General features: G+C 37.0%; 3 protein-coding genes across 12 annotated transcripts; 1 reads left to right on the forward strand and 2 right to left on the reverse strand.

Moving 5' to 3' along the window:
- Positions 1-43,670: 43,670 nt before the first annotated feature.
- On the reverse strand, positions 43,671-76,915 carry CIP2A (cellular inhibitor of PP2A). The gene is made up of 21 exons (XM_032852135.1): positions 76,771-76,915; positions 72,727-72,874; positions 70,579-70,691; positions 69,656-69,750; positions 69,050-69,146; positions 68,176-68,298; positions 67,880-68,025; positions 63,978-64,053; positions 60,761-60,979; positions 59,534-59,693; positions 57,874-58,015; positions 56,694-56,793; positions 54,854-54,972; positions 51,914-52,109; positions 51,358-51,432; positions 51,152-51,262; positions 48,589-48,785; positions 46,468-46,581; positions 46,138-46,220; positions 45,282-45,421; positions 43,671-44,269 (listed from the first exon to the last, which is right to left on the reverse strand). The coding sequence occupies exons 1-21, from the start codon at positions 76,876-76,878 to the stop codon at positions 44,099-44,101; spliced, it is 2,733 nt and encodes a 910-aa protein (XP_032708026.1). The 5' UTR covers positions 76,879-76,915; the 3' UTR covers positions 43,671-44,098.
- Positions 76,916-77,209: 294 nt separating this feature from the next.
- On the forward strand, positions 77,210-195,048 carry DZIP3 (DAZ interacting zinc finger protein 3). Of its 10 annotated transcripts, none has more exons than XM_032852124.1 (33): positions 77,210-77,372; positions 80,339-80,385; positions 92,611-92,710; positions 103,497-103,569; positions 106,777-106,932; positions 112,805-112,921; positions 115,882-115,962; positions 116,279-116,403; positions 119,182-119,296; positions 125,038-125,157; positions 126,785-126,886; positions 128,959-129,051; positions 129,837-129,889; positions 140,083-140,159; positions 141,833-142,450; positions 144,221-144,253; positions 145,162-145,331; positions 146,115-146,159; positions 150,359-150,384; positions 152,997-153,162; positions 154,588-154,683; positions 154,843-154,970; positions 165,643-165,711; positions 168,151-168,247; positions 169,715-169,818; positions 171,587-171,674; positions 173,591-173,692; positions 176,225-176,350; positions 189,225-189,364; positions 190,658-190,778; positions 191,241-191,384; positions 191,471-191,572; positions 193,287-195,048. In XM_032852124.1, exons 3-33 carry the CDS (start codon positions 92,679-92,681, stop codon positions 193,395-193,397), a joined length of 3,630 nt encoding a protein of 1,209 aa, XP_032708015.1. In that variant the 5' UTR covers positions 77,210-77,372; positions 80,339-80,385; positions 92,611-92,678; the 3' UTR covers positions 193,398-195,048. The 10 variants fall into 10 exon arrangements, with proteins under 10 accessions (XP_032708015.1, XP_032708021.1, XP_032708019.1 ...); XM_032852130.1 differs by having other exon boundaries at positions 103,500-103,569; XM_032852131.1 differs by having other exon boundaries at positions 77,214-77,372; positions 142,289-142,450.
- Positions 195,049-244,667: 49,619 nt separating this feature from the next.
- Positions 244,668-246,231, reverse strand: RETNLB (resistin like beta). Its single transcript, XM_032852649.1, has 3 exons — positions 246,069-246,231; positions 245,522-245,599; positions 244,668-244,933 (listed from the first exon to the last, which is right to left on the reverse strand). Exons 1-3 carry the CDS (start codon positions 246,190-246,192, stop codon positions 244,806-244,808), a joined length of 330 nt encoding a protein of 109 aa, XP_032708540.1. The 5' UTR covers positions 246,193-246,231; the 3' UTR covers positions 244,668-244,805.
- Between the last annotated feature and the right edge of the window lie 42,127 nt (positions 246,232-288,358).

Here is a 288,358-nt window from a genome sequence, read left to right on the forward strand (position 1 = left end):
ACCGCTTAGCATAGTTAAAGGTCTGCAAGGAATGGAGCGTGTCAGAAGCCGCTCTAGAGAGGAGGACACTTCATGAGTATAGAGTACAGAGTACAGAGGACGTGGCAACTGTTGGGAGGCAGGAAAGTGAGTCCAGGAGATGACCCCCCCTCCCCCCAGCAAAGGAAGGTAGAAGCGTCCTTCCCCCTTGGCCTCCTGCATCCGTTAACTCAATGGCCCAGCTATCCCCCGGGTCCCTTCAGTTTCAAGTTGCTCATATGGCTTCAGAACTTTGTAGAATAACATACTTATCACAGTCCAGTCATATCAACACCTTAAAATAGAAAATGAAAGAGCCCAAACTCCCACAAGAAGTAAACAAATTAACCTTACTAGCAAAATAAACGGTGTGTTTTAATCATGATAGAGAAACATAGAATTAAAGGTAGCTCTTTCAGAAGGAGAAGTTAATCTACATATGGAGAGGAAATTAAATCTGAGACTCGCATTTAGGTGCATTTTTGTCAAAAGATGCTGAGACTTATTGTGATTTTTATCTGCTAGTAAATATCTATAGGAAGCAGGAGAGAGAAGATGGGATGTTGGAGAGAAGGGGAAGAGGTCAGGCACAAGGGTTGTCTGCACATCGCTGTGAATTCTTCACACTTGGGCTCCCAGAGTTTGGTTTGTCAATTTGTACTTGTAAGACTGGGCTCTGGGAGTCACATAGCTATGCTCGTAAGTATGGTGACCATATTATCTATCACCCAAGCCTATAAGTATATTTTTTATACCAGGACATAGTAATAATTAGTAATAATAAATTACTAGATAGTAATAATAAAATATTAATTTTAATAATTAAACTTGGGCAACAGATATAATCTAAAATTGCCCCAAGCAAATAGGGACATATGGACACCCCCCCCTTGTAAGAAAACAGAGGACTTAGAATGACATTTATTAACCGGCAATAACGGTATACCTTTTCAATAACTACCAACCCTGATGATTTGTATCCATTATTCCCAAGGTTCTCAGAGAATATTACTATCAGAAAGTTAGATCCAGAGAGAGGCCTTAGATAGTCATGTGTGTTGTCATTCAGTTTGCCATACACAACCAAATAATTCCTCCTATTCTGCTCTGGCATTTATTTTTTTGGAATCTGAATGTCATGTAAACCACCTTTGTCATATTTGCATTCTATGGTACAATTTCCAGTGTTCAATATATCTCAGTTACCCAGTTAACAAAGACAAGGAGTGGGGATGTCGTAAATGGAAGGGAAAGTTGAGATAAGAGCTTTTCACCTTAGTCTGGAAAGAATCATGTTAGTCAAAATTTAACTTCTATTTGATGCAAAGTAAGTTAATGCCTGCCTTTCATGTGAGACACCTGCCTGGGGGACCAACTGGTTGGCTAGGGACTGAAGCATTTCCCAGGACCTGGGACTTTCCAGTGCTCAAACCAGCTTTGAACTGGGATTCTAGAAGAATCCCAGACAAGCTGGGATAAGCTGGTCACCCTACTTTATTAATTTTTTTTAAAGATTTTATTTATTTATTTGACAGACAGAGATCACAAGTAGGCAGAGAGGCAGGCAGAGAGAGAGGTGGAAGCAGGCTCCCCGCTGAGCAGAGAGCCCGATGTGGATGCAGATGCGGGGCTCGATCCCAGGACCCTGAGATCATGACCTGAGCCGAAGGCAGAGGCTTAACCCACTGAACCACCCAGGTGTCTGGTCACCCTACTTTAGAACATTTAATTATTTTAAGAATAAAATCTCTTGTTTGGAAATTAGCTATTTTATACTGGTTATATTCTCTGTATTCCTCTCTCTCCCCAGGTATTTTATAAATAGCTTGTTGAAATGTTTAGTTATTCTCACCCAATATGTGTTCATCTGTAATCCATCTGTAATTGTCCATGTTAGGCTTGGGGGGTACAGTGATGCGTAGAATAAACACCCTCTTTGCCCTCTTAGAATAATTGAGTGGGACTGGGTCAGGTATGGGAGGAGGAGGTTTTCTTCTCTTTTTTTTTTTTTAAGATTTTTTTTAGTTATTTGACAGACAGAGACCACAAACAGGCAGAGAGGCAGGCAGAGAGAGAGGAGGAAGCAGGCTCCCTGCCGAGTGGAGAGCCCAATGCGGGGCTCGATCCCAGGACCCTGGGATCACGACCTGAGCCAAAGGCAGAGGATTTAACCCACTGAGCTACCCAGGCACTCCGGTTTTCTTCTATCTTACTTATGGCTACACTTAAGCAATTTGTAGAGAAAAGTCTTTGCACCCAAGGGTGGGTGATGCTAGTCCTGCACAGAGGTCAGAATGTAGGAGCCCAGGGGGACTGTGGCAGCCAGGAGAAGAAGGGAGCTTATAGAGCCATGAGTCCCAGCTCACCACTCAGCTAAAACCCCTGACGGGTTATGTTATTCTGAACATGAGAGACCTTTTCCTCACACCGTTCTTCTAGAGACTCCTTCACTCCCTCGTTGTCCTCTGCTTTGGGGGTTCCTGATGGAAGGGTTACCATCTTGGACCCTTGTTGTCCACCAATGTAGAACCCTAGGAGTCATCTCCCATTTCTCCTTTTCTCTCATGCACACATTCTATTGATCACCAAGTTCTGTTGATTCTGTAATTATCAAATCTTATCCCCTTTTAGCAGACAGTTTGGAGTGCCTGCTGAGCCCACACTCTGCTCTGAGAAGTGCCTGCCTTCATCTAACAGGCACGAACCACAAGCTTCCATGTTTCTAAGGTGACACCGGCATCCTGGCCCACTGATTAGACCAAGCGTGAGCACCTGATCCAATCAGGGACAATTAGGGTGTCTTTCCTATCTGGAATACAGATATGGGACCAAGGTGACACTCTCAGTCTGTTTTTGGCTTGAATGGAGTGATACGAACCCGGGGATTGAGGTTGGCACTGTGGTGTGGTCACGTGGTGCCATAAACATGCTAATCAGCAGAAACATCAATAGAGAGGGAATCACAAGAATACAGAGAAGCAGCGATAAGGGAACGAAGGAAGAAAGATCGCTTGCTTGTGTTCCAAATCGCTTTCCAGTTAGCAGTACCTCTGGAGATCTAGATTCAATTCCTGCCTTTGGTTTTCACAGACTCTTTCAATAACCCGCTAATAAATTCCCACTTCTCCCCTCCCCAACTTTAAATTATCTTGAATTTCTGTTTATCCGATCAAAGTATCTTTAAGACATTACGTCTGATTCTTTGTCTTCATACAGGTTTTTGCCTCCTCTCCTAAGGCAATGTGAACATTGTATATAAATGAAAGGCAGCACAGTGCTGTGCATACTAAGATTTCAATACATATTAACTACTTTTATTACTATTCAACAACATTTGTGTGGTCTTTACACGCTGTGCTCAAAATGCAGGAGGACAGCTTTGTTTTCTGAATTGCTTAGTGGATTTGAGATGTGCAAAACCATGATAGAGGACAGTTTGACAGGGAAGTAGAGAGGCCAAATCAAAACATGGCAGCTTTGGCTGGGTAGATGGAGGTGAGACAACAGTATCATTCATTTAAGCAGTATTCTGTCCTGGAAGATCACACTGACCCCAGTCCTCTCCCTGCTGGCCATGGTGAGTCTATTATTGGCAATCTTCTCTCTTTCAGTCAGGGCTAGACAATACATTTCTGTGGGGAGGGAACGCAGAGCCTCTCCTTTGAAATCCATACCACCTTGGCATTTTAGTGCCTGAAGTATAACCAGAAACTCAATTAATGCTTATTAATTGCATTATGAAAAGAGTCAAATCATTCTCACGTTAGCAACCCCAACAGTTTCTCAAGTTGGTGTCATTGTAATTGATTAGATTAACTTGAATTCTTCATCAAGTGAGGTTATTATGCATGTTTACTTTTGAAGGCTTCCACTGCTGGGAAACCATAATGCAAGTAATAAGAAGAAATATGAATATGGCTGTAAGTAAACAAACATGAAGGCTCTCTTGACAAAGCCTCTTCCATTATTAAAATTGGAGACGAAGTGCCTGAAAATGAGAATGGATTTATCCAGATGTCAACAGAGGAAGGAAGAATTATCAAGCCCTTAAATGATTCCCAACAAGCTGGAACATGTGTCTCAAAGCTGTAAGTGAAATACATTTAGCTACAAGGCCCAGTGAACACCACAAATCTGGGGAAATGCTGTAAGATGCTCTTAATTAGGGGCACTACTGGGTAGACAAATGATACCGATGACTCCCTAACATTCATGCTGCTGGGATAGTGTGTTATGTACCTCAACTCAGCAAGGGTAACTCAGTAGAAAATTGCTAATTGCTTAGTTTTTATGCATAAATCTACCGTCCCTTAACCAGCTATAGTACTTGCATTTTATTTATTTATATGCGATGTAGCTTTCTATAAAACAGGGGCTTTAGGCAGGTTTATCTCCTTGAAAGAAAGATGTTAAAATGTTGAATTGAATTACAAATCAAGAGTGTCGCACAAATTATTGATTATTTGAGGCACTCATTTCAAAGGGTGTTGATGATCGTGACTACAGACATCTGGGCAATCCAGCTCACACTCCTGGATTCTGTTCCCCTCCTCCTGGTCTACCCACAGCCCACTGCCATTCAGCTCTCCTTCCCATCACTCCACAGAAACTGTTGTCTTTAATGATCTCTTATAGACAAAACTTAATGGTACTTTTCAGTCCCTAATGCTAATCCCTGGTTCTAGGATACTCTCCTCTTTTTTCTCTTTTCCTGTGTTCATTAATTAATCAAAGGTCTATCCCTAATCACATAGCAGGTATCAGTGACATGTCTCTTCAGCTCCCTCCTTCCGTGGGTTCTCCTCTCCCAGCTTTCCTTCCATCCTGTCCATGCCTATCTCATCCCACTCCTTCTCTTCTCCCAATCTTGGATCCAAACTCCAATTCTCTGTACTCAACGATTTGCTATTCATCCAGAGGAAAAAAATTTTGATTAAAATCTGTCACGCATTCCTTTTCAGGTATGCCCTTCTAAGCTCCACGGGTTAAAGGAGCAATAAGACCTCAAGAAGTTCCCACTCCAGGGAGGGCTGAGTCACCTAGATATGTGTAAGCTCTTACAGTTCAAAATGAGAAATGCTGGGATAGAGCTATGCACAGGACAGGTCATGGAGATGTGACCCTCTCATTTATAACTTTATTTTAAAAATAACAGTTTGTAACTCAAAGGAGAGAATCTTAAATGTCCCTGAAATTCTACCTGTAGACTCAGTACCAACACTATCTTATAAGAGCAAATAATAGATACCATTTTTGAGAGTAACTTTTTTTTTAAAAGATTTTATTTATTTATTTGACAGAGAGAGAGAGATCACAAGCAGACAGAGAGGCAGGCAGAGAGAGAGGGGGAAGCAAGCTCCCCGCTTAGCAGAGAGCCCAATGCGGGGCTTGATTCCAGGACCCTGAGATCATGACCTGAGCTGAAGGCAGAGGGTTAACCCACTGAGCCACCCAGGCGCCCCTGAGGGTAACTCTCTTATCCTCACAACAGCTCTCTGAAGGACATATATAATAACCCACATTATATAAAGACATCAAGACTTGGAGAGGTAGCTAGTGATGTCTGTGGTATGGAATCCTGATACATGAAAGTCATCCTTCGCATTCACATTCAATCATGGGCCAAGTTCTGCTGACTTCTTGTCTAAATGTCATTCAGAACTATCTACATCTTTCTATTCCCCTACCAGCACCCTGACCAAGGGCACCACCATTTCTCTCCTGGTTTATTGATTTACTCTCTTAATTTACTCCTTTAATTTAATTTTAATACAGGTGCACAATCTTATCACTAGCTTATTCAAAACCCATGTTTTGGGGCACCTGGGTGGCTCAGTCCATTAAGCGTCTGCCTTTGGCTCAGGTAATGATCCTGGAGTCTTGGGATTGAGCCCCACTTTGGGCTCCCTGCTCAGTGAGGAGTCTGCTTCTCCCTCTTCCTCTGCCCCTCCCCCCAGGCCCCACCCTCCCTCTTGGGCTCTCTCTCTCTCTCAAATAAATAAATAAATGAAATCATTAAAAAAATAAAATAAAACCTATGTTTTTATGTAAGATAAAGTCCAACACGGTAACAGAGCCTTCAGATCTATTCATCCTTTGGCCTGCCCTATGTCCCCACCCCATCTCCATCACTCTCTCGACCCCGGCATGGTCTGGCTGGTGCATTACCAGTAAATGCCAAGAACACTCTCGGACCTCTGGATGTTCTCACATGATGTGACCTCCTCTGCCTGGAACATTCAGCCCTGCCCCCTTCCCTTTGGTAGGCTCCTAAATCATCCTTTGGGTCCCCATTAAGCAACATTTTATGGGACGTTTTCTAGTCTAGGCTGCGTCTTAGATGCACTCACTTGTATCATGGAACACTTAAGGAAAGAACTAACAAACAAATTAAACCCATCAGTCTGATTCCTGAATTCATGCTTCTAAGTTTGATGCTGTACCAACTCCTAGCTAAGCTCCCGCTTAGAAGGGACCTTGTCCTTGGTTAGAAAAAGGCATCTGACCAAGAGGTAACATGTCTTTACACCTGACATGTCCTTGGTTAAGAAAGTATCACCACCTCATTCTCTACATTGAATGTGAAATGAAAGTACTGTTGACTCTTGAACAACATGGATTTGAACTCTGTGGGTCCACTTATGCTTGCAATTTTTCCCTAATAGATACAGAACAGTACTGTAAATGTATTTTTTCTTCCTTACTATTTTCTTAATGTTTCCTTTTCTCTAGATTACCTTATTGTAAGAATACAGTATATAATGCACATAACATGCAAAATATGTGTTAATTGACTGATTTATGTTATCTGTAATGCTTCCAGTCAAAGTAAGTTATTAATAATTAAGTTTTGGGGGAGTCGAAAGTTATATGCGGATTTTTTGTTGGGGAGATGTCGGTCCCCCTAACCCCCATGTTGTTCAAGTGTTAACTGTATTGGTTAAGAAATTTGAATTGTATTATCCCAAGGTTTTTTAATCCTTGAAATTTTAGAACTGAAAGTTCTCTAATACCAGCTATCTCAATGCTCCATAACTGATAGGTGAGCATAAAAAGGACCAGCGAAATAAGTGACTGGCCCAAGTTTACCAGTAGATCCAGGCTGAAAGTACGAACAGTTTTGAGCAGAGTTTAGGAAAAAAATACTCATGATAGATCTATGAAAAGAAACCAAAGAAAGTTCAGATTTGGGGTTGTATCTTTGTGTTTCGGGGTTGAAGGCAAAGATACTCTCCCATAAAATACTGATAAACACCATAGGCAGAGAGTAAACAATAGATAAAATCGAACATTGTATCATCTAGTAAAATATTCCTTAGGATCAGTGACCCATGATCTGCATAATAGATTAACATCTAGTTTAGAATTGCTAATGCTATTATTCAGCACAAATGATATGCATTAAATATATTTAGTGATTCTGAAAGGTGATGTAAAATATAAATCCAAGGTATTATTTGTATTATACTAATTGTTTTTGTATTTCTTCTGGTTGATATGACCTTAACGCAGGATAATTATGTGTTTTAAGTTAGTACTATTATAATCAAAATCTTCACATGATAGATATTCAAAGTCATACTTACTTAAAATAAAATTGGAATATTATATATTCTAGTTCAATTAATTTCAACAAATAATTTTGAACACCCAATAAGACCCAAAAATTGCCAAAATACTTGAGATCCCAGCTTATGCTCTCAAGATTTAACTCTAGTAGGAGACACGACTCATCAACAAATCATTTTAATATGGTAAGTACAGTAATGGATATACATTCCCCAAGAGACTATAATGAAAATAAAATAAATAGTGATTAAAATTCTTACCTCAAAACGATTCCATTCTATGAAGGCATTCTTTTTTTCTTAAACTATTTCATTTCATCTAATGGATAACCCCGGAGGGAAAAATAACAGTACAAATAGCCAATTGTCTTTTGTACCTGTCATTCAGGGTATTGGTGGAAAAGGGACAGAGAAAAACCTACGTTGGAAAGAGACAAAGAAATGAGCCAACCAGTGCTGAACAAAACTTTATACACTTTTGTCAAAGTCAACGGTGACAACCTCAGTTAATTTTGCCATTGTTTCTAAATTTGTCTGCTGGTTTTTGAGAAGTGGAACTCATGGATCTGGGTTTGACACCCAAATTGTCTCTGAGGCAGGGGTGTAAGATGCCAGAAAACGATTCCATTTCTATAACCAAACTCCACAGACTAATTTGACTCATTCTCTAAAAGGTTGCTGCATAATAAGATTAGACACGATTAATTAAGAGAAGCAGCAACACCCTCTGGCAGCCTCAATTTTGGAATCTTGGGCTCTAAGTCTTGAGGTTTTTGAAGAATTAAGTTAAGGGTCTCAACATTTCACACAGTGCAAAGGAAACAGTTAATAATAGCTGTCTACTGTTTATTTAGGCCATTCTAATACTACTAAAATGATTTACTATGTTCTAAGCACTGTTCTAAGCACTTTACATACGTGAATTCATTTAAGCCTCATAATAACCCTATATGGTGGGAGTTTTATTATTCCCATTTTACAAATGAGGAAATAAATAGAGGCAGAGATGATAAGCTAGTAATTTTTGGAGACAAGAGTTGAGCCTAAAATTTTGGGCTTCAGAGCCTATTCTTGTAACCATTACAATATATGATTATTAGCTCATAATTTGGGTAATGTTCTTTAACACCTTCCCTCAAAAAGTGTAATTTAAAAAAATTTCCTTTCTATGCAAGGAAATACATTACTATTTGCTTCTTCCAAAAGCCAGGAAATGATCTTTTGTGGCAGTCTCCAGGTGAAGCAAACAGCTAACCCACTGCTATAAAAGGGGAAACAGCCAGACAATGCCTTTGGCTTTGAATCACTTTTCCAGAACTTGAAAGCCTTTTGCAAAACCTGAAAATGTCTCCCTGGAGCAAGGGACTTTCTGAACTATGTTTAAAATAACTTGGGAAGTGTTATAAAAAAGTAGAACTCCTTTCGGGTTATAGGAAACAGCTCATGCCATCAGTTCTCAGTACTGATGGGCCAGCTCTGCATAACTCTTCCCCCAAACCAATTAGTTCATCATTTCCCACTGGGGAAAAAGAGAAGAGAGTCGAAAGACACCCATACTGAAGGTTAGTATAGCAGCGTTGTGGGCAGAAGTGGGCTAGTAATAAATACTGAAGTAAGTACTGCATAATTATAACTAATCAGTTATGCTAAAATGAGCCAATATGGCAGCCTAATTGAGATGATCCTTGTTGCTTCTTACCAGAATGTGATTTAATTAGAGTGGGTAAATGGACAGTCAGCAGTAACCTCACAGAATCCCAGGCAATATGAAACGAAGCAAGAGAAATATCACCCTGGCTGGCTTTCAGTTTATAGGAAATGGACATTAAAGCCATCCATTTGGCCTTTGGGAGACTGAAAGCCATTTTTCATGTGAGCTTAGGTCTTAAGAAAAAGGGTGTGTTGTTGTGTTTGGACTTTTAAAAAAGAATCAATCTAGATAAAGCAGACAAAACAATTTAACTTGCATTTCAAGGTGCTCTGAGGATTCAGAATGTCCAAACACAGAGGAAACTAACCAGATTGGGTTTTCAGAGGGGTCTAATTTGGAATAAATAAGAGACAGCTGTTAAAAGTAATAAACCTGTTTCCATTTTGAATGCTCAGGAGAGAGGCATGTTCCAGGAGATTCTTAGGGCATGTGGTTTAGAGCAAGATGTATATGGGGGAGTAGGGGCATGTTTTGGTCTGTTTAAAAAAAAAAAATCCCAAGAAAGGACAGAATCAGGGAGTTGCTTACGTGGCTTGGTTGGCATTTGACAGTTCTCAAATCTATCAGGTAGATAGGCATGGAAGCCCTGGAGATTCAAATTTGACCTATGAGATCATTATTATAATCTCAGGAGTGTGAGGCAGTGTTGTTTATTCTCTGGGTTAAATAGAGAATGGGATCAAAACGAGGGCTTTAATGTAGGGTAAGTCATGTCTTAAAAAAATAAAACAGGGGAGAGCTAAATTCTGTCAACAACTTTTTTTTTTTTTCAAGATTTTATTTATTTATTTGACAGACAGAGATCACAAGGAGGCAGAGAGGCAGGCAGAGAGAGAGGAGGAAGCAGGCTCCCTGCCAAGCAGAGAGCCCGATGCGGGGCTCGATCCCGGGATCCTGGGATCATGACCTGAGCTGAAGGCAGAGGCTTTAACCCACTGAGCCACCCAGGCGCCCCTGTCAACAACTTTTATGTGCAAATGATCAAATCGCTTAGACAATTACCTGGACAATAAAATTAAAGTAACTATTCCCAACAAGGAAACCCCTTTGAAGATCTGTTATATATTGATGATCATAAGTTCTATTGAAATTATAGTGGACTGAGTACTCTAATACGCAGAACCAAAAGTCAAATCTCAAGTCTTTTTGTTGTTGTTTTTAAGATTTCTTTATTTGTCAGAGAGAGAGAGAACACAAGCAGGGGGAACAGCAGGCAGAGCAGATAGGGAGAGAAGCATCCTCCCCACAGAGCTAGGAACCTGGTGTGGGGCTCCATCCCAGAATCCTGGGATCATGACCTGAGCTGAAGGCAGTTAACCAAATGAGCCACCGAGGCGTCCCCCACATCTCAAATCTTACTATAATAATTGCTAAAGACAAAATGTTTTGCAGCATTGATCACACAAATGCTACTGAGGGCTAGAAAAGTCACACGATGTTGCTCTGAACCACAGTTTACAAGTTATTCTCTTCTGTTCTTAACCTAGATAGAAGGTTCAGTATTATGAAAGATGTTAGAATATGTTGGCTTGTGGAGGGAGGGAGAGAGGAAGTTTTCCATGTGGGTTTACTGCAGATGTAAAAGAAGGGAAAAACGAAACACTCAAATCCTCTCTTCCACGCTGTGTGGCTTCTTCCCTTCTCAAGTCCTTGTGCAGTTTGAGGATCAGCACATATGTGAAAGGACTTGATGTGTGCATGTAAAGGGATGGTTTCATGTTTGTTAGAAAATGAGATCATAAGCTTATGAGGAGGAGAATTAATTATTAAAGAAGTTTGTGGTATTTAAATGAGAATGAATTATAAAACAGTTATCACAGTACCTTTAAAAATTACATGCGTTTAAAAATAGTCCTAAAGTTGTTTTCTCTGGGTAGAGGGATTATGGGTTCTTCAAAAAGTTATTTTGCATCTCTATATTTTCTAATCTTCCTATAATATCGTGCATTTTTTGTAATAAAAATTATCTTTAAATAAGATTCTGATCAGTATTTCTGGGTGTAATTAGAGTCATAATTCAGTGTATGTCTCTCTCTTTCTATATATTTATATAATACACACACACACGTACATATATACACACATATATAATTAATCTAACATATAAATAAGTCAAACATACTAGACATATGTTTTTTGGCTTGCCTTTGTCTTCTTGCCATATCAGATCCTACATTTTTTTACCTTACCACTAACAACATCTCTTGCTTTCACTCACCCCACACATGGGCCAGGTTAACAATTTAGAATTCATCCTTTGATATTTTCCTCCATGCTTATTTGCTCATGTAGATATGCAAAGACATCACATACTGCTGTTGGTTGTTTAACAAAATGAGGTGAATTTTATATAAGTCTCTATCTCTTGCTTTTGTCATTCAATAATATTCATTGAAAACCTGCCAAACCGGCTCCCAGAACCCTAATTCATCACTTGAATGGCTGTATGATATTCCACAATGTAGATATACCACAATTTATTCAGCAATTCCCCTATCAAATTTTCTAGTTTTTTTCACCATTATGAAAAATGTTGTAATCAGCATTGTCATGCATGTGTCATTATTTATCATTTTATTTCTTTGGGAAAGTGTCCCAAGGGTGGGAATGTCAAGTCAGAAAAAATGCATTCAAAATTTTAATAGATATTGCCAGATTGCTTTCCAAAAAGGCAGTAACACTTAATTATGCTAGCCATGTATGAAAGTATTCTTTTTTGATTACTGACAGTAATTGGCAGTCATTCTTTTTAATTTTTGACAATCCAAAAGCATAAAGTAATATCACATTTTAACTTTCATTTTATTTCTCTATTATAGAATTTGAGCATCTTTTTAAGTGCTTATCCATCATTTGGAATGATTCTTGTCTGAGTTGTTTATTCTGCTTATTTATTTTGCTTATTTTCCTGTGGGGGTATTTGCTCTTCCTTTTTTAATTTTTTTTAAGATTTTATTTATTTATTTGACAGATAGAGATCACAAGTAGGCAGAGAGGCAGGCAGAGAGAGAGGGGGAAGCAGGCTCCCTGCTGAGCAGAGAGTCTGATGCGGGGCTTGATCCCAGGACCTTGGGAACATGACCTGAGCTGAAGGCAGAGGCTTTAACCCACTGAGCCACCTAGGCACCCCACTCTTCTTTTTCAACTTGTAAGCATTCTCTGCACATTTCGTATCCTAATCCTTTGTCTGTCATCGGTCTTAATTAATTCAATTTACCATACCATTTATTTCCTGAATTTGTTTATGGTAACACTTATCTTATATTTTGATATAGTTAGATATAACTATCTTTTCTTTTTATAACTAACTTTTTTTTTTGGTCTAGCTTTGGAGGATTACAAATGGCTATATTTAGTCAGTATTTCTTGGCAGTCCTGGTATTAGTTGCCAAGGGGAACAACAATAACAAAAGTGCCCTCTGCAAATAGACAAGTTAGGAACAGAAAACTCCTAAATAACAATGACTTAAATAAGTTAGAAGTTTATTTCTGTCATGGAGTCTGGAAGGAGTTAATCCAGGATAGATATATATATAGATATATATAAAATCAGTTTTCTTCTTTCTTGACAATGTATTTGCTGTGCAAGGTTTCCATTCCCCAGATCAACTCATGATTCAAAATTCTGTTAGAGATCTGGCCATTTTATACATTTCCAAGCCAGAAGAAAGAAGGAAAATAGTTGGGCCATGCTCTTTAAAGAATTTCCCAGAAATTGTTCACCATTTCCATTGCTATCCCATCTACAAGAGCTTAATAACACCTACTTGCAAAAGGATGCTTACATTTCCGTGGCTGAAGACTATGAAACAGTCTTAACTCCTGGTGGCTTTGTGCTCAGCTAAAAATTCAGGGGTTCCAAAAGTTTGGAAGTTCCAATAGTTTGGAAGCTTACCACAGAGAACTTAAAAAAAATAATCACCTGAGATACTGTGAAAGTAATGATTTGGGAGAAAATATACTTTTTATGGAGACTTTATACTACTCTAAATATATGATGAATGAATAAATGTATTAATAAACTTACTTCTAATGTTTAAAAAAATCATCATTTTCAGGGTCCCTAGGTGGCTCAGTTGCTTGAATGTCTGCCTTCTGCTCTGGTCATGATCCCAGGTTCTGGGATCAAGACCCACATCAGGCTCCCTGCTCAGCGGAGAGTCTGTTTCTCCCTCTGCCTCTCCCCACCTCCAGCTTGTGCTCGCTCTCTCTTCACTCACTCTCTCTCTCAAATAAATAAATAAAATCTTTAAAAAATCATCATAAGTATGCCTACTTATTTGGAAAATTGCTATCAATTGGAAGTGACCCAGCTCCACTGCATAAAGAAGAGAACTTTTTCCCCCTATCCATTGCTCAGGTTCATCAATGGCCCAATGCTCTCACCAATTTTGAAACATCCTTTGTGAAACTGGTAAAAAGATCGAAGAAAGAATCCGCTGGGGGAAAAACCCCAAAAAACACATTTTTCAGTTAGAAGGGTTAATGCTGCTGGGTGTTTTTTAATGAGTGGCTTAGATTCAAAGGAGTAACTTCTGTTTAGATGCTGTCATGTCTAGCCTATTTTTAATAAGATTGCACATTGCAAAAGAATGTAATAAATTTTATCTTTAAGATGTAAAGATGGAAGCAAAGCAGATGCCATGGTTTATAATGTGGGTCTCTTATCGGGTTGCCTTTTGAATCTAAGAGATAAATTTCAAAACATTTCACCATTGCTTGCGGTATATTGGAAATAATGCAGATTTTCTGGGCGAACCAGGAACCTAATTTTGAAATAAAATACTTGTATTATTTAAAAAAATAGTCAGGAATTAGAATTAGGGGCACATGATGGACACCCATGTGTCTTTTGATTTTATTCTTTGATCATGTCTAATGTTAATTTTTTTTAAAAAAAGAAGAGGTGCAGGGCTGTCATTTACAATTCGAATCTCTCTTAAAACACCTGGGTCTGCCATTCAGCAGCATGACTTTTTGCCTCATAATTGAAACTGAATGCAAATGCATGCAATGGGCCAATAAAGTTAGACTTTTCAGCAGTTTCAGTGCTTCGATAAACAAACTCTCCGTGCACCAGTTCATTAATCAATTCATGCCAACAACAAGCATCTTAAAATTATGAACAGCACAAATCAGAGCTACCTGATTCTGTAGCTGTGAGGCATATACATCTATGTAGAGCTTCTATCAGTCCTCACTATACAAAGATGGCGGAGTTGTCAAGTCTGAAATGTATTTCCCCTGTTCTGCTTCCTTTTCCTATCTCTGTTCTCCTACTTGTGAGGTGAATGCTCTCTGATCTTTTTACTCATTTCCAGTTAGTGTAGCTCATGATCTGTTTGTGGGGCAGCTGCGCCCTGGGCTCTGTGCCAGTTCTGAGGTGAACACTGAAGAAGAAGGCAGGTCCCGGCCCTCTGGGAGCTCATGATCTCGAGCAGAACTTCTCAGCCCTGGGTTGAGACTCATTATGAATTATTTGAAACAGAACAGTAAGAGTTGTAATGTTTATTTTTTTCCCAGTGATTTTTATTTCAAAAAATATACATTAGAATGGATTTTAAAATATCCATCCACGAATACATATTACTTGCACTCACATGTTTTCCCACGTGAAGGCATTTGGCTGACACCCAACATGAATGGCAGCCCATTTGATCTATGCCACAGGCTAAGCCTTGGTTTTATGAACCTTAGTCATGTAGCGGGGGAAGTGAGGACTGCACTTACCCGCTATACTTATCTCCGTCAAAAAGACTTTGAAAATAGATGAAATGCAGGGTGTCAAAATTCATTGACGTGTGTCTGTATCTACTTTATATTGAAGAACTCTCGATAATCTCTCATTTTAATACTCTTATTTCTAACTGTGGAGTTCAACAAGGATCCTGCCATCAGAGATTCTTAAAATGTAGTATCTACTGGGAATATCCTAGAGGATTTGGTAAGACATAGATTGCATGCTTCACCCCCAGAATTTCTTATTCAGTATGTTTGAGATGGGGCCTGAGAATTTGCATTTCTAACAAACGGCCAGTTGATATTACCGCTGCTGGTCTGAGGATCTCACTTTGAGAGCCAGTGTACCAAACAAAAGGAAGCAAGTGGGGAGATCCTATTAAGCCATCAGAGTCTCTTCTATTCTCCTTAGACCTTTTAGCCAGCCTTAGAGACTAGCCTCAACTGCCCTTTCTCTGGTGCCCCCTTTCTCTGGTGCCTTATACACTGGTACAGTCTAGTACTACTCCATTCTCCATACTCTAGGAGAGGCCAAATTTTCTCCCCAAGTGCACCTTGCCCCAGGTGTCCTGGGAACACGCATCACCATCTCTCACTGCAAAGGACTCTCAGCTGTAGAGTTTATATTTTAGGAGAAACTGTATGTTATTCTAGATAGCTTTTAATGTTAAAAAAATTCATTACCCATCCCACTGCCCCGGAATGCATGGAATGCATTTCCATGACTCCTATTTTGTGTTGACCATGTCTTAGAACTTCTAAAACTCTACACTAGTTAGGCCAACTTGGAGTTTGACAAATATGCCCCATATAGATAAAATGTTATCTTGGCTTATCAGAAGAATAGAAAGGGTAAGTGGTAGGCTTTGAGGTCAGGCTACCTGAATGTAAATTCTGATTCTGCTCTTATCTAACCAAGTAACACTGAGCACAATCTTTATTTTCTCTGTGCCTTAGCCTTCTCATCCGTATTATGCCCACATCATAAGGTTTTCATTTTAAATAATATCTATAAAGTCATCAGAACCATACCTGGAAAAGGTGTATTTAATGAACAGCAACAATTGGGGCACCGGGGTGGCTCAGTGGGTTAAAGCCTCTGCCTTCAGCTCAGGTCATGTTCCCAGGGTCCTGGGATTGAGCCCCACATCAGGCTCTCTGCTCTGCAGGGAGCCTGCTTCCTTCTCTCTCTCTGCCTGACTCTCTGCCTGCTTGTGATCTCTGTCAAATAAATGAATTTTTAAAAAATCTTTAAAAAATAAAAAAAAACAAATGGCAACAATTATTATCACAATAAAAGAACTGTAATTATATTGGGAGCATTTATCTGGTTTCTCACTAATTGAGAACAGCCATATCCTGGCAAGACTAATAGGCAGGCATAAAGTGTAATTAATTTCCTCGGATCTTAAACTTCTTGCAATAGTCTTCTTAGTGAAATAGGTTGAGTTCATAGACACATTAAAATCAGAGATAATGGCTGTGTATTTCTGTGCTTGGTAATTGCCATGGGTTTCAAACAATTTGGTAAGGAATTCTGTCCTTAAAAAGCAATGACCCAATTTAGGAGTATGAACATATATCTCAATTCAATTCAAAAGCACTGAACTCCTACAGAGTGTGGTAGGGAGATCTAAGTTCCTACAGGATCCTACATGGTGGGTACTGTTATCATCTCCTGTTGATAGGCGAGGAATTGAAGCCTTGGAGAAGAAATGGCAGCACAAGGTCACAGTACTAATAGCCAGTAAAACTAGTGCTCAACGTCAGGCAGTCTGACACCAGAGGTCAAGCTCTTAACCATTCTGGCTTCTTGCCTCTGGGTTGGTAGCAGAGACAACTACGCTCAATAAATAATTAGGATTCATGTAGCTTTGGTGTCAGTGAAAATAGAGAAGGTGACATTACATACTCTGTCCTACCAGGTATAAAGAAAAGAGCTGGTACAGTGGAAAATTTCAGTGCAGGACCCTTGGTGTCTGAGAAAATAGAAGTGAGAAGTTGTGAGCCATTGACTTGGACACAGAGCACAGAGAATAAAATCACATGGAATGTTTTACCATCTGTTTGGATTTTTTAAAAGTAGGCTGACTACATTTATAATGTCATATCATGATTACTCAGAAATTACCTCATAGCCTATTTTTATCCTGTCATATAGTAATTTGTGTGCTGCTGATTAAGACTAGCAAGAATAAAATTCCAGGCTCCTACTGTCAGGCTATTGGGCATTCTGATAGACAAATTACAAACACATGTTGAGTGTTCACTTGCTGCCCAATCTTTGTGCTAAGCTTTTGGGAAAAATACAAAAATATCAGATATGGTTCCCATCTTAAAAGATCATATGATATTGTTGGTAAGATGAGATAAACATAATTAAAGTAATCTTATGAAGTAGAAAGGACCAGAATAGAGGACCAGATAAGAGAACACCAGCCAGGAAGACAATGTCACGTTGACAGCATGGGAAACTTATGAATAAAGAGGTAGAAACATATAAGCTGTATTTAGTCATGCTGCCTGCAATAAGATAATAAATTATAAGTTTAAACTGAGGACAGATTGAGGAAGGCTTTGGTTATCTGGATAGACCTTATTCTAGATTTTTAAAATATTCATTTATGGGTCAAATAGATTTTTGTTTATTTTATTTTTATTTTTTAGATTTTATTTATTTATTTGACAGACAGAGATCACAAGTAGGCAGAGAGGCAGGTAGAGAGAGAGGAGGAAGCAGGCTCCCCGCTGAGCAGGGAGCCCGACTCGGGGCTCCATCCCAGGACCCTGAGATCATGACTTGAGCTGAAGGCAGAGGCTTTAACCCACTGAGCCACACAGATGCCCCACATTTTTAAAACAAAATGTGATGTAAGTCTCTTGACTGAAACTTCTGCTTCCACCAACATTGAAAAACAGGGAGTAGCTTTACCCTCTCACATACAACAACTAAATAAATCCACAGAAAACATGATACACTGGCTTTCTAGTCATCAGTCAATAAACACCAAAGGGCAGTGATCCTTTAGTGACTGCATCCTAGAACAAAGCTCAAAAATATTTATAGGAATACAAATATGTCCAGTACCCAACAAGTTAAAATTCTCAATGTCTGACATCCAATTAAAACCTACCAGGCATTCAAGAAGAAAAAGAAGAAGAAAAAAGAAGAAGAAAGAAAGAAGAAGAAGAAGAAGAAGAAGAAGGAGGAGGAAGAGGAGGAGGAGGAGGAGGAGGAGGAGGAGGAGGAGGAGGAGGAGGAGGGAAAGAAAGAAAGAGAAAGAAAGATAGGAAAATACACCTTAAAATGAAAAGAATCAATCAAAACTAACCTAGAAATGACATGAATGATAGAATTAGTAGATAAAAACATTAAAACAGTTGGCACAACTTTATTCCATATGTTCAGGAAACCAGAAGACTGAACATGATAAATAGGACAAGGGAGAGCTGTTCTGGTTCAAGAAATGTTAACCCCAAGATGAGCAGAATCATGTGGTTCAATGAAGCACGGTTTGAGAATTATTGCTCTAGGCTATTGGAAGTCACTGAAGATTTTTCAGCAAAATCTGATATGAAAATTGTGGTATTTTAGAAAGATTGAATGGCTAGTGGGATTCAGGATGTAATTGGTAGGGACACCAGGAGTAAAGATTTCAGTGGGAGGCAACTATAATAATACAACAGGGAAGTAAGAGTTGGAAAGAATGGCAGTGGAAATAGAGGTAAGAATTTTTTCTTTTTAATTTACATTTGGTTACGAAGAACACCTAGTATAACTGACAGTGTCTGTATATGAAGGGAAGTCTTAGTTGGACTGTCACTTAGGATAACTTTATAAGTCTGCAAGGTGTCAGTCAAACCCATTTCAATTGACTCTTAGAGCTACACTAGGTATCCTGGAACAATGTAAAAAAAAAAAGGCATTGTATTTGAAATTTCATGAAGACTGGATCTTCTTTTAGAAACAGAATAATTCATAATAATTGTGGGTGAAGGTACTGTAATGGTGCTTGGCTTTAAGCATAGACTGATTAATTGATTGGGGGTTAAACTTTGTGACAAACCAAGTTATGAAGGAAGAGCCATATTTTTAAGAAGAAATTATATGAAAATATACCAAGGAGGAAACAAACAACTTAGGAATTGCAAAGTGGTGAATCAATGCCTGAGAGCAGTGCTGTCCAACAGAAACAGAATGTAAACCACATGTGTAATTTTAAATTTTCAGTAGTCACCTTAAAAAAGGTAAAGAGGAACAGATAAGATGAATTTATTAATAAACTAAACTGGTAATATAGCTTATTATCAAAAAGATCCAAAATATATACAAAATATGAATCGATCTAAAAATTATCAATGAAAAATCTTTGTTTTAATACTAAGATACACATATATTAATCTGGTGTGTATTTTATCCTTATAGCACACCTGAATTTGGACTAGCTACATTTCAAATGCTCAGTAGCCTCAGGGGCTAGTAACTGTCATATTTAGTTGTGGAGCCAATGGGCATCAGGCAGCCAGCCAGTCTTTCTTCTTCAATTTTTTTCTCTACCTCTAATTCTTTCAAGCATCTATCAAGTGCAAGATACTTGCCCTACCCAGGTAGATTTTGGTATCTTAAGTACTGTGCACAATTAGACACACTGAGTAGGAGAATACAGACCCCTAACAAGTATTTTTGATGTGGTCTCTAGCTATTGCTTGTAAAAACAAGGGAGGGAATGAAGGAGCAATCCAAGGTAAAGGCACTAGTGAATATGTGTGTAGTGGAAAGAGTGAAAGATAAGAATACAGGGGGGTTGGTTCTCGTCTCTAATTTTGCACCTTTGGGATAATTGCTAAACCTCTCTGAACATCAAGTTTTTCAGTGTAAAGAAGATGCACAAATGCTTGGAAAATATAAAATATATAAAAACAAACCAATAATATTAGTAATGTATTAATCCCCTCAACTATAGGGCATTTTATTTATAAAAGCAGTTAAGTGAGTGTCAGTTGGAAGGAATATAAGGAGAGCATTATCTCCATGGTATTGAAAAGAAGGTGGGATGGTACTTGTCCCAGAGTCTGAACTGCTTCAGGGTAAGAACCAGTCGGCTTTCCAGATGCCAGTACCCCTGGCCAATGCCAACCCCCACTACCACTGCCACATTAGGCAACGTATCTAAGTGAATAAGCTGGTGCCAGTTTTTGTATTTAGATATTGAAGAGAGTAGCCAACAAGAAGGGAAACTTGCTTATGAAATAAGTTGATGCTCTGGGTGACTTATTCTTCCTACTAACAAATTGTGTATCTTTTGTGACTATACTTTAATTCAATTCAGATAAAGCAACCCTCTTGGAGAAATTTATTTATTTATTCATTTATCCTTCTTATGAATTTTAAGGATAGATAAAATGGGCAAGACTAAGTCTGGAGATCAGACCACCCTAGAACAGGTCCCAATAGCAGTCAGTAGAAAGAAGTAGGCAGAAGTGCCAGAATTTCAGGGAAATCTGGCACATAGGGAAGGTTAGGAAAAATACTACCAGATTTATGTTCAGAGGATCTGTTCTCACATCATTGTTGAGTATTTACTAGCTCAGGGACCCTGGAGAGTTTTTTATAACCCTAAGGATTATAGATAACCCTTAGATTATCTATAATTAAATTAAAATTAAAATGAGGTACTATTACCATGCTTACCTGATCAATTTGATGCTCAAAGAAGAGAATATATGAAAAGAGGGTGGTTTGTCAAAGGTAAAGTCCTACACAGGTATTATGACCATCATCCAGCTGATAGATGCATGTGAATCCTCACAGCCCAGGACAGGGAGGCATTAGGAGAGAGGTTATGTTTCTTGAAAAACAGGGGGCTAGACAAAGTCCTAGTCATGGACGAATTAGGGTTCTGTCCAGAAAACTAGAACACACACATGGCTGGCCAGGAGTCCATTTATTAGAACTTGTAGTTTTAAGGTAGGACTTAATTAAAAGACAAAGCCTAACTAGGTAATCTGGACACCTAAATCATCTAGTTCCACCAGGTGAAACCACCACCCTTTCCCCCACACACAGGGATTTTTAAATGACTTCTGATCAAAGGCAGAACTGACCTTATATTGTTGGGTTGGGGGGAGCCAACAGATGGAGAAAGGCCTTACTGGATTTGGCAGTAAAGACAGATAACCTAGGTAGAGAGCTAAGTAGACCTTTACTACCAAGATTAAAAAAAAAAAAAAAACCCACACACACACACACACAGAAAAAACAATAAAACTTACTTTACAAAGATAGACTTGCAAATTGGAAGGTTTTTTGTTTTGTTTTGTTTTGTTTTTTTGCAAGATTCCTGCTTTCTATTCATGGGGTCACTACCAGAATATTTCTTGTTATTAATCCAGAGTTCTGTGAAATATATGGTCCCTCTCCAGCTGCTCCACACATGATCACACTGCTCAGTAACAGAATACTAATGAGATGCCCAGGTTCTTTAAGAAGACTGAAGGATAGCAATCATCACAGCACATACAGAAATCTACAATTGCATATGATGATAAAACACCATGTCGACCATATTAATTCATTTAAATTGCAAATAGAAAATTATACCATTCTATTTGATAATATATTATCTTCTAACAGGTTCATCCTTAGAGATGCATGATAAAAACTCTACCAAACTAATGACGTCCAAGACTAAATTAAAATCATTTGGTTCTTCCATCAGCTATACAAAGGTGAGGTATTCAATTATTATTAAACTGGATACTGGTTTAATTTTCCCTTATTTTTTATTAAAAAGTCATGTAGTAAGAAATACTGATTATTAATTATCCTCTTACGAATCATTCCTAAAATTTATAGACATTGGCACAAGAAATCATTAACCAAGGTCAGAAGAAAATTTTTACTATTTTTATTTATTTTTATTTTTATTTTTTTAAAGATTTATTTATTTATTTGACAGACAGAAATCACAAGTAGGCAGAGAGGCAGATAGAGAGAGACGGTGAAGCAGGCTCTCCACTGAGAGGAGAGCCCGATGTGGGCCTCGATCCCAGGACCCTGAGATCATGACCTGAGCCGAAGGCAGAGGCTTTAACCCACTGAGCCACCCAGGCGCCCAATTTTACTATTTTTAAAAAATATTTAATTTTTTTAAGAGAGGTAGGGAGGAGCAGAGGGAGAGGAAGGAGAGGAATCTTAAGCAGGCTCCACACCCAGTGCAGAGCCTAATGTGGGGCTTGATCTCACAACCCTGAGATCATGAGTTGAGCCAAAACTAAGAGTTAGATGCTTAACCAACTGAGCCACCAGGCACTCCTTAAAAGATTTTATTCTTAAGTAATCTCTATACTCAACATAGGATTCAAACTCACAACCCCAAGATCAACAGTCCCATGCTCCAAATGAGCGAGCCAGTCATGTCACCCTTTTTTTTTCTTTTTTTGATTAGTCAAATTTGGTGATGTGCTCCTGACAGTTGAGTCACTCCATCATTCCTGGTTTATTAAAACTTAAAAAGTTTGGCTCCTCACAGCATCTAACATCAGCTGGGGTCTATTACCTCAAAATAGGTTGGAAGAGGACAACACAGCATTGATATCATAAAACAGTAAATTTTAAGGTGTGGTTCCCAGATCTGTACCACTAGCATCACCCAAGAACATGTCAGAAATGCAAATTATTAGACACATCTCAGACCTACTGAATCAAAAACTTATGTCTTTGGGTCCTAGCAATTGTATTTTAACATCTTTCCAGGTGATTTTGATGGACACTCAAATTTGAGAACCACTGTCTAAGGTTCTAGCATGTGAAAACCTAGTAAAAAATACCAGATTTTTTTTTTTGTAAGTAAGGTCTGTTAAGAAAAAAAATTAAGATGACTTAGACAGCATTATGATTAATAAGACAGGCAAAATGCATCCAAATCCAACATAAGTATCTATTAACCAAGACCCTTCTCCTCCCAATTTAAAATAGTTGGTAAGGATTATTTATATCCATAATTACACTTCCTTGGATATTTTCATTGCTTCAACAAATAGTACTAAAAAACACATGTGCAAGACAGGAAGAAGGAAGAAAAGGATTGGTGACACCTGTGTCTATCTCCTTTTATAAACAGACATTTTCAAGTAAAACACTCGACTTAGCAGATTTCTATGGCTCACTGGGCAGAACAACTACTCAGGACAATCCCCTACCATCAATAAATGATGGGAAGGCAAGTATAGCATTTTGTCTTCCCACTCTGTAGAGTTTATCATTCTTTAAGAAAGAACTCATATAGGCAAGGAGGTGTTGACATGGGTCATGGGTTGGTCTATATAATTATAAATAGGAGTTGTGAATCTAGAGAGCCATAATAAAGTATTTACAAATGATCTTTAAATGTAGTGACGCAAGGACAAGGAAAGTATATCAAGGTAGAACCCAAGTCCCATGTCCCCAAGTTTCCAATGTGGGACCTTCCCCTATATCCAAAGAAGAGACCATATTAGAATGTACACTTTTGGGGTCCCTTGGTGAAGGAAGAGTGATTTTCAACTGCCTGTTGACATTTGTAAGAGCCTGACATTCATGACACTATTTTGGAAGCAGGTTACTATTTAGAAACATAGATAGTACAGGTCTACCCCTCTTTCTCTTGGAACTGTGGGTCCTTAAATGAAGTATGATGCTCCTCCTCAATTACTTCTCCCTTGTGGCAAACACACAGCAGCCCTCTTCAGAGTGGAGAGAGATTTAATGCTTTCTCTCTGATACTGAATGGGAAAATTTTAATTGGGATAGGAGGGAAGCTGGCTTGCCAATTTCTGAAATCCAGGTTTCCATTATTAAACCAATCTTTATTTTGACTTCTGCTTTGTGTTTTTGTTTGTTTTTAATTAAATATAACCCAGAGAGAAGAAAGGTGCATGACAACTCCTCCAAGCCTCTAAAAAAGAAAATACAATTATAAGGAAACCTTTCTCTGCAACCCACAACCAATGAGGAATACATGACTAATATCTAATAAAATTAAAATGCTAAAGGGATCAGAAAAATAATTTCTGGAGGTAGAAAGGAATAGGAGTGTAATAGTCAGGATTCCATCTGGAAGGCAGACTGGTATCATGCAATAAAGGGTGCTGTAGGACTAAATGGAACAATTGTGGAAAAGGGGGAAACGGGAGGATTAGAGACAAGCTACTAGCTAACCTCCTGAAACACTGCAGCAAGTTGGGAGCTTGAAAGAGAATATGGGCAGCTGCCAGGGGGAGACTGTGAAGAAAAGGTACTGATGTGTAGGGAAACCTGCTGTCTCCATGTCTGCTGGTGAGCCTGGGGTGCTGTGGATCAGTAGGACTAACAGGTGGAAAGAAGAGCTGCACCCAGAGCAGGAGAGAGTGAAGAGAATCTGGAATCACCTCGTTTCTCTGCATATTTCATGACACCTAACCAATGAAGCCTTCAAAAAGTAATGACAGAGAGAGGCAAGATGGCAGAGGAGTAGCAGACTGAAACGATATCAGAACCTAGGAGTTCAGCTAGATAGGTGTCAAACCATTCCGAACACCTACAAACTCAACAGGAGAGAGAAGAGAAGAAGAGCAGCAATTCTAGGAACAGAAAATCAACCACTTTCTGAAAGATAGGACGTGCAGAGAAGTGAATTCGAAGCAACGGGAAGACAAACTGTTGGGGGAGGGCCCAGCTCCCGGCAAGTGGCAGAACAGTGGAGCACAAAATCAGAACTTTTAGAAGTCTGTTCCGCTGAGGGACATCACTCCAGAGGCTAAGTGGGGGTGAAGCCCTTGTGGGGACAGTGTGGTCTCAGGTCCCATGAGGTCACAGAAAGATGGGGGGTGTCTGAGTGTGGCAGAGCTGCCAGGTATCAGAGCAGGGAAGCCAGCTGCAGAGACAAAACCAAAGAGTGAATGTTTAGATTGGGTTTACCTTAAACCATGATCCAAGGCACTGCTGGGTCACTGTTCTTCGAGCAGGGACCCCACAAGTGGTAGATCCAGGGAGACTCACCTTTCTGCTCTGGGAGAAGCAGTGCAGCAGGAATCCACTGGGTTTGGAGACACCAAATGGGGCTGTGCTCCAGAGATGGAAATGCTCAGTCACAGGTCAGGTGAGCTCAGAGCGCTGCTGGAGACCAGGGAGACAGGAGTAATTGAGCACTTTTCTCTGAGGGCACACTGAGGAGTGGGGCCCTGAGCTCTCAGCTCCTCTGGGCTAGAGATTGGGAGGTCACCACTTTCATTCCAGTCCTCCAAAGCAGTACGGAAAGTGTTCAGGGAACAAAAGCTCTGGAGAGTGAACCCAAGCAGATTACTTAGCCCGGTCCCTGGCAAGGACGGTGCAATTCCACCTCGGGCAAAGATATTTGAGAATCACTGCAACAGACCCCTCCCATGGAAGATCAGCAAGAACATCCAGCCAAGACCAAGCTCACTGATCAAGGAGAACAGCCGAACCCCAGAGCTAGGGGAAAGCAACGCATAAAATTCATGGCTTTTTCCCGATGATGCTTTAGTCTTGCAAAGTTAAATTAAAAAAAAAAAATTTTTTTTCTTATTTTTTTTTAAAATTTTTCCTCTTTCCTCTTTTAGCATTTTAAAACTAGTTTATTTTAACAATACCTTTCTAAAAAAAACTTTTTAAACCTTCATTATTATAGCCATATTTTATTACTGCATTGTATTTATCCTTTTTTTTTTTTTTTTTTTTTAAATAAAGGGTTTTTTTTTTTTTTTTCTAAAAGATTTTGGGATACAATTTATTCTAATAGATCAAAATATACCCTAATCTAGCACATGGCTTTGTTCTACTCTCCAGCCAGAGCACATTCCCTCCTTTTTTTTCTTTTTTTTTCCTTTTTCCAACCAACTTATCAATTCCTTTTTAGAATTTTTTAAAATTTCCATCTTAACAGTCATATTCCATCCCTTCATCGTGTTTACCCTTGTAAATACCCACGATGTGTATATATATACATATGTGTGTTTGTGTGTGTGTGTGTGTGTGTGTGTGTGTGTGTATGTATATACATATATGTTTTTCTTTCTTTAAAATTTTGGGAGGTAATTTCTTCTAAGATACCAAAATACACCCCAAATCAAGTGTGTGGCTCTGTTCTATTCACCAGTCTAATATGTATGTGTGTGTGTGTGTGTATAATTTTTTAAATTTTTAAAATTGTCCCCCCTTTTCTTCTCCCCCCAGTTTTGGATCTCTTCTGATTTGGTTAGTGTACACTTCTCTGAGGTCTTTGCCACCCTTTTAGTATTTTATTCTCTCATTCATATATTCTTATCTGGATAAAATGACAAGGTGGAAAAACTCACCACGAAAAAGGAAGAAGAGGCACTACCAACAGCTAGGGACCTAATCAGTATGGACATTGGCAATATGTCAGAACTAGAGTTCAGAACGATGATTCTCAAGGTGCTAGTTGGGCTTGAAAAAGGCATGGAAGATATTATAAAACCCTTTCTGGAAAAATAAAAGAACGAAAATCTAACCAAGCTGAAATCAAAAAAGCTATTAATGAAGTGCAATAAAAAAAAAAATGGAGGCTCTGACTGCTAGGATAAATGAGGCAGAAGAGAGAATTAGTGATATAGAAGACCAAATGATGGAGAATAAATACAATGGTAGAAATATTAGATTGACAACAGACTTATCCACAGAGACCTGGCAGGCCAGAAAGAACTGGCATGATTTTCAGAGCACTAAATGAGAAAAATATGTAGCCAAAAATACTATATCCAGTTAGGTTATCATTGAAAATAGAAGGAGAGATAAAAAGCTTCCTGGAAAAACAAAAATTAAAATAATTTGCAAACAGCAAACCAGCCCTACAGGATATATTGAAAGGGGTCCTCTAAGCAAAGAGAGAGCCTAAAAATAGTAGATCAGAAAGGAACAGAGACAATATACAGTAATAGTCACCTTACAGGCAATACAATGACACTAAATTCATATGTTTCAATAGTCACCCTGGATGTAAGTGGGCTAAATGCCCCAATCAAAAGACACAGGGTATCAGAATGGATAAAAAGAACAAGACCCAATGATATGCTATATACAAGAGAGACATTTTAGACAGAAGGACACCTCCAGATTTAAAGTGAGATGGTGGAAAATAATTTACCATGTTAATGGACATCAAAAGAAAGCTGGGGTGGTAATCCTTATATTAGACAAATTATATGTTAAACCAAAGACTGTAATAAGAGATGAGGAAGGACACTACATCACACTTAATGGATCTGTACAACGAGAAGAACTAACAATTTCAAATATCTATGCCCCTAACATGGGAGCTGCCAATTATATAAACCAATTAATAACAAAATCGAAGAAGTACATTGACAATAATACAATAATAGTAAGGGACTTTAACACCCCCCTCACTGAAATGGAGAGATCACCCAAGCAAAAGATCAGCAAGGAAATAAAGGCTTTAAATGACACATGGGACCAGATGGACATCACAGATATATTCAGAACATTCCATCCCAAAGCAACAGAATATACCTTCTTCTCTAGTGCACATGAAACATTCTCCAGAATAGATCACGTCCTGGGTCAAAGTACCAAAAGATTGGGATCATTCCCTGCATGTTTTCAGACCACAACGCTCTGAAGTTGGAACTCAATCACAAGAAGAAAGCTGGAAAGAACTCAAATACATGGAGGATAAAGAGCATCCTCCTAAAGAATGAATGGGTCAACCAGGAAATTAAAGAAGAATTGAAAAAAATCATGGAAACAAATGAAATGAAAACACAACTGTTCAAACTCTTTGGGACACATCAAAGGCAGTCCTGAGAGGAAAGTATATAGCGATACAAGCCTTTCTCAAGAAACAGGAAAGGTCTCAAGTACACAACCTAATCCTACACCTAAAGGAGCTGGAGAAAGAACAGCAAAGAAAGCCTAAACCCAGCAGGAGAAGAGAGATAATAAAGATAAGAGCAGAAATCAATGAAATAGAAACCAAAAGAACAGTAGAACAGATCAACGAAACTAGGAGCTGGTTCTTTAAAGAATTAATAAAATTGATAAACCCCTGGCCAGACTTACCAGAAAGAAAAAAAGACCCAAAAAAACAAATTAATAAAATCATGAATGAAAGAGGAGAGAACACAACCAACACCAAAGAAATACAAACAATTATAAGAGCATATTATGAGCAACTATACACCAACAAATTTGACAATCTGGAAGAAATGGATGCATTCCTAGAGACGTATAAACTACCAAAACTGAACCAGGAAAAAAATAGAAAACCTGAACAGTCCCATAACCAGTAAGGAGATTAAGCATTCATCAAAAAATCTCCCAAAAAACAAGAGCCCAGGGCCAGATGGCTTCCCAGGGGAATTCTACCAAACATTTCAAGGGGAATTAATACCTATTCTACTGAAACTATTCCAAAAAATAGAAATGAAAGGAAAACTTCCAAACTCATTTTATGAGGCCAGCATTACCTTGATCCCAAAACCAGACACAGACCCCACCAAAAAGGATAATTACAGACCAATATCCTTGATGACCACAGATGCAAAAATTCTCCTGAAAATACTAGCCAATAGGATCCAACAGTACATTAAAAGGATTATTCACCATGAACAAGTGAGATTTATTCATAGGCTGCAAGGTTGGTTCAACATCCACAAATCAATCAATTGATACAATACATTAATAAAAGAAAGAACAAGAACCATATGATACTCTCAATAGATGCTGAGAAAACATTTGACAAAGTACAGCATCCTTTCATGATCAAAACTCGTCAGTGTAGGGATAGAAGGTACATACCTCAATATCATCAAAGCCATCTATGAAAAACCCACAGTGAATATCATTCTTATGGGGAAAAACTCAGAGCTTTTCCCCGAAGGTCAGGAACAAAGAAGGGATGTACACTATCACCACTGCTATTCAACATAGTATTAGATGTCCTAGCCTCATCAATCAGACAACAAAAACAAATAAAAGGCATCCAAATCGATAAAGAAGAAATCAAATTCTCACTCTTTGCAGATGATATGATATTTTATGTGGATATTACAGGAATTCAGTAAAGTGACAGGATATAAAAGCAATCCATAGAAATCAGTTGCATTTCTATACATCAACAGCAAGACAGAAGAAAGAGAAACCGAGGAGTCGATCCCATTTACAATTGCACCCAAAACCATAAGATACCTAGGAACAAACCTAACCAAAGAGGCAAAGAATCTGTACACAGAAAACTATAAAGTACTCATGGAGGAAATTGAGAAAGACACAAAGAAATGGAAAAATGTTCCATGCACATGGATTGGAAGAACAAATATTGTGAAAATGTCTATGCTACCTAAAGAAGTCTACACATTTAACTCAATCCTTACCAAAATGCCATCATTTTTTTTTTCAAAGAAATGGAACAAATAACCTTAAAATTTATACAGAACCAGAAAAGACCCCAGATAGCCAGAGGAATGTTGAAAAAGAAAGCCAAAGTTGGTGGCATCACAATTCAGACTTCAACCGCTATTACAAAGCTGTCATCATAAAGACAGTTTGGTACTGGCACAAAAACAGACACATAGATCAATGGAACAGAATAGAGAGCCCAGAAATAGACCCTCAACTTTATGGTCAACTAATCTTCGACAAAGCGAACGTCCAATGGAAAAAAGACAGCCTCTTCAACAAATGGTGTTGGGAAAATTGGACAGCCACATACAGAAAAATGAAACTGGACCATTTCCTTACACCACATACAAAAATAGACTCAAAATGGATGAAAGACCTCAATGTGAGACAGGAGTCCATCAAAATCCTTGAGAACACAGGCAGCAACCCCTTCAACCTTAGCCACAGCAACTTCTTCCTAGAAATCACCAAAGGCAAGGAAAGCAAGGGCAAAAATGGACTATTGGAACTTCATCAAGATCAAAAGCAAACAGTCAACAAAACCAAAAGACAACTGACAGAATGGGAAAAGATTTGCAAATGACATATCAGATAAAGGACTAGTATCCAAACTCTATAAAGAACTTATTACATTCAACACCCAAAGAACAAATAATCCAATGAAGAAATGGGCAGAAGACATGAACAGACATTTCTGCAAAGGAGACATCCAGATGGCCAACAGACACATGAAAACGTGTTCCACATCACTCAACATCAGGGAAATACAAATCAAAACCACAATGAGATACCACCTCACACCAGTCAGAATGGCAAAAATTAACAAGTCAGGAAATGACAGATGTTGGCAAAGATGTGGAGAAAGGGGAACCCTGCTACACTCTAGGTGGGAATGCAAGCTGGTGCAGTCACTCTGGAAAACAGCATGGAGATTCCTCAAAAAGTTGAAAATAGAGCTGCCCTATGACCCAGCAATTGCACTACTGGGTATTTGCCCTAAAGATACAAATGTAGTGATCCAAAGAGGCACGTGCACCAGAATATTTATAGCAGCAATGTCCACAATACCCAAACTATGGAAAGAACTTAGATGTCCATCAACAGATGAATGGATAAGGATGTGGTGTATACATATACAATGGAATACTATGCAGCCATCAAAAGAAATGAAATCTTGCCATTTGCAACAATGTGGATGGAACTAGAGGGTATTATGCTGAGTGAAATAAATCAATCAGAGAAAGACAATTATCATATGATCTCCCTGATATGAGGAATTTGAGAGGCAGCATGGGGGGTTTGAAGGGTAAGGAAGGAAAAAATGAAACAAGATGGGATCAGGAGGGAGACAAACCATAAGAGACTCTTAATCTCACAAAACAGACTGAGGGTTGCTTGGGGGAGGGAGGGTGTGGAGGGGTGGTGGGGTTATGTACATTGGGGATGGTATGTGATATGGTGAGAGTTGTGAATTGTGTGAGCCTGAAGATTCACAGACCTGTACCCCTGGGGCAAATCATATATGTTAATAAAAATAATTAAAAAAAAAAAAGAAATGACAGCTGCCTTGTCTCTGCTTTCCAAATCTTAACGCAGTTTCTCTAACTCACTTAAGCCTTAAGAAACAGTTCTGGGAAATATGGTTCCAGCCATAAATAAAGCCATAAATCCAGCCATAAATAAAGACAATAGCAAAACCATGCCTCTACTCTGTCATTGTATAACCAAAACATACTCACCTCTCCCCAGAGGACTCAGAGTTCCACATTTCACCTGAGTCACAAGTGATGTCCATTCTTCTTTGGGCTGAATGACACTTGCCCTTTGATGTCTCATAACCTAAATACTGAGTTGCAAGGTTAACCACTACTATCACATCTTATGTTAAAAAACAGATGGACAGAAGATGGGAGAAAAGCAAAGAAAAAGAACTGAGATTGAAAAAAAATACAGATATTTCACAGTTGGGATTTAATACTCATAACTACAGCAGTTCCTGTTTTTGAAACTGGACATGTAGTCATTGTTGGTATTTCTAGCTTCCTTCTAATACTAAGGTTTTCGTATCCCTTTGGCCTTAGTGAATAAACACTCAGCCGGTCAGTTTGTTGCTTGCTGAGGTCATTCTTGAGTCGTGAGCAGTTATTGTAGTTTTTCATGAATTTTCATAACAGAAATAGGAGTACTAAGAGAAACCCCAGAAGTCCTCCTGTGTTCTAGACAATCTTTTCCCTGTACAATGATGAATTGTACACAATCATCATCTCAGCCAGTACCGTTAGCTCCTTCTTTTCCTCTTGGTTCACCAGCATTAGAAGCTCAGAGTGGCCAGGTGCCAGTCTCAACTTCCAGTTGAACAGAACATTTGCTGTATCCCTTGGTGAAAGAATTGTACTCTGGGAACCAGAAACTTAAATCCAAGAGCCTAAGATTGCAGAGATAGGAAGCTCAAATTCTCTTGCATCAATGAGAATAGAGAAGCCCATCCTACTTATATCCCTTGCAAAGAAAACATTTAATAAAAATTTTAAATTCTTTTGAACTAAAAATAGAAACTTCTTAAACCTCACAAAGCATTTCTAGGGACACCTAGGTGGCTTAGTGGTTAAGCCTGTCTTTGGCTCAGGTCATGATCTCAGGCCCCTGGGATAGATCCCCACATCAGGCTCTCTGCTCAGCAGGGAGCCTGCTTCCCCCTCTCTCTCTGCCTACTTGTGATCTCTCTCTGTCAAATAAATAAATAAAAATTAACAAAAAAACCTCATAAAGCATTTATAAAACAAACAAAAACCCCCCAGTTACATCAGTTACACTTACTGGTAAATGTTAACATCATATCCTCCAAGACTGGAAAAGAGATAAAAATGTCCATTCAAAGCAACATTTTATTAGAGGTCTTAAAAGTAAATAAATTGATAAGGTACAATAAAATGATAAAGAGAAATGAAAAGTATAAGGATTGGAAAGAAAGAAAGCTGTCATTTTTTCCCCAGGCAATTGGAAGTGTATATAAAAATTCAAAAGAGTGGATGAATAAACTATAAATAATTTTAGTGAGTTGGCTGGATACACGTTTAATATACAAAAATCAACTGGTTTTAATATAATAGGAAGAAATTTAGACATGAAAAAAAATTTTAAATCTCACGATGTTGAGTAAAAGAAAAAAGATAGAAATGGATACTAATGGTTGACTCTTTTTATATAAAGTTTTAAAACCAGGTAAACAACTGTGGTGTTAGCAGCTATAGTAGTTACATTTGAGGAGGAGGGAAGGACAGAGTTCAAGAAAGGGCATGAGGTAGACTTTTAAATTGAGTAGTTCACTGGTGTTATGTTTTGTGCATTCTTCTACATGTGTATATTTTTCAGAATTAAAACATTTTTTAATAAAATGAGAAATTATATATTTATAAAAAGAAAAATGATAGAAGTAATAAACATATCCAAGGCCTGGGTTCTTTGAAATAGATTAATAAACTTCTGGTTGATCAAAAGCAGAATAAAAAGTAAAAGATTAAATACATAAAACAGGAAAATATAATTGGGTGATAATTATAGATGCAGAAGAAATCAAAAGTATATCAAAATATTTCCTTGTTCAAACATGCAAAACAACTGAAGACCTGGAATTGAAATAAATGATATTTTTAACAGAAATAAATTATTAGAATAACTCAGAATAGAGAGAAAAACAATTCCGAATAAACCAATTAACATGGAAGAAATATAGAAAGCCATCGTGGCATTAACTCTTTCCCCTCAAAAAAGAAAAAAAGCACCATGACTAGATGGTTTCACAGGTCAATTTTACTACCTTTAAGGAACAAAAAACTCCTATTCTGCCTAAATTATAGAGAAACACAAGAAAACAAATAATTAAAATACTCTTTTTTTAAAAGTAACTCTACATTCAATGTGGGGTTCAAATTCATGACCCCAAGATCGAGATCATATCCTCTACTGAACCAGCCAGGTACCCCCACATTCTTAATTTTTAAAGCTAGAATAATGATACCAAACCCTGACAAAGTTAGCACACATAAGCACACAAACTGAAAACCACCTCACTTGTGACTGTCATTGCAAAAATTCTAAATAAAATGTTACCTAACAGAAAACATTAACCCATTTAAATTTTTCTATGACAAAGTTCTATTTATTTCAGGAATTTAAGAATCATCAAAATTAAGGAATATATTAATATATTTCATTATATATTGATCCTATTTCTTTTCCAAGGCACATGGTAGGATATCTCTTCCCTCTCTTCTTGCAGTTCCCTGTGATCATGTAACTTAAACTCATCAGTAAAATAAGAACTAAAATAATGTGTGGAAGGTTTAAAAGTCAGTGGCTCCAGGGCACCTGGGTGGCTCAGTGGGTTAAAGCCTCTGCCTTTGGCTCAGGTCATGATCTCAGGGGCCTAGGATCGAGCCCCACGTCAGGCTCTCTGCTCAGCGGGGAGCCTGCTTCCTCCTCTCTCTCTCTCTGCCTGTCTCTCTGCCTAGTTGTGATCTCTGTCTGTCAAATAAATAAATAAAATCTTAAAAAAAAAAAGTTTTAAAAGTCAGTGGCTCTATTTTCCTCTACTATAGAGACTCTCAATGTTCCAGATGATGGCTGCTCTATAAGCCTGGGTCTGGGGGTAAGAAGGACATGCAGCTCCTCTGATGTGTAGCATCAGCAGGAAATAAACCATGTTGTTCTAAACTACTGAGAATTTGAGGTTATTGATTACTGCAGTATAAACTAACTTGTACTGACTGATATATATTAATACATAAAAAGAGGGAATAAGTCACATTATCTTTCATAGATAGCAAAAAATATAAATTTTGTATCCATTTTATTAAAATCCACTTCCAGTTTTGATAAATTCTGAATAAAATAGAAAAGCCTAACACATTAAATCCTATATATCTTAAATCAAAAGTTAGCATCATGCTTAACAGGAATATACTAGAAGCATTTCCATAAAAGCCAGGAATAAACAAAGTTCTTTATCACCATATATATATATGTATTTTTTTAAAATTGACCTGGATAAGAAAAAAAATACATGATTTAAAACTTGGAAGTGAGGATATAAAATATTTTTCTTTATAGATGATATAAATGGCTTGTTATTATTTATAGTAGCTTTTAGGTGATTCTCTTAAGTAAATTCAGTGATGATTTGAGTACAAAATGAAACCATAGAGAGGCATATTATGTTTTTAAAAAGATGATTTAATAATGTAAAGATGTCAATTCTCTCTAAAGTAACCTATAAACCTAACATTAATCAAATGAAAGTGTCAATCATTTTTTTAACTAGATAAAATGATTCTAAAATAATATGGGAAAAATTAATGAACAAGTACATTCAGGCAAATTCTCAAATTAAAAAACAAGGAAACACCAGTTCTATGAAATATTAAAATATCATCAAGGTTACAATAACACAAATTATGAAAGATAAGAAATTTAAAATGAAAAAAATTCTTCATACAAAAAAATACAGATGGTCCCCAATTAACAAAGGCTCAACTTAACTATATTTTGGCTTTATGATGGTGCAAAAGTAAAGAAAAAAAAAGTACTCAGTAAAAATCATTCTTCAAATTTTGAATTTTTGATCTTCACCCAGGTGAGTGACATGACGTATGATACTCTCCTGATGGTGGGCAGCATCTGTCAGCCACAGCCCCCAGGCAGCCATGGGATCACAAGGGTAAATGATTGATACATGTATAACCATTCTGTTTTTCACTTTCAGTACAGTATACAATGAATTGGATGAGGTGTTCAACACTTTATTATAGAATAGGCTTTGTGTTAGACGATTCTGCCCAACTGTAGGCTAACATAAGTGTTCTGAGCACGTTTAATGTAGGCTCAGCTATCAAGTTTTGTAGGTTAGGTGTATTAAATGCATTTTAAATATACATATTTCAATAAAAATATCTATTTTCAAATATCAATTTCAATAAAAATATCTATTTTCAGTTTACAGTAGATTTATTAGGACATAATTTATGGATTTATATATTTAAATATATATATTCATATATTTAAATATAAATATACTTATTTTATAATATTTAAATATATTTATTATATATAATATATAATATAATTATAATATATTATAATATATATTTATTAATATTTAAATATATATTTATATATTATAAAATAAGTATATTTTATATTTAAATATGTAATAATTTATATAAATTTATATCTTTAAGTAATGGATTTATTAGGACATAACCTTATCATATGAGGAAGATCTGTGCACCATAAATAAAATAAAAAGTCACTCAGATAACTGGGAAAGGTACATGCAACTTTTATCAAAATTGGAAATTTTACTTAATAAAGACTACCTGCAATCCAATAAGGAAAAGATGGATAATCCCAGGGAAAAAAATGGAAAGGGATTAAATAGTTAACAAAAAGGAAACAGAAATAAGTACTTTCTACATGTTTGGCAAGTCATGAAAAATTTAACACCATAATGAGAACCCTAGAACATTTTCCTAGGAATCATGCGGTGAGAAAGGAAAGGTACAGAACAGTATGCATGAAATGCTTTCCTTTCTGTAACCCACCAAAAAAATACATATGCATATACATGTTTGTATGTATTGCACGTCTCCTTAAGGCTACATAAGAAACTGATAACAAGTCAGTGATTCTGTGGAAGAGAACTAGGTGGCTAAGTGAGAGGAATAAAAGAGAACACCATCATGCACTTTTTTTAACATTAAAAAGACTTTTTTTTTTAAAGCGTAGTTTCAGATTTAGAGAATAATTAAGCAGATAGAGTTCCATATACTCACCCCATTCCCTGGCAATTAATGCACCAATGTATGACATATTAACCATAGTGCCTGGTTTACATTAAGGTTCCATTCTTTATATTGCAGAGTTCCATGGATTTTGACAAACGAATGCCATGTACGCACCATTATAGTATCATACAAAATAGTTCCGCTGCCCTAAAAATGTCCTGTGCTTCACCTGTTTAGGCATCCTCCCTGCTATCCATGCTCCCCACTTCCCCCTGGCAACCACTATTTTTACTGTTGAAATAGTTTTTACTTTCCCAGAATGTCATATAATTGGAATCATACAGAGTGTAGACTTTTCAGACCGACTTTTTTCACTTAGGAATGTGCATTTAAGTGTCCTCCATGTCTTTTCATGGTTTGACAGCTCATTTCTTTTTATTGCTGAGTATTCCATTGCATGGCTGTAACAGTTTATTAAATCACACGTGGTTAAAGTTTGTCATTCTTTTTAGACATTTTCGGATTCAACTTGCAAGTTTTTGCTGACAATTTTTTTGTATATATGTCCATGAGCTATTGCTTGGCAGCTTTCATGTAATGTCTGGTTTTGGTATTAGAGTCATGATGGCCTCACAGAATGAGGATTGGTAGAATTCATCAGCTAAACAATCTTGGCCTGATGCTTTGTTTTGGAAGGTTAGTAATTATTGATTTAATTTCTTTAATATAGTTCTATTCAGATTATCCCTTTCTCCCGGTATGAATATTAGTAGCTTGTGTCTTTCAAGAAATTGGTCCATTTCACCTGAGTTTTCAAATTTGTGGACATAGAGATTTTCATAATATTCCCTTATGATCCTTTTCATATTCATTAGGCTCAGTACTGATGACCACTTTGATCTAGTGTTTACAAACACTTGTCAAAATTTTTTCTCCCTTAGTTGAGGCTTGAGGGCTCAAATGGACTGGAGTTGGGTAGTTTTCTTTCCTCTGAATCTATCGGGGTTCCAAAGCTTTTCCTTGTTGGATAAGCCTTTGTTAGGTTATGGAGAATGATCCAGGCTTGTTTCAAAAGGATTTTTTCTTTCTCCCTGCCTCCAAACACAAGTAGAGTTTTCTCTGGTCTTCACTAGAACCTGGTGAGGCTCCCAGAGGTAAAACTCAAGACACTGTGAAAGTATGGGTGCTCCTAGTGATTAACTCTCAGACTACTTCACATAGGGCTCTAAATTCATCAAAGTTAGCATATAAGTGTTCCTACCATGCTTGTGCTTCAGATAAGTTCATCTATATTCTCTGTATTCACATATCTCCAGTTTTTGAGGCAGTGGTTAGTTGTGCGACCTCAATTCTCTGATGAATCTAAATAATTTTCAGTTTGTTCAATTTTTTATTGTGAAGGTGGGAGAACCAATTTCCAAGCACTTTGCTTGTCAGAGTAGAAACTGGAAGTCCATGAATCTTTTCTTAAATTTTGAATTTCATAACCATGTGCTTACATATTCTATTCCTTACCTCCATCCCATGTAGAGAATTCCACTGAAAAAGTGACATAAATATATTTGGTTAATATTGTAATCATCACTGCATGAGATTTTTTACTGCTTGGATCAATCCACATTAACAACTCAAGTCTCTTATTTAGATTAGTATTTCAAAGATAGCAGCAATTCAAGATATAGCTCCAATTAGTCTAATCTCAAGGGTATTTGCATGAAATGCAACTCTGACTAAATGGTTCAGGGTGACCTTGCTTATTTTCTGAAAGTGCTTTAACACAGTCAGGCTCAAGCATATGTAACTATGTTCTCTCTCTTAATTCTATACAAATTTCCAATATTCTTATTCCTTGACCTTATAGCTAACGGCTTCAATTTTATTTCTGTAAACACATGCATAATCTTTACTTTGGGATGTACATGCTCTAATATTTTTGGACTTTTTAAGGGGCTAATATAAAAATAAGGTCTCTAAATAGAAATATTAACATGTAATAGGAACACTAATTTATATTAAGTCAAAATGACTGAAGCTATTATAAATATATGGTGGCTTAAGTAGCCAAGTATCTTTTTAAAGCCTGTTTGCTCTTAAAGTGTCCATAAATCTGTCGAAAGAGCTAGGAATATAACAGCATCCCAGTCTTACACATACTTTTTATTAAAATTTGACAAACTTTTCTCAACTGTGCCCTTTCCTCAATCTTTTCCAGGAAATTAAAAATAATAATGTACAATTTTGTAATGAATTTTGTAGACATATTCATCAGTTGGAAAAGCTATGACGCCCAAGAGAAGGCAGAGTTAAAGTATGAAAAACGTCTCTTACAAAGTGAAAAATGTTCACTTAACACTGCTTAGAATAGCTATTTCCTAGAAATAAATTAAGTAAGAGGGCAGCCTAGACTGGCTTTTGCCAATAAATCACCCTAGAATACTTCGAAGATTTATTTAATGCCTAGTACTAACCTTGTCACCCTGTACTACTCTTGAAAATGCAGATTCTTTGCTGTTAATTTTATTTTCCACAATTGGTCACAGGTTTGATGACGAGAAATCAGAAACCAAAGATAAAGGAAATAAAGATTTCTACACCATTTTTCTCCCAATAGGGAGATAAACACTATGAAATTACTAAAACGCATCAGCTTTATTTTGTATTTAAGATTTTATTTATTTAGAGCACACGAGTGGAGGGGAGGGGCACAGGGAGACGAAGAGAATCCCAAGCGGATTCCATGCTTAGCGTGGAGTCCCACACAGGGCTCAGATCCCATGATCCGGAGATCATGACCTGAGTTGAAACCAAGAGTTGGATGCTTAACCAACTGAGCCATCTAGGCACTTCCTTATTTTGTATTTGTAAGAAAAATAAAAAATAATAACAAATCTATAAAGTACGCATTATCTTCATTTTACAGATGAAACTTTCCTTAGGTAAAGCTAGAAGTTAAATTTCAATGTTGTTATAAAACTCATGATTTAAAACATGGCTTTAAAAAATTTTAAGTAACATTTAGTTAGATTTTAGATAGACAATAAAATCAATTTCATTACTCAAAGGCAGCCATTGTTCACCATTTATATTTATGTATTGCATATTTATACACACCTATATATCTTAAAGATACGTGAGTATGTGAATCGCTGCTTACAAAGAGTTTGGTTTCATGCTTTTTCCCCGTAACACACCAGGGATCTCTTTCCATGTGCCCATATATTTCAATCCATTTATTAAAAAGACTGTTATTTTAATGAATGTATTTTACACTGTATGCTTGGGTTATTTCCAATTTTGTATTACAATAACGTGCTGTAATGTACATCCTCTCAGTGTACATCCTAAGACAAAATACTAGAAGTGAAACTGCCCAAAATCCATGTTTATTTTTTCATCATGTAGTTTTATCAGTATGTTTAAATCACCAGACTTCTTTTCTGAAAATGTAATATAAAGTTTAAATCTTTTTGAAACACAGGGGGCCTGGCTTTACTGTTCTTTAAGAATCCTTTCAGCTCTAACATGCTCTGATTAACTGTGGGTGTTATATAAATTAGTGTGTAGTAGTTAATACCAGTTTTTATTTGTGGGTAAATGAAAACCCTGCCTAATTGAACATGAACAGTGTTGTCTTTTCCTAAGGCTAATCATAAGCCTTTTTATTTGAAGTTTGAGGAAAGCATAAGGTTATTCTAATACCTTTATCTTTTGGCTCTTTGAGATTAGTGAGATGAAATATAATTCTTGGAGTACTGTAGATAATATAATGGAGAGGGAGAATCATATTCACTACTAAATCCCTGCCAAATGCCCAGCTACTTAGTGGAAAATTAGTTTTTAATAACATAATGAAACTGTAACCCAACCTACGCTATTGACATTGAAAATGTCACTTTCTTATGCAGCACTGGCTAGACCTTACCTAAAAAGACCTTTGCTGTATATCCTATCTTTTTTTTTTTTTTTGAGATACCAAGAGCATATAAATATTAGGTCCTTGGGGAATTAAGATAACTAAAAATATGTATTTAGTTGGGAGGAAAGTTACTTCTCACATCTAATGATGTTTATGATGGGCTATTTGTAGTTCAATGTGAAGAAAAGCTGGTTTCTGATAATTATGGTACCTCTCATTCATGGTGATAATTAAGTTTTCTTAGGGTATTTTTGAAATGTTTAGATGAACACAAATATAAACAAAACCAGCCTCAGTCTTTGCATGACAGGAAGAAAGTCAATTAACTACAAAATGCTGAACAGCGTAAGACTTTAAGATTTCAAAGTGATTTGCAGATTCAAAGAAATCCATGATTTTTAAAAATTTTTGTTTCATCTCAAAGCATGGATTACAGAAGCATATAATTTCAAGTACTTAGCACATTATCCATATTATAATAAACCATCTACCTTTTAAAGGCATAAGTCATATTTTTATTTGTTCATTTTTAAAAAATTAATTATCTTGAGTGTAAACTCAGTGAACGCTGAAAATATATAATTTGTTTCTTAATCCAAAACACTTATTTATCATTATGGGTAATATGTTCCATTTTCTTCCACCAAAAGTTTCTGAAACAAAAGTGGCAGCCATCAGAATAATAACTGATTCAAGCAAGAATTATCAATGGAGGTTGAAACTCGTGGGTGAAAGTTAGAAGAAACAGGGTATTTGCAGTATCTCCCTACAAGTTAACTTATTATTTCAAAAGAAAAAAAAATAGTGTTATAATGAAGATACTACTTATGTGTATTGTTGTGTATAAATAGGTAAATATATTATGATGTTGAGAGCCAAGGTATTTCCAAATAATTATTTAGAGCAAAAATTATAACATTGTTTTCAGGTTCAATAATATATATAGATATATATGTCAGCTATAACGTGAAGGATGAGGAGAACATAAAAGGACCAACACAGTTACAGGGCGTCTACATTTTATACTAACTAGTATAATATTAACTCTAAGTGGATTGTGAATTGATTGTCAAGATAGATTTTAAAAAAAGCAAGACCGAACTATGTATTATCTACAATTGTAAATTTATATATAATGACACAGGTTAAAAGTAAATGGATAGAAAAATATATACGAGGACAACAGAAAACATAAAAAGGCTGGAGTGGCTATATTCATATACCAATTTAAAAAGACCTCAGACCTCAAGATAAAGTTTACTGAGATAGAGACATATTTCTTAATGATAAAAGGGCCAATTACTCAGTAAGATATAACACCCAATAGCAAAGGCTTGACTGATTCTGTAAATAAAGTTTTATTAGAACAGAGCTATGCCATTTATGTACTGTCTAGGGCTGCTTTCTTGCTACCACTGCAGAACTAAGTAGTTGTAAGAGAGACACGATGACTCACAAAGCCTGAAATATTTACTATCTGGCCCTTTATAGAAAATGTTTGCTGACTCCTATAAAGTAATTAAGTCACAAACAGGGCATGTGTTTGGTTCATCAGTAGGTAAATCAGGAGTAAGGCTGTAAGCACAAATCGTAACTATTTGAAAAGAGGAAACAGATCAAATTAAAGGTTATGAGTTTTAGGGAATATAACTTGATTAGAAGTACCTTAACATATGTGAATGAGCCTCATGTTATATCCTTAACATAAATAACTAGACTTTATAACAAATAAATACAAATAAAAGGATACTAATCTGACAATTTCCTCCCAAAACACAGCATTAAGTTTTAATGATTATTTGTTTTTGCCCTGACATTAAAAAGAGAGTTTAGTATAAACTTCAATCAGTCCAATTTTAAGAGAAGTCTGTATCTAGTCAAGTGGCAAGATTTTTAGAGAATTTGAAAAATTCTAATATAATGATACATTTACTTAGTTCTACTTTCTCCATTAGGAAATGGTCATACACACATAGATACACAGAAATCATTTGTAAAACTTTATGGTGTGGCTCAAACTTAAAGTTTAAAAAAAAAAAGAAAATAAACACACACACACACACACACACACACACACTCTCTCTCTCTCTGTTATTTTAATCTGAGGTACACAAGCCTAAAAGGGACAATATGAAAGATGCTATAAGAGACAGACTAGGATAAACAGAAAAAAATGAAGAGGATGTTGATTAGTACTCACCTTTAAAGCTAAAGTACATTTATTTCTCTTTAGAGAGATCAAGAATGACACATTAAAATTGTTGTATTAAAAAAAAGGTTGCTAACAAATATATGGAGTCTCTGCCTACATAGATCTTCAAGAATAGGCAAATTGAGTGTTTTATATAAATGCATACTTACAAGAATGGACTAGATCTGTACTGTCCAGCAGGATGGCAGTTAAAATCTAAATTCTTCAGTTGAACTAACCATATTTTAAGTGCTCAAAAATCACCTATGGCTAAAGGCTATGATACTGGACAGTGTATCATAGAACATTTCCAACATTACAAGAAGTTCTACTGGGCAGCAGAGGTCTAGGCTCAGTGTCTTCTTAAAAGTATCTACATTGTATAGATAGTTTGATTTTCCCTACAGGTTTTGGTTCATTTCTTTATTTTTCAGAACTTCTTGTTTTATTTTACAAAGCCTTTTGTTCTTCAGTCATATCTACTCATTTAAATATTTTTTCATATAAAATTAAAAATGACTGCAATTTCAAAAAACCCCTTATAGAACAAGTAGCAATCTAAAATGTGATACTCTGTACAACGCTTTTCAAAAAAATTTGCAGAAATATACAAAATGTATTCAAGTATATAATAAAATTATGACAGTTTGATACTTAACATAATTAGCAAATTCTGAAAATATGTCTAATTCCTAAAAATAAATTCAGATACACTATAGTTGAAAAATAGAAGTAAATCTAAGTTCACTTAAGTCACATGAAGATACAAACAGGGAAGAAAACACTAAGCAAAATTAATGGTTGGAAACTAGCAATAAAATCAACTAAAATATTAATATAAAAACTCTTCTTAAACACTACTTACACCATTTGATTCAAATGAAAAGTACTGAAAAATTCCCTTGTATTAAAAAAATACATGAATAAGGATATTCAACCTATGCTTTAAAATTAAATGGCCAAATTAAAAATTATTTAAACAAAAGACAATATATTAAATGCAATTCACATTTGAATTAACAAAAAATAAATGTCTGAATATGTAGCAGTTGTAGAATCCAAGTCATCCTGGTGCAAATCAAAAGAAATTCTTAATTGATTAGAAATGATATGGGCAGACCAACATGGTACATTTAAAAAAAAAAAACTAAGGCTATCTCAAACAATTCTACAAATTATCACTTTTTAAATGTGACAATGTATTCATTTAACATCTGATATTTTCTAATTTTTTCACATTATTTCTCTAACTACTCATTGCATTTTTTTCAAATTTAGAACTTATACCGTATATCTTACTGCATTTTAAAATAAAATTATTTTAAAGTTACCGAATTATCTTTTGTGCTATTTAGAGTAAAACTTTGCAGGCAATGCCACGCTTTCTCTTTTTATACAATTAACTATTTTCAATTTCTTAATCTTTAGGATTGTTACATCAAGAAAGTTTGATTTTGATATCTAATCACAAATAAGAATAAATTAAAAAGCAGAAAGGAGTGGAAAGCAAATAAGGAAAAGGGAAAAGCCTTAGAAAAACAATAATGGAGGTCAATATATTCTAATATAAGAACCAAAGAAAGCTTTAAGCAATGAAAGCCAGAAACCAAAAGTAAAACTTTTAAGACCAAATAAAAATATTTATCAGATCAGATTCTTTACTAAATTAATAATTAGATAATAATTTGCTATTGTTCCGGAGTCACAAATTACCTTCCCTACCACACCTCCCCCGGAAGATAAATACGTAACATCTATATACTGAGATTCACAGTTTCTGGACTTATTTTTCCACCACTTAAACTGTGGATCATTGCTATCATATGAGAGTGTTTGTTCAGCTCCTCTTGCTGAAGTTTCACCAGTGACTCTTTCTCTTCCAAACGACCTTCTAATTGGGCCTTTTGAACCTCTAGGGAGGAAGCCTAGGAATTGGGGGTAGGGGAAGGAAGGAATCAAGGAAAACAAACTTAGTATGTCTTCCTTTCACAGATATTTTAAGATGTCCTATTTTTCATTTGTAAAACAACTATGTCAAAAGACACATTACAAATATGTATTATATTTTAGTCAATTAAATTTTATGGTAAGCTTAAATAATTATTAAACAATATAATACAAATTGGAAAAGACACATTCAATTTGTCTTTTTAAGTCAATATTAGCAGCTGAAATTTTGCAGAAAACAGTACACATCACAATTTAGAATCACTATTAAGATGACCACATTAAAGGAGAACCAGGAAATCGGTAAACGTGGCATTAGATTTTATGCCTCTTCTGTCACTTGTGCTCTGTAGTTGTTCAAGTGGTCATTTAATCCTGGTGTGTTCTCATCTTTCCAGTAGCAGCTGGGCCAGAAAGTGCTATTCATAGCTAACACACACAAACAACCATGATAAAGTGGAATGAACAGTGGACTTAGATTCAGAATACTGAATAATTAGCTTTGTGACAGACCCTCAGTAACTCAAAACTCAGTTTCATTTGTAGGTTGAAAACATTTGATACTTATATATTAATATATTTGTTAAGAAGAGGATTAAGAAAAATGTTTCAGAGTTCTTGGCAAATTATAAAGTTCTTAACAAATATGAACTACTATTATTATTCCTTTCCCTAAAAGCTGGGAGAGGCAGCCAAACACAGCCACCTGTATGTGACATTCAGATCTGGGAACCCCTTCATGTATTCTTTGCCCACTAAAAAGCAGTAAGTGCTGGTACACGATATATATTTAATAGGTTTTTCATGATTTTAGGAAATCAGGTTTTCACATTGCGAGAGAGCCTTTACTTAAAAACTGTCAATTCTGAGACTATAATATCTTCTAAATAAAATTACTTAAGAACCAGAACTTTAATTTACCCAAATTCACCTTTTCTACAAAATCAGACTTATTCATCTACTACCAATGAGAACTCAACAGATTCTTACCTTAATGCTCAGTTCTTTTCTTATCTGTTCTGTTCTATTTAATTCCTTTCTAAGGATATCAATGGTTTCTTCCTTATCTTCCCTTTCTTTTTGCAAGATTTTAATTTTTTCTTCTTGTACTTTTGTTTTTTGTTGCAAATCTTAAAACAAACAAATAGTCAGCTATATGGTTAGAGGTTGCATACTGATGTTACCCTGAAAAGGTTAATCAGCCACTATGTAATTAGAGCAAAAGAATGACAACTGGGAAGATGAAGAAACGCCCTGTTGAAAATAAAAGTTCTACAGTTTTGATGAGTAGAAAAATACCATGAAACTCTTCCTGTAGGCCAGTATTCTACAGAAAATGCCAAATCTCCACGTCTTTCCCTCTTCCTCTGTCCCTGATATTGTATGTATAGTTATGAGGGGAAAAACAATCCTCATAGATCAAGGGTTAGATAGATATAAAAAAGTATACAAAATTATATAGGCAGATGTCTAAGGCAAGTGAGTTAGAACAAAAATGTTTTTTGTGAATCATTTCAGAGCTACTGCCATTAGAAGCTGGTAACTAAAAGTTACCTAGCACTGCCACCTGCTGTTATCTTCTTTTAAAACTCTTTTTTTTTTTTTTTGAAAAGACAGTCCTTTCCTCTAATTCCCAGATTAAAAAAAAAATATATTGCTTTTTCAATTTAATCAATCTAACTAAACTGTTCCGTAAAATGTTATGACAAGAAAAGGAAAGCTATTTAAAATGTGATTTAAGCTTAAAAAAGAGAGAGAAGTAGAAAATAAATCATGCTTTGATTTTTCTACCAACATAAGATACGTTAAAAAATATAGACAATGTATTAAATAAGAAGTTACTTACTTGCTAGCTTACATTCTCTGTCTACTAGTTGGTTCTGTACTTCTTTTCTCTGTTCTTCTTTCTCTATTAATTGGGCAATAGTTCTGAAGTTATAAAAAAATATAGAAGAACACATCAAGGAAGTATTTCATTTCTTTTTCTTTCCAACAAGTATTTTAAGAGCAAATTAATAAGAAGAGTAATACCTTACATTTTGTCAAATATGTATTTTATATCTAAAATAAGTGGTAATTCTATTAACTTTATCTGTAAAAAGCAATGCTCTGTATAAAGAGAATCACTGTTTTTAAAAAATCCAAAATAATTAGAATTAAGAACTAGAGATTTTACTTTTCATTTTGTTGCTTGAATGACTCATTCAACTTTTTCACTGTCTCAATTTGTTTATTCAGAGAATCACATGTCATCTGCAAATCTTTATTCTTCTTTTCATTGGTTTCATTCCTGAAAAGACAAAAATGAGTTGATATTTTTAGGGAGGCAAACATTTAATGGAAAAAAGAAACAGTGTCCTTTATTTTCTCATCAAACCAAACTGCATACACTGAAGAAGAGGAATGTCATGAACAAGCAGGACATAAAGAAAGATTAACTCTAAAAGACATTAAAGATGTATTTTGGCTGACTTAGGAGGTAATATTTACTATAAAAAGGAAAAGTGCAGGGCATTTACCTCATATTTATGGATATAGAGCTTTATGGATAATATTGCTCTACATAATTTGCTATATATATTATAGTTATTTTCATAGTTAGATCCAGCAAATTTTTAAAAACTTCTGTAAAAGGATGTAGTTTATTAAAAAATAAAACTTAAATCTGCTATTGTTAGCCTCTTGGGCATAATGTATGTTTAATTAAAAATGTCAAATTAATGATGTAGTTGGGGATACTAAACTTCACTGGCCTCTTCAGAGCTCTGCATCTAACAGTTCTGCTTAGTTTACTAGCAAAGTAAACACAGAAATACTTTCTAAAGTGATACTTTGACGCCCAAGTATTTTAGGCATAAAATGTCCTTTTTTACTTCACTAAATACAAACTGGTAGCACTGGCCAAATTTGCCTAGAAATGTTTTATCTGTCCCATGTGGTTTTTGTAATTCTGAATCTGAATGCCTTTAGATAGTCCCTACCATTAGCGATGACCTTTCTTTCCCCAGCCAACTTCATTATTTGTTACTATCTGGCCCCAGAAGGCAGGAGATTTACCTCTTGGCCTCTCTCTCACTATCTGGAACATCAATAGGAAGTTCCCGTGGTTCCTGGAAACCCCGTATTTCTGTGGGACCAATGCTTATTACTTTTTCTCACATCCTAACTTAACACCAATAGTCCACTCTACCAGGGCTGCCTACAACAGATTTTGGAGAAAGTTACTGCTGGGAGAAAATATCCTGTTTAGGAAATTTTAATGTCACAAATTTTCTAGATGCTATACGTTTTCCACCTTTCATTTTTATTGATTGGCAAATAAGCATATGGATCTTACAGAGTTAAAATTTTCTAGATTTTTATATTAATAGCATAGATTGAAGATTTTTTCAAATCTTAATCAATGTTAAATTATAAATTAAAAAAAGAACAAGTTAACCGGAATATTTTAATTTTTATTGTTTGGTAGAAAATCTGTAATTGTTCTGGGTCTTCTTTATATCTCAGTTTTAAAATTGACCTAAAAGATTAAAAGGAGGAAAGCATGACAAAGAAGGAAAGCATGATCAGTCTCGTATTTTGTTAGTAGGCATGTTAAGTTAGTGTAGCCTTTTTGAAAGGCAACTTGTCAATCCATCAAAAACCTGAGAGCACATATCCTTTCACCCAACAATTCACCTGTTAAGAGTTTATTCCACAGATAAAGTCACATATATAAGTAAACCATATTCAGTGACATTAAGGAGAAATAATGACTACAAACTGAGAGATGTTTTAAACACTAACACCTGAATTCCCATGTTATGAGACTGGAAATTGAATATGTTCAATTGAATATGAAATTGTTCCTATTCAACACATTTGATGTACAGAAATGGCCAATTCATATGGCTCAACTTAACACAAATTATGACAACTAAGGTCCTTTAACATTTATGGAATGCAAAATACTGAGTACTGCTGCAGCCCTAGGGGTTTGTCAGTGAACAAAGCAGATCAACTTGTTCTTGTGGTGATAAAACCCCAGATGACTGAGGACGGCATGAATACATGAAAGAAGCAGTGTCAACTGGAGAGAAACAAAGAAACCTGTATTCTATTTCTGACTTTGATCCTAAGTTTGAGTAAACAATACTTCATTTACCTGTGATGTAAGTTTCTTGTTAACTACTTAACTTATGGAATTATCAGAATATGTGAATGTTTACAAAAGGATTTTAGCACCACAGAAAAGAAATACCGTGTGTTCATTCTAGACTCCCAACTTTACACAGAAAATTTTACTTTATTAATTTACCTCTGAACAAGTTCCATGTAGGATTTTGTCAGTATTTCATGTTCTTCAGCCACAGACTCTAATTTCCTATTATGTTGGAAGAGATGCTCAATATCACTCTGGGCTCTTTCTGATTCAACCTGCTGTGCCTTTAGCAACACACCAAGCTCTTCATTTTTTCTCTCAACTTCTCTCAACATACCAGCAAGTGTCCGTGCCTAAAACAAAACCAAACAGAACACACACTTTTCTACTTCCACGTGTATTGTTTGCTCAATTTCTACAATTTAAAAGATTTATCAAATATCTAAGAGGCTAGCATCTATTTGGTTACATAAAGTTTTATTAGTCACATACACATTAATTAACTACTTCTAATAAATCTAACACTGTTTTTTTTTTTACTTAAGAGATTGTCCTTACTAGAATAATCTCGGTATGACCAGACTCACGGAAATTAGCACAATTATAACAACAAGAAAATAGGTCTACATTCTGTACTTAATTAAAAGGGTATGTGTGGTCCCTGGGGCTAGCCATCAACACTAAACCATAAAGTTTACACAAATCAGCTTTCCCATTTCAGGTAGATATTAAAAATAAGATCTTAACTGTATCACAGATGTTTAAGCAACACTTAAAATTAAGCTAGCACAATCAGGGAATACAGCCTAAATTAATATGAAAGTATTTGTGACATGAAACATTAAAGAAACAGAACACTAGAATGAGAAGTGAACTCCCCCCAACACCCTTTAGTCTGAAAAATACTCTTGTTTTGAAATGCCAGATAAAAACCTAAGCCCTTCTCTTTTTTTTGACAGTCTATAAAGCAGTAATACCCCATTATTTAGTGTTATTTTTATAAGAAACCTTTCCAGTAAAACAGATAAAACATTAAATTCTCCAATAAAATGCAAGACATGTCCAACAGACATAGAATATAAGAATATGCTATGGGAAGGGAGAGGACAAAATGATTTTAATATCACTAATTTTCTTTGTTGAAATTTATGATAAATCCAATACATTGTTAAGACAAATGAATCCACATCAAAAGAAGAAAAGGAAAATATATGGTTATATTTATTCATATTTTTTCAAATATGAGTACTCTGAGAAGACTCTAATGGTATTTTATGTGTCACTGACTTTAAATACCTCTCAAAAATCAAATGACTTTATTACAGTTCATCATAAATGATATCAAACTGTTGAGACTCCGTTTATATCTGCTAGGAATTTCATATTACTGCAGTAAGCTCTCACTCCTAATGTACACATTGTGTGTATATGTGCACACAGCACCATGTCAGACTTTCTGAGCACCTACCATGTGCCAAGTACTGTGTTTGCTGGGGCCTGGAGATATCGAAACTGTCTCGGACATCAAGGGTGGGAAGCAGGGTTGTATAATTTTCACATGTATGGGAAGGAGAAGACAAGAGACAGCTTCCTAAGAAATGGCAGTATTTAAACTAATAAAATATGAAGAATTATTAGGAGTTAGGCAGAGAAAGAGGAAAAGGTGTTCTAGACATGGAAGAGCAAATACAAGGACAGGGAAACCTGAGTATGTCAAGTAACTGCAAGCAATAGAACTGCGTAAGAAACTGCAAAGTAATCTGATGGAGGTGATTGCAGAGAATGCAGAGAAATGCAAGGAGATGCGGAATGAAAGTAGTTTTAGAATCCTGCGTGCCAAACTAAGGAATTTAAAATCATCTGCTGAGTGAAATGGTAAGCCACTGCAGGGTACATACCACAGAAGCAATAAAATCAGATTACAGCCTCAGAAATCACTGTAGGGGAAACAAGGGAGGGTGGAACCAAATACAAAAAGATGACTTGGGATCCACGTAGAGGGTGGGTGAAAGAGGCCTCCAGACTGAAGGTAAAAAGACTAACTGAAGGCTCTGCTATGATTCATATAAAAAATGGAAAGAATTTGACCTGTAGCAAATAGTAGTAAGAAGAAACAAGGCAGAAAAAGGTAATATTTAGAAAGTAGAATCAACTGGATTTGGTGAATGGCTAATTGTAGGAAGTAAATGTATGATTTCCAGGATTTTTGTCTGGAACTCTTCAGAACAAGATGGAATATATAAAAAAAGTAAATTTTTGAAATGGGTGATGCGTTCAGGACTGGTCATACTGAATGGGAAGTATTTGCTATATACTTAAAAAGAGCTATACAGGAAGCATTAATGCTTAGTGGAAAGTATCTGGGCTCAGCATATAAAACTGGTAGCATTAACATTCTGATAATGACTGAATCCCTGGACTATTTAAGGAAGGGCAAAGGACTTAGAACATAATGCCAGGAAAACCCAACATTTAAGGGTTAAATGGAGGAAGAGAAGTCCCTAAAGGATATAGGAAAAGAATATCCATTAGCGTAGAAAGAAAATCAGAAGATATTGGAGTGATCAAAATTAAAGGGGAAGGGTTTCAAGATGGAGGGAGTAGTCAAATACTGAGAACAGTTTACTTCAAACACTAACAAAAATAAAACTAAAATTTTGTACATGTTCTGCTTCATTTATTTTTCTACATATCAGATAAGTCTTTATATTGTACACACCTCTGTCTCAGCTTGAGTTCTTTGACAGCGATATTGAGCAATCAGTCTATCAGCCTGCGCAAGGGCTAGAGCTTTTGCTTCCAAAAGATCTTGTAGCCTGCTTTCTTTGGACTGTAAGAAGACAAACCATTTATCTTTATCACTTAGCAGAAAAACATCTATTAAAGCTCAACTGTTAGGTATAGTTAAAATAAGCTTGTACTCACGGCTAATGTGGACAGTTTCATCTCATATACATCCATTATGTCAGATATTCTCACATCATTAATCTGTTCCTTTACCTAAGTTTTAATACAACAGTCAAAAATCAGAAAATTTTAACACTCAACACAATAAAAAAATAAATGCCTAGTGTGAAACCAAATCATTAAAACTTAATGAGTAACAAAGTAAAAAAAATTAATCCTGTATTAGGCAGTTCACAAACATTTCACTAACCTGGCTATTGCAGAAGAGTATCTGGGTAGGACTTGATATGCTTGTGGGATATATTTCTTAAACAGAGGGATAGAGAGGATGAGGGTGGACTAACTGGGGAAGACTGGGGTAAAAATGACTGGTGTTAAAATGTGGGAATTTTATGGCTAATTTTTTTCTTTCTTTCCAAACTTTCTAGAATATTGTTATTTTCATATTAAAAGATAAGGTTTCATTGACCAAACTGGCATCTTAAGTTATTTAAATAAATGTTATAATCAGGAGTGATATTTAGTTGGTATGTACCAGGCAGAATCCCATTTATAATGGCTATTTACCACTCACCACCATTCCAGCCTGAAGTTTCTCTATTAGTTCCTCAATGTTCAATCCTGGAATTCTAGCTTTCAAAAGTGGAGGAGTTAAACATTTTACTGATGTTGGAAGACTGTGATTTAGTGATTGCAAGGGCATTCTCCTGGGCATATGTTCTGTTTCCTGTTGTCTATAGGCATTGTTTGCTGCTATACTTTCTCCAAGTCTGAATAGGAAGAAAGAAAGAAAGAAAGAAAGAATGAATGGATGAATTACAAAAAAATAGTGGAAGGAGAGCCTGGGTGGCTCAGTCAGTTGAGGGTTCAACTCTTGATTTCAGCCTAGATCATGATCTCAGGGTCGTGAGATAGAGCCCTGCCATGGGCTAAGGCACTAGCTTGAGAATGTCTTTCTCCCTCTCTGTCTGCTCCCCCCACCCCACTTGTACCACACTCTCTCTCTCAATAAATAAAATCTTAAAAAAAAAAAAGAGGAGGGTGCCTAGGTGGCTCAGTGGGTTAAGCTTCTGTCTTCAGCTCAGGTCAGAATCTCAGGGACCTGGGATTGAGCCCCGCATCAGGCTCTCTGCTTGGCGGGGAACCTGCTTCCCCCTCTCTGCCTGCCTCTCTGCCTACTTGTGTGCTCTGTCAAATAAATAAATAAAATCTTAAAAAAAAAAAATAGAGGAAAGGGTAGTTAGTATAGAATTAGAGAATATTTAGAATGGATATTTTTTGGGAATATAAGCCTTCAAATATTTTTGAAATAATCTTGGAGTCTATGATGAAGCCACATTTTGGAAAATACCCTAAATATTGTCAAGTAAATGCTTTTCTACTTACAATCCTTTATAATGACAATCTTACCTCTTTTCTGGAGACATTAGAACTCGTCTGTAAGTATGGATTATTTGTTAAACTTAAGTACAATGTTATTGCTGTTGGTAAGAACATCCTTCTTACCATGGGCAACATCACCTGTCCTTCACCTATGTCCTTCATTCTTACCCTTTCTCACTCAGAATCTTCTCACTAACCTGACTCCCATTCTGCCCCATTTATCATGTCTTGTTCCTGCCACAGGGTCTTTGAATGAGCTGTTCCTTTACTAGAATATTCTTCCCACCAGATCTGTATAGAGTTGGCTCCATTTATCATCAGGTCTCAGTACAAATTCACTTTCTCAGAGAGCCCCTTACACCCATACTGACATGCACATTATGAAACTTAATTTTTAACTTGTCTCCCAACTAGAATGCAAACCATATGACAAAGGTCCCCAGTCTAATTTACTGCAATATCTAAAATGACTAGAAGAGGGCCTGGCACATACTTGGCCCTCACCAGATGGAAATGTACACCAAAAAACCTACTTATGTACCCAACCACCCATCCAACATATAAATTTACCTTATTAAACTAAGATGATATAAACAAAGGCATAAAAAGACATAAGTAAAATAAATGAACACCTGACATATTTTCTAAAGAGAAAATTATGTAACACCAGTAAGATAGGGGCAGCCAAGATACAAAGAAATGGTAGGAAGATCTCATATACAGGGACAGAGGATGAGACTCCCACTTTCAGTGAAGCTGAAGCATTCCGTTCTGAAACACAGGGGCTTTCCTTTATGTCCGATTACCACAACTGGAGCAACCAAGCCACCACAAAATGAAGCAGCTTCACAGATCATTTCCAAATCTTAACTGGAGAAACTCCCTATCTGTCCATCTGTTTAAAAATATTTACAATGAAGAGAATTTTGATTATGTGGTCTCTAGGTCTTGTTCTCCACAGTTCTTAATCTCTTAATTTATGACTAAATTATTAATTCTGAAAAATAAGTTTCTAAGTCAGTTAAAAGAAATAGCATGTCTCCCCATGTCAGGGGCTCCTAGCTCAGTAGGGAGCCTGCTTCTTCCTGCCCCTCCCCCCACTTCTGCACACGCTCTCTCTCTCTCTCATTCTCTCAAATAAATAAAATCTTTAACAACAGAAAAATAGCAAATATTCTCCTAATGATTGAAATCAATGAGAATAGTGGGCAATTCTGCCTGGCCACTATCTATTCTACTTTCTGATAAAAGCACAAAATTTTTTTCTTTTTAAATCCTCCCACTGCCCCCAAATTAACTTTCACTTCATGTAGTGCTCACAGTTGAACCCTTGTTATCTGCCAAGGTCCTTCATTGGCAAATGACCCAGATTCGGTCAACGAAAGTGATGCTTAGGTTTATTTAAACAGGACACCTGGGTCAGGTCAGCTCAGGTCATGATCCTGGAGTCCCAGGATTGAGTCCCACATTCAGCTCCCTGCTCAGCAGGGCGTCTGCTTCTCCCCCGAACCTCTCTCCTCTCATGTTCTCTCTCATTCTCTCAAATAAATAAATAAAATCTTAAAAAAAAAAAAAACTTATTTAAATAACTGGGAAGAGAAGCTCTTTGTTTTCTTTCCTGTTTTGTTTTTGTTGGTTGTTTTTTAGTTGTAAAAGCCATGTTGTTTATTAAGTGTTTAATCTTTTAGAGCAGTTTCCCATCTTATCCTCTGGCAAACCCTTAAGCTGAAGAAGTTCTTCTTCACATCTAATCTAAATGTCTTTTTTTTTTTTTTTTTTTGAGTATAGCTGACACAGGGAAAGCTCATTCTATGTAAGAACTAAACTGGTAAGATATAAGCATAGTCCAGAAGCTATTATGCCAAATAGAGGAAGTGAGAGAGAGAGAGAGAGGCATAGTGCCTGGAAAACATTTAACCCACCTGAAGCTAGCTTTTCCCTGAGTATACACCTGGGCTTTTCAGTTACTGAAATCAAATTTTCTTTTAATCACTTGAAAAATTACCAACTGTTATATAATGAAGTCTCTGATTCACAAATTTTCTAATCTATCTATATTGAAGACTATTAAAGAAACACAGCAGAATATTCCAGGACCACAAGAGATATACTGCAAATGACTACAACTCACACTAAAGCAGGAAAATCTGGTAGTGGAGCAGCTTCCAATAATATTCCCAGTCCAGACTGTACTTGTTCTCTATTATCTGATGTTAAAGCAAAAGCCAAGGGAGTAATCAGGCGTGGATCCTAAACAAATCAAGAAACCAAAAAACAACAGGCACAAAGAATAAATAATGTCAGGATTTTTAAAGCAAGGTGAGTAAACAGAGCTAAACCATAAAATAATTCCAGGCAAATTCTGAAAGGTTTCTATCTGCTGTTTGAATGTATTCATCAGCCTTTACTTTGTTATAATTATCTATGCAGTCAATATGAACACTAGCTTTAAAAAAATCTGGCAAAAGTTTTGTTGTGCCCATGAAAATCACATCTTACATATTATGACGAATTTAAAATATGATCCATAACTGACTGATGTTTTGAATTATTGTTTTATTTTTCTAGCTACCTTTAAAAGAAAATCTGACTATAAGAAAAAATAATCATTTCCAATTAAAGTAAAAAAAAAGTAAAACTCAAATTACTTAGAAAAATTCTAATTTTGTCACTGAAACAATTATACTTAACACGTAAGTCCTTCATGTCAGTAAATATTTTATATTAGTACTGTAAGCTCCAAATCATTTATTCTGAAAAACATCTCCTAATTGACACAAAATCAGTTTGACCCAATTTTTTAAGTTGTTAACAGAGAAAAAATATTAAAATATGAATCCTTTATAGTTATCTACATTTTACAATGTTGAGGGTCTTGTAAGTACTCAAGTATAATCTTATGCCACAGAACCATGTTAAAATTAAAAGCTGGGCTTTAGGGGCACCTGGGTGGCTCAGCGGGTTAAAGACTCTGCTTTCGTCTCAGGTCATGATCCCAGCGTCCTGGGATCGAGCCCCGCATCAGGCTCTCTCCTCAGCGGGGAGCCTGCTTCCCTTCTTCTCTGCCTACTTGTGATCTCTGTCAAATAAATAAAATCTTAAAAAAAAAAAAAAAAAAAAAAAAAAAAGCTGGGCTTTATCTCCATAACCCTCATTGTAACCCTTCATAACTGCTCCCATGGAGGGGAATTCATTATTTTCATTCTGTAGTTAAGGAAGCTAGAGCTCAGACAAGTGAAATAGCTTGCTCAAGTCGGCACTGACTTGACTGACTGGTGGAGTCAAGATCTGAAGCCCATCTCTTCAGCATTATGCTCTCCAAAGTGTACAAGGGGCTCCTATATAAGGTTTCAGTTTTGGCTTCTACCCTGTCTATACAGACCAGAACCATCTTTGTTTTTTATAGTAACTCAATTCACACATGTTTGCTAAGTATCTATTTTAAGTCAGTTTTTGTGGCTATCAAGGTAAACATTAGAGCTCTTATTCAGCTACCATCATCAAAATTCGTGAGTCGACTATTCTCTGCATACCCTCTCTGGTCTTACTATCACTCACAATCATGTCCTTTTCTTCCAGATGTGTGCCTTATCCCCTTAACACTCTACATCATCAATCCCAACCAAAAACAAAAACTCCAAAACAAATACCACTTCCCCTTCACTGCAGTGCTATTAGAAATAAACGAAGAAACCTAAAGTATGGCACAAGAAAGGAAAAAGGCTGAAGAAGCTCTACTATCATGAACTTCCTGTACATTATAGTCACAAGCATTTTTGTTCAATTCCTGCAAAACTATGTAGAATTACCGTATACTGGGAATATAATAGCTACTTAAGGCAATTAACTCTCTTCTGATAGCCAATTCTAAGAGAAACACTTTCTAAACCTCAAAATATTAAAACAGAAACTCACACTTAGGAAGCATTTATGTATGAATAAACTTCAATATTTGAAGAGTTTACACTCACCTGAAGGATTTTATAGAAGCTTACTTCCATACCAGGAACCAACTGTTTAAGTCTGTTCATCAAGTCAAGAGTTTTCAAAACTACATCAGCAGCAAGTTTGCTTAAAAATAAATATTTAAATTAGATAACCAAAAAGTTGCTTAGAACTTTATTTCTGTCCATAATTTTACAGAAATTCTGAAAAAACCAACATTTTTGTTTTTAAACCTCAGGAAGATAAAGTATTGTTTCTTTTGAGAAGTAAAAATATAACAGAGACCAGCATCCTTATAACCCAACCCCCCAAAAGAACAAATTGTCATTAACAGTCTAAACTGTCTGTCTAAAACTGTGTTTTCTTTTTCTAATTTCAAATACCACTGAGCTTCCACTTTCTGAGACAAATTACCAGCAGCATCAGCAAAATGACGTACTTAATTTTAGCTTTTTCATTGGAATATCAATAAAGGGCAACCTTAAGCAATACAGAATACCTTAGATTTATCAAATAAATTATACTAAGCCATGTTCTTAGCCTCATACCACAAAAGGAGTATAAAAAAGTAAAAAAAAAGTAATCCTTGTTATTGAGGAGCACAATCATTGACAATTATGTCATTTATGGAAATTGGAACAAATCAATGTCTAGCATTCAGGTCCTCAATAAAGATTTGTTAATGGACTCAATTCATGCAGAAAAGGAGCGATAAAATAATTTATCTCTCTCATCACTATCAGTGAAAATTCACCTTTAAACCATAAATCTTTACATGCTTAGGAAAAGAACTGTCTTTGTTAGTAGGAAACCTTCAGTAGTATCTGATTTCCTGGTAATAAAAAAATGACCTGTTTTTTCATGCCTTTTTGTTTAAAACATAAAATTACTGAGGCAATGTCAGAAAGAACCTCCAGAAAAGAACTATGAGAGACACTTCAGGATAATCAAAAATTAAAACACAAAACAAACCTAAACAATGAAAAATAAATCACGGATGTTAAGATTATCCTTTCTTCAAGGCATGTAATCTATGAATTGAATGAATTTTTAAAAAATTATGAAAAACCTTATTAATTCCCTGCTATACCTTGAGTTAATAGTGCATACCCAAGGATTACCCTCCAAGAGGAGAGAATCACTAGATCTTTTGATTTTTATTATGTTTGGTATTACCATTTTGCCATTTGGATTTTATATACTCACCACAATTCAGAATCTGCTACCTTTGTTCCAAACCCCAGATCAATCTTGCCATATGTAAACTGTTGTTCTATCAAAGTGGTACATTTGATGGTAGTCAGAGTTTTTGCAACATGCATTTTTAGAGAATCATCTCCACACAGAGGTAAGTTTTGTTAAGGAAAACAAACAAAAATTTCTCAAAAAAATCCTTATATTTGTATAGCACTTTACAGTATTTAGAGTGATTCCATACAAATTATCTTGTTACTGCACTTCCATATAATCATTGTTACATTAGCTCAATGACAGATTAGGAAACTAAAGCTTAGAGCATTTAAGTGATTGGTAAGTGGCAAGAGATGGGACTGACACCATGTCTGTTACTCTGCTGGATGTTAGTATTTTCTTAGAAGCTTATTACAGTGGTTCAATATTTGCTGAACTAAGGGAAGTTATTTTTTCCTATTTTGTAGTATTATAAGTTAACTTGAGTATCATTTAAAAAGTGTCAAATTTGGCTCAAAACGGTACCAATTCTGAGGCCTGCATATATTACAGATAGATATCAACAATCAAGCAAAATAATGTGTCTCTATAGCAGTGGTTTTCAACTTTAGCTGTATGTTAGAATCATGTGGGTAGTTTGATCAATCAATCAATCACAATCGCCCCACTGTCCACACACCTGGGCTCTAGATTACTCCAATCAAGTTAGAATTGCTGGAAGTAAGGTTCAGGTGTCAGGATTTTTAAAATGTTCTTCAGGTAATTCTAATACATAATCAGGATTGAGAATCACTGCTGTAGGGAAGAGGAAAATTAAGGAGCAGTAACTCTGAGAAGAGAGTAAATAGATGTGGAATTTGCTCTAGGGCAGGACGAAGTTGAGCAAATTCTTACTGCTGAGATATAAGGAAACTTGTCTAGGTAAAGATAAAAGATCTGGTTGAGATATAAAGGCTTCTTGTTTATAATAATAAAAACGCATTAATGAAATATTTTAAAAAATGGGACTTGGGCTTCAAAAGACTTAGCATTAACTGATCTAAAAGACAAGAGCAAACACAAGAAAAGACCTAAGAAAACCTGAATACAAAAGTTAGGCGGTGACACTAATTGGACTCAAGGTTTTCTTTTTTTGTAATGAATGAAATTGTCTTGATAATATGTGTCTTTTTTTTATAACCTAGTATATCATCTTTATTAAAATATTTCTAGAGGCTTTAACTTTCAGTAAAAATTAGAATATAAACTAAAATACTAACAACTCTACCAATGTTTGTTTATTCTCTGATATATTGAACCAGTGATGACCCCACAAATCATCCAGAGAATGCAATTAGCATTAGAAAGTAATAAAGCAGTTATTTTAGAATGTATCTCTTAATCTCAAATTGCAGTAAAAATGTCCAAATCAAGTTTAAAAAGTTTAAAAAGTTAAAAATTATGAAATATTCTTTAGTTTAAAAGTTTTACTAGAAAAATAAGTGAAAAAATTCTGGACAACTTCTTCATAGACTCCTCACTGAGAATTAGTTCTATAGTTTAAACTCCAATTCAATAATCCTGAATTGATATACAAGTATGAGAAGTGACACATTTACAAACAAAGGCAAAACTGAAGTAAAATACTAGAAAAAAAATGAATGGCTAGTTTCCATGTTTTAACAGTAAAGGATATTTAACAAAACTTCAGTGGCCTTGACCATCCTTTCACATTTTTTTTTTAATAAGGCTTCATCTAGATTTTGTTCTGTGAACTGAAGTTGATCAAGGATTGTAGGCAACAGAAGGGTCACGAAACGGTCAGCGGAGGAACAGTTAGCAGTATCTACAACATCCTGAAGAATTAACCACCACCAGTGATGAAAAATAAAAATGGAATACAGAACGCAGAGTCATCACCGAGCAGCAACATTCTCATCAAATCTCTTATAACTACTTCAATATTTAATTGACCTGTGTCTCCTATTTAAAACCTACCCTTTTATCCAGTTTAGATGGCTATGATGACCTTTTTCTTAAATGGAACAATAAGGTTTTAAGCTACTTAACTGCAAACAAGACTTTCCCAGGGATTGTGTCCATGATTTGAAAACAAGAATCCTGAATTTGCTAAGTGCAATTACAATAATTAAATAACTATCACTGGTCTTAATACTTTATAATCATGAATAATTTCCATCAGAATCTTGAAGACTTTTTTTAAATGCTAAAACTGATTAACAGTTAAGACCAACATAAAACAGAATAATTTGTGCATCATCTTTGACGAATATATTTAATCATTCATATGCATTTTTGTTTGTGCATAGGATCCAGTCATGAGGGAAATACTCTAAGAAGATACTGTGGTAGGCAGAATGAGTACAAAAACAGGGACAATAGTACAGAATGCTAAGTGAGCTAGACAGTATAATAAACCAGAATGTAATGGCCTCTAGGGAAAGAATTTTTGTCTATATCCCAAGTGCCTAGCAGTGTCTGACATGTTCCACTGCATCTTAGTGACTGAATCCAATGTTCCTATATTAGTCCACTCAATAGGCTAGTAAAGACAGCAGACAGTATCTACCAAGATGGAGGAACAGAATGTGACTACTGCAAGAAGTATAGGCAGACAACAAGCTGTAAAATCTCAGCAAATACTTTTACTTATTACACTGAAAGGAGTATATATAAGCTATTCAGTGCAAAAAAAGAAAACACAATGTTCCTGACTTCGCCCAAAAACACAACGTTCCTGACTTTGCCCAAAAAAAGGAAATTCCGTGGCTGAAAGAAAGGGAGTTAGCTAAATGTTTTCCTAAAGTGTATAAACAATTAGTTTATTGTGGATGTTTTTGAAAGTAAACTGTTCACTGAGAATCATTAAATGGAAAAGTCAATTTGTCTATTATTATATTACCTCAAATATTTCCTTGAACAAATCCAAGGCTAAAATAGAACAGTTTTCTGACCCATCCAGAGGTTGGCTTGACCAACGAAGTAGAGCCACTGTAGGTTCTAAACATTTAGAATGGCTTCCCAGTATGGTGTTGCCAGATGGAGACTGTTCAAATATCATCTGAGTGAGGACGTGGCGCAGCTGAGTCACTGAACAGAAGGCAAGAAGTAATTCTAAAACCTGTGCAATATAAAGTCTTCGTTAAATGTCAATTTCATTGGCCTTTAATGTACAAAACAACGAAGTGATCAAGCTGAAAATGACACATTTTTAAAGAAGATACTTTAAAACAAAAATTAAAGACAGCTTCCAATTTTTCTTTAAGTAATATTTTTCAAAATGCGGGATTAGGTACCACAAAGTTACAAAGAAATTTGTTAATGGTAGTTACTCCTAGTAAGCAGAGCTGTGAGAGCCAAAGAAAGGAGGGCAACTTCAACTAATATCATGTCTTCTACAGTACTTAGTTGCTTTTGTTTTTGAAATCACAGATATATTTTGTTTTTACAGTGAAAAAAAATAAAATTAGAAACTACTTGCAATCATGCTTAGATTTGAGAATTCCTATAAAGCATACTTTAGGATAATACTGAAAAGTGGTATTCCTAAGCTTTAAAACCTTAATTATGGCTATTTCTACACTGTGTGCATGCTTTTGACATTGTAGCTATTAACTCCTCTATTCTACACCTCAGTTCTTTACATCATAAATTGGGCCTTTAAAACATCACATAACATCCCACACCAACCTATTTATTAGCTAAGTTAAATTCTACCTCATTTCCTATACTACCAACCTATCATTTAAAATAAATCACTGGCATCTCTGCCTATCCACTTATTTTCTACCTTTATCTGTATTTTTATAAATGACATATAATTGGGATTTGTGTTTTGACCAACTTGACAGCATCTGATTTTAATAGAATTCAGCCCATTAACATTTACTATGTAACAAATGATAATCCTTGATTTATTCATTTTCAAATATAAATTATAGTACTTGTTTTTGAATAGGTAATACATTTACTTGGTTCCATGGCTAAACAAAGCAGCCTGATCTCTAGCTACACTCCCTGAAGGCAAGCAATGTCATCAGTTTCTCTTTTCTCTTACCAGAGACATATTATACCCATGTAAGAAAATACCTTCTCATATACACTTCTTAAGTATAATGTACAGAAGTAATAAATCACTAGTACAAAGGTGGATGGTTTTTCCAAGGTGAACATACCTGTGTAAGTAGCAACCAGATCAAGAGAATTCTACTAAAACTCCTGAAGTCCCTTGTGTACCTCCCAGACAATGCCTCAGTCACTACTCTTCGTCAGATTTCTGACACTGTAGATTAATTTTATCTTAGCTATTCTTGCATCTTCGCATTTCTACACTTTTTAATCAGCTTGCCAGTTTATATAAAACAAATCACATGGAACTTTATATATAAATCGAATCTTACAGTGCATACCCTTCCTTCCATCTGACTTCTTGAGCTCAGCAGTAGGTTACTGACATTCACTCATATTATCGCACACAGTTGCACTTTACTCATCCTAATTGCTGTGTAGTTCTCTAATATACAGATGCACCACAATTTATCTGCCCATTCCACTATTTATCTGCCCATTCCACTATTAATAGCATTTGGATTATTTCTAATTCCTGCCTTATAGGAGTAGTACAGCTATACATGGCCTTTGGTGAATGTATATATTTTTTATTTGGGTGAGTGAAATTGCTGGCTCATGCTCTATGAATGTGTCCAAAATTTCTAGATAATACCTATTTTCATAAGTGGTTGGGCCAATTTTCAGCCCATGAGTACTACAACCTTATGGGATTTTTGTATTCTCATCTATATTCGATGCTATTCATATTTTTAATTTTAACCACCTGGTGGGCACATAGTAGCATCACATTATCATTTAAATTTGCATTTCCCTGTAGATTAATAAAGTTGAACAGCAATTTCATATTTATTGACCAATTCTTTTTGTTGTTCAGATTATCTGTTGAGTTCAGTTTCTTTGATTTATATATACACTTTTTAAATATATATAAAATAATAAATACATATATTTTAGATCAGAGTACTTTGTTGTATACATGTATCATAGATCCCTTTTCCCACGCTGTGGGTTGCCTTCCACTGTGTTACTGGCAGTCTTTATCAACTTTTTCCTGTATAGCTTGTGCTTTTGTTTCCTATTTAAAAAGATCTTTGTCTTTCTCAAGGCTGTAAAGATATTCTGCTAGGCATTTCTTCTCCAAGTTCACTGTTTACCTTTCAGATGTAAATCTACAGTCTTTCTGGAACTGATTTTCACATTTGATGTGAGGTAGGAAACAAAATCCAGTTTTTTCCCATATGGATATTCAGTTGACCCAGTATCATTTACTGAAATGACCATACTTTCAGAAATGCGCTGTTATCATTCAGGAGACCATATGTTATGGTTTGGTTTTAAACTGTACTCTGTTTCAGGGGACTAGCTGTCTATCCTTATGACAGTACTGCACTGTTTTAATTATTGCAGCTTTATAGTAAGTCTTGGTATTCTGGTAGTATTTAGAAGTCCTCTAACATTGTTCTTTTTTTTCAGATAGCACTAGTTATTTTTAGACTTTCCCAATGTCCACATAACACCAAAATCTAAACAAATACAAACACAAAAAACACTAAAACCTGGTATGAATTTGAAACTCTTCTAATCTATGAACTTGGTATATCTGTATTATTTAGGTCTTTTATATCTCTCAATGTTTTATAATTTCAGAGTAGAGAACTTGTATGTGTTTTGTTGGATTTATCCCTAAGCATCTGACATTTTTAAAAATCCGAAAATAGTATCATTTTTAAAACTGCATTTTCTATTTAACATTTTCTACATGTCTTTTGATGAACTTATTGGTATGTTTATCTTGGCTACGTGGTTTAGGAGTCGAATTGCTGTGTCATGGTACACATATATTCATTAGGCACCGTGAAACAATTTTTAGTACCGTGAACGAAGACTTGAGAAGGGCTCTAGAGTATTGGTAATGCTATATTTTCTGATCTAGATAATGGCTATATGACTGTGTTCAATTTGTAAAAATTCAGAGAGCTGCAAACTTAAGATTTTTCTGCACATTACAGTTTTCAAAAGTTTAAAACAAAAGTCATATTTTTACGTACCTTTGAAGAAGAATCAGGATCCTTTCCATTAAGAAGACCTAGTACTTGATTGAGACATGAAGAAAAATGCTCATACCTAAGTTTAAAAATATACATCAAATGATAATTATGAAACTGGCCCATCAAAAGGATTTATATACAAAATAAATATAAAACTTAAGTATATTTTCTTTCATTTATTTTGAGCTTCTAATATAGAACAGTCATTGAAAAATTTATACTTAAATCTTAAAACATTCCACCACTATGATATACATAAATCGGCTGTTATTTATTAAACAGTGAAAAAACAATGATTCATGTGGCAATAAATAAATCATTGAAACTTTCAGTACTCTGATTTTTTTAAAAGATTTTATTTATTTGAGAGAAAGAGAGAGAGAGAATGAGAGAAAGACAGCACGAGAAGGGGGAGGGTCAGAGGAAGAAGCAGACTCCCTGCCGTGCAGGGAGCCAGATGTGGGACTCAATCGCAGGACTCAGTCCCGGGACTCCAGGATCATGACCTGAGCCGAAGGCAGTTTCTTAACCAACTGAGCCACCCAGGCGCCCTGATTTTTTTTTTTTTTTTTTTAAAGCTACTTTCAGTTTGTAAAAATTCAAAGAACATGAAATATTCTAATAAATTAGGCAGCTATTTATTTATAAAGCACTTAGAACAGCTAGATATTATCCGGTTCTGCAGATACAGAGGTAAGGAGCAGGGCCCTGTGTTACAGAACTCTAAGAGCTATGAGAGGTACCACCCACATTATTGTCTATGTGACTAGTGCATCCTGTGTTTGGGAGAATGATGCTCTGTGAGAGAGCAAACAGTCTAAGAATGAAGGCTGAAACATAAAATATTGTATAATGTAAAATATAACACTATCATGGAGAAATATATAGAATGCTAAAAGGATGAATACTGAATCCAGACTCAGTGTGGCAGGCCTGATCAGATGAGGTTTCCCACACTTGAATCTTAAAAAATAAACAGGGGGGCACCTGGGTGGCTCAGTGGGTTAAGCCTCTGCCTTCGGCTCAGGTCATGATCCCAGGGGCCTGGGATCGAGCCCCACATCGGGCTCTCTCCTCAGCGGGGAGCCTGCTTCCTCCTCTCTCTCTGCCTGCCTCTCTGCCTACTGTGATCTCTCTCTGTCTGTCAAATAAATAAATAAAAAATCTTAAAAAAAAAAAACCAGGAATTAGACATATAAAGCAAAAATTATTCCAGCTTTCCAGCAGAAGTACTTCAGAGGAAATAGCACATGGATACACAAAAGGCATTTCTAGCAAGTTGAAGATTCTATTTACTGTCTGAAGTGATGAGGGAAAAGTAGATAAGAAAATGTAAAGAAACAAGGCTGAGCAGTTCCCAGAGATCAGATTTTAGAGGGCTATACTGAGAATTTTGTTTACCTTGAATGCAATGGGAAGATCACAGATTGTAGAAGGGACATATGGTTGGAGGAAATGTTGAAAGTCAAATTTAAGTGAAGGGAGTCAATGGGATAGGAGACATTGAAGAGACAAAAGATACTGTTAAAAAAAAATAGGACAGAATGAGATTTAATGTATGGAATAAAGGGATGTGTTTTTTAAAGATTTATTTATTTATTTGACAGAGAGACAGAGAATAAAAGTAGGCAGAGCAGCAGGCAGACAGAAAAGGAGAAGCAAGTTCAATACTGAGCAGGGAGCCCAATGCCGGGCTCGATCCCAGGACCCTGAGATCACAATTTGAGCTGAGGACAGCTGCTTCACCGACTGTACCACCTAGGCGCCCCAAGGTATGTGTTTATAAGCAAAACAAGATGACACTAACAAGAGCAAAAATTTGAAAGAATTCCAATCAGATGGGATTCAGTTTGTTTTTTTTTTCCCATGAAACAAAGATAAGGTCATCTTCTGAGTGAAAAGTGGCAAGAGCCAAGTAGTAAACATTTGAAAGGGCCACTGTAGGAAATGTGAAAAAAAGCTGGGAATAAATATGAGAAGTGCTGTCCAGATAAAGTTAGAGACAGTGAATATGTAGAATACAAATTCATGAAGTGTGATTTTCTCAGGTTTTGATTAGGGACCCAGACATTACATTAGACTTTGGAACAGATTTAGGAATATTTTGCTAAATGGTAGAGGAAATAAACAAGAAGATAACACTGTTTAACATTTCCTTTCTAGAGGTGATTCTGGAGTTCCAGGCTAGATAAAAAAAAACAGATAATGGAACTGAGATTTACAGAAGAAGGGATTAAGCATCCCTTACTAATGCTAAATCAGATTATATTTTGGTCCTCCTGCAGAGGTATACCCTGTTTACTTAGAAGTTGTTAAATAAGCACTATTTGGTGGCCAGACGGGTGTTACACAGAGTATATAGGGAGGACTCTGAGAACAGATAAAGGGAGGACAAGTAAAGGAAAGGCACTCTGGAAGAATGTTTTCTTATCCACCAATGTTGTAGGATTCCTTTTCCTTTAGTGCCCACAGTTCTTGGTTCCCGCTGCTTCAAAGAATGAAGAGGTAGACCAGATGAAGACTTATGGACAGCAAAGCAAAGTGTACTGAGTGATAGTACAAAGCTCTGGAAGAGGGAGGGGACCCAAGAGAGCTGCCACCAGATTTCTTAAGTCTAATGGTTTTTATGGGCTTGTTGGCAGGCTGTTTTAATCTGATTAATCCTCTATGAGCCTGTCACCCAATCAGGACTTTTGTTATCTACCTATCACAATGGAAACTGTGGAGAGGCTCTTTCCAGGATGGTGTAAAATCCTTTCCTCTTAGGGCAGGGCCTCTTGTCCCTGCCTGCCTCTTTCCTAACTATCCATTACTAACGTGAATGCTTCTTGGCTCTGTAAAACAATTAACCATATGGGTAGTGGTCAACCTTGTCCTAGTGGTTAGCTTTTGCTTTTTTAATGTTTAGATTCTATGTTCTTTAAAATCTAGGACTATGTCTTTGTACAGTTTCTGGATTCCATGTTCCTCAAAGATTAGGGGCTATGTGTTCAAATTCCTGTCTCTGCTAACACTCCCACCTCCCCCAATACTTGACCACAGCAGGGACTCCATAATTATCTTCTCATTTGTGAATGATTAATTGAACTCTTTGAAGCAATTTCTACAATTTCCTAACCCATGACCGCAAAGCAGCAGAAGCATTGGGAAAATTTAACTTAAGATATAAAAAGGCCACGGGTTTCTGGAGGGCTCAGTCAGTTAAGTGTCCAAGTCTTGACTTCGGCTCATATCCTGATCTCAGGGTTGTGAGATCTAGCCCTTTCTTGGGCTCTGCACTCGGTGTGCAGATTGCTTAGTATTCTCTCTCTCCACTCCCTCTGCCCCTTCCCTACCCCTAAAAAATAAAAGCTATTAAATGGCCATGAGCTCTTTGGAAAACAGTTGATAACTGATCTCAAAAAATAAATGATCACATGAAATGCCACTAAGATAGAATGGGCATATAAACATATGTTCTCATTTTACCTTATGATAGAAGAGAGGCACGTGATGAAGAAAATGCTATTCATTTTTATGCAAAAAAGACAAACATACTGACATGAATGTCCCTATAATAACAATGTCTTTCCAAAAACTGTAATATTCAAGATTTAAATCTGATGCTGGAAAAGATTAATCAAGATGTATACACTTTAGAGAGTGATACAACATTATTTATCTAAGACAAAGACTGAAACACACCCCTCTCCCATGTTCTTATACTTATACATTTTAGGCCAGAAAAGGAAAAAGAATGGGAATAAAGCACATCAAAACATTTCAATTGAGTCCTTTGTTCATTAGTAGAATCCCAGTTTAGTAAATCTGAAAAGGCAGTTTTATTCATCACAAACATATCTTGGTTCATTGAAAAGAAAAACAAAACAAAGCAAGTCTTAAAATTTGTCAGAGAGCCATACCTGGTAAGATAATCAGCAATTTTAGGATTCTTAAGGAGATCCATCAATAGATCAACTGAATACTTCCTAGTTAATGTGCCATCACCGTTTATGAGTATATTAAATATTAGCTGAAAAGTCTGATGAATGTTTCGAGCATGGAACAGCTTAAAAGCAAATTAGGGAAAGTATATCATACAAAAAAATTTAAGTTGACACCATTCTAAAGCTTAACAAAGTCTCAGTAACTTTAAAAATATCAGAGAATATAAATTTCAAAACTATTTTCAAAAATAATAAAAATAAATCATATTTACCTTTTCTCCAACCTCTTCATTTAATGTCAAACTGGATAATATTGAAAGTGCAAACACAACCACAGTTAAACTACTATGGGCCAGGAAACTTATAAGAGTTCGATAAAAAGATTTCACATTATTCTGAGAAAGAAAAAATTGTTTAAATAAATTAGAATAAAAAATAATTAGTTTTATATTTTGGTTTAGAAAGTGTATCTTGCACAGAGTAGGTAAACTTTTATTAAACATCCTTATCAATTTAAGATATTACTCAAACACTTGTATGGCTCAAGACAACTTCCACCTCCAAAGTACCTCCAATACATAAACAAATGAGATACTGTTTAATTTGAAATAAACAGGTAATATTGGATATTGCACAGCAGGGGAAGTGTTCACAAAGTACTTTAGAGAATCAATGAACTTTCTTGATTTGACATATTTCTAACAGTGGTTCAGCTAACCTAACTCGTGTGCTTCACTCATTACAAGTGCTAGTAGTTGTAGTCATTTATTCATGGATCTTTCTGGTGGAGTTGCCATTGATTTTGTGGATATATAAGATCTGAGGCAAATGAGATTGCCAGCGATGTGTGTCCTTTCTATTAGTACAAAATACTTTAGCATATCTTGAATTATTCAGCGTAAGAAATAATGGGATGCTGTAGAGAAGGAAAACTTCTAGTACTCAACATTTTTATTAATACTTACCATCTTAAATACAACATGTGCAAAGGTTGGAACACATCAAGTTAATTATGTGTCAATCTGTTCCTTAAGTTTGATGAGTCAGATGGATGAGACATGAGAATTCTTGTTAATTTTTTTTAAAGAAAAATATGGACATAATTTTCTTTAAGCATAGAACCCACCACGAATATGCAAAACTTACCAAAGTCTTTATGTATGTTTGAACAGAAAGATTGTGTCGACAAAGATTTGCCAGTAATCCTAGACAAGGCATTGTTAACTCATCTTCAGAAGACTGACTGTTGTTTTAAGGAAGATAATAAAAGATAAAAGCATTAAGTTCATTCTAAATTACTCTATTTTATAGTAATTTAAACTCCTTTCTTTATGCAAAAATGATTAACATGTGAAGACAGTCAAGATCTGAATACTGACCATTCATTTAATATTCTGAAACTAAGTGATCTTATTCGATAACAGCACAGAAATATGGAAATAATTGTCAGAATGACCATGTTTTATCTCATTCATATATTCTCCTATCAAGATTAAACATAAGCATAAAATTTTCAGTTGCAACAGTTTTTTTTCTGTTCAAATCAATTCATTTCAAAAATTATTGTCATGAAAATTAAAGCTGGTTAATACCATTTGATCCCTGAAATCATCTAAAAGGAGTAAAAAAGAATTGGAGTCCCACTCAATTTAAAAAGCTGGAAATTATTACCTAAGAAAAACCAAATTATTATAGTTTTACTTTAAAAATAAATCAACAGATTATTTGGTTACTGCTTGGTTGTATACTCACATATGATCTATCAGGAAGGTAACTAATTCATCTATATTGGCACCAGAATGGAAAATTTTGACGTTGTATGTTAATCTCTGCAGAAGCTGAACGCACTAAGAATAAGAAAATACTAGTGAATATAAGTATAAAAACATACTGTATGCTTTTAAGCACGGACTTCTAAGTACATTCTGAGCATGTCACCCTTTTAGGAAGCAGAGTTTAGAGCAAGAATTTTTCTATTTCTTAAAATGGTTCTGTTTTTTAAACATAAAATAATGAGACTACTAAGAATTTTAGGGCTCATCTCCTGATTCCATACATTTCTATACAATATATCTCAGAGCATCTTGTCATCAACCTGGTTCACTTAACCATATTAAACATATACACACGCTAAAACATATACATATATATATTTTTTTCATATTTTGCCATCTTTAAAACCGCATGTCAGATTAATTGGTGATGTTTTCCTTTCTTGCAACTGATGGCATTTTAGGTTCAACAAAATATCTGTATGAGACCTTTGAGTCTATGCAAAAGGAGACTAAATCTATAGCTTTAATTTTTTGTAGAATGTTTCCTCAGCAGACTGGGACTAGATGCCAACTCAATTTGCAATTTTAAAACGAATAGCTTATATCTCAAAATGTTTACATCTGTGTTTTTAAGTCTGTCAAAGTGATTAGATTTGCTTTTCTTCAAAACTAATTGTAGAGGTAGATAAGCTTCACTTCTATAGAAACTTTTAAATAGTAGTACATGTGTGATTAACCAGCTCTTAAATTTATTAATGGCAAGAACTGACCTATTCATGCAGGATTATGTCGGTATATACACCATAAGTTAGCAATTTACAATACATACTGTCAATTTTGATACGCAAATAAAGAAAGAAAAACAAGTATAAGTGAAGAGTACTGTGTAGGTGTGTGTACCTGCAAAAACACCGAATCACTATGGCAAGTGCTGCTCCGACAAACCACTCCTGCCAGTACGCTATTCAGGTTATATGTATTCTGAAGACAGTCTCTGGTTTCATTGTCTACAGCTGTAAATTAAGATAAAATGGCACCAAATATCATTTTTCTATATGATCTTCATGAATAAAAGATAAATAATTTTAAGTTTATTTCATATTAAGTTTACTGTGCATAAGAATACCAAGTATGATACGGCTATTTTACTTATAATTACCTTCCAATTCAGAAGTTTAATCACAGAAATAGTATGAGCTGGAAAAGGAAAGGGAATATGAGCTTTTCCATTTTTGTCAGTAAACAAATGATTTTTCTATGTGGACTAAATTAATTTAAAGGAAAAAACTTGCTTTACATATTTGAAAAAGTTTCGCAATTTAAAGATAATCATCTCAATTTTTTCGTAATTTAAAACTGCTCTAGAGAATAAGTCTATTGGGTGCCTGAGTGGCTCAGTCCTTAAGCGTCTGACTTCAGCTCAGGTCATGATCCCAGGGTCCTGGGATTGAACCCCACATCAGGCTCCCTGCTCAGCGGGAAGCTTCCTTCTCCATCTCTCACTCCCGTGGCTTGTGTTCCCTCTCCCCCCCTTTCTAATAAATAAAATCGTGTAAAAAAAAAAAAAAAAAAGAGTAAGTCTATTAACTAAAAAATAAAACTTTCTAGTATCGGCCATCGAACTGAAAAATGACCTGAAAAGTCTGAGAATTAATTCAACAGAAATACACCAATGTTTGAGCAAAAATACATAAAAATATATTGATTCTCATAGCAAAAACTTGAAAAAGAGCATACATGAGTACTCACCATTAAGAGAGTACATGAATAAATTATAGTACTCTACAATATGGTACAAGGCAGCTATTAAAAAGACATCAATATGGAAAGATAGCTAACATATGTTGAGTGCAAAAAAAAAATCTGATGCTTTGCAACACCATTTCTTTAAAAAACAACCAAAATTATTTGTTAATTGGTCACCTCGGTGGCTCAGTTGCTTAAGTGTCTGTCTTGGGCTTATGTCATAGTCTGGGGGTCCTGGGATCAAGCCTAGGAGTTGGGATCCTTGCTTGGTAGAGAGCCTGCTTTTCCCTCTCTTTCTGCACTCCCCCTCCCACCATGCGCGCGCTCTCTCTCTCTCAAATAAATAAAATCTTTAAAAAAGTATGCTAGTTTATTTGATCTAAAATAATTTGTTATAGCATTGAAAAAGATCTAGAAAGACACCTATCAAACCATTAAGAAATATTATCTACTAAAGTGGAAATGATAAGAAGAGTTGGTGGTGATGAGTAAAGACGTTCTATTTTACTCTGTATCTGTGCTAACTTGTTAGACACTAAGCCAGAGAGACTATTTAAATTTAGATCAATTAGATCAATTAAAAATTAAAGATTTAGTTCTTTAGTCTACTACTTATAGTACAAATGCCCAATAGTTCTATGTGGCTAATGACTACTATAATGGAAAATACACATATAGAACATTTCCATCATCACAGAACATTCCACTGGACATGATGATCTATGTTCATATTCCTTGATCATTGGGATTTTTTTTATAACAAGCATGCATTGATTTTATCATACACAGAATTATCTCCCCTCTATTCTCAAGCACACATCAAGGAAAAAGGTACCCATGAAATGAAAATTTAAAAACTAAAGATAGAAAAAAGTAGAAAAAGCAACACCTGCATTTTTACCCTTAGCTCTGAGTTTGGTGTAGTCTATCAAAAAAGGATTTTTTTTTTTTTAAATCACTAGCTATGACTTTTCTGAGTGATGTAATACAAGCATTATGTGCATGTATTTTTTTTTTTAATTCAAAAGTAGGCCAGCATTTCCCAAGACACATTCTTTTCTGTAGAACCCTGAACCTTTGTTATGCTTTAGATTCTTTGTTCCAATAATTTCAAGAAAGGATGTGAACAATATTCTTTTTATAAGGGATCCACAATGCAAAATGTTCTGAAAGATCCAGCAATGAAAAAATCTTTTGAATGTGAATCATTCTCCAAAAGATACTATAACTCAATACACCCTTTACAAATATATTAAACTCAACATCTTCTAAAAAATGTGAAAGAGAAAGGAAATACATTACCTAGTTGAGATAGCAAGCTGATGATACTTAGGACCAGTGGTGCACTTATGCTTGGGTCTTCAAGTAGCTCCACAAGGCAACTCAAGCATTCACTTGGTAATATCTGATTTGGTGTAAACAATCGTGTGAGTTTCTGCCCAGAAATTACCTACAAAACAGTAATTAAAATGTGTTAGTTAAGAATTGGCAATTTCCATCCCTTCTCCAAGCAAATAAGAACTGTTTTCCAAGGTGCCCCTGCCATGCTTTTTTCCAATTTAGAAAAGTCAAATGCCATTCCTTCTGCCTGGAAGATTACCTATCCCTTTTCTCCCTAGCTAATGTTATCATTCAGATCCAAGTTTTAATTTGTTTCCTCCTGACCCTCTTTCACCAACTAGGTTAGGTTTGTCTATTACACTATCTTATAGCACATTATACTTTATGAGCTGACAAACTTTGACAACATAGCAATATTTATCCTCTTTAGTACACTGAACACCTTATGAAGGAATAGGGTATAAATCAACACTCTATTGCAATATATTTATTGAGTAATTATTGAGTAAATAAGTTTCAGTATGTGCATTCCACCTATTTTGAGGGAGGCAATGCAAAGTAAAAAGTAGCTAAATCCAAAGGTTTAGCTTTGGGACCAACTATGTGGTTACTCTTTTTGCTCCCTCTAAAGACAGTAGCTGAGCCCAGAAGTTAGAGATTACAAAAACAGAATTAAAAAAAAAAAAAGTTTTTAAGTAGCCAGGTCATGCATACACAAATTTTATTTCAGGAACCTAAGATCATGACCTGAGCAGAAATCAAGAGTCAGATGCTTAACTGACTGAGCCACACAGGCACCTTGACAGCCAGGTATTTTCAAAAGGCTTTTTGAATTTTATTAAAAGCCTAACTTTTCTATAAAACAAAGTATCTTTTCTATAAGGATAGAAAAACAATTAGTTACCTGAGAACTGGATAAAATCTAATTCAAACACTTCTATTTTTAAAAAGATAAGGTTTAAACAGGATGTTTTAATATCCCTCTAAACTTTCCTTTCTGTATCTCTCTTTTATTCCCTCCCCCAGATATCAGTTTTTCTTCTAAAGCTTTGTTGATATCTGGGGTGCCTGGGTGGCGCAGTGAGTTAAGCGTCTGACTCTTGGTTTCAGCTCATGTCATGATCTCAGGGTTCTGGGATCCATCCCTGTTTCGGCCTCCGAGCTCAGTTTAGAGTCTGCGTGAGATTCTCTCTCTCCCCTCTTCGGCTGCCCACTCATTTCATGTTCACTCTCCCTCTCTTTCTCTAAAATAAATAAATCTTAAAAAAAAAAATAAAAAAGAAAAGAAAAGAAAAAGAGTTTCAAAGTATCTGTTCCCAAGGAGCATGTATTTTAGTATTAAAATCTAAAAAGAAAAAACAGGTCCAGTGGTGAAATTACACATTGACAGTAGATATTTGGGGAGTAAGGAATAATCTGATTGCTCTTTTGCCTACCTATGAAATTACACCTCCACAATTAAGACATTTTTCTGCTTTAAATACAATTTCCCTCAGGAAGAGACCTTTATTTCAACAATGTAAGTACTCTGCTATGTAATATTTATTTATTACAAGGTAAAATGTAAAAATCGCTTTAAAAATTTTCTTCTTTACTTGGATGTTTCCATGCAAATAGAATTTATTTTAGTAATAACTAAAATTTCAGCACTTAAGCGTTGTTCTATATATGTTAATTCTTTTCACCTTCATAATACCTATATGCTAGGTGCTGTTTTGCTGATGAGTAAACTGAGGCATACACCAAGACAGCAGCGTAACTGAAAGTAATCATTCCTGAATCTGTGCTCATAATCATTATGTAACATTAGTGCTATAAAAAACCATTAAGAATGAGACCAGCTCAGCTCTGCCAAGCATAAAAAAATTCAAAACTCAGGTTCTGCATGGGGCTATAAAGAAAAAATATTGCAGAAGTGCAGCATAATAGCAAAATCAATCTTCTCCTTTTACATGGTAACCATTTCTTTGCATGCTCAGATATTGTTCTCATGAAGTATGCACAAAGATATTTACCATTAACATCACCCACCAAAATGGTTAAAATTTAAAAATCTGAAAACACCAAGAATCTATGAGAATGAGTGACAGCAAATTTCATGTATTGGTGATAGGAAAGTAAAAATGGTGTAACCTGTGGAAAACTGCTTGGCAGTTTCGACTAAAACTGAACATCAACCTACCATAATCAATCCCACTCCTAAGGTACATAAATGAGAGCCTATATCCAAAAAAAGTAAGAAAATGTTTACAACAGATTTATTCAAAATTCCACCCAGACCTAGAAACCCAAATGCCCATCAACAGGAGAATGTCTATAAGCCTATAAGCTACGGTACATTTATACAGTGGAATCCTACACAGAAATAAAAAAGAATAAATACTACCACATGTGCGAAATGAATAAATTTCACAGATTTATAGAATTGAAGAAACCAGACACCAAAGTACATATCTTATGAATCCACTTATCTGAACGTTATGAAAAGGGACAACTGAAAAAACCTTATAGGGGACTGGAAATATTCTGTACTGTGGAACAGGTGGTAGCTACTTGTACTGTACATGTATGTTAAAAACTCAAACTGTTCGCTTAAGATTAATGCATATTATGCACTGTATGTACATTACCTCTCTAAATGGCAGAAAAGTTTTCAGTAAACCCCTTAAAAGTTCTGGAGTGCAGTATCAAGAAGTCAGTCTCTATGCCTCAAATTTCTCTGAGTCTCCTTCAATTCACTATAACATGGCTCTCAGATTCAAGGCATACCCATTTTTTCTCAAAGAGAAGTAATGTTTCAGATTGTTATTCAAAATGCTGTACTACTACTTAAATAAAACTGCTCCTTCTGTGGCTTCTGGAGCCCCCTAGGACATTGTACTATTCTAACTGAGAAGCAAAGCCTGAGCATTTAACAGCTAGCATCATAATTATTAGGTTTGCAGGGATTTGTGAAATAATGAATGAAAAAAGAAAATGTAGTCAGGAAGGGTGGGCACCAAAGTCATGAGGAGGAGCATCAGTGAAGCCAGAGAAAATGAAGGCATATTTAATGCTGCAATTGTCTTCTCTCTGTAGTACATATTTTGCTAATCTTTGGTAATTTAGCTTTATATCCTATATCCTATATCATTGTTAATACAACAAAATAGAATATATTGTAAAATTATCTTCAATTCTACGTTAACAGAAGCTGTGAGAGAATTAAAATAAGCTTCGATTGCGCTAAATTGTTTATTAAACTGAGGTCATTGTTTGTTGGAATTCCATGAATATGTAATAAATGACAAATTAAAAGCTTAAAAACAAAGAGGAACACAGAAAGCTGTGAATAAGTGACCTAGACACAAATCAATGGAACTAAGAAAAAGTAAAAGCTATTTAGCAATTTAGGCTAGAAAACCTGTGAGCAATATATTTTGGTTAAAAAAAAAAAAAAGGGGATTATGGTTACTGGTTAGATTGCTTCTTAACTCAAAAATGTTAAAAAAATTTTTTTTTCAAATTTTAGTTCAACATGAGTTATAAGAAAAGCAGTAAGCAACTGGTTCATATTGTAAACTGCCTAAGGGACAAAGAATAAAACAAGTTTAATCGTCACTTCCCATCACCTCCGCCACCGAGAATTCCTGTGTATTCTATTCTGTAAGGGCTCTGTTGCGATGGAACGAAGGAAAACATACAGCTCCGAACTTTCTCCTCTACCAATCCCAAACACAGCTTAAATTCCCCTTTTGTCACACCTTCCCCTCTTCCTAGGACTTTGAGTAGTCACTCTTCACTCTAGCTGCAGTCAGCTGAACGTGGAGGGACATGGGGCGGAGCAAGAAGATGGGTAGGAATTCAAGGCTGACCCTTGCTTTCCTTACTAATTCAAAATTACACCTGAAGGAGCGAGGAGCAGTCCTTCCTCTCCTATGCAGGGGCCGCTACACTCCAGCCACACCGTGAACTAAGAATTTCTACATGGAAGCCCGTCTAGTCCCTCACCCCAGAGCCTCTCACCTCCAAGTGCCGCAAAAGCTGGGTGGCATTCGCCTCCGACTTAACGGCTTTATACTGACTGATGGTCAGGAGCAAGGACTTCAAGCAGGCAGTGGAGTCCATTGGCATCCTCCTCAACCCCTCCTGGGGGCCGCCACCAGCCCGCTTCGGCCTCCAGCTTTCGCCGCGCTTTTTTTTGATTTTTCAGCTCCACCCCCTCACTCCCAATGCTTCCGGTTCCGGTAGAGCTCCGGAAGTCCCTTCCTCCCTGGGGAACGGCTTTCAATGAAGAAAGGGGAGAAGTGGGGAGGAGGGTCGAGGAAATCTTTGGGTTCACCAAGGGGGTTGGGAGCTGTCCTTCCAGAACCCCCTTCCCACAACCCACCGTGTCTTCGCTTAGCTATAAAGCCGCGAGGTTTCAGCTTCGAGATCGCGCGGAGACGATAAATCTCGCGAGAACTCTGATTGCTGCTCAACTTGCAAAGGGGCGGTTAGGCGCAAGGGGGTCCTTGTTCGTCAGAGCTCTCAGTTTGTGTTTGCTTCTTCGGCCTTCACGCTGGATGGCCGGTTTTTCTTTTGTGCGTGAACTTGAGAAATGGTCGCTTCCCCTTAGTCTAGACACGGTGAGGAGCTCTGAGGAGATTCTTGGGCTCTAGATTTTGAGGCGGCCTGGGAGGGTCCTCTTTTTAAAATCTCTCCTGTGTCCACCCTTTCTACCCAGGAATGTTTGCTTTTCAGAGTAAGCCTATGACTATCGGGATTCTGTGTCAAGGTAGTCATGCCCTTCAGATAGTCATCAAACTTACTCCAGAAAGCTAGGTCCTGGTGACTTCAGGGCCAGGTATTGCTGCGGAGGGTGTTCTCATTAGCGTCCGTTTTTGTAAGTGAAGGTATCTGTTTTTATCTGGCATGATCAAATGTTTTCTGAATCTCGGTGTCTACGAATATGGCACTGTCGTTTGCGGTTTTTGATAAGATAATTATTGTGCATGTGTGTATAATGAACTGAGTAGCTGGTTCTGGAGGTTTTTTGTTTTGTTTTGCTTAATGTATGCTAATGGTGAATTTAGCTTTAAAAACCAGTTTGGAGAAAATTGTAAGAGTAGAGTCCATGTCCTTTTAATTAAATCATTCGTCATTAATCATGTTTTGTCAATGAAAAAATACTTTTTTACATCACTACATTTCTAAAGGGAGGTTTTCTTTTTATATTAAAAAATTTAGTTAAATCTGAAAACTTAGAATAATCTAGCCAGCTGAAACATACGTGTAGAAATAACTGGGTAATTAATATATCTATGCTTTCGTTCATTCTGTAAACAGTTATTGATTGCAAAACGGGTTAGAAGTCATGAGAGAACAAAGATGATGAAGTATCCCCTGCTGGAAAGCAACTGTCTAATTAGAGAAACGTACTAAATAGGTAGTACATATGGAATTCATGTAAGTTAGAGGCACCATGCAGTTATTTAAAGAGTGAAGGCAGACTGTACTTACAAACTAGTTCCACCTTTTACTATGTGACCATAAGGCAGATTCTCACTGCTTCAGTTTCTTCATTAGATAAAATCGGGCTACCATTAGTACCTGTTTAATAAGGTCAATAAATAATCCAGTAGATCGTTGAGAGCCTACAGTGTACTAGGTACTTGTCTAGGCACTAGAGATTTAGTGAATAAAAAATCCTATGTTATGGAAATTACATTCTGGTAGGGGAAAAAAACAGTAAATTTTTAAGGAGAATGAGATGGAGAAAGAAAAACTAGCAGAATTCCTTTTGAGAGTAATGATGATTGGGAAGAAGAGAATTGGGAGGTTGGGATAGAGAAAACAGTATTTGAGGAAGTGCTTCAAGGAATTGAAGGAGAGAGCCATGTTGTCTAGGGGAAAAGGTCCTGAAGTGGGACCATGAAGTTTTTCAGGAAAAGCAAGGATTGCCACTATGACTGGAGTAGAGAGCAAAGGTGAGAGTAGCAGTAAAAATGAAGTCATGTCAGGTAGTGTAAACCATGGTGAAATGAGTTAATCAACTTAAAGAAATTTAGAGTAGTTACCTGGCATGATTACGTTTTCAGCAGGTTTTATTTACATCTTGGTTCATTGGCAAATGCAGTGACAGCAGTTTGGTTAGTGTTGGACTTTTCACTAATAATAGCAAATGCGACATCTTCATACTCATTCTGAGCCAAGGGAAAAGGTCAAAGCTGCTAGTTGTAAATGCCATCTTTCCTTAAAATCCTGCATTTTAACTTAAGCAGTTATATAAATTTTGTTTTTTCTTCTGTAAAATATTCATTTTAACATAAAATAATGTCTTTCTCAAAAAATCTTTAAAAATTGATGTTGAAAGTTTAGAAGGATGTACAATGATAGTAGCTGTGAGAAGCCCTCCATGTATTTAGGCAGAAATACATTTCCTAATGTGAGAAACACAGAGCCTTATTTTAGGCACCAAAAAAGGGGGAAGGAGGAAGAGGAGATGAAGCTTGGTCCGGATGGCTAAAGGCCTTATTGTTCTTGATCCTGAATTCAGTGGTGATTTTTAGTTGTTTGTTTGTTTGTTTGTTTGTTTTTATTTCAAGTTTTTAAATGGGGCCTGATCTAGTTAGGTTTGTGCTTTAGGTTGATTACTCTTGCATCTGGGTGGGCTATGATTTTGAGATGGATAAGGTTAGAAGTAAGGAGAATGTTTAATTTGCTGCAGTCTTTGCAAAGGATTACCAGGGTAATTGAAGTGGAAATAACAAAGAGGTAACAAATTTGAAAAATATATATGAGGTGAAATATATATTAGTGACTCTTATTTCAGATGTGAAGGGTGGGATTTCAAATTTCTAGTTTGGGTGATTGAGAAGATACAGATATTGCTGAGGTAGTTAATAGTATTCATGTTGTGGTGTATGTTCAGTGAAATTTTATATAATTTATCATATAGTCTTAAGTTTCTTCCAGGGCATTATATAATTTTTGTTAATGTGACTGGGCTCTCTTTTTCTCCTTTAAAATTTTAATTTACTACTACTGTAAAAAAAAAAGGTGATTTTTGATACATCTTTTATCCAGACCCTGACTAAAATCTCTCATTAATTTTAATAGAGTTTTGCTTATACTTTCTTAGACTTTCTAGCTGCATATCATCTGCAAATAATAATTTCATCTCTTCCAGTATTTGCTGTCTTTATTTCATTAATGTACACCAAAAAAATGGAATAATTATGGTGATATTGAACATCTTAGTCCTTATTCATTGAGCGGGAATGACCAGTATTTTAACACTTAGTATAATTTGTGCTATTGGCTTGTAGTAAATAGACTTTCAAATGTTTAGGAGATTGCCTTTTATACCTGTTTTATTTAAAGATTTTCCAAAATGTCTACTTAAAAAAATTGTCAAATATTTGTTATAGATCTCATTTTCCACTTTAACGTGATAATGCAATGTATTGTGTTGCTGTTTTGTTCTTATTAAATGCTCACTTATTGAGCATTTATTATATGCCAAGTGGTATTCTAAGAATTTTATACTTACTAATTACTTTTCATAACAACTTCATGCATTAGATACTATTACGATCTCCATTTTTTACAGGTGAAAAAGCTAAGGAGAGGTGAAATAATTTGCCCAAGGTCATACAGGTAATAGTAACAAGCCTTGTATTTGCTATGCTGCAAATATGTTATTTAGAATTTTATATTTGAAATTTTTTTATTAATTTTTTTAATTCTTTTGGAATTTGTTACTTTTGAAAAATGAATCAGAAGCTTTTCTGTTTTCTATGCTATAGAATGAGTATCACATTGGAATCATCTGATCCTTGTAGATTGTATACAACTGACCTATAAAAATCAAGCTTGATACCTTATTTAATGTTAGATCTTTAGAAAATACTTGGATTTGTAAAATGATTATAGGTCTGATAACCTTTTTCTACCTTTTCTTGTGTTAAGTTTGGAAATAGAACTTTATTTTAACATAGCAACTATTTCTCTAGATTTATAGATGTTTTGATAGAAAGTTCTTCAGGATTCTAGTAATTCTCTTAATCTCTTCATTGTAGTTTTAAATTTCCTTTTTCATTGTAATGTTATCTGTATTTTTTCCTATTTGGGCTTTCTAGGGGTTTGTCTCTTGCATTCAGCTTTTTAAGAACCATCTCTGATTTTTTTATTGTTTTTCTTTTTGTCAGAATCATTAATTTTACTTTTATATTTATTAATTCCATCCATATAGATTCTTCCTTTATTCTTTTTATAGTTTTTAAAAGTTTTAGACTTAGAGTATTTACATACTATATGTGTATTTTGTAAAGAACATTTACTTCATGCCCACAGATTTTAAGACGACAATAGCTAAGGTGAGCGTCTGTATTTCATTTAGAAAGAAAAGTTAGAAGTCCAATGCGCTATCCATTGCGCCATGGAGCCACCTTAGAAAGAAAAGTTAAATTAGTTTAACCAATTGGATACAATTTTTAAAAAATACTAATATTCCTTCATATTCAAAGAGCTAGATTCTGTTAGACAAACCAGAATAAGTGCTGTTGGGAGAAATAAGTTAGTTTTAGGAACACATGGTATTTTTTAGGGCAAAATATCAATATCTTAAAGCTTGGCCTAAAATTCCTTCTCTCCATACATTTTTATTGCTGTCCTTTATATTTGCATAGATATTTTCCTTAATTTGTAGTTCTAGAAACACTAATATTAAAGAGATTTAAAAAATAACTTGGTTAGGATATTACAACTCAATATTAGGGCTGTCTAGCTCCTTTATTTCTTTTGGAAAAACTTAACATGTCTTCAGTACTGAAGAGTAAAATAGAAATTTTTATTGTGTCATGACCAGGGCTTAGGTTCTGTTAGATAAATCAGATTGAATGAAGATACAAATTTTTGACAGAGGTGCAGAGTGTATAGAATACTAAATGTTGTAATATGAGAATTATACCAGAGGTGTGAACACAGGGCTGATTGTTGGTTCACCCACATACATTTAATGAGTGCTTGAGTGGTAAGTACATTTCTGTGTGCTGGGGTTATAACAGTGAATCAAATAGACAAAAGTTTCTACCCAACTAGACCTTTTATTTTAATGGGAGATATAGACAACAAATAAGACCTATTAAGTAAAATATATAAAAGTAGTAGTAAGTGCTTTGGAGGGAAAAAAAAAGAGGGATCGGAGGTATCAATCAGGATAGAGTGTTGGAATTTTAGATAGTATAGCATACTGTTGAGTATTTGCTGCATAGCAAATCACCTAAGACTCAGTGGTGAAAACCATAAGCATTTATTTCTGTAGGTTTGACTGCAGTTGTCTGATCTAGACCTGACTTGGCTGAGAGGCTGCTTCAGCCATTTTGTAGGTAGAGGGTACTATATAGAGCTCGGTTTCAGTTATGTTGCAGTGTCTGCTAGACATCCAGGAGATGCCGAATGGGCTGTTGAATATATTATTTAATGTTAACAGAGAGAAAAGACTGAAGATAAAAATTTAAAGCCTTGAACCTAAATTATCAAGGGTGAGTATGAATAAAATAAATGAACCATAGGGTACTTAAATATTTAGAGGAACCAACAAAGAACATGGAGAAGTAATTGCCAGAAGATAGAGGTCATGTCTTTATTCTGTCGTTACCTGCGGTGATCAGTCTTAAAGTAATATGTGGGCTACTTTTGACCTCTAAAGGAGAACTCTAGATTGGCAGAGTCCTTCAGAGGACTTGCAGTGTGCAGAAGGTTGGATAGTTTCATTCTCTAAATCTGTAATGAGTGCTTAAAGTTTTCCAGATGCTATTGTAGGCAGTGGGGATAAAACAGAAGGATTAAAAAAAATAATAAAAAGAAAATTCCTGACTTTGGGGCACTTCTATTCAGTGGGGACATGAGGCCAGATGTAAAGTAGGGGATTGTAGGAATAAACAGCAGGTAGAACAAACGTTCCATTGGCCCAGGTTCTCAAGATTCAAGGCAAAGAAATCTAGTGGTAGAAAACTGGCAGAGTTCTAGGCATGGGGTTATTTAGATACCTTGTCTTACTGCGGTTAAAACAATTCAAATATTGATATTAAATCAATTTTGCCCTTTATGCCGTGCCAGAAAACAAAGTCTATAGAATTTCAGTTCTCGTTTTTCAGAAATGTTTCATTCAACACAAAGGTGAAGACCTATTAAATAAGCCCAATTTATTCTCTTTTCATTTATTCTTCCTGTTTCTTTTCCCAATCAACTATTAAAATTCAGCTGAATCTCTAAATGATTTGCCGTAAAATTAACTTTTTCACTTTTCAAACAATCCATGATTTTTTTTTTTTTTCTGTACATTTTACAGAATTCAGTTTTAGTCTGAATACATGGTTTGGATAATTTGGATTAGTGTTTTTTTGCCCCATTTTTACATCTTTCATATCCTAGTAGCAGAAGGTTGCCTTTTTTTTTTTTAGCATAAGTATTATCAATTGTTTCTGAATCCAGTTTTGTAGATAAAGATAAGTGATATAATTTTATTTTAAAATAAGGTACAGTAATCATTTTTAATTATAACTAGTATTTATTGAAGACCTACTTTGAACAGAGGAAAGTCCTTTGCATATGCCATTTTTAAATTTCTAGTCTTTCAGAAAATAGATACTATTAAGTTCATGGAAGGGGTAGATAACTGTTTCTTGAAGTAAAATGTGAAGTCATTCTCCACTTTCTAAAGTGGAATATACATGCCTTGGGGTATGTGAAACTGTCAGAGTATGGGAGCAAATATTCAAATATTTTACTTTTTTTAATCTCATTCTTTGTTTTATATTATAGTAATACCTGCATATAATTCACAAATGAGCTGCTATTCATATATTTTCAGTGTATTCCTAGATTTATTGCTTTAAATACCTGTGATCAAAAAAATTTAGAGACTTTTCTAAAATCATTAACTTTAACAGAGCATTTAGACATTCAATAATTATTGTTCATTTCAGTGTCACATGTAGTACCTGGCATTTTTCTGAATTGTTTTGTTGAACAAATGGATTCTCTTAGCAAAAACTGACGAGAGTAGTGTATTATGAAATGTTAATATGTTTTATCTTTGCAGCATCATTTACTAACCAGTAAGACCATGTAAATAGTTTTGTGTATTAGTCTTTATGCACATTATTTAGTTCAGCTCATAATTGAACACCATGCTTATATAAAGTTACATACTACACTTAATGAGACATAGTGGAAAGAACATGGAATTGGTAGTTGGTGAACTTGGGCCCGAGTTTCTGCTTTTATTAGTTTATTAGCAATATGAACTCTCTAACCCTCAGTTTCTTACTTTTAAGAATGGATTATAGTAATATTTTTATTTCGGAGTTGGGTATTCACACAAATGTGAATTCACTGTACATAAGTACTCAGCCTAGGGCTACACACATAGAAGCTGATGAAAATAATTTATTTTTGATGAAATAAAAACTTATATACCCAATTAATTTTATGACATAAAACTCTTCTTAACCCCAAGTTTGACTTACCTTCTCAACTAAATCTTTCTTACAAACATATTTCTTTCTGAGACAATGGGAGCCCATCAGTGTTCTTACATTGGTAGAGCAGTTTGGATTTGGGTATTGTAGGCTTTGTCATTGGTGGTGAGAGTCAAGTGCATATTGTGTCCTCCACTTCCTTCTTGATTATCATCTCTACCTGTGTCATTTCTCAACATTCTGTCTTGTTCCTTTTCTTTTTTTTTTCATTATTGTCTAACAACAGTAATGACAACATTACTGAAAATACTCCACTTTGAAAATTTGCTTACTGGTAACACGTACTCCTTTGAATGGTTTCTAGCTACATTTCGGAACAGCGTGGTTTTGGCAGTGCTACCCATAAATAAACTGAAACTGATGGGTATTTTAATACCTGGATTTTTTTTTCGAGGTAAGTCCTAACCTGTGCATATTCATTGTAGGTACATTCCAAATATTGAAAACAAATTAAGATATATTCTATAGGTTTGTTGTGTAAGTCCAGAAGTAACTGACTGGAGAGATCTGAAGAGAATTAAAAACCCACTTCTGACAAGCTAATTTTGGCAAAGATATGTCCTATTTTGGCAGATTTGTAAGGGGTACTGTGTATACATTGCAGGGTTCTTGCTTTCTGACAAGCAGCCAGACAGGGTTAATAATGATTTTGGCAAAATGACAAGAGCTGAGATAGTGAATGCCCTGATCTTTTGGGGCAGGAAGGATCTTCATTTTCTCATAACTTTTACAAAGATTTTCCAAGCATCATCCATCATTCCTGAAGTTTGCCTAAGAAAACCATTTTTCTTTGGGGTAAAATAATGTTTGGCTACCTGTGTCTAGGTACATTGTTGAACAAATGTAAAAATGGAAGAAATTAATGGAAAATTAGAAAACCAAATAATCCATATATTTTGTTCACTCTAAACACAGCTAGTAACAAAATAATCGTATAATCTGAGTCTAACTTGAATGAATGGTCCTAGCCATTCTAGTCTACTTGGAGCTCACACTTGAGAAAAGACTTTCAGAGTGTTAAAGCCACAGAGCACCTACTTTCTGACTTTAAAAGCCACAGGAGGGGCGCCTGAGTGGCTCAGTGGGTTGGGCCTCTGCCTTCAGCTCAGGGGCTCAGGTCATGATCTCGGGGTCCTGGGATCCAGCCCTGCATTGGGCTCTCTGCTCAGCGGGGAGTCTGCTCCCCACCCCCACCGCCACCTGCTCCTCTACCTACTTGTGATCTCTCTCTCTCTGTGTCAAATGAATGAATAAAATCTTAAAAAAAAAAAACAAAAAAAGCCACAGGAATGGCTGTTGCTGCTTGCATAGCAGACATAATCAGATCAATAATAGATAAAATGTTGGTTTTAAGGCAGTCCCATCGCAAATGTCTTGGTTTACTCCTATAAAGTGTCCTTTTCATATTTTTTTTAAAGCCTTGAAAAATTACTGCCCATACAGATCAAAACATCTCACATCTCAACTTCAAGGAATTTGGAATTCTTTTGATAAAATCTAGCAGAAGTGGGACCACCTGGGTGGCTCAGTGGGTTAAGCCGCTGCCCTCGGCTCAGGTCATGATCCCAGGGTTCTGGGATCGAGTTCTGCATCGGGCTCCTTGCTCAGCAGGGAGCCTGCTTCTCTCTTCACCTCTGTCTGCCTCTGCTTGCTTGTGTGCTCTCTCTCTCTCTTTCTGACAAATAAATAAATAAATAAATAAAATCTTTAAAAAAAAAAATCTAGCAGAAGTGTTAAGAAGCATTACCAGAGTCTATTTTGCTAATAGACCCATGAACTTCTATTAAGTGTACTTAATTCAGTGCTGATATAGTAAATCTAGCTTTTGAAAATGGCTATAAAAATTTTACCAAGTTGCATGTTCAAGGTTGTTTATTACAGCATTGTTAGTAGTAACAAAAGGAAAAAAGAAATTAAGAGGAAGTGTTTATCAATAGTTGTCTGGTAAAATGGCATATCATGCCATGTTGGAGATACATATGTGTCCTGATGTGAAAAATGCAAGGTGCCAAATGTGCATATTAGCTGCCATTTGTGCCATGTGGGATATATTTGATAGATGTGGTTTTTTGTCCCAATTCTTAAGCTCATTATTATCATTCCTCTCCATAATAGCAATTCTCCATCGAAGTAGAGAATTGGAAGAGAAGTGAACTGATTGTGCTACAAATTTAAACAAGATTTGATGATGGTGATAATGATAGTAACATTTATATAGTGCTTACTGTGTCCGACGTACTGTTCTATTACATGTTTTAAACATTTAATCTTGATAACCTGTGAAGTTGGGACCACCTTTATCCCTGTTTTTCAGATGAGGAAACTGAAGCACAGATGTTGATAAGTTTCAAACAAAGTTGCACAGCCAAGGTGTGTCAGAGCAGTTCTGTATATCCTTGCAGACTGACTCCAGTGTTTCTCTGCTCTTAACTACCAGTGCTGTGCAGTCTCTCAACTTTTGACCTTGATGAAATCTAAATAAGTTATTTTATGTCATTTCTTTCTTGTAGACAAAGATTTGCTTGTATTTGTACATGCTGCTTAAATCCCAGATAGTCTTACTGTTCTTCCTCAGAGCAATCTGTTATGTATTTTCTTAATCTTTTCACTTTTAATCAGTTAGGTGGTTTTCAACTGGGGCGTTTTGTCCCCCAGGGCACATTTGGCAGAGTTTGGAGACGTTTTTGCTTTTCACAATGGAGCCGAGAAGTGGGATAGGTTTGCTACTGTCATCTATTAGGTAGAAGGTAGAGGTGCTCCTAAATATCCTAAAAATGCATAGTACATCTTCCCATAACAAAAAACCATCCAACCTAAAATGTAAATAGTGCCAAGATTGAGGAACCCTGATTTAGTGGGAAAAGAAAAGTTCTCATAACTGAATTTCTTTTCTGAAAAATACCAAGTATATTATTTTATTTTCAAGCTAATGGCATTGAGAAAAGTGAGTCTTATTTTTACTGTTTTTTTTCACACTTGATACTCCCTTTTTCTATCTGGCATTGTGTGATCTGTAAGGGCCAGAAGGGTAGCGAATTCATAGGATATCTACTCACACATTGAAACATGAACTTGTTTGGCCCCTAACTTGATCACTTTATTGGGTGACTTAAGATGAGCACTTGAGTGGATTTAAAAAACAATGTGTTCATATACTGTTTGGGGAGATGACAAGAGTGCTATAAGGTAAACATTTGAACGAATGATTAAACAATTGTAAGCAAAAGCTGTGTCCTCTCTGATTGAACAAGCACTTTAAAAATGGGGAAATCCTTTGCCATTAAAAAAAAAAGTTTGCTCTAATTTCAGGAGATAAGAGGGAAAGTGGGAGCTAGGAGCTCAGAGGGAGCAATAAGAAAGGCATCTTCCTGTTGTAAAGATACAGATACCTTATTTTTCAACCAGTAGAATAACCCATGGATAAAATCATTTTGCTTGGTGGACAAAGATGTGCTATAAACTGGGGTGCCTGGGTGACTCAGTCAGTTGAGTGTCTGCCTTGGGCTCAGGTCATGATCCCAGGTTCCTAGAATCAAGCCCTACAATGGGCTTCCTGCTCAGTGGGGAGTCTGCTTCTACCTCTGTTACTCTCTCTCTCTCTCTCTCTCTTTCTGTCAAGTAAATAAATAATATCTTTATAAAAATTGAATACCCCACAGGAAACCAGATCCATCCATTCTCCTATGTTAACTCTTATTTTAAAGGTTTCCTTTAGCCTCTTCTAGAATGATGATTACTCTGGATTATTTTAGAAGCACAGTGTTAACGTTTCAGGCTGGCTACTTCCTTTCCGTTGCTAGGTAGGCACTGACCCCTTCCTTCCCCACAGAAGCTGTAAAGTGTTGCTGCTGCCCCTGCTGCTGTCCCTGCTGCTGTTTGCAGTGGGCTGTGCCACACATGATCTGCTTAGCTCCTGGGAAATGATGGGGTTGATGATACTCTCCTGAAAAACCTTTCATCACAGAGATTCAGCTCAGGTTGTATTTCTAAGCAGATTGAAAAAGCCATTAGCTTTTCTTAACTCTTAATTTGGGATCCAAATATCTTCTGATTTTTTTAATATGCCCTTTTCTTTTTCAAGCTGGACACTGAATAGCTTACCAGAGGCCTTCTCTACCTTATTGCCTGAGAATTTTCTTCCCTTTTCTCAGGCTCCCTTTGACCTGTGTAAACAACTGGCTGAAGGAGAGCTTATCAGAGTGAGAGGTATCTGTGTCTGGGCTTTTAAATTCTGGAAATGAGGCGATTACTTTGTTTAGAAAAAGCATGTGTGTTTAGAAATTCTGTGGTGAGATACTGCCTGACTGACTTTTTATTAAAACAAGCTGGGAGGTTATAGAAAACATAAAAGAAAAACAGTATAATCACAATCCTAGAATTCTCAAAGCTATGTACTTTTCTATACAGCTTTATTGAAGAGATGAAGTAGAGCTGATCTAATGTGAAAGAATAACGTTGCTCTGCTTCATTATTAGGGTTAGATTGTATCTTTCACTGGTATTGAACAGGGAATGCAAATTTAAATAGTTACATGATTCTGCTTATTGAGTTTTTGAAAACAAGAGAAACTATAAAATAACTTACCTAGGAGAACTGGATTCTGCATAGGTGAGTTATCCTGACAGCAAGACATAACTTTGTTAGGGATGGAGGAGAAGCTAACAGGTGTTTAAATGAAGAAATTTATTTTTTTAAACTTTTTTAAAGTGTTGACATACAATGTTACATTAGTTTCCAGTGTACAACATAGTGATTCATCATTTCTCTAGGTTATGCTATGCTCACTACAAGTGTAGCTACCCTCTGTCATGATACATTATTATAGTATTATTGACTGTGTTCCTATATTATGCCTTTTATTCCCATGACTTACTCATTTCATAACTGGAAGCCTGTATCTCCTACTCCTCTTCACTCATTTTGCTTATGCCCCAATCTCTTTTCCTCTGGTAACCATCACTTCTCTGTATTTATAGGTCTGATACGGCTTTATGTTTGTTTATTCATTTGTTTTGTTTTTAGGTATTTGTCTTGCTCAGTCTGACTTATTTCATTTAGCAGAGTACTTCTAGATCCACATATGTTGTTAACAAATGTCAGGATCTCATCCTTTTTTATTATGAAGTAATATTTCATTGTATTATGTGTATGTATATATACTATATCTTCCTCATCCATTCATCTATTGACAGACACTTGGGTTGCTTCCATATCTTGGCTATTGTAAATAATGCTTCAATAAATAGGGGTGCTTATATCTTTTCAAATTAGTGTTTTCATTTTCTTTGGGTACTTAATAGAATTATTGGATCATGTGGTATTTCTGTTTTTAATATTTTGAGGAACCTCCATACTTTTTTCCACAGGGGCTGTACCAATTTCTGTTCCCACCAACAGGTTATGAGGGTTCCTTTTTTTCCACAACCTCATCAACACTTGTTAGTAGATGAGGAAATTTAGATAGAAATCTGTGTGTGAATGTGTGTGTGTGTGTGTGTGTGTGTGTGTAAATGTTTGTGGTTTGTTTATTAACATATAATGTATTATTTGCTTCAGGGGTATAGGTCTATGAATCATCAGTCTTATAAAATTCACAGCACTCACCATTGTACATACCCACCCCAATGTCCATAATCCAGCCACCCTATCCCTCCCCACCCCAGCAACCCTCAGTTTGTTTCCTGAGATTAAGAGTCTCTTATGGTTTGTGTCCCTCCCTGGTCCCATCTCGTTTAATTTTTTCCCTTCTTGCCCCCCAGAACCCCCCACCCTGCCTCTCAAATTCCTCATATCAGAGAGATCATATGATAATTGTCTTTCTCTGATTGACTTATTTTGCTTGTTTGTGTTTTGATTAAGAAGTATCCATTGAATTGTTGGAGAGTTACCCTTGTCTCTCAAGACTTATCTGTGTAATTTAGAGCTGGTGTAAGTCAAACATAGAGTATAGGTATAGGCAATATCATAATTAGGAATACCAGTTTGGGACTTCTTTTAGCCAGGCACTGAGTTGCCAGTTCACTAATGACAGGATATTCAGACCTCAAGGCTTATGAGGGGTCAGGTCCTGCCAATACTTCTTTTCTATGTCTTGTCTTTTTCTGGCATTTAGGGAGAGTCAGTATCAGGTAAAATAGTGTTTCTTTGAGTAAATGCAATCTGAATTCTTAATAAATGACTTGGGAATGATCTTGTGGAACATGTTTTCTTGATTTAGGAATTCCCTATGCTGAATTGCATTTTTAATAATGGGCCTCCGAAAGCTCTATGATCTAACTTATGGCTGTGCTATTAGAGAAACTGGCTATCCAGTTATTAGGATAAATAAGTGGTTTAGAGGCAAGAAATGAGAAATTTTTTCTAGTCTTGGGCTTGGCAGCAAGGCACTCTAGGTCTGGTTTCCTTGTGCTGTTGCTATCGCTTTCTTTTCTTTTTTTTCATCATTTCTTTATCTGTCCCAAAGTACCGAACAGTAGTTTCACATGTTTGCTCTAATACTTCCTGATGTTCAGACAAAGGGATTAGAAAGGGAAATCAGCCTAGCAGGAAACAATGGAGTCTGGAGGCTTGAACTTTCAAAAATACAGAACAAATGTGATTAATTTTTTTTTGAGATATATTTATAAGCTTATATGTAGAAACAAATGAGTTTTAACCTTAACTCTTTGAAATTACAGTGTAGTATATACCTTCTTTTAAGTAACATCTTCTTTCATTATATGTTTATAAACTTATGTGTTGAAGCATATGAGAATAGTGTGTTCAACTTACTGAAACTACACTGTTCTTAACCTTCTATAAAAAAAAAATCCTTCATTAAGATACAAGAATATACAAAGTTATATATAGAAGCATATGGAAGAAGCCAAAACTACACTGTGTATATACCTTCTTTCCAGTAACATCTTTCATTAAGATATGTTTCTTTTTTTGTTGTTTTTATTTTAATTCCAGTTAGTTAGCATACAGTGTTATATCCGTGTCAGTTGTACAGTACAGTGACTCAACAATTCTATATATCGCCTGGTGCTCATTACCACAAGTGCACTTCTTAATCTCCATTACTTATTTAACCCATCCTCCACCCCTTTCCCCCTTCTGGTAACCATCAGTTATCTATTTAAGAGTCTGTTCCTTGGTTTGTCTCTTTCTTTTTTCCTTCACACATTTGTTTCTTAAATTCCACATATGAGTGAAATCTTGTAGTATTTGCTTTTCTCTGGTCATTTTTCTTAGCTTTATACTCTGTAGCTCCATCCATTTCATTACAAATGGCAAGATTCATTCTCTTTTATGGCTGAATAATACTCCATTGCATACATATATACCAAATCTTTATCCATTCATCTATGGATGCACATCCGGGCTGCTTCCATAATTTGGCTATTGTATATTGTACAGCTATAAACATCAGGGAGTAAATGTGACTAATTTTAGAAGAATTGTTTTTGGGATAGTTAAGTAGAGAGCTATATAAATAGATATTCTAATGGACACTGTCTTCTTTTTGTTTTGTGTTGCTGCAGGCTTTTTTTCTTTTTGAGGAAACATCCACAGCATTCATTGACATTTGAACCAGAAAGTATACATTCTTCCTTTCCTATTTTATGAAGGTACAGAATCATATCTATTGGGGGAAAGTGACTAAATGTTAACCTTTAGACTAAAAGAAAACAAAACAATTAGTGTTATTGAAGATTGTGTTAAATAGGAACTCATACACTCTGGAAAATAAATTAGTATGAACCTTTTGGGAAGCCATTTAGCAATATGCACTGAGACTTAAAATATTTGTGTCTTTTGATTGAGAAATTCTACTTCCGAGAATTTCTTGTAGAAATTATAGAAATTTTGCTTCTGAGAATTTCTTGTAAGCAAATAATCATAAATACAGAAAAGGCTTATGGATGGTGAAGTTTACCACAAAATTAATTAATGAAAAAATAGGAAACAGACTAAATGTCCATCTATAAAGTAATGGTCTAGGAAACCCCAGTCACCCAGTTGTTGTGTTGATACATTATTGTGTTGATATGGTGAGAATACATAGTAGGGGTGTAAAATAACTAAATGCTTTTGATACAGTGTTCAGTGGTGAAAATTGTAGTATAGAACATTGTTTATTCAGTGTGATTACAAATTTGTAAAATATACTTATGCTTGGACAGAGCATATTGAAGTGTAGACAGTGACTTATCTTTGGATGGTGAAACCATGTAATTTTCATTTTCTTTTATACCTCTTTCAAAATTTTCTTCAATTATCATGTATATTTTTATAGTGGGGAAAAAGAATGTAATCCTTCTGCCTTCCCACTAAAAATATACTTTTCTTACAGCTTTAAGCATCAGTAGTAAAAGTCTGCAAGCATTGGAATAAGACTTTTGCAAAACAACATTGTGGAGCATGGATTCTCTATCAGAAGAGTTTTTTACAAGGTAAGTGATAGGGTGACAAAACCAACCACATTTATTGCATTTTGAAGATACAACATTTGTTCTTTCCACATAACTTTGGGAAGCTAGTGTGACTGACATACCCTTTGGGAAACTAGTGTGATTGAGATACCCTTATGCTTGGAGATAATTTAGCGACTTTGATTGGGGGGGATATAGACTGCGTGAAATCTAATTACTAGATTTAATAAATCTAATTACTAGATCTGATAAATGTCTCTTAAGGGCCACACTCTGGCTAAAGAGTTAAGAATTGAGAAATGTACTACAGCTTGCTACATGTGGACATTCTCACCAAATAGATTAATGTGATCTATTAATTTATTTTACGAGGATTTACTGTAATGCTTGTAATGTAAAGTACCTCCTTGGTACTTAGAGAATAAAGACAGACAAAAATTTGGGTACTTAGAATGAAAATGTAGTAGGAAAATATATAAAAAATTATATTTTTAGGCACAGTGCATGCATGATGCCATGGTTCTATGTAGAAAGGAACAATAATGATTGACTGGGGTTGAGTAGGTTTCCACCAGATGACACTTGAACTGAACATTAAAGGATAAGAAGCATTTTGATATATGTAGAAAATGGAAGGAAACAACAAGAAAAAGTACTTAAGATAAATGATTGGGAGGATTTCAACTGTCTTCTAAGAAGTTTAGCTTTATTTTGTGCAGAACCAATGACATTTTTTTTAAAAAAGGAAATCTTACACTGTATTTTGGAAAGAATATTTCTTGGTGATGGGAGGGAAGAGACAACAAAATACAACACTAGTAATAGCTCAGGAAGAAGCTGATGAAGTCTTGCAGTGGTAGAAGTAGAAAACAGAAGGAATTTGTAGAACTAGAATCAATAGAATTCCATGACTGCTTAAATATGAAAAAAGGGGCAAAGAGAAAGATGACTCAAAGGTTTCTAAGGACCGGAAGAAGATATGTACCATTAACTAATATGGGGCTCAAAAATGGAGACAGGTTTAATGTGTGCATGAGAAAGAGAGGACAGATGATGAATCAGTTTTGGACATGAGGAAATTGAGGTGTTGGTAAAATATCTTAAGTTGTAAGTTGTTGAGTCGATGGTTAGAAATTTGTAGTAGTCAAAAAGCAAGGCTGAAAGTATAGATTCAGGGGTCATTAGAATGGATGCTATTAGGAGGAGGGGCAAGATGGTGGAGAAGTAGGAGACCCTATTTCAACCTGTCCCCTAAAGTGAGCTAATTATCTATGAGAACACTCTGAACACCCATGAAATCAGACTGAGATGTAGGATTATACACTTCTGGATCTCTGGGGGAGGGGGTATGCAGAAGACACCAGTAGAGAGGTAAAAGCAGAGTGGGAACAATCGGACTGATAACAGAGGATAAACAGAAGGGGGAAGGAGCCACTAGAAGTGACCCTTTGGAAAGTAATACCCCAATATGAAAGTGCCCTATGATTGGGGACCATCATTAACTTGGAGTCTTGTTAAAAGCACTTAAAAAGAGCAAAAGATCTTGAGGGGCAACTGGAGAATCGGGCAGTCATGGGCACAGGCCTAAGCCCATGGTCCTAGGACAGACACTGCCAGCGACCACCCATGCCAGACAGAGTGCAGTGGCAGAGCCTCCAGTTCCTGGTCCCAAAGCCCCCAGTGTTGCGAGGCTTGCACCACTGCTTGGGCTTGGCTGGGGCGCACTCCCACCCCCGCATGAGGGAGTCTGGTGGGCGCTTTCTAGAACCACAGCCTTTTGCACTCTGCGCTCACTGTGTGACCATGGTTAGAACCGAGATCCCCACCCGCACCTGAGTGTTTTCTGCATGCGCTCACCGGATGATCTCTAGGCCCCGCTGAGAGTCTGGACACTCCTAGGAACTCAGCCAAATCTCTGGTCGGGAGCTCTCTACAGGCAGCAACCTGTGAAACCCTGAGGTCTGAACCCCAGACAGCAGTCCCGGCAAGGGCAGCCACTGGAAGCGGGCTCCCTGGACCAGTATTGCTTGCAGTTTTACCAGCACGGGGGTGCAGAGACAAATGGGTGCTTCTGGCAACCCCTGAGACGGTGGCTGGGGACGTGCACTGCCTGTGGGAAGTTGCATGGTTCAGTGGAGTTTACAGAGGGGGAGTCTGTGTGTTCTGAACCACCCAGAGGGGAGCAGACTGAGGCTTCTCCCTGAGATGGAGGTCTGGGTACAGTTTGCTTTCCATGAAACCTCCAAAAAGACCCCAAAAGCTGCCAAAGAACAAAAGTCTCCAGAGAGCAAAAGCCTGAAAAACCAGTTTCCACAGAGCCCAGCCCCTTGATAGGGGGCAGGAGGATTCAACTCAAGCAAACCTGACTGAAAAACAATGTGGCAGCCTCCCCCCGCCCCTCCTAGAAAGCCAGCCAAAATAATGAGAGGACAACCACTACAGGGTCCCCATAAAACTGTAAAACCCCAATATTAGGGGAAAACAATACATTAAGTTCCCAGTATTGCCCTAAAACCTGTTTCTATTTCATAGATACAATTTTTAATTTGTTCTCACTGTTCTTGTTCTTCTTAATTTTTTTTAAACAACTTATCATTACAACTAGAGGTTTAATACGATGTATTCCATAATAACCTTTTAACTTGAACATTTTTCATACATATACGTGTATTTTCCTTTTTCTTTTCTATTTTTTAAATATGCATATAGATATAAGCTTCAAGGTAATCCTCTTTCCCTAATCAATACTATCCTTATTTATAAACCAGTTTTTTTTTTTTTTAAAGATTTTATTTATTTATTTGACAGAGATCACAAGTAGATGGAGAGGCAGGCAGAGAGAGAGAGAGAGGGAAGCAGGCTCCCCGCTGAGCAGAGAGCCCGATGCGGGACTCGATCCCAGGACCCTGAGATCATGACCTGAGCCGAAGGCAGCAGCTTAACCCACCGAGCCACCCAGGCGCCCTATAAACCAGTTTTAATTTTCCTTTATCTCTGGAAAGTTGAGTCCTTTAACAAAGATACCAAGATACACCCATGAAGAATCAAAATAACCTTCCTCACCCACATTTTTCTTCTATCTTTTTCTTCTGTCAGTGTTTCTGTGTATTTATTTTTGTTCTGGTATTATATAAATCCTGTCCTTGGGGTTCATTTTGGCTGGGTTCTTTATTTTTTTTTTCTTGTAATTTACTTTAGTCGGTCTTTTTGCCCATACATTTTTGCTTCTGTACCTTATAAATCTTATCTTTGGGGCCCATTCTGGCTGGGGCTTTTCTTTCTTGCTTGCTTGCTTTTTTTTTTTTTTTTTTTTTTTTGTCGTCTCTCTCTCTCTCTTTCTTTTTTCTTTCTTTTTGGTGGTGACGGAATTGCTCAGAAGCCTTCCAGGTGCACCTCGCCTAGATCATGGTTGATATATTTAGCTACACATCCCTTCAACCTCCTCTCACCAAAAGGACAAGGAGGAGGAACACCCAACAAAAATTCAGAGACAGTGCCCTCTCCATCAGAGCTATTGGATATGGACATAAACAGTATTTCGGAAAGGGAATTCGGGGTAACAATTAACCAGGCAATGGCTAGGTTAGAGAAAACCATTAGTGACAACATGGAATCAATTAGGGCGGAAGTGAAAGCTGACCGGAAAGAAGTTAAAAATGGTATCCATGAGATCCAATCTAATCTAAATACTCCAACAGCTAGGGTAACCGATGCAGAAGATAGAATTAGTGATCTAGAGGACAAACTGATAGAGAAAAAGGGTCAGGAGGAGGCCTGGAACAAACAGCTTAGAAGCCATGAAAACAGAATTAGGGAAATAAATGATGCTATGAAACGTTCCAATGTCAAAATTACTGGGATCCCTGAGGGGAAGAGAAAGAAAGAAGACTAGAAAATATAGTTGAATTAATTCTCCAGGAAAATTTTCCCAATCTGGGAAATGGAACCAGCGTTCATGCCCTAGGGGTAGAAAGAACACCCCCAAGATCAATGAATCTAGAAAGACCTCGAGGCACTTGATTGTAAGACTAAAGAATCATAATTTTAGACAAGAGCTTTTCAGAGCAGCTAGGGGGGAAGAGATCCTTATGTACAGAGGAAGGTCCATCAGAACGAGGTTAGACCCTATCCACAGAAACCTGGCAAGCCAGAAAGGGCTGCAAGACATATTCAGGACACTAAATGACAAGAACATGCAGCCAAGAATACTTTATCCAGCAAGGTCGACATTCAGAATGGATGGAGAGATAAAGAGCTTCCAAGACTGGCAAGGTTTAAGAGAGTATGTGACCACCAAGCTGGCACTACAAGAAATATTAAGGGGTGGGGTTCTATAAAAAAGGAAAGAACCCAAGAGTGTCATAGAACAGTAATTTATAGAGACAATCTATAGAAACAAGAACTTCACAGGCAACATGTCACTAAAAATGTATCTTTCAATAATCATTCTCAATGTGAACAGCCTAAACGCTTCCATAAAACAACACAGGGTTGCAGATTGGATAAAACGACAGAACCCATCCATATGTTGTCTACAAGAGACCCATTTGGAACCTAATGATACATCCAGATGGAAAGTGAAGGGATGGAGAAGCATCCTTCATGCCAATGGGCCTCAAAAGAAAGCTGAGGTAGTGATTATCATATCAGATAAATGAGATTTTAAACTAAAGACTCTAGTCAGAGATAAAGAAGGATACTACATCATTCTTAAAGGGTCTATCCACCAAGAAGATCTAACAATTGTAAATATTTATACCCCCAGTACAAGATCAGCAAACTACATAGGACAACTATTAATCAAGATAAAGAGTCATATTGATATGAATACATTAATAGTAGGGGATCTTAACACATCACTCTCATTCACAGACAGATCATCCAAGCAGCAAATCAATAAATACACAAGAGCATTGAATGACACATTGGACCAGTTTGACCTCATAGATAGATACAGAACATTTCACCCTAAAACAACAGAATACCCATTCTTCTCAAGTGTACATGGAAGTTTCTCCAGAATAGACCACATACTGGGTCACAAATCAGGGCTTAACTGATACCAAAAGATTGATATTAGTCCCTACATATTTTCAGACCACAATGGTTTGAAACTGGAACTCTACCACAAGAAAAAGGTTGGAAGGAATTCAAACACTTGGAAGCTAAAGACTACCCTGCTTAAGAATGTTTGGATCAACCAGGAAATCAAAGACAAACTTAAACAATTCATGGAAACCAATGAGAATAAAGACACTTCAATCCCAAACCTATGGGATACAGCAAAGGCAGTCCTAAGAGGGAAATACATAGCCATCCAAGCCTCCCTCAAAAAAATTGAAAAATCCAGAATACACCAGCTCTCTTTACACCATAAAGAACTGGAGAATCATCAACAAATTAAGCCACCCCCACACACAAGAAGGGAAATAATCAAGATTAGGGGAGAGATCAATGAGATAGAAACTAGAGATACAGTAGAACACATCAACAAAACTAGAAGCTGGTTTTTTGAAAGAATAAGATCGATAAACCATTGACCTAACTAATCCAAAAGAAAAGAGAGAGGACCCAAATTAATAAAATTATTAATGGAAGGGGAGAGATCACGACTAATACCAAGAAAATAGAAACAATCATCAGAAATTATTATCAACAGTTAATATGCCAATAAATTAAGCAGCCTAGATGAAATGGATACATTCCTGGAAACCTATAAACTTCCAAAGCTGAATCAGGAAGAAATCAACAACCTGAATAGACCAATATCTAGTAATGAGATTGAAGCAGTGATCAAAAACCTCCCAAAAACAAGAGCCCAGGACCTGATGGATTCCCTGAGAATTCTACCAAACTTTCATAGAAGAAATAATACCTATTCTCCTGAACATGTTTCAAAAAATAGAAACAGAAAGAAAACTTCCAGATTCTTTTTATGAAGCCGGCATTACCCTGATCCCCAAACCAGGCAAAGACCCCACCAAAAAGGAGAATTTCAGACCGATATCCCTGATGAATTTCAATGCCAAGATTCTCAATAATATCCTAGCTAATAGGATCCAACAGTACATTGAATAGATCATCCACCATGACCAGGTAGGATTTATCCATGGGATGCAAGGGTGGTTCAACATTCGCAAATCAATCAATGTGATAGAACAAATTAATAACAGAAGAGAGAAGAACCACATGGTCCTCTCAATTGATGCAGAAAAGGCATTTGACAAAATCCAGCATCTGTTCTTGATTAAAACGCTTCAAAGTATAGGGATAGAGGGAACATTCCTCAACTTCATAAAATCTATCTATGAAAAGCCCACAGCAGATATCATCCTCAATGGGGAAAAGCTGACAGTCTTCTCTTTGAGATCAGGAATACAACAAGGATGTCCACTCTCATCATTGTTGTTCAACATAGTATTAGAAGTCCTAGCAACAGCAATCAGACAACAAAGAGAAATAAAAGGTATTCAAATTGGCAAAGAATTCAAACTCTCTCTCTTTGCAGATGACATGATACTTCATATGGAAAACCCAAAAGACTCCATCCCCAAACTACTAGAATCCACACAACAATTCAGTAATGTGGCAGGATACAAAATTAATGGACAGAAATCAGTTGCTTTCTTATACACTAACAATGAAAATATAGAAGAATTAGAGAATTGATTCCATTTACTATAGCACCAATAACCATAAGATACCTGGGAATGAACCTAACCAAAGAGGTAAAGGAACTGTACTCGAAGAACTACCAAACACTCATGAAAGAAATTGAAGAAGACACAAAAAGATGAAAGAACATTCCATGCTCATGAATCAGTAGAATAAACATTGTTAAAATGTCTATACTGCCTAGAGCCATCTATACTATCAATACCATCCCAATCAAAATTCCACCAGCATTTTTCAAAGTCCTAGAACAATCCTAAAATTTGTATGGAACCAGAAGAGACCCTGAATTGCTAAGGACATTTTGAAAAAAAAACAAAAAAAACAAAAAAAAAACCACAAAACCCAAAACTGGGTTCATCACTTTGCGTGATTTCAAGCTTTACTACAAAGCTGTGATCACCAAGACAGCGTGGTACTGGCACAAAAACAGACACATAGACCAGTAGAACAGAGTAGAGAGCCCAGATATGGACCCTCAACTCTATGGTCAAATAATCTTCGACAAAGCAGGAAAAAATACCCAGTGGAAAAAAGACAGTCTCTTCAATAAATGGTGCTGGGAAAATTGGACAGCTATGTGCAGAAAAATGAAGCTTGACCATTCTCTTACACCATACAGATAGATAAACTTGAAATGGATAAAAGACCTTAACATGAGGCAGGGATCTATCAAAATCCTAGAGAAGAACATAGGCAGTAATCTCTTCGACATCGGCCACAGCAACTTCTTTCAAGATATGTCTCCAAAGGCAAAGGAAACAAAAGTGAAAATGACAAAAGCTTCTGCCCAGCAAAGGAAACAGTCAACAAAACAAAGAGGCAACCCACAGAATGGGAGAAGATATTCTCAAATGACACCTCAGACAAAGGGGCTGATAGCCAAGACCTATAAAGAACTCCTCAAACTCAACACTCAAAAAACAGGTCAAAAAATGGGCAGAAGACATAAACAGACACTTCTCCAAATAAGACATATAAATGGCTCACAAACACATGAAAAAATCTTCATCATCATTAGCCATCAGGCCGATTCAAATCAAAACCACATGGAGATACCACTTTGCACCAGTTAGAATGGCCAAAATTAACAAGACAGTAAACAAGTGTTGGAGAGGATGTGGAGAAAGGGGAACCTTCTTACACTGTTGGTGGAAATGCAAGTTGGCGCAGCCATTTTGGAAAACAGTGTGGAGATTCCTTAAGAAATTAAAAATAGGGCTATTTTATGACCTTGCAATTGCACTATTGGGTATTTACCCCAAAGGTACAGATGTAGTGAAAAGAAGGGCCATCTGTACCCTAATGTTCATAGCAGCAATGGCCACAATCACCAAACTGTGGGAAGAGCCAGCAATGGCCACAATCACCAAACTGTGGGAAGAATCCTTCAACAGACGAATGGATAAAGAAGATATGGTCCATATATACAATGGGATATTACGCCTCCATCAGAAAGGATGAATGCCCAACTTTTGTATCAACATGGACGGGTGTGGAGAAGATTATGCTGAGTGAAAAAAGTCAAGCAGAGAGAGTCAATTATCATATGGTTTCACTTACTTGTGGAGCATAAGGAATAACATGGAAGACATTCGGAGATGGAGAGGAGAAGTTAGTTGGGGAAGATTGGAGGGGAGACAAACCGTGAGAAGCAAACTGAGAGTTTTAGGGGTGTGGGGGGTTGGGTGAGCTTGGTGGTGGGTATTATGGAGGGCACGTATTGCATGGAGCACTGGGTGTGGTGATAAACAGTGAATTTTGAAACACTGAAAAAAAAATTAAAAAAAATATGGGTGCTGTTAGAATTCATTAAAGTTTGCTTATTTTTTTATTCATTCATCCAATAAATATTTGAGTGCCTTCTTTATGTCTGATGTTGGGATAGAGACTTGGAGGTTAAGTAATGAATTAGAAGGGCCTAATTCCTATCTGAGAGGATTTATTTATATGTGGGCATAAATGTAATTGATTTAAGTAGAAAATGTAAGAAAATAGATAAAAACGGAACATTAGTGGAGCACCTGGGTGGCTCAGTTAGTTACGTGTCTGACTCTTGGTTTCAGCTAATGTGTCATGGGATTGAGCCCCATGTCAAGCTGCCCAGTTGCCAGGCAGTCTGCTTGAGATTCTTCCCCTCCTTTCCTTCCCCCACCTCTTTCTCTCTCAAATGGATAAATAAATCTTCTAAGAAATGGAACATGAGTATATATATTATGTATATTTCAGGATATATTGTTATAGCAAAACTTCACCTCCTAGTAAGCAGAACAAAGCATATAGGTGGTAAAAGCAACAAAATAGCAAGAGAAAAATAATAGTCTTGTGTCTAGTTCTATCTTTGCTGCTTTCTAGGTGTATAACTTAAAAACATGTTATAAAACCTCTCTGGACATCAATTTAATCATTTTAATATATAAAATGACTACCATAGATGACTGCTTGTATATCTTCCTATACTAATATACCAGGAGCATGGTTTGATACCATTAATGTACATAGTTTGTTTTAAATATTATTAAAATAATGAATGAATATGACAAATGAGAGGTGTAGCCAGTTGTAGAAGCAGAAGTGGGGGGCTAGGAGGAGAACCAGCAGCAGTGGAGATGACAGAGGTTTTCAAGGACGGTTGGAAGGTATGATGGGCAATGTTAAATGATGCAGAAAGACAGGTAGAATGAAGAACAAAGACAAAGCTATTGAAATAAATAGTAGGATTTCATTAGTAACCTACAAAAGAGCAATTTTAATGTTGGGGAGGGAATGAGGATTAGTTAAGTTTACATACCAAAAATTGTTAGAGAAACTATGGTGAATATAGCAGCCCACGTTCCACACTTAAGAAGTGCTAAAGTAGGGTCTGGACACCTGGATGGTTCAGAAGTTTCACAGGTGATTTTAATGTGCGTCTGGGACTGAGAACTGTTGGGTCAAGGAGTGAATGATCATGAACTGGAGTTAGCCAGAAAGGTATACATGTGACAATTCTTTATTCTCTTATACAACCTAGAGAGGCTTCAGCACACTGCTGTAGTATTTTTGATTCCTTGACAACACAAGACTGTTCCTTTTGTTACTTTTTGGAGTGGAGCTTTAAAGTGGATGAAAAGACAGTTAAGAGGCTTTTTTTGTGTTTTGTGTGTGTGGTTTTTTTCTGTTTGTTTGTTTTGCCATGACATTTTAAAGAGCGCTGAGAACCATCTTGTGAAATACTGTTTTTGTGTATAAATCCTCTTCTGTTGAAACTTTCACTATGTGAAATACTGTACTATTTACCGGTCCCAGTTTCCCCTGACAAAATCAGTGGGCACGTGATGCATGGTAAGTGATTGTCTAAGAAATAAATACATATATGTGAAGTAAGATAGGATGACTTTTATAAAGCACAGTACTGAGTAGATCCATTGCTGTTTCTCACTCAGTTTTTTCTCTGCTAGTGTATAGAATTAAGATCATATAAATCCTATATGGTCTTATGTTATAGGTTCTTATATTATGGGCCCTATATCATGGTTCTGTATGTAGACAAAAGCAATTTTATAAATAGTTTTTCAGTTCTGTATGTAACACTGCATATATTCACATTTTGAACCAATGTCAGAAGCAAAACTTAACAATTTACAAATTAACTATTTTACAAAAATAGTTAATTTTTAAATATGATATTCTCTCTCAATTTTAAAAAATCGTTTTGGAAAAAGGGATAACTATAAGGCCAGAAACCTGGAACAAAAAAAAATAAAAGCATCTGCATAAGAAAGATCCCTTCCAAGCCTTTATTAACTTCATAAACCTCAGCCTTTTTAAGACCCATTTTTCTTTACATTGAAACAGTGCTATAGAGTTAATTTTTTCCCATGATTTTGGTATATTCTGTGTCCAAGAAAATTTTTTATATCTGCTTTCATTTCTGTTTAGCGCTATCCAGTAAAGGCAGAGCATACTTCTTTTTTTCTTTAACTTGCATCCCTAAAGATATGACACCTACCACTATTATCAGTCTTGCTATATATTGTTTACACTTTCGAACTTTCAGACAGATTCACTTGTTAGATTCTTTACTACTACAATTTAATTGTGTTCTTTATAAGGAGATACTCTGAATACACATTTCTTTCTTTTTCATTTAAAGTAGGGCTCCAACTGTGGAGGGGCAGACTAAGGAGGAAATCAAGAATAAGGTAGAAAAATCTACTGACCAACTGGTAAGAGTTAATTTTCATTAATTATGAATGAATTAATAATAAGTAATTATGACAGTGTAATTTTAAATCTAGTCAGTTTACTTATCTCTTCAGAATTTAGGGGTGACTCTACTTTCTTTCCTTCATAAGTAAAATTATGGTCATAATTAAATCTCTGATAATTAATACTTCTGTCTCAATGTTATTTTAAGCACCAATTCTCACTGTAAGTTAAACTTGGAGGTGATCGAATTGACTTGTCCAGAAACATAAAACAATCAATTTTAAGAAATCCTTTACTTGTCCTTTGAAGCAAAATCCAAACAAAATGAAAACTACGCACATGCAAAGAAAATTATTTAGTAAGAAATTTTCAGAGTTGTTTTGAAATTCTCTTTCCTGTTTTTATCATCTTTACTGTTAGAAATTCCAGTTCAAAATGAAGGAGAATCAAGTATACATTACTATAAGGTTTATATTGCCAGTGACAATATATTTTATGGTAGCTTAAAAAATATGTATATGTATGTATACATACATATGTATCACATGTATTTATATTTAATGAAGGGTGGATGAAGAGCTATTTGGGTTTTTTTTAGTTCAGTTTTAATTTACACATAGCTTTATGTGATTATTGATGTCCACTGTTAATAAAGTTTGTAAAGGTTATCTAGTAACAGAAGAAAATATATGAACATAAAATAATCATATTATTTAACTGCATGAGGTTATCACTGTAAAAAATGTTGCAGAGAAAATACAATATATACAGATGTACATAGGGATATACACTTGAGCCAGCAGGGATTAGATCTAGAAAGTGAATTTCTAAATACAGAATTGGAAATACAAAAGTTAAAGGAGGTGAAAACTTTGACCTGAGTTTGGTTTAGAGGCTAAATTAATTTTGTGAAATGGATTGAGCATCAAATATTTTAATAACTGGTTTAAATAATTGTAATTATATAATTTGTGACCACTAACTTAAAAAATTATATTTACAATAAGAAAAATATTTAGTAAGCATGAAGCTTATAGTATGTCCTATTAACAATTTTTATTCATGCCATAATCTTGCTTGTGTATCAATTTGGTAATTAATATTAGATGATTTTGTGGTGACTTTTGACTGCAGAACTGACCTTTAGTTTGAAATGTATGCCCTACTGACAGTGGTCATTCTTTTGAAGGGTTTGTCTAGTTACATTGTGGAAGCTTTTTGTTTTTATAAACTTTTTGGAAAATTTCAAACCTACAGAAAAGTTGCAAGAATAATGCAATGAATACTTACATACCCTTCACTGAGATTTAGTGAACTATTAACACTTTCCTACATTTTTGGATATAATTTTCATATAATGAAATAAAGTGTAAGTTCATTTGTTGGATATTGATGGGGTTGGAGGAATCTTAATTTAAGACTCAAACCCATGGAACACTGGGTGTGGTTCATAAACAGTGAATTTTGAACACTGAAAAGAATAAAATTAAGTAAAATTAAAAAAAAAAAAAGACTCAAACCCAGAAGGGGAGAGTAGGCAGGTAGTCCTACCATATTGAGTCCTGGTTACTTTCCTGGGTAATTGCAGTCTGAAAGACCTGACTGATGGTCAGAGAGTCAACTCCTCCCCACCCCCAAGGCATTTTCAGTGACTTAAGCTTTACATGGCCTCCATAATAAGAAGCTGTCTTTTCTGATTTTCAGAGGTCAGCATCAACGTACTCATATTCCCAAAGTTTAAACATGGTATAGGAACTGTGGTATCTTGTTAAGGTTTGAAGGAAGTCCATCATCCATGTGTTCCAGGTGCTTCTCCATTTCTGTTGCCCACCTGTTCCTCACAACTAATGTTAATATACAGTCCAGCAGGATTGACTATATATACCTATTGTTTAGACATTAATGATGGCTTATTAAGTCTGTAAGAATGAATTCCTATAGACCCAAGATTAGTATGACTTAGCTCTAAGTCATTCTGTTTTACTACTTTGTTTATAATTTAAACTATTACAATTTTATTTTCAATATGCTGTATGTTTAGTCACTAAAACATCAGTCACATATGTAAAAAGTACTCTTACATGTAGCTTTCGTATTATTATGTAGAATAATCTATGTAATACTTTAAACTTAGCATTTTTTATGCCTTTAAGTGGGTCAATTCAATGCAATCTGTGTATTTCTGTAGGGCAGTCATTTTTTGAGGCCTAATTCACATTTAAGCCTTAAATTGTAAATATTTCCCATTCTACTACCCTGTTAAAAGTTGTATAATTATTCTTATATATATATATATATATATATACATATAAAATATATAATTATTCTTTTTTTTTAATTAAAAAAATTTTTTAGGAGCGCCTGGATGGCTCAGTGGTTTAAGCCTCTGCCTTCGGCCCAGGTCATGATCTCAGGGTCCTGGGATCGAGCCCCATATCGGGCTCTCTTCTCAGCGGGGAGCCTGCTTCTTCCTCTCTCTCTGCCTGCCTCTCTGCCTACTTGTGATCTCTCTCTCTCTCTGTCAAATAAATAAATAAAATCTTAAAAAAAATGAATAAATAAAAAAAATTTTTTTTTAAAAGATTTTATTTATTCATTTGAGAGAGAGAAACAGAGAGACACACAAGCAGGGGAAGAGCCGAAGGAGAGGTGAAGCAGACTCCCCGCTGAACGAGCTGGGAGCCTGATATGAGGCTTAATCCCAGGAGGTGAGCCGAAGGTGAGCTACACAGGTGCCCGAGAATGTCTTATTCTTATTTGGATTTTCTATCACTTTGTCATAGTTATCTACATATAGTATATACAAGCATTTTGTTCATGGAGCCCAGTGTGGGACTTTAAACTCATGACCTTGAGATCAAGACCCGAGCTGAGATCAAGAGTTGGACACTTAGGGGTGCCTGTGTGGCTCAGTGAGTTAAAGCCTCTGCCTTTGGCTCAGGTCATGTTCCCAGAGTCCTGGGATCAAGCCCCGCATCAGGCTCTCTGTCCAGCGGGTAGCCTGCTTCCTCCTCTCTCTCTGCCTGCCTCTCTGCCTACTTGTGATATCTCTCTCTGTCAAATAAATAAATAAAATCTTAAAAAAAAAATTGGATACTTAACCAACTGACCCACCTAGTTGCCCTAGTCTTTGTTCTTTCTTTTAATGTTTTTTCTGGTCTTAATATTTAGAGTAATAAGAATATGTATAATTATGTAAATTTTTAATAATCATTTTCTTCTAGGGTAAACAGGAAAAGGACACACCTACTGATCTTGTTCCTGTTAACTTACTATTAGAAGTGAAGAAATTATTGACTGCAATTAATACTCTACCAAAAGGTGTGATCCCTCACATTAAGAAGTTCTTACAAGAAAATTTTTCCTTCCAAATCATGCAGGTAAGATTATAATTTGTTCTTTGGGGCGGAAGTACAGCTCTTTGTTTATGGCTGTCCAGAGAAAACACATTATGTTCCTTTACTCTCATACTACTACTCTACTGACAGCACTTCTGACACTAGAGATGTGGACTTATTCCCATATCAACTAGTTCTACACTAACTGGGTATCCAACAAGTCAATTAAATTCTGATACTATTTTCCTAGAGTTAGTATCAGATCCTGCAAGTCAGGGGCTCAGTTCCACAAATCTGCTCTGACTTCAGACACCAGTCACAAATCTTAGGTTGTCACTGGTACTTCTGACCAACTGGCTATGGATTGGAGTTCCCATGACCCCTTCCTGGGTTCAATAATTTGCTAGTATAGCTCACAGAACTCCAGGAAACACTTACTTGATATTTACCAACTTATTACATAATAAAGGCTAGGATAAAGGATTTTAAAAAACAGCCAAATGAAGAGATACATAGGGCAAGGTCTGGAAGGGTCACAAGTATTGGAGCATCTGTCTCTGTAGAGTTGGGGTGTGCCACTCCCCTGGCATGTGGATGTGTTCACTAAATTGGAAGTTCTCTGAACCCCATACTTGAAGGATTTTTATGGAGGCTTCCTCATATAAGCATGATCAATTATTAATTCAAATGCCCAGCCCCTCCCCATCTGGGAATGAGGATAGTGCTAAAAGCTCCAAGCTTCTAATCATGGCTTGTTGCTTCTGTTGACCAGCCCCTATCCAGGGGCCAACTGAGAGTTACCGCATTAGAACAAAAGATGCTCCTATCACCCAAGAAATTCCAGGAGTTTTAGGAACTCTGTGTCAGGAACCAGGATCAAAGACCAAATATAACCAGGAACTAGGAATAGATATCAATGTATCTATTTCTTATTATTTCACAGTGACTTTTTCCCTCTTTTCTTCCCTCCCTTTCTTCCCACAATAGTGTAGCTAAAGTCTTGAAATCTCCCATCTTTTTGTGAAGGTCTCTGGTGTCAGCTTTGACTGTAGACTTTTATTAAATAGAGTTAGTTGGTGCTGGTCTTTCAAGAATAATGGTGGGAATGTGGGTTAGTAGCTAGTAAGCCATCATTGACTATAAGGTCTAGTGTTTATTCTTATTCTACTAATAACCGATAGCATGCCACACTGGGACAGGGGATTGCTTTTGGTTTTTCTAATTTGTAAAATGTTGACAAATTTTTTAAAAACGTAAGATAAAAACAATGCCCGAAATTTTTTTATTTATGAGTAAAATAAATACTCTAAAAAAATACGGTAGATTTCTATCTTGGAAGTAGTTTTTTTAAATAATAATTTATGAAACTTTCAGCACAAGATGGGTATCAGTTCTTAAATGAATGGAGTTTTTCAAAGTTAAAGAAAATGTTCTACTCATTTCTCTGTAGCCTTTAATTGGGGACAAAACACCATAGGATATGATTTAAAATTCAAACAAACTCTAAAAATATCCAAAGACTTCACATAAAATTAATAACCTTAACTGAGATAATTGAGCAGTATGAATTCTGGTTTGAAACTGTGGAATAATGCCACTGTTTCCCTCCTTTATCTTTTGGAAATTACCCAGAAACAACAAGAAATGGAAATCAGTAGCCTTTCCGTATGGGAACAATAGCCAATTAGAAGGTAAAAATGAAAGAAGAATATTAGCAACCAAAAAAGTAAAATATCTAGGAAAACACATAAGAAATATACAAGATATAGACTAGTAATTCTCATAGTTTTTCTAGGCCACCTACATGAGACTATCTGAACCCCATACTAGTCTTAAGGAATCAATATCTCTGGAGGTAGGTTTGGGAATCTGCATTTTAGCAAGTATCTACATGCTGATTTTCTTCACATTAAGTTTCAAAATCAATACTCTATATTGAAACTATAAATGAAGATTTCTAAAACTCTAATAAAGGTAAGAAAAGAAGACCAAATAGAAAGCAATACACGTGGGAAGACATGGTGTGATAAAGTTGTCAATTTTCCCTAAATTAAAATTGATAAATATCACATATCAAAAAGTGACAGGAGGGTATTTTTTGGTTGTAATTACTAAAAGCTAATCCTGAAGTTTAGATGGGAAATGAAAGGAAGAAAGAGAAGTATAGGGGAGAAGGGCTGGGAATTTGCCCACTCAGATTAATATTAAAACTTACTGTGAAGCTCTCATAACTACAAGATTGTATTACTTGCTCTTGACTCTATGGATGTCTAGAAAATGGAGAAATTTCAGAAGTTGACCAAATGCATACAGAACTGTTAGTATATGATGACAAAATTGATATACTAAAGGGAATTGGACAAATTAACAATCCCAGTAGGAGATTTTAACATGATCCCATAAGTGACACAACATTGCCATAAAATTAGCGGAACCATAGCAAAGTTGATATAATTCACATACACACACATAACAAATACAAAACACTACACCCAATGGTGGCAGAAGATAGATTCTTTTTAAGTGCACACAGAACATTTATAAAAATTTACTGTGCTAGTCACAAAGCAGGTATCAACAAATTTCAAATATTCATAACATATAGAGCATGTTCTCTAACCACTGTACAATGAATTTAGAAATCTATACAGAAAGATAAACTTAATAAATCATTGTTCGTAAGATAGACCTCTAGGTATACCTATGGGTAAGAAAAGAAATCACAACGGAAATTAGGTAAATTTTTCAACTGAATAAAAAATATATATCAAAGTCTGTGTTATTAGTAAAATATGTGCTTCAAAAAGTATTTATAGCTTGAAATGCAAATATTAGAAAAAGAAGCAAATTTGAATATCAATCATCTAAACATAAAGTTCAGGAAATTAATGGAAGAACAAATTAGAAACAAAGTCAAAAGAAGGAAGTAATAAAGATATCTAAGTCCATTGAAATAGAATAAGAAAATAGGGAAAGTCAATAAAGCCAAAACTTTTTTTTTTTTTTTAATTTTTTATAAACATATATTTATTTTTTCCCCAGGGGTACAGGTCTGTGAATCTCCAGGTTTACACACTTCACAGCACTCACCATAGCACATACCCTCCCCAATGTCCATAACCCCACCCCCACTTTCCCAACCCCCCTCTCCCCCAGCAACCCTCAGTTTGTTTTGTGAGATTAAGAGTCACTTATGGTTTGTCTCCCTCCCAATCCCAACTTGTTTCATTTACTCTTCTCCTACCCCATTAACCCCCCATGTTGCATCTCCTCTCCCTCATATCAGGGAGATCATATGATAGTTGTCTTTCTCTGATTGACTTATTTCGCTAAGCATGATACCCTCTAGTTCCATCCACGTAAGCCAAAACTTTTTAAGGATCAACAAAATTGAGAAATTCCTGGTAAGAATCTTTAAAAAGGCAAAAATAATCCAAATCATGAGCGAACATGAAACCATCAAAACTAATTCCATAGTCATCTAAAGGATGATAGAGAATTCTGCTACTTTCAGTGGCTACCTGAGTTGCTTTAGAGCAACCTTCCTTAACTGGACAAAGTCTTTGCTTAGTAATGTGCTTTTCTGGCAGATTACTTAATTCATCTGGGGATTGAGATGGTTCTAAGCTTCTGTTCTGTTACAAAGGGTCTATTTATGGCTTACCTTTTATGGTAGGTACTGTCAGTGCCCTGCACATAACCCTTAGCCCCTTGGCCTCTTATTTCAGTATGCTCTGGACAATTTCCAATATTCAGTGTCTTTATCTCTATGCTTTAAGGCTTCCTCTGGAACTACAGAAGGCTGTACTTCTCATGGCAGTTCAGAAGTCCCAAGGAATTAATACTCTTATATCACCACTCAAGCCTTGGGAATTGTTCTGCAAATATCCCAGTTCTCTCTCCCTTGAGTTGAATAATACTGTGTTTTTCACTGTTTTACTGAGTTTCTCTGTTGTATTAACCCCAGCTGTCCATTGTGTATAACTAAATAACACACCCTTTGGCACCTGGATTACTCAGTTAAGTGTCTGTCACTTGATTTCTGCTCAGGTCATGATCTCAGGGTTGTGAAATTGCGCCCTGTATCAGGCTCCACAATGGGCATGGAGCCTGCTTAACATTCTCTTTCTCCCTCTCCCCGCCACCTCCCTCTCTTTAAAAAGAAACAAACAAACAAAAACCATACCCATTAATTTACAATTAATTTAAAGCCTGCTTTCCCTTCCCTGTATCACATCTGTATTTCCCTACCATTGTTCTCTGCACCTCCCAAATAAACTACTTGCATTCAAGCTGGAACCAAAACTGACACTCTTACTCTAGGGGTATATTTCCTCAAGGTCCCAACCAAAGGATGTAGTGTTTTCCAGGGTCCCTCATCCTCGATAGGTAGTGCATTCTGTTTTTTCCCCAGCTTTGTAAGTTGACTAAAAACTCTGCCTAGCATCTCAGCCTCACAGCCACAACTGAAAATGGCAGTTGCCTTAACGAAAAATGTGACTCCAAAAGTCAGTCATGTGTCTGTAGGCATTCCTTCTCTCTGAATGTTGACCCCAGAGATTTACAGTGTCTTTGTAGTTTTCTGTTGCTTTCAAAAAATGGTTTTTATATTTTGCCCAGCTTTTCTAGTTCTAAAGTAGGTGGTCCTTTAGTGTTAGGTTTTATATGCTTACTCAAATCCAAGAGATATTATTGAGTAACTGGTTGGATAAATGAGTATGGAATTTAAGTGATAGTTCTGAGCTGGAAAACAAATTTGGAAACTCTCCATATGTAGACATTTAAAAACATGACAGTGGATGTATATGTTGATGGAGAAGAGGTTCAGTAAATGAGTGCTGGGGAGAAAAAGTACCTAGCTATTCAGGAGAAAAATAAAAAAAAATATTGTGTATTAGAAACCATATTAAGAAAGTATAGGTTAGGGGTGCCTGGGTGACTCAGTGGGTTAAAGCCTCTGCCTTTGGCTTGGGTCATGATCCCAGGGTTCTGGGATCGAGCCCTGCACTGGGCTCTCTGCCCAGTGGGGAACCTGCTTCCTCCTCTCTCTCTCTGCCTGCCTCTCTGCCTACTTGTGATCTCTGTCTGTAAAATAAATAAATAAAATCTTAAAAAAAAAAGTATAGGTTAAACTTTTCACACAGATAATACATTTTTAAACACATGATGGAATTTAAGTGAAGCACTTGTAGGTACAAGGTATTGAGAAATGGACAAAAAGATAAGACATAGTCTTCCTTTTCATTTCATCCATATAATGTAACAAACTATGGTATATAATAAATCCTGTATTAGTTTGGTTCCAATCAGATTATAGCTTAAGATTCCTTGACCTAGTGTTGGAATTAAGCCAGCATTCTTGCAGGGTCAGGGCCAGAAAGATTTTTAGCCATGCTTAGAGAATAGAAGGTATGATAATGAACTGGGATAACCACTTTCCTCTGAAGTAGGAGTGGATGTGGCCAATTCTTGGCAGACATAAGAATGCTTTTTAAGTGTTTCGAGGAAATAGTTAACAAATATTTGTCAGACTACTTAAAAACAAATAAATGAGAGAACATTTGTATCTGGGTGGTGTAGATTTCTTTCTTTCCTTTTTTTCTCTTTCTCTTTCTTTCTTTCTTTTAGAGAGAGAGAAAGTGGGGAGAGGGAAAGGAAGAGAAAGAAAAGCAGACTCCCCACTGAGTAGGGAGCACGATTTGGAGCTGGATCCCACAACCCTGAAAGATCATGACCTGAGCTGAACTCAAAAGTCGGATGCTCAACTGACAGAGCACCCAGGTGCCCCAGTGGTGTGGATTTTTAAAAAATCATTTCCAGATTTTCTACAACTAGCATGTATTACTTGTATAATAAAAATGTATGTAGATATTTGCTTTAACTTGAAGAGATTTTTGACCAATTATTTCCACAGAGAGAAGTTGCAACTAACAGCCAGAACGGGGAGGAAATTGTTCCTGTTTTGACTTTACGTTTCTTGATAACACAAATGGAAGCAGCTCTTAGGAACATTCAGGCTACTAATTATACTGTAAGTGTTTTCTTTTGAAAGTTTGAAATAATGGACTTGGACAACATTTTCCAATGAGAGGGTAGCCAGTACAATTTGTATTTTCCTTCTACCTCTTGAGAAAAGGTATGCATAAACTGATTACCTTCCTATTTCTTGTACTTTATTACTGCATCTCTGTAATGAGCCTAATCTAAGAGTCCCCTTCCCTACCATAAAATTGTTCATCTTAAATGAAGAAAAACTTGAACTAGTAAACATGGGCTTTCTTATTAGAAATGGAGAGATATGAACTTCAGAAATTACTCCTTCCTTTCCTCCTAGTTATTAGTCAACTCCTGATATTTCTATATTTGTAAAAATTGGAACTTCTGTCATCTGCTAATAAGTAGTTATGCAAGATAAAATTGACAAGATATATTTATATGTTCAGTTTCAAATGATACTTTAGAAATAAATAGAAAATCTGAGGAAAAATAAACCTGGCATCAAAAATCAGAACCAATAATAGTACAGGACAGTAAAAGGAAAAAAATCAGTTCTTTGAATACTTTGGGTTCGTAACGTAAACTAAATTTCACACACACGTGGAAGATGGATTAGAGTTATCTTCAAGAAAGGGCTACCTGGGTACCAACTAAAGTAGCCAAAGACACCAAATCTCTGAGATTTACAAGAAAGTGGAGAAATCATCTTAGTTTAGTACTCTCAGGATGAGGATTCTAAGTGGTGATGTATACCACCCTAAAGGAGTTCTACGTGGAGCCAAAATAGGTAACAAAAGGGAGTTTGCATTAACAAGTATTCCCCAGAATTTCTGGGATGCTAAAGATCTGCTCTTTCTCCCACTGACCAGGTCGCCAAGCAGTAAAATAAATGAGTATAAAATCAACATTAGCAGATGCTGATTGCTTAGCCTACTGTACTTAGACATTACTTCAATGAGTCTTACATAAAGAAAGGGAGGAGATCCTTCTCTCGGTAGCATTGTTGAACAGAATTGGAAATGTCATGATCAGAGCAGCCTGCTGTTTTATCCAGATGGCTCTCCCTGTTCCTCAAGGCTACTGAGGATAGGTGGAGCAACTTTGTTCTAGGAGTGGCATGAGGGCAGGGGGCAGTTGCCAATATTTCAGTATCCATTTAGTTCCAATACTTGGAATGATCCCTACTATTTGGGAAGCAGGTAGGGAGGAAAGGCCAGAGCATATTGGTTAGCAATGTAATGCTTATAAATTCCCGAGTTCTTTACCTTGTACTTGTAATTGTAGCATTACCACAATTCCACATTTTATCCTGTTCTCAAAGTGTTCTGTTTAGAGTTGTATGAGCCAAAGGCTCAGTCATATTATTTATGAAGCCAGTTTTTTTTTTTAAGTTACAAAATAATAGCTTATACTTACTTAATGTTTGCTATATGACAGATACTTTTTGTAAGGATTAGCTCATTTACTCTTCTCAAGTACCCCACTTCATTATTCCTATTTTATAGATTTAAAACTGAAGCACAGAGGTTAAATAACTTTCTTAATTCAGCAGGTGGTAAGTAGTGGAATCAGTATATAAGCCCGTGTAATCTTGGCTTTAGTGTCTATTCTGTGAACTGCATTTTACCACCTCTGCAAAGATGGGAATTTTAAGATAGAAACCAGTTAGATGTTACACAGGTTCATTGAAAGCAAGCACACACATCTGTTTCCACTGAGATCAGTTTGAAGCCAAACTTCTAACTCCAAGCAGTTACTTCATAAATGTGTACTGTTGGCCATGAGAAGTATTCTGGGTAAGAGAACACAGATCACTAAAAAATAAGACATATCCTGTAGATGCTTATCGTACCTCTGTACCTGAAAAAAATCTTGTTTATAGTATGGAACAGTCTCATTGTAAAAAGTTAATGCGACAAAAGATATGGTTATGATTTTCAGTTAGTAGAGAGCTTATGAACAGAATGTATAATATTTTTCTCCATGGACAATTTTTAAGCTTTTTATTTGAGGTCATTTTAGATGCACAGAAGTTGCAGAAACATAGCTGTATAATACAAAAGTGCAGAGAGATCTTGGCATACCCTTCACTCAGTTTCCCTCAATAGTTATTTGTTACGTAACAATTTATGTTATCAAAACCAGGAAGTTGGCATTCCTACAGTGAGTGTTGTATCTGAAGTCTCCAAGACCTACTCCCATGTTCAGAAGGACTCATGGGACTCAGAATATAGTTGTACTTATTACTACATCTGTCTGGAGATCTTAGCCATTTGTAGCATGTAGGGGTAGGAGGGGGAAAGAGGCAATAAATCCTGATGGCTTTCATTTTCTTTAATTAAACTGTAATGTTTTATTTTGAGATTATTGACTATCCTTTCTCTTTAGGGTCAAATTGTCAAATACATCTAAAATGTATTTGCTATTGTTCTTACTAGATGGTTAAAAATATAATGATGATAATTTTTACTATTTTTTAATAATTGCTGGGTAGGCCTAGGATATTTATTTTTTTAAGTTCAATTAATTAACATATAGTGTATTATTAGTTTCACAGGTAGAGGTCAGTGATTAATCAGTTGTATATAACACCCAGTGCTCATTACATCAAGTGCCTTCCTTAAAGACCATCACCCAGTTACACCATCTCCCCACCTACCTACCCCCCTCCAACAACCCTTAGTCTGTTTCCTATAGTTAAGAGTCTCTTATGGTTTGTCTCCCTCTCTGATTTTGTCTTTTCTTTTTCCCTCCCTTCCCCTATGATCCTCTGTCTTGTTTCTTAAATTCCACATATAGTGAAATCATATGATTATTATTATCTTTCTCTGATTGACTTATTTCACTTAGCATAAGACCTTCTAGTTACATCCATGTTGTTGCAAATGGTGAGTTCTTTTTTTTTTTTTTTTGAAAGGCCTAGGATATTTAATTAAACTTGGTATACTGAAAATTAACTTAGTCTAAATAACCAATTAATTTTTTTTCTTTTAGGCACATCAGATTAATGTTGGTTATTATTTGACATTACTGTTTTTGTATGGAGTGGCACTTACTGAAAGAGGAAAGAAAGAGGTATGTAGCATGTGTTATTTGCCCATTGTAAATCTTCTCACACTCACTACTTTTTGACGAAAGGTTGATTTTAGAAATTCTCTAAATGTTCATTTTGAAACATTGGCTAAAGATGTTCTTTTGTAAATAAGTATTTTAATCATTGAGTATATTATCTGTGTGATCACAAACAGATGCTAGGATTAGAGATGTGAATAAATGACTACATGACTGTATCAATATGAAAGCTGCTCTGACTTCTCCAGTTTGGAAAATAATTATTGTAAAAAGAACAAATGCTTTTATATCAGCCAAATCTAGTTTTATGTTCCTACAGGATTACACAGAAGCAGAGAATAAATTTCTAGTAATGAAGATGGTGATCCAAGAGAATGAAATTTGTGAGAACTTTATGTCTTTAGTTTATTTTGGACGTGGTTTGCTTCGATGTGCTCAGAAGAGGTAAGGATTTTAATAAATGGACAGATCTTGCCTTTCACCTTTTAGCATTGTGAAATGGGATAGTGTTTGTAGTATACCAGGTATCATGACATTTGTGCTCTACTGGTTCTTCTTCACCTGTTCCTGTAGATAATTTCTTTAATGTTTTTGAGGATATTAAATATCAAACTTAACAGGTCATGGCAATAAAAGACAGTGTAGCAAAGGCATGAGGAACATAGGCCTTGCAGTCTGAAGGACCTGGGTTTAAATACATTTTTTGCCATGTACCCAATCTATGACCCTGAGAAATGTTATGCTACTCAGCCTTATCTTTTCCTCTCTGTAAAATGGAACTAATAATAGTGCCTACCTGCAACAAGGATGTTGTAGATGATCAAATAAGCTCCCAGAACACAGAAATGCTAGGTTTAATAAATAAATGATGGTTATAGTTATTAATACTATAACCAGTGGGAATAGAAGTTTAAGGTATAAATGAGCTTCTAAAGCACTGAAAGGGTCCAGATTCTGGGTTTGGGAAATATTGGGGATCACACAGTTAGTGAAATTGTGTGGGGGAACCTTTATGGACTATTTACTTCCTATATGGAGATCCTTAGCCATTTATAGCATAATGTATTAATTTTATTTGCTCAGAATTTGGCATGTTCTAAAGACTGTGTGTGCTGAGTGTTGGGGATATGATAGTTTGCAAAATAGATCGTTCCTGTCTTCATGTAACTGACCGTATAGTGAAGGTTATAGACCTTAATCAAATAATCAGCTATACAAATAATCAATTATGAAATATGATAAAGAGCTATGAAGGAAAATGCAGTGAAAAACTAAATAGCCTTCACTAAACACCCAGTCCAGTTCTGGGAATCAGAAGTCTTCCTGAGGAAATAATGTTTGGCTGAGACTTGAAAGATTAAATTGGCAGCTGTGCCAGTCCTTACGCAGGATTACTACTGGACCCAACCATGGGATTCCTAAAAGAGTTACCTCTGTGGGAGTTACCTGATTCTTTTGTAAGATTTTATCTTCAATCCTCTGGCATGCTTGTTTTTTACTAGGGTACCCAGAAGACTTCCTACTTCCCATTTAGTAGCATGATGCCATCAATATAAATGGGCTTTTGTGATGTTTTACAGAATTTCAGGATGGTCAGAATCTCTTTAGTCTATCTGTAGAGAGAACTCACATAGCTGTGAGACAGGACAAAGATGTATACTGCTGTCCTTCCCTCAGATGTGTGAACTACTCTTTAGTCTCTTTACCAGTGGGCATTGGAGAGAATCTGTTTTCCATTATCATTGATAGGAGAAAGCCCAGTCACAGGACAGCATCATTTACTTTCATCCCTGGCCTACAGAGGACAGTCACCACTGAGCTGCTCAAAGACGCTGGTGCCTTTCTCATTGTGTCCTCTGGAGTGTCCTCTGGGCCTTTCCAGGGAACTTTGTCTAGTGGTGGCTTCTTTGGTCTTGTGTAGGAAGTCCATTCTAACATCCTTAGCTCCCTGGGCTTTCTTCAGTACCCTGCCAAAAAATTTCCAGCATCTCCACCTCAGTTACTCTAGGCCATTGTTGGATCCAAGCTTGAAGTAGCCTTCTCAGCAGCATGTTGGTGGCTCAGGTGTCCTTGTTAGGAAAGTAAATCTTGAACTGTGGAGGAGTCATCCCAAATCAGCATATACTTCCCTATCCAGCTGTGTCTCTGTGTTGGTTCAGCACTCTTAAGATCCACTCCCACATATGTTTCTGTACACACTAGTACACACTAGTCAAATTCCGCAGTTCTTATGGTGAATTAGCTTTTCCTAGAGGGGCGGGGACTCTAGTTTCCCACTTGGACTCTGCTTATACCCAATTCCAGAGTTACTGGTCCTGAGCAACAAGCAGAGATAGGAGAGGATCTTGAGAAGGGAGGGCATCATCTTTTGATATATGCACCTTACATGATATTTTGGCTTGGTCAGGAAATGGATTCTGCACTCCTCTAGCAAGAAAGAGGTCATTATCAGCCAGAGGAGTTCAGGACAATTTAGGGGTTTCATTTAAATGTCCCCATTTCAGATCTTAGGGTCTCCTTGTTCCCTGTCAAAGCCCTCATTTTAGCATAACAGTCCTGCTGAGGCAGTGCATTTAGTCTTTTCTGCTGTTCTACCCTTGTGATTAAATACAGGGCCCATTTCCAGCACAGTATGCCCTTATAAGGTTAGACTTGGTAAAGGTTTTTTTAAATGTTACCATAGAGACCTTTTACCTTTCACAGAGTGTCCTGAGTTGGTAATAGTCCTTTCAAGGAGGTACATTTGGTCTCTTTTGCAGTTTGTTTCACCTTGTGATTAAATCTGGCCTGATTTTCAGTACAGATTATTGTTATGGATGTAGGAGATGAGAGCCTTTTTAAATGCTGCCATAGAGTCCTCTGTCTTTCACAGTGTGCCCTGAGTCAACAGTTGGCTGACCTGTGCCTGTCATTCTCTTTCTTCAAGGCTTCCAAGACAGTAGACAAAAGCCAACCAACTCTACAATCCCTTTAATTACCATGGCCCCTATTCTGTTCAAGCTTGAGCTACTACATAATCTATTGCCTCCCCTTCCACCTGTATTTCATCCCAATCCACCACAGGTGAGAGTCCTAGCATTTGTATTTCTATAGCATGCCGGAGGTTTTCACCACCCTACTTACCACAAAAAAAAAAAAAAAAGGGTTGCTTATTGTCTCATTGGTAAACTATCTAGTTACAGAGTCTCATTCAAACTGACCTTATTTTAAAATGCCTTGCAGATATAATGGTGGACTGCTAGAATTTCATAAAAGTTTACAAGAAATAGGAGATACAAATGATCCTTGGTTTGACATAGATCCTACAGAAGATGAAGATTTACCTACAACTTTTAAAGTAAGAAATTGCTTAAGAACATTTAATCTGTGACTAATCAGAATCATTTTTGATGAAGTGTGGCCTATGCTAACTTTGTCATAATACATTTTTTTTAAAGATTTTATTTATTTATTTGAGAGAGGGGGAGAGCATTAGAGGGGAGAGGTCAGAGGAAGAAGCAGACTCCTTGCTGAGCCGGGAGCCTGATGTGGGATGCGATTCCAGGACTCCAGGATCATGACCTGAGCTGAAGGCAGTTGCTTAACCAACTGAGCCACCCAGGTGCCCCTAACTTTGTCATATTCTATAGCAAGCACATTCTTTTGTTGGAAATTAGCTTTTTGTATAAGAAACAACATTGATTCCATTACCTAGTGCAGAATGTAAGATTCAGCACATAGAGAGAAGTGAAGTGGCTGGGTTAGTAAATAACAAGATTTGTTAGTATTTAAAAACAAGATTAAATGCTATACTAGTCCAGTACTTCACATAGCTGGAGCTAAGTGTAATAGTTAATTCTTTTTTTTCTAATTATATTTACCATTATTTTGTTCTTGATTTAAATTTAAAAAATACTAAGAAAATTTGAAAAGCTTATTTCAGAAAACTTGAAAGATATAAAAGTGCTCAAAGATAAAATTCATCCATATTTCATCAAATGGAGAAACTATTTTTAGTATTTTCATTTATGTCTTTCTAGAAACACATGTATAAACACTTGAACCCTTTATTTTTAGTAAATTGGAATGATGTTATATACATTGATGTATAGTTTAGAAATATATACTGTGAATTTCCCAGTAGTTAAATTATTCTACAGTATGATTTTTTTTTCATGGTCCATCATATAACTGCTTTAATTTGTGTAACCAGTTTCTTGCTATTGAAAATTTAGTTTATCCTAAACATTCCAGTTTTTCACTATTATGTAAAGTGATCTTTGTGTATTTCTCACATAATTCCTATAGGACAAATTTCTAAAGGTGGAATTGTGAATCAAGTCCAAAGTTGTTGATATTTATCTTCATATTTCTTTTCAAAGTTTGTATTCTTTTTTTTTTAGAGGAAGTGAGAGGCAGACGCATGTGCACATGTGTGAGTTGGAGAGGGAGAGGGAGAGAATCTCAAGCAGACTTCTCACTGAGCAAGGAGCCCCTTGTGGGGCTCAATCTCATGACCTTGAGATCATGACCAAACCCCAAATCAAGAGTTGGATACTTAACTGACTGAGCCAACCAGGCATGAGAGTTTCCATTTCCCTTATCTTCTTGGTATTCTTAATTTTGGGTTAATTTTTACTCCTCTTTTAAGCCATATTATAGTAACTTTTTAATTTGTTTAGTGGGTTTCTCTTGATTAGTGTTTGAATGACATGTCTGCAGACTTTTACTTTAAGCTTTACTGGGTCCTTATATTTGGGCTAAGTTGAAAGCCAGATCCATTCCTCACAGTGGATATTTTGAAAAACTATGAAATTCAATTTTCTTAGAAGCTATAGCAGCTCAAACTGTATAAACCTAATAATACAGTTTCAAAACATATGGGACAAAAACTGGTAACACTAGAAGGAGAGGTAGAAAACTCTTCAATCACAGAGTACTATTTTACTATAGCTCTCTCAGTAATCAGTAGAATAAGCAGACAGTTTTTGACATTTGTTAGGAAAATCACACAACTTCAAACCTAATGCTTAAAAATGATTTTCTATATTTTAACGTTAAACTTTTGAGCTTGCGTGAAGCAGTCCCTACTTGGTCTTAGTTTTCTCTTTTTCCTCCTCCTCTTAAAATATTTTTCTTTGTTATCCAAACATTTTTAGTGAATTTTTTCAAGGCAAATAATACACATATACAGTGTGTAAAATAATATTAAAAGATTCAAAATTAACAGTCTGTAGTCCATCATCTCTAATTATAGTTCCTAACTAGAGACACCTTCTTCCAGCTCTCTAGGCATATTTCTTTGATATATCTATATCTTTTGAAAAGATCTATTGCTTTTTATCATATTTCTCCATTGTAGATAATATCTTTTGAACTTCCCTCTATGGTAGATGAGGAGGGTTTTATTAAACTCTCTTATACATCCCCTTTACACATACACTTTTCTTTCCCCATTCTACCAGTAGTTATACATCTTTATGTAATCTGCTTTAGGGTTTTCTTTTATTCCTTGGATTATCCTTTTATGTAGAATACTCTGTTTCTTGGATCTCAGGTTTTCCTCTTTTTAGGTTTACTCCCTTGTTTTGGTGTTACAAGTCATGCAGCAGCTTCTTAGAAAAGGGTAAGCCTGGGAGGTAAATTTTTTGAGACCTTTCAAGTCTTCAAAATAATTTATTTTTTCAATACTTTATATCTTGCCTGGGCATAGAATTGTAGGTTGCAAATTATTTTCCTTCATATTTTCAGAGTGTTTCTGTTATTTCCTTGCTTCCAATATTACTTTGAGAAATCTAATCATCTGATTCTCGATCTTTTGCTTATAACCTGTTTTAATTTTTTTCCTTCTGGGAGTTTTTAGGATATTCTGTATTCCCTAGTGTTCTGAGCTTATATTTTGAAAATGTTCTGGGACATTTAAAACATTCATTAGATGATTTTTTTCATTTTATTTATGGAGTGTTTGTTATTTAGATACTTGATATCTTGGACTAAATCTATGATTTTCTTATTTTTTTCCCAATTTGTTACATTTTATCTTTTTGTTTTACTTTCTAGGAGATTTTTCTCAACTTTAGCTTTCTGCATAGGGCAGATACTCAGCCAGTGTACACTAGTGCTATCATGTTAGTTGTTATAATGTTAAAATATTTATGTAGTGTTTCAAAAATAGTTGGTGCCAGGGGTTTCTTGGGCACCTAGCCACCATTCCAGCTGCTTTGGACTTTCTACCAGCCTTCCCTCCCTATGCTGCTTTAAAATCCAATAAAGGTTTAATGTCTAGTAGGGTAGAATGCTTCAGTGATCCTGGCTGTAGGCCAGCATGTTCTTAATCTGTAATGATTGGTGGCCGGCACCCCACCCAAAGTCTTGCTTCACAGACATTGTGATTTTATATATATATACATATATACATATGTATATATATATATAATTTTTTTTTAGGGTATTTAGATGACTGACCTATACCTATTTATCTTAAGTGAGTTCTACCAAAGACCTACCCTACCCCATTTGCTCCTACCTTCATATATCCCCTTAGATAAACTTATCCTGGTGGGGGAATATAGCATCCCTAGAGATGCTGGCATCCTATCAGGGTAGTGCATATGGTTATTTTTAACATTACCCTTGTTCTTATCCTTCTACTGAATTTTTAATTTTAATGATTATTTCAGCTATTATCTACTAGGAGTTTCTGTTTTTATGAATGTTTCCTTTTTTCTTTTCAAGTGACAGTCTGTTTTTGTATCATGAGTGCATAATGTGTCAGAGGTAAATGTCAGCCAGACCATGGAAGACTTTATATAAGCCAAGTATGGGGGTTCAGACCCTTTCTTGAAGTTAATATGAAACCCCTGAAGACTTTGAAACACTGGAATGATATAATCAAATTATAATAAAAGAGAACAGACAGATACACACTCATATACCTGTATACATCTCTCTATGTGTGTATATATGCACATATGCATGTGTGCCTCACTGGGAGGTGATAGTTCTTTTGGGAACCAGAAGGCTGAGAATAGAACTAGCTCTGTAAAGACTGAGGGAAGCATTCTAGGTAAATGGAAAAGAGTGTGGGAAAGCCCTTAGGCCTTGACACACAAATTTGAAGAACTGAAAAAGTAAAACCATATGAATTTTATAATGAGCAAGGCTAAAGATGAATTCAAAGAGATGGCTAGATATACTGAATTTCGGTTCTGCAGGTTCTGCAGGACCTTGCAGTCCATGCTTGGTAAGGGTTGAGACTTTATTTTAGGTAGGTACAGTGGGAAGCCACTGAAGGATTTTAAGCAAGGAACTGACTCTTTTGCTTTTATATAGAGAGTACCTTGAAGCTGAGTAGGTGGGGAAGAGGTGGACCAGTTAGGCACCTGGTTATTACAGCTAATAATCTAGATAAGATGGAGTGTTAGCAATGGAGATAGAAATGGAAGACTTTACAGTGTATTTTAGGAAACGACACAGTGACTTGTTGATGTATTGCAGACAAAGGGTGATGGAATCCATTATGCAGTGGATGACTTCAAGCTTTCTGGCTTGAAGCTGAAAGATGGTGGTAGATGAGATGGTGGTAGATGAGCAGGTCCCATGGCCCTGCTAAGTTTACTTCTGTCTCTTTAACATCCATAACATCCCTTAACTTCCCTAACAACCTGGTTTCTAACAGGTACTCAGTAAGTATATTGAATGAATGAATGCCAAAGACAAGAAGCAAGAGATAAGGAGTAAAGAAGAAGGAAAAAAAGGATTAAAAAGGAAAAAAAAAAAAAACCCTAATAAAGTAGTTACAAATTGTAGTTAGTGTTCTGAAGTAGACAGAGGCGGGGTAGAGAAAATGAAGAACACAGATGTATACTCATGTAGCTGCATAATAGGCATATATTTGGTGGGAGTGTCAGTAGGTCAGTATTGAACTAGTAAGTTTGAGATCTGTGAAACTGTAGTACTTAAATACATTCTGTGAGCCTTTTTCTTTTTTCTCCATTTCCACTTGGCTATTTGCTATGCTGACAGGATACATATACTACCTTTATACTGACAGGTCCTTAAATGCCTCTCATTTCTTTCTCTCTTATCTTGATATTTAAAACATTTTCATTGCTTTGGTCAAAACATCTTTATTCTTCAATATCAGCCATCAATTTAAAATTCTGAATGCTATCAAAGGAATGTTATGAATGGTAACTAGATTTATCAAACACTCTATAGCAACTTATTTGTCACGTTGTATATTCTCAGTATATTAAAAACACTACTATTTGAGACACCTGGGTGGCTCAGTGGGTTAAGCCTCTGCCTTAAGCTTCAGCTCAGGTCATGATCTCAGGGTCCTGGAATCGAGCCCCGCCTTGGGCTCTGCTGAGAGCCTTCTTACCCCTCTCTCTCTCTGCCTGCCTCTCTGCCTACTTGTGATCTCTGTCAAATAAATAAATAAAATCTTAAAAAAAAATACTGCTATTTGAAATCTTGTAATACTCTCTCTAAGGGATAAGTGTTAAGGACTTGGTCTAAAGACCTGTTTAACATAGACTTCATAATGTGTTTCACCTACATTTAATCAGCATTTGAAAATAGGAAATTGCATTCCAAGTTATAACTCTGAATATTGGAAACATATTTCTGTATGCTACTTCTGCCCATAATGGCAGTGAGTGACATATTGCTCCACTCTAGGAGTCCCACTGCCAACATGGTGTTCTGGGGACCAGTTGATTTATTGTCTCTCTCTCTCTCTCTGTGTGTGTGTATGTGTGTGTGTGTATCAGAGCAAGTAGTTTTTAGTAGGAACATATCAGGTATTATGCTATGAGTTGGGATGGTGAAGAGAGGTACAGCTTCAAACACAGACTTTTTTCTTTTCTCCTATATTTATGTTCAGTAAGAAACCAGTATTTCTAATACAGGGCCTTTCCATATGTTGTTTACTTTGAATGAGGAAAAAATGTTCTATTGCTGTTTTAGGAAAAAACATATAGTGCCTTCAAAAAGGGAGATAATAAAATGGACATATTATTTAAGGTAAAATATGGGAAGTATTTCAGTCTTGTTACTAATAATTCATAATTTTTTTTAATTTTTAAAATCTAGGATTTTCTTAATGATTTTATCAAGACAACAGAAAGTAATATAATGAAGCAAACCATTTGCAGTTATCTAGATTGTGAACGATCTTGCGAAGCTGACGTTTTAAAGAACACCAATTACAAGGTAATTGTAAACTTACATACAAATTATTGTTATGCATCAAAATATTGTTTAAAAAGAGTACTTAGTTTAATTATAGTAGTAATCCAGTTAAGAAGTTGAATATCTTGGGGTGCCTGTGTGGCTCAGTTGGTTAAGCATCCAATTCTTGCTTTCAGCTCAGGTCATGATCTCAGGGTTGTGAGATCAAGCCCTGGGTCAGGCTTTGCACTCAGCAGGGAGTGTGCCAGAGATTCTCTCTATCCCTCTCTGCCCCTCTCCCCCTCCCCCTGCTTGAGTGTGTACCTACACTCCTACCTGTCTCTCAAATACATAAATCTTAAAAAAAAATTTGTCTCTAAGAACTTATATTCATAGTGAACAGGAATTATGTATATCTGTGAGTCAATAAAAAGTAAATCAATTTTGCTAGGGATTTTGTAATACTCAAATGTCTCTGTAGTTATAGTTAATGTCTCTGCAATCATAGCAGTAAAAATTATGTGGAATATTCTTTACAGTTAGAAATGTTATAGGTTTAGAATATCAGCATTTTACTAAGGAGAAAAGTTGTTACTCTTCAAGAATTCTGTTACTAAGTAAGTGATGATTATCTGTTGAATGGTTCTTGGGCAAGCAAAATGAAACCAGCCTGGATCTGAAGAAATTCAACAAAGTACATCAAATCTAGTTCTCTTTGAATATATCAAAATAAGGCTGTGGGAAATCACAAGATAGGATGAGATGTAACCATCAGTGCCAGTCTGACACCATTTCTATCATATAATGGAAATCCAGTTGCAAAGCATGATGCGTATACAGTGAGTGTTAGGGGGAAGAAATCCAAAATGTATTCATTAGATTAATACAGGTACTGGAAAGTAGGCCTGGTGAAATGAGCTGTTCGGGGCTGGTGGCGAGTTGGGTCTGGTTTAGGTGATATGGTCCCAAGGTTTCCCAGGGAGGCTTCCAGGGTCACATGGACAGCATGTAGCCTTAGAAGGTCCTGGCCACAAAATTTAGATCTTTGTCATCCAAGCAGTTTACCTATTTAAAGGAAGCAGGACTATAGTTCCCAGGGAGTACATACCGGGAAGGCCTAGAAATTTATACCTTGAGATAATGCAGTAATTAATTAATTAATTAATTAATCTGTCATTAACATTGCAAATCAGGTCCAGTGATTGTTAACAGAGATTCCAGGGGAATATGGTATGGAATTGGGGCAGGAGGAAAAGAGAAATGTAAGAATAGAGGTGAAGAGGGGTAGAAAACATGTTCCTCTAAAAAGGTCACTCACCAAATTTCTGATATTTTGTTGTATCAGATCAGCAGTATATGTGTCAGTATATGGAAAATATTACATTGGCTTACTCCAATAATTACCTTTTCTTTTTGTCCTTATACTTCTGTCTTTAGTGGTGTGAAAAATGGACTTACAAAAATGACTTAGAAAGTTGATTACCAGTGATCTGTTGATAAATTTTGAATGCCATGTAAAAACTCGTTTAGTTATAGCATAATTTTGAAAGTCACTTAAGGTGTTCATGTCCAAATAACTGAATGGATGAATGAGACTTATAGTAGTATTTTTTATACCTATATGAATTATTATTTCCATATCAACAGCTTACTTTTTTGTGTTTTCCAGGGATTTTTTCAGTTAATGTGTAGTAAAAGCTGCTGTGTTTATTTCCATAAAATTTGTTGGAAAAAGTTCAAGAATTTAAAATATCCAGGTGAAAATGACCAGGTATTTGTTTTTTCCTTCAAAACTTTACAGCATTTCTTCTTTTATCCATCCCATTACTTCCTGTTCACATCCTTCTCTGCTTTTTTTCTAGCTCTATTTTTCTTTTGCTCTTATCTCTGATGCTTTTCTCATTATCCTTTGTTCATCATCACCATTTATTAATAAACACATCTTTTCAGGGGATACTCTACTAGTTGCTTTGGTTAGTGATTTCTGTCACTTCCCTTCCTTTTAAAAGTTTATGCTCTTAAAAATAGAAATATTGTGGGACACTCAAGTGGCTCAGCCAGTTAAGTGGTTGTTTCTGGCTCAGGTCATGACCCTAAGGTCCTGGAATCAAGTCCCACTTCGGACTCCTTGCTCCATGGGGGCTCTTCTTCTCTCTCTGCCTTCCATTCCCTCTGCTTGTGCTCACACTCTTTCTCTCTTTCTAATTAAAAAAAAAAAAGAATAGATTGCGTGTGTACTCACATAAAGGACATAGAATCAAAGAGTATAATTGCTACACACAAAAAAAGGGAAAGGACACAGAATTTTAAGGATAGTTTCTATTTTAAGGGATAGAGAAAAATAATAAATTTTATAGTCTTCAATCATATGTTTGCAATTATTTATATTTACCTAAATTAAATACCAAAGCCCAATTCTATATTGATTACTTTTTAGTGAGCTAATGGCCATATGTTGGGTTTATACTGTTTGGTTCTCGAGTGTTTATATTGTGCAGACAATAGAAAACCGTTATAAAGCAATTGTGGCATAGTAGAAAGAGCACTGTATATAGAGTTGGGTGATCTGGGTTCAAGTCCAGACTGAACCACTTACTGTTTTGTTTTTTTTTTACATTAGTCTGGTGATTTAACCATTCAGAAACTCAGTTTTCTAAACCATAAAGTGAGAATAGTAATACCTACTTCTTAAGATCATTGTGAAGATTAATAGATAAAACATGAACTTGCATTGTACACTAAAAATCACTGTGTGAAGTGTTACTTATTTTTTTTAAGCAACATGTGAATACTTTTCACTTTCTTTGATTGTTAGGGCGATCAGTATAGTAAAAATCACTGTGTGAAGTGTTACTTACTTTTTTTAAGCAACATGTGAATACTTTTCACTTTCTTTGATTGTTAGGGCGATCAGTATAGTTCAACCTCAGAAAAAGAAGTACAAGAAAACTAAGTAGCTTAACCAGGGGAAATAGCAAGTTTAGAGCCAGAGAAAAGAATCAACATTTTTGTTCTTTTCCCCAGAACCCTCATATATCTGATAGAATTCAGTATTCCTTTTTAGATTTGCTTAATCAGTACATTTCACTTGACATTGCTTTACCTAGGGATGGTGAATACATTTTAGGCTGTTTTTGGTACTTGAAGACTTTGAAATAGAAATGATGAGAGAGAAGAGTATGATCATGCATTTTAAATAGGAAATCCATTGATACATGAAATGGACTACTTTTTTACTTTTGTTTTCTATTTTGTATTAACATATAGTGTATTATTAGCCCCAGGGGTACAGGTCTGTGAATCGTCAGGCTTACACACTTCACAGCACCATAGCACATACCCTCCCCAATGTCCATAACCCCACCACCCTCTCCCTACTCCCCTCCCCCCAGCAACCCTCAGTTTGTTTTGTGAGATTAAGAGTCTCTTATGGTTTGTCTCCCTTCCAATGCCATCTTGTTTCATTTTTTTCTTCCCTACCCCCCAAACCTCCACATTGCCTCTCAAATTCCTCATATCAGGGAGAGCATATGATAATTATCTTTCTCTGATTGACTTATTTCGCTCAGCATAATACCCTCTAGTTCCAACCACATCATTGCAAATGGCAAGATTCCACTTCTTTTGATGGCTGCGTAGTATTCCATTGTATATGTATACCACATCTTCTTTAGAAATGGACTATCTTTGAACAGCTAACTCTCAATGTTTATTCATATCTTTTGTTTTACCATCTAGCAACATCTGCTTTTAACTCTAATCAGATTTGCCAATTAATGATTTTTTTCTATTGTTTATATATTTTTTCTATTAGCAATTTGTTTTTTCTATTGATAATTTTAGGCCTTTAGTGGGAAAAAATGTTTGAAGGAAGGATGTACAGGTGACATGGTAAGGATGCTACAATGTGATGTACCTGGAATTGTTAAAATTTTGGTGAGTATCTTTATCTTTTTCTTATTTTTTTGCTTTCTTTCACTGGAATGCCATTTTTTACTTCAAACAGATTTGAGAATCATAATAATGGCATTCTAGACATATTTTTTTCTCTTTGATGATGACTAAGCTCTCTGACCTTCCTATTACTTTGATTTCTCCAAAGCACTATTTATGTGGTCCTTAAGAATTAAAAAAAAAAAAATTAAAAATAAAGACACAGAGGGGGAGGGAGGGAGAGAGACAAAGCTGGCAATGGCTGTACCAATGAAGAAAGTCTGTCCTAAACCAAGAATGATAATCTACTTTTGTTCCATCAAAGGTTAAAAATAATTTTAGACTCTCTGAACTTCTTAGAGTCTGGGAGCATCTTCCCATGAATTTATCTGTAGAACATCACATACTATACGTGTTATATACTCAAATGGTGTCCACTTAATTTTTTCTATTCAATGAAATATCTTGTTTAATTCTCAGTATGTATGTAAATAGACTAAAATTAGAAATATGTATTATTTCTTTCCCTACATATGTATATTTTTGTGTTTCAGATTCAGCATTTAAGTCCTGTACTGATAGTAGAATTGCTTTTTAGATCAACTTTAGTTTTTTGTTTGATTAGGATTGCTTATGGCTCACCTTGTTACTTCTGTTTTACTTGTTTTAAAGTCTCTATAGCTTCATTCTCATTATCTTTTTTCAAATATTAAGGCTAAGAAGTAACACTAAAGAATTTTGAAAATTGAACTACTTTAGGGCTATTTTTTTTTTCCCATCACTTGCAGTTTGAAGTTGTGAGAAAGGATGAATATATAACCATCGAAAATTTAGGAGCAAGGTAAGCTTGAAATAAAATATTCTTTTTCCTGAGCATGTATATATTTTTCACTTGCTGCTTTTTTCTGTTTCTGTTCACTTGTTGGAGCTCCATTAAATTTAAAGTAGTATTAGTTGTATGAAAAAATTGTATTTGGTTGACATTTATTTCCCACTCTCTCACCACTTTGTAGACTTTTAAATTCTAAAGTAAAGAATAAATTATATGGATACTTTTCCCTTAAGTATGAAAATAATCCTTTCCTAAAAACAAAATGTTTTTCTTAAAGCTATTTAAATTAGGTTGTTTTGGTATGAAAACTTTGTCCTAGCTTTCAAAACTCATCCAAGCTTGTCTGACAATTAGAATTCTCCTGTTTCTTGGATGAGAAAATTATATTGCAGAGGAAGATACAGTATAAGCTGGGAACTCAAAAGAGGTAAAGAGCATTATTGCTATTGAAATTAGAGATTTCAATATAAAATGTTCTCCTAATTCATTGATTCTCTTTTCTTCTACTGTAAGTGTAAATTTCAACCATTCTTCAGTCTACCAGGAATATGGCATTGATATCTAAAACATCAGTTTTCCTTCATGTGCTAATGAAAACCCAAGTCTTTCCATTCCTAAAACCTAGATCTATCTACTGGCATACTAAATAGCTCCACTTTTGCTTTCCAAAAATATCCATTGTTCAACATTTCCACAAATGGACTTGCAGTCTTTCTTCCCAACACTGCTCTGTAACTTTAAGTCTAGTCAATTCAGCTTCTTAAAAATACTGTAAATGCCTCCCCTACTTCTGCCCCAACATTTGCATTAAACTAAATGAAGTTATTATTTCTCACTTGGAATTCTGAAACAGCTTCTAAACTGGCCTTTTTGTCCCTAGCCTTACCTTTCTTCACTTCTGTTCATAGACACATAGACATCAAGAACACTTCTCAGAAATGAAAATTGAACTATATCACTTCATTTAAAAATCTTTTCAGAAGCTTCTCATTGCTCTTAATTTAGTTCAGTTTCTTAGGTTGGCTCTTCAGATGCCTTTGTCACTGCTGTACTCACTAGAGTCATCTCTCATTATTCTTTTCTTACTATATGTGCATCAACTATACTGGGCTTCTTTTATTCCTTAGGTATGCCATCTATTTGACCTCCAGGCCTTGCTTGGGTACTCTATTCCTTCGGCTTTGCCAATTAAAATTTTTGGAAACCCTTACTTTCATTAGATTAGGTGTTTTTATCACGTGTTCCCTTTACTTCTCCTATCAAAACATTTACCACTGGGGCTCCTGGGTGGCTCAGTGGGTTAAGCCTCTGCCTTCGGCTCAGGTCATGACCCCAGGGTCCTGGGATCGAGCCCTGCATCGGGCTTTCTGCTTAGCAGGGAGCCTACTTCCCTTCCTCTCTCTGCCTGCCTCTCTGCCTATTCGTGATCTCTGTCAAATAAATAAATAAAGTCTTTGAAAAAAAAGAAGGAAAAATAAAGTTACCATTGACCCTGGAACACCATGGGAGTTAGGGGTGCTGACTCTGCCTGCCCCCCACAGTCAAAAATTTGTATGTAATTTTTGACTCTCCCAAAACTTAACAGGCTACTAACAGCCTGTTGTTGACTGGAAGCCTTACTGATGGCATAAATAGCCAATTACACGTATCTTGTATATAAATTATATACTGTATTATTAAAGTAAGCTAGAGAAAAAATGTTATTAAGAAAATCATAAGAAAGAGAAAATATATTTATAGTACTATACTGAGTTTACAAAAAAAAAATCCATGTATAAGTTCAAACCCATGTTCAGTTCAAAGGTCGGCTATACTGTTTTATTGTACTTTCTTGGCTGTCTTCCCCATTTGACTGTATCCTCCTTGAAGGCAAGCACTTTATCTTGCTTACTATTATATTCCTAGTACATAGCATAATGCCATATGGGTGCCTGACATATAGCCAGCACCCAATAAATACTTGACAGATGTAGAGGTTCTGCATTCCATTATTCTGCAATGGGTGTGTTACTTTTGTTTTGACAGTCAATTAACTTGGGTATGTGAACTCTGTGGGGGGTGGGCGGTGGTTCTGGTCTCAGTGGAGATCTTTACCTTTATCTCAGCTGCTTTGAGTCTGTTCCATACATAGGTGATTCGGCAGTCAGAGGTCTGGCTAGAAACTATTGGAGATCTCTTCTCTGACTCTTTCCCTTTTGGGATTTCCCCCACTCTCTTAAGTAGCCACAGTTCTCTGGCTTCCCTGGTTCCTGTAGTCTGGGAGACTTGTTTTCCACCAGACTATACCTAGCTCCAGGTTAAAAGCTCTAAGATAGGTGAACTACTAACATTTCATCTAGTTCTCTCCTCCTCTCCCCTGAGCATGGACCCTCTCAGCAAAGTTGGTCTTTTCTTTCTACTCTCAGTGCCTCAGGGAGCTGCTTTTTGTAATTTTCCCAGGTTTTAAGTTGTTTACTGTGGGAGAATCCTCTGGTAACTGGATCTCAGTTGCCAAATTGGAGGAGCTACTTCATGGGGTTTTATGCATGAATAATAGGATGGCTATTTTTTTTTTTAACTTTAAGATGCTTTATTGTTGTTAAAATATATTTAAGGAAAAGCTCACAAAATATAAATGCAGTGTTTAACAGTTATTATACAGCAAACACCCTTGTGTCCCTACCCAGTTAGTAGGATTTTGCCAGCACTCCAGAAGCACTCCCTGTGGCTGTTCCCCATTCCTCAACTCCTCATCTTCTCTCTAGGTAACTGTTATCCTGACCATCACGGTCATCCCTTTCTTGGTCCCTTTTATAAAAATGTCATCTATAGGGGCGCCTGGGTGGCTCAGTGGGTTAAAGCCTCTGCCTTCGGCTCAGTTCATGATCTCAGGGTCCTGGGATCGAGCCCGCATCGGGCTCTCTGCTCAACGGGGAGCCTGCTTATCCCTCTCTCTCTGCCTGCCTCTCTGCCTACTTGTGATCTCTGTCTGTCAAAATAAATAAATAAAATCTTTAAAAAAAAATGTCATCTATAAATAACATTTGTAAGTACTGAAGTTACATTTCTAAGTACTGAAGTTTTTTTTTTTTTTTCTTTTCAAGATTTTATTTATTTATTCGAGAGAGAGAGAGAACATGAGATGGGAGAAGGTCAGAGGGATGAAGCAGACTCCCCACAGAGCTGGGAGCCTGATGCGGGACTCTGTCCCGGGACTCCGGGATCATAACCTGAGCTGAAGGCAGTTAGTTGCTTAACCTATTACTAACCAACTGAGCCACCCAGGGGCCCTAAACACTGAAGTTCTTTTTATAGGTCAGATTTTTCAAGCTACAGTTTATATACAGTAAAATTAACTCTTTAGAAATAAACATGTAAATGAGTTTCTTTGTATACAGTTGGATAACCACTACCATGATCAAGATACAGACTATTTTTATCTCCCCAAAAAGTTTCCCCGAAATCTCTTTTTCAGTCATTCCCTTCTCCCAACCTCTATACCTGGGTAACCATTTATATGCTATCTGTTCTGATAATACTGCTTTTTACTGACTGTCCTTTAGTAGGAAAACCTTTTGCATCTGAACTTTTTCACTTAGCATAATGCTTTTGAGATTCATCCATGTTATTACATGTATCACTATAGTTTATTTTTGTCTGTTGCTGAGTAGTCTTCCATTGTATAGATGTACCACAACTTATTTATGCATTCAACAGCTGATAACATTTGAGTTGTCTCTGGTCTGGGCTATTGTGAATAGAGCCGCTATAAATATTCACATATATGCTCTTTGTATAGACATATGCTTTCATTTCTTTTGTGCAAATTCCGAGGAGCAGGAGCACTGAGTCATATGTATATGTTTAAGGTTAAAGAAACTAAGCCGAATGGTTTTCAAAGCAGCTGTACATTTTATTATTCTCACCAGCAATATAGGAGAATTCTAGTTTCTCTGCAGGTGTATAATTTAATTTGCATTTGCCTAATGACTAATGAAGTTGAATATCTTTTCATGTGTTTATTTGCCACCCATATATTTTCTTTGATGAATTATCTATTCTAATTTTTTGCCCATTCTTTTCACTGGATTGTTTTATTTTGAGTTGTAAGATTTCTTTATATATTCCAGATAAAAGTTCTTTATCTAAAATGTATTTTAAAAATATTTTATCCCAGTCCATGGCATGTCTTTTTTATTTTCTAAGAGGTATCTTTCAAAAAGCACAAATTAATAATTTCAGTGAAGTCTTATGTTTCTTTAATGCTTAATGCTTTCTGTGTTTTAAGAAAAATTTTTCCACCCCCAAATCAAAAGATTTTCTCCTATATTTTTTCTAAGTTTTAAGTTTTTAGGTTTTACAGATTTATAATCCATTTTCAAGTTAAGTCTTGCAGATGGTGTGACGTAAGGGTCAAGGTTCGTTCTGTCACATTTATATATATATATATGTAATCTATGGATATGTATATTATCCTTCTGAACTCATTTTTGTGTTCCATTCATTTGTTTATCTGTCCATTTACCAATAACATACTTTGTTACTATGGCTTTGTGTTATCTTATGAAATTAGGTGGTATGAGTTCAACTTTTTTCTCATTTCTCAAAACCATTTTTTTTCTGTTCTAGATATTTTGCTGTTTTATAATAAATCTAAGAAATACCTTATAAAATTTTCCAACCTTTTTGCTGGGATTTTGATTGGGATTATGTTGAATCTGTAGATCAATTTGGGAATGATTTGCATCTTAACAATATTGAGGCTTCCCATCCATGAACATGGATTATAATTTCATTTAATTGTATTTTCTTTGATGTCTCACAGGAATGTTGTATAGCTTTCTGTGTACAGTCTTGTAAATATTTTGTCAGATTGTTCCCATGTATTTGTTGTTTTATGCTGGTGCAAGTGATATTTTTTAAATTTTAATTTCTAGTTATTATATAGAATTGTATATACTGAACATGTGTCCTGTGATTTGGGATTTAGTGATTCTAATATCATTTTGTAGATTCTTTGAGGTTTTCTACAGATTATCATATCATCTGTAGCTAAGGACAACCTTATTTCTTTTTTCCAGTTTATATGCTTTGTGTTTATTTTTCTTTACTTACTGCACTGGTTAGGTCCTCTGGTACAATGTTAAATATAGATGGTGAGAGCAGACCTCATTGTCTTTTCTAGATCTTAGGGAGAAGACCACTTTTCTCCATTTAATATGTTGTTAGCTGTAGATTATAGTTGACCTTTTTTTAAGTTGAAGAAACTCCTTTGTTTTCCTAGTTTTCTGAAAATTTTGATCATGAATTGGTATTGAATTAATGCTTCTCTGCATGCATTGAGATGATCATATGGTTTTTTTCTTATTCTTTAATTTGTTAATATGCTGAATTACATATACTTATTTTTTTTTTCTATGTATCTCCTTGTGTGTATGTGTGCTCCAGAATTCATTGTTCATGCACCATACCCAGTGCTGCACACAATATGTACTCTCCTTAATACCCACCACCAGGCTCACCTATCCCGCCCACCCTCCCCTCCAAAACCCTAAGTTTGTTTCTCAGAGTCCATAGTCTCTTATGTTTCGTCTCCCCCTCCGATTCCCCCTAATTCACTTTTCCTTTCCTTCTCCTACTGTCCTCCATGTTATTCCTTATGCTCTACAAGTAAGTGAAACCATATGATAATTGACTTTCTCTGCTTGACTTTTTTCACTCAGCATAATCTCCTCCAGACCTGTCCATGTTGATACAAAAGTTGGGTATTCATCCTTTCTGATGAAGGCATAATACTCCATTGTATATATGGACCATATCTTCTTTATCCATTCGTCTGTTGAAGGGCACCTTGGCTCTTCCCACAGTTTGGTGATTGTGGCCATTGCTGCTATGAACATTGGGGTACAGATGGCCCTTCTTTTCACTACATCTTTGGGGTAAATAGCCAGTATTTTGGGGTAAATACCCAGTAATGCAATTGCAGGGTCATAGGGTAGCTCTATTTTTAATTTCTTAAGGAATCTCCACACTGTTTTCCAAAGCAGCTGCATCAACTTGCATTTCCACCAACAGCGTAAGGAGGTTCCCCTTTCTCCACATTCTCTCCAACATTTGTTGTTCCTTGCCTTGTTAATTTTGGCCATTCTAACTGGTGTAAAGTGGTATCTCCATGTGGTTTTGATTTGAATCTGCCTGATGGCTAATGATGATGAAGATTTTTTCATGTGTCTGTGAGCCATTTGTATGTCTTCTTTGGAGAAGTGTCTGTTCATGTCTTCTGCCCATTTTTTGACCTGTTTTTTGAGTGTTGAGTTTGAGGAGTTCTTTATAGGTCTTGGCTATCAGCCCTTTGTCTGAGGTGTCATTTGAGAATATCTTCTCCCATTCTGTGGGATGCCTCTTTGTTTTGTTGACTGTTTCCTTTGCTGGGCAGATGCTTTTGGTCTTGATGAAGTTCCAAAAGTTCATTTTCACTTTTGTTTCCTTTGCCTTTGGAGACATATCTTGAAAGAAGTTGCTGTGGCCAATGTCGAAGAGATTACTGCCTATGTTCTCCTCTAGGATTTTGATAGATTCCTGCCTCATGTTAAGGGCTTTTATCCATTTTGAGTTTATCTTTGTATATGGTGTAAGAGAATGGATGAGTTTCATTCTTCTGTACATAGCTGTCCAATTTTCCCAGCACCATTTATTGAAGAGACTGTCTTTTTTCCACTGGATATTTTTTCCTGCTTTGTCGAAGATTATTTGACCATAGAATACTTGTATGGAACCAGAAAAGACCCTGAATTGCTAAGAAAATGTTGAAAAAGAAAAACAAAACTGGGGGCATCACATTGCCTGATTTCAAGCTTTACTACAAAGCTGTGATCACCAAGACACATGGTACATGCACTTATTTTGAAATGCTTTATCAACCTTGCTTTCCTGGGATAAATAACAATTGCTCACGATCTATTTATCTTTTACATATTGCTGCTTTTTTTTCCTATAAGAAATCTTAAAGAAGTTTAAGATTTATTTATTAGAGCATACATGGGACGGTTGGTGGGCAGAGACGCAGTGGAAGAGGGACAGACTCTCAAACAGACACCCTGTTGAATGTGAAGCCCCACACAGGACTTGATCCCAGGACGCTGAGATAATGACCTGAGCCGAAATCAAGAATCAGACGTTTAACCAACTGAGCCACCCAGGTGCCCCTTTCCTAGCTTTTTAAAGATATAACATTATGTAAATTTAAGGTGCACAAAGTGTTGATATGATATACATATATATTGTGAAATGATTACCACAGTAAGGTTAGTTAACTGTGTGAGGTGATGGATGCATTAACATTTTACGTGTGTGTGTATGTGATGAGAACTTTTAAATCGACTTTCTGGGGCTCCTGGGTGGCTCCAGTTAGTTGAGCAACAGACTCTTGGTTTCAGCGAGGGTTGTGATCTGGGGGTCATGAAATCAAGGCCCATGTTGGGCTCTGTGGAATCTGCTGGAGATTCTCTCTCTCTCCCTCTGCTTCTCCCCTGTTCACATGCATGCTCTCTCTCTCTCTCCCTAGAATAAATCAATAAAATCTTAAAAAAAAAAAAAAAGACAACTACTTTCTTAACTTTTTAATATACAAACAGTATTGTTAACTATGGTAACTGTGCTGCACACTTGAATTGGATCCCCAGTTTGTCCTGTTTGACCCCCTTACTCATTTTCCCCACATCTTCATCCTTGGCAACCATTATTCCACTTTCTGTTTTTGTGAGTTCAGGGGATTTTTAGCTCCCACATATATGTGAGATTATATAGTATTTGGCTTTCTCTGTCTGGCTTATTTCACTGAGCATAATGCTCTCCAGATTCATCCATGTGGTCACAAATCGCTGGATTTCCTTTTTATTAAATAGCTGAATAGTACTCCTGTGTGTGTGTGTGTGTGTGTGTATGTATATGTGTGGTGTGTGTGTAAATCATATTTTGTTTATCCATTCATCCATGATAGACATTCAGTTTGTTTTCATGTCTTGGCTATTGTAAATAATACTGCAGTGAACACGGGAATATAAATATCTCTTCAAGCTAGAGATTTCATTTCCTTTGGGTGTATAATATATACCCAACAGTGAGATTGCTGGCTCAATTCTGTTTTTAATTTTTGAGGGCCCTCCATAATGTTTCCCCTCATGGCTGTATCAATTTACATTCCCACCAGCAGTGCACAAGGATTCCTATTTCTCCCTATCCTGGCCAACACTCATCATCTTTTGTGTTTTTAATAATAGCTACTCTTAATAGGTGTGAGGTGATGTCTCATTGTAGTTTTGATTTTCATTTTCTGGATAATTAATGATATTGAGCACCTTTTCATCTTCCTGTTAGTCATTTTGTATCTTCTTTGGATTAATGTATGCATAGTGTATCTGTTTGCATTTATTTACCTCAACCTACATATATCTGTATTTAAAGAGAGTTTTTATAGACAGCATAGGTCTTGCTTCTTTATATCCAACTTGACAATGACTGTCTGTTAAATTGGAATATGTATCCCATATAAATTTTCTATAGTTATTGATATGGTTGGATTCAAATCTATCATCTTCCTGGTTGTTTTCAGTTTTCCCCATCTGTTTTATTTCCTGGGTTTTTTCCTTTTCTTGCTTTCTTTCTTGTGATCTAAGATCTGTGATACACATTTTTAACTTTTCTTTAAATTGTGTTAGTCACCATAAAATACATCATTAGTTTTTGATGCAGTGTTCCAAGATTCATTGTTTATGTGCAACATCCAGTGCTCCATGCAATACGTGCCCTCCTTAATACCTACCACCAGGTTCACCCATCCTCCTACCCCTCTTCCCCTCTAAAACCCTCAGTTTGTTTCTTGGAGTCCACAGTCTCTTATGGCTCATCTCCCCCTCTGATTTCCCCCAATTAGCTTTCATTTTTAACTTTTCAAAGTCCATTTTCAAAAACTATATCACAGAGCATGTATGAATCTTATCATATGTTTCCATTTCTTCCCATCTGTTGTGCTATTGTTGTCATGTTTTATTTCTAGATGTAAATTGCATAATATATTGTTACTTATAATTTAATTTTTTTCTGTTTTAAACTTTATATACATTTAAGCACTTATGTTTTTTATGCTTACCTATACATTACTTGTGTGATACATTCTTATTATAGTTTTTCCATTTTATTGCTATAATTTTATTGTATGGCTGTACTACTTTAAGTACACTGGTAGATATATGGGTTATTTATGAATTCCAGCTGTAGCAAATAAGGCTATGATGAACATGCTTGGACATGTGTCCAAATGTATATGTACAGAAAGTTTTCCAGAATTTATACCTAGGAGTAGAACTGGTTAGGCCTTCCGTCCTTATCTTCAACTTTAGTAGGTTTTGCTGAACTGTTTGCTACAGTGGTTTTACCAATTGACTCTCCCACCACCAAAATTCCTTTTACTCAGTACCTTCACCAGTAATTCATACTGTTAGAGTTAAAAATGTTTCCAGCATAGTGGATGTTTGGCAGTGTTACGGTGCTGGAGATAAAGTAGTTAACAACAAGCACCACCAAAATCTCTGTCCTCATTAAACATTCTGTGGTGGTATTGTCCCATTTTTTTTTTGTTTGTTTTGTTTTCTGTGGGAAAGTTCATCTCAGTGCCAAGTCTCAAGTTTCTCATCTGTTTTATGGCAACATTTACTTAGTGTTTCATTTATTTAATAAATTTTGCTACTTTTAACCTCATTTTTTTTTCTAGTTATTTGTATTGCTGTTATGCTGGTTTCTTCGTTGCTGCCTTCTTTTTTTCTTTTTATATAACTAGTCATTGAATGAGTTGGATTTCCTTGGAATAATGATTGGTAGAAAGATCTTATGTTGGAGGGGGGGTCCCAACTGAGCTATAGATTTGCTGTTTTTTTTAACAATGTTTCTGCTGGCATACAGCCTTTTTACAAATAAGCTAGTCACATGATTTTTTTTTTCTTTTTTGGTGTGAAATCTAGCAAATCTATTTTTCTCATAATTCCAATGAAAATGACAACGTGGGGTTGTCATTGTTGGTGCATTTTGTTCATTCCCTTTTCTCCTTTGTTTTTAAGTTTTTCCAGGAGAAGGCGGAAAAGAAAGTGCTCACTTACTTAGCCATGCTGATGCCAGAAATCTTGACTGACTTTGTTATTAACTGTAACTTAATTTTTTTCTACTTGCAGTTATAAAAAGTTAATGTCTCTGAAAATTACTGATACTGATATAAGACCGAAGATCAGTTTAAAATTTAGTACAAAAGGTACTGTTTTATTCTTCTATGCCTCCTCTTGAAAACCGTATTAAAAGTTTTGACTTGTTCTGTACAATATCGTGTGTTAACAACCATGTGTTTATGTTTGTCACTCACTGGGCTTGGGTTTACACTAAGTAAGCATCACTTGGCATAGGCTGGAATTCATGGACAGAAATCAGCAAGTGTGTGGGTTTTATATTACCTTGGCATCCTGTAGAGAAGTTTGTTAGGTCTAGTGTATATAAAACTGCCCCTACCCAGTAAGATTGGACTCCAGCAGGTGTTACCTACCAACATCTCTTCTTGTTGCATTCCCTGTTAATAGAGCTAAAATTTTGGGCTCAAAGCCAAGTAGTCTAAACTTAGGTGCCCGCTGTTCAGCAGTATGCTAAGAAATGCCAGCCACTTAGCACTTGGATACTTTCGGGCTCCTACTCCCATGGAAGAATAGTTTGGTGCTAGTCCTTCTTGCTAGGGGGAAATGAATGTTCTTGATCCCAGTTAGCGTCTTATTTGGCCACTGAGAGAAAGCTCCTTGGGCCTTTTGCTTTGTAACCTTGCTTGCCTCCACAATGTGTCAAGTACATCAAACAAGAATATTAGTTTTAAAATTTCTCAAAACATAGACTCATGAAGGATAAAATAATAAAGCTGCATTTTATGACAAATACATATTTGGATACTTATATAAAAATATACCATCATATATCAAGTTCTTATTATTTTCTAATTCATCTCAGTCTACTCTCCTTCTTTGGAAGTGCTGTTAAACTAGGAAAATACAAAGTAGTTCATTCTTATGTTTTATTCCATTTCATTGATGAAATATCTTAATAATAAACTTAATAAACTTAGTCATTAATTTGTTTTTTGAGAGGGTAAGAACATCATCATCAGGTCAGCGTGTCTGAAACTTTAATATATATTTAAATCATCTGGTGATTTTGTTAAAACATAGGTGCCAATTCAGTAGCTCTGGGTTGGGGGGGGTGATGGGAGGGATGCTAAGATTCTGAATTTCTAAGAGGCTCCCTTACGGATGCCACTGCTGGCCTATGGACTACACTTCCAGTAGTAAGGCATTAAGTCACTTTATGTTTTTTAATAAAGCTCTGTACTGTCTAATATGGTAGCCACTAGCCATATGTGGCTATTTAAATTAATAAAAATTAGATATAATTCAGATTCAGTTCCTTTGTCAAAAAAGCAGCATTTCTGGTGTTCAGTGGCAGTAGACCAAATCTTAAGACATTTTTATCACAGAAAGTTTTACTGGACAGTGCTGATTAAGATAAAATGTAGTTGCTTAAATAAAGTATAATTAAACACTGGCAGTTACCATTCTTGAGCGTCTTCAGAATTTTCAAAGGCTTAATACTTTTTATGCCATTTGGTTGCCAAAGCTCACTTACTTGAACAAAACCCTGGATGGTTGAAAGGCTTCTGTGTGATTAGTCTTTGTGATTACTTTTGCTTGGGAATATATTGTTTTTGTTGGGATTTTTTGACAGCTAGACAGCAGCATGCTTATTGAGCACTGGCTATGGCAAAGCACTGTATTGTACTTCATTCTTTTGGAATAGTCCCTGTCCTACAGGAGCTTAGGATGTAATACAAGAGACCACATGGAAAAAGAGCATTAATGTGGAATGTTTTGACTTCTCAAAATTCATTTTCAGATGAAATGCCTATCTTCAAACTTGATTATAATTATTTCTATCACCTGCTTCATATAATTATCATTTCTGGTACTGACATTGTCCGGCAAATATTTGATGAGGCTATGCCACCCCCTCTTTTGAAAAAAGAGCTTCTTATACACAAGAATGTGCTGGAACCCTACTACAACCATCTTTGGACCAATCACCCTTTGGGTGGAGCATGGCATCTGCTTTATCCCCCAAACAAGGAGCTACCACAGTCCAAACAGTTTGACTTGTACCTCCTCTTAGCTCTCATAAAGCATTTGAATGTATTCCCTGCACCCAAAAAAGGCTGGAATATGGAACCAACATCTTCTGATCTCTCTAAGTCTGCAGACATCTTGAGGCTGTGCAAATACAGGGATATCCTCCTTAGTGAGATTTTGATGAATGGTCTCACTGAGTCACAATTCAATTCAATTTGGAAAAAAGTTTCAGATATTCTTCTGCGCCTCGGGATGAAGCAAGAGGATATTGAGAAAGTGAAGGAGAATCCCATTGAGAATATCTCCCTCGATTACCATCAACTGTCCATCTACCTAGGCATACCAGTACCAGAAATCATCCAGAGGATGTTATCCTGCTATCAACAAGGTACAAAATAATTACTTACTTCACCTGGTAAATCTTCACTGAGTATCTGCCATGTGCCAGACAACAAGGTTAAGGGCAGGAGATTCAGTGAATTCACATTCTTGGGAGGATAGACTCATCAAGAAACTCATAAAAATCGTAGTGCTAGAAATGTTCCAGAATACCATGGGAAATCCTGCCCTAAGAGAGTCCAAGAAAACCTTTCTGGAGAGTGTAATATTTAAGGAATTTTTAAATGACATGTAAAAATTAGCCCAGTGAAGAAGATGGAGAAGGACATTTCAGAAGAAAACAAGAATAAAGGTATAGAAACATAAAAACATATTATAATGCAGGAACTAAAAAGTTTTGCCTTATTGAGATCAAAGTAGGAGAAAGTTAACAATTCAAGAGGATTCCTCTTGACTTGTTGAGTTCTTGTTTTTAGAAAGGAATTGTTGAAGGTTATCACTACTATAAAATTAAGGAAAACCATGGAAAACAGGTTCCATGTGTTTCAAGGATACCCTTTTAGATACTGGGGGTATATGTTTTCTCCTCCTTTCCAGCAGAACCATGATATTTAGTTTAAAAGTTTGATAGTTGTCCATTGGCCATGCCCATGAGTAATTTAAAACAAACAAACAAACAAACAATGTTTATGCAAGTATTCAAGGTCAGCAGTAGCCCTTCCCGGACATTGTCTCTTGATATAGGAAAGACTTTGTATCTCCTCTTCAACATTCCTGGATAGCTTCTCATTTGCCATCACAGAGAGTTGAGTTCAAGGCATCTCAGCATCACCGAAACCTGTACTGTGCTATTTTGAGTGACTTTACCTAGTCCCAGGTTATTAGTTGTATTACCTAGTGAGCAGCTGATGACCACACTAATACTATGTAACCATACAGCTTACTAGGTTTCCAGTAATTGCTGAACTGGTCCAGATTTTCTTCAGAGATAATTGCTAGGCCCCAATAACAATCCTTTTACTAAGGTTCTGGGATCCCATTATGTTTTCCTGCTTAACCTTTAAGAGATTTCTTTGAGCATAAAAGAAGAAAATGCTGACTTTCATGATATGAGAAAGTCATGCAAGAACCCTTGACTTAAAATAAGAGACTTTTTTTTTACATTTACTTTATTGAGATTTTTAATAACAAATGAGAATAAAGGTAATATTTGGGAAATACTTGAGCACTAAATAAATTCAAAGCATTTCAGGCAGTCTTTTCTCACTTTGGTAGACTGAAAAACTTCCAAGTCTTTTTAATAGAGGCTATCCTAGTATCTTCTGTCTCTTTCCTAGTAGTTATTACAATTGCTATTTTCATTTGTTTGGTTAATATCCACTGTTCCCACTGAATCACTGTAAAGGTTGTTTTATTTCTTCATCATTCAATATCTAGAGCCGAATAGGGCCTGATGCATTGTAGGTGCTTAATAAATATTAATGGGCAAGAAAGAGAGAAGACCGATCAGGATAATTCATATTGCTAAAAAAAAATGCTCAAACTTTCAATGGAGGTCTACTTCATAATTGACTATTATTACTTCATTACCTTAGACTTCTTAAATTATGAGAATGTGCATTATCTATTATGAACTATAAAAATTTTGTTTTCTTTTTCTAAACATGAGTTTATAACCTCATGTTATAATTGGCTACCAGTTAGTTATAAAAGTAATTGGTGCAGTGTATAAATCTTCTGACTTTTCTTAGTCCCAGTCAGATATTTTTTGGTTGCATTTGCAGTTGTACATCTTAAATTTTTTCTTTATGTATCATAGGAATTGCTCTACAGTCAATAACAGGCAGTCAACGTAAGTATGTTTAAAAATAAAGTGCCTGGGTGACCTTTCAACTTGGGACAGCTAGGGGAGACTTACAGGCATTTTATTTGGTCAGATAAACTGTATGATAAACTATAATTGTTTGTTGTTCTAAGCTTGGAAAATCATGTGGTCATACTACTACTGGTCAGCTGAATGTAGTATGAGCCTTTTTACTCTGCTTTGGTCTTAGTGCATGTGCTGCAGGATTTACCCAATATAGTTTGTTAACTTTTTAACACATTGGACACTTAGGCAGAAATGTCTACCTGCTTGCTCTACCTGCTCAGATATGCTACTCTTTAGCTTATGTAGCTTTTATCTGGTTAATTATCCATTGTTAAACTATATACTCTTTTTGCCAAGTGGTGAATTGCTGATTTTTTTAATTTCCATTTTTGTGCTCTTTGTGCGTGTGTGTTTTTTTAATGCAATTCATATTGTGCAAGTAAAATTATACATGAGAAAACAACACCATGGGTTTTGTTTGGAGTAAAATTATACTTAAACAATAAAAATGTTTAAGTTACAAATAAAGAATATTCATTATCCTAAAATTATACTAGTTGCAGTATTAAGGTCAATGTCAGGATCCTCAAAAACTTATTATTTAGAGTCGACTTAAGTTCTAGATTATCTAATATTTAGAGTCTACTTAAGATAATAGTAAAGTATCTTAGCATTTGGGTTTGTATTGATTGGTTCTAGGCTAGTATCTGTACCTATCTGGTCATTGACAAATGGGCATTTCATTTTCATCTAGTAGTAGAACAGAGTAAGATGTCTTCTATTTCTGTTCCTGGGATGGTGTTTTATTGGGGGAGAGATATGTTTATAATAGTGATGAGGCAAAAACTGTATGCAGCCCGATTTTGAGTGTTTTTATTTTTAACATTTAGGTATTGAAATAGAAGAATTACAGAACGAGGAAGAAGAGCTAAGTCCACCCCTCATGGAGTATAATATAAACGTGAAATCAAACCCTGAAATACAGTTAGCAGAAATGAATAAAGATGGAGCATCGATACCCAGTGAATCTTCAACAGAATCTGTTAAAGATCTCCAGGAAGTATAAGCTCTCATTAATATTTAAATTAGAACTTAATCAGGGCCTTTAGTTTGTTGCATGTGCTATACTTACAGCATCCCAGATGATCTTAGTTCATGTTTATCATAGTGTTTACATAGAGCTTGAATTGGAATGCTTCTTTCCCTGGTACTTCTTCCAAAATCTTTCCTGCCTTAACCTTTTATTTTGCCCCCATTTACTGACCACTTGTTATGTGCCAGGCACTATGCTAGATTTATGAACATGTTTCTTCATCCTGAGTAATTGGGAGTTAATAGAAAGTAGAAGACAGCATAATGGGGAATAGAAGAGAGAAAGAAGCAAACAGGGATATTTCAGTGCCATTTGCACAAGGGTAGAATTAAAATCATGCAGGATGGAATCTCTGTATTTCTTCAACAGTTATTATATGGTCACTAAATTACTCCCAGACTTAGTTTTTCCTCTTATGGACTTGAATATGTTGATTTTTTTAAAGTCCTTTCCTCCTTTGTTGCTCATGCATGCACATATGCAAATGAGGACCTCTGAGCTTTTTTTCTATAGCCTATTCATTGATATGTTATCCCTTTATAGATAAATGAATTCTCAAGAGCAGGAGACTGAGATTAAAATCAAAGTGAAAATGAAAATAATTTTCTGTAGAATCTAGGAAGAGAATGTGATATTTAATATTAGAAGATAAAAGACTTCAGTGGTTAGAGGAAATATATTTTGCAAAATAACTTATTGTGTAGTTTGAATTGCGTATTAATTGATTTTTTTTTTTTTTTTTTTGGTCAGGTTAAGAGTAAACCAAAGAAAAAGAAAAAGACTAAGAATAAAAAGGTAAGTGACTGTATTAGCATTATAATAGAGGTATGTCTAATTATGAACACTTAGATTTAATACATGGATTCACTGTTAGAACTTAAAATTAATTCAAGTAGACATATAGCATAACTGACTTAGAAATATCAATGGTTTATTGAATATGTGGCTATAGAGAAGTCTATATATGATCCTGATTGATTTAAACTCACAGTGTATCCTGTTTCACTTGCCTAAATCACAATTACACATTTAAATATACAAATGAGAAACTGAAGTAGTTATTTGGAAATTTCACTAATTTCTGCATGCCATTCTCATTTAAAAAATGCCTACTCAGTGTTTGAAAAACTGCCTCTTATCATATTTTTAGTGACATATTCAGATGCATTTTTCAAAACCTTAATAAATGTTGATTTTCTTTTTTGTGTCCAAGACTCTCAATAATGCAGTAATGTGTAAAAATGGTACAAATTCAGGAAGCTTCATTCATTCCTTTTCTTTATTTTGCCAGTTGCAAAATAAAACAACTTCTTGTTACTGTCTATAGCAGTTTTAGCAAAAAACTCTTAATTGCTTGGAAAATTACAAAGGAAAGTTGAGTCTTGTTTTTGGCTTAATTTTTATTTAACTATGACTGTATTTCTGGGGCAATTTTATTGTTGTTGTTCAGAGCAAAATTGAAGGGAAGGTACGGAGGTTTTCCATATATCTCTGACCCTCACACATGAATAACTTTCCCCGTTATCAACATCCCCCAGCAGAGTGGTACATTTGTTACAGTTCGTTAACCTACATTGACATATCATGATTACCAAAGTTCATTTACAGTTTGATTCACTCTTTATGTTTGTAGATTCCTATGAATTTGGACTCAAGAGGTGTTTTTTTTGTTTTTGGTTTTTTTTTTTTTTTTTAATCAAGCATAGAGCTACCCATTATGCTTTGCAAACTTTATAGTGAAAAAAAAAAATTTTATTTTCTGGCCTGAAACATCTACTTAAAATCTAGTTGTACTCTGTAGATTATATAATAAATTCAGTGAGAATATTTGCCCAAGTGCAATCTGGTAAGCCCCTATTACCTAGTCTTTTGGGAGTATATACAGATTTTAATCATAAATGAAATTTAACACAATGAAGGGGAAGTTATAAAACACTTCGGTGAAGGACAAAATAAAGGTTATTTATGCTCTGATCAATAAAATATCATTATTATTTCCATATTTATAACCAGCATTTATTATAACTTACCATTTCATTCAAAAAGTTATTTTGAAAATTAAGTTATATTTTTTAAAAGATGAATAAGAAGACTTACTTTTCAAACAATGAATGTTGGAACACTACATCAAAAACTAATGAAATACTATATGGTGACTAACCACATAATTTAAAAAAATTTTTTAATGGAAAAAAAATAAATTTTAAAAAAAGGCTTATTTTTAGTCAATTCTTGTATGACAAAACACGATCTGGTCTGTTATTTTAGCTGATATTTTTAAATTTTTGCCAAACATTAATAAATACCAGGTCTAATATTTCATAAAGCTGGCCAAGTAAATCCACAGCTGTCAGACCGAAGGTACATAGTTTGTTTCTTCCAAAAATTAAAATGTGGTACTCAGATTCTCAATTTTAGTTAAATGTAGAAAGTCCCACTTTTATGTCAAATTGAAATTAAACAGGGAGTAAACACAAATGGAAATAAGTGTAAACACAGCTCAAAACTTCACATGCTAGTAATACTGAAAATCTTATTAAATGTCAGGATTTTTTTTATTGTTTATAACAACCTAAGTTTTTTTCTCCAATTTATTTTATTAGAAGTTGAGATACTTTGAAGATAATTTTATCAAGATAAGATTTGAACATTAAAAGAGAGATCTTATATCTTCTTTATCTAAATTTTAAAGTATATGACTTAAAAATGCTGAAATTTTTACATAGGACTGTTTTACAGAAATTGTCCTATTAATATACTTCGTTATTGTAGGTACAAAGAATTTTCTAGTTACAGTGTAAACAACCTGTTGTAAAAAGCTAACTCAATCACATTCTCTAATCGGGAGTTTTCCTCAAGAAACATTCTAGCAGAAATTAGCTTGTGTTAAGCAGAATAAGAACAAAGTCGTCCCTATGAATGAAGATATGTCCTCTGTTAATGATATGTTTTGATTTGTTTTGCAATATCTCTACCTAACATTGGTTGAAGTCCTACAAAGATCTATCAGAGACTCTGGAAGAATATGATAAAAAGTAAAATTTGTATAGCAAATAGAGGGGACAGTACAGATAACTTGTAACTAGTAGATAGACTTTGTAGTTACTCTTTCTTCATTTAGGAATTTCGTATTCACCCTCTAATATATTCAAATTATAAATAAGTCTTTTGGGAGTTAAGTAGGTCCTCCTTCCTATTCCCACCTCCCATCCAGGGGAATTAAGGGTTAAGGATGGAAAAGGGAAGTAAAGCAGATGGCAGAAGAATAGAAGCCTTTGGGAAAAAAAGAAACCTGGCAGGAAGTAAATCTAGCCCTTCAAATTGGGTGTACTCTCTACAGGAGGGAAGTTGCTGAGATGAGTGTCGAACATGAGTGTCGAACAGACTGATGAATGTGTTGAAAAAAGTTGTCATGGGAAGACCTAAAAAGTTCCAGAAATTAATCAGCTATACTAGGTGTTCATTATGAACAACCAGATATCTTTCCATTCAGTTATTCAGGTACACTGGAACCAAGGTAGGAGTTGATAATTCTGAATCATAGAATCATATTGGCACTGGACATTGATCAGACACTGAAATGCAAAAATTCTCTTAGTATATAGAAATAAAGCAAAACAAATCATGAAATTTGTGGGGAAGAAGACCCTGAAGTTTCTTGTAAGTAAGAGGTAGTAGTAGAAGTTAATACTCTAATTTATATAAAAGCAATTAAACTCTTAATAGAAGGGTAATGTATAAAAGTAATTAATAGTCTTAATTAGTATGTGTTGTCATTGATATTACCTTTATATAGTATGTTGCCTTTATAATTTTACTTTAATGAAGTTAAAATTCAGGGTTTTTTAACATTTAACATTTTTTAACATTGTGATCTCCCTAACACTTCTTTTTCTGTAAGATTTCTTAATATAACAGTCTGCTTTTACCTTATGTGTAGATTTTTCAAGAACTCTTGTAGTTAGTATAGTATTCCTTAAAGGAGAATTACACATACTCTGTCCTAAGATTACTAGTAGGTGCAAACACAGCTGCAGTACTTATTTCCAATATCTGAATCAATAATTTTTTTTTTAAGATTTTTTTTTATTTATTTGACAGATAGAGATCACAAGTAGGCAGAGAGGCAGGCAGAGAGAGAGAAAGGAAAGGAGGCTCCCTGCTGAGCAGAGAGCCCGATGTGGGGCTGGATCCCAGGACCCTGGGATCATGACCTGAGCTGAAGGCAGAGGCTTTAACCCACTGAGCCACCCAGATGCCCCTGAATCAATAATTTTTAAGTTGTCTCATGACTCAGTGCTGGATTACAAAATCAACTTAGTGGGTCACAACTACCATTGTATAAAATAGATAGAATTAGTAGGAATAAAAAAAGCTTCAGAATTCATCACAGTGTCTTAGTTCAGGCAGCTATGACAAACTGCCATGGACTAGGTGGTTTAAGCAACAAACATTTATTTATTTTTCATAGTTTTAGAGTCTGGGAAGTCCAAGATCAAGGTACCAATAGACTTGGTCTCTGATGAGGGCCCTTTTAGTTTGCAGATGGCTAACTTTTTGCTGTATCATTACATTGTGGAGAGAAAGAGAGCATACACAAGAGCAAGAGATCTAGCTCTGGGTCTCTTCTTATAAGGGCACTAATTCCATCATGAGGACTTCATAGCATCATCTAAACCTAATTACTTTCCAGTAGTCCTACCTCCAGTTACCATCACACTAGGGAATTAGGGTTTCAGTGTATGAATTAGGGCACAAACATACACTCCATAACACATATACTATGGGTAAAGTTTATTTGGTGGAACTTAAATTTCAGTTTTGTACTTATGTATAAAGTTCTATATATAAGTGCATTTACATTATGATGTGAAATGCTTTATTTCGATTGTGGTCAAAAAAGTTTGAGAAACACTGATCTAAATGTGGTTCACATCATTATGCTGTACAGACATAGTTCATATATATTACTAATTCCTGATGTTGTTTTTCAGAATAAGGAATCAAAAGAAGAGCAAGGGTAAGCATTTATTTAATTTTTAAAATTTTCTTACTGTTTTCAAGGTCTGCTTTGCCAGTATGACACAGCCTTGCCTTGGAAAGTGTTTTAAAATAAAGTACAATCCCTTGTCTTAATAACTTACCACTTTTTAACAGAATAATAAAAAGTTCAATTATCATTTACTTCGGGAGAATAGAATCTCTCACCCTTTTTATTCAAGGCTACTCAAGAGTCACCCAGTACTAACTGCTTTTTTACTCAAAGATTAATTTGGATCCAGCATAGAAATCTTTTAAAATATAGTCTAGATTGTGGTTAGCCAAATCTAAATTTAGGTAAGATTTAACCTTAAAGAACAGATCATTATTTGCCCTAATGACCTCAAACTCTTTACAGAAGAGTTTGTTTTGATTTGGTTTGTTTATTTAACCCGTAGCTTGTTGTTGTTGTTGTTGTTGTTTTAAGATTTTTATTTATTTATTTATTTGATAGACAGAGATTACAAGTAGTCAGAGAGGCAGGCAGAGAGAGAGAGGAGGAAGCAGGATCCCCGCTGAGCAGAGAGCCTGATGCGGGGCTCGATCCCAGGATCCTGAGACCATGACCTGAGCCGAAGGCAGAGGCTTTAACCCACTGAGCCACCCAGGCGCCCCAGCTTGTTGTTGTTTTTAATCCCAACTGTTAACCATGAATTTTGAACCTTTACACTGGCAACCTGTTAGTGTCTGAAGATCACTGTTATTATACAACTATGTGATTCATGAGAGTGCATTAGAGGATGGAATTAGGGATGACAGTAGTGAAGAGATTCATTATAACCACCAAAAAGTTTGTTAATTGAAAATCGGTACCTTTAGAAAATTCACTGTGAGGACATAAATTATTAGGATATCTTTAAAATGGTAGCAAGAACACATTTTAACTTTAAAGTCCTCACTTATAGTTGATATTTCCTCACTGATAATGGAGTGATCTGGTTGGTAAGTAAATGGTTCATCATCCAAGATGGGTTTTCATGCTCTGTGTCAAGTCAACAAATTGAGCAAAACAATACTAGAACAATAGTTTTTTGATTTTTGTTTTTTTCAAGTCAGATCTAGGTGCCATAAAAATAACTTACAAAAGAATGAAACAGTGCTGTCAGTCATTCTGCTTATGTTACCTACAGTGTGGACCCAAACCTGAATGATTATCAAATTATCCAGGGACCTTTGTTTTCATATGAGAATTTTCAAATATGCATAAAAGTAAAGAGAATTATATACATCTACATTAATATATGTAACTGTTATCCTGATTCAAAAATGACACTGTTTTTCCACATTTGCTTCATACTTCCCTTAACATTTTCTTCTTCCTTTTTTTTTTTTTACTAACATATAATGTATTATTTGCCCCCAGGGGTAGAGGTCTGTGATTAACAATTTTCTTTGTTGAAGTGTTTTCAATCCTAAATTTCACATAATTTTACCTCTACATGGTTCAGTTTGCATCTTACTGATATGAACGTTTTCCTATATTATCACAATCCTATTAGTAAACTTTAAAAATTTAGGAATTATCTTCTGGAGCTTTCCAAAAATACAGATTTTTCTATGTATTTACAGTTGCTGGGGTACCTGCAAAAATAATAATTTTAAAAAAGCTCTTCAGGTAATTTGAAAAATTAATTGGGTTTGGGAACCAGTGGTCTACACAAGCAATTGATTTCATTGAACTTTCCAAAATGTTTGAATCATTCTAGAATACCTTAGTGATACCTAATGACTATTTTATAGTGTTTTACAAGTTACTGTGCAAGCATTAGATGCCTGTGTTTTCCAGGTCTCAGTGCCTAAAAGAAGTAATAATGCATCCTAGAGTTCTCTATTTTCTTTCTATTCACTAATCAAATCATTTATGTTACAAGTAAAAGTACTATTTCTTGTTATCATTTAATGAGATTAAGAAGGAAATTTATAAATAGTAGCCCAATTTGAAAGGAGAGTAGCATGCATTTAAACTTTTAGACATAGTTATAGAACTGAGTTAATTGTCATTGCATTTATAGTATTTTCATTCTTTTTTTAGTGGTTTTCTAGTTACTGAAATCCATATTGCTGCGGTTTCTTTCTTTCTTTTTTTTTTTTGTTAAGTCCTATTCCCAAAGAAACCTCCATTTTTAAATCTACTTTATGTTGCTATTTGCAATCCTCTATCTAAATGTACACTGGACCTAAACAATGAAATTAATCAAATTAACCAACGTACTTGTCAAGAATGCTGGGATGATAAAATAATACAGCAGAGGTGGAAAGGCTTGTCAGTATTTCCTAAAGTGTTGTTTCCTTAAAAGTAACTGGTGTTAACAATTATTATTTGAAAAATGAACTCCATGATCTTATTCTTGAAAACGCTGGGATAAACAAAATAGGTACCTCAATTGAGTGCTATCTCATATATGCTTAATAAATTCATTATGAATCATCAAGAGAAATACACAATATGAGCACGGTTTAAACTTTCTTTAGCCATGAACCCTTCTGATGCTGAACATTTCATGAGACCAGTACAATATTTGGGAAGCTATGGCTTAGAGGAAAAACACTCAATCATTATAAAAGATTACATTGATTATGTCACCATTGTAGCCCAAATATGATAGGAAAGGAAGAGCAGTTGAAGAAAGAGCAAGTAAATCTACACCCAGTTGGTGGATTTATGAAAGATGATGCAAGCGATATTCAAGAGGATTCTGCAACTGAAGACAAGTTCTATAGCCTGGATGAACTGCATATTCTGGACATGATAGAGCAGGTAAGTCTGACTGAAAGAGGTACAGCTCTCCCTTCCTTCTTCCAGAAACAGTTGTTAGCCTTTGTTTTTCCCTTGACTCTTTGAACAGCATGTCAGCCTAGTGGTCTGTGTTGTGTTTGTGAGGAGCAAATAAAAACAGGAAGGACTAGGGACAGGAGTAGATAGAGGGAAAAAGAACCTTAGGAGCTGAAACTTTTCTCTTTAGCCCTCAAACCATTTCCTGGCTTTAACTATTAAACAGTGCTAAATACAAATGCATTCCTTGTGAAAGGTTTTCAAGTACCACAAGGGAAAAAAAACTTGGCTTAATCCCATTGACTTAATTTGTAAAACTAAGGTGCTTTCATTTTTTAAAAATTAAACCGGTTGTAGACATGACATGTCTACAGAAATATTAATGTACAACAGTGGTTTGTTTTGTTTTGTTTTGTTTTGTTTTTTCCCCCCTTTGGTTCCTTTCTTAGTAGTAGTCACTGTTGGGAATGATGTACATAGGTATATAAGTACTCATGAAAGTGATTAAATCAGACAAAGCACATGACTTAAAAAATCACTTCATTTAAATGAGAATTCTATACTAAGGTAATTTAATGATCATTTTATGATAAGGTAATTTAATGATAACCTGTTCCGTAATATGTAGGAATATTGATTGTCTAAGGGTACATTTAGTAAAAATGATTCCCTGGCTGATAATTGCCATATCTCATTTCCCCTTTCCAATTATAATAATAGGTTACATATATTTTAACTGAAATGACATGTTCTTAGCTTTGGATGTCAGACTAAAGTTTAAATATAGGACCTTTGGTTTTCATTCAATAGCTATGAGGGCTCCAAAATACAATAAAAGTATGACACACATTTTGGAAAATGTTTATATCTTCATTTATTCAAAACATATTTAGCACTTTATGTCAAGAACTCTGCTAAGACATGGTCCCTGTGATCATAGTGTTTACAATCCAGCGGAGAAGTTGAATATTAAGCTAAGGTGGTACTGAGTAATAATTAAGTGTTTGGGCACTTATGGCTGCCTGAGTTAGAATTCAGGCTTCTCCACTTTTTGTAACCTTGGGTAAGTTACTTAACTCAGTTTTATCATCTCTAAAATGGGAATAATAAGTGCCCACCTCAGACAGTTTTTACAACAACAAAGGCATTACCAAAAAAAGCTTAAAAATATGGTAACCGTGCAGGTAATGTTATCCAGTGGTAGTAGCAGTAGACCAGTAACTGTGGGATTATTTAGTGAATGCTGTAATTGGGGAGAGGTGGGTTTATCTGAACCAATCAGAGAAGTGATGTTTGCATGGAGACATAAAGCATGAATAGGAGTTAGATGGAAACTTTAAATCCCCTTTAATAAAGAATTATTGGTTTTTTAGAGGAAAATAAGGCATTCATATTCCATTTGCTCATTAGGGCTCAACCAGCAAAGTAACTGCAGAATATGGAGAAACAGAGAAGGAAAAGCTTGCTCGGCAGAGGCAGCTTTATAAATTGTACTATCAATGTGAAGTAAGTACTTTTGCCATTCTATCTGAAGCCAGTCAGAAGTAGTTGAAATATTCAATTTAATGGTAGTTTTTTTGAAGATCCTGGGTTTTTTGTTTTTTTTTTTTTAATATGTGGTGATTTGAACAGAATTAACTATGAAGTAACATTTTCATTGATCAGGATTTCAAAAGACAGTTGAAAACAGTGACTTTTCGGTGGCAAGAAAACCAAATGCAGATTAAGAAGAAAGACAAAATCATTGCATCTCTGAACCAACAAGTGGCTTTCGGAATCAATAAAGTTTCCAAGTAAGTGTAAATCTGTTGATAACAGGAAATTCTGGATTTGCTCCATAAGGAACATGATCTTTAAAAGATAATCCCTGTGTAGCCACTAGGTGGCATTATAATTACACATTAAGAACTGTCAACTACAGGCCTGCACTTGCTTAAAAACCATTTTTGCCTTGGCAGCTGGATTGAGAAATAAGCAAGTGCTCACTCTATATATCAAGCCTTACATGTATTGGCTGAACAAGTGTGATTATAATAGAATTACATGAGAAAGATAATTAACTTTCAGGTCATGATTCTAATTTATAAAAATATGACCGATGATTTGGTGTTTCTTTATAGCATGTGAGGAATACGTTTCTCAAATATACCCATGAAATCATTTGAATGCTTTTTTATGTTGGTCTCTCAGAGTTTCTGTGTTCCAAGACCAAGAGATTAAAAATGAATCAAATTCCTGAAGACTCTTCCCTTCCAACATTCCCTTAACACTCTTAAGTAGTAAATACCTAAGACTAAAAATTCTGACTTAATAGGGGAAAATGAGTGTCTCATTTTATTCTTTTTGTACTAATCACTGTCTCCAGTCATATCAGTTGAGATACTAACATGATTTGTAACATATTATTTTTTATTTTTTTATTTTTATTTTTTTGAAGATTTTATTTATTTGACAGAAAGAGTTCACAAGTAGGCAGAGAGGCAGGCAGAGAGAGAGGGGGAAGCAGGCTCCCCGCTGAGCAAAGAGCCCGATGCGGGGCTTGAACCCAGAACCCTGAGATCATGACCTGAGCCGAAGGCAGAGGCTTAACCCTCTGAGCCACCCGGGCGCCCCTGTAACATATTATTTTAATAAATAGTAATAAATAGCTACAGGATACCAGTTGTCCATGAAGTCTAATTTGAAATCCATGAGTTCTTAGACTGCTAATAGGGAGAATAGACAAGTTCTAGGGAATAGCTTAGAGTAAGGAGTCCATAATATTAATTATGAAATTGGAGAAATATTTGGCAGACTTAGGTCTTAAATTTTCTTCCATATGTGATGTCCTCCAACCTTGAAGAAATTTGGGGGAAAAACTGGATGCTGTAGTGCTGACAACATAATCTCAGTTAAAAACACTTTGGCTTATCCCTGCTGGAGTCAAAGAGATCCATCAAGTTCAAGGAGGTGAGGACCTAAGATGGTTTTGGCAAATCTAAGCTGGCTATCGTTACTTAAGAATCCATACTTTGGGGTTCAAAACTTCGTCTTTTAGCTTGGATGGCAATGACCAATCCAAGTATATGTTATATAACATCAATGATCAGAAAAGTAATGTCATCCATGCAGATGAGCTGCTGCTTCTCTCCTTTACCATCTGAGGATATCCTTCTTCAACTCTGATAGCTGACCCAGGCACCCTTTGTGTGCTTGAGACTACAAGCAGACTATTTTAGGGGACGCATATGTCTTCATACAAGGAGCATTCACCAAATATTTATCAGGAGCTCATTATGTGAGAAGAATTATGTAAGGCATATGTAGAAGATACCAAGACATGTCAGACGTTGTGAGCTAATGGAGAATACGGACTAATTTGTTAAAATTACTTAAAACAGAGGAACTTCTAGTTCTACCAAGAAATAGTATTCTTCCTTGCAAATCCTCTTGCTTAAAATTAAAACACCTTGAATATTACACAACAAACAAGCAGAGAAAGACTCTAAATGGTAAATGGAAACGAACTGTCTAGAGTCCTTGATACATGAGGAATGATAACGACAGTGACTTTTTGTTACTGCCTCCCGTATATCCTATACAGGGTACCAAAGAAATCACCAACCTGGAACAGCCAACTGGTAGGGATAAAGCTTTGAGAAAAGCTTATTGTCTCTATCCAAAGGATCAGGAAAAGGGAGATGTAACAACAGAAAGCCTTTTTGGCAGTATTCACCTATTCTAGTCAAGCACCAATGGTTCCATACTACCTAATGTGTTCCAACAATGGCAGATAGCAGAAACCAGGTTTCCTTGCTGGGGTAGTATCAGCAGTACTGAGTATCCAGCTGGTCTTGCATTCCCCACCAGACAAAAGCAGGTAGTGTTCCGGTTACCAGGATAGTATCAGTGATCCAGTAGCAAGCTAAGCCTCTACCTCTGCCCAGCACCAGAGAGATTTAGGGCAATCTGAGGTGGGACTAGTCAATACTAGGTTTCACCTCTACCTCCTCATGGGGAGCTGAGTTCTTACCCCTGGGGCTGGTTGGCACTATGTTTTCTCCCATCTTCCCAGCTGATGCCAGAGAGGCCCAATATGGATCTCTTGCTCTCCACCCTGTAGCAACAAAGCAGTGTGAGTCAGCCCTCTGCTTTCTGCTTCCCTGGTATCAGTAGGGCCCAACAGGAAGCTAATCGTATACAGAGGCGAAAAGCAGAGTGAGTTGGTGCCCCACTTTCTTGGGAAATGTCAGTGGGACCAGAGAGAGACTGAACTTCTACACCATTCATCTGCCTTGAGGCAGAATGTCAGTGTCCAGTTTTGGTGGGATGTTGTTAGCAGGGCTGAGTGGGAAGCTAAACATATACACCCACTCAGCCCTCACAGTACACAGGGGGGTCTTCCCACTTAAAAAAAAAAAAAATTAAATCCAGAGTCTCATAATATCCAAAATACCTAGGTATACAAAGAACTAGGATAGTCACAACATGAAAGAGAAAAGACAGTCAACAAAAGACAACTTAAAGATGATTCAGATTTGAGAATTGTCTGACAAAGATTTTAAAGCAACCACCATAACAGTGCTTCAGCAAGAAAATTGAGTTCTCTTTAAACAAATGAGAACCTAGGAAATCTTAGCAAGAAAATGTTATAATAAAGGATGGAAATTCTTTTTTTTTAATTTTTAATCTTTTATAAACATATAATGTATTATTAGCCCCAGGGGTACAGGTCTGTGAATCGCCAGGTTTACACACTTCACAACACTCACCATAGCACATACCCTCCACAATATCCATAACCCCACCACCTTCTCCCTGCCCCCCTGCCCCTGGCCACCCTCAGCTTGTTTTATGAGCTTAAGAGTCTTGGGCGCCTGGGTGGCTCAGTGGGTTAAGCCTCTGCCTTCGGCTCAGGTCATGATCCCAGGGTCCTGGGATCGAGCCCCACATCGGGCTCTCTGCTCAGCGGGGAGCCTGCTTCCCCCTCTCTCTCTGCCTGTCTCTCTGCCTACTTGTGATCCCTCTCTCTGTCAAATAAATAAATAAAATCTTTAAAAAAAAAAAAAAGAGTCTCTTATGGTTTGTCTCCCTCCTGATCCCATCTTGTTTCATTTATTCTTTTCCTACCCCCCAAACCCCCCATGTTGCATCTCCACTTCCTCTTATCAGGGAGATCATATGATAGTTGCCTTTCTCCGATTGACTTATTTCACTAAGCATGATATCCTCTAGTTCCATCCATGTCGTCGCAAATGGCAAGATTTCATTTCTTTTGATGGCTGCATAGTATTCCATTGTGTATATATACCACATCTTCTTGATCCATTCATCTGTTGATGGACATCTAGGTTCTTTCCATAGTTTGGCTATTGTGGACATTGCTGCTATAAACATTTGGGTGCACGTGCTCCTTCGGATCACTACGTTTGTATCTTTAGGATAAATACCAAGTAGTGCAATTGCTGGGTTATAAGGTAGCTCTATTTTTAACTTTTTGAGGAACCTCCATGCTGTTTTCCAGAGTGGTTGTACCAGCTTGCATTTCCACCAACAATGTAGGAGGGTTCCCCTTTCTCCGCACCCTCGCCAGCATCTGTCATTTCCTGACTTGTTAATTTTAGCCTTTCTGACTGGTGTGAGGTGGTATTTCATTGTGGTTTTGATTTGTATTTCCCTGATGCCAAGTGATGTGAAGCACTTTTTCATGTTTCTGTTGGCCATCTGGATGTCTTCTTTGCAGAAATGTCTGTTCATGTCCTCTGCCCATTTCTTGCTTGGATTATTTGTTCTTTGGGTGTTGAGTTTGATATGTTCTTTATAGATTTTGGATGCTAGCCCTTTATCTGATACATCGTTTGCAAATATCTTCTCCCATTCTGTCAGTTGTCTTTTGGTTTTGTTTACTGTTTCCTTTGCTCTGCAAAAGCTTTTGATCTTGATGAAGTCCCAATAGTTCATTTTTGCCCTTGCTTCCCTTGCCTTTGGCAATGTTCCTAGGAAGAAGTTGCTGCGGCTGAGGTCAAAAAGGTTGCTGCCTGTTCTCCTCAAGGATTTTGATGGATTCCTTTCTCACATTGAGGTCCTTCATTAATTTGAGTCTATTTTCATGTGTGGTGTAAGGAAATGGTCCAGTTTCATTTTTCTGCATGTGGCTGTCCAATTTTCCCAACACCATTTATTGAAGAAGCTGTCTTTTTTCCATTGAACATTCTTTCCTGCTTTGTCGAAGATTAGCTGACCATAGAGTTGAGGGTCTATTTCTGGGCTCTCTATTCTGTTCCATTGATCTATGTGTCTGTTTTTGTGCCAGTACCATGCTGTCTTGATGATGACAGCTTTGTAATAGAGCTTGAAGTCTGGAATTGTGATGCCACCAACTTTGGCTTTCTTTTTCAATATTCCTTTGGCTATTCGAGGTCTTTTCTGGTTCCATATAAATTTTAGAATTATTTGTTCCATTTCTTTGAAAAAAATGGATGGGATTTTGACAGGGATTACATGAAATGTGTAGATAGACATTTTCACAATATTTGTTCTTCCAATCCATGAGCATGGAACATTTTTCCATTGCTTTGTGTCTTCCTTAATTTTTTTCATGAGTACTTTATAGTTTTCTGAGTATAGTTTCTTTGCCTCTTTGGTTAGGTTTATTCCTAGGTATCTTATGGTTTTGGATGCAATTGTAAATGGGATTGATTCCTTAATTTCTCTTTCTTCTGTCTTGTTGTTGGTGTAAAGAAATGCAACTGATTTCTGTGCATTGATTTTATATCCTGACACTTTACTGAATTCCGGTACAAGTTCTAGATTTCGAGTGGAGTCTTCTGGATTTTCCACATATAGTATCCTATCATCTGCGAAGAGTGATAGTTTGACTACTTCTTTGCCAATTTGGATGCCTTTAATTTATTTTTGTTGTCTGATTGCTGAGGCTAGGACTTCTAGTACTATGTTGAATAGCAGTGGTGATAATGGACAAAGGATGGAAATTCTAACACTAAAAAATACAATAACAAAATCTTGCTGGAATAATTACTAATAAATTAAAGTTGACAGAGGATTGAACCAGTGAACTTGAAGACAGATCAAAAGACATTACCTAATCTGAAGAGCAGAGAGGAGATAAACCAGGGAAAAGATTATTTAAAAAAAAAAAAAACAACAACAAACCAGAATCTCAGTGACCTGTGGGACAATAAGAGTTAAAGTTCTTACCAGAATCTCAGGAGGAGAGAAGAGAGATGGGGGGAGGGGGCAGTAATTAAAAGAAAGAAGTAAAATACATAAGTTTTCAAATTCAAGAAGTTGAGTTAATCCCAAATAGTATAAACCCAAAGAAGTCCATGCTAAGTCACATAACTAAACAGAAAACTAAAGAGAAAAAATCTTGAAAGAACCAGACAACACATGTGGGAACACTAATTCAAATGACATCAAATTCCTCATCTGAAACCATGGAGGCCAGAAGGAAGTGGCACATTATTTACGTACTGGAAGGAAAAAAACTAACAGAAAACAAGAATCTTGAATATTATATCCAGCAAAAGTATCCTTTAGGAAGAAGGGAAATAAAGACAAGTCTCAGGAGAACTATAAGAATCTGTTGCTACTAAAGGTACCATTAAATAATGGCTAAAAGGAAGGTCTGTAACCATAAAGGAAATGATAATAGAAGCTTGGAGCTTCAGGAAGAACATCAGAATGAGTAAAGAGGGGGGTAAACAGTAAGAGTCCATCTTATTTCTCATTAATTTCTTAAATCATACTTGATGCTTGAATCAAAAATTATAATACCAGGCGCCTGGGTGGCTCAGTGGGTTAAAGCTCTGCCTTCAGCTCAGGTCATGATCTCAGGGTCTTGGGATCGAGTCCCGTGTCGGGCTCTCTGCTCAGCAGGGAGCCTGCTTCCTCCTCTCTCTCCGCCTGCCTCTCTTGTCTACTTGTGATCTCTCTGTCAAATAAATAAATAAAATCTTTAAAAAAATTATAATACCATCTCTTGTGGAGTTTAATGTGTATAGGAAATACTTACAATAATTATATTTTAAAAGTGTAGAGAGTAAAAGGACCTATATGAAAGTAGGGAAAATATCAATACCAGTAGACAATGCATATTGTAATACCCAGTGCAACCACTAAGAAAGCTACAGAGAGAGAGAGAGAGAGACATTCAAATGCATTATAAATAAGTCAAGATGTAATCCTAAAAAATGTTCAAATGACCCACAAGAAGGTAAGAAAAGAAACACAGGAAAAAAAAATAATTGCAGACTTAAGCCCTAACATCAATAATCACCTTACATGTAAATTATTTAAATACATCAACTAAAAGACACTGGCAGAGCAGATTTCAAAAACAAAACAATACTATAATCCAACAATATGTTGTTTATAAGAAACATCAGTTTCATCTACATAGGTTGAAAATAAAAGGATGGTAAAATGTATATGGTGTAAATGTTAATCAAAAAAACAGGAATGGGGGCGCCTGGGTGGCTCAGTGGGTTAAAGCCTCTGTCTTCAGCTCAGGTCATGATCCCAGGGTCCTGGGATCCAGCCCCACATCGGGCTCTCTGCTCAGCAGGGAGCCTCCTTTCCTTTCTCTCTCTCTGCCTGCCTCTCTGCGTACTTGTGATCTCTGTCTGTCCAATAAATAAATAAAATCTTTTTTAAAAAAGCAGGAATGGCTATATAAAATGCACTTAAGAGCAAAAAACTATTGGAGACGAAGAAGGACATTACACAATGATGACAGGACCAATTCACCCTGGAAGACATAGCAACCTAAAGGTGTATGTACCCAACAACAGAGCCTCAATATATGTGAAGCAAACTTGATAGAACTATAAGGAGAAATAGAAAAACCTGCAGTTATAGATGGTGATTTCAGCCCATATTCTCAGTAATTTATAGAACTACTAGATAGAAAGATACAGAATTTCTATAGCAGCAGATATAGTAATTCTGTATTAGCAAAAATGTAGAATTTCTACAACCCCATCAACCAACAGGATTTAATCAATATTTATAAGACACGTCACCAAACAACAGCAGAATACATTTGCTTTCAAGTGGCCATAACAAGTATACCATGATAGAACATATCCTGGCCCATAAAACCAAAAAATTTAAAAGCATTGAAATCATACAAAACATATACTCAGAACAAAATGGAGTCAAACAAGAAATCAATACCAGAAAGATAACTGGAAAATCTCCAAGCACTTGGAAACTACACAGCACACGTCTAATTAATCCATGGGTCCAAAAACATTTAAAGAGAAATAAAAATCTGTTGAACTGAATTAACATTAAAATACAATATATCAGAATTTGTGGGACACAGCTAAAGTAGTTCTTTGAAGTTTTATTGCACTAACTGTACACATTTGTAAGAGTTGAAAAAAATCTCAAATCTAATCTAAGCTCCTTCCTCAAGAATCCAGAGGAAAAAAAAGCAAAATGACTGAAAACAAGCAGATGGAATTAATAAAGATTAGAAGTAATGAAATTACAAACAGAAAAACAATAAAGAAAATTCCTGATACAAAGAGCTGTTTCTTTGGAAATATCAATAAAATTGACAGACCTCTAGCAAAACAAACAAACAAAAAGGAGATACATATACCACTATCAGGAATGAAAGAGTGATAATACTGCAGACCTTGAAGACAATTATGTTGAGTGAAAAGAGTCAGTCCCCAAAGCTTATATACTGTATGATTTCATTCCTTTAACATTATTGAAATGACAAATTTTCAAAAATTTTAACATGACAAAATCATAAAAATGGAAAACAGTTTAGTGATCCAAGATTAGGAGGGTGAAATGGGAATGGGAGCAAAATGAAATATTGTGATAAAACTCTTCAGTGTCTTGACTGTATCATTATCAACATCCTGGTTATTATACTATAGTTCTGTAAGATGTTAACATTGAGGGAACATGAGTAAAAAGTACATGGGATCTCTCTGTATTATTTCTTTCACCTGCGTATTAATCTATGATTAGATATCTCAAAAGTTTAATGTGTTTTTTTTTTTAAGTACAGTTAACCCTTCAACAAGGGTTTGAACTTTGGGTCTGCTTATATGCAGATTTTTTTGATAAATACAGTACAGTACTATAAATGTATTTTTCTCTTTATGGTTTTCATAGTAATATTTTATTTAAGTTCGAGGTAAGAATATAGTATGTAATACATATACAAAACATGTATTAATTGACTATATTATCAGCAAGGCTTCTGGTAAACAGTAAGCTATTAGTAGTTAAGCTTTTGGGGAGTCAAAAGTTATATACAGATTTTCAACTGCATTTACTGGAGGTAGGCATCAGTGTCCTTAACCCCTATGTTGTTCAAGGCCAACTGTACAATAAATAACTGTCAAATAGCACCATAATCAGTAGGGATTTTGTAGAGTAAAATGAGCACTTGTGATTGTTGTGGTAAGGAAGAACATCATTGAAGACAGTATTGAAACTCGACTATATAGGACGAGATTGGAGAAAACACAGAGCATCTAGGCTGAGAGGGCATTGTATGTGTTCTCATATAGCTTTTAAGCCTTTGTTCAATTCACTTGAACATGTCTCAAGAGTATATGATAAAAATGTAAATATTTTTAAATTGTAAAATGCTGATTTTTTTTTAATTTATGGGTTTTATTAGGAAGCAAAAAAATCTTTTTTTCTTTGTCCTAGTTCAATGTCAGTCCTACAGTAATGTTTGGTAAATGTTTGCTGTTGATAATTGAAGAATTAACAAAGAAGATTTTTATAATAGCAACATATTTTGAACAAATGAAAATAAGCACTTAATAAATCTAAAGTAATTACTGTCAGTAAAATCCACATAATAAACTTGATAGCCAGCCAGAGTAAACTTGAGAACTGTAGATCTTTCAGAAAAGAATGTCTAATCCTACCCTCATGTTATTCAAGAGAAAAATAGGACTAAGAAGTTATGACTGCCTGAACATATATAGCTGTTTCCTGTCCAAGCTGGATTATAGGAACGATGCCTACCTTATCCTCTATTATTTAAGAATCCAGGTCTTCTGAATTCCCCACTGCCTCTGTCAGCACTTTATTGCCCACTCTTAAACTGCAGCTAGGTAAAATATTCAAGTAATGGAAGCATTCAAAGGAAAGCAGAATGTCAATTTAAAAAATCTTACTGCCTCCTTTTTGAATCTCTCTACATACTCCCGCATACCATAGTAACAAAGCTCATCTTTCTTCTTCTACTTGAGAACATGATCTCTTTTGTGGAGAAACAGACGTGGTTTCTTTTCATTGCATTTTCAGTTCAATAAATATTGATTGATTGTAAGTCTCAATAGCTTCTAAGAAGCTTGGAGTAAAGGTGAGTAGGTGATCTCTGAAATCTGGTAGTAAGCAATCTAGCCACAATTAAAGTCATTGTTCTAAGGTTATCATTCCAAATTCCTGTTGACCCGAATACCTGTGTATCCAAGTGTCTGAACATATCAGAACTGAGAGTAATGTGCTTTTCCTGTGAACTTCTTCATATTATAGCAAATTAATGTGTCAGTGTAAAAACTTGGTTCTGAGGAGATATATAGCAGCACAAGGAAGGAACATCAGACATGATTTGTGAACATGTATCAATCAAAAAGTATTACTTTGCACTCTCTCAGTAGCTTTTTGCATATTAATTTTTAAACCAATTGCAGGCTATGTTTTCTGATTTATATAAAATTTTTGCCTGGTCTTTCCATGATTAGATCATGTCAGTGACTCCTTGGTGATAATTTACTATTTTAATTAAAATTCCTATGTGGGGCGCCTGGGTGCCTCAGTCGGTTAAGCGACTGCCTTCAGCTCAGGTCATGATCCCAGAGTCCTGGGATCGAGTCCCGCATTGGGCTCCCAACTCCACAGGGAGTCTGCTTCTCCCTCTCACCTTCTCCTCGCTCATGCTCTCTCTCACTGTCTCTCTCTTAAATAAATAAATAAAATCTTAAAAAAATAAAATGAAATTCCTATGTGTACACAGCCTCATGGTGTCTATATTTAATACCTGATTTCTTTTAGACCTTAACCCTTTAATAGTTTATATGACTTGATATAATAACTTGGTAAGAAAATTTTAAAGTTCTCAATCCTACCACAGGCCTAGGAAATCAGAACATACCGTCTATGTTTTCTAGTGGGTTAGAAACTAAAGTAGAAAGGGCTAAAGACCTATTTCTGAGACTTTGAAGTGGGGATACAAGTTCTCTTTGGCTTCAAATTGATGGGATTAGAACTTGGGAAGTTGGTAAATCAGACATCAGAAAAAAAAAAAAAAGATGAATTCCAGAAGGTGTAAATGTAGGAGACTAATTATTTTCAGACTCAATATTTGTGGCCCAAAATGGTCATACTTCGTCCCTCCTCTTCGGCTACAAGTGGAGCTGTTCTGACTGTATTAATGACAAATCATTTCTAACATTTATCCCTTTCATCTTTCCTTAGATTACAGCGTCAGAGCCATGCTAAAGATAATGAAATCAAGAATCTTAAAGAGCAACTTTCCATGAAAAGGTACAAATTTAGTTGTTGCTTTGGTTGAGTATACATCTCTAAAACTCTAGGTATATTCATTCAGCATGTTCTGACCAGGGTAGCCATATAATTTATTATCCAAACTGGGGTACTTTTGAGCATGAAATTGAACATTATTAATATTTAGACTGGGACAACAGTTACAAATGGAAGTGACCTAGGCAGATCAGGGGCTATGTTCAGCTTAGCTCTGGCCCTAGAAAACTGCTGAGATAGATTAGATCAGCAAGGTTATGGTCCCACAGCAAGCTAGGCAGGGACCAGACTTATGTGTTCTCATCTCTTTGCCCTAATCAATACTGCTAAGTGTTACTGATTTATGAAACTGGTTGAATTTTATTCTGATTCACATATTTTTGCCTGTAGGTAATTTTTTAATAACCTTTTAGAAATCTAATTCATATAGCATAAAACTCAGTGTGTTAAATTACACATTTCATTGGCTTTTAGGATATTTGCAGAGGTATACAACCTTCACCTCTGTTTGATTCCATAATATTTTTATCACCCTAAAGAAATCCTGGATCCATTAGAAGGCATTCTTCATTCTCCCCTCCCCTAGCTTCTGGTGATCATTCATTTATTATTTGTCCCGGTGGCTTTGCTTTTTCCAGACATTTCATATAAATATAATCATATAAGTACCTTCTTGTGATTAACGTCTTACACCTACTATATTGTATATCCATATCGTAGCATATCTCAGTATACATTCCTTTTTATAGGTAAATAATATTCCACTGTATAAATACACCACAATTTGTTTATCTTTTTATCAATGGACATTTTATTTGTTTCCATTTTTTTCACTATTATGAATAATGCATTTATGAACGTTTGTAAGCATATTTTTGTATGAGCATAAGGTTTTCAGTTCTCTTGGGTATATAAGAGTGGAATTGCTGAGACATGCAGTAAACTCTGTTTAACTTTTTAAGGAACTACCAAACTTTTCCAAGTGACTGCACATCTTACAATCCCGCCAGCAATGGATTCTGCACATCCTCACAAATACTTGTTGGATTACCTGTCTTTATTTGACTCATTGTAGTGGTTGTGAAATACAAGATCATTGTGGTTTTGACTTGCATTTTCCTAATGATTTAATATGTTGAACATCTTTTCGAATACTTCTTGGCTATTTGTGTATCTCCTTAGAGAAATGTCTATTCAAATCTTTGGCCACTTTTTAAATTGGGTTCTTTGTTTTTTGTTGAGTTTTCAGAGTTCTTTGCATGTTCTGGATACAAGTCCTTTATCAGATATATGATTTGCAAATATTATCTCCCATCTGTTCGTTGTCTTTTTACTTTCTTGGTGATGCCCTTTAAAGCAACAATTTTTTAATTTTGGAGTCTAAGTTATTTTTTCTCTTGTTCTTATAAGCAGTTTTGTACAATATTTGCACAGTATTCAATAGCATAATAATTCCTCTCAGTTGAATTCATATATGTCCTTGAATATTTTTTATCTCGAAACACTCTGGGTATAGTGGTATTAACAACATATTTTATCAAGCTTCTCATCAATGTTTGTCAAGTGTGCAAGCATCCAAGTGTTTCTAATAAAACATTGAGGATAGCTTTTGTAAAAGTCCCTATTATAATATTATATTTCCAATCAATTGTTTCCTTTAAAGATATAATTTGGTTTGTATGCCCTAAAGTTTGGGCCTCAGGTGTAGGAAGCTGAAATGAGATAGGAAAAAAGAGAGACCTCATAGGTAGCCTTTCTCTATAATGTCCCTCATAAATAATGTCCTTATCATCTCCCTCTCTCCTTTTCAAGCTGTAGGATTTGTATTCATTCTAAGATGTTGATGTGAGCTGAGATACTGAGATAACCAGTGCAATATTTTAATGCAGTGATTTTGCTTTAATGCAGTGAGGACAGGGATGATAAAAAACCTTTGTAGTTGCTATTTTGGGAATACAGAAAGGCTTGTAGAAACTTTATGTGAAATTTAATGATAATAGCTAACATTTATTTAATGTTTAATATGTACTAAACACAGAATGCTTTTATATATATTATATGAATGTGTTTTTGCAACAGATCTTTGAGGTCAATAGTATAGTGTTCTCCATTTTCAGATGTAAAATAACTGAGGTATAGAGAGAACTTAAGGAACTTGCCCAAGGTTTCAGAACTCAGATTCATCCTCAGACAACTTTATTTCAAAGCCAAGTTTTAAATCCTAGCCCTTACATTGATGACTTTAAAACTTCTGCACTCTTGGTAGTAAAGGATAACTGTAAGGGTCAAGTAATGTCTTCTCTTGCTTTTGTATGCTGTAAACTTTTACAAGAAATCATTTCTTACTCACTAAATAGCTTGAGTCTTTCTCTCTCCTGAATAACGTGGAAAAGTCTGTCCTTGCTGCAATGTTGTTGACTCTTTAATGATCATATATTTCAGATCTCAGTGGGAAATGGAGAAGCATAATCTGGAAAGCACAATTAAAACATACTTAAACAAACTGAATGCAGAAACTAGCAGAGCATTAACAGCTGAGGTAAAAAAAAAAAAAAAGAAAAAGAAAAATGGGGTTGTGAAGGGAAGTTCTGCTCATGTACTAGTATACTAAAGAATTGAAAAAAGACTGTTCTAAATGAACAGAAATAAGTCATCTTAGGACCAGCCAGAAGAACATAGCTTAAACTCTTGTGCTTTTTTGACTCATTGGAATTTTGTACATAATTACTTCAATGTTGATGATCTTATGTTGTTTTTCCCCAAATGACTTCAGGAAATTGGTCTGCTTCAGTATGTATAGCAAATATGTACACTTTGGGATAATTCTCATGAAGCCAGGTCACTAAGCCAAATTTCTAAGAATTCTAACATTTTACTGCTGCTGAAGATAATGTCTTTCTTTGTTACTTTCTACATAGATCTTCCCAAAGCACATACACATCATACACTCCAATTTAAAAAACCAGCCTACCTTCTAGACTCCCAGAATGTCACCCAGTTTCTTCTAAGTTAACAGAATACCACAGCTAGGGTCTCTTCCAAAAGATACATGATTATCTGTATGTATGTAATTTTTACTTACAGATAACCAAATGATATATAATAAGATTCAAATTTTTAGAGAGCTCACTAACATTAAAAGAATTATAAACCTTCCTACATCTGTCATGGGCAAACTGTATTCTTTAGCAGAATGCTTGGGAATCCAGAGGTCAATAATCAAGGAATGATACCTGAACCAAAAATCCCTGGAGATTAGTAGAATGCTAGCTATAACTGAAAAAACAAAACCCTCAGATTACTTTAAGAGCTCAAGTTTGTATATTTTTGTTTCTCACTGCTTTTAGTCAGAACGTTTCCTTCTACTTCCACTATTAATTTTAGAAACTTGGACTAATGCTGTCCAAGAATATATTTGCAGTGAATATTGAGTGACTAGTGAGAAAAAAACAGAGGTCAAGTGAGCATGCAACAGTAATGGGGCAGAAGGAATTCCTGTTATGGGGAGACAGACTCGATGACTTTGCAAGGCCCATTTGGACTGCATGGTCCTCCTGCATGGTCTGATTATTTTCTTATCCCTTCATCAATTAAAAAAAAAAAAGCAAGTAACAGGACTTCTGGGAATGTTCTTAAACTTTGCTGAATATTATAGTTACCTGAGAACTTTTAAAAATCCCACTACTCGGGCAGCACTTGGGATCAATTAAATTAGAATCTCTGGGACCAAGGCATAAATTTTTAAAGAGTCTGAGATGATACCAGGGTATGTTCAAGCTTGAAAACTAATGATCTGGAATGCTTACTAACCCAGTAACCATTGAGTAAAAAAGTTAGAATTGTACAATTAACCAGAGTTTTTATAATGTATTATGGATGGTCAAGAAGCTCAGGTGCTGGAAGAGATTGAAAAATAGCTCAACTTTACTTGAAATGATTGAGAAAAGGATGTGTTCATTTACAAGGGCACCTTCAACTTCTTTGTCTTTTTCTCAAAACTCTGTAGGTGTATTTCTTACAGTGTCGTAGAGATTTTGGTTTGCTTCATCTAGAGCAGACTGAAAAGGAATGCCTCAGTCAGCTTGCCCGGGTGACTCATATGGCAGCAAGGTAACATTTCCCTCTTCCTTAATGCATCTTCATCTCAGAGATACAAGATACAAGATACGTCCTTAAGCCTGAACAGAATCTGTTTTACATGTATGACATCAGAGTCTTTGAAATGAACAAACCTTTATTTTTTTTAAACCTCAAAAGTCATTTAGTCACTTTGCTGCTGTTCTTGGTTTCTTCTGCTGAAGCACTGAAGTCTACTGAGCACAGTAATAGCTGCAGACAGAATTTTCCCTTTGACTAGTGAAGTAGATAAAAAATCTCAGAAATATGCATGAAGCCCAGACATTTACAAAACAGGGTGGATTCTAAGTGGAAATCCTTTTTACCATTAATTTCTCTTCTAATGCTTGATTTTAACTACCTTTGGAGTACATTGAGGGAAAAATCAGTATTAACACCTAAAATCATATGTTAAAGGCAATTTCTTGCTGTATTATAATAAATGAATGATTTTCAAATATTGGGCAGGTTGCATGAGATTATCCTTAAATTTATAATTTTATATCTTCATAGTGAATTAATTAAATTAGAATTTCTGGGACCAAGGCATCATTATTTTTTAATGATGATCATTTTAATGATCATCATTATTCTTCAATTCTAAAGAATCAGAAGCTCTGATGTTTAGCAAGATTCCCAGGATATACTGATGTGCATTCGGGTCCCGGAAGCACTGTTGTAAGTGATCAGTCTATCTTTGCTTGCTAGAGGGAGAAGGGGCACTCTATACTAAAACATTATCAAGCCTCTTTGTATAAGATAATCTCAGTGATAACTTGTTCTACTCTTTCAAAGCTGGTGTGCTGGGTGATACTGGGGTGGGGTTGTTACAGCAGAGCCTTTTGAAAGGCCTCATGAAATCTCTCTTCAGAGATGGCAGACCTTAAACCCCTCAGGCTGTTCCTACTTAAGTCATTTGGTGGGCATGTTTGGCAGAGCTGCTTGTGTTTGTGCAATTGAGGTACTGCATAGAGGCAGATCAATCTAATTGATCCTCGCAGAAGAGGTACTTAGACTTTCTGATTTGCCCTCCCATAAAGAATATATTTTTCTAATTTGCAGAGAGCTGATGGGCCAGCCCTAGCCCTGTGATGTCAGGGTTGTGGTGAAGATAGTCCAAAACCTGCTTCCAGGAGGATTCGACATCTGTTGTTGTTTTTTTTAATATTTTATTTATTTATTTGACAGAGATAGATCACAAGTAGGCAGAGAGGCAGGCAGAGAGAGAGAGAGAGAGAGAGGGAGAAGCAGGCTCCCTGCTGAGCAGAGAGCCTGATGCGGGGCTCGATCCCGGGACCCTGAGATCATGACCCGAGTCGAAGGCAGAGGCTTAACCCTCTGAGCCACCCAGGTGCCCCAGGATTCAACATCTTTGAGAATGCTCCCGCATTGCATGGCTAGGGCAGTTTCTCTGTTTGGCCTTCTCTGCCTCCATACTTCACTGGAGGGATTTCTGTGTAAAGGTTTTACATGTCCTAAAAAACAATATTGCCAAGATAGAAGAACACTTGATGTTCTGGAAGCAGAAGTTGTATTTGCTCTTGAAAAAATAAATTTTATACATTCCCAGCCTTTGTTTTATTTTTAATAACAAACCCTCCCACACAACTTTGTGCCCATTTGAGGTTATTGTTGGTGATGAAGGTAATTTTGTTGTTTTATGTTATTTACATATATGCTAAAGAATATAATGGAAATTTGTGGAGACCTATGTGGTATATAAAAAGAAGAACTTTCTCTTGTGTCTTCTTTCCTACACCAGCAATCTGGAATCACTTCAATTAAAGGCTGCAGTAGAGAGTTGGAATGCCATCGTAACAGATGTTAGAAACAAGATTGCGTTCCTCAGGGTAAGTGGTGAAGTATCTCTGGAGTAAATTGACTGAATGGTGTAGGTGGTATATACTTAAAACATTTAACATTAAAAACAATTACCTGAAAATTTTAGGGAAGAACATGTTTTTTTCAGTTACTAAAGTTTATGCCTTTTTAAGGTTTGAGATCGATTACTTCCGTGTAGTTAGTTGTAGACAAAATCCTAGACCTGGTCTTTTCAGGTCTTTCACGTCCTTCATACAGTAAATAATAAACTCAAAAATTGTGCTTTACCCCTAGTTTTCCTAGAATTACAAAGCTGATGTTGCTCCAGTTGAAAATAAATGTTGAACTTGGTCTGAATAATTATGTGCTTATAAAATTAAAAGGAAGATCAAGCAGACCTGTATTAGTTTTCAATCCTAAATTTTTATGTAATTATTTCATAATGCAAAATAATGAATTATTCATTATTGGCTTAATAGAATTAGGACTATGCTTAAGGTAATCTAAAGATGTAACCCACTGGGGCACCTGGGTGGCTCAGTGGGTTAAAACCTCTGCCTTCGGCTCGGGTCATGATCTCAGGGTCCTGGGATCGAGGCCCACATCAGGCTCTCTGCTCGGCAGGGAGCCTGCTTCCCTCTCTCTCTCTGCCTGCCTCTCTGCCTCCTTGTGATCTGTCTGTCAAATAAATAAATAAAATCTTTAAAAATAAAAATCAGCTTAAATAAATAAATAAAGACATAACCCACTGATTATTTATTAATTTCTTCATTTGGCTTTAGGATATTTTTGTATTTATATCTTTAAGTGAATTTATAGGGGCCCCCTGATGGCTCAGTTGGTTAAGCATCTGTCTTTGCCTCAGGTCATGATCTCAGGGTCCTGGGATAGAGCCCCACATCAGGCTTCCTGCTCAGCTGGGAACCTGCTTTTCCCTCATGTTCTTCCTCTGCTTCTTCTCCTGCTCATGTGCATGCTGTCTCTTTCAAATCTCAAAGAAATAAATAATAAAATCTTTACCCCCAAAAAGTATATAATGTTCATTGTTTTATGATTTCACAACACTGCTAGCAAAATAATGACACTTAATTGTGACCACTGCTTCAAAGCATTACCTTCTTATCTAGCTTTTCCACTGGTGGTCTTGACTTTCTCTCCCAGCCTATTTCTTATTCAGTCTTTAGTGATGCTTAACATTTATGTTGGGTTTATTCACAGTCTGGCCTGCCCCTGGTTCTCCATCCTTGTTTTATTTTAAGGACATATCTTCTGTGGAAAGTTTCTAAATGTTTTGTTTCTTAAGCATTTCTTTTTCAGTCTCTGTGGGTTGTTTACAAAACAATAAAGTAAAATGGGGACAGTGCCAAAAATGTTGAAAGCATGTTGTTAAGCTTCAGTGATTGGGATCCTACTTTTGGCAAAATCCAAGAAAATAAAACAAAGATATATGTGGTACTTGAGAAAGCTAGAGGAATAACTTCAAAATAAACAAAATGTGGATATTTAGTGAGTATTTCCTGAAATTTCCCCTGCAGTGAACATTTGCAAATAGCTCAACTCCTCATTACAAATACATTTTTCCTGTAATTATCAGCTTATATGTTATTTACAGCTTCTTGGATTTTTATTTGCTATTCACTTTTTATGATTGGTTCCCATTTTGGGGCTGAAAATTATGGAAATATTGAGGAATTATCACAGGGTCTGTAAATTATGTCTCTTTATATCTTGCCAACCAACAGATACTTGGAAAGATAAAACTGTTTACATTTGAGGATAGTGTGTTATAGAATTATTTTTATGTCAAAAACTGTTTTTATATTATTCCTGACTTAAGTTGAGAAAAACTATTATATGTTTTATTATTAAAAACAATACCAAATGTTCCCATATGCAGTTTCTTTGAAGTTGATTTTGCTCTAAAATATTGTTTCTCTTCTTCTAGACACAGTACAATGAACAAATTAACAAGGTGAAGCAAGGGTTTGCCTTGAGTACTCTGCCTCCAATCCAGCTTCCTCCACCACCACCTAGTCCTGAGATACTGGTAAGAAATATGACATTTTGAAAAATTGCCATCTTTATCTTGATGAAATGGTAAGGGCTGTAAAGCAGTGAATATTCAGTATGTTTCATGTGTGGTCAAAATAGAACAGGCACATATTGTGCATATTGTTTGTAATTACATTCATTCTTGCTATATTATCTCCAGATGCTATAACTAGTTGGCTGGCTTAGCTGAGGCCAGTGCCTAGGTGTATCACTGGATTTTATTGATGCCTTTGGTATGTAAAGAGGTAATGTATCCTCATTTCATCCTGTCAGTCTCACCTCTAGTGTGGGAGAAAACTGACGGATGTGCAGAATTCCCAGTGCACTCAGGTTACCCGAGTGACTAAAACATCTTGGCATTGTACCCTAGACAACTAGACTTTACCCTTCTACTTCTACTTTTGACATTCTTTTCCTTAACTTTTATCTTCTATTTTAACTTTAACAGCTTCCATTGATGCCCCTCTCCTGCTTATTGCAGTGAGCCTCAATGAGATATCTCTCTGTTACACTATTTGTGTTATCCTTCTGGGAAACCTAGTACCCTAATCCAGTAAATTCAGATCGCTTTCCAAAAGAAGTTTTAGGACAGAACCATTAGGTGATGATTTTTAAATGTTTTTTTGTTTGTGTGTTTTTTAAAGATTTTATTTATTTATTTGACAGAGATCACAAGTAGGCAGAGAGGTAGGCAGAGAGAGTGAGAGGGAAGCAGGCTCCCTGCCGAGCAGAGAGCCTGATGCGGGACTTGATCCCAGGACCCCGAGATCATGACCTGAGCTGAAAGCAGCGGCTCAACCCACTGGGCCACCCAGGCACCCCAGGTGATGATTTTTATTATCAGAACGGATCTGGGAATAGGAAAAGGAGAAAGGTATGAGCTATTTAGCGGCAGATCACTTTTTGCCATCAGTACTCCTGCTTCTATTAGAATTTTGAAAATGTTATTTCTGTAAATAGTTGAGTGTATCAGAGAACTTAAGAATTATGTGAATTGTGGGGAGTTACACTATGTTTCAAAAGCAGAATCCAAAACTAAAAGCATTATATGGGATATACCATGGTCTTTAGAATGCAGTATTGGCTATTATATTTTTGGTCAGTTCAGTTTTTATAGGAGCACAATGTTACGGACATTATTATTCTAAGCTTGGAACTTTATCATACCCAGCTACCCTGATAAAGAATGTATTATGTCAATAACAGAGAAAAGGGTCCCAGTAGTCCTAAAGGAAGTAACACATATTCTGGTATGATTTTTAGAAACCCTGTATCTTCAGCCCATGTTCAAACTACTGTCTGTATGTTGTAGTTAAACTCTCCCATGACTCTAAATGTGAAATAGCTCTGGAGACTCAGAAGCCAGACACAGAGATGTTTTTTGGAGTTTCTTAAAACCAGATCAGCACAATCTGTCTGATACCAGTGATAACTCCATAGTCGACATAGGTAGTTAAACCTTAACCTCTGGATCCTCATCACTTTGGAGGCTTTCTTATGTATGATGGGGCTTACAAGGGTTTAGTAAAGGGCAAAACGCACTGGCAGTTAGGCTCTGTGCATCCTTCTGCTAACATCTGAGAGGTACATGTGTATCTTTCCTGCTTCCTAACCAGAGTCACTGCTGTGCTTGATCAAAGCTAACAATTGTGTTAACAGTAACCATTGAACATTAGTGAAATAGTTTGAGAACACTAATGCTAGAAATGTAACAATGATATTCACCATAAACTGAGGTGGTTGTTACAATGGAAACAAATTAGAGATCTGGGTTTTTGAGTCCTAAATTTAAATCTGTGAATAACTTGTTGGTCTTTAGAAAATCAACTCTTCTGGACTTTTGTTTTCCCATGTATAAACTAGGAAATTATACTGTACTAAAGTCCATCTATGGGTGTTGTATTTAATGCTGAATCACTAGATTCTACTCCTGGAACTAGTATCATACTATGTTCACTAACTAGAATTTAAATAAAAACTTGAAACATACATAAAGAAAGAAAATCCATCCATCTCTGAGATCCTAGTATTCTAAGGAATTGTCACCAGGCTTTAAATGTAGTCTAATCTCAGAAGTCTGAAATAATGGGTACTCTTCCCAGTTTAACCCAGTATTTTTTTTTTTTAATGTTACTGTGTACAATTTTTTTAATTAATTTTTTTTTTATAAACATATAATGTATTATTATAGTTGGAAGGGAACCTTAAAGAAATCACTTAACTTAACCCTCTGTTTTATAGATTAGTAACCTGGTATCATCCATGGTTACTCAGCTAGGGGGAAAGAAGGTGAGACTGGAACTCACTTTTCTTCTTTGTGGTTTTTAGTATATTTGACAGCCCTTTGCTTTTCCAGATATTCATATATTTAATTGTTATGACAATACCATTTCTACTGCTAGGGTTTTGTATCTAGATTTCAAATTGAGTTTTTTCCCCTCAACAGCCATTGTTCTGAGTTTAGATTTTTGCCTACATAAATCTATAGGTGTGTGAAGTTCTTGTTTTTTTAACCTTTCTATTTTAGATGCAGCAGTTCTTGGGAAGACCCCTTGTGAAAGAATCTTTCTTTAGACCCATACTCACTGTTCCTCAGATGCCTGCTGTTTGCCCTGGAGTCATCTCTGCACCTGGCCAGCCTAGAGCCCCTCTGGTACAGACCCTCTTTTTGGTTTTTTATCTCCATAGTAGACTTCCTGAATGAATGTCTTCTATTTATTTGATAAGTGGTGATGGTGGTGGTAATAGTGGGGGGAGGAAAACTGAATGATAATTGAATGAATAGTTCCATTTAAGGCACTGTGCTAGGAGCATTACATACATCATTTCATTAACTGATAATCCGTTTTGGGATATAAAGATACATACATTTTTATAGTAGACAATCCTTATAGGATTTTATGATTTTGCTTCTATAATAGACAACAATACAAGGTAAATGACATTTTTTAATAGATCACTTATATTTAGCATGTTTGATGGGTAGATTAAAAAGCAAAGAAAATTATGCCACAAATCTAAAGAAAAATTTATTTACACAAACATAGACACACATAGGTATAATAGGACAGTGTTTCAACTTTATCTATAAACACAATATAAATAGCATCATCTTAGAATAAATTACACTATAAAATTATGAATCTTCCTAGCTACAACTAGGCACATAAACCTTATCCAAACCTGAAGAGATAATAGAGATTTTTTTTTCTTTTTTATTTTTTTTTTATAAACATATATTTTTATCCCCAGGGGTACAGGTATGTGAATCGCCAGGTTTACACACTTCACAGCACTCACCGTAGCACATACCCTCCCCAATGTCCATAACCCGACCACCCTTCTCCCAACCCCCCTCCCCCCAGCAACCCTCAGTTTGTTTTGTGAGATTAAGAGTCACTTATGGTTTGTCTCCCTCCCAATCCCATCTTGTTTCATTTATTCTTCTCCTACCCCCCTACCCCCCATGTTGCATCTCCACTTCCTCTTATCAGGGAGATCATATGATAGTTGTCTTTCTCCGATTGACTTATTTCGCTAAGCATGATATCCTCTAGTCCCATCCACAATGTCACAAATGGCAAGATTTCATTTCTTCTGATGGCTGCATAGTATTCCATTGTGTATATGTACCACATCTTCTTGATCCATTCATCTGTTGATGGACATCTAGGTTCTTTCCATAGTTTGGCTATTGTAGACATTGCTGCTATAAACATTTGGGTGCACGTATCCCTTCGGATCACTACGTTTGTATGTTTAGGGTAAATACCCAGTAGTGCAATTGCTGGGTCGTAGGGTAGTTCTATTTTCAACATTTTGAGGAACCTCCATGCTGTTTTCCAGAGTGGTTGCACCAGCTTGCATTCCCACCAACAGTGTAGGAGGGTTCCCCTTTCTCCGCATCCTCGCCAGCATCTGTCATTTCCTGACTTGTTAATTTTAGCCATTCTGACTGGTGTGAGGTGATATCTCATTGTGGTTTTGATTTGTATTTCCCTGATGCCGAGTGATATGGAGCACTTTTTCATGTGTCTGTTGGCCATCTGGTTGTCTTCTTTGCAGAAATGTCTGCTCATGTCCTCTGCCCATTTCTTGCTTGGATTATTTGTTCTTTGGGTGTTGAGTTTGCTAAGCTCTTTATAGATTTTGGACACTAGCCCTTTATCTGATATGTCATTTATAAATATCTTCTCCCATTCTGTCAGTTGTCTTTTGATTTTGTTTACTGTTTCCTTTGCTCTGCAAAAGCTTTTGATCTTGATGAAGTCCCAATAGTTCATTTTTGCCCTTGCTTCCCTTGCCTTTGGCGATGTTCCTAGGAAGATGTTGCTGCGGCTGAGGTCGAGGAGGTTGCTGCCTGTGTTCTCCTCAAGGATTTTGATGGATTCCTTTCTCACATTGAGGTCCTTCATCCATTTTGAGTCTATTTTCATGTGTGGTGTAAGGAAATGGTCCAGTTTCACTTTTCTGCATGTGGCTGTCCAATTTTCCCAACACCATTTATTGAAGAGGCTGTCTTTTTTCCATTGGACATTCTTTCCTGCTTTGTCAAAGATTAGTTGACCATAGAGTTGAGGGTCTATTTCTGGGCTCTCTATTCTGTTTATTGAGCTATGTGTCTGTTTTTGTGCCAGTACCATACTGTCTTGATGATGACAGCTTTGTAACTGAATTTGAAGTATGGAATTGTGATGCCACCAACTTTGGCATTCTTTTTCAACATTCCTCTGGCTATTTGAGATCTTTTCTGGTTCCATATAAATTTTAGGATTATTTGTTCCATTTCTTTGAAAAAAATGGATGGTATTTTGATAGGAATTGCATTAAATGTGTAGATTGCTTTAGGTAGCATAGACATTTTCACAATATTTATTCTTCCAATCCAGGAGCATGGAACATTTTTCCATTTCTTTGTGTCTTCCTCAATTTCTTTCATGAGTACTTTATAGTTTTCTGAGTATAGATTCTTAGCCTCTTTGGTTAGGTTTATTCCTAGGTATCTTATAGTTTTGGGTGCAATTGTAAATGGGATTGACTCCTTAATTTCTCTTTCTTCTGTCTTGTTGTTAGTGTAGAGAAATGCAACTGATTTCTGTGCATTGACTTTATATCCTGACACTTTACTGAATTCCTGTACAAGTTCTAGCAGTTTTGGAGTGGAGTCTTTATGGGTTTTCCACATATAGTATCATATCATCCGCGAAGAGTGATAGTTTGACTTCTTCTTTGCCGATTTGAATGCCTTTAATTTCCTTTTGTTGTCTGATTGCTGAGGCTAGGACTTCTAGTACTATGTTGAATAGCAGTGGTGATAACGGACATCCCTGCCATGTTCCTGACCTTAGCGGAAAAGCTTTCAGTTTTTCTGCATTGAGAATGATATTTGCGGTGGGTTTTTCATAGATGGCTTTGATAATATTGAGGTATGTGCCCTCTATCCCTACACTTTGAAGAGTTTTGATCAGGAAGGGATGCTGTACTTTGTCAAATGCTTTTTCAGCATCTATTGATAGTATCATATGGTTCTTGTTCTTTATTTTATTAATGTGTTGTATCACATTGATTGATTTGCAGATGTTGAACCAACCTTGCAGCCCTGGAATAAATCCCACTTGGTCACGGTGAATAATCCTTTTAATGTACTGTTGAATCCTATTGGCTAGTATTTTGGTGAGAATTTTCGCATCTGTGTTCATCAAGGATGTTGGTCTGTAGTTTTCTTTTTTGATGGGATCCTTGTCTGGTTTGGGGATCAAGGTGATGCTGGCCTCATAAAATGAGTTTGGAAGTTTTCCTTCTATTTCTATTTTTCGGAACAGTTTCAGGAAAATAGGAATTAGTTCTTCTTTAAATGTTTGGTAGAATTACCCCGGGAAGCTGTCTGGCCCTGGGCTTTTGTTTGTTTGGAGATTTTTGATGCCTGTTTCAATCTCCTTACTGGTTATGGGTCTGTTCAGGCTTTCTCTTTCTTCCTGGTTCAGTTGTGGTAGTTTATATGTCTCTAGGAATGCATCCATTCTTCCAGATTGTCAAATTTGTTCGCGTAGAGTTGTTCATAGTATGTTCTTATAATTGTCTGTATTTCTTTGGTGTTTGTTGTGATCTCTCCTCTTTCATTCATGATTTTATTTATTTGGGTCCTTTCTCTCTTCTTTTTGATAAGTCTGGCCAGGGCTTTATCAATCTTATTAATTCTTTCAAAGAACCAGCTCCTAGTTTCGTTGATTTGTTCTATTGTTTTTTTGGTTTCTATTTCATTGATTTCTGCTCTGATCTTTATGATTTCTCTTCTCCTGCTGGGTTTAGGGTTTCTTTCTTGTTCTTTCTCAAGCTCCTTTAGGTGTAGGGTTAGGTTGTGTACCTGAGACCTTTCTTGTTTCTTGAGAAAGGCTTGTACCACTCTATATTTTCCTCTCAGGACTGGCTTTATTGTGTCCCACAGATTTTGAACCGTTGTGTTTTCATTATCATTTGTTTCCATGAATTTTTTCAATTCTTCTTTAATTTCCTGGTTGACCCATTCATTCTTTAGAAGGATGCTGATGAGTCTCCATGTATTTGGGTTCTTTCTAAATTTCCTCTTGTGATTGAGTTCTAGCTTCAGAGCATTATGGTCTGAAAATATGCAGGGAATGATCCCAACCTTTTGATACCAGTTGATCAGTTTGATACCTGATTTAGGACCGAGGATGTGATCTATTCTGGAGAACGTTCCATGTGCACTAGAGAAGAATGTGTATTCTGTTGCTTTGGGATGAAATGTTCTGAATATATCTGTGATGTCCATCTGGTCCAATGTGTCATTTAAGGCCTTTATTTCCTTGTTGATCTTTTGCTTGGATGATCTGTCCATTTCAGTGAGGGGAGTGTTAAAGTCCCCTACTATTATTGTATTATTGTTGATGTGTTTCTTTGATTTTGTTATTAATTGGTTTATATAGTTGGCTGCTCCCACGTGAGGGGCACAGATATTTAAAATTGTTAGATCTTCTTGTTGGACAGATCCTTTGAGTATGATATAGTGTCCTTCCTCATCTCTTATTATAGTCCTTGGCTTAAAATCTAATTGATCTAAGGACTGCCACTCCTGCTTTCTTCTGATGTCAATTAGCATGGTAAATTGTTTTCCACCCCATCACTTTAAATCTGGAGGTGTCTTCGGGTTTAAAATGAATTTCTTGTAGGCAACATATAGATGGGTTTTGTTTTTTTATCCATTCTGATACCCTGTGTCTTTTGATTGGGGCATTTAGCCCATTAACATTCAGGGTAACTATTGAGAGATATTAATTTAGGGCCATTGTATTGCCTGTAAGGTGACTGTTATTGTATTTTGTTTCTGTTCCTTTCTGATCTACTACTTTTAGGCTCTCTCTTTGCTTAGAGGACCCCTTTCAATATTTCCTGTAGAGCTGGTTTGGTGTTTGCAAATTCTTTCAGTTTTTGTCCTGGAAGCTTTTAATCTCTCCTTCTATTTTCAATGATAGCCTAGCTGGATATAGTGTTCTTGGCTGCATGTTTTTCTCATTTAGTGCTCTGAATATATCATGCCAGCTCTTTCTGGCCTGCCAGGTCTCTGTGGATAAGTCTGCTGCCAATCTAATATTTTTACCATTGTATGTTACAGACTTCTTTTCCCGGGCTGCTTTCAGGATATTCTCTTTGTCACTAAGACTTGTAAATTTTACTATTAGGTGATGGGGTGTGGACCTATTCTTATTGATTTTGAGGGGGGTTCTCTGCACCTCCTGGATTTTGATGCTTGTTCCCTTTGCCATATTAGGGAAATTTTCTCCAATAATTCTCTCCAATATACCTTCTGCTCCCCTCTCTCTTTCTTTTTCTTCTGGAATCCCAATTATTCTAATGTTGTTTAGTCTTACGGTGTCACTTATCTCTTGAATTCTCCCCTCGTGGTCCAGTAGATGTTTGTCCCTCTTTTGCTCAGCTTCTTTATTCTCTGTCATTTGGTCTTCTATATCGCTAATTCTTTCTTCTGCCTCATTTATCCTAGCAGTGAGAGCCTCCATTTTTGATTGCACCTCATTAATAGCTTTTTTGATTTCAACTTGGTTAGATTTTAGTTCTTTTATTTCTCCAGAAAGGGCTTTTATATCTCCCGAGAGCGTTTCTCTTATATCTTCCATGCCTTTTTCGAGTCCGGCTAGAACCTTGAGAATCGTCATTCTGAACTCTAGATCTGACATATTACCAATGTCTGTATTGATTAGGTCCCTAGCCTTCGGTACTGCCTTTTGTTCTTTTTTTTTGTGGTGAATTTTTCCGCCTTGTCATTTTGTCCAGATAAGAGTATATGAAGGAGCAAGTAAAATACTAAAAGGGTGGCAAAGACCCCAGGAAAATATGCTTTAACCAAATCATAAGAGATCCCAAATCGTGGTGGGGAGAAAGGGGATAAAAAGAGGTTCAGAAAAAAAAAAAAAAAGAAACAATTAAAAAAAGAAAACGAATAAAGAAAAAATATAAAATAGAAAAAAATATATATATATTAGATAAACTAGTTAAAAAACGTTAAAAAAGAAAATGTTAAAAGTTAAAAAAATCTAGCAGAAGAAAAAAAAATTGAAAAATTAAAAAAAAAATTAAATTAACTGTAAGACTAAAGAATCATGGGGAGAAAGCCATGAGTTCCGTGCTTTGCTTTCTCCTCCTCTGGAATTCAGCTGCTCTCCTTGGTATTGAAACTGCACTCCTTGGTAGGTGAACTTGGTCCTTGCTGGATTTCTTGTTGATCTTCTGGGGGAGGGGCCTGTTGTAGTGATTCTCAAGTGTCTTTGCCCCAGGCGGAGTTGCACCACCCTTACCAGGGGCCGGGCTGAGTAATCCACTCGGGTTTGCTTTCGGGAGCTTTTGTTCCCTGAGCGCTTTCCGTAGAGTTCCGGAGGATGGGAATGAAGATGGCGGCCTCCCAGTCTCCGGCCCGGAGGAGCCGAGAGCCTGGGGTCCCACTCCTCAGTGAGTCCTCAGAGAACAGAGCCCAATTACGTCTCCCTGGCCTCCAGCCGAGCTCCGAGCTGACCGAGCCTGTGACCGGTTCAAGGTAACGCCGAGCTGAGAGCTCTCTCTGTAGCCGGCTTCCCCGTTCTAATACCTGCAAGCTCTGCGACACTCATACACCCCCGATCCTTCTGTGACCCTGTGGGACCTGGGCCACACTGACCCCTTGTGGGCTTCACCCCGGTTTAGCCTCTGGAGCGATGTCCCAGTGGAACAGACTTTTTTTTTTTTTTTTTAAGATTTTATTTATTTACTTGACAGAGATCACAAGCAGGCAGAGAAGCAGGCAGAGAGAGAAGAGGAAGCAGGCTCCCTGCTGAGCAGAGAACCCGATGCAGGGCTCGATCCCAGGACCCTGAGATCATGACCCGAGCCGAAGGCAGCGGCTTAACCCACTGAGCCAACCAGGCGCCCCCGGAACAGACTTTTAAAAGTCCTGATTTTGTGCTCCGTTGCTCTGCCGCTTGCCGGGAGCCGGCCCCTTCCCCCGCGGTCTATCTTCCCGTCGCTTTGGATTCACTTCTCCGCCAGTCCTACCTTTCAGAAAGTGGTTGATTTTCCGTTTCTAGAATTGCTGTTCTTTTTCTCTTCGATCTCCCGTTGGATTTGTAGGTGTTTGCAATCTTAGATAAGCTATCTAGCTGATCTGCTACCTGAAGTAGTCTCAGCCTGCTACTTCTCTGCCATCTTGACTCCTCCTGAGGTAATAGAGAAATTTTAAATGACCAGGATTGTTAGTTGTAATCAAAGTTATAATGCAAAGGTGGTAAGCATTTATTTAAAAAAAAATCTCCGCGAAGACTGATGTTAAATATAATTAATGAAAAATTCTCTAACTTGACTTTTCCATAATATGTTCTCATCAGCTTTTTGTACCTATAAACACTCTACCTTTGAAATAACGTCAGATGGACTCATTATTGTAGAGGCTGCCTCTGCAAACAAATATGTATATAGGCCTTACAATGTTAACTGATAACCACATCTTCTTATCCCCATGATCTCACAGTGTTGCTCATGTGGTTTACACCTGCACTTTTACATAAGGAGCTACATATATAAAACTATTGAAAACTTTAAAGTATCTCAGCCTCCTAGTACTACTTTCTGATTCCTTGGGAAAAGCTTGATACTGAGGCAAACCCAGGTTTCTGGGCAATATTCTCCTCTGACTTAGTAGACTTTGTATGAGTTATTTCAGTAGCTATTAGTCATAGCTAATTTTTCATGAATAATCTTATATTTGAAAATAACCTGTAGAACATTAGGTAAAAGTTGTCATGTTTATAATTATCCTAGTAATCGGGTGAAAATATTCACTTGCTAATATTAATTAGAATCTTAAAGCTTCTAAGAAGAAACTGCCTTAAAATATGGCAAAACTTTGATGGTTTTTTGGATTGGAGGTGTCACTACAAGTTCCATACCACTTTTGTCTGTAACATTCCTGAGACATTGGGCAGACATTCTAGTAGTAGTCTCATCTTTATTTCTTTGAAAATTCAAACTTAGCATTAACTACTTCCATATTTAGAAAAATTATAAAAAAGCAGGGGCTGATATCGAAGAGGTTACTGCCTATATTCTCCTCTAGGATTCTGATGGATTCCTCTCTCACATTGAGGTCTTTTATTCATTTTGAGTTTATTTTCGTGTACGGTGTAAGAGAATGGTCGAGTTTCATTCTTCTACATATAGCTGTCCAGTTTTCCCAGCACCATTTATTGAAGAGACTTGTCTTTTTTCCACTGGATATTTTTTCCTGCTTTGTTGAAGATTATTTGACCATAGAGTTAAGGGTCCATATCTGGGCTCTCTACTCTGTTCCGCTGGTCTGTGTGTCTGTTTTTATGCCAGTACCATGCTGTCTTGGTGATCACAGCTTTGTAGTAAAGCTTGAAATCAGGTAACGTGATGCCCCCAGTTTTATTTTTGTTTTTCAACATTTCCTTAGCGATTCGGGGTCTCTTCTGGTTCCATACAAATTTTAGGATTATTTGCTCCAGCTCTTTGAAAAATACCAGTGGAATTTTGATCGGAATGGCATTAAAAGTATAGATTGCTCTAGGCAGTATAGACATTTTAACAATGTTTATTCTTCCGATCCAAGAGCATGGAATGGTCTTCCATCTTTTTGTGTCTTCTTCAATTTCTTTCATGAGTGTTCTGTAGTTCCTCGAGTACAGATCCTTCACCTCTTTGGTTAGGTTTATTCCCAGGTGTCTTACGGTTCTTGGTGCTATAGTAAATGGAATCGATTCTCTAATTTCCCTTTCTGTATTTTCATTGTTAGTGTATAAGAAAGCCACTGATTTCTGTACATTGACTTTGTATCCTGCCACGTTACTGAATTGCTGTATGAGTTCTAGTAGTTTGGGGGTGGAGTCTTTTGGGTTTTCCATATAAAGAATCATGTCATCTGCGAAGAGAGAGAGTTTGACTTCTTCCTTGCCAATTTGGATACCTTTTATTTCTCTTTGTTGTCTGATTGCTGTTGCTAGGACTTCTAATACTATGTTGAACAAGAGTGGTGAGAGTGGGCATCCTTGTCGTGTTCCTGATCTCAACAGGAAGGCTGCAGGCTTTTTCCCATTGAGGATGATATTTGCTGTGGGTCTTTCATGAATAGATTTTATGAAGTTCAGGAATGTTCCCTCTATCCCTATACTTTGAAGTGTTTTAATCAGGAATGGATGCTGGATTTTGTCGAATGCTTTTTCTGCATCAATTGAGAGGACCATGTGGCTCTTCTCTCTTCTCTTATTAATTTGTTCTATCACATTGATTGATTTGTGAATGTTGAACCATCCTTGTAGCCCAGGAATGAATCCCACCTGGTCATGGTGGATAATCTTTTAAATGTGCTGTTGGATCCTATTTGCTAGGATCTTGTTGAGAATCTTAGCATCCATATTCATCAGTGATATTGGTCTGAAATTCTCCTTTTTGGTAGGGTCTTTGCCTGGTTTGGGGATCAGGGTAATGCTGGCTTCATAGAAAGAGTCTGGAAATTTTCCTTCTGCTTCAATTTTTTGGAACAGCTTCAGGAGAATAGGTGTTATTTCTTCTTTGAAAGTTTGATAGAATTCCCCAGGGAATCCATCAGGTCCTGGGCTCTTGTTTTTTGGGAGGTTTTTGATCACTGCTTCAATGTCGTTACTAGATATCGGTCTATTCAGGTTGTCAATTTCTTCCTGGTTCAATTTTGGGAGTTTATAGTTTTCCAGGAATGCATCCATTTCATCTAGGTTGCTTAGCTTATTGGCATATTAACTGTTGATAATAACTTCTGATGATTGTTTCTACTTCCTTGGTGTTAGTTGTGATCTCTCCCTTTTCATTCATAATTTTATTAATTTGGGCTTTCTCTGTTTTCTTTTGGATTAGTGTGGGCAATAGTTTATCGATCTTATTGATTCTTTCAAAAAACCAGCTTCTAGTTTTCATTGATACGTTCTACTGTATCTCTGGTTTCTACCCTCATTGATCTCAGCTCTAATCTTGATTATTTCCCTTCTTATGTGTGGAGTTGGTTTGATTTGTTGTTGATTCTCCAGTTCTTTAAGGTGTAGAGACAGCTGGTGTGTTCTGAATATTTCAATTTTTTTGAGGGAGGCTTAGATGGCTATGTATTTCCCCCTTAGGACCTCCTTTGCTGTATCCCATAGGTTTTGGACCGAAGTGTCTTCATTCTCATTGGTTTCCATGAATTGTTTCAGTTCTTCTTTGATCTCCTGGTTGATCCAAGCATTCTTAAGCAAGGTGGTCTTTAGCTTCCAGGTGTTTGAGTTCCTTTGGAACTTTTCCTTGTGATTGAGCTCCAGTTTCAAGCCATCAGAATCCTAGAGGAGAACATAGGCAGTAACCTCTTAGATATCAGCCACAGCAACTTCTTTCAAGATATGTCTCCAAAGGCAAAGGAAACAAAAGCGAAAATGAACTTTTGGGACTTCATCAAAATCAAAAGCTTCTGCACAGCAAAGGAAACAGTCAACAAAACAAAGAGGCAACCCACGGAATGGGAGAAGATATTTGCAAATGACAGTACAGACAAAAGGTTGATATCCAGGATCTATAAAGAACTCTTCAAACTCAACACACAAAAAACAGACAATCATCTAAAAAAATGGGCAGAAGATATGAACAGACACTTCTCCAATGAAGACATACAAGTGGCTATCAGACACATGAAAAAATGTTCATCATCACTAGCCATCAAGGAGATTCAAATTAAAACCACATTGAGATACCACCCTACACCAGTTAGAATGGCCAAAATTAGCAAGACAGGAAGCCACATGTGTGGGAGGAGATGTGGAGAAAGGGGACCCCTCTTACACTGTTGGTGGGAATGCAAGTTGGTGCAGCCGCTTTGGAGAACAGTGTGGAGATTCCTCAAGAAATTAAAAATAGAGCTTCCCTATGACCCTGCCATTGCACTACTGGGTATTTACCCCAAAGATACAGATGTAGTGAAAAGAAGGGCCATCTGTACCCCAATGTTTATAGCAGCAATGGCCACAGTCTCCAAACTCTGGAAAGAACCAAGATGCCCTTCAACGGACAAATGGATAAGGAAGATGTGGTCCATATACACTATGGAGTATTATGCCTCCATCAGAAAGGATGAATACCCAACTTTTGTAGCAACATGGACGGGACTGGAAGAGATTATGCTGAGTGAAATAAGTCAAGCAGAGAGAGTCAATTATCATATGGTTTCACGTATTTGTGGAGCATAACAAATAGCATGGAGGACAAGGGGAGTTAGAGAGGAGAAGGGAGTTGAGGGAAATTGGAAGGGGAGGTGAACCATGAGAGACTATGGACTCTGAAAAACAATCTGAGGGGTTTGAAGGGGCGGGGGGTGGGAGGTTGGGGGAACCAGGTGGTGGGTATTGGAGAGGGCACAGATTGCATGGAGCACTGGGTGTGGTGCAAAAACAATGAAAACTGTTACGCTGAAAATAAATTAACAAAAAAAAGACCTAAAAAAAAAATAAATGTCATGTACTAGCAGTATCTGTTAGCATTCATTGAATGTTTAGTGTCACCCCTTATGTTTGCCATCTTCTCATGTGATGAAGTTGGGTTTTGAAAGTTGTTTTTGTTTATTTTCTCTGAGCATAAATGAAGTGCAGCATTTTTTGGTTTGAAGCAGGTAAGAGACAATATGTTGCTTATTTACTTTGATCCCCACTGTCATAATTTCAAGGCCAGGCTTTCCATATGGTACAGCAACCAACCAAGTGAGCCACCTTCACACCACCAGAAATATTCTAACCAATAAATTAGTAAATCTTTAAAAAAAAAAAAAAAATCCTGGGGCGCTTGGGTGGCTCAGTGGGTTAAAGCCTCTGCCTTCGGCCCAGGTCATGATCTCAGGGTCCTAGGATCTAGCCCTAAATCGGGCTCCCTGCTTAGTGGGGAGCTTGCTTCCCCCCACCGCACCGCCTGCCTCTCTGTCTACTTGTGATCTCTGTCAAATAAATAAATAAAATCTTTTAAAAAAAATTTAAAAAGCAAATAACATAGAAATAGATCAAGTAGAAAGTAAAATTACCCTGCAACTGAATCCTAGGAAATAATCACTGTTTACAGATTGTTTATAACTTGAGATCTTTTTCTATGCACATATATTCGGGTTAAGTCTCTGCCTTCAGTTCAGATCACGATCTCAGTGTACTGGGATTGAGCCCTGCATTGGGCTCTCTGCTCAGCAGGGAGCCTGCTTCCCTCCTCTCTCTCTCTGCCGGCCTCTCTGCCTACTTGTGATCTCTATCTCTGTCAAATAAATAAGTAAATAAAATCTTTTTAAAAAAATTTAATATAAAAATGAGTAATACCATAAATACTATACCACAGACTTTTTAAAATGAAACATTTCACGGACATCTCATACTCCAGTATATAGATCCGTTCTTAAGGATTGATTAGTTATGCTATAATTCCCCTATTGGCAGACTCGGTTATTTCTAGTTTCTTAAAATAACAGCAATAAACACTCTATCTTTTTTTTTTTCCATTTTATTTTATTTTATTTCTTTTCAGTGTTCCAAAATTCATTGTTTATGCACCACACCCAGTGCTCCATGCAATACCCACCACCAGGCTCACCCACCTCCCACCCCCCTCCTCTCCAAAACCCTCAGTTTGTTTCTGAGTCCACAGTCTCTCATGGTCTGTCTCCCCCTCCCAGTTTCCTTCAATTTCCTCCAACTTACTCCTCCTCTGCATCTCCCAATGTCCTCCGTGTTATTCCTTATGCTCTGTATTTCTATACATTTGCAATTACTGAAACTAACATGTCCCCTTTTTACAAATAAGGTAATTATAAAAAATAAGAAATATTATTGTGCTAGTTAAATAAAACTCCAAAACGGGAATGTGTAGGCCAGTATTCCTCTTCATTCTACCCATTTTCTGAAGTATGGAAATACTGTGTTGTCATGGAATGTTACTTCCTAATAACTGAGGCTGATGGGTTATAACTGTGCTCCTTACAGATGACTGGTATAGCCTGGACAGTGCCGGCACCTTTGGGAGAGGTTATGTCTCCCAGTGCAGGTCTGGGAAGTGATCCCCCCATGATGAATTGGGAGAGGATTACAGACAGGCTGAAAACTGCTTTTCCACAACAAACCAGGTATCTTCATTTTTATTTAGTTGTGAGTACAGATCATACTCTACAGTTTCCATAACCATAATTAGGACAGTGAAACAAATACAAATACACAAATATATTATCTTAACATGGCCTTGGTAAGGAAAATGAAATTTAAATATATAGTGTTCAATATAAATGCCAAACCTCTTCACTAAATTTATTAGTCTCAAGTTATGAGAGAATAGGTTTTTAAATTTAGGTTTGCTCCTTTATTAAAAGTACAAGTCATAAACCTATCCACTTTTAATGCCACCAGCTGCAATAATTATCTTAATAACCTCTTTCCAAAGTGAATTTTAAATTGTATGCTCTACAAGCCCAAACATCAGATTTTACCCTCCTATTTCCTTAATGTTATTAAGGGCTCTTAGGTTTTGTTAGTGAACACAGTTAAATGCAAGAAACAATGATTTTACTGTGCTTTTCACAGTGCTGATTTTAGCAGAAAGATATTTAATGTTTCTTCTCCAGAAATGAAGTTTTTTTATCTTTACTTTTGTATTCAAGGAAATTAGTTTCTAACCAATATTTTCACATGAAGCCTAATACTTTTATTTAATGGACATATTGTTTTGCTTCAGGATTAGATTATGGTTTTATAAATATAGTGAATAGCTAATGAAAATAGAAAAGTAGTACAGTTGTTATATATATGTATGAAATGAATAGTAAATCAAAGGTAGTTTTATAAGGCTGATGACCTGACACTTCATTTGGGAAAGAAACTAATTCATTCTCCTCTCTCCTACCAAAAAAACACATTCAGAGGCTTTGGGGTCAAGGGACTTTGAGCACTGAAAGAGAATAAAAAGAACATATTAGTTAATTGTATGATAAAGAAACCTAGAAATATTTTAATGTGTCTTTTAGCTTTTCTGTTGTGTAATCTTTGTTTTGTTTGAGTTTTACAAAAGTACAATTATTAACATAGAAAAGAGACAGACCTATAGTGACATCGTTAAAAAGGAGTATTTTAGTCCTAATTAAAAGCAGACACAATAAAAGAGCTCAGTACATAAGTAAGTAGATAACAAATTCAGTTTTCATACAAGCTTTCAAAAACAGTTAAACTTTCTTTTGGGAAAGAATATTAAACTTTAGGATTTTTGTTTTGGTATAATATAAATGTAGATAGATGTTAGCTCAGCTCTAAAGGGCCACATCTATATGCTGCTACATATCGTAGAGTGGGATTTTGTGCTTTGTGTAGGGGGCACACCCTCAAGGCAGTAGGAAAAAAATCACCACTGCTCTTTCCTTGATCTCTCCTAGAAAGGAGCTCATGGATTTCTTACGAAAATTGAAGGACATTCATGGGAAGTCCTTATCTGGACTGACATTTGATGAAATTGTGTACAAGATTTCCCAATTTATTGATCCCAAGAGATCACAGGTAAAAACAAAAAACCTATACCTCCCTGCCCTTCTGGGTAGTAGTGAGTGGTCTTAATTATGTTTATAACATGTCTATAAATCAGTAACCTGTAATCATATTAAATTGTCTATTAACAGTATAACTTCAACTTAACAAATGGCATAGGAAGTCTTTTTGAAATACTACCTGATCATTCTGTTAAAACTGACCCTCTTGAAATTTCTTCCAGGTTGCTTTCACTCTAAAGGAAGACCTCTTTTCTAATTTTAAAGAGTATATAATTTTTTTTTCTTTACCTGGCTCTGAGTATACAAGTAATATTGCTAACATTTTGTTTTCAAGATTTCTTGTGCATTTAATTGACTTTATACCCTTTTGCTAATTCTCACTGTACCCCTGTAACCCATTTTCTGTGCTATTCTATTAGTTTTCCCTGTTTTAAAACACTTCTGAAAAAAAGTATAATGTTGTTGTTTTCAGAGTCAAGGAAAATCTGTGCTGAATGGTAACTGTGTTTCACCCAGCCACACACCTCCACAGTCTACTGCTGCCCAGCCCCCAAAACCAGCCTGGAGGCCCCTCAGTTCACAAGGGCCTGCCTCATGGGAAGGAGCCAATAATTTGGTGAGATTGAGACTGTTGATTCTAAGTACATTTAAATTTAAGGGAAAAAAATGAGCTAAGTTGAACCTTATGTGTATTTTCCCTAGGATGATGAGGAAGAAGAAGAGGAGCCTTGTGTGATCTGTCATGAGAATCTCTCTCCAGAAAACCTCTCTGTTTTGCCTTGTGCTCACAAATTCCATTCTCAGGTAACTCTTTAAACTTATCTTTTTTTATTTTCTTACTTTTAAATTTTACTGATTTTTTTTCAGTTAAAAAATTGTCATTTCAATGCCAGTTTAATATAGAGAAGTATATGAAATAGTAGAAAAATGACCTGTACAACTATCCTGAAACCTCAAAATTCAAAGTAAGGTTAATATAGTTAGACAATTAAAAATTCAAACAGTACTAATAGATACGTAATGAAAGTCTAGCTTTTTTCTTCTTTTTTTTAAAGAAATCTACCTTTTTAAATATCTTGCCATTAAATCAGTTAAGCAAGATTCATGCTGCCTTACTTGAAATCATATGCATGTATAATCAGATATTGCTGTAGCATGAGTTCCACAGACTATAACTTGGGGCATTGGAGTACCGCACAGAAATATTTACACCTGTTTTCACCATACCTAGCCCCAGTTTGTACTGTGCTTTCTCAGATCTCCATAGACCTTACAGGAAAAGAGGAGACAATGATGAGATTGAAATAGCATGGAGTAATTCCCTTGACTAGAAATGGAAGGAATGTTAATTGACAGAGCAATTCAGTGGCAGTTTAGCAACAGTGTCACTTCATCCTGATTTGCTATAAATAATGGATAGTGTCCTTTGTCTCCATGTACTGATGGCACCCTACCATTATAAAGCATAAGATTTACCTTAACAGGCTGTCTGGGCCCTACTTGTATTTGCTCTTTAGATGCTCAGGTTTCAGTTTTGATGTTAGAAAAATAGGAGACTGGCATATCTTTTGTTGATTCTTGGCATTTTTAAGTCCTGGTGTTGTTGCTGTGCAAATGCTATCGATATACAATTTATGATCCAAGTCTTCTGGTGCAAAGATGTAATTTGACCCAGGAAAAGATAATCTTACATAAGAAAGTCTCCGGAAATGAATAGTAGCCAGCTCATTCAAACCATATCTGTAAAATGCGATTTCAAAGATATGTGATACCTACTACAGAATTATATTTTCTATCTATTCTGATATGAAGAAATAGACACAGAATGGCTAATCCCAAAAGATCAAGAAAGATACTTAGTCATTTGAAGTTGGTTCATGAAACTTACTATTTTTGCCATTGCCCATAGAATAGAAAGCAGGTAACCGATTCAGGTTACCTTTTAGGGTTACAGTTAGTGGCCCTAATATATAGGCCTCTTCTCAATCCTCTCTCATCTGATCTCGCTCTCATTATTTATACAGGTAAAATGGATTTGTTTTGGGAGAGTAAGTATTCAAGCAAATGACATAACAGCTCATAGCCCAAGAGTACTATCATTGTCATCAAAGAGCCATCTGAAAAGTATATCTATTATCTACGGATTTTAACTTCAAAACACCATAGACACTTAATACAGAGCATTGGTGACTTTTGTATGTTATTTTTTTCTAGATTATACATGAGAACAATATATAATAAAGTAGAGGAAAAATATGTAGCAGATTTCCTCAGCCTTCTTGTTAGGAAGAATTGCAAAGTCATCCTGAAAATGAGGGCTGGGGAAAGGATCCTAATCCAATAAACTTGCTGAAAGGTGTTCTGCTGTTACCAGCTATATTACTCTGAATCACAGAGAAGGTGCCATTACTGAGTAGTTGGCTTGGCAATTTACTAGAAAGTAACTGATTATATAGAGTAAAAGTTGCCTCTTTTAGGCTAAATCAGAGAGACTGACATGAATATTTTTGCTCCTTAGTGCATTAGACCTTGGCTGATGCAACAGGGGACATGCCCAACCTGCAGACTCCATGTTTTGTTACCAGAAGAATTTCCGGGTCACCCCAGCCGGCACTTGCCAAAGATCTGATCCAAGGGGATGATTATGCAAAGGAAGTTCAGTTACCAGATTCCAGAATTTAGTTTTGCCTTTTATTATGAGCTGATGGTGTGAATGGTGTAAAGCAGTGTGCGCTTTGTACAAAAAAGAAGCTAGCTAATCTCATCAAAGCTGCAGCCAAAGAGGACAGGACCCATTTTCAGGACTTAGAGCTGAACTGAGAGGGATAAAATTTTAAAAGTTACATTACATTTGCCCTTATATTAGTAAGCATTTTCTTCCAATGTAAACATCATTGTTAGCACATATCTTACGATGTTTTTGTCTTTTTCCTTCTTATTCCACTTATCCTTTATTGTCTCTCAATATGTGCTACATCTTAATTTCCTGAAATCAATTTAAGAGGAAAAGTAGAATAGCAAACAGGAACATTCCAGATTTTATTTTTTCTTTTAACTTTTTAAACTGCTTACCAAGTACACAACTGAATTATTTAAACTTCATCCCTATCTTCCCTTCTAAATATGGCCTCTAAATATGTGCCCATGAAGAGATTATGAGCTACTTGAGGTTGTGGACCATACAGTGGTGTGTTGGAGCTTAGCTAATAATAGTTTGTGAGAAGTGACTGTTGAAGTTTCAGGAATTTTGTGAGCCAGTGATCGAATTGTTCTTAGCTTGAAATCTGCATAGTGGGAGTATTTACATCATAGAAATTTGTAAATGTTATTAAGTCAGGGTTTCTCTTCCCAAGAACTTGCTGTTAAACATTTGCCAGTACGCCACTGGGACCGTGTCTGATCCTCCTATGTGTTCTCGATGCCTTGCATAGTAGGTGTAGCATAAATATTCCCAGAATCAAATCAGGAAATAGAAATGAGTTAATGTGTAAATAAAGTCACTTGCTCAGTTGAATAATTGAGATATTATGTTCATTTGTGAACATTGTCATTGGATCTTACACTTGAAGGATTTTTTTTTTCTGCCTTAAAAGTTTCTTAATTTCACTTTGTCATGCTGCAGGGTGTGGGGTACTGTTTGTATGTAGATGCTTCTTATGACAAAGTTAACATTTACCGGGCTAAGCTGCTATCTAAAGCTTGTCAGTAGGAACTTACTTAGAGGTCAAAAACCTATTTTGAAAATAGTATTGTATAAATGCTGTAAGTGTTGTACATGTCTCTAAAAAACTCTAAATTCAGTTACCATGTAAGATGTTATTTGGTTCACATTTGTTTCCATAAATTAATGAAAATGAGACTGTGAATAAGTGTTTTGACTCTACTTTATCTGTATAGTTAAGTGTAAATGTATCTTGAAGTTACTTTAAATCTCTATTTAAAACTGCTATTTCTGTAATTGTATGCTAAATGTTTTCTTCTGTAATGACAATAGACTGGAAAATGTGGAGGAAAATATCCAAAAAAAAAAAGGAAGGCAGTCTTCTAGACACTTAAAATGCCATGAATGTCTCAGAATTGAAAAATTCAGAAATTATAAGGCCTTCAATAATTATCTTGTCTAACACCTTGAGGTCATGGTCTTATAGCAAACTATCTTGTAAAACAATTGTGTCTTAGTTTGTTTACATCAATGATTTCATTTCCATGTGGGAAAGATTTTATCTGTATATAAGCTTAAATGTACCCTGAAACTATTTTAAATCTGTTTAAAACATCTATATTTGTTTGTGGGTTTTTTTTTTTTTTTTTTTCTGTTATGACAAAGAGTAGGAAAATACCCAAGAAGGCAGTCATGGAGACTTGTAGAGTCATAGAATGTCAGAACTTATGGGGTCTTTAATGATCCATTAGACTGTCCCTCATAAGTACATCATGCCTACGATCACATGGTCAATTAGTGGCTGGGCCAGTCCTAATTCTTTAAGGTCCTGGCACTTGGTCACATGCTTTCTACACAAAATCAGGCTGTAAGGTTTTATCGGTAGTGATCCTGCTGTTCTTGGATCTAAGGATAGGGCCTGAGGACTCAACACAGTAGCTGATATGTAGTGAGAAGGTAGTAGGATTGTACTTTTGAAAGTGATGTCCAATTCTGCAGCTACTAAAGATAATGGGATTGTTTTATTTTTTACTGATGTTCAAACAATACTCACTGTCAATCCTGTGGCTGCTGACAAATCTAGAACCCCATCCTTCCCAGAAATGCAATGAGGCAATATTTATATCAAAAACAATCTATAAACATCTAGTGATATCATTGCAGCTATTGTAAAAGGATATATCTTGTAATGTTTTCCCTCAAATTTATTTTGTCCATATATATATATAATACTTGCCAGCTATTATGAGATAATTTCAAATGTGTTTGTTACCTCATTTGATCCACTGACAATTCTAAAGTGCATGTTTAGTGGATGTTCCTTAAAGGATGATAAAACTAAGGCCCAAGTAAAAAAAATAATTTATCCAAGGTTATAACCATAGAGTGGCATTTTGGGATTTTAATGCAGGTCTTCTGTCCCCTAGCTAGTGTTCTCTTCTAGTACCTAAGAGCCATATCCCCATTTTGGATTGACTCTGCAAACAAGAAAAGTAGTTTTTTTCCTCCTTGTAAATACTTGTCAAAATAAAATGAAACAGGTTCTTTTTTTTTTTTTAAGATTTTATTTATTTATTTATTTGACAGAGATCACAAGTAGGCAGAGAGGCAGGCAGAGAGAGAGGAAGGGAAGCAGGCTCCCCACTGAGCAGAGAGCCTGACGTGGGGCTTGATCCCAGGACCCTGAGATTATGACCTGAGCCAAAGGCAGAGGCTTTAACCCACTGAGCCACCCAGGTGCCCCGAAAATGAAACAGGTTCTAAACCTACTTATTTTTTTGGACTAGGAGCATGGTATTGAGTATATAAAAAATATGTACTGACTTTTCCTTCAGATTTTTGGCTTGTTTGGGATGGTTCCAATTAATGCTATTGTTTTGACATAATAGTGCCACCTCTCACAGCAGTGCCCCAGTCTTGATGATGAATTATATCTTATAGTTAATTCAGGGAAAGATGAGCTTAATATTTTTACCAGATTCAAATTTAGTAAGAATTCTCTACATTTATAAAAGGTTCCTGAGATGCGTTATCAATCATATGGCCTCTTGGGTAAGACTTCTAGAACTACAGTAGCTAAGGAATATGATGTATAGCCAGATGAAAATAACAAATAGTTAATAATAGTAGGTAGGTTTTCAGTTAATGGACTCTTGTTAATTATGGATCTTGGACCACATCACATTTACCTGCTCTGTTTATAAACAATACATATTCCAAGAAGCCATTTGGGAATCTACATTTCTAATGAGCATGCCAGGTATTCTGAAGCATGCTAAAATTTGAAAACTGTTGGTGTAGAAGAAAGTGGCTTTCTCAGGCAGATCTATGTTTGAAATGTTGAACCCCCATCTTTGGAATGTTGTGAAATCATGAACTACTTTTTCCAATCAAAACTTTTGTAAAATGGGGAAAAAGACTACTTGCCTGACAGAGTTAGTGTTCTTAAATGAACGTTTATTAGTCTTCATTTCCAAAGTAGCAAACCTTCCATTAGTCATTCAACATGTTGGAATTCACCCCTTGATAAAATCCTAAAAGTTCTTTTATCTTCAACTACCCTTATTAAAATTAATGGAGGAGAGAAAATTCAGGGAAGATGGCAGAGTAGGAGGAGCCTGAGCTCACCTCATCCCCACAGACCACTAAGATAACAGCTGTACCTATGCAACTACCTCTGAAAATGACTTGATGACTGGCAGAACAGACTTTTCATAGTCAATTGTAAAGAGGCCACATGAAAAAGGGTAGGTGGGAGGAGTGGGAAAATGGTTGGGAACCAAAACCCCTGTGAAACTAACCACAAATGGGAGGGACACCACAAGCATGGAGAAGAAAAAAGGATCAGAGTTCACACCATGCACCCCTGGAACAGAGGACCCACATTGGGAAGGCAAGTGCCCATAACCTATGGTCTTGAAAACCAGTGGGGTTTAACTCCAGGAGCTTTTAAAATCAGCAGGGCTTAGCATACTTTTAAAATTAGCCACCTTAAGTCTCGGAGAGCAGAAGGGCAAGGAAACGGATTCTCTGCCCATAAAGAACCAGCTTAATAACTCACCCAAGACAGCAGAAAAGCTGCATTTGAAAAGAGCCTTGGGTATACGTAAAGGAGATTAATTTACTAATTTCAGAATGTGCACTGGAAGGACAGGGATCCTCATGAGATTTTGCCAGGAAAAAACAACGACAACAACAACAAAAAACCTGGCAGCCACCTTTCTCTTCTCCAGCCAGGAAGCTCACACTTGTGTGAGCCAGTGTTAACACTTTCCACCTCTCTCCACCACACTGCCCACCCTGCCATCAGGTTTCCCTACAGATTCACCTCATCAAATCCACCTGCCTCAGTAGGCATCCCACACCCTGTAATCCCCACTGACCAGGATCAGCAATACTCCAAAGTGACTCCTGCCTTGAGGAGTTGGGGAGATAACCCCACACACCAGTGTGCCCAGTTTCACCAACTGATCCTCTTAGCTGGCTGCACAGGAAGCAAACTCACCACTTTTACACCTGTAGCTATGGCAGAGAGGCTAACTGCAGCTGTTTAATCTGACCGCAACCCACCAATGAAAGCCTCTCAGTTGGCCTTGCAGGGAGCAAGCCCTGCCTTTTGGTGTGCCCAACTAGCAGAGAGGCTAACTGCAGCCAGCTACCCTGACTGCCAACCCTATCCAACACAGTGGCCTTCAGAGGCCTCTCATCAGTATAGAGACCAAACCCTGCCCAGTGTGCCCACAGCAGTCATTGGCTCATTGCAGCAGGATGAGATAAAGTGGATTAGCCACAAAAGCAGGGCAAAAGCAGCCCACATAAGAGACACCACTGCTGTGCCTGGTTCTAATGATTAGGGATGATTTGGACCACAGGACCTCTTCTACACAAGGACACTACCTTCAAGACAAGGAGATGGAGATGACCTAATACATAGAAACAAGGTTAAGCAAAATGAGACAGAGGAATATGTGCCAGCTGAAAAAATAAGACAATAGAGAAAAGAACAAAATGTTACTGAGATAAGCATATGGGTATTAGGGAGGGCACGTATTGCCCAGAGCACTGTTATATGTAAATAATGAATCTTGGAACACTACGTCAAAAACTAATGACAATACAGTATGGTGACTAAAATAATAAAAAATAAAGCTCTAATTTCACAAAGGTGAGGAAAAAAAAAAAAGAATAGCACAGAGGACTTTAGGGGAAGGAGAGAAAATTGAAGGGGGGGAATCAAAGGGGGAGATGAACCATGTGAGACTCGACTCCAGGAAACAAACTGAGGGTTGTGGAGGAGAGGGAGATGATGTGATGGGGTAACATAGGGATGGGTATTAAAGAGGCCACACGTGATGAGCACTGGGTGTTATATGCAACTAATGAATCATTGAACACTACATTGAAAACTAATGATGTACTATATGTTGGTAGCTGAACATAATAAAAAAAAAATGTTATGGAGTATTATGCCTCCATCAGAAAGGATGAATACCCAACTTCTATAGCAACATGGACGGGACTGGAAGAGATTATGCTGAGTGAAATAAGTCAAGCAGAGAGAGTCAATTATCTTATGGTTTCACTTATTTGTGGAGCATAACAAATAACATGGAGAACATGGGGAGATGAAGAGGAGAAGGGAGTTGAGGGAAATTGGAAGGGGAGGTGAACCATGAGAGACTATGGACTCTGAAAAACAACCTGAGGGTTTTGAAGGGGTGGGGGGTGGGGAGCTGAGGGAGCCAGGTGGTGGGTATTAAGGAGGGCACGTATTGCATGGAGCACTGGGTGTGGTGCAAAAACAATGAATACTGTTACGCTGAAAAGAAATAAAAAATAAATTAATTAAATAAAATAAATTAAAAAATGAGTTAAAGACCTAAAAAAAAAAAAAAAATCCTTAGCAACTCAATCCAGCTAAAAAATCTGCACAAAACACACTATTGTATTCAGCTGTAGAAAGTGTTAATTTTATTTTAATTTTATTATCTCAGATGTTTTTGTACTGTTTTAATGTTGGAGGTTTATATGCTCATAAAAGTTTTGAAAAGTTTTCCCAGTAGAAAAGAAATAAAAGATCTGCAAATTTGAAAATAAGTAAATAAATAAATAAAAATAAAAATAAAATTTTTTAAAGCAATATGCCTGATATAGAATGCAAAGTAGTGGTCATAAATGGGCATAGTCAATGGACTTAAAAATGTTTATACTCAGAACTTCAGCATATAGAAAATGAGAAAGTAAGAGATGAATTCAATAACAAATTAAAACTGCACTAGAGGGAATAACAGCAGATTAGAGTATGCAGAGGAATGAATCAGGATTCTGGAAGACAGGAAAATCAAAAGCAAACAAGCTGAACAGCATAAAGGAAAAAAATTAAAAATGAGAATAAGTTGATTCAGTAAATTTGCAGAATACAAAATTAACATACAGAATCAAAGCAGAAAAAGAAGTTGAGAAAATAATCCCGTTTGTAATTACATCAAAAAGAATAAAATACCTAGGAATGAACTTAACCAAGGAGGTAAAAGACCTGTACTCTCAAAACCATAAAACATTGATGAAAAAAAAAAAATTGAAGATGGCACAAATGAAAATATATCCCATAACAATGGATTAAAAGAATTTGTATTGCTAAAATATCAATGATACCCAAAGCAACCACAACCTTGGGAAGAAACCAACAGGATTTTCCACAGAACCAAAATACTACTAAAATTTGTATGAAGCCAAAAAAGACCCCCAAATAGCCAAAGCAATCTTGAGAGAGAAGAATAATGCTAGAGATATCACAATCCTAGATTTCAAGATATATGCTACAAAGCTATAATAATTAAAGCAGTATGGCACACACACACACACACACACACACACACACACACACACACAAAATAGACACATAGATCAGTAGAACAGAGAGCCCAGAAATAAACCCCCACATTTACATGGTCAATCTACAACAAAGGAGGCAAGAATATACAGTGGGAAAAAGTTTCTTCAATAAATGGTGTTAGGAAAACTGGACCACTTCTTTATACCCTACACAAAAATAAACTCAAAGTAGATTAAAGACCTAAGTGTGAGACCTGAAATCATAAAACTTGTAGAAGAAAATGTATGCATTTTCTCTTTGATATCAGCCTCAGCAACATTTTCTAGACATCTCTCTAAGGCAAAGGAAACAAAAGCAACAATGAACTATTGGGACTAACAACAAAATTTGCCTGATTTCAAGCTTTACTACAAAGCTGTGATCACCAGGACAACATGGAACTGGCACAAAAACAGATACATAGACCAATAGAACAGAGTAGAGAGCCCAGATATGGACCCTCAACTCTATGGTCAAATAATCTTCGACAAAGCAGGAAAAAATATCCAGTGGAAAAAAGTCTCTTCAATAAATGGTGCTGGGAAAATTAGACAGCTATGTACAGAAAAATGAAACTCGAGCATTCTCTTACACCATACACAAAGATAAACTCGAAATGGATAAAAGACCTCAAGGTGAGGCAGGAATCAGTCAGAATCCTAGAAGAGAACATAGGCAGTAACCTTTTCGACATTGGCCACAGCAACTTCTTTAAGACATGTCTCCAAAGGCAAAGGAAACAAAAGCGAAAATGAACTTTTGGGATTTCATCAAGATCAAAAGCTTCTGCACAGCAAAGGAAAGAGCCAATAAAACAAAGAGGCAACCCACAGAATGGAAGAAGATATTCTCAAATGACACCGCAGACAAAGGGCTGATATCAAGATCTATAAAGAATTCCTCAAACTCAACACACACAAAACAGATAATTATGTCAAAAAATGGGCAGAAGATATGAACAGACAGTTCTCCAAAGAAAGCATACAAATGGCTAACAGACACATGAAAAAAATGTTCATCATCATTAGCCATCAGGCAGATTCAAATCAAAACCACATGGAGATACCACTTTATACCAGTTAGAATGGCCAAAATTAACAAGACAGTAAACTGCACTAGTAATATTGTAATAACATTGTATGGTGACAGTGACTGCAATGATCACAGTGGGTATCATGTATAGAATTCTTGAATCAATGTTGTACACCTGAAACTAAATACAACATTGTATGTTAATTACACCTCAAAAAATAATAAGACAAATAAAACTAATATAACTATTAGTCCTAATTCCAGGCCCAGGTGGTGACCACGGAATTCCAGAAGAGCTTTCTCATGCCTGACTGGCTATATATCAGACTGGCCGGACTCACCGTCAATGTCCAGACTATTGCCCAGCACCTCAAGTTCTGGATGAACCTGTATGAGCTAAGGTATGGTTGGCAGATCAAGCCTTATATCCTCATGAGTATAGTGGTTAACCTCCTCTGAGAAACAGTTGGCCAATACTACACTTTGGGTTGGTCCCAAAGACCTTTAAGCCCTTCATTGCTCTATATCTCATCAGTGGCCCCATGGTGACTGACAACTTTGTGGTCAGCAGCATGTGCAGTAAACAAATGGAGTCAAACATGAATCCAGAGCACTTGCTTGAAATCATATCACAAGACATGCTGAATGTGTGGACCAGGATGCAATGTGAGGCATGGGAGTCATTTGTTCACATTTACCCTTTTGAAAAGGACAAAATCACCACCAAGAGACTGAAAGCCCAAAGGGACTTATTTTCAATCCCCAGACCCCACTCAAAAAAAAAAAAAAAAAAAGTTTTCTTACACATATGCACACACACACACACACACACACACACCTTACATCACACAAAAATTAACTCAAAATGATTAAAGACTTGAAGACCTAAAACCAAAACACTCTAAGAAAACAAAGGCAATAAGCTCCTTGACACTGATTTTGTCAATGAATATTTTTATCTGACACCAAAAGCAAAGGCAACAAAAGTAAAAACAAGTGGGAGTACATCAAACCAGAAATAATCTGCAGAGCAAGGGAAACCATCAACATAATGAAAAGGCAACAAACTGAATGGGAGAAGATATTTGCAAATCATATATCTGCTAAGGAACTACTATCCAAAACATATAAAGAACTTATACAACTCAAAATAAAAAAACAAAAAACTAAACAATTAAAAATTGGCAGAGAATCTGAACAGACACTTTTCTAAACAAGACATACAGATATCCAACGGGTACATGAAGATATGGTAAATATCACTAATCAGCAGGGAAATGCAAATCAGAATCACAGTGAGATATTTCACACATGTAGGAATGGCTAGTATCAAAAAAGACAAGAAATAACAAGTGCTGGCATTCATGTAGAGATTAAGAAAACTCTTGTACACCATTGGTAGAAATGTAAATTGGTACAACCACTATGGAAAACAGTGTGAAAGTTCTTCAAAAAATTCAAAGTAGAACTACCATATGATCCAGCAATTCCACTCTGGGTATTTATCTTAAGAAAATGAAAATACTGATTCGAAAAGATATGTGCATCCCATATTCATTGAAGTGTTATTTATAATACCCAAGACATGGAAAGAACCTAAGTGTCCCCCAATGGATGAACGAATAAAGATGAGGGGATACACACACACACACAAAATGAAATACTGAGCTATTAAAAAGAATGAAGTTTTGGCACATGTAGCAAAATAAATGGACCTTGAAGTATCATGCTATGAAATTAGAGAAAGACAAATACTGTATATCTCTCTTCTACGTGGAATCTTAAAAAAAACAACCAACCAACCAACCAACCAAAAAACAAATACATAGCTACAGAGAACAGACTGGTACCAGAATGTGTGTATGGCATGGGGGGTGTCAAAATGGGTGAAGGTTGTCAAAGGGTATGAATTTCATAACAAAATAAGTCATGGGGATAGAATGTACAGCATGATGACTATAGTTAAACTGCATTACATATTAGTAAGTTGCTAAGAGAATAGAACTCACAAGTAAAAATTCGTAGCTATGAATTATGACATGTTAATTAGCCTTATTGTGATGACCATTTCATAAAATATACAAATATCAAATCATTACATTGTATGACAAACTAATGTTATATGTCAATTATATTTCAATAGAAAAAATGTTGAAATTATCTTAAAAGATATGAAGGGAGAAGAGAATGTAACCATTACTTCTACTTCCAGTTTCACATAGCAATAGAATATTAAAAAGTAATTTTGTTACATAAATTATTATACCCTATAACATTTGATTGATTCATTAGAATTATATGAACTTTTATACTTTTTAATATTGTCTATCAAAGTTGAGAAACAGACAATGATCTAGGAAACTAAAAATTTTAAGGGTATATAGGAAAAATGCCATTTCCACTTAGGAGACCAGAATACTGAGAAAGTGGTTTACCCAAGTTGGACAACTATTAAGTAGTAGGTCCATGATCCTAATCTAGATTCCTGACATCAAACTGCCCCTACCTCCTTTTTAATGCTAGGCATGGAGCCTAATGCAGGGCTTGAACTCAAGACCCTGAGATCAGGACTTGAGCTAAGATCAAGAGTTGAGCACTTAACCAACTGAGACACGCAGGTGCCCCAAACTCCTTTTTACTTTTAAATTTTTTATAAACATATAATGCATTATTAGCCCCAGGGGTACAGGTCTGTGAATCGCCAGGTTTACATAGTTCACAGCACTCACCATAGCACATACCCTCCCCAATGTCCATAACCCCACCACCCTCTCCAAACTCCTTTTTAAAAAAAAAGTCAGGGTCAGGGAGTGCCTGGGTGGCTCAGTCAGTTGCGTGTCTACCTTTGGCTCAGGTCATGATCGTGGGGTCCTGGGATTGAGTCCTGCATCAGTGGTCCCTGCTCAGCAGGGAGTCTGCTTCTACCTCTTCCCTGCCTCCTCCAGTCATGTACACTCTTGCTTGAGCTCTCTCAAAGAAGAAGAAAAGAAAAAAAGACCCAAATGACCAAGGTAAATCACATATCAGGCTACAAAAACAAATAAATTTAAGATTAAAATCTTATTAAACATCTTTTCTGACCACAACAGTATAAAACTAGAAATCATCTATAAGAAAATTTTTAAAAAAGAAAGGAAAACCACAAGCAGAAACTAAATAACATGCTACTAAACAATCGTTGGATCAAAGAAGAAATCAAAAAGGAAATAAAAACATACCATGAGACAAATGAAAATGAAAGCAATACTCCCAAAATCTATGGGACATAGCAAAAACATTCTAAGAGGGAAGTTTATAGTGATACAGGACCACCTTAAATAACAAGAAAAATCTCAATATACCCTTACACCTAAAGCAACTACAAAAAGACCAAAAAACAAAGTAGAAGGAAATAATAAAGATCAAAGCATAAATGAAAGAAATAGAGATTTAAAAAATAGAAAAGATTAATTAAACTAAGAACTGGTTCTTTGAAAAGATAAATGAAATTGATAAACCTTCAGCCAGACTTAAAAAAAAAAGAAAAGAAAGAAAGAAAGAAAAGAAAAGGAGAGAGAGAAGGCGAGATGGCCCAAATAAAGTTAGAAATAAAAGAGAAGTTACAACTAATACCACAGAAATAATAAAGATCATTTAAAAACTACTATAGAGGTACCTGGGTGGCTCAGTGGGTTAAAGCCTTTGCCTTTGGCTCAGGTCATGGTCTCAGGGTCCTGGGATCGAGCCCCACATTGGTGGGGAGCCTGCTTCCCCCTCCCTCTCTGCCTGCCTCTCTGCCTACTTGTGATCTCTGTCTGTCAAATAAATAAATAAAATCTTAATAAAAAACTACTATAAACAATTATATGCTAACAAATTGGAGAACTTAGAAGAAATGGATAGATTCTTAAAAACATAAAATCTTCCAAGACTAAATCAAGAAGAAACAAATTTTGATTAAGAGGAGGAACAAGATGGCAGAAGAGTAGGAGACATAAATATTATCTGGCCCCAGGAGTTCAGCTAGGTAGTTATCAAACCATTCTGAATACCTACAAATTCAACAGGAGATCAAAGAAAAGAATAGCAGCAACTCTATGAAGAGAAAAGCAACCACTTTCTGGAAGGTAGGACATGTGGAGAAGTGAATCCAAGGCTATATATGGGAAGGTAGACCACAGGGGGAGGGAGCCCCCATCAGCCAGCTCCCAGCAAGTGATAGAGCAGCAGAACACAAAATGGGAACTTTTAGAAGTCTGCTCTATGGAGGGACATAGCTCCAGTGGCCATAAGTGGGGTGGAATCCTCACTGGGACAGTGTGGTCTCAGGACCTGAGGGGACACAGAAAGACCAGGGGTGTCTGAGTGTGGCAGAGCTCCCAGGTTTTAGAGCAGGGAAGCCAGCTGAAAAGAAGGAGTTGAAGAGGGGACTCTCAGCTCGGGGTTATCTTAAACTATGATCTGAGGCATAGCCAGGCCACCTCAGGAATGGCAGCTCTGGAGAGACCCCCTCCACCGCCTTCCTCAACCAGGAGGAGCAGTGTGCGAGCATGCCACAGGAATCTGCTGGTTAAGAGACTCCACACGGGGTCATGTGCCAGAGATAGAAACACTCAGTCACAGGCTGGGTGAGCACAAAGTGCAGCTGGAGACCAAGGTCACAGAGTGATTTACTGCTTTTCTCTGAGGGTGTACTGAGAAGTGGGGGCCCCAAGCTCTTGGCTACTCTGGGTTGGAGATTGGGAAGCTGCCAACTTTATTCCCATCCTCCAAAACTATACGGAAATCACTCAGGGAACAAAAGCTCCCAGGAGCAAAATGGAACAGATTACCTAGGCTAGCCCCTGGCAAGGGCGGTGCATTCCACCTCGGGGCAAAGGTATTTAAGAATCACTGCAACAGGCCCCTCCCCCAGAATATCAGCAAGAACATCATGCCAAGACCAAGTTCATTGATCAATAAGAAATTAGAAACTCCAGAGCTAGGGGAATGCAACACACATAATTCATGGATTGTTTTTTTCCCCATGATTCTTTAGTATTTCAAAGTTAAAATTTTAAAAATTTTTCCTATTTTTTGAATTTTTTCCTCTTTCATATTTTAACCAACATCTTATCAATACCTTTTTAAAATTTTTTAAATTTTCATTTTTACAGTCATATTCTAGCCATTCATAGTATCTAACTTTATTTTTTGTATACATATAAGTTTTTCTTTCTTTAAAATTTTGGGATAGAGTTTCTTCTAACAGACCAAAATACATCCAAAGTCAAGTGTGTGGCTCTGTTCTATTCACCAGCTTGATCACTTTTTTTTTTTTTTTTCCTTTCTTTTCCCCCTGGTTTTGGGTCTCTCCTGATTTGTTTAGTGTCTATCTTTCTGGGGTCATTATTACCCTTTTAGCATTTGGTTCTCTCATTCATTTATTCTTCTCTGGACAAAATGACAAAGCAGAAAAACTCACCTCAAAAAGGGAGGGGGGGCGCCTGGGTGGCACAGTGGGTTAAAGCCTCTGCCTTCAGCTCAGGTCATGATCCCAGGGTCCTGGGATCGAGCCCCGCATCGGGCTCTCTGCTCAGCAGGGAGCCTGCTTCCTCCTCTCTCTCTGCCTGCCTCTCTGCCTACTTGTGATCTGTCTGTCAAATACATAAATAAAATCTTAAAAAAAAAACAAACAAACAAGAAGCAGTTCCAACTGCTAGGGACTAATCAATAGGGACATTAGTAAGATGTGAGAACTAGAGTTCAGAATGATGATTATAAAGATACTAGCTAGGCTTGAAAAAAGCATAGAAGATACTAAAGAATCCCTTTCTGGAGAAATAAAAGAACTAAAATCTAACCAAGTTGAAATAAAAAAAAAAGCTATTAATGAGGTGCAATAAAAAAAAAAAAAAACCCTGAGGCTCTTACTGCTAGGACAAATGAGGCAGAAGAGAGAATTAGTGATATAGAAGACCAAATGATGGAGAATAAAGAAGCTGAGAAAAAGAGAGATAAACAATTATTGGATCACAAAGGGAGAATTTGAGAGGTAAGTGATACCATAAGATGAAAAAATATTAGAATAATTGAGATCCCAGAAGAAGAAGAAAGATATAGGGGGGAAGAAGGTATATTGGAGCAGATTATAGTGGAGATATTCCCTAATTTGGGGAAGGAAATGGCATCAAAATCCAGGAGGTGGGGCACCTGGGTGGCTCAGTGGGTTAAGCTTCTGCCTTCGGCTCAGGTCATGATCTCAGGGTCCTGGGATCGAGCCCTGCGTGGGGCTCTCCGCTCAGCGGGGAGCCTGCTTCCCCCCTCTCTCTGCCTGCCTCTCTGCCTGCCTCTCTGCCTACTTGTGATCTCTCTCCCTCTCTCTGTCAAATAAATAAATAAATAAATAAAATATTAAAAAAAATATCCAGGAGGCACAGAGATCCCTCCCAAAAAATAGTCAACACCCTATCATTAACAGTAAAACTTACAAGTCTCTGAAAAAGAGAAAATCCTGAAAGAAGCTTGGGACAAGAGGTCTGTAGCCTACAATGGTAGAAATATTAGATTGGCAGGAGACCTATATACAGAGACCTGGTAGTCCAGAAAGGACTGGCATGACATAGAGTGCTAAACAAGAAAAACATGCAGCCAAGAATACTATATCCAGCTAGGCTGTCATTGAAAATAGAAGGAGAGGGTGCCTGGGTGGCTCAGTGGGTTAAGCCACTGCCTTTGGCTCAGGTCATGATCTCAGGGTCCTGGGATCCGGTCCCGCATTGGGCTCTCTGCTCGGCAGGGAGCCTGCTTCTCTCTCTCTCTCTCTGCCTGCCTTTCTGTCTACTTGTGATCTCTGTCTGTCAAATAAACAAATAAAATCTAAAAAAAAAAAAGAGTTAAAAAAATAGAAGGAGAGATAAAAAGCTTTCAGGAAAAACAAAAACCAGAAGAATTTGCAAACACCAAACCAGCCCTACAAGAAATATTGAAAGTGGTTCTCTAAGCAAAGAGAGAGCCTAAAAGTAGCAGACCAGAAAGAAACAGACAATATACAATAACAGTCACCTTACAGGCAATACAGTGGCACTAAATTCATATCTTTCAATAGTTACCCTGGATGTAAATGGGCTAAATGCCCCAATCAAAAGACACAGGATATCAGAATGGATAAAAAAAAACAAGACCCAATGATATGCTATGTGCAAGAGATTCATTTTAGCCAGAAGGACACCTCCAGATTTAAAGTGAGATGGTGGAAAACAATTTACCATGTTAATGGACATCAAAAGAAAGCTGGAGTGGCAATCCTTATATCAGACAAATTAGATGTTAAACCAAAGACTATAGTAAGAGATGAGGAAGGACACTACATCATACTTAATGGGTCTGTATAACAAGAAGACCTATCGATTTCAAATATCAATACCCCTAACATGGGAGCAGCCAACTATATAAACCAATTAATAACAAAATCAAAGAAATACATTGACAACAATAGAATAATAGTAGGGGACTTTAACACCCCCCTCACTGAAATGGACAGTTCATCCAAGCAAAATATAAACAAGGGAAAAAAGGCTTTAAATGACACATGGGACCAGATGGACATCACAGATATATTCAGAACATTCCATCCCAAAGCAACAGAATACACATTCTTCTCTAATGCACATGGAACATTCTCCAGAATAAATCACATCCTGGGTCACAAATCAGTTCTCAACCAGTACTAAAAGATTGGGATCATTCCCTGCATATTTTCAGACCACAATACTTTGAAACTAGAACTCAACCACAAGAGGAAAGTAGGAAAGAACTCAAGTATGGAGGCTAAAGAGCATCCTCCTAAAGAATGAATGGGTCAACAGGGAAATTAAAGAAGAATTTTAAAAATTCATGGAAACAAATGAAAACACAACTGTTCAAAATCTTTGGGACACAGCAAAGGTGGTCCTGATAGCAAAGTATATAGCAATACAAGCCTTTCTCAAGAATCAAGAAATGTCTCAAATACACAGCCTAATCCTACACTTAAAGGAGCTGGAGAAAGAACAGCAAAAAAGTCTAAATCCAGCAGAAGAGAAATAATAAAGATCAGAGCAGAAATCAATGAAATAGAAGCCAAAGGAACAGTAGAACAAATCGACACAACTAAGAGCTGGTTTTTGAAAGAATTAATAAGATTGATAAGCCCCTGGCCAGACTTATCAAAGAGAAAAGAGAAAAAACCCAAATGAATAAAATCAAGAATGAAAGAGGAGAGATCACAACCAACACCAAAGAAATACAATTATAAGAACATACTATGAGCAACTATATGCCAGCAAATTAGACAATCTGGAAGAAATGGATGCATTCTTAGAGATGTATAAACTACCAAAACTAAACCAGGAAGAAATAGGAAACTTAAATAGACCCATAACCAGTAAGGAAATTGATGCCATCATCAAAAATCTCACAACAAATAAGAGCCCAGGTCCAGGTGGTTCCCAGGGAAATTCTTCCAAACATTAAAGAAGAACTAATACCTATTCTCCTGAAACTGCTCCATAAAGCAGAAATGGAAGGAAAACTTCCAAACTCATTTTATGAGGACAGCATTACCTTGATCCCAAAACCAGACAAGAACCCCATCAAAAAGGAGAATTACAGACCAATATCCTTGATGAACACAGATGCAAAAATTCTCATGAAAATACTAGCCAATAGGATCCAACAGTACATTAAAAGAATTATTCACCACGACCAAGTGGGATTTAGTCCTGGGCTGCAAGGTTGGTTCAACATCTTCAAATCAATCAATGTGATACAATACATTAATAAAAGAAAGAACAAGAACCATATAATACTCTCAATAGATGCTGAAAAAACATTTGACAAAGTACAGCATCCTTTATTGATCAAAACTCTTCACAGTGTAAGAATAGAGGGTACATACCCCATATATCATCAAAGCCATCTGTGAAAAACCCACAGCGAATATCTTTCTCATGGGGAAAAACTGAGAGCTTTTCCCCCGAACGTCAGGAACAAAGGAGGGATGTCCACTATCACCACTGCTATTCAACATAGTACTAGAAGTCTTAGTCTCAGCAATCAGACAAGAAAAAGAAATAAAATCTATGCCCATTGGCAAAGAAGAAGTCAAACTCTCACTCTTTGCAGATGATATGATACTTTATGTGGAAAACCCAAAAGACTCCACTTTAAAACTGCTAGAACTCATACAGAAATTCAGTAAAGTGTCAGGAAATAAAATCAATGCACAGAAATCAGTTGCAATTGTCTACACCAACAGCAAGACAGAAGAAAGAGAAATTAAGGATTCAATTCCATTTACAATTGCACCCAAAACCATAAAATACCTAGGAATAAACCTAACCAAAGAGGCAAAGAATCCGTACTCAGAAAACTATAGAATACTCATGAAAGAAATCGAGGAAGACACAAAGAAATGGGAAAATGTTTCATGCTCATGGATTGGAAGAACAAATATTGTGAAAATGTCTATGCTACCTAGAGCAATCTACACAGTTCATGTGCTCCCTATCAAAATACCATCAACTTTTATCCATTTTGAGTTTATCTTTATGTACGGTGTAAGAGAATGGTCGAGTTTCATTCTTCTGCATATAGCTGTCCAGTTTTCCCAGCACCATTTATTGAAGAGACAGTCTTTTTTCCACTGGATATTTTTTCCTGCTTTGTTGAAGATTATTTGACCATAGAGTTGAGGGTCCATATCTGGGCTCTCTACTCTGTTCCGCTGGTCTGTGTTTCTGTTTTTATGCCAGTACCATGCTGTCTTGGTGATCACAGCTTTGTAGTAAAGCTTGAAATCAGGTAACGTGATGCCCCTAGTTTTATTTTTGTTTTTCAACATTTCCTTAGCGATTCGGGGTCTCTTCTGGTTCCATACAAATTTTAGGATTATTTGCTCCAGCTCTTTGAAAAATACCAGTGGAATTTTGATCGGAATGGCATTAAAAGTATAGATTGCTGTAGGCAGTATAGACATTTTAACAATGTTTATTCTTCCGATCCAAGAGCATGGAATGGTCTTCCATCTTTTTGTGTCTTCTTCAATTTCTTTCATGAGTGTTCTGTAGTTCCTCAAGTACAGATCCTTCACCTCTTTGGTTAGGTTTATTCCCAGGTGTCTTATGGTTCTTGGTGCTATAGTAAATGGAATCGATTCTCTAATTTCCCTTTCTGTATTTTCATTGTTAGTGTATAAGAAAGCCACTGATTTCTGTACATTGACTTTGTATCCTGCCACGTTACTGAATTGCTGTATGAGTTCTAGTAGTTTGGGGGTGGAGTCTTTTGGGTTTTCCATATAAAGAATCATGTCATCTGCGAAGAGAGAGAGTTTGACTTCTTCCTTGCCAATTTGGATACCTTTTATTTCTCTTTGTTGTCTGATTGCTGTTGCTAGGACTTCTAATACTATGTTGAACAAGAGTGGTGAGAGTGGGCATCCTTGTCGTGTTCCTGATCTCAACAGGAAGGCTGCAAGCTTTTTCCCATTGAGGATGATATTTGCTGTGGGTCTTTCATGAATAGATTTTATGAAGTTCAGGAATGTTCCCTCTATCCCTATACTTTGAAGTGTTTTAATCAGGAATGGATGCTGGATTTTGTCGAATGCTTTTTCTGCATCAATTGAGAGGACCATGTGGCTCTTCTCTCTTCTCTTATTAATTTGTTCTATCACATTGATTGATTTGTGAATGTTGAACCATCCTTGTAGCCCAGGAATGAATCCCACCTGGTCATGGTGGATAATCTTTTTAATGTGCTGTTGGATCCTGTTTGCTAGGATCTTGTTGAGAATCTTAGCATCCATATTCATCAGTGATATTGGTCTGAAATTCTCCTTTTTGGTAGGGTCTTTGCCTGGTTTGGGGATCAGGGTAATGCTGGCTTCATAGAAAGAGTCTGGAAATTTTCCTTCTGCTTCAATTTTTTGGAACAGCTTCAGGAGAATAGGTGTTATTTATTCTTTGAAAGTTTGATAGAATTCCCCAGGGAATCCATCAGGTCCTGGGCTCTTGTTTTTTGGGAGGTTTTTGATCACTGCTTCAATGTCGTTACTAGATATCGGTCTATTCAGGTTGTCAATTTCTTCCTGGTTCAATTTTGGGAGTTTATAGTTTTCCAGGAATGCATCCATTTCATCTAGGTTGCTTAGCTTATTGGCATATTAACTGTTGATAATAACTTCTGATGATTGTTTCTACTTCCTTGGTGTTAGTTGTGATCTCTCCCTTTTCATTCATAATTTTATTAATTTGGGCTTTCTCTGTTTTCTTTTGGATTAGTGTGGGCAATAGTTTATCGATCTTATTGATTCTTTCAAAAAACCAGCTTCTAGTTTTCATTGATACGTTCTACTGTATCTCTGGTTTCTACCCTCATTGATCTCAGCTCTAATCTTGATTATTTCCCTTCTTATGTGTGGAGTTGGTTTGATTTGTTGTTGATTCTCCAGTTCTTTAAGGTGTAGAGACAGCTGGTGTGTTCTGAATATTTCAATTTTTTTGAGGGAGGCTTGGATGGCTATGTATTTCCCCCTTAGGACCTCCTTTGCTGTATCCCATAGGTTTTGGACCGAAGTGTCTTCATTCTCATTGGTTTCCATGAATTGTTTCAGTTCTTCTTTGATCTCCTGGTTGATCCAAGCATTCTTAAGCAAGGTGGTCTTTAGCTTCCAGGTGTTTGAGTTCCTTTGGAACTTTTCCTTGTGATTGAGCTCCAGTTTCAAGCCATCAGAATCCTAGAGGAGAACATAGGCAGTAACCTCTTAGATATCAGCCACAGCAACTTCTTTCAAGATATGTCTCCAAAGGCAAAGGAAACAAAAGCGAAAATGAACTTTTGGGACTTCATCAAAATCAAAAGCTTCTGCACAGCAAAGGAAACAGTCAACAAAACAAAGAGGCAACCCACGGAATGGGAGAAGATATTTGCAAATGACAGTACAGACAAAAGGTTGATATCCAGGATCTATAAAGAACTCTTCAAACTCAACACACAAAAAACAGACAATCATCTAAAAAAATGGGCAGAAGATATGAACAGACACTTCTCCAATGAAGACATACAAATGGCTATCAGACACATGAAAAAATGTTCATCATCACTAGCCATCAAGGAGATTCAAATTAAAACCACATTGAGATACCACCCTACACCAGTTAGAATGGCCAAAATTAGCAAGACAGGAAGCCACATGTGTGGGAGGAGATGTGGAGAAAGGGGACCCCTCTTACACTGTTGGTGGGAATGCAAGTTGGTGCAGCCGCTTTGGAGAACAGTGTGGAGATTCCTCAAGAAATTAAAAATAGAGCTTCCCTATGACCCTGCCATTGCACTACTGGGTATTTACCCCAAAGATACAGATGTAGTGAAAAGAAAGGCCATCTGTACCCCAATGTTTATAGCAGCAATGGCCACGGTCGCCAAACTGTGGAAAGAACCAAGATGCCCTTCAACGGACGAATGGATAAGGAAGATGTGGTCCATATACACTATGGAGTATTATGCCTCCATCAGAAAGGATGAATACCCAACTTTTGTAGCAACATGGACGGGACTGGAAGAGATTATGCTGAGTGAAATAAGTCAAGCAGAGAGAGTCAATTATCATATGGTTTCACTGATTTGTGGAGCATAACAAATAGCATGGAGGACAAGGGGAGTTAGAGAGGAGAAGGGAGTTGAGGGAAATTGGAAGGGGAGGTGAACAATGAGAGACTATGGACTCTGAAAAACAATCTGAGGGTTTTGAAGGGGCGGGGGGTGGGAGCTTGGGGGAACCAGGTGGTGGGTATTGGAGAGGGCACGGATTGCATGGAGCACTGGGTGTGGTGCAAAAACAATGAATACTGTTACACTGAAAAAAAAATAAAAAAATTAAAATGAGGACACTCTCTAAAAAAAAAAAAAACAAAAAACTACCAACTTTTTTTTCGAAGAAATGGAACAAATAATCCTAAAATTTATATGGAACCAGAAAAGACCCTGAATAGCCAGAGGAATGTTGAAAAAGAAAACCAAAGCTGACAGCATCACAATTTAAGCTCTATTACAAAGCTGTCATCATCAAGACAGTATGATGCTGGCACAAAAACAGACACATAGATCAATAGAATAGAAAAGAGAGCCCAGAAATGGACCCTCAACTCTATGGTCAGCTAATCTTTGACAAAGCAGGAAAGAATGTCCAATGGAAAAAAGACAGTCTCTTCAACAAATGTTGTTGGGAAAATTGGACAGCCACATGCAAAAGAATGAAACTGGGCCATTTCCTTATACCACACACGAAAATAGACTCAAAATGGATGAAAGACCTCAATGTGAAAAAGGAATCCATCAAAATCCTTGAGGAGAACATAGGCAGCAACCTCTTTGACCTCAGCTATAGCAAATTCTTCCTAGAAACATCGCCAAAGGCAAGGGAAGCAAGGGCAAATGTGAACTATTGGGACTTCATCAAGATCAAAGGAAAGCACAGCAAAGGAAACAGTCAACAAAACCAAAAGACAACTGACGGAATAGGAGAAGATATTTGCAAACAGCATATCAGATAAAGGGCTAGTATCCAAAATCTATAAAGAACTTATCAAACTCAACACCCAAAGAACAAATAATCCAAGCAAGAAATGGGCAGAGGACATGAGCAGACATTTCTGCAAAGAAGACATCCAGATGGCCAACAGATACATGAAAAAGTGCTCCACATCACTGGGCATCAGGGAAATACAAATCAAAACCACAATGAGACACCACCTCACCAGTCAGAATGGCTAAAATTAACAAGTCAGGAAATGACAGGTGTTGGCGAGGATGGGGAGAAAGGGAACCCTCCTACACTGTTGGAGGGAATGCAAGCTGGTGCAGCTACTCGGGAAAATAGTATGGAGGTTCCTCAAAAAGTTGAACATAGAGCTACCCTATGACAAGCAAATGCACTACTGGGTATTTATCCTAAAGATACAAATGTAGTGATCTGAAGGGGCACATGCACCCAAATGTTTATAACAGCAATGTTAAACTATGGAAAGTAAAACTATGGAAAGAACCTAGATGTCCATCAACAGATGAATGGATAAAGAAGATGTGGAGATTATACATATGTGTGTGTGTGTGTGTGTGTGTGAGAGTGTGTGTGTGTGTGAGTGTGTGTGTAACTGAATATTATGCAGCCATCAGAAAATGAAATCTTGCCATTTGCAACAACGTGGATGGAACTAGAGGGTATTATGCTAAGCAAAATAAGTCAATAGAGAAAGACAATTATCATATGATCTCACTGATATGAGGAATTTGAGAAACAAGACAGAGGATCATAGGGGAAGGGAGGGAAAAATGAAACAAGTTAAAACCAGAGAGGGAGACAAACTGTAAGAGACTCTTAATCAGGAAACAAACTAAGGGTTACTATGTGGAGGCAGGGGAGGGATGGGGTGGCTGGGTGATGGACACTGGGGAGGGTATGTGCTACGGTGAGTACACATTGTGTAAGACTGGTGAATCACAGACCTGTACCCGTGAAACAAATAATACATTATATGTTAATTTAATATATAATAATACATTATATGTTAATTTAAAAAAAAAAAAAGACTCTTTCTCCCTCTCTCTCTGCCCCTCCTGCATTCCTCATACATGTGTTCTCTCTAAAATAAATAAAATCTTAAAAAAAAATAAGCCATAGATTGGAAGAAAATATTTTTAGATCACATAAATTGCATTTATCCAGTATGTATAGAGAACTCTCAAAATGCAATAATAGGGAAACAATCCATAAAAAGGGAAAAAGGGACAAAAAATTAGAATCGATCACATACATATTCCAATAAATATATGAAAAGATGCTCATTAGTCATTATGGAAAGCTAATTAAAACCACAAGGAGATTTATTAGAATGTCTAAAATTTAAAAGATTGAACATATCAAATGTAAGTAAATATATGGAACATATGAAATTCACATGTACTGCTTTTGGGAATATAACATACCACTTTGGAAAATTGTTTGGAATTTTTTTTTTAAAGGTTTTATTTATTTGACAGAGAGAGACCACAAGTAGAGAGAGAGAGAGAGAGAGAGAGGAGGAAGCAGGCTCCCTGCCTAGCAGAGAGCCTGATGTGGGACTCGATCCCAGGACCCTGAGATCATGACCTGAGCTGAAGACAGAGGCTTAACCCATTGAGCCACCCAGGCAGCCCCTGGAATTTTCTTATAAAGTTAAACATACACCTTCTATATCACTCAACATTCCACTTCTAAATATTTATTGAAGAGAAATGAAAATATATGACTGTACAAAGGCTCATACCTAATGTTCATAGAAACTTCATTTGGGTTTTCCAGTTTTGGTGTAATGCAAACACTGCTGTCTGAGCTGGGTTTACTCACAGTACTTTTGACATCAAATGAATGGGTTTTTTCCCACACCACCATGAGTTTTCCAACTCTCTGGAAACCTACTGGGTTGTCCTACAATTTAGTTCAACTTTAAGTTAACTACCTGGGGTTAACACAGACCTCTCAGGTTAGGGCTTAGAAATACAAGACTTCACCAACTTCAAATTCCACTCAAAAGTTCCCAGAAGTGGGGGTGCCTGGGTGGCTCAGTGGGTTAAAGCCTCTGCCTTTGGCTCAGGTCATGATCCCAGAGTCCTGGGATCGAGTCCCGCATTGGGCTCTCTGCTTGGAGTGGAGCCTGCTTCCTCCTCTCTCTCTCTACCTGCCTCTCTAACTACTTGTGATCTCTGTCAAATAAATAAATAAATAAATAATCTTTAAAAAGTCCCTGGAAGTATTTCTGACTGACTAGACTAAAAGGGTTCTTATGACCCTCTCCTCAGGATTGAGACCTAGCTAGAATTGCTCATAGAACTCAGAAAAGCACTTTACCTACTATTATCAGTTTATTATAAACAGTATAACTCACAAACAGAAGGATGGAAGAGATGAATAAGGCAAGGTATGGGGGAAGGGACAGGAAGCTTCCGTTCCTTCCCTAGGTATATAACCCTTCCAGGACCTGGATGTGCTCACCAACTTGGAGGCTTTCTGAACCTCATCATTTAGGAGGTTTTATGGGAGTTCCCTTACACAGGCATGATTGATTAAATCATTGGTGATTGGTAATTAATTCAATCTCTAGGTCCTCTCCCCTCCCTGGAGATGGAGGGGCAGGTAGGACTGAATGTTCCAAAATGCCTTGGTCTCTCTGGGACCAGCTTCCATCCTGAAGCTATCCAAGATCTTTTTAGCCAAGAGTCATCTCATTAGCATCCCAAACACACTCATCCCTCAGAAGGGTTTTAAGAGTTCTGTGTCAGGAACCAGGGACAAAAACCAAATATATATTTCTTACTGTATCACAGCCCCTCATCAGGTAAATGGGTAAATGATAAAAAGAACAAACACTTGATACATGCAATAATTTGGATGAATCTCAATATAATTATTGAAAGTAGCCAGACTAATAAAGGAGTAAACGTTGTATGATTCCATTTGCATAAAATTCCAGAAAAGGCAAACTTATCTCTACTGAAAGCAGAAAAGTGGTTACCTAGAAGTGGGGAGGGACAGGAAAGAGTTATTACAAAGAAGCAAAAAATAAAATTCAGAGGGGCACCTGGGTGGCTCGGTCAGTTAAATGGCCAACTCTGGATCTTGACTCAGGTCACGATCTCAGGTTTGCAGTATCTAGCCCCACCTTGGGCTCAGCTCTCAGTGCAAAGTCTGCTTGTCCCTCTCCCTCTGTTCTTTCCCCCCACTCTCACTCTCTCTCATGCATGCTCTCTATCAAATAAATAAATAAAATCTTAAAGAAAAGTTTGAGATATGTTCATTACCTTTTGATAGTTCCACAAATGTATATAAACATCCATACTTATCAAATTATATGCTTCAAATATGTGCAGCTTATTGTATGTCAATTATATCTCAAGCTGTGTTCTTGTTTTTTTAAGTGAGCACTAAATTTCACACAACAGTATAGTCATTACACTCTGAGGAGATTGCATTAGTCAATTGAAGTAAAGACACTTAGATAAGGTCCCACCTGGCACCACCACCCAGCTGGGTGTATCTGGGCTCCTCTAGGTTTCTACCTATCTTGGCCCTGAAAGCTTTGAGTTTGGATTATTTCTCTACATTCCATTCTGATGATAGTTTTAAAAAAGTAATGATCCTGGAAAGAGCAATCATTATATTTCTATCTATCACTTCTGAAATTGTGCTCCCATTAAAACAAACAACAAACAAAAAACTAATATATCCTGGGAGGTACAGAGAGAGAGAGGAGCAATGTAACCCTGAGAGGGGAGGGTAATATATTGAGCAGGACTTCTAGCGTAGGATACACACCGTTCACTAGCTATACAACCTTGGGCAAATCACTTTACCTCTCGGAGCCACAGTTTTCTCATTTTAAAAATATTTAACAATTCCTACTGTAGAGTGTTTTCCTGAAGGTATTTATAAAATAATGAAACATTACCTGGCTGAAAGAGAAACTCAGTAAAAAAAAAAATACCTCTCTCCTTTCTGCTGCTACCTGGAGCTGCCTCCTTAAATCAGTGATTCTGCATAGTGACCTCATGGTCACATGATCAGGACCAACTGAAGTCTCAGGTGTAAACTGTAAATGAGGTTGTAAGGTAATAGTTCTCAAGCACGGCTACACATTAGAATCACCTGGGGAGTTAAACTCTGATGCCTGGGTTCCACTCCTAGAGGTTTTTTGTTTTTTTTTTTTAAAGATTTTTATTTATCTATTTGACAGACAAATCACAAGGAGGCAGAGAGGCAGGTGGGGTGGGGTGGAGCAGGCTCCCCGCTGAGCAGAGAGCCCGATGCGGGGCTCGATCTCAGGACCCCGAGATCTTGACCCCAGCTGAAGGCAGAGGCATTAACCCACTGAGCCACCCAGGAGACCCCCACTCCTAGAGGTTTTGATCGGAGCCTGTGACACAGCTGGGCATTGGGATTTTAAGATTCCCAAGAGACATTAATATGGGGCCAAGGTTGTGAAACACTTTTCTAAATGCTTCTCAAATTTTAATGGACATTGAGTCTCTGGCAAATTTGTTAAAATTAAGATTCTGATTTTGTAAGCCTGAGAGTCTACATTTCTAATAAGCTCCCAGTAGATGCTGATGCTGTTAGTGCTATAACGACACTGAGTAAAAATCTAAACCCAGGGGCGCCTGGGTGGCTCAGTCAGTTAAGCCTCTGCCTTTGGCTCAGGTCATGATCTCAGGGTCCTGGGATCGAACCCCATGTTGGGCTATTCACTCAGTGCTTCTCCCTCTCTGTCCTCCCTCTCTCTCTCTCTAATAAATAAATAAAATCTTAAAAAAAAAAAAGGCTAAACCCAGGGGGCCACCTGGGTGGCGCAGTCAGAGTACTAGACTCTTGATTTGGCTCATAATATGATCTCAGGACCCTAGAATCAAGCTCTGCGTCGGGCTCCACACTCAGCGGGGAGACTGCTTGATGATTCTCCCCTCCCCTCTCTTCGCCCTCACCACTCATGGTAATAAATGGATTTTCTTTTTTTTAGATTTTATTTATTTATTTGACAGAGAGAAATCACAAGTAGGCAGAGACAGGCAGAGAAAGAGGAGGAAGCAGGCTCCCTGGTGAGCAGGGAGCCCAACGCGGGGCTCGATCCCAGGACCCTGGGATCAAGACCCAAGCCGAAGGCAGAAGATTTAACCCACTGAGACACCCAGGCACCCCAATTTTTTTTTTAAAGGCTAAACCCAGGGTGATCATTGGAATCACTTAGAGATCTTTTCAAAGCTGGGGATGTCCGGGTCCTGCCAGATGAGTCCGATGCACTTCTCTTACTGAGAACCATGACTCTAGTCTCACCCTTTACACGTGAAGACACTACCCCAAGAAGCTGTGTGACCTCTGTCCTGATACAACTTTCTCCCAGGCAAGTTCACTGGTGAGCAAAACATATTTTCCAATGGGAACATTTTCTGGTGTGTAGGTCCCGAGTGCTGACTGGGGCCTGCAATCTGCAGCTTGAGCCGAGCGTGACAGTTTCATTAACACACAGCTCAGAACCTAGCCAATAAGCAGACTCTGTGATGAATGGGGTCCCGGGTTCTACTTGAAGCATTATCACACAATATATCAGTTTTATGTCAAATGAACTGATGGTTTTATGGCCTTTCCATTCAATTTGATACGCCCCTTGTCATGGGCTTTTTTTAATATGGCTAGAGGGCATTTTATGGTGGTGATGACATAGTGATTTATAAAACCCACTTCATGCATCAGCCACATATATGTAAATCAAAAACATTTCTTTCTGAGAAAAATTGTCATTGCTATCCTACGATAAATACGTGCATATTCAATGAGCAGGCATTCATCAGACACAGATCTGAATTCACTTATATTCCATATGACCAACTAATTAATACCCTACCTAGGAAATAGTCTTGTACAGCAGAATACTTCCAAATGGAGGACCTGAGGCAATTGAGTTCAATGCTAACCTGAACCTCACTTTGCTCAAGGAAAGTGGCTGGGGATGCTGCTGAAGGTACAGAGAATCAATTTAGAGGTGGAGGAAGAAGAAAGGAAGCATTTTGAAAAAATTCTCTAAATTCCAGGTTTGTTACTTAAATACTCCTCACCTTATTTAGTCCTCAAACATGCTATAAGGTAGGACTATCTATGGCCGAAAGATTCTAAAAAATAATAATAAAATGGAAAAAAAATTAAAAATGCAGAAGGAAAATAACTTAAGTGAAAAGACCCAGCTAAAACTTGATGCCAGGTCAGTCTGTCTCAAAAGGTATGCCCGTTCTGCTCCCCCAGAAGGTTGTCACAGTGAGAATTGCAGGTCAGTGGAAGCAAATTATGTCACTGCAATACCAGCTTTGCTGAAACCAGACATCAGATCTCAGCAATTGTACCTGCCATCTGCTTCTGTGTCCAGCCTTGCATCTGTAGAGAAAAAATATCAGAGGTGCTAATGTTATAGCACGAAAGATGAAAAATACGAAACACACACAAAAACTCTCTTCAATTGATGGACGAAATTAAGTCTGTTAAATATTCTTAGGTGTTTTGTGAAATTTCACAACCAAATTTGAACATCCTAGAGATACCTGGCAACAGAAATACATGAAATAAATCTGAAAGGACTATATCTTATTTTTTAAATACCTGTGAAATTTGTTAGAGGGTAATTTACAACATCTCCTCCAACTTCTTAAGATACTATACTCAGAGCCAGCTCATTTAAAAACTTTCGACATTTGAAAGTCACTTTTACAAATACGGTGTGAGCCTCATGACATTTCTGTGATGTAGGCAGGTCCTATTCGATCCATTTTTAGATGAGGACATTAAGGCTCTGAGACCCTTACGTTAAAATTCTACCCCTCAAAAATAGTCACAAAGCAGCAAACTACTCCTCTTCTTTCCCATGTCTCCATATCAAAGCAGAAGACCTTTTACTCCAATGATTAGAGTTATAAATATATCCTTTTCCTCTTGGAGAAGTAAGAAATTTGACCTAAATATTTGACTGGGGACTTCCTACATAATTTGAAGTCCTGAACGCTATCCTGAGTTGCATATTTCAAATATCTGTTTTCCTCATTCTGTCTTTTCTCTCTAAATATAAAATTAAAGGTGGATATTTACTAGACAGAAAAAAACAGGGGCACCTGAACTCCAAATTTAGTCAGAGAAAATATATAATGTAAATAAGATGTCCCACAAAACACAGCAGAAATGGAGAAGTGAGATCATGGGTCTGGATTCAGCCAGCAGAAGAGGGAGGGACCAAATAGGGCATATAACAGAGGATTGGTTTAGGGAAGAGATTCTGGAACTTCTTTGATGTCAAAAATATTTGGTGCTTTTATCCCAAGAGGTCCTACTCAGAGTATTTCTTAAAGGGAGTGAATTCCAGTTGTATAGAGAGTAGGGACAATCTGAAGATATGATGCAGAGTAGACAAGAAAGAAGGAAAACCCTTCAGGCAATGAAGTGGTCGGGAGCATAGCAGGAGAGTGATGCTGGTGAGGTAGTCCATTCCAGAGGTGCTAGGGGCAATCTAGAAACCACTTTTGTGACTGAAAACCACTAGTCATTGGGGAATATGCAGTTGTATGAGACATCAGGCTTCCATTTCTCTCCCTTCCTGCCACTGTCAGCAAAATGGATAAGTTAATACTGCTACTACTGATAATATCAATAATATAATGCTAACTTTAAGCCAGATAATCACATAAATTTTCTAACTTGATCTCCATGACAGATGAATGAATTGGGATAATTGCCCTCATTTTACAGATGAGAAAAGAAGCTCAGAAAGGTTAGAGAGAAACTTTCCCCAAGGTCTTTTGTCTGGAGTTTGAATCCAGGTCATGTACCTGCAGTGCATTCAGCAGGCAGTTCTGAGGTTCAGGCCAGACTAGAGAAATACTCAGTTGCTGTTTTCCCTCTTTAAACCTGTTTTAATCGAAGGCCTAGGAGACACCTGTTAGATAGCAAATACAGTCTTGACTGGGAAAGCCAAAGAAACAAGCCTATCTACACACAGATGGCTCATAGGAGTTATGAAACAGAATATTAAAATGTAAAGGAACATCTGGTAGACCCAACTAGGTGAGAAAGCCTCCGATAGGAGCAGAGATACACCAGAATACCTGCACTGTCATTACAGGTGGAATCACTCCCTCAGGAGGTCTTTCTTAGCTCTGGTCAAGGTTTAATCTCCTGGGTATTTACTTTTACAACATGTCTACCCACTTTCTAACCCTGACTTGTATTTGTTTTATATCTGCAAATAGAGCTTTCTTTGTCTTGCTCTTCCCTGGTTTGCATCAGGTAACAGTGTTGTATATTGCAGCTCTCAAGAAATGTCTGTTGGGGCGCCTAGGTGGCTCAGTGGGTTAAAGCCTCTGCTTTCGGCTGGGGTCATGATCCCAGGGTCCTGGGATGGAGCCCTGAATCAGGCTCTCTGCTCAGCAGGGAGCCTGCTTTCCTTCCTTTCTCTCTGCCTGCTTCTCTGCCTACTTGTGATCTCTGCCTATCAAATAAATTGAAAAAAAAAAAACAAAAAAACAAAAAAACTTCCTCGGCGGGGCGCCTGGGTGGCTCAGTGGGTTAAGCCGCTGCCTTCGGCTCAGGTCGTGATCTCAGGTCCTGGGATCGAGCCCCGCATCGGGCTTTCTGCTCAGCAGGGAGCCTGCTTCTCTCTCTCTCTCTCTGCCTGTCTCTCTGCCTACCTGTGATCTCTGTCAAATGGATAAATAAAATCTTTAAAAAAAAAAAACAAACTTCCTTGGAAGTATGATTAAGAAATGTCTGTTAAATTGAAATGGGAAAAAATGTTAAAGAATTTTGGATGACATGGAAAAATCTGTATATTGATTAAGTGAAAAGGTAATATGTTTGAAAATTATAGAGATTATGATCTAGTTTTTGAAAAAAAAGTGTTTTGTATACGTAGCAACACACAGGAAATATAAATTCTAAATATAGCAGTGGTTTTCTGGGTGGTAGATTACAGATTCTTACATTTTCTTTTCTTTCTTTCTTTCTTTCTTTCTTTTTTTATTTTTGCTTGACTCTAGTTCTTTTTTTAGTTATTACCACGTTTTACTTATGTAGAAAGAAAATGTCAATGATAGGCTATTTTTAGACTCTACAGAGAAGGACTGAGTCTGCTTCAAATGTGAAGACAGACTGACAGGTAACCGATGCACATTGCTGATCTGACCCCTGTTCACATGACTCTCCCAGAAGGCGGGTTCAAGCACAGGGCAGATAAGGAGGAGATTAGAAAGGAGTGAGGAGAAACAAAAGGAGGTAACAGAATGGAAGGAGGGAAAGAATCAGTGAGGGAGGGAGGAATCCAATTCTTTGAGAACATAAATAATCAAGAGACAAAGTCAAGCTGTTTTAGGAATTCTTAACGATGACAGAGATAATACTCCTGTTTAATTTGTCTTCAGATTATTAAAGTCAGCCCAAGGCAGGGAGATGGTGTCCTGTGACCTATTGGCCTTGTTAAGCATCAGTGGAGTTAATTTTTTATCAAAAGATCCTGCACTTCTAGAATGTGATTCACACATCATATAGAAACTTGCCGGTTTTTCAGTTTTCTTAATTCAAATTCTGAAACTAGGGGAAATAACTTTCAAATACCTTGCTTTTCCCTAATGTTTAGATGTTTGCTATTTAATCCTCTCATTGGCTGTAGAGGAGGTTTTGGTAGTGATTCTGAACAGAGACATGAGAAAAAACACAAAGGAAAATGGTTAGTTCTGGGTCACTAAAGCAAATGGTGACTCTTCTCATTTGCTTGACTATAAACCCATTGCAAGAAAAAAAAAAAAAGTCCAAGAAGAGGCTAAGGCACTCATTTTCTTTGAAACAACAGTCATACAGGCCACTTAGGTTTTCATTAATAAATGGAAAAACTTTTATGAATATTTTGAAAAATGTTTCAAACAAATAATCGAAGCACTGAGAATAGAAGTATGAATCCCACTTGCCTTCATCACATGACACCTGGGCCCATGTGCCCACAAGTCCACCTAACTGATGAGAGAACAGTAAGAGCTCCTGCTAATTGAGAACTTACTATATGAGAGACTTAACTAGTCACCTCACCTCAACTGTTTCTCATTCTCTCAGCAGTTTTCAAGTGACTGAATCACTGTAGAAAATTTCAAAAATGCATAAAGGAAAAAACAAATCTAGAATCGCCACAAATTTTATCATCCACAGACTCAGGATGGTTTATAAATGATTTAATGTTGATCTTTATTTTTAATGGGTGTGTGTTATTCCATGTTATGTATGTTTTAAATTTATTTAAGCAATTTATTAATGGCTATTTAGCTTATATATTTGTCACTATTTTTTGAATTTTTACAAACACTTTAAAAACCAGGAATAGGAGAATATTGGTTAACATAATAAGAATACTTATCTTAAAACAACAATAGAATGTATGTATGGGTACACAATAGATTCTTGTACAATCAAAAGTAAAACAAGCATGACTACTTCCATTTTTTTCTACGTTGTTCTGCTCAATGCAATAAAATATATAAAAAGATAAATGGTCTATTAAAAAGGAGAAGATGAGATTATCATTATTTACAAATTATACAATTGCATACCTAAAAAACAAATGAATCAACTAATGATTTTTCTATATGCTACCCATAACCAGTTTTATGATATAAGGGAAAATAAACAATAGCAATAAAAACATAAAATATTTAGCAGTGGGGCACCTGGGTGGCTCAGTGGATTAAAGCCTCTGCCTTCGGCTCAGGTCATGGTCTCAGGGTCCTGGGATCGAGCCCAGCATCAGACAGCCTGCTTCCTCCTCTCTCTCTCTCTCTCTGCCTGCCTCTCTGACTACTGATCTGTCTGTCAAATAAATAAATAAAAATCCTAAAAAAAAAATATTTAGCAGTAACCATAGAAAGAATTGTGCAGAAATTATATATAAAGAATGCTACAAACCTTTATTCAGAGATACAGAGACTTGGAAAAAACAGAAAGGTATACCATGCTCAAGATGAAAAGATGAAATGTCAAGATATGAATTCTTTCCAAATTACTTTATAGGTTTAATACAGTTACATTCAAAAGGTAAAATGGGTTGGACCAACTTGAGAAGTAATTCTAAAGTTCATCAGGAAGAATAAATATTTAGACATTTTGAAAAAAAGTGAGGTAATAAGGTGCACTAGCTCCATCCAATAATGAAATTTATTGCATGGTGCAATGATTTTATGAGTGTCACTGTTACTGTACTTGACAAGACAACTCAACAGAACATGATAAACAAGTTGGAAATAGACTTTATAAGTACTTACGTGTAAGGTGGCGCATTAACATATAAGTTCCATTAACAAATAAGATGAGTTTCATATAACAGAAACCTGACTCTCAGGGTTTAAGCACTCACTGCATGAGGGCATTGTTTCTCTTATTAAAACAAGCTGACCATGGGTGAACAACTCAAGGATGATGAGGTTAGTTCAGGGGTAGAGCTTTTTCCTTCCTCCTCCACCATGCTTGGAGTGTGTCTTTCAGCCCGAGGTTGCAGAAATGGCGGCTCCATCTCCACTGTGAAGCGTGCAAGCTTCTGCGGTCACCACAGATGCCCATGATGCCTCACAAAGATCCCTCCTCAGACACCACTGAAGTATCCCAATGTGGCATGATTACAGAGGCTGACACTCCCCAGAAGCTGCTGTTGCTAAGCTGGAGATCTGGGAGAGCCAATGTTGTAATTGCAGTTGGAAAGCTGGCAGGCTTGAGGCGGGCCTTGCCAATCCGAATGTGGAGCTGGAAACGGACTCACCCCATGGGAGACTCACCCAGGATGGGAGGTAGGCGCGTCTGTTTCCCACTATTTTAAATAGTGTTATAGGAACGATCTTGTATATATTTTGGGACTCTTGTTTCCTCAGGAGAAAGTCCTAGAAATGAGAATGCTAGTTTTAAACTATTCTCTTTTTAAAGGACTTTTGAAAATGGCATTGTCCAATTGTCATTCTGGAAAGAACAATCAGTTCTACTCCCAACAGCAATATGTGGAAGTGCCCATTCCCTTATATGTTCACGCAAACACTGGATAATTCTATTCTTTTAATCTCTGCCAGTCTGATAAATGAAAATGTTATCTGACTTTAATTTGCATTTAATTACCAGTGAGGCTGAAAGCTATTGTCAAGGCAGGTATTTTTCCATTTTATAGGAAATAAATGCAGCATCCTTGCATGTCCCTCTATGATATGGAATCATGGCGAATGAACTAGCATGAATCACAACAAACTGTTCACTTCGACATTTATTATGTGCCTTTTATGTGCTTAAGTGGTAAAAGTTTTTCTTCTCCATAAGTCAGTGAAAGCCCAGACAGGAGAGATTTTACTTTGCTCATCACCTCCAGAAAGTCCCATTTTCTTTGGATTCTAAGACAGATATAGTCTCTTAGAGATATCTTGCAATGCATCAAAAGAGGGCTGCCTGGCACCCAGCAGGACAACTAAATTTGCTTTCCTGTGGTGAACTCATGCTTCATCCCTACCTTTTACCTTTTGACAACAGGGACCAGAAGTCCAGGAGTTTCAGTAACTTGTTCAAAGCCAAGAACGAATTAGTGGCAGAGCCAGGACCATCTCTTCTCCTCCTTGTCTTCTTTCTTCACGTCGCTGTATCATTATCTCCTGTGACTTAGGTCACCTCAGATCTGGACTGAAATGTTGCCTTTTGTTTCTGAACTTGCTCTTAAGTTTCCACTTGAATTTCTGCCGTTGGGTTGATTATAGCTGTCGAAGTTTTCAGCACTCTGGGAGAAGTCAGGCTATCCTCTGTTGATCTTTGCATCATTGTTGTGTCTAAGATGGCGTTTCCAGGACTAGGAACCTTGAAGAAATACCTCTGTCAATGCTCTGGCTACAGTTCTTATCTTTCCCAGACTGAAACCCCTCCCAAATCTCCCAGCAGGTTGCTTTTTAGAACATGAAAAATCAAGGCACATTTCCAGTTATCTCGTCTCAGAAGTGGCCTGCCTTTGTTGACTCTATAAAATACTTTTTTAAGCAGAACATTAGGAAATTACTTGTTATATGCTGTTAGTTTATCTTGAAGTCAAAAGAAATGGGTTTTCCTCCTTTCTTCTTCTGGAGCATTCCTTTAATAGTCCCTAGGTGATTTGGAGTGTGCTTAATTTGGTCTGAGCTTCAGTTGGTGATTTAAAAAAATTTTTTTAAACATCATTAAAGTCTATAGTATTTGTCCTTAGAGAGCAGGCAATTGTTTAAAAATAATCCTTTGGTCTCTTCTAGTCACTAACTAGACAGTTTAATCTAAAATGAAAAAAAAAAATTTCTTCTGCCATAACCAACACTAATGAGCAATTCCAATTTTCTTCTAAAATGTAAACCCTACATTTAAACCACTGTGGGATGTTAAATTCTTGAAGAAGGAGGAAAGTGAAGGTTAAAACCACAAGTGAGGAGTTTAAAAAAAAAAAAAAAAGTCCTGCTAATTACAATTGCTTCTCATGACAGGAGAAAAAGAAATACCACCCCTTTTAAACCCACCCAAAGCCAGCAATTCAAACTATGACCAGAGAATTTCCTGCTGATGGCACTCTGGTTTCCTGAGAATTCTATGACAATTTTAATTGTCTGAATTCTATGACAGAGACTGTTGCCAGATTAAATAAACGGGCTGAGTTAGAGTGGTCAGCCCTTCTTCAGCAGTCCTGATTATTAGTGTCAATTCTGGGACCTCTGCCATCCACGTGGCCCCAGCAGATAAATAACACCATTATTCTTCAGCTCTCAGTTCAGGTGTAAGTCTCACTCAGGGGGAGCTTAGATTTATGGGTGATATAATTTAGAATTCTAGGGTCATAAGTTAATGCTTCAGAAATGTCTTCTTTATCTTTTCTGGAATGATAAATGGATGGATACTTGGCACAGCTCCCCATCTCTTTGCTTGATCTCCTTGCTTTTGATGAAGGCCTTTTCTGCCAGATTCACTACTGTTTGCAGTAGAAAAAGCGATGATTTGGTGTAGACAAGAAGGAGATTAATGTCAATGGCAGATAGTAATGTTTTTGAAGTTGTACCTTTGGCAAGACAGATAATACTCTAGAGCACTTACTATGTACTAGGCTCTGAAATGGTACTTTGGAAAAGTCATTTTAAAGATATTTTCATTGCATAAACAATTAAAGCAAATATTTATGTAATTTTTATATATGATATCTAGTCAATCTTTCAACATCCTTATGAGGTGTGTATTATTACTATCCCCATTTTATGCATGAGGAGACAGAGGAATAGAGAGATTATACAACTATCTCAAGTTCATGCTTTTTCTTAATTTTAGGTATTTGCTTTTTAATCCTCACATTGACTATAGGTTTTTGGTAGTGGTTCTGAACAGAGAAACATGAGAAAAAACATAAAGTAAAAAATGGTTAGTTCCAGGTGACTAAGACAAATAGGGTTTCTTCTCATTTGCTTGCCTGTTTACAGCTCCATTGCAAACAAAACAAAACAAAAAACAAAATGTCCAAGAACAGGCAAAAGGTCTCATTTCCTTTGGAACAGGAGACATGCGGACCACTTAGGTTTTCTTTAATAAATGGAAAATCTTTTACAAATATTTTGAAAAATGTTTCAAACGCATAATAGAGGTACTGAGAGTGGAAGTATGAATCCCACTTGCCTTCATCACATGACACCTGGGCCCATGTGCCCACAAGTCCACCTAACTGATGAGAGAACAGTAAGAGCTCCTGCTAATTGAGAACTTACTATGCGAGAGGCTTTACCAGTGACCTCACCTCAATTCTTTCTCAGCTTCTCAGCATCTTTCAGGTGGTTAAATAAGTGCTTCTCTTGTATCGGGGTTGATGGGGTCCGTGATCAATGGAGTGAGACTGATGCAAAGTGAAGGTCAAGCAAAGCTTTATTTCGAGCCAGCACCGAGAATCAAACTGACCAGTCGGGGCTCTTACAGAGAGAGTGACTACTCCCAGCTTCACAGACTAGCAAAGGCCACGTGGTTGAGCCTGGCCAATGAGATTGTCTCCATCTGGCCTGACTCGTCCTTGCATTCTGGGTTCTGTTATCTCCACCTGACCTGACCCGTCCTTGTATTCGGGCTCTGTTAACAGGGACTGGTCGACCATATTTTACTGGTTTCCCAGACTTGCTTTTAAGTAAGTTCCTCAGGGGGGAGGGTGGGGGAGGGCAGGATCAGTTTAAGTTTTACTGCACAAACAACAAAATGGCTGTTTAACCAAGATGGAGTCGCTCTGGCTAAATAGGTCCCTACAAGGGTCACCCCTTCCACCCAACACTTACTGCATTATTTTGAAATTATATTTTTATCATCCTGACTACTCTATGAATACTCAAGAGCACCAGCCATATCTTTATCATATTGTCATATACTTAATACTTGCCAAAATGTCTAGTACACCATAGACACTAAGTGCATGTTGGTTAAAAAAATTTTTAAGGTTTTATTTATTTATTTTGAGATAGAGGGAGAATATGTGTAAGCAGGGGGGAAGAATGAGGCATGGGTGGGGGAGGAGAAGGAATCTCCCATCCAAGTACTAACCAGGCCCTACCCGGCTTAGCTTCCGAGATCTGGTGCGTTCAAGTTGGTATGGCCGTAGACAAGGGGAAGGAATCTCAAGCAGACTCTGCACTAAGCACAAAACCCAATGCAGGGCTTGGTCCCATAACCCTGAGTCATGACTTGAGCTGAAACCAAGAGCTGGATGCTTAACTGACTGAGCCACCCAGGTGCCCCTAAAAAATATTTGTTTTTAATCAGCAAGTATTTTAAAAATTCATGATAGCTTTTTTGATTTGAACTTTCAGTTACTCCCTACAAAAGAAAAAGTGAAGTTGAGGAAATAATCTCTATTTTGGACCCACCTTTTCCTTGTCTAAGATATAGAAATTCTACCAATCCTTTTCTAGGTGTTCCCTCATTCCTCTGATGGGATGGGCTCTGATTCCTGGGACTGAAAGAGCTGAGACTGAAAGAGATTCCTGGGACTGAAAGAAGCTTGCTTAGTTGTGTATTGTTTGCACTTTCAAATCCTGATAATGTGAGAAGGTGGGCCTGCCAAAGGTCTGCCTAACTGGTGAGGGCTAATGAGTTACCCCAAGGAATATGGGTGGGGCTGTGGCCGGGTTACTGTTTGATAAGGAGAAACACCCTATTTACCTTAGGTGGTGGTGAGGCAGCAGGTGTGACCAGCAACACACAAAAAACCAGTATGTGAGCTGTGATAAAACTACCCCTGGTGCCCTGAATCTCACTGGCCTTGGGGCCGCTGCTGGTTCATATTACTCTTTGTGCCCCTGAAGCCTAGATAGTACTCAGAACAAAGCTCAGTAAAGGCTTTTGGAATAATGAGGGGGCTGGTTTTATGGGGTTTCTATCTTGGTTCCCAGAGCACAATTCCACCTGAGATGAGTTGAGAACACTTGGGATCTAAGAGATGTGGCTGGGGGCATCCTCCATGATCACAAATGGGAGTGTGCAAGAAGTTCCATAATTCTTTCTGTTCTCTAAGTCAGCTTAACTTCGACTTATAGTCCTCTTTCTTTCAGGCCTATAGGAAATTCAACCTCACTCTTTATTGGGCTACCCACTTTACAGTGGAGTAAACATCTTATATAAAGCCAAGAAATGGGAAGATCTCCTTTGATCATCAATTGTTTACCAAAGATCAGAGTTGTCCCAACTCTTCTGCCCCTTTGGGGACACTGATTCCATTGCTTCCTCACCATGTTCAGAGTAGAAATCTCCCTTGATGCTAGTCTCCTTGATAAATATGGGATCCTTATTTTTTTGAGGTGTTTTCACCTCATCCCAGTGCAGTGAAGAAGGGGAGGTAAGGACATTCCTCCAACTAGGGAGACCTTAGGCCTCTTTCTAATTGCTAAGTGTATTGTCCTTAGTGCTAGTATAAGAAAATGTCCTTCTCTTCCTGCCTAGTAAATAATGTCCTGGAACCAAACAGGAAAAGAAGAGAAAACTACAAAGATGCCGGGAGATTGGGGATGTGGATACTCCTGGAAAAACAGGGACTGAAAAAGCTTGCAGCCAGGCTATAGCAGGTTGAGGTCCCAGGACACAGCCGGAAGGAGAAAAAATAATAGGAAGAAAATACAATGTCACCAGGTCTTGTTAAAGAGGCTCAAGATAGGGGCACCTGGGTGGCTCAGTTGGTTAAGCATCTGCCTTCAGCTCAGGTCATGGTAGCAAGGTCCTGGGATTGAACCTGGCATCAGGGCTCCTTGAGCAGTATGGAGTGTGCTTCTCCCTCTCCCTCTGCCCCTCCTCCTCGCTTGTGTTCTCTCTCTCTCAAATAAATAAATAAAATATATTTTTTTAAAAAGGTGTAGTATTTGGGTGGCCTAGACTCTATATATGGCTTCAGATGAAGACACAAAGACTCTTCTCTTTTGTACCTTCCTACCAGTGCAATAGTCTTTGCAAAGAGTAGCTTCAGAGGGGACTGCCACAGAAAATGCAGGAAGCCTTGCTAACTGGTCTTTTGGAGGGAGCCTCATTCTGATGTACTGGTGGAAGCCACCTTTTCAGAATACACAAAAGATGAACACTGGCTCTAAAGCCTCCCTTCAGGCAGAGCAGTTCCCTTTTCTCCCGAGTTCATACTTAATGTTTGCAGAAATTCCTATTCAGGCCAGCCCCATCTTGCCACACAGCTGCACAAAACCGTCAAGACTCTTCTGTAATTCAAGGCAAGAACAATTGTCCATTGGTCTCCTTATGGTCTGGGTCATCGAGCTAAGCTAACACTGCATGTTGAGTAAGGTCATCTTCTGGGATCACTGCCTCAGATAGCATTTGACTTGCATGTGTGCCATGGGCAGCTCACTGTCCTCTGCCTTGACTTGGTCCTCTTTCATGACATAAATGTGAATCTACGTGGGACCTAAACTGGTAACTTGCTAAGCAGATTCTATTGCTTAGCCTGTTCAAATTTTACTTACTTAAGAGTTTGGCATATCTAACTATGAAGCACAGAACATCCCCTGTCTTGAGCATCAAGTATATGATTGCAGGTCCTTTTGGTTGTCTTTAATATCTTTCCTCCAAGTCTGTAACATTCCAGCTATCTCTAGCTTATAATTTTGCTTATATTTTATTTCAGAGTAGTCAATGGAAAACGATCCCTTGGTCATTCTTCAGGAAAATATGATACAGCAATAGAATTACTTCAATAGGGCGTAAAGCCAAAGACCTGCAGCACCACAAAAAATTAAATCATATGATAAAACATAACAAAACATGAAGCAAAAAGCATCAGTCTAAGCCCGTGTACTATAGGACATTTTGCCAAGGCTTCTCTCAAGCTCAGTATATTTTGATCATTGACATTCTTTGTAATTGCCAGATGGTTCTAATTGCGTCCTATGGTCATTCTTGTTGCTGTGATCTAAACCGTGATCTGGTCATAGAACTGGGAATTACCCAAGGGATGGAGGTTTAGTGTTCACTTTCACAGTGGTAATGTTTTTTATTGGTCACAGACCTTTTTAGGGATGACATGTATCCCAGACTGACAAATTTTTGCACCAGAGCCCAGTTTCATCTGAAGAGCTGACATGGTTATGATTTACAACCAGGTGGTGATTTCAGCTGCCCAGGTACTGGGAACATTGCAGAACTTATTACTGCTCAGTTACCTCATAGCCAACAATTATTCTGAAGTAATTAAGCTGGGATCCAATCAAAAATTTACCTGTCACAAACAAGTTCATGATAGAGAAAGAGATCTAAACACTTAATCTACCTCAACACCGTTATCAACGGGGTTGGTACTATTTTATGTTCTGTGGCACTTATTACTCCATGTACAAAGGAACATTAGATTAATGCTTTCATGGCCTTAAAGATAAGCATTCAGGCAATTAGATAAGAGGTATTTTGTTAAATTTTGTTTTAATTTTTTGTCACGGCAACCTAGCCAGTCTAATTCCTGATTAGTCAGGGTATGTAAGACATTAGGTCAATACCCAGTAAGTAGAAACATTTCCAAACTCAAGAATATGATTTAAACATATTTGAGCCCAGGTGACCTTTCAAGCTCACTTGCTCGGGTGCACTTTCCTTTGCTGTGTCTGGAAGATGGTACCACCCCAGACTTATACATCAGTCACCCTTCCTCTGAGCTGGAAGGGCTAATGGATATAGTGAACAGTGATATAGATTGTAAAGCAGTCTGTCAGTGGATATGCTAAATGCAATATATATTGGGCCCTCATAAATCTGTTATTTATTAGGTCTGGGTAATGGTTCATGTTCTAACCAGGCCCAATCCACTGTAACATTCTAACAGTCTGCATTTCTCTCAGTCAGGATTACTTGGCATTTGTTGGGACCCAAGTTATAAATTTATTTAGAAGACACTCATAACCTCAATGAACATGGTGTTCATCAGCCTACTTTGCAGGGTAGAGTGGAGGGTTGATGAAGAGCAACAAGGCAGGATGAAACTTTCCAACTGTGCTGGTTCCAGACAGCTCTGTCATCACATGACCATCTTCCAGTTATGCCCTTTAAACATAAATGATGAGATTTTAAATGATCACAGAGATCTACCCTACTAAAGAACCAGCCTTACTTGAGGCCAAGATACAGGAGGTCCTTCTGAATTCCTGTGAAGGTAAGGGCAAAATCCTTGCAAAGAGATCCCATCTACCTTAGATGTGCTCTAATGCCTTTGGTGTTTTAGGTTATAAAAAGAGAAAGATTTTGGTCAGATTTTTACCACCCCCCCCAACCCCCCATGTTCCCTAACTCATAGCTGAAAAGCTATGCTATTTTATACCTGGATCTCTCCCCATCAAAATACTTATTCAACTCATTATCTTTTAAAATACAGTTTATTTCTTCCTCCACCCTGGGAGTCTATATGACTATTTGTCTTGCTGCTGCCAGTCAAACTCCAGCCTTAATCAGGAACAACTCTATAGGAGATATTTGGCAGAAATATCCAAGCATGGCCTGAGTCACAGTTGCTTGCATTATTTGTAACAATGGGGAAAGCTAAAGCCTTTACTCACTGAGATTCTTTAAGATGATTATTTTGAATTCTTTGTCAGGCTATTCACGGATCTCTATTTATTTGGGACTAGTTGCCACAGGGTTATTTGCAGTTCCTTTGATTTCATGTTTCTGAGTCTTCATTTCTTTGTAGCTTTGTGTTGGTGCCTAAGCATTGGAAGAAATAGTCACCTCTCCCAGTCTTTATGGACTGGCTTTGACAGGTTCAGAAAACCTTCACTAATCTGCCCTAATAGAGATTCTGAGAGCCTCTCAAACCTTCTCTATGAATATGTCTTCCCTGGACTTCTGCATGTAAATTGCTAATTTCAGGGATTTTTTGGTGTCTTCTCAGGAGTCCACAATCTCTCACTTCTGGTATCTGACTGCTGTATTAAGAGTTGGGACATTGGTGCCACACTCCACTCCTTTCTTTTTCCCTATGGAGAAGCCTCAAGTTCTTGTGAGTTTTTTCTCCCCAAATTTGTGGAGCCAGGCTGGGCACAGCAAGCCATCCTTCTCTTTTCTTTGTTTTTAGGTGCTGGGTTCATCAGTGCTCTGGGTGAGCTGAGACAGAAACCAGCCCTTTGGGCAGTATGCTAAAAATTGAATACACACTTCCCTCCCCCCGCTGGAGGGAGAAATTACAGACTAAAGCCATCTCTCTTGGTGCTGAGGCTGTGCTGGCTTGGGAGGGGGCTGATGTGCATAAAGTGAAACTGCTGTTCTTACCCATTTCAGTCACAGGTTCTGTGGTCATCTGGAGTGTTACAACTTCTTAAATGGATTTTAGACTTCTCATAAAGGTATTGTGGTATGTACATCATTGTCAAGTTGGTGTTTCTGTGGAGAAATGAGGGCCGAGAGACTTCCTAGTCCACCATCCTGCTGACTACTCCTCACATTTAAATTTTTATGGGGACTATGGTCCTAACTTACAAAGCCTCTCTCTCTCTCTCTCTCACTGGGCATGAAAAAGCAAGACAATCAACCCTTTCTGATGGCTTTCTTTGATTAGTTACATAGATTAGCTCTGGTAGAATATCCAGGGCCAAGATTAATGTTTGTATAAGCATCTTGAAAATTTGGTATTTTATTCTTTAGTTTATCTAAATAGGACATTAACATACTTGAATATATTTGTATTCTGTCCAAATAAGAAGTAACTCATTCATAAGTGGTCTGACTGATTTTCATCCCAGCAGGAGAAAAAAAGGAGATGGCCACCTGACTTCAGTGTTCATTCTGGGCTTCTCCTTTTTGTCCATCTAAAATGAAATTCTGATACCTGATATTTCACAATTACTTTGTTTCTTCCCAAAGCAGACAGACTGAAAACAGACTGCTTATAGATGTTAGTAGAAATATATTGTAGATGCCTGAATCAGAAATATGTAAGTTTAGGTGGAAAGTGAAAAAAAAAAAAAAGGGGAAAGTGAACTAAATGACACTGAAATATCCCTTTCAATTTTGAGAATCTATGACTGTCATGACTTACATGTTTAAAAAAAAAAACTTTTATTTTGAAATATCTTGGACTTATAGAAAAGCTACAGAAATAATAATGCTCTCTCTCCTACACCCTCACTCGGGTTCCTCAAATGTTAACTTCTTGTATAATTGGAATTATGAAAACTAAGAAATAAACATCGATGTAATAAATAAACAGTAAACTATTTTCCCTCTGATTTCTCTGCTTTTTATTGTTGTTGTTGTTAAAATCCTGTTTTTCCCAGGATCTAGTATTGAACCCCATACTACATCTCTTTGTCATGTCACCTTAGTATACTTCAATTTGTGATAATTCCTCAGCCTTTTTTTACTTTGACACTACTAAGACTATTGGCTAATCCCTTTGAAGACTGTACCTCCATTTGGGGTTGTCTGATGCTCTCTCATGATCAGATTGAGGTTTTGCATTTTGGGTGAGAATACCACAGAAGAGAGGTACATGCTTCAGTATATCATATGAGGGTATACTGGTGATGTTTACTTTGATCATGGACTTAAGGTGATGTCTTCTGGGCTTATCTACTGTATATTTACTATTTTTCCCTCTGTAATTAGAAGGTATTTGAGGGGGAAAAGCCTTGAGACTACAAAAATGGTTCAACTTCTTACTGGCTGTACCTGCCCCAGTTAAACAACAGCTTAAATCCCATTTCTCCCTCAGAAGCTGTTGTTCCTCAGATTTGGGTTACCCTCTGGTAGGCTCCAAAAAAGTCATGAACTTGCTATTTATCTTCCTTTTTTCTTGTAGGTATAAGAGTAATGCTCATTCCAGCTTTCTATATCCCTAAGCCAATACCACAATGCTATATCCTTTCTTGTTTTTTAATTTTTATTTATTAATTTGTTTTCAGTGTTCCAAAATTCATTGTTTATGTACCACACCCAGTGTTCCTTTCTTATTTTAAAGATTAGCCCCTAGGGTTTAATTTTCAACTGATACGAAACTTTAGAAATAAAATTTTCAGGAGAAACAATGTTTATTTGGAAAAAATTAAATGAGGTTTAAGTACTTACTAAATACTACATGCTTTGGTCATGAGAAACGGGGTATAAAGTAGAAGGAGCCCAGAATTGGGAAATCAAAGATCTGACTGCTGGTGTTTGCTGTCTTCCTAACAATTTCTTTGACCTTGATTAAGCCCCTCACCTTACAATTATCACCTGAAGAAAGTAGAGGACTGACTGGACTGGACAGTGGCTGGGAGGCTTCCTGGAACACAATTTTCTGGTTCTATGATAATAGCTCACATGCTCTTGATGGTTCCAGAGTAATTAATACCACTTACTGAGTGTTTGCTATGTGCCAATCACTCCTCTAGGCATTTAGCACAGTAAGCTCCCTTAATCATTAAGACAGCTCTATGAGGAAGGAAATATTAACCCCATTTTACAAAAAAGGGAGCTGAGATTCCAAGATATTAACAGAATCAACCAAGTTCATGCAGGTTGTGAAAGAGATGAGGTGTGAAGGTCCACCTGTCTAATTAAAACCAATGCTCCGTACACAGCATGTACTTCCTATCTCTGAAATAAAACACTATAACAGAGTAATCAGTCTAGGATCTAGTTTGTACTTCATTTAAATTCCAGAGCATGCTATGACATATAAGAAACAGATACTAAGCTCCTACACTATGTAAAATTCTGACCTAAGCACTCTGGAGGATGGATATGACATTGTCCTTGCTATACAGATAACTTGCAATATAGCAGGAGAAATGAGACATAACACAGGAAGAGATAATCAACACTACAGGAAGCAATCTGCAAGTGCAAAATGAAGGTGTAGACAGATATTGGAAGCAAGAGGAAGCTGCGGTCACTGTGGGGTGGGGTTGGTCATAAACAGCTTCAGTGGAGTTGAGGTCTGTTCCTAGCCTTCAAGGAAAGGCAGGCTTTCTGTAGAGCAGTGTTGGGGATGGGGAATGGGGAACTGGGCTTGGGCAGTGGGGTGGCAGTTGGGGTAGAAGAAAAGGATTGTACAAAGGCATAGAGGAAGAAGAAATGTGGCGAGTGGATTATGGCTACCAGGAATAGACACATTTGAATAATAAATTCAAATTAATATATATATATATATAATATACAATTAAATTCAAATTAATTAATTATTAAAATAAATAATAAAGTGAAGATCTTCTGGGGAGGAGCAGCAAATAAGGTAGGAAGAGTGGACTGGAGCAAAGCTGCAGACTGTAAACTTGGTACACCAGGCAGCGGTGTGGGAGCTGTGAATTTTTTTGAGTGGTTTGAAAAGAGGTGATTTCAGGAGAGAACCTTACACAGATGGGCACAGTAGGTTGCAGCAGGTGGGGAAGGATCAGAAAGGGCAGACACAGGCTTATGTGGAGGTCCATGTTGGGGCACAGCCTGGTCTAGGGGAAAGCTGGCTTCAGAATCACACAGAACAGGTTAGAGTCTCCCAGCTCTGACTTCTCAGCTGTGTCACTTAAACAGGTTTCTCAATGGCCCTCAGCCTCAGTTGCTACTGCAAAATATAGGTAACACCTTTACCACAGAAGTGTTTATTGATTCATTCAAAACATTTATTGAGTACCCCCATGTGGCAGGTAAGGAAAAGAGAGGTATCAGGGAGGACTCCAATATAGTTGACCTGAGCAATGAGTAGAGTGGATTTGCCATTCTTGTGACATTTAAATGATACAGTGTGTGTAAATCTCGTGCCATAGCTCTTGGTAAATAGTGGCTTGTCAGTACGTGCTAATGCTTCTCAAAGGACCAGGAGTCTGGGCTTAGTTTGTGGCACTGCAATAGAAATGAGGCCAATAGTGTGAGCTTTTATCAACAAAGAGAGCAGTCAGGGCAAAAATATGTGATTATCTAGAATATATAAGTTCTATGAAGGTTCTAAACCCCTTGTACTCCTTGAAGTACAAAGGCATGGAGGAGGGACAGGCTTGTTACTGGTGACTATATCTGTCAGAATTGCAGCAGGAGATAGATGCACACCCAAGGTAAGGTGTAACTAAGGAGAATCCAACAAAAGTTCAGAAGAAGGAACAGAACCTGAAGACAGAAGAGAAAACAAATAGAAATATTTGTTAAGACAGGAACTCTGGCTTGGTAGAACACAGTGACTCAATGTGGAAGGAGCCTGGCTCCTCCTCCCTGAAAACTAAAACCAAAAACATTAGCTACCACCCAGTGCTCTCCATAAAAGTTAATGGAGAGAAAAAAAGGGAAGATGAGAAACAATTAACTAACATCAAACATAGCTTCTAATGTCTCTGCCTCTGTAGCTGGTCACAGTCTGTGGTTGGTAGCTACAGTGTCTTTCTTCCACCACCAATTTTATGCTCTCTGCCCTCTCCTAGCACCTCAGTAGGGTATAGTAACACCAAAAACACAAGCAGAGAGGTGAAAGGACTATCTTTACTACTGGTAAGGCAGGAATGTCACAGGCAGAGGGTACTTGAGAAGTCATGGTTTAAAGGAGAGGGGGTAGAGGTTTCCTGGTTGGGGTCATGGTTTTATTGCCTTCATCATCCCCAGAATGAGATCTCACCTCCTTCACTTAGATGAGGAAGTAGCAGCTGGCCATGCACTCTACAGGACTGTACTGCAGGGGCACATGGTGTCCCCTTGAACATCCCAAGAGCCACAGGCACAGGCACATGAGCAAGCCCTCCCCCATTATCCTTTGCATCCTCCCTTCAGAGGCAGCAGAAACAGCACAGGATTAGATTGGGAGGGGAAGAGGGAGGACACAGAAGAGGAAGGAGGTGATATGTCAGAGCATTGATGAGAGGAAAGGTTGGTGTATGGAAGGTTAAGGAAGAAGGAAGGGAGTAGAAAGAAACCGTAGGTCCCTAATTAGTCCCTTGGGAGGGAAGGATGGAAATTATGGGTATTGGAGTTGTGACCTAACCCAATGACATTACAATCCTGAGTTTGGAAAAAACCTGTTGGTACAGTAAGGGGTTGAAAGCCTGAGTCCAGGTGCATGAGAAAGGACAAGGGGTGAGCAAACACCTCCATCTTCATATAATAGCTTATTTGAGGAAGGAGGACAGGTTATTTTCATTAGTGACACTACTAGAACAGAGCTGAGGGCTTGCATTCTTTGGGAGAGATCAAGAGCTAAAACAGGGCCTACACTGACCAATCCCCTCCCCTAAATTCTATATCACCCTTCTGCAAAAGAGTCAAGGTATCCAGGATTGAGCCACTGAATAGACAGTTGTGTGCTGTGTGCTGTTGGATAAATTATGTAACTTGTCTAAGTCTCAGTTTTCTCTTCTGCACAATGGAAATAACAGCACCTATCTCATAGTTGTAGTGAGTAGTTAATAAAATAATAATAGAATGCCTAACAGTGCTTAACACATGGTAAGTGCTTGACAATGTTAGGTGTAGAGTTCATCACTGAGGCACCAGCAACTCTATGAATGCATAAGGCAGAGAAGGCAGGGAATTTGGGGATGAATCTTCTAGTTAGAGGTTGCCATCTGAAGATGGATTAGAAAATGGGGTGGAGTCTAATAGCAGGGTTGAGAATCTGGGATATGACTGCCCCTGCTTCCATTTCCCTTTCCAGTGTAAGTCAGTCAACTCACCAAGAACCGCTCTTACCTTTTCATCTATACTGAAGTGTAAGTAGCACAAAGAATCCACTGAGCTCATGAGGTGGAAGCGGTCATGAGGAGGAGGTGAGACGACGATTTCATCTTGTTGGAAGACAGCGTCCTGCCATGAGGAAAATGTGGAGAGAAGATGAAACAATTTTGGGGTCCAGAGGGGAGAGATGGGAAAGGACAGTAGGGAAGAACTGGACTGGGGAGCCTGGATCCCTTTGCAGCACTCCTGATAGAGATGTGAGGGAACATAGCTCTGCTTCAGACTCACAAAGCCAGGTTTAGGAAAAGTCTGCTAAAGCTGGGAGGGCAGGGACGATTCCACCCTGGCAGCATGTGTCAAGGGCATTTGCCCATCTCCACCAACAAACACAGAGAGTACTTGGGATCTCAGGCAGCTGGGGAGAGTCCAGCCTTCAGAAAGAGGCTGAAAGGACTAACTGCCTTTGCTCTGGTTCTCTGCTGGGTAAGTCTTTCCCCCTTCTCTTCCCCCCATGCCCTCTCTTTTGGCAGCCTCACAGACTTACAGCTAGCTTGCCAAGAATTGCCAAGTCTTTGCTGACATCTCACATTACAGACCTTTTATTTATTCTTTCAACAGGAATAGGCAGAAATGTGTGGTCTTAGGACTCTGGTTGTTATCTGCCCGGTTATTATTACATTGTTCTTGACTAATTCTGTCCTTGGGACAGTAACAAAAATCCCAGCTGGTGGAAGCCTAGAATTAGAACAGAAGTCCATTGGGGTGCCTGGGTGGCTCCATCAGTTAAGCATCAGACTCTTGATTTTGGCTCAGGTCATGATCTCAAGGTTGTGAGACCTGGCCCTACATTGGGCTCTGCACTGAGCAGACAATCTGTTTGAGATTCTCTCTCCCTCTGCTCCTTACCCTGCTTACATGCTTGCTCTCTCTCTCTCTCTAAATAAATAAATGTTTAAAAATCTTAAAAAAGAAAAAAGAATGGAAGCTCATGAATGTAGTAATTTTTGCCCATTTCAGTCACGACTGTATCCCACTGCCTGTCACACAGCAGAACTCAATAAATACTTGTAAAAATGAATGAATACAAACACTGATTTTTTTCACTTATGAAGAAATGAGTTTTCGATGATTCTAGACTTTTAAAAAAGTCTATGTTCTGGCAGCTTCAGATTCTTTCCCACCTTCTTCACCATCCTTACAGTTTTTCCTCAAATATCATAAGATAGTTGACTAAGTCCATGGTCACAGCTCCAGACCTCATATTCTCAAACCCAAACCCAAAGCAACAAAATTGTTATGGACAGTTTTGAGTCTCTGCTCTTCATCCAGAAAGCAAACTCTTTCTCAGAAGACCCAAGCAGAGTCCTCTTCTGTCTTCTTGGCCTGATTTGGGTCACATGTTTGAACTCCACCCCATGCAAAGTTGTCTCGGAAAGAGAATATTTGGCCAAGAGGAGCAGAGCTCCACCATTGACTTCAACAGTGATTTATCCCTCAGGATGGGGAATATTACTATTCTGAGTGAAACCAGGATGCTGTTCACACAGAAAAAGGGGAAATTGGCCACTCAGTGGGCAACCATATCAGCCAGAGCTACAGTATCCAATTTCTGCTTCTGCTGTTGCTAACCTCTTTGGCTTCCATCTTCAACCTGACTTTTTCTTTAAGAGATGTGCCCTCTGGGGTGCCTGGGTGGCTCAGTGGGTTAAAGCCTCTGCCTTCGGCTCAGGTCATGATCTCAGGGTCCTGGGATCGAGTGCTCTCTGCTCAGCAGGGAGCCTGCTTCCCCCTCTCTCTCTGCCTGCCTCTCTGCCTACTTGTGATTTCTCTCTTTGTATCAAATAAACAAATAAAATATATTAAAAAAAAAGATGTGCCCTCTGACGTACAGTTATTTCTTCCACAGTCACCTTGAATGTGGGTGCCAGGGACCATTAAAACAATGCCTGTCCCTCACCAACTATAGGAAGTGGGATAGAAGGCATGAGAGGGAGCTGACTCAGACTTGATAGTAGACTAATTTATTTGTTCAGTGCAGCTCTTCCATGGGCCAGGTGCCATTCTAAGCACGGGGGATTCAATGATATGCAAATTAGACAAAGTTTCATCTTTCATTGATTACAATGTCAGATAAATATGTATTTTAAAGTCCAGACTAAAAAGCATTAAGAAGAAGAAGGAGGAGGAGAAGGAGGAGAGGAAGAAAGAGGAGGAAGAGAGGGAGGAGGAGGAGGAGGAGGAGAGGGAGGAGAAAAGGACAAGAGATAGAGCATGGCAGAAAGGTTTCTCTGAAATAGAGATGATTGACCTTGTGTGTGAACTGTGTAACTACCTGGAGGATGTGAATTAGAAAGGCCCTGAGGTGGGAGGTGCCGATTGCTTATAGGAACACCAAGAATTCAGATGTGGTCAGGGTGAAGGATCAGAAATGAGGTCGGATATATTTCCAGTGGCTAGATGCAGATCATGTTGGCCATGATAAATATTGGGATTTTATTTTCTGTGTAATGAGAAACCACTAGAATGTGTAATTTGGAAAGAAGTATGACATGATTTTGTTTTTTTATTTTAAGAGACTCACTCTACTTGTCATAATGGGGTATTGAGTTATTATTGCACCAACTAATAGTACACAATTGAACAAAACATTTATAATTCATTTCAATAAGTAATAAACACAAAAGGTGTATTTTGGAAATGTATTTCTTAATGAGAGAGATGGAGCTGCTTTTTTTTTTCTTTGAGTAGTTTATATATCCATGAACAAATAATCCTAGAGAGAGATGAGATTTAGAGCCAAGTGTATTTTTCTTTTTTCCTTTTCATAGTCATAAGCTTTGAGATGACAACTTCATAATTAAGTTTGCAGGGAGGGAAAAATTTTATTGTAGTAACATTCACTTCATTTGAATTCTTTTTGAGTTATTTGTTAAAAATCATACTGCAACTTATTATTAAAAATATTTTTGGTGGTCTACCAATTGATAACTAGATGATATCCTTCTTCAATATTGTGTCAAACACTGGAAGTCTCACAACGTATAAAAGGACTTGTTACCCAGTCACCTGATCACTCAAACTTCATGCCAATATTTTGAATCATTCCTTTTCATCCTGCAGATATTTGTACCCTAAGTTGATGAATCATGGTAAGGTTCTATGGTAGGTAAAGGCTGTATTTTTCTTTTGTTATGGGAGAGAAAGACAATGGCAAATTCATCACTTGGATCAAAATAGTTCTCTGACACAAAGTTTAAGGAACAGTATATACACAAAGCAGAAATCTAGAAATTTATTCTTTTAAAACTGTCGTTACCTGCCCCCACCTTGGAAAGTCTGCCTGCAATTAGTCTGGAACCCACTGTTCTACTCAGTGAGATCCATGAGTGCATGCATGTTATTTATTTTCTCTGCACTTCAAGTGCCAAGCAAAATGCCTGGCACAGCCATCATCCTTTTGTTAAACACTGAGGGAACTAGGGGACTGGAGTATCAATCTCACTTTTTCCCATTCTCCCCCATATTTTTCCTCATCCTTGCTGAAATGGAGTAATTAGGATGCTGGAGAAATTTTCTGGCTAGAGCAATTCTAAGCTGGGACAGTAACATCAAAAATACAACCACGAGAGATGCAAAAATTGTCTTTACTACCCAAGAAGCAGGTTGTAACAAATGAAAGGGAAAGTTTGAGTCAGTTTTCCTGTTTGGCGTACGGTTTCATTGCAGTCATGGTCACACAGCTGGGTTCTCATCCTCCTCCACCTCAGGTCAGGTGGCAGCAACGAGCAGTGGTCCAGTCTATCGTGCTGCACTGGCAGTGGCATGTGGTTTCTCCCCGGATATCCCAGGAACCACAGCCATAGCCACAGGCACAGCCAGTGACAACCATCCCTACATGGGCACATGAGACACAGAAATTAGAATGCTTGGGTTTTGAGATGAGGGAGGTATACGCCTACCATTTTTCATTTCTGTGCAGCCCAATGATAGATACAAGTTTTGCAGGGCTGAAAAGTAATTCAGTTTTAAGAGCCCTCTTTAAGGGGAAAAAATACAAAAATTACTAAAACAAATTTAGGTAAGGGCCATGGAAGAGACCTGTGAAAGTGAGGGGCCTGGGCATTTCTTCCCTTAGATTTATGATATATTTACCTCTATGCTAGCTCTACCCACCCAAACAAGAGAATAGATTGGGAGATGAATGACAGGGGGAAATGATAGGTGACAGATCATAACAGGACAACTGAGGGAAGGGAGGCTGGTGTGTGAAGTCATGAAAGGGAGGTGGGAAGGGAAGAGGCAGAAACTCAAGAGCCCTTGGTAGCATTGTTAAGGGAAATGAGAATGGACAAGAGATCACTGGGAACCAAGAGTTATGACTCAGCCCCAGGATAATACAAACATGAGACAGGGGAAAGGGATGGTCAGGGGAGGGCATAGGGCATCTTACCCACCATTCCTCCTCATGGAGTTATTTACCTGCAGGGCACGAGGACAATCTGCCTGAGCTTGTGATACTGACACATGACATCTTTTTTGTTGGAGAAGTACTTATCTCTGAATAGAAGAGAAGAAGGGATATTGCCCATGATATCTATCTCCCATAATCCCCTTCCAAATCCCCTTTTACCTCAGAGGTATCTATGTCCATAATTATGCTACTCACTAGCTTTTAAAGTTTAGTTTCCTCATTTGTAAAATGAAAGTAACAGTTGTACTTACTTCCTAATGTGAAAATTAAGTAATCTATGTAATGTTTGCATTATACTCCATTCATAATGAGTATTCATAAGTTATAACTATCTTCCTCTTCATCACCAACATCATCAAGCTATTATCATCAGGGAAACCTGCAGTTTTAACCAGGAGTCCAAAAATGATATGGGAGTAGAGCTCAGGGCAGGAAGATTAAGCTTGAATGGACTTAATAGAAGTTGAGTATTTCAGGATGGAATAAATAAGTTAGGTTTAGGGATAGGAGGCATAATCAGGGGTTCTATCCCACTCCCTGCCCCCAGTCAATTACCCAAGCCGTTGAGAACTTCTTTTATCTTTGTATCCACAATGGAGTCTAAGGAACACGGAGCAGTCCCTGGGATCATCAGCTGGACGAGGATGAGAAGGAGAAAAACGCAAGAGGTAGACTTCATCCTGTAGAACGGCAGTGTCCTGGGGATGGGAGGAAAAATAGAATGCTGAATTCTCTGAGCTCCACTATGGTTGGGAAGGAAGAGAAAAAAGCACATGGAGAGTTTCAAGAGAGAACAGACAGAGGAACATCAGTATCAGTATGGGAGAGCTTGGATCTCTCCCAAGTGGCTTGAAGAATTAGAGGGTAGCTGCAGAGCAAATTCACTCACCAAGAAGTTCAGAAATGGTCTATAAAGACTGATCAGGAAAGGTGGTTTTATATATCCTATGGTATTGACCTGGAACCCCTCAACACACAAGCAAGAACAACATAAAAACACACTCCCCAGTACATCTTCAAAGAAATGCCTGCTAGGGTGTGACACACAAATGTGATAAATTCAGTGTGTCTATGATAAGCAACAGCTGCTTTTGCTTTGGTTCTCAGCCAGAACTTTCTGTTCTTCCTCCTTTCTGTTCTTCCCTTTTCTTTCTTCTTGGCAACCCCAAAAGGCCAGCACCTAAGCCTTCTGTTAACATCCCCATGTTAAAGGCCTTTTGTTTGCTCCTTCATCAGGAAGAGGTGACTTTAGGGTCTCAGCAGAGCCCTAACTGTCACCTGTGTAAACATCATTTTATTGTCCCTGGCTAATCCCATCTGTGAGAAAGTAACAGAACATCTGATTAGCACTGGTTTATAAACAGGGAAGTTTATTGTTTAATTAACCATAAGCATAGCCTTTGATTGCAAGGTTCTTGTTGGAGGTTCAATAGGGTCATTACCAGCCTGAACTTTACCCCTTTGTTCCTACAATCCTCAGTTCACTGGATTTTTATCCTTGATCACTCTCTTGATAGTCCCAAGGTGGCAGGCATCATGACAGCCTCAGCCAAGATCCTGAGCAGGAAGGAAGGAAGGACTGGGGTAAGGCCATTTTCTTTGGAGGCTTTGCCTTTTCATTTTCGAAGCAAGATTTCTCCCTAGAAACTCGAGCAGATTTTCCCTTATATTTCATTGTTCCATTCTGGGTCACATGATCTCCCTTTCTAGTGTGGCTAAGAAATTGAGTAGACTTCTACAATCCCTTATATAAGACCCTTGGGCTCATAGGTGATTTATTCTCTAGGATGGGGCACATGGTCACCAGAATTGAATCCCATGATTCGAAAGCAAGATGAAGCAGAGAATGGCTGTTGGATCACCATTGTTGGAGGCAGTCAGGTGGGGAAACCCAGCCCTGCTGCTGCTGTGGTGGTCCTCACTGCCTCTTTCCCTAAAGATGCCTCCAGGGACCAGCTATTTCTTCAACATATCTCTCTCAGGAAACTTTGAGAATGGGGCTCCATGACACTAGAAAAAGTCAAGGATGTTTCCTTAATGCCCAGGTAGGAGCTGAGGAGACAAAAGAGTAATAAAGAGCAGGAAAGAGCACAGACTTATATTTACTATAAAAGTTGGGTACAGCTGTCCCATTTGTTAATTCAATGACTATAAATCTTCTCTATATAAATTATGGCTCTGGTGACTCAGCAGTGGAGAATTTTTTGCCCCCTTGAGACTACACTCTAAGGTGGAAGATAAATATATAATATGTCACATATTGAAAAATGCCTTGAAAAAAAGAAATGAAGTCAGGGCAATTGGATATACTTCTGCATTGTTGCATATAATGCAGTGTGTTCAGAGAAGACATCTCAAAAAAGATAACTTGTAAACAATGACCTGTAGTTGTGTGGGGTAAACCATAGAAAAAGCTGGGACAAATGTTTTAGGCTAAGGGGCAAGCAAATATAAAGAACCCAAGGCAGGGAGATGGTTGGTGTGTTGAAGGAATAGTAACAAAGGCAGTATGGCCAAAGAGAGTAAAATAAGTAAAGCAAAGAGAAGTGATGAAAGTGGTCAAAAATACAACTGGGGCCAGGTTAGGTTTACAGCACTTGTAAGCCAACATAAGGGCTCTGGGTTTTATTGTAAATTTGATGGGAAATTATTGGAGCATTTTGTTCAAGGAGTGATGATATGGCTTATTTATATAAGATCATTTATGTTTTATAAAGCTTACTAAGGCCACTGCTATGGAAGAGACAGAGGAAAACAGGTAAGCAAGGAAACCCAGCAGCAAGGTTTTGCACAGTTCTGGGTACCAAATAGTAGTCAGAACTGAGTAAATTTTCATTACGTAGAGAAGGTTGAGCCTCTTAAGTTTTACTGATGCACTGGGTATGACATATAGGCAAAAGAGCGTAATGAAAGATTGAGGTTATATTCTAAATAACTTGTTGAAGAATGATGCCATTTGCTGAAATGGGGACCCCTTGGGACAGCATAGATATGGCAAGAACATTAAATCGTATTTGATCATAGTCAATTTAATATGCCTATTAGACATCCAGCTTCGAGCTGTGGCATAGGATTTGAGTATATAAGTCTGGGGTTTGAGGGAAAGGTGAGAGTCAGAGATATAAATTTGAGAAAAATCAATCCACAGATGAATATAGTAGCATAGATAATTTAATTAAAAGAGTGAAAACTTTTTTAAGCGAGTCAAGAAAGTGATAGACTGGGAGGCAGATGTCCGAAAGAACATTGATTTAAGATTTGAATTGAACTGCATTGACTAATGGGTTTGTTGAGAATGGCAGGGAAAGAGAAGAGAACAGGATCACAAAAGAGTATGTTTGGGTTACAATGAGCATGGGCAACAGGGAGAGTGACCATAACCTCTGGGCAAAACCTGTAGTCAGCAGCATGCCTAGCATATTTGACACACAGAGGGGATCACTCTAACACTCCTCTCCCTTACATAACCAAATTATTTCCAGTAATAATTATGCAATAATAATTATTTCTTAATTCATTCTCTAGTTTTAAAACAAATAAAAAACATTAAAAGAACAGATGTCCATTTTAAAGCTTATGTTTAAATTTTTGTGTGAATTAAAAATTTCACTTACTGAACAAAAAAATATTATACCACTCAGTTTGCATACTCTTTGGGTTTAAAATTTTAAACACAATTAAACTTCACATAATTATATAGAGTGACCAAATTGATGTAATTTAAATACCATTAATTATTCTTTACATTCACTTGTCTATCATTACTTATTTAGATTAAACTATCTAACTGCAGGAATACATAGCAGGATAGAAGTTGTAGACACAAAGGCAAACGTGAATGTTTCTGAAGTGTTATGAACTTACCATAAAAATTGAAATGAAGGCATATCACAAACCCCAAGGTTGGTAGATGGAAGGAAATAATAATGATTAGAATAGAAATAAATGAAATAAAAACTGAAAAAAAAAACAGAAAAAGAACAATAACATTATAAACTGGTTCTTTATTCGGCACCTGGTTGGCTCAGTTGGTTAAGCCTCTGACTCATTTTTGGTTCAGGTTGTGATCTCATGACACAGGAGATCAAGCCCCTGTCAGTCTCCCTGCTCAGCAGGGTATCTGCTTCTCCCTCTCCCTCTGACTCTCTCTCTCTCTCTCTCTCAAATAAATAAGTAAATCTTTTTAAAAAATTACTGGTCCTTTGAAAAAATAAACAAAATTGCTAAGCTTTTGGTCAGAGTCATAAAAAAAAAAAAAGTAGAGAGGAGACCTAAATAAATAAAATCAGAAATGAAAGAGGAAAGTAACAACTGACACCACAGAAGTACAAAGGATAATAAGAGACTACTAAAACAAATTATATGTCAACAAATTGGACTACCTTGAAAAAACTGATAGATTCCTAGAAACATATAATATTTCAAAGCTGAGTCAGGATGAAATAGAAAATTTGAATACATTGATAACTAGTAATGAAATTGAATCATTAATCACAACAAACAAAAGTCCAGGACCAAATGGCTTCACAGGTGAATTCTACCAAGTAGTCAAAGAAGAGTCAATACCTATTCTCAAATGATTCCAAAAGATAGAAGAGGGAGGAAACCTTCAAATACATTCTATGAAGCCAGCATAACTCTCATACCAAAACAGATAAAGATGCTACAGATACAGATACTACAGAAAAAAGAAAACTACCAGGCAACATCCTGATAAACATAGATGCAAAAAATCCTCAATAAGATATCAGCAATACATTAAAAAATAATTCATCATAATCAAGTGGGACTTATTCCAGGGATACAAGGTTGGTTCAATATCCACAAATCAATCAACATGATACACCACACTAACAAGAGAAAGGATAAAAGCCATATGATCATTTCCATAGATGCAGAAAAAGCATTTGACAAAGTATAACATCCAATCATGATAAGAATTCTCAACAAAGTAAATTTAGAGGGAACATAGCTCAATATAATAAAAGCCATATATGACAAACCCATAGCTAATATCATACTTAATGTTGAAAAGCTGAGAGTTCCTCTAAGATCAGAAACAAGACAAGGATGTCCACTCCCACTTTTATTAAACATAATGCGAAAAGTCCTAGCCATAACTATTACACATACACACACACACACACACACACACACGCACACATGAAATAAAAGGCATCCAAATTGGTAAGAAATAAGTTAAACTGTCACTATTAGCAGTTGACATGACACAATACATAGAAAACTCTGAAGACTCAACCAGAAAACTTAGAAGTAATAAATAAATTCAGTTAAGTTGCAAGATACAAAATTAACACACAGAAATCAATTACATTTCTGCACACTAGTAACAAGGTAGCAGAAAGAGAAATCTGGAAAACTATTTATAACTGCAATTAAAAGAATAAAGTACCTAGCATTCATTTAAACAAGGAGGTGAAAAACCTATAGTTCAAAAAGTATAAAACAATTATGAAGATGAAGACAACAAAAATGGAAAAATATTACATGTTCATGAATTAACATTGTCAAAATGTCCATACTACCCAAAGCAATCTGCAGATTCAATGCAATCCCCATCAAAATACCAACAGCATTTTTCGAACTGCATAATACTAAAATTTGCATAGAACCACAAAGGACCCTGAATAGCCAAAGCGATCTTGAGAAAGAAGAACAGAAATGGAGGTAACACAATCCCAGATTTCAAATATACTACAAAGCTATAATAATCAAAACAATATAGTACTGACTCAAAAATAGATGCACAGATCAATAGAAGACAATAGAAAGCCCAGAAATAAACCCATGCTTAACTGGTCAATTATCCTATGACACAGGAGGCAATAATATACAATGGGAAAAGATAGTCTCTTCAATAAATGATGTTGGGAAAACTGGACAGCTACATGCAAAAGAATGAAATTGAACCACTTTCTAACAACATACATAAAAATAAACTCAAGTGAGTTAGAGAGCTAAATATGAGGACTGAAATCATAAAACTTGTAGAAGAAAACATAGGCAGCAATCTCTTTGACATTGGCTTTAGCACGTTTTTCTAAATATGTTTCTTCAGGTAAGGGAAATGAAGGCAAAAATAAACTATTGGGAGTACACCAAAATAAAAAGATTTCACACAGTGAAGGAAACCAAAAGCAAAAAGGCAACCTACTGAATAGGAGATCTTTGCAATTGATACATATGATAAAGGGCTAATATCCAAAATGTATGAAGAACTCATACAACTCAATATTATAAAAATGAGCAATTCAACCAAAACATGGACAGAGAATTTGAGTAGACATTTTTCCACAGACATGCAAATGGCCAACAGACCCATGAAAAGATGCTTAACATCAGTAATTACTAAGTAAATGCAAGTCAAAACCACAATGAGATATCATCTCACACCTGTCAGAATGGCTAGACTCAAAAACCAAGAAATAACAATGCTGACAAGGAGGTGGAGGAAAGGGAACTCTTGTGCACTCTTGGTGGAAATGTAATCAGTATAGCCACTGTGAAAAACAGTATGGAAGTTCCTCAAAGAATTAAAAATAGATATACTATACAATCCAGTAATTCCCCTATTGGATATTTACCCAAAGGCAATAAAATACGAATTTGAAAAGATATATGCATCTGTATGTTCATTGTAGCATTATTTACAGGAGGCAAGATATGGAAGTAACCCAAATGTCCATCAATAGATGAATGGATAAAGCTGATGTGGGGTGTATGTGTATATGTATTATATGTGTGTGTGTGTATGGAATATTAGTCATAAAAAAGAATGAGCTCTTGCCACTTGCGACAACGTGGTTGGATCTAGAGGGCGTAATGCTAATTGAAACCAGTCAGTCAGGAAAAGACAAATACCATGTGATTTCACTTAAAAGTAGAATCTTTAAAAAAAAATGAATCAACCAATAAACCAACAAACAAAAAGTGGAAATAAACCCATAAATAGAAAAAACAAACTAACTGTTGTCAGAGGAAAGGGGAGGGTAAGCAAAATGGTGAAGGAGAAAGGGAGATACAGGTTTCAAGTTACAGGATGAATAAGTCATGGGGATAAAAAGTACAGCATAGGGAATATAGTCAATGGTATTATAATAGTGTTGCATGGTGACAGATGGTAGGTACACTTGTGGTGAGCATAGCATAATGTATAGACTTGTTGAATCACTATGTTGTTCACCTGAAACTAATGTAACATTGTGTGAACTATATTTTGATTAAAAAAAGAAAATGAAGGTTGAGCTCAGAAACCTGGAACCCTTTCTCTGCCTTCTGACAACACTTTGTCTCTTCTATCTCCCCTTCCCCTGTTTCTACACCAAAGTGGGTGTGGCCTGCATGACTGGCCTCTAGACCATCCTTGGTTCCTCCTGCACCATGGCTCCTCCTCTCTTCACTGTCAGGGAGCAAGACGCACCCCCTAGACCTTCACACGTCCCACTCCAGATCACCCCACCCATGTCTGAGGTTGGATCCACAGTTTGCTTATTACTTCTTGGCTTACCTTTTGAATTTGTCAGAGCACAACTTGAAGCAACCTCCCTAAGAAAGGAGTGTAAAAGAGATAGAGGAGTCAAGATGGTGGAGGAGTAGCAGACTGAGATGGTATCAGGTCACAGGAGTTCAGCTAAATAGTTATCAAACCATTCCAAACATCTACAAACCCAACGGGAGATCAAAAAGAAGAAGAGCAGCAATTCTAGAAACAGAAAACCCAACACTTTCTGAAAGGTAGGACGTGCAGAGAAGTGAATCCAAAGTGATGGGAAGATAGACTGCAGGGGGAGGGGCCGGCTCCTGACAAGTGGCAGAGCAATGGAGCACAAAATCTGAACTTTTAAAAGTCTGCTTCATTGAGGGACATTGCTCCAGAGACTAAGCAGGGGTCCAGCCCTCGTGGGGACAGTGTGGTGTCAGGTCCCATGTAGTGACAGAATGATCGGGGTGTCTGAGTGCAGCAGAGCTCTCAGGTATCAGAGCAGGGAAGCTGACGACAGAGATGGAGCTAAGGAGTGAGCTCTCAGTTCAGGGTACCTTAAACTGTGATCTGTGGCAGAGCCAGACCACTGCTGTTTGAGCAGGGACTCCACAAGCGGCAGATCTGGGGAGACTCACCTTCCTTCTCTGGAGGCAGGAACCTGCTAGGTTTGGAGACTCCAAACAGGATTGTGTGCCAGAGACAGAAATGCTCAGTCACAGGCCGGGTGAACTCAGAGCGCGGCCAGAGACCAGGGAGATGGGAGTGATTGAGCACTTTTCTCTGAGGGCGCACTGAGGAGTGGGGCCCTGAGCTCTTGGCACCTCTGGGCTGGAGACTGGGAGGTTGCCATTTTCATTCCTGTCCTCCAGAGCTCTATGGAAAACATTCAGGGGACAAAAGTTCCCGAGAGTGAACATGAGCAGATTACTTAGCCTGGCTCCTGGCAAGAATGGTGCAATTCCTCCTCGGGCAAAGATATTTGAGAATCACTGCAACAGGCCCCTCCCACAGAAGATCAGCAAGAACATCCAGCCAAGACCAAGCTCACCAATCAAGGAGAACAGCTGAACCCCAGAGCTAGGGGAAAGCAACACCTAAAATTCATGGCTTTTTCCCGATGATCCTTTAATCTTGCAAAGTTAATTAAATTTTATACATTTTATTTTCTTATTTTAATTTTTTTAACTTTTCCTCTCCTCTTTTAACGTTTTTTAACAATACCTTTCTAAAAAAATATTTTTAAACCTTCATTATTATAGTCTATTTTATCCTTCATTGTATCTAACTTTATTTTTTGTATAACGTACAGGGATTTTTCTTCTAAAAAATTTTTGGGACACAATTTCTTCTAATAGATCAAAATATACCCTAAATCTAGCACAGGGCTTTGTTCTAGTCTCCATCCTGAGAAAATTCTCTCCACTTTCTTTTCTTTCTTTTTCCAACCAACTTATCCTATCAATTCATTTTTTTTTAGAATTTTTTTAAAATTTTCATCCTTACAGTCATATTCCATCCCTTCATGTTTACCCTTATTTTTGTGTGTGAATACATATATTTATACACACACACACACACACACACACACACACACACACACACACATATATATATATATATATATATATATATATATGTTTTTCTTTCTTTAAAATTTTGGGAAGTAGTTTTTTCTAAGGGACCAAAATATACCCAAAATCAAGTGGGTGGCTCTGTTCTATTCACCAGTCTAAGAATATATATATATATATAAAATTTTTTTTAATTAAAAAAATTTGTTTTTAAACTTCTTTTTACCCCCTTTCTTCTCCCCCCAATTTGGAGTCTCTTCTGAAGTGTTTAGCGTACACTTTTCTGGGGTCTTTGCCACTCTTTTAGTATTTTATTCTCTTGTTCATATATTCTCATCTGGGTAAAATGACAAGGCAAAAAAACTCACCACAATAAAAAGAACAAGAAGCAGTACTGAAGGCCAGGTACCTAATCAATATGGACACTGATAATATGACAGATCTAGAGTTCAGAATGACAATTCTCAGGGTGCTAGCAGGGCTCAAAAAAGGCATAGAAAATATTAGAGAAACCCTGTCTGGAGAAATAAAAGCCCTTTCTGGAGAAATAAAAGAACTAAAATCTAACCAAGCTGAAATTAAAAAAGCTATTAATGAGGTATAATAAAAAATGAAGGCTCTGACTGCTAGGATAAATGAGGCAGAAGAGAGAATTAGTGATATAGAAGACCAAATGATGGAGAATAAAGAAGCTGAGCAAAGGAGATAAACAACTATTGGATCATGAAGGGAGAATTCGAAAGATAAATGATACCATAAGAGAAAACAAAAATAGTAGGAGATCAGAAAAACCAATAGCTACAGGAAGTTTGCAGGTCTTTCAAACACAAGTTTCTAGCTGTTTGTTTTTTGAGGTGGAAAGTTCTTTGATGAGATATGGAAGTGCTACTATTTCATCTTTTGGATTCATATTCTTTAGACACTACATGAAAAACCAATCAGGTTGATATTAAATGTAAAAACTGAAATGCAGGGGTGCCTGGGTGGCTAAGTTAGCTGGGCATCCAACATTTAATCTCAGCTCAGGTTTTGATCTCAGGGTTGTGAGTTCAAGCCCAGTGTTGGGCTCCATGCTGGGCCTGGAACCTATTAAACAAACAAAACTGAAATGCAGATAAAAATTGAGATGCTGACTCTGGAAAATAGTATGGCGATTCCTTAAAAAGTTAAAAATAGAAGTACAATCCAGCAATTGTACTACTAGGTAAATACCTAAAAAATACAAAAATACTAATTCAAAGTGATACATACACCCCAATGTTTATAGCAACATTATCTATAAGCCAAATTATGGAAGCAGCACAAGTGATCATCAACAGATAAATGGATAAAGATGTGGCACACACACACAGGTATATTATTCAGCCATAAAAAAGAATAAAATCTTGCCATTTGCAACAACATGGATGGAGCCAGAAAGTATAATACAAAGTGAAATAAGTCAGTCAGAGAAAGACAAGTACCATACGATTTCACTTATACATGGAATTTGAGAAACAAAACAAATGAGCATAGAGGGAAAAAAAAGAGAGAGAAAGGCAAACCAAGAAACAGACTCCTAACTATAGAGAACAAAGTGATGGTTACCAGGGGGAAGGTGTGGAGGGGATGGGTTAAACAGGTGATGGGGATTAAGAAGGGCACTTGTCATGAGAAGCAGTGGGTATTATAAATAAGTGTTGAATCACTAAATTGTACACTTAAAACTAGTATTTCACTGTGTGTTAACTACCTGGAATTTAAGTAACAACTTTCTAAAAAATTGAGAGTGTCACCCACCCTGAGCAGAGATTTGTCATGGATTTACTTTGAGACAGGGCAATACATTTCTCAAAAGTGATCTTGGAATCTGCTCAAGGGTTACAGAGGTACCTCATTAACACTGCAGAGTTCTGCATCATCAAACAGAAGGGGAAAAATGGTTCTAAAAAACTTGATGTGTTGATGCTTTCAATTAGCTGTGAAACCATAAAATCTGTTCACTCATCAAGATTCCACTCAAGTGCAAGTTGGTTGTTAGAAGAAAATTTACATTCCAGTGTCCAAAAAGAGTATCCCTGAGTGGCCCAGTGAATTTATCTGTCCAAAGGATCAGTAACTGGAACATCCAGGTCCTTTGGATGGTAGAAATGTCTACTAGATAACAGTATGTTCTTGGCATTTGTTGTTAAGTTAGTTGTGGTAATGCTAAGCTAACAGACTTTAACTGATGGGTGTGGACAAAAGCAGAAGTGAGAGACAGAGATGCTGGGTGGAGATGATTGCCAAAAGGGACACTGGAGGGAATAATGAAAGAAGAGAGTCTGGAGAAGAGAATAGAGAAAAGGAGGTGAAAAGAAAGAGGTTGTGAGCATGGTGGAGGCTAAAGGAGGCATAGGCCTGTGGATTTTCCTGAAAGTAGATAGCATTTGGTGGAATGGTTTAAAGGTGACATAGGTCAAGTCTGCACTATTAGATTCACCCTGAGATCACCTGTCATTGCAGCCATCCTAGCTCAGTGCTCTCTTCTATACTTGTTATTTTGTCTGTGTCTGTGAGAAAGAGTCTTAATGGAAAGACCTTTCCTTAATTATCATTATATTAGTCTCTTTATCCTACGGACAAGTAGTTACTATAAATGTGAGTACTTAAAAGTGATAAAATAATTATGTCTCGCAAGTCAAAGAGACCAAGTCTGGTGGGGGAGAAGAAATGGGAGGGAAGGGCAGGGAAGGGAGAGAATGAAGGAAATGAAAGGAAAAAGGAAAAGGAAAAGGAAAATGGAAGGGAAAGGGAAAGGAAAAGACAAGAAGAAAGGAAAAAAAAGTTATATGCTCAAGAGAATGTAGAGGAGAGGTGGGGAAAGAAAACTAGAATTAATTTTATGGCAGAAATGGATCAGAAAGGTTTAGAAAAATTAATATTTTCTGGATGTTGGTGTAGAGCTAAATGAGGAGAACATGAGGTACAAGAGCCAGGGACATTAGGCAACCCACTACTTGAAATAATGCGCTACTGCATTTGGAGTATGCCAGGATTGATACTTTTACACCAAAACTCAGTGCTTGTCCTTATAAAGTTAACAGAAATATCCTCATGGCATATTTCAGTAACATGATATATTTCAGCAGCATGAGAATCTCTAGCTTGGCTCTCAACTTGAAGCAGGACAGAACCAGATAGAAAGGTAAAATAAATTCTTACGCCAACATTCATCCACTCATTTATTCAACCAGCCAAGCAAAAACCACATCTGCCATGTGCCAGATACTATGTAAGGGCTGGAGATATAGAGAAGAATTAAGAAATGACTCTTGCTCCCAAACTACTTAAAATCTACTAAGGTATCAGATGTCAGGGAAGAGAAGCAACTGGGCACAGCAGAGATACTTACTGATGCCTAATTATTAGACTATGAACTTACAATGTATCTACAGTGAGGTCCTTACACTTTAAGTCATTTATGGCACCACTACTAAGAATAAGCAAGGAATATGATTTCTTCTCCATTTTTTCTTCTTGATATTTCCAGAGAGACAAACAGTAGACTGGGTTGGTGAGAGAATATAAATGGCTGATAAAAGTGGGAAAAATGTTCAAAGTTGTTGACAATGATACACAAATTGAGATAGCTACGAATGTCAGTTTTACCTCTCAGATTCACCAGGGTTATGGAAAAGGGGAAAACAGAGATTCCTTATATTCTTCTCTTTTTTCAAAAACTTTATTTTATTTTTTCAGTGTTCCAAGATTCATTGGTTATGCATCACACCCAGTGCTCCTTGCAACATGTGCCCTCCTTAATACCTACCACCAGGCTCACCCAAGCCTCCCTTCCTTATATTCTGCTGGGAACATACAATTATTTTAAATTTTTTATGGGAAGTCATTTGGCAAAATATCTCAAAGTTGTCTTTTTTTTTTTTTAGTTTGTTGAAATTTTAAAATTTACTTTTATTTTTATTTTTTAAATTGTTTATTTTTTATTGTGTTATGTTAGTCGCCATACATTAGTTTTTGATGTAGTGTTCCAAGATTCATTGTTTATGTACCAGACCCAGTGCTCCATGTAATACATGCTCTCCTTAATAACCACCACCAGGCTCACCCATACCCCACCTTGTTCCCCTTTAAAACCCTCAGTTTGTCTCTCAGAGTCCACAGTCTCTCATGGTTCAAAGTTTTAAAATATATTTCTTCTGATCCAGCAATTCTACTTTATGAACATAACCTTAAAGAAATAATCAGAGATGTGCACAAGGATTTATATGAAGAAGTTCACTATATGATTATTTATAAGTAGCAAAAACATGCAAAATATATAAATATGAACATTAAATATGAGATATAGGTATACTATGAGAAAATGTTTAGGATTAAAATCAGGGAACAAAACAGTATATATTTTTTTACCTGATGTAAAGATGTATAGAAAAATGCTGGATGTACATACACTGATGATAGTAACAGTCATTTTCTTGGGTGGTGAGAGTAAGGGTGATTTTTATTTCCTTATTTATAATTATTGCTGCATTTTCCACGGTTTCCAGTTATAATGTTTTACTTTTTAAAATCATTTTAAAAGTTATCTACAGTAGGTAGAGATAAAGAGAACAGCAAACAGCCCTCTAATTCCTGCACACATGTCTCTGACTTTGCTGTGCCTCCCATCAAGAGATAGTCTATTTTCTCACCTCCTAACTCTGCTCTGGACTTGTGACTTACTTCGACCAATGGATGTGGCAGAAATAATGGAGAACTTCTGCGGTTAGGCTCTAAGAAGCCTGTGGCTTCCACTTTGTTCCCTTGAAGTGCTGCTCTGAAACCACCATGTAAGGAAACCAGTTTAGCCTACTAGAAGATAAGAGGCCTTTCGGAGGAGAACCAAGGTCCTCTAGTCAACAGCCAGGGCCAACTGCCGGACATCAGTGAAGGAGTCAGGGACTCTCTCCAGTTGAATGCAGTGAAATGAGTGAGGCCATATGAGCCTAGCAGAAAAACCTTCCCATCAACACACAGAACCATGAGAAATAATAAATCATTGTTTCAAGCACTAAGTTTTGGGGCGAATTGCTACCCAGAAATAAATATGAAATAGGCACATAACCATTAGTTAAAAAAAAAGAAGAAGAAGAAGAAGAAGAGGAGGAAGTCTTAGTCTGGTGGTTGTCAATCTAGTTCCAAGAATCTTGAAAATATTGCCTCCGCATTTGAAATGGAAACATTATGGCTGCCATTGTACAGTTCCCGCTTTGGAAGAATGACTGGTGAGAAGAGACTGGTGTTCTGCAATGGGTCAGGAAATAGGTAGTGAGTATGTTTTTGTATATGTGCAGTTTTTCCTTACTCAAAGAGCACAATTTATCTAAAATATCTGCAGATGGCTCAAAATGGACCCCCAGCTGGCTGTCAGCAGATTCTTGAATCCTCCTTCCTGTGAGTGCTGCTGAAGGCACTTCTTGGCCAGATTCCTACATCTCTTTCAGAACTTTGTTACCCAGTGGAAATTGCAGGGGTAGAGAAGAAGGAGAGTGCTATACTATTTTTGAAGATATTCTCAAAACCTTTATTTCTTGTCCAGAGAAATAAGGAATACTCAGCAGAAACAGTACAAAAAGACTCTGAACTCTTTGCTCTTGATGTCTATATGGGGAAATTTCCAAGATATCTTCCAAACAGTTCGACCCCCCAGTCATCCACATATCATTATACGCGTGAAAACTTGAAGATAAGTCCTATGAGTCTGTCTCAGATGTCAGCCTGAGTTCAGCAGTAGAGTGATAGAGCAAACAGGCCATTAGAGATGATCTAATTCTACCCCATCATTCAAAAGACAACTCCGTCTAAGACCGAGACAACAGTTGTGGCTGACTTTAGGTCACAAATGAGCAACTATGCAGGCACAAAGCTGGGAGCAAACCCAGGTCTCTCTGTTTCTCTGCTTTATACTCTGTATGATAATGTGTCACTTCTTCAAGCCTAAGAGAGATCAGAGAGGTGGGATGAGACATTGCCTTTGTTAACTGTAGGTACATTTCACATTTCAGTGGGATTGATGGTTGTAAAAGAGGAAAGTCCAGAAAGTCATACAGCCAAAATGTTTTATGCAACAATATAATGAAACCATAAAATAAAATGCCAGTGATTCCTTTCTCTGGGTGCAAGGATGTTCGAGACCACCAAGAACAAAGGCTGTTCAGATCCACTTGCATAGGTTGTGTTCTCTACAGCAAAGTTACTTCCAAAGCCAGATGTCTGGGGATGGCTATTGACTCACTCCTCTCCTTCTGGGTAATTGTTATTTATTATAAAGCTTTGCAGGAACATGTGGGGGTTGGGGGAAAGAATTCTGACAACTGCTAGTTTCAATATTTAATTTTTTGCAGTTCATCTCCCCCAAATGTAATCCTCATGAATGTCACACTCACTGACATTCCTCCACAATCAGTCCCCATTATTATTTTGTCTCTTCAAAGCTGAGCCCTGGCCAGGAGCCCAGAGGTTGGGATGAGGGTTTCAAAACCGTGTCAGCAAATACAGGAATGGTGATCTATTGTCACATATCCAAATCTGACAGTCGTGTCCATAAATCAGAGTCCAGGAGTTAGTTTTGCTCTGAGGTCCTTTCCTTCTTTCTAGTATACTTCCTCCTTGGAACTAAGAACTTCTGGCCCAGAATGAAGGGAAGAATTTAAACCACTGGCTCTTTGTGGAGCTTTCTGATGCCAACCAAGACATCTGGGGTGTGACCTCAGCACTCTCTTTTTGGCATCAGGTTTGGACCAAGGCTCCATGTCTGAGCTTGCTTTAGTCCTGACAGCCTTCAGTTTTTGTTGGTCCTCTGAGTTCTCATTTATCTCACTCTACTGCCAGCAAGATAATAAGTTATGCTTGTACAAATCTGGCAAGGCCCCAGGCTGTTTTGGGGGCTGTCACTTTTTTTGGCATGAAGTCCTGTCTACTTGCTCTTGGGGCCTGGCCTGGAGGCCTGGACAATATGTAGATCAAGAGCCGGAAAACCTGTAACCTCATTCACCCCTTGTTTTTGGAGAAACTTTTCATTAAGGTCAAAGGCATACATGCCGTTTAGAGCAGGAGTCAGAACCCAAGAAGTCAGGAGTTGAGCAGGCCCTGAGACAAAATGAGGGGTAAAAGCATAACTGGGAGCAAAGGAAGAAGGTGTAATAACACAAAGAATGCAAATTTTGGCTGAAGAGCTTGGCCTGAACACTGTTTTTTCTAAAAAACCAAATTAGTTGTCCACACAAAACTGTAGGATATTTCACATTCAAATCCAAATTTCCATCTCTTCTTGAGGTACCATGTGGGCCCTCAGCTCAGGTAGGGGAGCTGTCCCATCTGGAGCTTTCTCTCCAAGCACTTCTACCAGACGAAAGTGCTCATTTCAGGTTTGCATTTCTTGGTCTTCAATTTCCATTTTCTTCACAAAGCCTTGGCTAGAGTACAAAAGACACACATTTCCCTTTTCTCTGAGATTTTGTTTTAAGGAATGCTTATTGTTTAAGTCAAGGACTAGTATTTGAGAAAATGGAATTCTGGCATTCCTGATGCTGTTTCTATTTCATATTGTGATTTTCTTGTTCCCCAAATCTTTCATCCAAATCACACACTTGAGCCTGTTCTTTGGGGAGAAATAATGTGTAAAAGCCCATGCTTGGCCTTAAGGTCACCATCTTAAGGAGCTAAAAATCGGTTTTCTAAGCAATTTCTTTCTTTGAAGGACCCTTGTTGTGTGCTGGTCCAAAATGGAAGCATAAGAAGATCTTAAACTCACCTGCTTCACAGATACCTAAAATCTATACCTACTTATACCTATTCTGTAATTCCATACAGATTTATACAGAACTGCTGGAACTCTCTCCTTCACTCCTGAGGTCAGACTTGCACTCCAGGGCACAGCTCCCCCAGGCTCTTGGCCCTCATTTCTTCTCCTTGGGCCTTCCCCCTAATAAAACTCTGGGGGTGCCGAATCCCATCTTGGCAGCAGCAGCTCAGACTATTAAAAATACCACAAAGTGTTTTACTATTTTCCCATTGTGTAAGGGCTGGCATAAAAAGCACAAACACTTAAAAGTGTCACCAAATTCATAAGCAGTTTTTGGTTTTTATGTATTTATATTTACACCTCGCATATTTGCACTTCTTTTCAACTCTCCTGCTGTCAACCCTCCTCCAGATTTCTGTCATCTCTCCCCAGGCTTATTGATCCCCCAAGGGTCTCCTTGAATGTGTCTTTGCTCCCTCTCACTCATTCCCCACATGGTACTCAGGGAATGCTTCCTAAATGCAAATCTGTAGCAAACAAAATCTTTCCTAGTTCTTTTACTGAATGAGCAGGATTTGGTAGGATAAAATTATTATGCAATTCTCTTTCTTCCCCTGGCCCTTCAAACCTAATTGTCTGTGCCTAGTCATTCTCCATTTTGGATGAAATCCTGGGCAGGTTCTGCAGCTTGTTTGACTACTCCAGAAATAACCAAAGAGGCCCTTTGATTTGACATGTAAATCCAGTTCCATCTAATTCTTTCCTAACTAGTTGAGTTATAGCTAAATGAAGTGTGTGCTGCTGGCCTCCCTGACCCCAACTAGGGACCATATCAGTCTGGAAGGCTCCCATGGGAGGGGCCTTTGCACTTACTTTCCCAACCAGGCTCAGTTCCACTCATCTTCAAGTCACATAAATGTCACTTCCACAAGGGAGATTTCTCTCTATGATTTCATCTTAAACCTTAACTAATGGTAATTATGTAGTTATTTCTATGAATCATTGTTTTATGTTTCTCTCCCCCACTGGACTATAATCCCCATGAAGGCAGAGGTTATGTTTATCTTGTTGGTGGTCCAGGTCCTTAATAATATTCTCTCAAGAAACATGCATTTTGATAAATCAATATGAAAAATGTTTGTGAATACTGGAAAGTATGACATCTATCATGGAAGTGTAAAGGATGTTTAAAAGTGGTCTGTTTTTACTGTAGTATAGTTGACACACAATGTTACATTAATTTCAAGGGTACAACATAGTGATTCAGCAATTCTATATGCTGTGCTCACCACAAGTGTTGCTACCACCTGTCACCATATAATCCTACTACAATACCATTGACTATATTCCCTGTGCTATACCTTTCATCTCTGTGACTTACTTATCTTATAACTGGAAACCTCTATCTCTCACTTGTTTTCACCCATAAGCCCCTTCCCCCTCACAAACCACCAGTTTGTTCTCTGTACTTATAGATCTGTTGCTGCTTTTTGTTTGTTTATTTGTTTTTCAGATTCCACATAGAAGTTAAAGTCCTTCTCTGACTTGATCCGCTTAGCATATTATCCTCTAGGTCCATCCATGTTCTTACAAGTGACATGATCTCATCCTTTTTTATGGCTGAGTAATATGCCATTCCATTCCAAATATATATATACACCTACACAAAACTTGTTTATATAACCGTCCCCCTTTTTAATCTATTCTTCTATCCGTGGACATCAAGGTTGCTTCCAGTGCCTTGGATATAATACTTGATGCTGTAATAAACACAGGGGTCATATGTCTTTTCAAATTAGTATTTTTGTTTTCTTTGAGTAGATACCCAAAGTTCTATTTTTGATTTTTAATTAAACTCCATACTCTTCTTCACAGTGACCATACCATTTTACCTTCCAACCAACTGTACACAAATTTGCTTTTTCCTATATATCCGTTTCAACACCTGTTTTTTATTGTCCTTTTGATACTATCTATTCTCACTGGTGTGAGAATGTATCTTGTTGTGGTTTTGATTTGCATTTCCTTGATTATTAGTGGTGTTGAGAATCTTTTCCTGTATGTCTTCTTTGGAAAAATGTTTAGGTTCTCTGATGATTTTTAAATAGGATTATTTGTTTTGGTATTGACTTCTGTAAGTTCTTTATATATTTTGGATAATAATTCCTTTTTAGATATATTACTATATTTGATCAATTTCTACCTTTATGTTGTCAGTTTAAGATCTGCTTTATGTATTTAAGTGCTGTTATGTTGGATGCATAGATATTTACAATTACTATATCTTCTTTTTGGATTTATCCCTTTATTATAGAATGCCTTTCTTTGTCTCTTGTTACAGTCTTTGTTTTATAGTCAGTTTTGTCTGATATAAGCATTGCTATTGTGAATTTTTTCTTTTTTTTGCTTTCATTTGCATGAAACATCTTTTTCCAGCATTTAACTTTAGTCTATATGTGTCTTTAGGGCTGAAGCAAGTCTCTTGTAGGCAATATATAGATGGGTCTTTGTTTTTATCCATTCAATCATCCTATCTCTTTTGATTGGAACATTTAGTCGATTTACATTTAAAATATTTGTTGATAAGCAGGTACTTATTGCCATTTTGTTTATTGTTTTATGGTTATTGTTGTAGGGCTTCTCTCTTCCTTTCTTCTTCACTTACTCTCTTTCCCTGTCATTTGATGGCTTTCTTCAAAGTGTTATACTTGGATTTCTTTCTCTATTTTTGTGTATCTAGTATTTTGATTTGTGGTTACCATTGGGGTTATCTATAACATCCTATGTATATAACAGTCTCTATTAAGCTGATAGTGGCCTAAGTTTGAACACTTTCTAAAAGCACTAAATTTTTACTCCCTTCTCCATGTTTTCTGTACATGATGAAATATTTTGCATATTTTATTCTGTGTATTTCTTGACTGGTTTTGCATATATGATTGATTTTATTACTTTGAATTCTAACCTCTCTACTGGCTTTATCAATAATTAATCTGCTATCTTTACTATGTGTTTGCTTTTACCTGTGAAATTTTTTCCTTTTCTAACTTTCTTTTAGTATGGCCTTTTCTTTTCACTTAAAGAATTCACTCTAACATTCCTTGTAAGGCTGGTTTAGTGGTAATATATTCCTTTAGCTTTTGTTTGTCTGAAAAACTCTTTATCTCTCCTTTAATTTCGAATGATAACCTTGCTGAATAGAGTTAATTGTAGGTTTTCATTGTAGGTTTTATTTATTTTTCTTTTCACCACTTTGAATATACCTTGCCACTCTCTTCTTGCCTGCAAACTTTTTCCTGAAAAATCAGCAAACAACCTTATGGGGTTTCCCTTGTATGTAACTGTTCCTTTCAATGATTTTAAAACTCTTTGTCATTACGTTTTGCCATTTTGAGTATAATGTGTCTTGGTACGGACCTCCTTGTGTTAACCTGTTGGGTTCTCTGTGATTCCTAGGTCCGTGTTTCTGTTTCCTTCCCCAGATTAGGAAATGTTCAGTATTATTTAAGTCATTTTCTGGCCCCTTCTCTCTCTTCTTCTTCTGGGATCCCTATAAAGGAATGTGATTCTGCCTGATGATGTTACGTCGTTCCTTCAGCCTGTTCTCCCTTTATTATTATTTGTTTTCCTTTTTCTCTTCAGCTCAGTTGCTTTCCATTTCCCTGCCTTCCAGATTGCCGATCCATTCTTCTGCATTCTCGAATCTGCTGTTCATTCATTCTAAGCATATTTGTTCATTTATTGAATTCTTCATCTTTGCCTGGTCTTTTTTATATTTTCTATGTCTTTGCTGAGGTACTTCCTGAGCGCAGCTACTCTTTCCTCAAGTCCAGTGAGTATTTTTAATGATCATTACTTTGAACTCTTTATCAGGCATATTGCTTATCTCTGTTTCATTTAGCTTTTTTTACTCTGATTTTTTTTTTCTTTCACTTGAAACATTCCTGTTTCCTCATTTCTTTTCTAACGCTCTGCTTTTATGTATTAGGTAGCTCAACAATGTCTCCTGACTTTGAAAGTAATGGTCTTATGTAGAAGTCTTGTGGTGTCCTACAGTGCCATCTCCCTGATCACCACGACCACACACTACTGAGGTGTTCCCATGTGAACTGTGTGTCTTCCTGTTGTGGCTGAGCTGTGAATGCTTTGCTTGTTATGGGCACACTGGGCAGGGTTTCCTCCCTGTCTATTGAGAGGACTGTTGCAGTTGTCACGGCTGGTTGGTAGGCAGGGCTGACAGTCAGCCCAGCTGTCTGATATTAGCCTGTGTGTCACAGTTTTAGGTGTGCTAAAGGGCAGGGCTTACTCCCTTCCCAACTACATCCCCACCCCTCCTACCCTTTTGGATATGGAATTCTCTTTATGAATAGCCATGGAGGTTTGTTCTGCCAGTCTTTGGGTCATTTTCAGAGTAAGTTGTATAGATGTAGTTGTTGCCTTGCTGTGTCCGTGGGATGAGGTGAGGTCAGGATCCTTGTACCCCACCACATTCCTGGTTCTCTCCTTTAATAAAATTATACAAAAGTTCGTTTTGACTGGAGAAGCAGAACAGTGAAAATAGCAGACAAGCTGGGTGTCAAAAGGTAAAGAGTATTGCTTGGGACAGGAAAATCAATTAGAAGAATATTTTATTTGCTGACATACACTTTCTTTCCTTGCTAGTTCAAGTCTTAGAAAATAAAATAATGACCTATTGAACTATTTATGTTGAATTAGTATTGTCTTCTAGATTTTAACCAGGGCAGGACTTGTGTGGAGATACAGGTACTGAAAAAGAGCTGGGGGGGCGGTGGTTAGAGAGCCCACTCCTGGAAGCAATGTCTGCAGAAACTGCAAGAGATTCCAGATTAGTGTCAAATGATCTCACGTTCTTTCATCTGTGTGAGATCCTTTTCTCAGCACTTAAAAGGAATGAACATTAGCACGACATTTGAATATCAAGTTCAATATCTGCCTCTTCTATTAGAAAAATACTTGGGAATCTGTTTCCATAACTGGGATATCACTAGCTTTGTATCTCTCACTTAGCGGATCTCCCTGAGGATTATTATTAAAGCATTTAACTATTTATAAAATCACAGAATCTTGGGGGGGAGGATTACAAAGCTTTAGGCCAACTTTCTTCTTGATTTAAAATTATCCACAAATAGATCAGCTGGATCTCTCTCAGCACTTACTCACATTTACCACTGTGTTCATACTACCAGTCAACTTGTTCTAGAAGATCTTGGTTTGGTCACCTTACCCTTTACAAACATAAAAGGCTTCTCTAACATTTACCATGAAGCTGATTTATTGTAACTTATAATAAAAAGGTAAGTTGGCATACTGTGAAGTATCTAAGTGACACATCCTGAAAAATCTAAGACTTTCCTAAGTCACATCTGAGAATGTGCACATTCTCAGGAAATAATTTTATCATATTTAAACAATCAGAGCATGTCATTCTTGTGCCTTTCCTGTTAAAAAAAAATCATCTTTTCTTCATCCAAAACTAGATCTGGTTACATCTATTATTACATCTAGTGTAGCACTGTTTATTATTTATCTAGTTTATTTGCATCTAGTTTATTATTGTTTATTGCAACTAGTGTAGCGCTGTCCGATAAAACTTTCTGTGATGATGGGGATGTTCTGTAATATCTGTACTGTTCAATATACAATATATAAATTTAAACAAAAGTATACCACCTTAAATGTCTTTCTCATTCATTCATTCACTCATTCATTCACTGAGAGCCTAGTTTGGTTCAGGTAATGTGCATAGGCACTGGGTACACAATGTCAGGGGAGACACTGCCCTTACCCATGAGGAACATGTGAGATGATAACTCATTAGACAGATGGAATACTATACAGTGAGTTGGTTTTAAGGTGATGAAAAAGGGCACAGAGAGACACCTAACCCAGATGGGTGAAAGAGATTGGAGATTTACAACTTGGAGCATGTTATGTACTTTGGTAATGTTTCACAATAGATAAGGTCTCTTTCTCATTTTTAAAATGAGGGAACTCAGTCTCAAAAAGCTGTGATTTACCCTCATTCACATGAAATCTACCCAACCAGATAGCTTTTGTTGCAAAATTCATGTATTTTCTACTGTCCAAAAATGCCAACCATCAGTTCTTCAAAGAAGGTTTTCAAAATCACCCAATTTCTTCTACATTTTGCTACTGGGTATTTACCCCAAAGATACAGATGTAGTGAAAAGTAGGGGCATATGTACCCCAATGTTCATAGTAGCAATGTCCACAATAGCCAAACTGTGGAAAGAGCTGAGATACCCTTCAACAGATGAATGGATAAAGAAGATGTGGTGCATATATACAATGGAATATTACTCAGCCATCAGAAAGGATGAATACCCAACTTTTGCATCAATATGGATGGGACTGGAGGAGATTATGTTGAGTGAAATAAGTCAAGCAGAGAAAGTCAATTATCATATGGTTTCACTTACTTGTGGAACATAAGGAATAACATGGAGAACGTTAGAAAGAAAGGAAAAGTGAATTGGGGGAAATCGGAGGGAGAGATGAACCATGAGAGACTGTGGACTCTGAGAAACAAACTGAGGGTTTTAAAGGGGATGGGGATGGGGGGATGGGTGAGCCTAGTGATGGGTATTAAGAAGGGCATGTATTGCATGGAGCACTGGCTGTGGTGCATAAACAATGAATTTTGGATCACTGAAAATTAAATTTTAAAAAACTAATGATGTATTTTATGGTGATTAAAATAACATGATAAAAAAATAAACAGTGGAGTTTTGAGTAAGATAAGGGTGAGGCAACTACTACAGTATTCTATATTAAATTAAATCTATGAATGATTAGTTAATAGCATACACATAGGTATATTTATAATTGATTAAATTTTGTTTGTGTTTATTCTATCAAAAAATAGTGGACATTATGAACTTGAACTTGATTAGTAGGCAGTACTTCAACTTACATAATTTCTACTCACAGAAAACTACCCGAAAAGTTGAAAGTACCAAGTTTTTCATATGTTCTTGTGAGAACACTTCAGTATAGTTTTTCTACATTTTATCATGAAAGCATTACTCTGACATCTTAGTCTCTGGTGGCATTCCCTAAATCAGTTGTTCTTTTTTTTTTTTTTTTTTTCAATTTTTCCATCTGTTGTTTAAAACTCATCCTACATTTGGGAAACTGTACATAACTTGTTCATCACATAACTCACTAAATGAGACTGAACAGTTTGTCAAGATGATTTTTTTTTAAGAAGCGAGAGAAATGTTCAATTTATCAATGCATTCCAGTTTTGCCAGGAAAGCATCCTTTCTCATCAAGTTAGGCTGGTATGTTGTTCATTATAAAATGTCACCAGAAATTATGTGAATGGACTGAATCCTTACCAAACAGCCATGACTGATTGTAGTTTGAATAGAAATCTAATACAGAATGGAAAAATACCCTTATAAATATCTGCTGAATGAAAACTTTTAATCTCTATTCCACTTCTCTCAGTTTTTTTTAGTAAAACCAATGCTGATATCCAATAATTATATACATTTTTATTTAAGTATATATATAATTTTGAATTTTTTTCTTGATTGTAATGCTTTTCTAAGTTCTTGATATTCAGGACATAGAATATAAGGACAAATTCACTTGGCTTTCACCTAATTTCTCTCCCTTCACACTTGTGCTACTGAGAAGTGAGTTTGTGGGGTTCACTTCTTGAGTACTGCAAAGCTATATGATGGAAGAGTTTACAAAAAAAAAAAGATATCTTTCTTCAGAATTCTTAGAAACAGAGGAATTAAGCAAGAATCTAAAGGTAAATAGAAACCACAGATAGTGAAAACAATCTTTGAATGGTAGAAATCACATTTCTAAGAAAGGAAGGTGGCAGGAAAAGGGATAGAAAAAGAACAAATATTTTTATTTTTGGCACCTGTAATGTTCAGAAAAGGAAGAGGAAAAATCAGATTAAGTTTGTGACAGTTTCATTGTCTACAGAGCCACAGAGTCAGTACTATGTCTATCTAAGACTACCAGCCATCTTTAGTATTATCTTTCATGGTTCACTACACTCTGTGAATTCAGCTAGATGGTTCTCACATGGAATTTGCTCATGCAATTGCAGCCAAATGTTGACATCAAAGACTGAACTAGGCAAGGTTCTTAGGAGGGTCCACTTGCATTGCTGACCATTGGATGGGAGCTCAGATGGAGCTGTTAATTGCAACACTCATGTTCTTCTTCACGAGCTTGCACTTTTCTTAGCATGGTGTTTGGTTTTAGAAATAAAGTTTCATAGTTTGCCTGGATGGCTCAGTCAGTTAAGTGTCTGACTTTTGATTTCAGCTCAGGTAGTGATCTCAGGGTTATGAGGTTGAGCCCCGCATCAGGCTCTGTGCTCAGTGAGGAATCTGCTGAAGATTCTCTCTCTCCCACTTCTTCTTAGTCTACATGATTCAACCAAAAATGATAACGAGGCATATTTATTTATGAACAAAGATAAAGTGTAACCAACTACCTTTCTTCCCATTTTCCCATTCTGGTCCCATGGCAGAATGGTTTCACTGAAGAATACTGTTTCTTTTGGGAGAACATGTAGCTGATAGGGTGTCCAGAAAGCATCCATGGTTTATCCTGGCCATCAACTCAACTTTACAAGCCCTGAAATTTCCTAACTTTAGAAGAGGTAGAAAAGTGAGTTTAGGTTTCAAAGAAGTATGAAATGGAAGTGAATGTCATTAGTTTCGCTGGCTCTGGTGTCTGTCAAGGACTCAGGTCTTTCACAGATTTCCCCTCTTCTATTTCACTAATTCTTATATACCAAAATCATGTCTTCACTGATTACTATTCTCAAAGCTGAGATCAGAGATTGGGCTCATCTCTTGTTGCATTATTCCTTCTCAAGGCCCAGGCAGAAGACTGGGATCCAATTATTACAGATTCAGCTACTTCATTTAATGAAAGTAATTTAATAAGCTAGACCAAGGGGAGTTTAAGCCAAAAATGGTAAACCAGATAAAGATGGCTAATTTAATTTATATCCATAAAATTTAATCCATCAAGAACATAAAAGTGATGAAAGTTTATATACTGATTAACATAGCATAAAAATAAATAATTAAAAATGAATATAAATAAAAGGAAAATAGGAAAAAACATATTTCAAGTCAGACACACTCCTCCATCAGATGTTGATATTTCAAATGATAGATAATGGTGATGATGATAAGGATTTAAAATGATAAAAGACTTAAAAATAATTAATCTGGTTGATTTAACAGGCACATTGACAGTACTTAGATGCCATGCTCTTTGATGCCTCTTTGCTTCAAATTATATTGTTCCATTAGTTTAGAAAGTCTTTTCCTGCTTCTCCATCTACTCATTTTTAAGTTCTTCCTCAGATATGATTTCTCAGTGGTACCTTCTTGTCATGAGGATTAGGCATAGCATCTTACATATGTCTTTGTCCTAGACTTATTTCATTGTGCTTTCTGGTATGAATGATTATTTTCATGTCTGGTTTGTGATAGATTATAAAGGCAGCAGCAATTTCATCTTTGTATCCCCAGTATTTGGCCTAATACATGGTGGCTGTGGGTACTCTGAGAATAATTGTTGAAGGAAGGGATAGTATGTCAGTGAAGGTATAACCCTCTGTATCAGTATAGAGCAGGGACAACAATAAAAACACTCTCTCATCTCTGGAGGTTCATCTGTGAAGATGAGGCATAACTGGGTAGAAGCCAGTCTGCTCAGGGGCTAACACTTTGAGCCCAAAGCAGACCCATTATATGGAGAATTTAATTTTCCTTAAAATAGTATACTTGGGGTGCCTGGCTATCTCAGTGAGTAAAACATCTCAGGGTTGTAAGTTTGAGCTCCAAGTTGGGTACAGAGATTACTTAAAAATAAAATCTTTTTAAAAAGTAAAACAAAACAGTCCACTTACCTGAAGTACTCTATCATGTCCCATCTGTGAAAGAAATGGCATCAGAGAGCAAAGTTAAAAGCAACTGAGGGGAGAATGTAGGGGGTTCAAGATATGTTAAGACTGGAGTCGACAAGGAGTGGGTAAATCCAGGCCCAGCTACAAAACATAGCACTATTCCCCTACTGACCAAACTACAGCATCCAAATAAGCCACTCAGGTGCAGAGGCACAAACAGTATCTGCCTCACATGTCAGTGTGGTTGGAGGTGTTCCCACCTACACTCATTTTCACTCGCTTTCTGGGAGCTGTCTTGTGCAACTGAGATTCAGCTGGCCCAGTAGCACTGCTGCCTTTGAGAAAATGGAACAGAGTAGTCTATCTATCTATGCATGTGCTAGGCTCAGATTCTGTCTTTTCCAGTGCACTGTGACTGGAACAGGGTTGGGGGAACGTCTCCTGAAGACTTACTAGCCAAAATTGGCAGAGTGGTTTTAGAAAGGCTTCTGAGAAGCAGTTTGTCACTTGGGGCCAGAAAGGAGACACTTGTTTGCTTAAGCTGCTTCATGTCTAATTCAGTCCCTAGGTGGGAGCACCCCACTTACCTACAGACCTCTCTATTCTATCATGGTAGTGACAGATGGGAATTCTCATGAAGAATTCTAAAAGAAACCCCTATAAAAAAGGTAAGTGAACAGGGTAGAGCAAAAGGCAGATGCATATCAATTCAAATTAATTGATTTGGAGGTCATGATCCCGGGGTCCTGGGATCAAGTCCCTCATTAGGCTCCTTGCTCACTGGAGAGCCTGCTTCTCCCTGTCCCTCTGTCTGCCACTCTCCCTGCTTGTGCTCTCTCTCTCTGTCAAATAAATAAATGAAATATTTTTAAAAAATTTAAAAATCAAAAAAATTAATGAATTGATTTATCTAAGAAGTATTGGAGGGGGCACCTGGGTGGTTCAGTTGCTTAAGCATTTGCCTTCAGCTAAGGTCATGATCCCAGGGTCCTGGGATGACATGGACTGAGTCCCAGATCAGGCAGGCACCCTGCTCAGCGGGGAGCCTGCTTCTCCCTCTCCTCCCCACTACTTCTGTGCTCTCTGTTACTATCTCTGTCTCTCTCTCAATTAAATAAAAAAAAAAAGAGAGGGCCTACTTATGATGAATTTTTCCTAAGATTCTCTGGGAAGGCTTTTCAGGAAAAAAAAAAAAAAAAAAGATTAACGGAACCACAAATGCAATGGTAAGGAGTTGGTAGTTTGATGTAGTCAAAGGGAAACAAGCTGGCGAAGAAACACGCGTAGCCAAATCATGTCCTTGGGAAAAGTTTATCTTCTGTCATTTTCTATTCTTTTGATTCTTGTGTGGAAGAAGCCCTGAGAAGTAATAACATGAAGCAATCTTTTTGGAGGTGACATTTAAAAATCAATCCAGTATAAATCGATCCAGTCCTAGAGTCCACATTGTCTGTTTTTGACAGCTAAAAGGTAATTTAAAAGATTTAATAATTTAATCAGTCTCTCAATGGATCATATAAGAGGAAATTCTATTTGAAAGCAAAGCAAAATCTTTAAAAATCTTCCCTCATCACCCTCTACTCTACATCTTCAACCCCAAAAGTATCTTCTCCCTTCAATTCTCTTTCCCATCTTTAACTCTCCCAAACTTCTCCTTTCCCCAATGCTTGATGCTTTCCTCAAATAAACACAACCTTTAGTTCCACTTAATATCCCTATATTAATACCATTAATATCATCTATTTCTTTAGAGCCAAGGAGTTCTCAGGAGGTAACTCAAAACACAAAATCCTTGGAATCCTTGAGGAAGGATTAAAATTGTGAATGCTCAGGAATTAATCATTTGTTCACCAGTAAAATGTCTACATTTTGAAACAAACAAACAAACAAACAAAAAAAAAGAAATAAAGAAAGAAAGAGAAAGAGAGAAAGAAAAGGAAAAGGAACCTTGACAAGGAGTCATACCATGAAATGCACAATCAAACAAGAGAATAAAATTGCCTGATATTTTCCCTTAAACTCAGTTTTGGGATTTCTTTGGAAGGTGGGCCTCCTGTAAGAAAACAAAATCTGATAAAGCACTGTGCTGTAGATAAAGCTGGATTCAAACATGTAGCTGAGAGATAAAGGTTAACTTGAGCCTTCACCATGAGGCTGGATGAAAATACAGACATTCGTGATATGGTCACTTCACTGTTTTTATTCACTACATTTATACCAGTAACATCTGAACTCAGGTTAATTTATAATGTGCTTGGTGGTAAAATGATGGGTGAAATTTTCAGCAACAGTTTTATTGAGCTTGTTATTTGAATGGAACATATGTACAGATGTGAGGAAAGTTGGGAGTCAAATCTACAGAAACAAAACTCCCTGAGTGGATGCTCACACGGCCACTGAGCATCCTGAATGTAGACTCAAGATACTTTGCCTCAGAGTCTACCTCTCTACAGTCCACAGAGAGATATAAAGTATAAATTTAAAAGACTTGCACGTGACTTCTTTTTAAAAAAGTATTTTTTCACAAAGATACACATGTTCATAATCAGGAAAAGTTGCTGGTCACAGTTTTTAAACTTAGGGATGAATTGCTACTTTTCTTCATTAATAAAATAAAAAGTCACCATGGCAAAGTGTAAAACTGGGAAAGATACATGAATTTATTTCTCAATTTTAGGATAAACAGTCACTCACAAGTTTAGCTTATTCAGCAGATAATTTTTAAACGCTGAACCTTCAATACATAACTTCAACGCACTGTGACTATGCAGCAGCATAAGACAAAACAAATTTAAACCAGAAAACATTTAACAGTTGGGTAAGAGTTTTGATAAGAGAGAAAATGGATTATTTAAGACTCTTACTTCATTTACAGGGTTGGATTAAAAAACAGTGCTCTCATTAGTCACATCTGTCTTGACTGAAAAATATTGCTTTGATGGATTAAAAGAGAATGATCGATGGAACAAAAATGGGCAACTCTGTTAGTCTGTCATGTGACATAGGAAAATGACTTCTCAGGAAAAATGTACATATCCAAGTTTCTGTTAACAATTGCCTGAAATCCTTGTGCTTCACAATCTGAGTCATCACGCCATAGCAAATTTCCTGACTGTGTTTATAAGCACTGAAGTAAATACTGTCATGTACCAGTTGCTAGGGCTCCCATGACAAAGTAGCACAGTCTGGGTGGCTTAAACAACAGAAATTTACTTCATCACAGTTTTGGAGTTAGAAGTCAAGGTGTTGGCACAGTTGATTTCTTCTGAGGCCTCTCTCTTTAGTTTGCAAAAACTGTCTTCTTCCAGCATCTTTACATAGTGTCCCTTCAGTGTATGTCTGTATCCTAATCTCTTCTCATAAAAACACCAGTCATATTGGATTAGGACTCATATGGCCTCATTATCCCTTACAATTAACTGAATTTATCAGCATACTAAAAAAAAAAAAAGAGAGAGAGAGAGAGAGACAAGATGACCAAGTATGATTTATCTCCAGAATACAAGGATCATTCAATAATAGGAATTTGTTAATTTAAATCACCATATTAAAAGACCAAGGGGAAAAATCATTTCAGTATCTCCATACATGTTGAAAGATCTTTGGAGAAAAAAAGATGGACATCCATTCTTTTAATAAAAACACTCAATAAAATAGTAAAGATGATAAAGAGCATATACTTTGGTACTTAATCATTTTATTTAATGGAGAAACTCCAAAGGGTTTCCCAATAAAGTTAGGAAAAAGGCAAGGATGCTCATTATTTCTATTACTATTTAGCATTATACTGGAGACTTTTAACTAGCAATATTGTATTTCTTAATGTGGGTGGCTACAGGGGTAATGATTTTATAATCATTCGCTAAATTGTCCATGTGTACTTTGTACCCTTTATGAATATGCATTTTACAATAAAAAGGTAAAAAATGTAACATAAGAAAAACATATGCATACACTTAAAAAGGCTACTTGATGTAATTCGTGTCCACTTGTACATTTAAGATTTGTGGCCAAAGGACATGAAGCCAGGGATTTTCAGCAGAATTAAGGGAAGCACTGTAGATGCAAGACATGCAGCATGAGATGCAAAATGCCTCTGTGGCCTTTTGTTGCTGGTGATAAAAATCCAAATCAGTGGCCATTGATATCTTGTCAAGAAGAAAGTCACAAATAATTTAAGATTTAAGTATGAAACTTTCATTTGCCAAAGACAGCCAATGAAAGCCAATGCAGGTTTCAGCTCCAACATTTAAAGAGCTTGGAGGCCATCACTCCAAGAACCAAGAAAATCAACACCTTTTCTTGGAGCCATCAGAGAACAAGTTTGCAGCACAAAACCCTGTCCTGACGTTTGGAGAGACAAGAAAATCCAGCGTCACAGTAAGATTTGCTTACCTAGACAGCACTGATGGCATAAACTAATCGAAATACTCAAATGGCAATTTTAGTGGATTGTTTTAAAAAATTATCTGCTGAATATGCTAAACTTGTGAGTGACTGTTTATCCTAAAAGTGAGAAATACATTCATGTACCTTTCCCAGTTTTACCCTTTGCCATGGTGACTCTTTATTTTATTAATGAAGTAAAAGTAACAACTCATCCCCCAAGTTTAAAATGGATACTTAGGGGCACCTGGGTGGCTCAGTGGGTTAAAGCCTCTGCCTTCAGCTCAGGTCATGATCTCAGGGTCCTGGGATCGAGCCCCACATCTGGCTCTCTGCTCGGCAGGGAGCCTGCTTCCTCCTCTCTCTCTGCCTGCCTCTCTGCCTACTTGTGATCTCCCTCTGTCAAATAAATAAATAAAATCTTTAAAAATAAAATAAAATAAAATGGATACTTAAATGGCAATTTTAAGGGTCATTATCCTTGACTATGGACTAATGTGAGAGTAACTCCTGGGGATCAAAGCTTCAGGGAGCATTCCATACTTTTATGGAAACCCAACAAGTTCTTACGGTAATGATCTTAAAAAGATAGCCATTTTGACCTTGGCAAGAGCAGTGGAAGAATAATTACTGTGGAATGCACCTACCTGGAGCCCTCCTCCTAATAAGGACCTACTTCTCACGGGAAAACAAAACAAAACTGTTCAGCCTGTTCCAGAACTGTGGTAGAAGGACATTCCTCTCACTCCAGCCTCATCTAGCCCTCCTGACTCACCTAAGGAAGGTGGTAGGGTTAGGGAGAGCTACACAAGAAGATTCGCTTGTGAAAGCCATAAGCCAAAGATGCAGTTCACTGAAGGGCTGAGAATAAATTGGGAGATTATAGAATGCCCTCTCCACCAACATCTTACCACCACACCAACTGGATTCTAGTGTAACTACAGTGGATTACAGCTAAAAGACCTATGAGTCACAAATTCCATTTGAGGTGGAGTACTTAGGCAAGCCCAGAATCAATGTGGGTACAGAACATGAAGACAGTAGAAAAATTTGATGCCTCTGACAGCTACAGAAAATATTAAACAAAGCCCAACTCCCAGCTGAATTAACAAAAATCCTCACACTGGAGGCCTATTTAGTGGAGTTCCTATTTCTCAACACAACATATCTGGCTTTCAAAAAGGCATGACAAAAACCAAGAAAAAGCAGTCTTAAAAAAGACAAGTCTTCAGAACCAGACTCAAATATGACACAGATGTTGGAATGATCAGAACATCATAAACTAAATATGGTTATGTTAAAGGCTCTAATGAAAATGTAGGCAACATCAATAGCACATGGATAATACAAGCAGAGAAACGGAAATTCTAAGAGTCACCAGGAAATACAAGAAAGACTAGAGATGGCTGAATAAAGAACTGGTGTACCTAAAGACAGGTTACTAGAAAATTCCCAAGCTTAAACTTAAAGAGAATAAAAGATGAAGAAAATGGAACAGAATGTTGAAGAACTATAAGACAAGAAGAAAGAAAAGGGAATCAACTATTTGAAATAATGTCATGGAGAACTTTCCAAAATTCATGACAGACATAAGCCACAAATTCAGGAAGCCCAGAGAACACAAAGCAGGATAAATATCAAAAAATACACCTAGCTATATCACAGTCAGATTTCAGAGAACCAAAGACCACTTGAAAATCTTCAAAGAAGCCAGGAGGAAAAAAGCAAACAAAGGAACACCTTACCTATGGAAGAATAAGGATGAGAATGACAGCAGGCTTGTGAGAAAAGAGGAAAACCAGGGGAAAGTATAATTAAATATTGAAGGTGTTGAAAGAAAAAAAAATCCATCAATTTAGAATTCTATATGTGGTGAAATTATAGTTAACAAGTGAAGGAGAAATGAAGACTTTCTCAGACCAATTAAAATGGGATAAATTCCTCAACAGCACACCTACTGTGCAAGAAATGTTTAGAGAATTTTTCCAGGAAGAAGGAAAACCATATAAATCAGAAACTTGGATTTACATCAAGAAAGGAAGAGTTTTAGAGGAAGAATAAATGTGGGTAAAATATTTTTATTCTTAATTGACCCAAGACATAACTATTTAGAGCAATAATAGTAACAGCATATTGGGTAATGATTACATCACAGATAAATAAATGGTTGACAGCAATGTCATAAGAGGTGAGGGGGAGGAACTGGAACTCTGTCAGAAGGTTCCTGCACTACACATAAAGTAGAATAGTTTTACTGAAGGCAGATTTAGTTAAAAATGTATATTACAAACTCTAGGACAAATGGCATGTTATGTTTTTAAAAAGTATGACTGACATGCTAACAGAGGAGTGAAATAGAAAATAATTATAAAACACATGTTTTGAAGCATAGAAGGCAAAAACAGAAATCTCTGGCAATCAATAGAAAATAGTTCCAAAATTTGATATTAATCCATGTATCTCAATAATCATTTTAAATGTGCTGTTTTAGAGAGAGAGAGGGAGCATGCACACAAGGAGAAGGCAGGAAGGGCAGAGCGAGAGAGAGAGACAGAGACAGAGAATCCTAACTAGGCTCCATGCTCAGCATGGAGCTGCATGTAGGGCTCAAACTCACAACACTGAGGTCATGACCTGAGCTGAAATCAAGAGTCTGACGCTTAACTGACTAAGCCACTCAGGTGCCCCTAAATGTGAATGGCTTAAATGCACTAATTAAAAGACCGAGACTGTCAGGGTGGATTAAAAAACAATACTCAACTATATGTGATCTTGGAGAAATCATTTAAATATAAAGACACTGACTTTAAAAAAAAGACACTGATTGTTCAGAAGTAAAGAGATGGAGAAAGATACACATGCAAGCCCTTAAAATTGTAACAAATGTACCAATGTAAGGTAGGATTATAGGGGAAACTTGATGTAAGGCATGTGAAAACTCTATGCTATCTTTGTCATAGTCAGTAAATCTAAAAGCCCTCAAAAATTGAAACTTTGTTAAAAAAATAGGCCTATAATAAATTCTTTGGGCAAGAAACAAGGCAAGACAGTTAAATGTAAAATTAAAATTAAAAATAAAATACCTCTGAATTAGAAAAGAAAAGAAACTGCTCTGAAATATGCATCTTAAAGATCATGGCATCTCTTAGTTTGCCACACCGCCCTCCATGATGAATGATCAGGCTGATAGAATATATAATTCAAAAACCAGTCTTCCATAAGATCTGCTTATTGTTCACCAAGAACTGATACTAATTTACCCATTTATATACATTTGAATTTTAGGAGAGATAAAAAATATAAAAGTCTATAACAATATGAAGTCCTTTACAATATTTAAGTGGAAAATGTGGATAAGTCCCTGTACGATTTAGGACTGTCTAGGTTTACTAGTTTGATTTAGCACTAAGTCCATTCTGTTAGGAAACGAACACTGGACAGCTCCTATATGTATGGAACTGTTTCAGGCATTGCGGAGAATCATAAAAATGCATAAGAAACAGTTTCTGCCCTAAGAAGTTTACATAATACAATTTAAAGGCCTTTACATACAACTTCTATAATATTTACCCTTTCCTAAAAATCCAAATTCTTTTTATACTCATAGAGCCACTAAATAAGTTGGACATTGGCCTGGTGGGGTTTTGCTGGACAGTGAGTTTGTGTGCTTCACCTGTGAGGGAGAAACAATACTGATTTCTTCTCGGCTACATGGTAGTTGAGTTGACATTGAGCTATCAGTAGCACTATTTGATTTTTAAGAATTTATTTGCATTTCCTTACCTGACTAAAACTACTTTCTCATTTTCCTTGTGGACATAATTAATTCAGTGTTATTCAAACACAAGGAGGTTTCTGAAACAGCTGTGAAATTCCAATATTTACCCTCAGCCACGATTCTCAAAATGATTTATTAGCTTTTATTTTGTCCGGACGGTTTTAGGTGCTTCAAACTGGCAGCATTTTGGTATCAAATGAGGACATGGATTCTGAGCAAAGTGATATCCTTATGCTGTAACCCCTTCCACTCAAATAGTTTTGCTTTTATTAATGACAGGACAATATCGAGCTTTTTGTATAATCATCATCGATTGCTAGCAATTTGTTTTGCTATTTTTAATACAACATCTTCACTGACAGAAGAATGACGGCAAATAGAAACAATGTGTATGAGTATTTACTAGAATAATTAGCAAGGAATGGCTCTCAAGTATGAAAGTAAAAATGGGCAAAAGAGCCTTTTTAAAATTGTAATCCTCTCTGTAGTGAGAACAGGCTAAAGTTGAAAGGGTTTGTACCAATGTATGCAAAGCACTTCAGTAAGACTAAACAAATTAACAGCTGTATACATAACACTTTTATGCTCCTCCCTTCTTCTCTCCTTTTTTCTGTCTAGAAATGTGGATACTTAAAAATCATCATCATCATTGTTGTTGATGTTTGCTAACTCTACTGAGATTTCTTGGAAATGATGCCAGTTAAGACTTGGTAGTGGGACGAGGAGGCTTAGGGGCAGAGTGGTGGTTTCCCACAGGAAATCCATCTTGCAGTTTGTAGTAAAAATGATTTTAAGGGCAGGTTAACGAGATTACAACTTGCTAATCACCCTAAAACCCATCCCTTTGCAGTTTCCAAACAAGATGGCAACATTACACCAGAAGCCATTAGGTCTATCTTTCAGTACTGCCATTGCAAATTCACCTATACATACAGTTTACAAAGAGTTTCAGAAATTGAATGGGTTTAGTAGCACGAACAACTGCCTTACTCTAGTGAAAAACCACACAAGTGCTTTCGGTGCATTCATTATAGGTGAAATCATAGGGAAAATCCGTTCTCTCGAACTGTACTTACTATTCAGTTTAGCAAATATGTAAGAGAATACAGTGTGAAATCTTTGAGTTGGGCACTTTGAGAGGTACAAAGACAAATAAGGCAAGACCTGCAAGCTGTGGCCAAGGCTAAAGAGAAGGGATTGGCAGAGGGACATGGGGCAGTTGTCATAATGCAGAAAAATGATGCTTTTGCTTTTTACTCCACCCCTATCCTTAGCTATCAGATGACATTTTGTCTAGTCCCACAAATATCCAGTGCCCATAGCCCCCTACTATAGAGCCACATCCAAGTGCATTATCACTGAGCTCCAGAAAAGTCCTCCATCTCAAACTGCTCCTCTCTCCGTCATTAACCAGATTCCTAATCACTGCAAGGAATACCAGTGACTTTTTAACCCAGCTTATAGAAAGCTTCAGCCACATCTATCCATCAGGCTGAGTTCTACAGGACAGTTTCCCCTGGGTCTTATAAGACCTTATGCTGACTACACTCACCCTGGGGTTAACAGCTCGGTGAGTCTTCGAAGTGACGGTTCTGGATGAGGAGGGTAGCAGGTTGGGGAAACCGCAGAATGGTGTCTCTTTAACTTTCAAAATCTCTTAATCAAATTTAGATAGCAATAATCACACTTCTGCCTATTGGCCAAGCCTATTAAATCCCATGTCGGCCCACACTTCCCACAGATGGCAATCAATAACTATTTGTTGAGTGAATAAATGCATGAATGAATTAGTACAAAATGAACTGAACTGCTTCTAGGAGCAGCAATCATAATAACTGTTGTTATCCTCTCAGGCATTCCTGGCGGTTTTGAAGGGAAAGGAAAAGCACTGTATTTCCCATGGGGAATTTACACTGGATGTCAAACTAAATGAGGACTGTCATTCAGGGAAGTTGGTTAATGGTAGTTACTTTTTAAAATCCACAAATATTTGGGCGCCTGGGTGGCTCAGTGGGTTAAGCTTCTGCCTTCGGCTCAGGTCATGATCTCAGGGTCCTGGGATCGAGTCCTGCATCAGGCTCTCTGCTCAGCAGGGAGCCTGCTTCCCTCTCTCTCTCTCTGCCTCTCTACTTGTGATCTCTGTCAAATCAATAAATAAAATCTTTAAAAAAAATAAAATAAAATAAAATCCACAAATATTTGCTGAGCACTTGCCATGTGCAGTCCCTTCCTAGGCACTGGCGGGGGCGGGGGGAGGCGCGGGGCGGGGGAGAGTCAGTGCAGAAGATGGACATGGGACTGACTTCCTGGAGCTCAGAGTCATGTAGAGGAAAGTAGACCATAAACAAAAACATAAGCCAAGTAATTTCCATTCTAATGTGTCACACAGGAAATAGGATATAATAGAGTAGAGGGTACCTGGGGAGATGAGTGGCCTACTTCAGTTAGAGTTTGAAAGGAAGATGTTCTGAATATTTAAATTTGAGCTGAGCCACTGAGGAGGAGATAAAAGCAGCTTTATAAAGAAACATTTTACCCTCCCTAAGCAGTGCAAAGGCTGGAGGTAATATTGAGCTTATCTTGATCAAGAGGGTAAAAAAAGGCTGGTGAGGCTCTGGAGGAGGGCTCGGCACATTTTTTCTCTAACAGGTCTGATGGTGACTATTTTAGGCTTTTCGGGTCATGTGGTCTCTGTGGAAACTACTCAACTCTGCTTTGTAGCACATAAGCAGCAACAGATGTTCCTACAGGATTGAGTGTGGCTGTGTTCTAACGAAACTTTATTTGCAAAAACAGGTGATGGGGGATTTGCCCCATGGGTTGTAATTTGCTCTGCTCTAGATTATACAGCAAAAAGAAAGTTGTTACATGTTAAAGTTAGAAAAGTGCACAGTCCAGTGTGGAGCCTGAGAGCATACATAGTAAGGAGTTGGAATTTTATTCTTAGTGCAATATAATGTCATTGAGAGATCCCATTAAGCAAGGGAGTGACTTGGTCTAGTTCAGTTTTTTAAAATATTATCCTGGATGATGGGTGGGCAATAGATCATAAATGTCATCAGAGTAGAAGGAGGAAGGCAGTGCTGGAGGCAAGAGATCGTGATGCTTGGCCTACAGGGGGCAGCAGAAAGATGGTATGAATGAATGAATACGTCTTCTCAAGTCAGGACATGAAAACAGATTGGATGTTGGGTGGGGGGCAGAGGGGAAGGCCAAGGCAGCAAGAAGGAATTCTAGGTTTCTGGCTGATGATAGTGCTGTTATCAAAATGTGGCAGATGGAGAAGGAATCAAAAGTTCAGTTTTAGAACATTTTAGCTTGACGTGTCTGTGAGACATCAAATCATCCTTCAGAAGAGGAATGATTGAGTAACTGCAAGACAGACCATTCTGAAGCAGGTCAAAGAGAAGCAAGGCCAGTTTCCAGTCATTTACGCTAGTCTGACTTTGTGGCGAATGTCCCTCAACCTTCTCTATAGGGGCTGGGGTAAGAAATTATATGAGCAAGTGCAACTCAGGACATTTGTTGAAGTGACCACAACCCTCTCTTCCTGTGTCAAAATAACGCCCTCCTTCTTCAGCATAAGAAGCCGGGCGTCTCCACATTATGTCTGTTTTAGCATTAAGCAAGCCTACCCAGGAGTGAAAGGGGGCTAATTGCAGGCAGATGGAGGACAAGGGGAGATGGAAAGGAGAAGGGAGTTGAGAGAAATTGGAAGGGGAGGTGAACCATGAGAGACTATGGACTCTGAAAAACAATCTGAGGGTTTTGAAAGGGCGGCGGGGTGGGGGTGGGAGGTTGGGGGAACCAGGTGGTGGGTATTAGAGAGGGCACAGATTGCATGGAGCACTGGGTGTGGTGCAAAAACAAGGAATACTGTTACACTGAAAAGAAATAAAAATAAATAAATAAATAAATAGGCGGGGGAAAAAACATAAATTAAAAAAAAAAAGAATTAGCATAGAGACACAGGATGTTAGTTGTGACCAGCAAACAGTTTGCAGGTTGGCTGTGACCTGCAAATGTGCTGCTCCACGTGTTTCTCTGCTAAGCTTTGACCACATCCTAAAACACAGACATACCAATACTTCCCAGCTAGTCTGTTTGGGTAATCCAGTCATAGTCACGAGGGGGGGGGGGGGGAAAAGAGTCACCATGTTTGACTGCTTTTGCTTAATCCAACGTGAACTGGATGCTCCTAAGAATACTGCTGCAGAAAATAATCCCAGAAACAGGGAGTGAACCACGGGTCAGAGCACGTGCTACCTGTTTCTTAATCTATTCCACAGAAGTAGGTGAAGGGATTTTAAAAGGTACTTTTTGGTCAAATACGTGTAAGAAGGATAAACTTTAAAACAGATTTATGGTAGAGACACCTGGGTGGCTCAGGCGTTAAGCATCTGCCTTAAGCTCAGGTCTTGATCCCAGGGTCCTGGGATCCAGCCCCTCGGGAGCCTGCTTCTCCCTCTGCCTGCCCCTCCCCTTGCTTGTGTGCCCGCGCTCGCTCTCTCTCTCTCTCTCTCTGTCAAATAAATAAAATCTTTTTTAAAAAATGAAATAGATTTATGGCAGAACCGTTTAATGCTAATAATATCATTTGTGTTAATATGCGGTATGCAACCCCAGAAGGGAAGCAATGTACTTGGTATTTTCAAACTTACTGAAAATACACCACAATTTGATAACACACACACATACATTAGATGCTGAGCAGAGAGCCTGATGCAGGGCTGGATTCCAGGACTCTGGGATCATGACCTGAGCCGAAGGCAGAGGCTTTAACCCACTGAGCCACCCAGGCGCCCCAGTTCTTCATTTTCAATACAGTCGTGATCCTGTCTTATAACTCAACTCATTTGAGATTATGCTTTACTACCAGTGACAGGATATCCAATTTTAGCTACTTAAACAATTAGGAGTTATTTTCATTAAAGAGCAAGAAAGCCAGACGTAGGTTTGTGGTTTTATTCAGTGGTTCATAAATGTCAGAACTCATAAAAATTCTCTTGACCTTTCCCTCTCAGGTGCAAGATAACTTCAACAGCCACAAGTACCACAGCTGTGTATGAGCCAAGGAAGAGGGAACTGGGAGGTCATGAGAGGACATCAGCTTCATTTCTTCCTTTTAACCAGGAAAACAACCATTTTTCAGAATTCCTATAGCAGACATTTCCTTGAGTCTCATTATCTTATTATCGTCAGGCTATTTGACCACATCTAACCACGGCAGAGCGTGTGGGACAGCAGGTGGAAGCTCTAGGAAAGCAGAGAACAGGATTCTTAGAATTGGTTTAGACTCCGGTGTCATTTCCCCTGGCCTTGGCACATTGTTGTTTCAAACAAATTAGACCACAAGGAGAAGAAGCTGAGTCTCGGCTGGGCAACTAACAGTGTCTGCTCGACAGACTGTGTTACAAGACACACTTCATGCAAGTCATTTGTCATTTTCAAACTGTAAGGCACACTGTAAAATATTGCCCAGATCGCCCCTCCGGCACAGAGCACTGATCACCCCGCTGCTGGGAGAGTTGCTCGAAGGCAGGCAGGCCTCAAGCTATCAGATCCCTGCAGGTATCGTCCCAACGGAGACAGTCGCCTCACCAAGGACTCACCCCCTTCCCGGCGCCATCTTCATCGACGTGAACCTGCAGAGGCTCGACCAGCTCCTCTGCCCCTTCAATCCCGCCCCCACCGCCCACACCCGCCCCACGACTTCTCCTACCTCTTTCCTCTCTCTCCCACTGTTCTTCCCACACCCCCAACAGCACTGGAAGGTCATCTCCTCTTCCGAGCTGGTGTCTGCTGAAGGTTCGGTGGAGACTGCAGCGCAGCTTAACCCTCCCGTCTGCCTGATCCCGCTTTCCGCGCCCCTCTCCGGCAGGTGCGCTCGATGCCGTGTGCCCCGCCAGGAAACGTCCTGCCTGCCAAGGTCCGTCTCCGAGTCTCCTCCTGGACAGCCCAACCTGCTGCAAAAAAAAAAAAAAAAAAAAAAAAAAGGAAATTACATGTAGTCAAAACATGTTCCTTTCTCTATTTTACTTTTGATGCTTACATGGCATTTTTTAAAGATGTAATTTTAAAAATCAGAGTTATTAAAGTGCAAATGTAATTTGTAAGACGACCACGTGCCAATGACATTCTGTTATTTCGGCAGTGAATGCAAATATGAAGATATTTGCCATCTGCCTCGATTGTTCATTTCCCCAGTTGAACAGATATGTGATTTTGTTGGTAAAAAAAAATGTATTTTTGAAAACAACTTTATTTTTCTGAATATTAAATGAACTACTTAAAAAATTAAAATATAAAAGCAAGTAAAAATATAAGTAGAAAAAAGAAATCGCCTATAATCTTACCACCTATCTGTTATTAATCTTTGAGTGACATCTGTCCAGACTTTTAAAAAGGAGTTAACAGCAACTGTGTGATGGACATTAAGGAGAGCCCGTGATGTAATGAGCCCTGGGTATTATGTAAGACTGATAAACCGCTGACCTCTACCTCTGAAACTAATGATACATTGTGTTAATTATTGAACTTAAAAATTTATAAACAATAAAAACAGTTCATTAAAAAAGAGAGTTAACAGCTGTTTCTTTGACATTTCCTTCAGTCTCAAGAGCGGTCTGATGATCTGACCCATGTTTGATCCTCCTTGCCATATTAACGGAAAAAATCTGTATTAAAAAGAATCTGGCCAAGGACTAGGTATAGGACCACATCACACCTCCTTGTTGCGACCAAGTAATGACTCATTGATATTTATGAGGCACAGCTGTCCCAGAGAATTGGGGGTGGTTGCGCACACCTGAGAGAGCTAGCTGATTTACCAGGAATAAAAATTTAAAGGCTCCCAGAGCTAACGATTCCCTGAGCTGTGGCAGCATGAACATTTTCAGCTTCGTTTCTTATGATCGTGCATGTTCTGTAAGCAGTGTGGCAGACACATTGCAAACCGTGCCTGGGAGGTACAAGACCATGGCTAGGTTGTTCTGTGGGCTACATTGTATCCTGTTTGCTTTTTTAAAAGGAAATAAATTTGGTGCTGGGTCAAGCCTAATGTGTGCTAAGCTGAAATGTAAAACTACAGCCAGCAGAAACAGACATTCTGTTATCACACAAACAGTTGAGGACTATATTCTCATTGTAAAAGCTTCAAATAATGTATAGAATTTTACAAAGTAAATTCTCCACTGCAATTTCCCTCCTCTCTTGTTTTTAATCACTAATTTTCTTCTTTACTTTGCAGAAGTCTATTCAGACTTTCCATTACTTCTCAAGTCAGTTTTGGTAATTTGTATCATTCTAAGAATTTATCTATTTCTTCAAAGTGTTAAATTTGTAGGCATATAAAGTTGTTTATATTTCCTTAGAATTCTTGTAATTCCTGTAAGGTGTGTACTCACATGTATCAATTTTATGGATCTTTACAAAGAAACAGTTTGGGGTTCCACTCACATTTTCTCATGTTTCCCTGTTCCTATTCCATTGGTTTCTGCTCCGGTCTTCATTATTTCTTTCTTTCTACTTTGAGTTTGATTTCCTTCTTGCTTGTCAGGGAAGAAGATAAGTTTTGATTTAGATTTTTCATCTTTAACTGTGTAAGCATTTTATGACCTATATTTCCTCCTAAGCATTGCTTTTGCCACATCCCATACATTTTGATATATTGTATTTTTATTTTTATTTGGTTTAAAGTATTGTACAATTTCCCTTGTGAGTTCTTCTTTAACTGTCAGGGTTTTTTTTGGAAGTCTGTGATTTATTTTCCAAATATTTGGGGATTTTCAATTACCTTTCTACGTAATATTTCTTATTTAATAAATCTGTTATGATAAAAAGTACTTTGTATTATTTCAGTCCTTTTAATTTTTTTAAGACTTGCTTTATGGGATAGCATA

This window comes from Lontra canadensis, unplaced genomic scaffold (genome assembly GCF_010015895.1).
Source record: "Lontra canadensis isolate GAN:19392208 unplaced genomic scaffold, GSC_riverotter_1.0 scaffold6, whole genome shotgun sequence".
NCBI lineage: Eukaryota > Metazoa > Chordata > Mammalia > Carnivora > Mustelidae > Lontra > Lontra canadensis.

Excerpts from the sequence above, each read along its gene's own strand:
- CIP2A (XM_032852135.1), bottom strand. The coding sequence starts at position 76,878 with ATGCCAATGGACTCCACTGCCTGCTTGAAGTCCTTGCTCCTGACCATC. Across the intron at positions 69,147-69,655 it reads ACCTTCCTGATAGATCATAT|TCAGTCTTCTGAAGATGAGT; the intron begins GTGAGTATACAA and ends TTAAAACAACAG. Across the intron at positions 51,433-51,913 it reads AACTTCAGGCTGGAATGGTG|GTAAAGGAACAGATTAATGA; the intron begins GTGAGTGGTAAA and ends ATTAAAACTTAG.
- RETNLB (XM_032852649.1), bottom strand. The coding sequence starts at position 246,192 with ATGAAGTCTACCTCTTGCGTTTTTCTCCTTCTCATCCTCGTCCAGCTG. Across the intron at positions 245,600-246,068 it reads AGAAGTTCTCAACGGCTTGG|AGATAAGTACTTCTCCAACA; the intron begins GTAATTGACTGG and ends TCTTCTATTCAG. Across the intron at positions 244,934-245,521 it reads ATTGTCCTCGTGCCCTGCAG|GGATGGTTGTCACTGGCTGT; the intron begins GTAAATAACTCC and ends GTGCCCATGTAG.
- DZIP3 (XM_032852124.1), top strand. The coding sequence starts at position 92,679 with ATGGATTCTCTATCAGAAGAGTTTTTTACAAG. Across the intron at positions 140,160-141,832 it reads TTTAAAATTTAGTACAAAAG|ATGAAATGCCTATCTTCAAA; the intron begins GTACTGTTTTAT and ends ATTCATTTTCAG. Across the intron at positions 145,332-146,114 it reads CTGTTAAAGATCTCCAGGAA|GTTAAGAGTAAACCAAAGAA; the intron begins GTATAAGCTCTC and ends TTTTTTGGTCAG.